Raw genomic sequence first — 265597 nt, 5'->3', positions numbered from 1 at the left:
GCCTCGGAAATGGCAAAGCAAGTGCTTTGCTAAACGGATTAGAGCTCTCCCGGCAGCCTCCCCGGCTGCTCCCGCATCCCTCGGCCCCCGCGTCGCCTTCTCCGGGCAAACCCCATCCCTAAGCCAAGAGGCCGTGGCTACAGCACGGCAGAGATCAGGCACTGCGGCTCCCTGACCCCAAAACCCCGCCTGAAACCCCGAGGGTCCTTTCCCCTCCTGGGGTTTTGTGCTCCCTTTGCAGGAGCGCAGAGAAAATCGGGGAATTCACCCGGCAGCGGCTCGGCCGGAGCTGGAGGTGCTGCCCTGCCCCGGGGTCCGCACTGATCTGTGCCCCCCTGGCCTCTTTCTCTCCCTCCTCTTCCTCCTCCCGGGATGTGCGGCCGCCGGAGGGGCTGCGGCAGGACGGGAGCGGGATTGAACCGTGAAAGGATTGAGGGAAATGAGCCCAGGCTCTGGCAGGGACCGACAGTGACGTGCACAAGGGACGGGACATCAGCAAAGCGTGTCAGCACCGACCGGGGCCACGTCCCGAGCCCGCAGCCTGGGCTGGGCTCTGTGCGGGATCCCCCTCGCTGGGAATGCCCCGTCCCCAGCCGTGCTGCTCCCTGCCCGGGCTCCTCCAGCACAGCGCCTGGCACGGCTCTGCCCGGGGACAGACTTTGTCCCGGGGGTGCCAACCTGGCCGGAGTTTGTGCAACACCTTGAAGGCAAACTCCGGACCTGCTGAGCTGCTGCGGATGATGCTCCTGGAGGAGGAGGAGGAGGAGAGGCCGCATCCAGCCCGCAGCTTGCGGGGGCGGCCAAGGCAGTGTCCGTCTGTCCCCGGCGTGGCACAGCAGGCGGGGCCGGGGGCAGCGAGCCCCAGCAGCGCCGTGCCCCGGGGGGAATGTGCGGGCTCCTCAGGCAGCTGCCTGCAGCCAGCCCCACGCTGCTTCCCAGGAAAAAATGGAGCCTTTATGTCCCTGCCCCAGCCCCTTCCCCGGAAGGGCTGGGAGGATGCCCCGGCCGGTCGCAGGCAGACAAGAAGGGAATTGTTTCGGTGGGATTTGGGTTTCTGGGAGCACCTGCCCCGCGCGGGGCCCTCCACAATGGCTGCCTGTCTGCCGCAGAGCCGCCAATTATCCTCCGCGGCTAATTAGAGATGCAAAGTAGCGCTTGCATTCTCCCAGCTCCCCGGAGGGCTCCTGGGACCGGCGGCACATCCGCAGCGGCGACGCAGCCCGGGCATGGGGCGAGCGTGGGGCACTGGCCCCATCCGGCCCCCAAACCGCAGCTGCCGCTCTGCCCTGCCCTGGGCAGAGGCACTGGAGGGCAGGAATGGGCTCGGGATCCTCGATGCCCTCTGCCCCCAGCCACACCAGCCTTCCCTGGACCGCCCTTGGGCTCTCCCAGAAACAGCTGAGCCCCATAGCTCGGGGCTCTGCCGGGATTTAGGGAATGCATTTCCCCTCCTTGCTGGGGAGGCAGACGGGAGCTGGCTGTGCTCAGACCCCCCCGTTCGTGCGAGGGCCGGCACTCCTGCCTGGCTGATGGGCAGGCGGCTGATCCCTGGTGGCATCTCCTCATTCCTGCCTGCTCTGGCTCGCCGGGATCACGGTGTGGGCTCATGTGCTCTGACTTCTCCTCGTTTGTGCTCACGGAGCTGTAATTCCAGAGAGGCAAGTGGCCCCATAAATCAGGGCTTATTTCCTGCCAATACCGTCTGCTGCTTCCCACAAGGAAACTCATTTACAGGAGGAGAAGTGACTTACCACTGCAAACAGTAAATGGTGGGATGGTGAGAGCCGGGGAAAAGTTTGTCGTGACCGAGTTTTTGGTGAAGGAACTGAGGAGGCAGAGCTCCCACCTGCTCCCTGCGTGGAACAGCCCAAGCTGCAGGGAAGGAGACCTGAGTTGGTGCCACCTGCACAGACCACAGAGTTGGTGGCAATGGCTCTTTGCACTGGGGAGCCCCCCCAAGTCATTGAGGTCCCCCTGCCACCATGCTGGAGAGCGTTTGTCACCTAATATTTAATGCCAAGGACATTTTCCCCTCTGCAGCAGGGATGCTGTCAGGGCAGGTGGCAGCTGGGACATCCCAGTGGTGACCCTGTGCTGAGAGCTGCCAACTCTCTGCTTGAAAGGACCATGAGCAGATATTCAGCACCCTCTGGTTCCTCACCCTGAAACACCAGCAGGCAAAGATCCCCTGTTCCTAAAGGAACCACCATCATCCCATCCTGCTTGGGACTGGCGACATTAAACCCCCGGGCTCTCAGGGGGTGAAACCTTCCTGGGGACATTGTGTTGGCCATGAGCTGCGCTGGCTCGGGTGGCACGGAGCTGCCGGAAGGCAGGCGGGCTGGAGAGCCCCACCGAGCTTCATTAGGCAGTCCTGGCGCTTGTCGGGGGAAAGCTGAGCCGGCGTCGGAGGCCGGCAGAGCCCCCCGGGACCGGGTCGCATTCTCTGGGCAACCCGATCCCGGCGGCAGCGGCCCCGGCAGCCTCATTACTGCGGCTTCTGCAGCGGCTTCGGTTACTCGCCTGGACGCTCTCGTCTCCTGCTGGCTTTTTAATTTCCCTGACATCCCCCGCGAGCGGGGGGATGCAGGCGCAGTGTCGGGGAGCCTGTCATCACCCCCACCCGCATCCTGCCTGCCTCCCGACGCTTCCAGCCCCCTCTGCCCCCGGGAATCCCATCCTGTCACAAGCCTGGTGACCCCGAGCATGAGCCCTGGGGCTTGGGAGGAGGCAGATGGGCAGATGGCAGTGAGGGGGAGCTGCCTTGCTCCCCTCCAAGAAGCCTTGGGGTGTGCGGCACTCTCACGCCCATCCCCAGCCCTGCTGGGGGGAAAAGACTGTTCCTGATTCTCTTGCCAGCCTGTTCCCAGCTGGCACATTTGGCAAGGAGGCGGCACCGGCTGCCTCTCCGAAGGCGTTTTGGGGTGTTTGTTCCTGCAAAAGCTGTGGCTCAGCCCCAAAACCCCCCTGCATCCGCGGGGGTGACAGAGAGGCCGGGGCAGCAGCGGAGGGAGGGCATGGCCTGTCCCGTCCCGTGCAGGAGGGACAACGACCCCCGCGGCAGCAGGACCAGGAACCCCGAGGGGGTCCCCAAAGACCCCCCCGCCTCATGGCCCGGGGGGAGCGAGTCCAGTTAGGCCCTAACGGAGCCCGAGGCCGACCCCGCCACCGCTCTGCCGTAGCACCCACCCCGCAGGCTGTGTCCCGGGCCGCGGTCCCCGCAGAGGGGCGGCCCCGGTGGGTGCCCTGGGCGGGGGTCTGGGGCCGGGGGGTCCTGCGGGGGCTGGCGGCAGTGCGGAACCTCGGGGTGGGCGCGGACGCGGGGATGGGGGGGGTCCATTCCCCCCCTCCGCGCCCCCCCCCCCCCGGATGATTTTCGCAGCAGCGGCTCCATCCCGGTTGCCATGGCAACGGGCGGCTCGGGCAGGCGCGTGCCCGCGGCCGTGCGCGCCGCCGCTGCCCGGCGGGAGCGGAGCGAGCGGAGCGGAGCGAGCGGAGCCCCGGCCCCGGCCTCGGGCCCCCGGCCCCCCCGGCCCCCGGCAGGTGAGCGCGGCCCCGCGGGGACAGCCGGGTCCACTGCGGCGACGAGGTGAGGGACGCCCGGTCCCTTGCGGGGATGGGTGCGGGATGCCGGGGTCCCTTGCCGGGATGGGGTGAGGGATGCCCGGGTCCCTTGCCGGGATGGGGGGACGGTGGGGGGCTTGCTGTGCAAGGACCGGGCAGTAAGGCATGGCTTTGCGCCCCCCGACAGCACACAACGTCCCCTGATCCCTTCTGCAAGCCAGGGAGGTTGGGGGGGGTATATGACCTTCACCCCCTCCGTGTGTCCAGTGGGGTGCTGGGGAGAGGGACGCCCCTTCTGCAATGCTGCCGCACTCCTGGGCTTGTGCCTCAGTTTCCCCATCTGCAAATAATGGGGTGAACTTGTGCTGTCCCTGTCACCGCTGTCCCCCTGCCCAAATAAACACCTTACCCCATCACTGACCCCCCTCCTTTCAGCCGTGTCACCCCAGCTTCTCTCCCCCCATCTCCCCACTTTCCCATCCCCTCTGGCTCCAGGTCTGCTTCCCCACCACAGACAGCTGAAATTCCGCTGTCCCTCCAGCTCCCCTGCTCCCAGCAGCCCCATTTGCCTCCTGTCACCACCAGCGCTGGGTCCATCCCCCCGAGGCTCAGGGGACGGGACCCCCGTGGCAGCGCGTGACGCTCCGTGTCCCCTCCCTGCTGCGGGGGGATGGCACCGGGGACGGCACCGCCGTATCCTCCACCATCCCCGTTTGCCACTTCTGGCTTTAATTGCAAACCTCATCTTTGGATTTCTGCCTAAACCCGGCTCCCGGGACTGCACAAATCCCCGCTCACTGTCCGAGCAGCCTTGTTTACCAGGGCAGGATGAGGCAGAGCTGCGGAGCTGGGCAGCCAGAGCAGCCCCCAGCTGAGGCTGAGCCCCTCTCCCTTGCCCAGGCCTGAGCACATGCAGGGTGTTGGCAGTCCTGCTGCTGCTGCCCCTCCAGGGATCCCCATCCACGCTCCCCATCCGCATTCCCGGCACATCCTCTGTCCCTGAGCTGGGCTGCAGGCTCCCCTGGAGAGACTCTTGCGTTATCTGCAAATGCCAAGCAAGCTTCCCAAAATTTTTTGCACAAGGCACCTAAAATCCCCAGAAGATTAATGGGTGCCCTGAGCAGGGAGGTTTGGGGAGCTCAGGGGGAAGGGGGAGCTCTCTGCAGAGCTCACATGAGCTGTGGAGCTGATCCCTGCCAGGGCTTGGAGCAAATGCATCTCCCTTGGCTACTGCAACCTGGCAGCACCTGGCCCCCGGCAGCCTCCCCGTCTGTGCACAGGACACGAGGCTCCTGGTGCTGCTCCTGGACCACTGAACTTCCTCTCTGGTTTGGGGGAGCCCACAAGCCCTGACCCCACAGTGTCCAGCAGGCCTCAGATGCCCCCATCAATGCAGATGACCCTGATGGAAGCAAGGAGGCTGCCATAGGCACATTCCACCCAGGATCCCTTGGAAAAGTGGCTCCCAGGAGTGTCCCAGCATTACCAACGTGCCCCCTCCAGGGTCCTGCTGCCCCTGCAGCCACCTCATGCCCTGCTGGGTCCTGGGCAGCCCCATGGTGCTGCTCTGGCTGTAATCCCGTGGGGACTCACCCACCATTCTGGGTTTGGCTCTTTGCCCAAGGGCTCCAGCCCTGCTCATGTTGCAGCCAAAGGGGTTTTGCCAGGGAATGCAGGAGGGACCCTACACGAGCCTGCTCCCATGGAGACAGTACCCTGGAAGGGCCCAGGCTCGCCACCTGCCTGGCACTGGCCTTGGTTTGATGGCGAGGGGGCAGGATGGGTGCTGAGGCTGCTCAGCCCTGAGCCCTGGGCGCTGCTGATGCGGAGCTGCCAGCGTGAATCAGCAGCACCCACTTAACCCTTTCCTCACAGGGTCCCTGTGGGCTCTGGAGGGGGCCACGCTTCAGCCACGCCACAGCCAAACCCCTCCAGACTCCCTGGCTCCCTGAGCTCTGACCCCTGCCAGCCCCAGGAGCATTTCCCAGCCCCATGGGACACACGGACCAGCCTGGGGTGGGAATCCCACAGCAGCCACTCAGCTGGGTCACACTGAGCAGAAACCAGGCACAGCTCCTGCAGCTGCAAAGCCTCTTGCGACGCACGTCGGTGTCACGGATTTTCCCTGGGACCTGCTGCTGTGCCTTGGCCACTTCAGCCCCCATAGGTGGCCACTTCAGCCCCCATATGTGGCCTCTTCACCTCCCCGTGCACAGCCACCTCAAGCCCCTTGTGTGGCCACCTCAAGCCCCTTGTGTGGCCGCAGTGGGAGCAGCACATGGGCACTGGTACCTACAGTGGATGCAGCACAGCAGCCCCAGCATCTCCCACAATGGGAAATACTGCTGCCAGGCTCCTCTGGACATCCTTGGCTGAACCCATTCATCTTTGCCACAAGTGGCCACAGTGGTGCATCACGGTGGCATTGGCTCTGCACCCCAAAATGGACCCTCAAGCAGCCCTGTGCTAAGGGAGAGAAAATTACCTTTCCTGTGGCCAAAAGCCCGAGGCCCAGCCCACTTGCTTGGATTCCCACAGACCAGTGCAGCTCCCAGTGTGACTTCCCCCCTGCCCTGGATGCTCTCAGCAAGGGTCACTCACCCACTGCCCTCCCAGCAATGGGGCTCACACCTGGTGTGAACCTCCTGCATGGGGACAGGTATGGGGACAGGTATGGGGACGCCATCTCTCCTGTGCTCTGCTCCTCTGCTTGCAGTGCATCTGCCACCATCCTGCCTTAGCCAGAGGCTCTTGGCAGCAGAGGAACCTGCCCCAGAGGCTCTGCAGCCACTCCTGCCCCTGGTCCCCACCAGGCTCAGCCAAGGTGCCCAGGGGCAGGAGTGTGACATCCCCATCCCCTGCTTCTTGGCTGGAGGAGAGATGCTGGGTCTGGGACAACAAACACACCTGGAGAGAGCAACCTGGGGACAGGGGACAGCAGGACTGGACTGTCCCACCTCGCTGGGGACAGGGCTCTGCCAGCCAGGGCTCTGCCATGGGGGTGCGGGCAGCTGCCCATGCCGTGCCCGCGGTGTCAGCAGCACCAGCCTCTGCATTGCAGCAGCCTCCAGCCTGCGCAGGGCCACAGCCACGGCCCGGCCCCCACAGAGGGCAGAGACCCCCCTGCAGCAGCAGCATCAGGGCAGCAGGAGCTGCCTGGAGGGTGAGGAGAGCTGTGTCAGTGCCCAGCACCGAGCGTGCTGACAGCAGAGACGCAGCGGGGCCGCTTCTGCAGGAGCAGCAGCCCAAGGGCACGTGGAGAGGAGCTGGGACAAACTCCACTGTCACTTGATGCCAAACGCTCTGTGGCTTCTCCCTGGCAGCCCCGTGGAGGCGAGGGGCTGCAGCAGAGCCCCCCAGGCCCGGGGTACCCAGGCAGCAGCGCCTGGCTGGGGCTGGCAGCTCTCCACGCCGCAGCTCAGCCGCCAGCTCTGCAGGCGCCAGGCATCACCGCCGGCCGCCCTGATGCGAGGTGATGGGCTGTGCTGGCAGGGCTGGGGGCTGGCAGGGGCTGGCAGGGGCTGGCAGGGGGCTGGCATGTGTGGCACAGGCGGCCGAGGCGGCCTGGCACGGTGGGGCACACACACGTGCAAGGATGGTCATGCGTGGGGGTGCGTGGCGGGAGCGTGGCGCCGAGGCAGCAGCGTTGGCTGGGAAGTGATGCAGAGCCAAAAATAACCCCCAGGCTGCAGCTTGGACCAGGTAGAGGCTGGGAGAGGGAGCTGCAGCAGCCACGTCCGCAGTGCCCCGTGGCATGAGTGGCTTGTTGGGGCAGCAGGGGCTGGCACTGTGCCCGTGGGTCCTGGGGTACACCCAGCCATGGGTGTGCTCCCTCCCTGCCGGCCCCATCCCAGCCTTGGCACACTGAGGCTGTCACCCTGAGGGTGCCCTTGCCGTGCCATGCAGCAAAACCCAGGGCACAACCCCTGGGCACCGCACTGTGCCTGCAGCTTTCATGGGGGACGATGCACACAGCACCTGCAGCATCCCTGACAGGTGCTCTGTCACCACTGCAGGTGCACCGGGGCAGCCTGCTGGGGTGGGGACGGTGGTAGCAGTGCTGTGGTGCCAGGCAGCAATAGTGTTGGTGCTCTGGGTGCCAGGCAGTGGCAGTGGTGGTGCTGTGAATGCCAGGCACAGTGGTCCTGTGGGTGCCAGGCAGGGACAGTGGCCGTGCCGTGGGTGCTGGGAGGAGTGGTGGCAGCGCTGTGGGTGCCAGGCAGTGGCAGTGGCGGTGCCGTGGGTGCCAGGCAGGCGTGGGCGCTGCGTGCTGCCAGCTGCGGGGGGACACTGCTGTCCCCCACCCATCTGCGTCTCGGCGGCTGAGCGAGGGACAGTCACGCGTTTATTTTTAACCGTCTGGGGAGGGTGGAGGGGATTGGTGCCTCCCTGGTTATATCACTAAATCCCTGCCGGGCCCTGTTACTTCCAGCGCAGTGAGCCCTGTGCTGTGCTCCAGTAACTGTTTCAGGTCCCTGTCCTCCTGGGGCCATGCCCTGCCCCAGCCCGGGGACACCTCAGGGCCAGCTGTGTGCACAGCTGGAGAATGTGGGCACTCACCAGTGCTCCCAGCCCTGCCCTCCCACCCCACCATGGGGCAGAGCACAGGCCTTCCTCAGCCCTTTCCACCTCCCCAAGGAAGGGATGGTGTGTGAGGTTCACAGCCACATCCCTCTCAGCCCTTTTAGGGACAGAGCAGGAGGAAATTTGAGCTTTCCATGGCCATCTTGTCCCCATCCCAGTGGCAGATGCCATGCAGGATAGGCCCAGTGCTTTCCTGTGGAAACACTGTCCAAATCCAGGTCAGGATGGGGATGATGAGGAGGACACCTAGGAAATGGCCACCACAGTCCCTGCTCTGTCCCCGTGCAATGCCACCCCCAGCCACCAGCCCCCTCCCAGCTCTCAGCAAAGCAACAAAGAGTTAAGCCACGCAGCGGGGCCATGTGGCGCTCCGGGGATGCCGTTTTTCTGAAGATCAGGACGGATTAGGGTGGAATAGCAGGACGAGAATTTCTTGGGCGGCGCATCCCCTGACCCTGCCATGCCCCTCGCCCAGCAGCTCCCAGTGCTGAGCCAGGCTCTGCCCAGTGAGCTCCCACTGTGCTGCTCCCCGTGATTCCCTCCCAGCACCGCTGGCTCCAGGGTGTTTGGATGGCACCAAGTGGGTGGTGGGCACTGAAGGAGCCTGTAGGTCCAGAGCTGGAGTGGGCACTGTCCCCTGCACCCAGATGCTTGTCCCACAGAGCTGTTGGCAGGAGGAATGGGGGTCCCCTGCACCCCCTGTGACTCCCCTCTCCTGTCCCCTCAGTGCATGAGGCTGGTGTTTGCCCAGGAAAGCCCCAGCGCCTGCGGGAGCCATGTCGGGTTCCTATGACGAGTCGGCATCGGCCGCCGAGGAGACAACCGACAGCTTCTGGGAGGTGAGTGAGTCCCGGCCATCCTCTCCTCCCACAGACCCCACTGCCACTGTCACTGCACCCCACGGTGTCCCCTGGCCTGGGGGCTGCCCTCTCTCCTCTGCCTGAGAGCATCCCTGCTGTGGTGGCTCTGCCCAAGGTCTCAATCTTGGCTGTCCCTGAGTGACAGAGGGGTTGGAGGGAGTTGGGCTTGAGCAGCCCCAACCCAAAGCTCCATCCCTGCACCCCCAAATTGCCTGGTGCTTCCCCTGTAGCCACCCCGGCGCAGCTGGGGCTGAGCCGGGCGGGGTGGCCACAGCCCCCACAGCTGCCTGTCCCCGTGGCCATGCCAGGTGGGGAACTACAAGCGCACGGTGAAGCGGATCGACGATGGACACCGGCTCTGCAACGACCTCATGAACTGCGTGCACGAGCGGGCCAAGATCGAGAAGTCCTACGCCCAGCAGCTCACCGACTGGTCCAAGCGGTGGAGGCAGCTCATCGAGAAAGGTACCACAGCTTCCCCATGGGAGGCTTTCCCCAGAACACCTGGGTGTGCAATCACAGCTTCACCTGGCAGAAATGGAGGGGGTGAGGGCAGTGGGGTGACCCCCAGGTGTCCCCTCGGCCCCCAGGTCCCCAGTATGGCAGCCTGGAGAAGGCCTGGGCCGCGATCATGACGGAGGCGGACAAGGTGAGCGAGCTGCACCAGGAGGTGAAGAACAGCCTCCTGAACGATGACTTCGAGAAGGTCAAGAACTGGCAGAAGGACGCCTACCACAAGCAGATCATGGGGGGCTTCAAGGAGGCCAAGGAGGCTGAGGATGGCTTCCGGAAAGCCCAGAAGCCCTGGGCCAAGAAGCTCAAGGAGGTGAGAGAAGCACAGAGTGTCCTGGGGAAACCCTGTGTCCCCAAGTCCAACTCTGTGTCCCCAGTCCAGGCTGGGAGAGACACGTGGCACCTCCCCACAGGCAGAGGGGTTGGCAGGGGGCTGTGACTCCTACTCTGATGTCCCTTCCCTGTCCTCCCCACAGCTGGAGACAGCCAAGAAAGCCTATCACCTGGCATGCAAGGAGGAGAAGCTGGCCATGACCCGCGAAGCCAACAGCAAGGCGGATCAGTCCAACACTCCTGAGCAGCAGAAGAAGCTCCAGGACAAAGTGGAAAAGTGCAAGCAAGATGTGCAAAAGGTGTGAAGCACTGCCCTGTGCTGGACACATGGGGCATTGGGCAAGGGAAACCAGTGGAGATGGCCACAACATCCCTTTCTGCACCTTCAGTTCCCATTTTCCCACCCCTGTGCTCCTGGGGGATAAGGACGTGCAGGCAGTGCTCAGGGGAATATGAGCAGGGATTTACCCCATTTTTGGGGGCTGATTCCACTCACTGAGGCTCCTGGCTCAGTTTGGGCTCCCCAGCTCTGGTGACTCCCAAACCAGACCTCTCAGCACCCTGAAACAGCCTCTGAGGTGCTCGAGGTACTACCAGGGTCCCTCCTGTGTTTTTGCAGACTCAGGAGAAGTACGAGAAGGTGCTGGACGAGCTGAACAAGTGCACCCCGCAGTACATCGAGAGCATGGAACAGGTCTTCGAGCAGTGCCAGCAGTTCGAGGAGAAGAGGCTCAACTTCCTCAAGGAGATGCTGCTGGACATCAAGAGGCACCTGAACCTGGCCGAGAGCAGCAGGTAGGGGCAGCAGATTCTGGCCATGATGGTCACCAAGAAGTGCCAGAGTGGCAGGAGGCTGTGAGGGCACCTGGCACCCCCTGGTGGCTTGGAGGACCCACAGCCTGTCCCCAGGTGACACAGCCTGGGCCTGTCCCTGTCCCACGCCGTCCCCAGGGCTCCACCCTGACCCACAGCCCCCTAAACACATCTCTCCCCACAGCTACGCCAACGTGTACCGGGAGCTGGAGCAGACCATCCGCATGTCGGACGCGCAGGAGGACCTGCGGTGGTTCCGCAGCACCAGCGGCCCCGGCATGCCCATGAACTGGCCCCAGTTTGAGGTGAGGCTGGGCGCCCTGCCTGGGTGCTGGCAGCTCTGCAGGGCAGCCGGGCACTCAGGGCTTGGTCACTCTGTGCTTGCAGGAGTGGAACCCAGACCTGACGCACACGATAACGCGGAAGGAGAAGCAGAAGAAGGGCGAGGGGGTGGCCCTGACCAACGCCAGCAGCGCGGGCGACACGGGAGCTCAGGCGGGCGAGCGCGGGAGGTGAGGGCTGGTGTGAAGGGGAGAGGAGAGGCACAGCCTATGAAAGGCACAGCCTGTGAGAGGCACGGCCTGTGCAAGCATTTGGGGGTGCAGGATGTCCTTGGTGACAGCCACCCCTCCCTCTCCTCCCAGCGTGAGCAGCCACGACCGCGGGCAGACCTACAGCGCCGAATGGTCCGATGACGAGGGCAGCAACTCCTTCAACACCAGCGAGGCCAACGGTGGCGCCAACCCCTTCGACGAGGAGTCGGCAGGGAAGGGCGTGAGGGTGCGGGCTCTGTACGACTACGACGGGCAGGAGCAGGATGAGCTCAGCTTCAAAGCAGGTACGGTCCCTTGCCAGTGCCAGGTAGGATGGGGCTCATCTGCTGGAGCTGTGCATGTGAAATCCCTCAAATAATTTCTGGGTTGGCCCAGCCCTTCAAAGAGTTGAGGAGTCAGAAAGGGAAAGGCAGAAGCTGAGCCCAAAGAGAGAAGGGGCAGGAGCAATGGGAAGGGACAGGGCACGTGAGGGCTCATGAGTCACCCTTTGCCTTTCTATCCTACAAACTGGTGTGCTCAGGATAATTCCTGCAAACCCCCAGCAGCTCCATCCTAGGGAGAAAAAGGGGGTGGGAGAATTTCCAGCACCTGCAATGAGCTCTCCCCTTCCACCTTCCTCTCCAGGTGATGAACTAACCAAACTCGGTGAGGAAGACGAGCAGGGGTGGTGCAAAGGGCGCTTGGACAACGGGCAGCTGGGGCTGTACCCCGCCAACTACGTGGAGGCAATCTAAGTCTTGTGGTGTGCTCCTCGTCACCGTCAGCAGATAAATCCACCCTCCGTTGTCTCCATCTCTCCACCAGCCAACCAGCCATTCTGCCGTCTGGTCCTTCACTCCTCACCCTTAGAGATTCAGACATATTTTCCGACCAAGCTTTTATTTTTTTAAGAGTTGTCTCTGAAGAGTATTTTGCATAGTCGCTTTCTTCTAAGATAACGTGAAGCGAAAGATGACGTTGTCCGTTCGTCTACGTTAGTTGAATTTTTTTTTTTTTCTGAGCGAAAAGCCGATACCTCAAGATCTTAAAGCCCAACCAGTGAGAGCTCCTGATTGGTTGGTTTTTAAAGATACTGAAATCATGAGCCGCCTTCTGATTGGCTGGAACTGTTCTGAAACGCACGGCGCCGAAGCTCCTGGGACCAACCAAATTCATCCCAGAAAACCAAGAGGGAATGGAGTCTGACTCCGTTGGTTTTTTTTTTTTTTTTGGTGTTTCCATGTTCTCCCCAGTTCATCCTCCCGCCCCGAGGAAGGGGGTGAATGCCCCCTTCAGCCCCGTGGCCATCCTCGAGATGCCCAGGTGAGGTGGGACCAGCCCCGCCATGGAGCTTGCTGGCATCTCCTCAGCTTCCTCCTCCTCCTCCTCCTCCTCCTGCTGGGCTCTCAGCACACCGGAGCGGGCGGAGGCTCCCGAGCCGATGCCCAGTCTGTGCTGCCTGCAGGGAGCAGCATCGCCCTTCGGGTGGGCAGGTATCCAACGCACACCAGATCCAGGTGAGATGGCCCTAAAATCCAGCGCTGTCCGGAGCAGGACCCACCAGGGCCCGGTGCTGCTGGAAGCACCTTCATGCCCAGCCTGGGATAGCGAGGACTGGGCACTGCTGGGGACTGTCCCCATCCTCCCCTTCGTGAAGAGAGGCAGGAGCAGAGCAGGGACGGGGGATGAGCATCATCCAGCCTTGCAGGAGCTGCAGCTCAGGAGGAGAGCTCAGGACACAGCCCAGGCAGAGCAGCTGCCTGGCCAAGACGGCCGAAATCAAGACACGCCAAGGCAGGGAGTGGCCACAGGCTCTGCCCTTTGCTTGTCCCCACCGAGCTCTACCCCTCCTCCCCTGGGCTCTGTCCCCAACCCCACAGCTCCCGTGGCTGCTGCCACCACCCACCCCCTGCCTCGGGCGCGTTTGCCATCCCCAGCTCTTCCCTACAGATCATCTCTCATTTCTTTCCATACCATCACCCTTAGCAGCATCAATGCCATCGGCTTCCCGCACGCTCCTCCTGCTCCTTTCCTGCCCCCTCCGTTGGTTCGTGAATTTTTTGGCCCCAGGGATCCCGTGTTCTCGTGGATGCAGGGGAAGCACCGTGTGCTGGGCACGGTGGGCGGGAGCCATCCAGCCCCTGCCAGGTACTGGAAAAAAAAAACCCCACAAAGTCAGAAAAGACCCAACCAACCACCTGTCTCAGCAATGCACCCCGGTTTTTGTACATTGATTGTGTAATTTAAGAAGTATATATATAATATATATATCTCTCGTGATTGTATTTCCGTGGATACAACAACAAAAAGCAGCAAGAGAAAATAACCGAGCTCTGTCAGCGTCCTTGGCTCTGGGGTCTCCTTTGCTGTGCGTCTGTCCCACCCCCAGGGGGGTGGCTGAGGTGGTTGTGGACCCCCAGGTAGTGACACCCTCTCCCCAAGGTGTTGGGGTGCAGCAGGATGGGGATGCATTGTTGGGGAGCAGCCACTGCCTTTGGGGACTCCTGTGCCACTGCAGGACAAAGCCTTGGGACACCCTTGGCAGGGCTCGAGGGGATGCAGGTTTGGGGGCTCTTCAAGCACCAGCCCTGACCCAGCGCTCTCCTGAGCCTGTGAAAGCAGGGGGATGTCACCTGCTGCCCTCCCTCACCCTGCCAGGGTGGGGGGACACAGGATTTGGGGCACCACTGGCACCCCCAGCCCGTCCTCACAGTGCCCCCTCACCGGCTGCTGTCAGGGTGCACCCAGCAAATCACAAGACACCAGTTTGCCTTTTTTTTTTTTCCCTACAATTTTTTTTTGCTTTTCCACTCCCTTTTCCAAAGGCCAAGGCAGTTTTCCTCCCTCCCCTGCTCCTGGCTGCCCTCCATTCCTCCTGCCAGGATGGGAGCAGGGCTGTCTGGATCTGCTGCTATGGGAGCAGCACGGAGCAAGAACAGAAAGCAAAGGCAGTGGCTGGCACCGGCGGATTTGTTAAGGAAAAAATCAAGAGACCAAGAACCAGGTGCTTTTTTCCTTTTAAGCTTCCACAGAACATCCCTGGAAGCCCAGGTCACCCTTGGCATTTGAACCTAAACCACAACTCATCACCAGCCAAAACAGAAAAGCAAATAACCAAATAAAAAAAGCCTATAATATAAAAGATCAACATTACCAGGTAACTCTGACTCTGGTGCAATGAGCAGGTGAAGCAATTCCCAGTTCTCTGCCCCAGTCCAGCCTGGACGGATCACACTCTGGATTTATTGTCCAGAGAGAAATGGCAAAGCTGCCATCTCCATTTCCCCAAACTCCAGAATCAGGTAGTCCAAGTAAAATCTGAATCAAGGGAAGAGTTTTGAGCCAGGGCACAGAACCTGGGGGCTTAGGAGGACTCTGGTGACCCCATGCACGAGGATGGGGGACCCAGCTTGGGGATCCCCACTGTGCACAGCCCCACATCCACATTTACAGCTGCTCCCATTGCAGAACTCCTGTTTGCAGCCCCGAGTCCCTGTGGAGGGGAGCAGCTGAGCATGTCCTGGAGTGAACAGCAAAGGGGGGATGCACCTGTCCCAGGGGGTGCCCAAGGTCCCAGTGGCACAGCCCCCATGGTGGTGCCAGGCTGCTCCCACAGGGATTGGGACAGGAGCCCACCATGAGCAGCTGTGGGTGTCCCTGTCCCTGTGGGTGTCCCTGTCCCTGTGGGTGTCATTGTCTCAGCTCATGCCCCAGGCTTTTTCCTCCCCGAACAATGGCTGGGGTGAAGCCACCTACAGCCAGAACCCGGCCGGGAGGAGAGGAGGGGGCACAAGCCCAGGCACGGTGCCTTCCCTTCCTGTGGGGGACAAGGGCTCTGCACGGTCCTTGCCCCGCACCAGGGCCTGCTGGAGGTGAGGGGGTCCCTGTGTCCGGTGCCAGCAGGTCCTGGCAGGGGAAGCCTCGCTCGGTCCTGCTGCTGGCAGAGCCTCTCTGTGGCCGGGGCAGAGGGAGGCAGCCAAGTCCCCCCGTCCCTGCCGGCGCTCAGCCGGTCCCGCCGCCGCTCACACCGGGTGGACGAACTGGTAGACGAGGCGCTGGGAGATGTCGGGCTTGCGGATGATGCCTTTCTTGTAGTACTGCCGGATGGAGCGGCTCAGCTTGTCGTAGTTCATGGCCGGGCGGTTCTTGCGGATGCCCCACAGCCGGGCCACCTGCGCCGAGTCCTCGATCTTGAAGATGCCTGGCAGGGGAGCGGGGCACGGGGGGGGGGTTACAGCATCTCCTGCCCCACCTCAGCCCCCCAGCGCCCTCCCCGGGGCCTCTGGGGCTCGCCTGCCCACCTTTGTCCTTGTTGAGCCAGCGGATGAAGCGGCCGTAGTTGTGCGGCTTCAGCAGCAGCTCCTTGAGGAACTGCCAGAGGTGGATGGGTTGGCCGGCACAGGACGAGTCCACCTCGCTGTCGGCCCAGCCGGTGTCACCTCCTGCCACAGGAAGGGACGGGTGAGAGGAGGGAAGGGACTGCGCACCACCCCAGGGAGCTGCTCGAGTCCTCAGCAGGGAGCCCCGATCCCAGCCAGACTCAGCCCGGCTCTGGGTATGGAAGATTTGCTTTGCCCTCCCTGTCTTGGGGCAGGGAGAGCAGCTCAGTGCTGCCCCTGTGCAGCCCGCAGGGGTGCAGGGTGTGGGACAGGGCCAGGGAGGGGATGGAGCCTTTTCCCCTTCGCTGGGTTCTGCAGAGAGCCCCGGGGCTGCTCTGGGGCAGAGGGAGTGACCCGCACAGATCCCACAGCAGCGGCGGCTCCAGCGCTCCGGGAATTGCAATTAAACAGGGAGGGACCCCTCAGGCACCCCGGACCTGCCCAAAGCAGAACTCACCGCAGTATCTGACATCTCCCGGGGCAGCCTTCTCCTTCATCCAGGCGGCTGGAAGGGAGGAGCGGGGCGTCAGGGGGGCATCTCCCGCAGCACAGCCTCGCCCACCCTCCCCGGCTCCCTCCCCGGCACCCACCGGACTTCCAGATGTCGAGGTGGGCGTGCAGGATGTCGCCACAGGCGGGGGAGCGCTGGCAGAACTGCTCCTCGGACATGGCACACAGATCCTTTCCCGACAGCTCCTGGAAGGATTTCCCGATCTGCGGCAGCCGGTACTGGTGCTCCGTCCACAGGATCCACTTCTGCACATTGCCGGGGCTCCAGTCCATGGGGTCTGGGGGCGGAGGGGGTGAGCGTGGCCAGCCAGGAGCCGTCCCTCCTCCCGTGTGGGGCAGCCACGCTCCCGCAGACCCCCACAAGAAACTGCAGCCCCCCAGGAACCATCGTCTCCATCCCCTCCTCCCGTGTGGGGCAGCCACACTCCTCTAGACCCCCATACACAGCTGCAGCCCCCCAGGAACCATCCTCTCCTCTCGTGGGGAGCAGCTGCTCTCCCCCAAACCTCCACACGTGGCTGTAGCCCCCCAGGAACCATCGTCTCCATCCTCTCCTCCCGTGTGGGGCAGCCACGCTCCCCCAGACCCCCACAGGTGGCTGCAGCCCCCCAAACTCAGCGAGGCTTAGGCTCCCATGCCAGCACACCCATCCCTGTGCCCCGGGGGCACGCACCTGCGGCGATGTTGAGCAGCTTGCAGGCTGTCTCGATGTCCTTCAGCACCTCGCCCACCACCATGCTCTGCACCTGCTCCAGCGAGTGCTCCTCCAGGTGCAGGCTGTCCTGCAGGTCCCCCTCGGCGCCCAGCCCCAGGCCCTGGCTGTCGATGATGGGACATTGCTCCGGCTCCTTCCTCGCCTCCTCCCGCCCGCCCTGGCCGCTGCTCGGGGCCGGTTCCCCGCCGCCCTTGGTGGCCCAGGCCGTGTCCTCCGGGTAGAGCATGTCGAAGTAGTGCAGGCAGAAGGCTGGCAGGGGCTGCTCGGGGGTGCTGGGCGGGCTGGGGCTCTCCGGGCAGCCCCAGCGCCGGGGGTCGGGGTCCCGCGGGGGCGGCAGCAGCGCGGGCTCCGGCCAGGAGAGGCGGCCGGGGGGCAGAGCGGGCAGCCCGGGGCTGGCACTGCCCATCCCTCTGCTCAGCGCCGGCTCCAGACCTGCCCGGGGGACGAGAGAGGGGCAGAGCTCAGCCCGGCACCGCTCCTGCCTTCCCGCCCTGCAGCCAGGCACAAAGGGACGGACTAAGCCTGTTAGAGGGGAAAAACCCTGCAAAGAGCCCCACTGGGCCCTGGCAGCCTGAGGGGCAGTGCGGGGTCAGCCACGGCTGCGGGGGCTGGCCCCGGTTTGGGACAGCAGCAGCAGCAGCCAGCAGGGAGAAGGAGCTCGGGAGATGAGCAGGATCTGCCCCTTGTTTAGGGTCTGGGTGTTTAGGGTCTGGTGTTCAGGGTCTGGTGTTCAGGGTCTGGGTGTTTAGGGTCTGGTATTTAGGGTCTGGGTATTTAGGGTCTGGGTGTTTATAGTTTGTGTATTTAGGGTCTGGGTGTTCAGGGTCTCCCCAGGGGCTGCACCCCAGGCTGGCAGCAGCTCAGTCCCAGGTGGAGCTGAGGCCTTGGTGGGAGGCAGCTGGGGACACTGGAGGAGCTCCCCCAGGACAGCCCTGGGGTGACAATGGATGCTCGAGCTGCAGGGACACGTTTCTGAGCATGGAAATCATCCTCTGTTGCTTCCCCCTGAGGCACAGTAGCCCTCAGACCCAGATCCCCAGAAGGGACCCAGCCCAGCACCCAGCCCTTGGTCGCTGTTGCCAACTCCCAGATGAGAACTTTGCTTGTAGGACAGGATAATTGCAATTACCTTCACTCTCTAGCAAGAAAAACTACCCCAAATGAGCCTGTCCCCATCTGTCTCTGCATGCAGGGAGTCCTGCAGGCCATGGAGGGGAGGATGAACCTGCTGGATTTCCATGGCAACACCAGGGAATGGTTCCATCCGTGGAGAAACCTCCCCAAAAACCATCCTGAGACTTTGGGAAGGGGAGGCCCCTGCCAAGGAGAAGCTGTTGATGGGCATGGCCAGGGCACTGCCCAGCTCCTCCACCTTCAGCACTGCATTTTACAGGGAGAAGAAGAACCATCCCAAATTGGTGGTTTGAAAGCAGATAAAGGAGCTTTAGCAATGGAGCTGGCGCTGGGAAAGGAGCATGAAAAGTTTGAAACCCCTCAGGACACCAGGCAGCCCTGAAGGGGAGCAGGGGGCAGTGGCCAGGGCAAGGGGGTGCCCTGTTGCTCCAAGCCCCAGCTGAGGGGGAAAAAGTTTAAAATAAATGAGAGGAAAAGATCCCACAGGGTTCCTCCAGGCAGAGCACAGCCTCCAGACACGGGGGTGGTCAGTGAAGGAGGGACAAGGGGGACCCAGCCCCGTGTCCCTTCCTCAGGGGGGAGTTAATGCAGCTCCTGAGGATTCAGTGCTCCCAGGAATATGGGTTTGAAGTCCTGCATTGCCTGCACTTGGTGGAAGCTCATCATTTCATCCTTGGAATAGCCCAAAGAGCTCAGAAAAAAACCCATGGAAGAGCCAGGGACACCTGAACAGCCTCAGCCCATGGGGACTGGGGAGGGATTGTGGGTTCAGGAGCTGGAACCCACAACCCTGAGTGGTTTTGGTGGCACTGCAGCAAAGAGGAGGAGGGAGAAGAGGGAACCCAAACTCTCTTCTGGTCTGGGGCTGCCCCCACCATCCAAACAGTTTCCCTGAGAGATGGTGCCTGCTTCCAAACCTCTCCTTGATTTGCTTGGGATTAAAAGAAGAGCTTTAGGAGATCAGCCCTAAATCCAGCCTCACGCTGCTCCCAGCACAAAAGGGAAGTGGTAACAGCTTGTGCAGCTCCTGCTGCTGCACAGTGCTGGCCGTGGGGGTGTCTGGGAGGGGACAGGTGCCTCATTCCCCGAGCTTCTGGGATGTTCTGAGGTCATGGTTCATCCTCACCCATGGGGGAGCAAGGCTGTGGAGCCACCCTCAGGAACACCACAGGATGGGCATCTCCAACCCCATCTTCACCCTCATCCTGCTCCCCTCCTCCCAGCAGGGACCAGAGGGACCCAATTCCTGGGGAAGTGTCCCCAAAAGGCTGAGCTGTGCCCCACCAAGGGTGCTGTACTCCCAGGGCGGGGGCCGCTGTTTGACTTTCTCCCGCTCTGGCACGCGGGCTGGGTGGGACCTGTTTGCACTGAGAAGCCACTTCAGGTGGCCTTTCCCCCCTCTTCCCCTGCCCCTTTTTGCATTTCCCTGGAAAAGGAGAGCTGGAGGGGCAGCCCCAGGTGCACAGGCACTCATGGCACCCAAAACCCTCCCCGTTCCCTGCCCGAGCTGAGCGAGGCTGAGCCGGTCATTGCATCAGCCTTGGCAGCTCCCTGGCTGCTGCTCCGCGGGGAATTCTGCCTGGGATGGGGTGCTGGGGCTGGGATGGGGCTCCTGCAGCTCCCAGGGCACAAAGCCAGCCCGAGCCCGGGGCTGTGGGTGGTTCTGGCTCACAGCTCAGCCCCACACGGACCCCACAGCCAAGGGGGACAACGATGGGGACAAGGACCCCCGTGCCACCCCCAGCTCTCCTGGCAAGTGCAGCCCACCGTGGCTCAGGGTGGAACGCTGGGATGGGCCCTTGAGAGCGAGAGGAAAAAAATAAATAAAAAAAAAAAGAAATTCACCCACCCCCCACCCTCGAACAATGGGTCCGTTAATTAAAATCCAATCAGCGGTGGAACAGGTTGTGCCGGAGCGCTGTGGGACCGGCAGGGTGGCCCCGCCGCGGGAGGGGCGCTGCCCGCAGAGCCCGGGATGGATCCCAAGCCCCCGGGCACTTCCGAAAGCCCTTCCCAGGCAGCGGGGGAGAGGGACCAGGGCCAGCCCCAGGCTGGGGACAGGGATGGGCTGGGCTGTGCTGTCGCAGGAGGAACTGGGGATGTGCGGGACCCTGAGCTGTCCCAGAGCAGCCTGGATGAAGCAGGAAAGAGCCCTGGGGTCCCTGCAAAGCCAGGGCTGCAGCAGGCACCCAGGTGGGTGCTCAGAGGCTGTGGCAATTTGAGATCCTGCCAGCATGTCCCATGCAAGCCTCAGAGTGACAGCTGTGCCACGTCCTGCTGCCAAACCCTGTGCCACGCACCCTTCTTATCTCTGGGTGGAGGAAGGAGGATTGGCCAGAACCTCCCCACAGCCAGGGCAGGGACTGGGGACAGCCCTGGGGGGCTGGGGAGGTGACAGAGCAGGTGACAGCCCGGGGGCTGTGTGGTGACAGGGTTGGGGCCAGGACAAGCCCCAGGCTCACTCTGATGTTCCCCTGGGGGGATGCAGGCCTGGACTCTCAGCTCCCCACCAGCTCCAACACCACCGAGTGCCCTGGCTCCTCCTGCCATTACCTGCATGGCTGCTGGCACGGGGACCAGGTGTCCCCAGAGGTCCCCACGCCCTGGGTCAGGCTGCCCTCTCCATCAGCACAGGGAGGCAAACAGCAGTGACAGGGGACAGGCAGCACCCGCCAGTGACCCGGGCAAAGCCTGGTGCTCGCTGTCCCCCTGGTGAGCAGCAGAGCTTGGTGTTCCCCATTTGGGGCCAGGGAGCCCCTGTTTATAGCAGCACCTTCCCCCCCGTGCTCCCAGCCCCAGAGAACTCCGGTATTGTGGGGATTTGGCACCCTCACAGTGTTTGTGTTTCACTAACCGAGCAGAACCACGAAAACCAAACCCACAGCCAAAGTGACTTTAGGGCTGACAAAAAAACCACCCCAGCAGGAAAGCAGCTGGGACAAGGGCCTCAGCTTCACAGAGACACCCTGGAGCTGGCAGCTCCTCAACAGCCCCCCAGGATAAAGGGTCCCAGCTGCTGGTTTGTCCCACGGTGCCCCAAAGCTCATTGTCCCCTGCCTGGCACAGGGGCTGGTGGCACCCTGGGTGTCCCAGCTGTCACCAGGTGGGCTCAGGAGGAGCTGGCCCCAGGAGTCCTGGCTCCATCCCACCCTCTCTGCTTGAGCAGGAGGAGGTTGCAAAGACACAAAAATGGCAAATCCCGTTTCATTTTGGGTGACACCATGCAGAGAAATGCCAGGAACCTCACACCGAGGGACAACCTGTCCCTGCTCAGCCCTAACATCACCTGGAGGTGCCGTGGGGTGGGATTGTGACAAGGGACAGCCCCGTGTTCACCCCAGGCCGGTGCCAAGAGCAGGACCCGGGGCTGGGTGGGCGCTGGGGGAGCCGGGGGTCGCGGCAGCGCGGGCGCCTTACCTGGAGGGTGTGCGAGCTCAGAATCCACATGGGTGCCAGCGCAGGCTGGGCACAGCCGTCCCTGCGGCCCTGGGCACGGTGTGTGCGGGGGACATGGCCCCAGGTGAGGGTCCCAGCCCCAGGTGAGGGTCCCAGCCCCGGGGAGGGGTCCCAGCTGCGGCCGGCAGCACCGAGCCCCACTCAGCGCCGGCTCCGCGGCAGCACGGCCGGGCTGAGCCGCATCGGCCCCGGTGGGCACCGGCGGGGAGGGGACAGCGAGGAGAACCGGGCACCCCGAGAGGCTCCGGGGGCAGCAGAGGGACGAAGCCAGCGGCCGGCAGTGAGTGTCAGGGCTCAGCCAGAGCCTCCTTTGCCCATTATATCCGATTCCTTCCTTATTTACCTGAACAAACAAGCAGCGCTTACCTCAGCTGAGGTGTTTGAACAGCCCGGGCCGGGTTAACCCTTGGCAGGTGCGTCCAGGGCGGGATCGGACCAGAACGGGCCTTGGCAGGGGAATGGGGCAAACCCGGGCACCGTTAACCCCTTCCCACCCTCACATGGGATGAGACAGCAACAGGGACAGGGACAGACAGACACCTGGCTCCTCCTGGAGTCAGGGCTGCAGCACAGAGACCTGTCAGGTGTGTGAGGTCCATGCATGACACCACTCCTGGAGCAGACTGGGCCATGCTGGGCCCAGGAGCATCCCTGAGGGATACCCCAGGAGAATTCCTGACTGGTACCCAGGAGCATCCCTGACCCAAACCCCAGAACCACCCCCTGCCCAATGCTGCAGCCAGGGACGGAGCCTGCGAGTGAGGGTGCACAGAGATTTTGGGGGTGAAGGGAGACCCTGGCAGCACCCAAATCCCCTCAGCTCAGGGACACAGCTCCGTCCCCTGCCCAGGGGCCTGTGACTGCAGGATGGGGCAGGGGGGCACAGCCAGAACGTGCCACACTCCAGGCCCAGGTTGTCTCCACCGGCACGAGCAGGAAAAAGCAGTTCTGAGCGAGACAGACACCGAGCTGGTATTTATTATCTTTTTTTTTTTAGCCCATGAAGCAGGCAGGGCAGTTCAGGCAGTTCTCCTGTGCACGTAGCTCTGCCAAAACCAAACTCCCCCGTGCCCTAAAAACCCACGTCAGACCAAACCCCGCTGCAAACAGCCACGGGCTGGCCCCACGTCACCACGTCCCGGCGGGCACGTGGCTGTCCCCAGCCCACAGAGGGTGGCAGAGCCCCGGGCAGGCACAGCTGATAAGCCATCCATCGGAAATGTTTGCCCTGAGGAAATGAAAGCCCTGGAGGAAGGAGACCCCGGAGCGAGCGCTGGGAAAGGACTTGGCTGCTATCGGCAGCGCCAGGAGTTTCTGCCTCCCTTTGAAATGCCTCAATGTTATCTTATCTTGGGGAAAGCTCCCCCTGGATCAGGGCTCCCGTGTCCCAGGGGAGTTCCTTCCCCCTGTTTTGGTAAACACGACTGGGCCTGGGACACGTGGAAGTGGCTGTGGGGGGACCCTGGGACAAGCAGCTGTGTTGGGAAGCTGCCAGCCCCTGCCTGGGCTTTGCCAGGGGTTGGGTATGTTTGATTGGGATGTGGCACGGCCAGGAGGGGGGTCCAGGTCCCCCAGTGCCCTCCCAGTGCTCCTGGCAGTCACAGCAGAGCTCCCCAGCCCACTCAGAGCATCCACTGCTTTGGACAAGGCCCCACAGGCACCCAAAGCTGCTCCCGTGCCACACCTCAGGATCCCCCGAGGGCACCCAGAGCAGGAACAGCCCAGCTCAGCCCTGGGGCTGCAGGCCTCCAGCGGCAGATCCCTTTCCCACAGCACAGAAACACGAGTGTCTGGGCTGTGGAAAGTGCAGATGCAGAGTGGAGTCACGTGTAAACTCGACACCAGCCTGGCAGCAGCCATGCTGGGAAAGCACCGTGGCCATCCCGCCCTTCCTGCGCCGCAGCCGGGCTGTGCCTTGGGGATGTCTGGGGAGCAGGGCTTGGTGTGCTCAGGCTGGATCTGCTGTGACACCACTGCCAGGTCACCCGTGTTTGTTTGGCTTCTTTACAGTTTTTCACCAGAACAAACACCAGGCCAGAGCACCAGAAGGAGTCAGAGGCAAAGTGGAAGAGAGCACAACTGGGGACACTGGACAGTGTCAGGTGTCACCAACCAGCGGGGAGTTCCCAGTCCCGGATCCAGAGCATCCCAGACCTGGGTCATCCTGGGCTGTCTGGGACCTGCTGCCAAACTCACACTTCAGTCTGAAAGAGCTTTACCCACTTCTGTTATCGGTAGCAGTGGGATCTCGATAACAGAAAGAGATTAAAGGGAAAAACATTTGCTTTTCCGGGCTCAGAGAGAGCTGGGCAGTGCAGCACAGCACAGCAAAACTGGGTGAAAGGCCCCAAATGAGAGCTCTGCTTCCCTCCCAGAGGGCTCGGGGGCTGGAGCCACCCAGTGTCACCAGTTTCCATGGGCTGGAGCCACCCAGTGTCACCAGTTTCCGTGGGCTCCAGCTGTGCTGGGCTCCAGCTGTCCCCAGCACCCTTTGCAATCGCAGCTCAGCACAGCTCTGCTTGCACATGCAAACCAGGAAAAGGAGAGATTGCAACACCCGAGGAACAACAAAAGAGGGAAATAAAGTCTGGCTTTTCTGCCCTGCGTGCGCAGTTTTCGGTGCTTTTTCCTTGTCCTCCCTGTCAACCCATCAGCTCCAATTCCGGTGTCTTTTGCCACTGCTGGAACTTCAATGCTTGGGAACGCGGCCGACCGGAGGGGAGAGATGGAGAAACTCATGAATCAGCCTGGAGGAATCCCTGCCCACCTGCCTGGAGCTAATCTCTGGCTGCATCACAAGAATAATAGATAAGCAGCCATGTCACATATAATAAAACTATTGAAGGCCCTTGATGTCACTGTACAAACCACAGGGAGCATGGAGCCCGACCTGTCCCCACACGCAGCTGTTTCCTGCTCCCCTGCATGGTGGGGCTTCCTCTGCTCCAGCCCCTGCACAACTTTTGGGACAGTGGAGAGCTGGAGGCCCTCTGAGAGGCCACAGGCTGCACCCCATGTCTGTGCCACAGGGTGACAATGGGACAGGATGAATCCCCGCTCCCAGGCTGCAGGGTGGGCGCTCTGAGGCTTTCCAAGGAAACTGGAAATGGCTGAAATGGTTGAATGCATTCTCCCCACACCTTGGAGGGCTCCTGGGAAGGGAGAAGGTCTCTCCAGCAGAGCCCAAAATTACCCAGAGGGTCAGGGAGCACAAGTGCAGGAAGCCACAGGTGTGCACGGAGGGAAAGGTGCTTTTGATGGCGCAATGTCCCTGGGCGCATTTACCTGGGAGAGCCTCCAGAGCTCCCGAACCGCTGGGATCTCCCCAGAGCCCAGACCACCGGAATCCCCTCTGACTCCTCCTCACCCCAGCCAGACCTACCCACTTCCCATGCAGCCCCAGGGCGAGCGGGGCCGCTCCTCTTTATTCTCTTTATTACCCCCCGGGCTCCCCCATCTCCCAGCTGCTGCCATAATCGCTGTTTACGGGGCCGCGTGTGTGCTCGGGGCAAACAGCGGCGTTATTGCCGTGCCACCCGCCCGGAGCCACCCTGGCAGAGGGGCCGGGGCTCCCGGCTCTGCTCCGCCACTCGCTCCCCTCTCGGAGCCTTCTCCAGCTCCTGGGAGCTGCTCCCACCCTCCATCCCCGCCGTATCAGGTGGCTCCCGGTTGTCCCCGTGCCGCTGCCAGGGGACCGTGGTGTCACCCGCGTTCCAGGGCAGCCCCGAGCCTGCAAAGGGGGAGATGGAGAAGTGGCTCCATCCAGCAGCGCTGGGCTTGGTGTCTGCTCCACACTGATGGCACCAGGGATCCAGGAGCCATCGTTTTGCTGGGCACAGAGACCTTGGTGCTCACCCGGCACCTTTAAAGGCTGCTTTGCACCTGTGGTGGCAGGAGGTGACACGGCGTGTCTCGGGGGTGCCACAGCCCCGCTTGTGCAGCCTGGCCGTGCCTGGGAGGGCAGCTGGGAAGGACGAGCTGGGGGAGGCGGATGAGGACACCGGGGGGAGCCCAGCCCCTGGACCACCAGCTCCCCACCATTCCCACCCCGGGTCCCGCCAGCACCCCCAGGTTCGGTGCCACCCCGGGTGACGCAGGGGAACTCGTGGGACAGACACGCAGGCGGGCAGGGAGCAGCGGATCCCCCGCCGTGTTTGCTGTTCCCTTCCCAAAGCCCTCCTCTTTTCTTCCTCCGGTGGCGTTAAACTCCTGCTTTTGTCTCTTGGGATTAAAAGCCTGGAAATGGTTGCGGGTCGCCCGGCGGTGCCAGGAAGAGAGGGCTCAGGGCGGCGTGGGCACACCCCGCTCCCGCAGGGTGAGGAGAGCTCACGGCTCCCCCCGCAGCGCCACCCGGCATTTGGGGCGCACAGGAGGGGAAGGATCCTGGTCTGGGCTCTGCATGCAGCTGCTGCATCAGCGCACGAACCCTAAATCCCATCCAGCACGAGAGAACCCCCCCAAATAACCCACGCGGGCACGGTGCTGTTGTGTGGTCACTGTCACCTGCTCATGGCACCGGGGCTGGGGGCTCGGCAGCCCCTGCCCGTGCTCGGCAGCGGCGGTTCCCAGGCACACACGGGCAGCCAGGTGAGACGGGCCGGGCCCGGTGCCAGCAGACGCGATGTTGTCTTTTCACACAGCCCCGCTGCGGGGCCGAGTGGCAGCGGAACCCTCGGCGGCTTCGGTTCCCACACTGGGTGCCATTGAGAAATGCAAATTCAGTCTCCTGCTGCCGGTTCTCCCCACATGCAAAACGATCCTCGGGCATAACGGCCCCACGGAGCGACAGCCCGGGGAGCGTGGGAGCCGCTGGGCAGGGAAAGAGCCCGGGTGGGACGGGCTGGGATGGGTCAGGGCAGCGCACGCTGCCCCCGGAGCGAGGAACGGCCCTGGGGGTGATTTCCCCTTGGGTTCTGCGTTGTGCATCCCAGCAGAACTGAAGAAGGTTCTGCCCCAGCGGACAAACACCTAAAAGTAACCCCAAAGAGCTGGGGGGGCTGCGTGGTGCGGGGGGGCCAGCAGGGACCCTCTCCCATCAATCCCGAGCCGGGTTTGCAGGGCCAGGGGAGCAGGGAGGAGCCCTCCCCTGTGCACAGAGGGCAGGGACCCCACACCCCCTGTGGGGCCGTGGGTCTGGGGTGCAGGACGGGGCCGCGGACGCGGAGCTGCCCGCAGAGCCAGCCGTGACTCAGCAGTGACTCACCGAGCCCCGAAGGAAACGTGTCCCTGTCGTGTCGCTCCCGTGAGCATCGCCCAGCTCGGCTCTGGCGCCTCGTCCTGGGTGCTCAGCAAGGTGCCAGGACCCGGGGGCTCATGTAGGGAAAATGGGGTGTGGGAGGTGGGGCAGGACCCCAAAATGAGGTCTCGTGTCTTATCTTCCCCCACTGTGCAGTCACAGAGCTTGGAGGAGTTTTCCCTGGTGAACACAGCTCCTGGGGGCAGCTCCTGGGTATCCCCAGCCTTGTCACCTTCCTGACACCAACACCACAGCTCCAGAGCCAGGCTGGGGAGGAGGGAGCTGTGCTGGGCACCAGGAGCTGGGCAGGGGGGCCCCAGCACCTGTCAGAGCCTTGCTGGACGCAGGCAGCATTCCTTGTGGCATCCCTGGTTTCACAGGGCAGGATATGAAAGCAGAAAGTGATTAATGCTCAGTGAGGGAGCAGACACAGAGCTCTGGCCCTGGTGTGGGACGTGACCCGAAATGGCTCCGTGTTCCCCTCAAAGGCTGTCCTGGCCCCAAGCCCAGCTCTCCCAATCCCAGCTCCCCATCCCAGCGCTGGCTCAGGCACCAGCAGAGCAAGGACATCACTTCTCTCCTCAGCAGTGGATTTTGAGCGCAGCAAAATGTTTGTTCTGTCAACACGTGCCTAATCCCCAACGAAAAGCTGATGAAAACACCATGGGGGGGAAGGATGGGAATGAGCTGCCCTTTGAGACAAAGCCCTGGTGGTGACAGCCCCAGTCACTGGGATCCTCCAGTGCTTCCCCAGTCCTGGGTCCCCTGTACCAGGCAGGGCAGGGGAAATGCTCTCCTTGGGGCAGGGATGGTCCCAGCTGCAGCTCTGCCACAAACCCCAGCAGGATCCTGAGCTCCTCGGAGGAAGTGCAGAAAATATCCTTGAAAATATCCTTGAAAATATCCTTGTTCTGCAGGGATTGCCCGGCCTCAGTGACCAGTCCCGGCTCCTTTGCCCCTCAAAATGCAGCCAGCAGGTGCAGGCAGCACACAGCAGTGTCCCCCAGGCCTGTCTCTGTCCCTGCTGACCCAGCACCTGCTGTGACACCATCAGCAGGCTCACCAACGTCACAAATGGGCTCACCTGAGATTAGCGTTTCCAGATGACCCATAAAACCCCTTTCCTTGTGGGATGAAACAACACTTTGTCCTGTGAGGCTTGTTTCCAGCCTGGCTGGGGCTGGGCTGAGTGAGCAGAGCTGCCCCAGTGCCCACCCTGGGGTTGTTCCAGCAGGGCCCCACTCCCAGCACCCAGAGGCATCAGCCCTGCACCCTTCACCCACAAGAAAAAAAAAAAAAAGAAAAAAAAAAGGGAAAAAACAGGGTACATTTAGCAGTTTCCATTTGTTTGCTCTTTAAATAATTGTTTCCTTATCACTATTGATTTAGATCCCTTTAAAATTCTGACAAACCTGCTTCTCAGGCACCCTCAGCTGCTTCCTCCCAGCCTGCTCCCCATGGGCAAGGAGAGCAGCCAGGCTCATCCTAAGGAGAGTTCCCTGCTTGGGGAGGCCCCTGCAGGGCAGCGAGCCCCCACTCACCCCTCCTTCCCAAGATGGACAAACCAAAGCTGTGATTTGGGGATCTGTCCTCTCCCCACCCCACTGTGGAGCAGACATGGGGCCTTTGGGGCTGCTGCCAGGCTCGGGGGGCTCGGAGGGGACACCCCCAAGGGCACAGTGGCCATGATTGCCCAAGCCCCTCTGTGCAGGATCCAGCTCTGGCCATGAACAGCCCCAGTTTGGGCAGCACAGTGACTGCTGGGGTGGAGGCAGAACAGGTTTAAGTGTCCCTCAGGCACAGCCAGGATGTCCCTGAGGCCTCGCTGGGGACAGGGACCCTCTCTGCTGCCCAATGCAGAGGTGTCACTCCTCAGGTGCCTCTCACTGTCACCTGCCAGGGGGTTCATGGCCCTGCTGGGCTCACAGGGGTTTGAGGGGCTCGTCCCAGGGTCTGGAGCTGCAGTGCCACAGGCTGGTGTCACAGCCCAGCCTGCAGCTGTCAATTAATTGAGGAAACACGGCCACAGCAAACAGCGAGGAGGGAAAATGCTGCAGATTAGATAAGGAGTGTGAGTTCTTGCTGTGCTTCCCCTGGATGCCAATGCTGCACAGACCCTGCTGAGCCCAGCTGCTCCACGCCAGAGGTGCAGAGAGACCCAGGAGAGGCTGAAAGCTCCATCCTGTGGGGTGGCTTTCCTAGAAAACAGCCTGGAGAAAGGGCCTTACCCCAGCCCCACAGTTTGGGGTCCCTCTCTCCCTCCCACAGAGCTGTGCACCACCCTGGGGCCACAGCAGAGCAGCCAGACCCCCTTTTGTCCCCAGCCCTTCAAAATGGGACAGCACCTGGCTCTCCAGGTGTGCAGACCCCTCCTCACTCCCAGCCCAGAGGGGTGGGCCCGTGCTGTCCCTGCCCAGCAGCTCCTGCCTGGCTCTGCAGCACTGCCCCAGTCCCTCAGTGCTGGTGACAGGGCAGGTGACATGTGCCACCCACTGCCAGCCAAGCCAGCAGCTGCTCTGGCAGGTGGGGGCACATGGCTCTTGCCTGCCCAGCCCCTGTCACCAGCAGGACTCAAAGCCTGGAAAAGCCACATCCAGCAGCTCCAAAGGGTTTTGTGGACGAGGAACAACCTCAGCTCCCTCTGCTGGCACCTGCCCCATGCTGGGCCTGTGGCCAGCAAACGCTGTTTGAACACCTCGGGTCCAGGCCACCCCCCAGCCCAGCCCCTGTTCCCAACACTGTCCCCTGGCAGCCCATGGAGCTGTGATCCCACAGTGTCCCCACTCCTGGGCATGGCTGTCCCACCTCACGGCACTCTGCACCGCTCAACTGGCAAAAACCGAACTTTAAGTTTCTGTGTAGGTGTCACCCCTGCAGGGAAGAGATAACCAAAACATGGAATACAATGAGCAGAGAGGCAGCTCCGGAGCCAGCCCGGCTGCAGCTGCTCTGCAGAGCCAAGCCCACAGCCCTGCATGGGGCAAACAGGGCTGGTCCGTGCCCACGCGTGCCATCTGCCTCCCTGCTGGGCTCTGCTGCCAGCTTTTACTACTCGGCTGTTTTATCAATGGGGTAGGAAATGTTTGAGATTAGATTTCCTTCATTAATTCCTGTGTAAGTAGGAATTTTCCAACGAACACACACAGGCAGAGAGAGCGGGTTGTGGAGAGCTTCCAGAAAGATCCCAGGTTCCCCCTGATCCTGCTCCTTCCCCATGGGTCCCTGGTAGGATCCCAGGAGTGGCCTGGCCTCGTGTCCCCCTTGGCCCATTAACATTCCCCTGTGCCTCCCAAGGGATCTGCAGAGATGCAGGAGCAAATTTTTGCACACCACAGGCTGCTGCTGCAGGATGTAGCAGGTAGAGGAGGAAAAATAAACAAAAATCACAAAAATCCTCTCTGCCACTGTTGCAGGTGCTGCTCCTGGGTGGGCAGGTGCCCATTGGAGCCCTCGAGGTCACGCCTGCAGATGTGAGGATGTGGTGGTGCTGGGGAGGTTTTGGAGCAGATCCTGCTCTTCCCTGCTGCCTGAGGGTCATGAGTGCCCAACAAGGCACAGGGCATGGGCCCGAGCAGTCCTGGGTGCTGAGCACATCCTCATCCCTGTAATCCACCACAAAAATCTGGGAACACCCTCCCTCCGACTGCCATTGCTTTGGGAACAAAAAAAACTGCATAAAACCAGAATTCATTTTGCAACTTTTAATGGACGACAACCCGGTTCCCCTAAAAAAAAATAAACAAGGAGCAAAAGCAGCACCCAAGCAGCTCCCAGTGCCTGTGGCTGCCGTTTGCCTTGGCCTCCTGCCCGCCAGCTCCGCTCCCGGCATCGCGGGATGAGCTCCACCACCACGGCAATCCCGCCGGGTATTTGCCTGCTCAGGAGATTCCATTAAAGGTGTGATGGGATTGTCCTGTGCTGGCAACCTCTGACAGGTTGCAACCCTAAAGATAAACAGATTCTTTCGAGCAAATAAGGAGTACATGCAAAGCTGGGCAGTGAGCGGGGCGGGCAATGCTCCCCTGCCCAAACACAGCGGCCTCGGGACAGCCGGAGCACCCCGAGCTCGAGGGGCTCGTTCTGCTCCAGGCACAGAACAAACATCCCCAGGCACAGGGAGCAGGATGTCTGTTCCCAGTCAGGCTTTCAGTCAAGCTTAACCGGCACATGAAAGCTCCAGGCATTTATTCAAATGATAAAAGCAAAGCCAGCACACACAGAGTGAGGTTTCTCGTGGGGATTAGTAACAAACTCCCAGGTAAGCAAAGGAACGGCCTCAGCTGAGCTGCTCCATGGTGCAGTTCATCCAAGTCGTGCTTGGGCTGGCTGTCCTGAGCAGCAAGGCCTCCCCTGGGAGCTCAGATCCACCTTGGACAAGTGTGCAGGTGCTCAGCAAAGTGAAACCTTCCTGTGCCCCCATCCTGATACACAGTGTCAGCGATTTCCTTAGGGATTGTGAGAAAATAAAACCCAAACCAACCTTCCTTCCTTCAAACTCCCCCTCCTGCCTTCCCAAGCCACTCAGGAGATGGAAGGTCTGACCCCTCAGGACTGGGCTGTTTGAAGTGTGAAGGATCACCCTGTCCTGCACCAGGCTCCAAGGGAAGGGCTGGGATGTGGATCAGCCACCCCAGGAGCACCTGGTGCAGGTGTGGCATCGCTGTGTGCTGGTGCCCCTCAGACCCATGGAGATCCCTCAGAGCATCCCACTCCTCCTCAGAGCCGTCCTGGAGAAGTGACCTGACCTTGACACAAGGGAATGTGGAGTCCCCTCCCTCCCCCTGCCTCACAACCACCCCCAGAGCCTCTCCCCACCCTCACCCCTACCCAGGGGCTCGACAGGTGGTTTGATAACCTCAGTATGCACTGAATTGGGGCTGGCTTCACAGCAATTTGGATGAAGTTAGGGTTGGAGCTGGGTTTAAGGGTGTTGTGCCTGAGTGTCTGGAAACACTCTGGGAATGGAGCAAACCAGGTGCATTTAACTACAAGGTGACAGACTCAGAAGTTTTGCAGCTTCAATAAAACTCTCGACAGCTACAGAGCTTTTTTTTTTTTTTTTTTTTCTGTGTTAATTTAATCATACAAATATTCATTTATACATTAAGGAAAAAGCTTCCTTTATTTTCACCCCCAATGTGCTATCATAGGACTTCTCCCAGACTCAGAGAGGCAACACACCATCCCGTGCTACACATGCACTGCCCCGGCGAGCACAGACAGGCTGGGAACCACCCACGCACTCACACACGGAAAAAATGAAACACAACAGAAACCCAGACGTGGGACAGCGTGCATTTCCACCCACACCACTGCTCTCTGACTGCACGACTCTGCCCCAGCTCCCAAACCTTGGCAGGGTTCATATCCAGCACTCCTGAGGTGGGGGCAGAAGATTCCCACCCTCTCACCCCCTCCCATGGCACTGCCACTTTGGGGCCAGTCCCAGGGACATCCTGCTCCAGTTTGCCAAGGCTGGGAGGTGACACTGCTTGAGCTGTGTTAGTGACAGGGTCCAAGTGGCTCTTGCTTACCACAGGGACCCACTTAGAGGCCATCAGAGATGTTCTACATTACCCTTTCCCTTACGGGAGCTGATACAAACTGCAGTGTCACGAGGTCACCTGGGCAGAACTTGGCCAAATTCATCTCAATCTCCCCATTAAAAGTTGGACACCTGAAGCACGAGCAATCTGAGGGCCAGCTGCAACACCAAACTCCAAGAAATCAGGAGATAAAACCACCTTTGGCCTCAGTGAAACAGTTTTTACTCGAGGAAAAACACAGAGATAGAGCAACCCGTTTTAAACATCCTTGCAGTGCCAGAGCAGGGGCCACAACCCTGGCCCCAAAGATCCCTCAGCTGCCTGGGCAGAGCAGGATGTGAGCAGCAAGAGCTGCAGATGTCAGAGCCCTGCCTTTCCTCACAGCCTGCAACGTGCACCCCTTGTCACCAGGACACCACAGACTGCAAAGGCGTGTGCCTTCAGAGTGGGAAAGCACATGGCTACTTGGGGCACATGCAGGTTTTGGTTTTTCAAGACAAGGGAAACAAATTCAGCCTTAGGAAGAGCACAGGAACACGAGTGTGGCAGCCAGGGGACACAGGAGGAGCACACGTGCCTGGGAGCAGAAAGCCAGCGTGGGGGTATCCGAGTGCAAGGGTCTCCCAGGTGCCTCTGTGACACCAGGCAAAGGTCACAGCACCAGCTCTAACTCTCAGACTCAGACCTTGATTTCCCCTCCCTTCCACTATGCAGCTGACACAAGGAGCCAATAAAGATAAGGAATCACCTCGTCACTTGAACCGAGAGTTGTCTCCAGGGGTTCAGTGCCCTCAGAAGGGGAGCAGCAGTGCTGCAGGTGTGATGTTCATTTCCTCAGAGGGGCTTGTGAGCCACCTGTGAGGAAAGGAGGGAGTGAGCAGATTCCACCTGCCCACACCACACTGTGGGGCTGCAATCACCCCCCAGATCAATGCTCAGATCTAATACTCAGAACTAATCCAAGGCAAAATGTTGTTAGAGAACAAGAATTAAAGCTTTCAAGAAACAGCACCTTCAGCAGGTTCACTCCAATCCCAACACTTGCCCAGATCCAGGGAACAGCCAGGTGCCCACCAGACTGCAAGTGCAAGTGTCAGGCAGTTCAAATCCTGTGGGGCCACTTCTATGCAGGCAGTTTCTGACCTTATACTTGTTTCTAACAGATTTCTGAAGGGAGATTTCAGCTGATAGTGATCTGGAACAACTGAACCTCTGAAATACGAACAAAATCCATGGCCCAATCCTTCCTCTGTTGGACACAAGAACTCCCACTGGCCCCACGAGGTCCATCCATGTGCACCCAGGTACCAGTCCTTCGTAGCTGCAATGAAGGATTCCCCCATTCCAAACCAGCCACAAAAACAAAAGCAGCCAAGAGCAGCAAGGGCAAAGCCATGCAGTGTGCAGCTCTGACACAGGGAAAAGCCTTCACTGGGCAGATCTGGAAGAAGGTAAAGGGAGCTTTGCATATTCCTGTGTCTTTGGCAGATGGCTGTTCCAGCCTGGTTCTTTTGGGCAGGATGGTGCTGCAGGGCTCACTCTCCTCTGTTTGTGGGGTCAGCATTTCAGGATAAATTCACCACAGTGCCTAAGACCAAGCTGCATCCCCTCACACTGCACTTTGCAGTCCAGAACGGGAGGAGAACATGCTGGAGGAACAGCAGAGCAGCCCAAATCTTCTGCAATCCATCCCCTAATGTGAGCCCACTCAGAGCCTCAGTGCAGCCCCAAGCCCAGATGACAAAGGCAGAAGAAGAGGAGGTGACAGTGGGACCCAGCTGGCGGTGTCAACTCCTGCTCTGTGCTCCAGAACACACGGATCAGCCTCTAAGCTACACCTCAGCACAGGAGAAACAAATGCAAACTTATGCTCTGAAAGAGAGAGGGGAGACTCCAAATGAAAAGGACAGGATGTCTGTGAAGCTTTGCAACTATCAGCAGGTGAATTACAGCTACAGAGATTCCTCTTGGCACACAGCTCCAGGCACAGCTACTGCACACGAGAGTGAACAAAAAGGGATTTTTAACTGCTAACCACACAGGACAGCTCAGGAACTTGAATAAATCAGTTTCTTATCAACATGGGTGTGTATTTGTGTACTTCATGTACAAGAGGGAAGGGAGATGAGCCCTCCTATCCCAGAAGTCCCAGTGTCTCCCTCTCCAATTCTGATACCAAGACCTGTCCATAACGTGGCTCCCAACGACACGCAGGACAACTTAAAAGCAACACCCAAACCAAAAGGAAAAGAGGAAATAAAAGAATAAAAAGTTGGTAACTAAAACCAGCAGATGCTGTTAAAAACGCAGTGCTGGGTGCAGACCCAACCTGGCATTAAAAAAGCCTGACAGAAGCAGTCCCTGCACAAACCCCAGCAGGTGCTGAGCCAGTCCTGTTCAGCAGCAAACCAGGACACTCTGGGAAAATGCACGCTGTCCCTTAGGAAAAAAAAACAAAAAAAAAAAGAACAAGAAACAAACAGAAATTAAACATTTGCTCAAACTACAACCGCTCTGTAGGCAAAATATTCTTTTTTTAAAGATGGCTTTTAAATTTTCATTTTTAAACTTCTTTTTAAGCTACCTAATTACATGTGAAGATGATTTCTAAAAACCCATAGTGTTGGTGTCTCTTCTTCCTCATAGCATTTACACCACTCTGAAATCCAGCAGTCACACATGCATACTCAGGTTTTGGATTTTCCTCTGGAAACAGCTAAGTCTTAAGTTACTGGGCTTTTGTTTTTTCTTCTTTTCCAGAACACGGAGGCAGAGAAGGGGGGTCCACGCTGTGTCTGTCTGCCACATGAATCCCCCTCCCTTCCCCCAAAAGTCAGCTTTTTCTTAAATTCTCCTCTTGTCGATACCCGTTTTGTGTTTTTGTGTTTTAAGACTGTCCGAAGTGATAAGGACCGTGGAAACCCTGAAAGAAAGTTGGAGACATAATCAATTTTCAACAGGCAAGAAACAAAATGCTCAGTGCTCAGCTCCAAAGAGTGCCCAGCCCAGCCCAGGGCTTCCCACCAACCCCACTGTGGCTCCGAGGACACTGAAAGCACACGCTCCAGGGCTGGCTTCCCCAGAGAGGGCAGATGCCACCACTTACCTCTGTCAGGTGTTTTTTAGGCCAAGGCCACAAAATAACTTGTGTTTTCTACACCAACATTTCCTATAGATGCTATAACACCTGCAGGCTCAGCCCCTGCAGCCTCCCCAGTCTGTCCCACAGACGTGGGGCTGTAACTGGGTAAGAGGCTATGCCAGGAAAAAACCCAAAGAAAAAAAAAAATCTACATTCCCACAAGTGCCATGTGTGCCTCCTCAAGTGACAATGCACATTTTCCTCCAGTGAATCAACCTGAGCATTTACCAAAACCCCCAAAATGCTTCCTAGAGAATCCATTTCCCTCCTTTACATCCTGAAGTGAGTCACTAAATGTCAGATGTAGTCACAGGTCTCAAATTAACAGGAACTCCTTTTGTAACTTCTATTGTCAGATCAGTTATCTGGGGTTTCATCAGGAAGCAGAAGAAAGACCAACAGGCAGCAAGGGATGCCCCAGCTCACAGCAGATGAAGTTTGTCAGTACAACCCCCACACAAACCCAGACAGACACTGAGGTCAAGAGAGAGATGAGGGAGAAAAACTTGTTGTACCTCATGGCAGAGCTGGAAGATCATTATGCAAATGCTTCTAAACACAGTCCAGCTCTTCCCAGCACACTCTGGGTAAGGCAGTGAGAGCCCAAACCATTCCTGTTCTGGCTGAATGGGAAGTTCTGACCTCAGTTTTCACCACTCTGCCTTTAACAGGGCAAATTTCCTAAGAAATACCATTTCCTTCTTGTTCTACAACTTCAAACCCCCTCACTGCAGGAGCCAGGGCTGTGGAGGCACGAGTAGGAACATGGACTGTGTAAAGACTCAGTGTCACTGGCAAAGCCCAGGCTGGAGAGCTCTGCTGCAGATCTGACGGGGAAGGAAGGGCCATGAACAGTCTGTAATCTTGCCACAGCTGGAGAGAAAAAGTTCATTCTTGGGGATATAATCAGGTGGTAAATACAAGCAAATGGCAAAATGAAGCAGCTCTCAGCAGCTTTCAGAATCCAACCAAGAGGAGGATCAGCAGACAATTAACCAGGACATCTCCTGAACTGCGTGGGAAGTATGAAAGACTGGGAACGTGGAAATTGCTGTTTGCAGACAGAAATACATGCAAGTGATGGAAAAACAAACACATTTCTACCCCAGGAATATGCTGCAGTGCCAGTTTGTAAGGCTTTTCAAAAGAGAACAGCCAGCAGATTCCAGCATGACAGTTCACCTGAGGAAGGAGATGCTCCCATCAAAATCCAGAGATTGAGAAATCCAACATTTCCAAAAATACACTCACTGAAACGGGGGGAAGAGGAGAAGCAGGAGAGAAACATTAAGATGGTGCATAAAAAAGGACAGAAGAAAAGCAATGTATAGACAGGATCCCAAGCAGTCTCACCTCACAGGGATTCAGCTATTGTGCTTAGCACTCAGCAGAAGGAAAACAGGATTTGCTGCTGATTTCCTGCACAGACACATTTGCCAGAATTTGCTTCATCTTTGAGTTACCTGCACACAAGGCTTTGTTTGAGGCACTGCCTGGTGAGCTGAGGAGGGGTTTAACCACCCCCTGCCCCTCTGCTGGGACCACCCTTACCCTGTGTCACCTCATGGGGGATGCCAGAGGCAAAACAAACTTGCTTGCTGTAATTTGGGGGTTCCATAGGCATCCCCCTGTTGTGTAAGGAACTGCCAGTCACCCTCAGTCTGACACCAGAGCAGCTCATTTGTGCTTTTGGATGCAGAGACCCTGTGAAGTCACCGTGAGCTGGTTTGCAGGGAAAGCCTCTGGATCTCCACAGAATGGTTTCTGGAGCACCTAATTTGAAGCTATGGAATTATGCAAACTGTGTCAGTTAAACCCAGAGTTTAGCTCAGCACCAGAGATTCCTCAGCATGTGCAGCACTGCACCACCTGCCACCCTGCACTGAACACCTGCCACCCAGGAATGAGCTCCCCTGGCAATGCCATGACCATGGTCAGCTCCTCCTGACACAAGGAATTTCACCATGGAAAAGCCCCAAATCTTTCCTTTTGGAATTGCCACTCTTCACTGCATTGCACCTATCTGAGATTCATTACTGAACATGAGAACTTGGCAAAATTGAACCCCACTTGCATCTTTAAGCTGAGTGAGAGCTGCTTTAGTGCAGACCTGTGCAGGTGACTCCACCTCCCCTGTCCCATGACATTTAGTCACCATGCACAATGTAAGGGTTTGATACCAGAAAACTTCAATTACTGCTGCAATGCAAATACCAAACCTCTGTATGAGATTTTCAAGCCTAATTATCCCCTCCATGCAACATTTTACATCACAAACATGCAAAAATAATTCTGCAGATAATTGCAGTTTTTCCAAGTTGTTTCAATGGAAGGATTATTCCCAGTATTTTTGGTGCCTTCCCATCTATCCTCCAAGTGGGATCACTGTCTTTATGAAAAGCTCAGCTGCAGCTTTGCAAAGTTGCTTTCAGTTCTTCCAGAATGTTCCCCAGAAGTAACTGCTCACTGGCTGGTGGGAGCACTGGCTCTTCACACAGAGCAGTGTGTGAAAGCACAGGACTGTGATTTTCCAAGCATGACAACTACTGGTATAAATTATCATTTGACTCGTGCCTCTAGAAAGGAAGTGAGATGTTTTGTGAATTAAAACCCTTTGTGAATACTGAGCTCTGCAAACCGAGGTACCTGTGCTGGGAACAAAGCGAGGATTAAGTGAATCTTTCACAAACCATCACACACAGGCTTTCAGACAGCTCTTTATTTCACCTCTGTGACTGAGTCACCAGCAATGCAGGTACACTTCCAGGGACAGGAGGTGGATGCACAGCAATACAGGAGTCTCCCAGTGGGCACTGACAGTGGCCCCAGCCCAGGCTGCAGGTCCCCATCCCCTCAGGCCGCTCCTACCCCGCGCTGCTCCAGCCTCGGTTACGTAAACTGAGCACAAACAGAGAACAAAGCATCCAGCACTTGTGTTTTATTCCATGCATGCTGTGCAAACATGGCGTGGCTGGGAGACCACCAGGAAGTTCAGGACCTTCTGGGAGCAGGCACTGGCAGGGCTGGGTCAGGTGCCTGTGGGTGAGGAGGGGCAGGGCTCAGGTACCTGAGTTCCCATGCACAACTCCCTGATGTGCTGCTGGGATAAACAACAGGCAACTCTGCTGGGCTGCAGTGGAGCAAAGTTAGGCTAAAACCAGATTATCTGGCACTTCCCACAGTCTGGAAGGACATGGATTTCACGGATGAGCTGACATGCAGCACCCAAACCACCAATGTCTCTCACTAGAGAGGGAAACCAGCTCATGCCAGGCTGCAGTGCTGTGGGAGCTCCAAGTCCAACCTTCTCCCACTGTGTCTAAATGGATGGAACCACACGGTGACCAGCCCAGAGTGAAGCCCAGACACCAGGATGGAAGGGGCTTCAAAACATTTTTGGGGCATCATCCTCATGCATAAAGACAGTCTGATGCCCGGTTTCCAGTAAAAGTATTTCTGTCTATAGTTTACAGAGGTACTCCAAAAATCTGCAAATTGGAGGACCTGGTTTGGGAGAAGCATGGCTTTAGAAGCAGCAACAACATTTAAGCTCAAAGAGGGGAAGCCAGTTCAAGGCTCCAAGGACACAGGGTTGGTTTCCCCTTATGTACAGAAAGCTGCCAAGTAGCTCAACTCCACACAGAACACAGGGAGATGGGGAGCATAAACACAGCAGAAAAAAAGGAGTTCAGATTTTAAAGCTGTGAACTCCAAATATGTTTCTATTTCACTGGGCTTTGAAGAGCAGCACAAGCAATGACCAGGACAGCCAGGCACCATTTGCTTAGGTGGGGAGGATGCTCAGTGTCCTGTCTGGGCAAATCTTTGCAGAATCACAACCTCCAGGTGCAGTTTTCTGCATGACATAGAGAGAAGTGATTCCTCATTTCATCTGGGCAGCAGGTTCAGATACAGATCTGTGGATTTTATACAGAGATGTTAAGTACAATCTAAGTGTCAGGATATGGCTATTCATTTCTGATCTTCTCAAACATGGAAATGTGTACACTTCTTTCCTCAGTTAAGCAATTAAACTCTAATTCCCAGGCACTGTAAGACTGGATCTTGGGCTTTTAATGGAAAAGCCAGTCACAAGAGAACAGCAGTGACTGTGCAGGGTTGCTATGAGACAGGAGTAAATAGGAGAAAGCTGTATCAGCCTCAGATCTCTGGAGAATCCAGAGAAAGTGACTGCCAGAGAATAAAGTATCTGTGCATGGGGATTTCTGGGCATCCTATCCTGCACTTAGGCACATCTTTACATCTAAGAACATGCAAAAACTCCACTGGGAACAGATTTAACAACAACATGCTTCAAGCAAAGCCCTGGCAGACCCTGGCCTGCAGCCTCCCCACAGTGAGTGTGGATGGTGGGCAGGGGACCCCAGGGAGGTGGGTGCCATAGCAGGAATAAAGGGCACACAGCTTGCTCCAACCATGCCACAGGTTTCATCTTACCCACTACAGGGAATTCTGTGTCTGGTTTTGTTTGTTTTTCCCCAGGACACCCAAACCACCCACTCTGCTGTGTATAAAAGCATTCTGAATGTTTCCAGGTGTGAAGTGCTGCTGTACTTGTCTAACCCAGCAGCAGATGGCACGTTGGTGTTGCCACGATCCTGACTCCAATGGGGAGCTCTGGAGGACAAGTCACACCTGCTCAGTGCACCAGAGGGAGAATTAATTCCGACAAGGTCTGGCAGCTTCAAGAATGTTTTACACCTGCAGATGCCAGAAACTGCTCGTTTTACCTCAAAGATTTCATGGTCTCATGCACTGCATGACTGGGTGTCCCCAGTGTCTGTCAGCAGAGGAAGCCTCCACAGGCAGCTGAGAAATATTTAAAGGTTTATTTTACTTCTAAATACAGGACACAGGCTCTTCTCAACACTTTAACTAAACCTGAACCATCTCCTTCACTCACCAAAGGGCCTGGGGATTCCCTCCCTCTTCCAGGTACATGAAAGGAGACAAAAATATCAGAGATCCTGCCCAAGATAAATAAAATCCAGGAATTCTTGGAGTCTGTGCCACTGCCTAAGCAACCCACAGTGCTCTTCTGTCTGCTCTAGGACCTGAAATAAAGCCTTTCACATCAATATTCAGTCACAGGGCAGCAAGTCCCAATGCAGTAGTTTTCCTTCTCCTCTGCAGCAGCAGAGTACAGGTCAGATCCCCTGGGGATGTGGAGAAGATGGGCCAGGTAGAGCTTTTCCCAACAGGAACTGCAGCTCCATCTGTTCCTCAGGTAATTCAATACTCCTGACATCACCTCTAATAACCCCTTTGCTGCTCCAGCAGCATCTCCAGCTGGGTACACCATGCACACAAAGGGGAAAAAATCAAACAAAACTGCATCTCCTTTTCCCAGAGGCCTGGTCAGGGAATGGGGTGAATGTCCACCTGACCATTTCAAACCAGACCAGGCATCTGGGATGTCCAACTCCCTCAAACTTGTTTACTACAGAACCAGTATCGTACCAATATGAATATTGGGTCTGTGGCAGAAAACTTCCTGCTCTGGGCAGGATGGGCAAGGCTGGAACAGGACTCAGATCTTCAGACCTACCAGAACAGCCTCCAAAGGATAAAATAATTTGTCTTAGTATGTCACAAACAAAAGAACTGCAGTAGAGAAAAAAAAAACCACCCAAAAATCAAGTAGCTTTTCCATATCCCCCACCCCTAAGCAAAAAAGGGACTATAAAGTTGTCCCCTCTGAAGCCAGCAAACAAAATGTCTGCTTTAATCTCAGACAATCCACCTCAAATCCACCCAAGAACAGTCTGTAAATACAAAAAGAAACAAACAAGAAACAACCCCAAAAGAAGGAAAAAGGGGAGGAAAGGTCACCTGCCCTACATTTGGTGTTAGGTTATAAACACCCCCGTTTCCTCAGAGCACGGAGCTCTGGGTTACCAGCTAAACCAGCTCACTCCAACCTTGTGACACCTCTCAGCTGGTGCTTCACTCTCCTGCTGGCTTCTCTCCCACAGCACAGCTGCTCCTTGCCAGGGGCTCTGGTTCCTCATACCCACGTTCTCTGAAGGCATTCCCAGCCCAGCCCCTGGGGGAGCACCATGACCCCAGCACGCAGCCACTACAGCAGCAACTCTCAGCACTGCCACTTCAGGTGGTGTTTCACCAACAGTTCATCACTTCCCAAGCCATCCACTCCACTGCTATGAGCAGGGCCTGGCAAGCAGGAGCCAGCCCAGAGATGGTGTTTGGGACCACTAAGGGGGGGCAGTCAGGCTCACCCCACACATGCCAGCCATAAAAAATGCACAGAGGTAAAGGTCACTAAAACAGGATCCACTGGCACAGGACAGGCAGGTCATCCAGGGAGGAACTAAAGTGCTGTAGGTGAACTAACATTAGGGCTTTATTAAGTCATTCAGCAACCAAGTGTTATTGTCCTACACAGCCTGCTCAAAGTACAGTAAAGCATTTTTAAAGGATTTAAAAAATCAAACTAGTTTGACATACGACAGTACACACCTACACATACTGCTGCATTAACAGGTGGATTCTGAATTGTAAATAATCCTGCAATTCATTTTTCACACACAAGCAAATAAAAACAGTCAAAATATCACTCAGACTCATATAGCATCCACCAAGCAAGCTTTTGAGAGAGATTTAAAGTAAAGATAATTTAAAAGTCACCTACAATTATGAACAAGACAAGGACACAGACAGGAACGGTCCTTTGATTGACTGTTCCTGCAGGCAGCTTCTGCGATCAAATGGTGTGCTCTGGAGTCTCCCCACACCAGCTAAATGAAGTTATCTGGCTAATCTGAAGTTTGAGGGTGTGGTTATTTGTTGTCTGTTCAAAATTATGTCAAACTCAGGACACATCTAGAGAGATATTTTGACTTATTTGCACACGCAACTGGAGCAGGCTCCAGCCACTTGCAGTTACAGCACCCAAACAAGGTTATATAAATTTTAAGAAGGACTTGAAGCAAAAACAAAAAGGTGGATCTGGTAGAGTCTATCAGAGGCAAAAAATATTTTAATATAACATGAGGACTTGGCAGAGTCAGACAGTCAAATTCAGAACCTTCCTTAGCAGGTCTGGCAGAAGCAGAAGGAAAGGGCTTTGCAGTTTGGAAGGAAGAGCAATTACACACCTGCCAGGCTCCTCCCCTACCCGTTCTCCTGCTCGCCCAGGGCACCTACCTTACTGTACGTCACTACCGACAAGTTGTTCGAGTGACTGCTGGGGGAGAGATTTACAGAGTTTTGTGACAGTCCATTCTGATCTTGTTCGATTTGGTCAGGAGCAGGCCCCCATGTGTTTTTGCTGATTGTGCCTAGCTCGGAACCCCCAGGGTCTTTTAGGTTGTTTTCATCTGGTTGCCTGTTCTTCTGTGGAGAGGCGAATGGGTTAAAGTTTCCTTCTACCTTGCGATGCGGCTGCGTGTTGAACTCTGTTTCAAAGGATGACAGCTGCTGTGTGACACCCAGAAGTCCTCCAACTTCCACGCTGAGGATCACCCAGATGACATCTGTGGAAAGATACACGTTTGGGTTGTCACTAGATAGGAGTTTATGAAGAAGGGGCAGAAAGAGCAAATGAGTTCCATCCTTTACACTAGCAAGAAAAAGATTTATTGCTTAAAGCACATTTTTACAAAGCCTCAGCAGTACTGGTTCCAGTGCCCCCAGTTTAACAGGCCTGGGATCAGCAGTTTGAATTTTAGGAGCCAATTGAGGACAGTGGGATTCTACACCTTAGGGGCACACGACTTGCTTAGGGAACTCCACACCCTGCTAGGGCCAGGACCCCTACTACACACCACTAACTCCCCCCGTGCACAACTCCCCCCACTGAAAATTGTACAAACACCCCCACTGAGCCCTGCATTCACACACCACTCATCCTTGTACACACACATACCATTGGATTGTACTGCACAACCACCAATGACCCCCTGAACACCCCTGCACACACAACCACCACTGACCCCCTGCACAGCCCCATTCCCGTCCCCCCAAAGGCGGCTCTGGAGCGGCCCCGCAGCGCCCTCTGCCGCTCTCTCACGGCCTTGCGGCCCAGGTCCCGCCCCGGGTGGCACCGCCGGGCCCCCGCCCCAAAACGGGACGAACGTCCGGGCCCCGGGATCGCCTGGGGGCAGCCCCCAGCAAAGCCACCAGCTCGGCTGCAGGGCAAGAGTCACTCGAACTCAGAGCTCGGCAGCCAAAGGGGTTCAATCTTCAGGTCGTGTTCTGGCCAAAGTGACAACTTCTGGCAATGCAGGGACATCTCCCTTTGTCCAGGGCTGGGAACCCTCTGGAAACCCTGGGAAACCCTCGGCTTTGTGAGCATACAGGACCAGCAACACAAACTGGACAGGCTGTCCCACCTGCATGGGGAAATCCCTCAGGGACACACTGTGTCCCCTCCAGACAACGAGGAGCTGCGTGGCAGTGCCAGCAATGCCAGCCCCCTCCTTCTGGCACTGGTATTTTTGCCTCCATGTGCCAACACCGCTCACTCAAACCCTGAAACTTGGGATACTCCCAGCTGCCAACAGAGACACAAAGATGTTCTCAGTGTAAACTAAAGCTGGCAGAAAAGGGAGGGAAGGCTGCACTGAAGGCAGATGTTTGAGGCCCAGGCTGAAGCACCAGGCAAAATAGCCAAATGTGCTCTTTAAACAGAGAAATAGCTCACAGGGGATGCACTAAATCACTGCTTTAAACCCTGGGCATTAACTTCTCACATGAGGCTTTCACCACTATTTTATGCTCATATGCAGTTCACAGAGTCAAGCAATGGAAAACTGGGAAACAATCTCAACAAGGACCGACCAGGAAAGAGTCTCCATGAGAGCTGTGCACATCCCTTTGTTTTCCAGAGTTTTATGTAATCTGTAATTTGTTCCAGTGCTTAGAAAACACTGACCAAGACAACAAAACAGCTCTCTTAATGTTTTCCTCCTCTCTGTGTTGTGTATTTAAGCCCAGGGCTGGCAGACCTCCACCCTCTGCTCCATTTTGTGTCTGTGGTGTCCCCAGTGGGGCCGTGGGCAGGGAAGGGGCTGCTCACCTCCGTAGTAGAGTCCCGTGGCAGTGCACATCCGCCACTGTCCCTGATACATCCCGGCGGTGCTGGGGCTGCACATCTGCACACTGACATCAGCCATCTCCTGCGGCTCCAGGGACCTCACCATCACCATGTTCACGTGGCCAAACTGGTCTCCACCGACATACTTCAGGCAAACCCCTGGGGGCCACGCCTCCGTCCCTGGGATTAGACAGGACAGGGAATTACTGACAGCGCACCAGGAAAAGCTTTGCCTGTTTGTGTAAGACTGGTTGAAACATGCTTGTTAAAACAGTTGTGCAATTGTTGGATGGTCAAAGGGAACCAAGATACACAGGACACAGCAGCAGTGGATGCTGAGGAAACCTGGTTTTCAGAGCAGGCTTAACTGGTGCATTTAGGGACCAGCAGAACAATTCCTATTTGAGTAATCTCTACGTCTTTGTTACACAAAAAAATTCTCAAAGTCACAGTGTAACAGCTTAAAAAAACCCAAAAAACCCCTTAACCTATACACACCTCCCCTTCCCCAAGGCCAGAGGCAGAGACAAGGGCAGGGCTGTGTTGTGTGCTCCTATTTCTGCCTCCCTTCATAAAGCTCCTGAACCATGCCACATCTAATACCTGTTATTTATACAAAGTGTTGGCAACGTGTCCTTTCAGGGATTCATTTATTTCTAAGCCTGTTAGGAGTCTCAAGAGGAACTCATCGTTTGAGCTGTAACTGAAGTGCCAGCACTATTTCCTAAAGGGATTTATTTCTCTCCTTGCACCAACCCTTTTCTCAGGCTTGTGCAAAGGTGGCAAGAAGGGCTGTGAACACACAATTTATCTGTGGAGATCCATGTTTAGACTGCAGACACCGGGACTGACAGCGTGACCTGGCAATCAGAGAGACAGAAAACAGCTCCTGCGTGCAGGCACCGCTGCCAAAGATAACAAGTGCTGGGGCAGACAGAAAGAAAAAGCCTCTCTTCTGAGGCTCATGAAAAATCAGTTTAGCACAATTTTCTTCTGCTTCTTCCCCAGTCACGTCACATGACTCAGCCAAGGACTGAGAACACCTCCTGCTCAGCTGAGGCTGACGGAAATGGCTACGGAAAGCCTGAACCACCATGAAGCCTGGAACTGCTCCGTCTGGTCTGAGGCGAGCGCACTGGAGGCTGCTCTGACCTCACATCACCTCGAGGAGCATCCTTTGCAACAGCTTGCCTGCTAATTTAATCCCTGTGGATACTCCAGTGAAGACAGAGCAAGGACTGATTTTCTTGTCAAGTCCTTATTTTGGAATTCCCAGCCTGGCAGGGAGAGCAGGATGTGCACGAGTGCAGTGGGATGCTCAGCGTGGGGGATGTACCAGTACAGCTGGAAAGGTGCTGAGAGAGCAGGGCTCTGAAAGAGGAGCTGGGTGTCTGGCTGACCTCAGCCTGGGGCATGGGGCACTTGAGCATGAAGCCTCATCTGCAGAGGTTGGCAGCCCAGCAACATGGTTTAGTTTAAATTATTTATGTGATTTTTATCAGGTTTAATGGCTTTAGGCTTGCAAGGTGCCTAGAACGCTGCAACTGATAAGCCTCATAAAATGAAATTATGATTATGTCATTCTATTTCAGTACACTCATCTCTCAGGAGATGATAAATTGCAGAGAGTGTCCTGCAGAGCCAGCAGCAGCTGGGGGCAGAGTGGGGAGAGGAACCCAGGCCGTTAAACCCTGCTGCTCTTTCAGCAATGGTTCTAATACAAACTGCTCCTTTGGCAGACAAGGCAGCACCGTCCTGCAGGTACCAGAGCAGGGCATTGCTTTTTACTGACACACATGAGAACCTGACTGAACTGAGCTCACAGCTCACACGCCTCAAACTGACAATCTCTGAGCTCTGCCTGTCACACTCATCAGACCTGCAACGCTCCGGTGACACACGCCTCAGGTATTTTGTGTTCTAGAACTGAAGTCATGTAATCAAGGACTCCTGTAGAGCTGTTAAAAACCTTGGCTCTGCTTCAGTTATCTGCCTAACAAGTAGATATTATCTGGAAACATTACAGCCCTTTGATACTATACCTTAATTAAACCAAAGAATGGTTTTCAAATGCTGCAGTGCTCCTCACACTGCACAGTCATAACCAGCATGTGAAGCTGCACTTCACTAACCCTCAGCAGAGTGGTTGTACCAAGGCCTGGCCTCCAGCACCACTGTTAGGGCATGGATGGATGGTCTGACAAGCCAGGTTCAAACCACACAGAGGCCAAAACAGGAAATCCTAAATCAAGATGAGCTCCTGTCCCCCATTTTAGAAAGCCAGGGATTTCAGAAGGTGAAACATTCTAAAAACAATGAAACATCCCCTGAACTAGGATCCTAAATTAAGGCTGAATTTGCATCCAGGAAATGGCACATCAGAGGAACAAGGAAGGGAGGAGTCAGCCCAAGATAGAGGTGTAGTCATAACACACACAAATTGAGATACTAAGAGTGGAGAAACAAGACCTATCACACTTACTAGATTTGTAAGAGATGTATTTGGGACAGTTATAAAAAAAATTGCCAGTCAACTTTTCACAGTACAGGAGTTCAAGCAAGTTCCATGTTTCACCCTTCCATTGTACTTTCAAACAGAAGGAGGCAGAAAAAGTACACTGAAATATTAAATCCTTCCTCTAGAACACATTCTCTAGAAATCAGTGTTCTTAAACACACTAATGAAATACCCTTAGATTTTTAGTGTGGTTTTAGAGTGGATATTCTGTCCAAGTACTGCAGAAATTCACAAGCAGAAATACTGAGAGAGCTGAACCTGATGACTCCCAGCACCAAACCTTGGTGTGAGATTGTTCTCCCCACACAAGTACAAGCAGGTCAATTAAATTCAGACACACTTTTAAATGTTCATGCAACATCCCCTCGCTGCACTGCTTGAGGACAAGGGCTTCCTTCACATCCATGGATCTCATTTTCCTCTCTGACTGCATCCCACCAGATCAGGCACTGGGAATGCACTTTGCCCAGCCTCACTTCCTGGATCCCAGGCACTGCTTTGACTTATTTCAAACTGGAATGTGGTCTCTCCAGCCCTGCATCCTCTCACAACATGAAAAGGCAATTCTGCCCAAAGTGGACCTGCCACATGACCCTTGTGTCACTGCCTCTACAAGTTTCCTAGAGTTTGTTTGTGTGGTGGCACAAGGAACAAGACTGGTGACCTGACCTAGCTGCCCATCCCACCACAAAATGTTTGTGCCAACCCAGGAAGGGAACTTGCATGGGCTGGCAGCACCTCAGGGTGGCTCCAGCCCAGGTGAGTGCACACAAGCTTCCTGCCTCAAGGCAGCATCCCTCCCATTGGATCCCAGCACCTGCAGCTAAAAGGCCTCACCTGTATTCTGTATCCTCCATGTTTTTGTAAACTGGGTATCAGGAGGGATGGACTCTCCTTCACCTATGGTGACATCTTCCACAAATGACATGGAGGGGACATTGATATTTGGACTCTCAAAATCGTAGTAGGCTCCAATGGCAGCTTGTAAATTCCTGAAAAGGAAAAAAAGCACATTACAACCTGAAGTACAGTTGGGTCAGGCCCTTTGCACAGGTCATATGTCATCCTAAACAGGTCAGCAAAAATATCCAGACTGTAATAACTCTGCTGCTCATGTGTTTTTAAAAGCTTTTATCTCTATTACATATGGATTCTTTAAGATAACAGAGCTCAAAATACGGCACTTCTTGCCAGGGACACTGCCTTAGACCTCTTTTCTACTCTGCTTCTACTTTCCCTGGAAACTTTGGAACTTCAGAAGTCTTGGAGGCCTCTACTCCAACAGTTCTTTATGAACTTGCTGAACAGTTCAGGTGACACCAAGAGAAGAGCTATGTCACAAACACTGGGCAATTTCTTCACACCAGCCTTGTTACCTCAGCTAATTTCAAAAGGACCAACCAAACCTCTCCATTTTATTTTGGCACACAAGGTTCAAAAGGAGCACAAGAGGAGCAAAACATGAAGATAACTCTCAGGGCCAAAGGGCACCAGTAGCTACAGATAATAACTCCAGCCTTGCTGGAGTTTTTGAAACACAGCATCAGGTACAAACTGTTTATTTATCAATAAAGTGCCTGTTCAGCTCTCGGTAGTCACAACTTGCAGCAACTTACAAACCACCTGAGTCAAAAGTTCTCACTGAATAAAGATAAATGACAGTGCAAGTCTGTGATATATTAAGGACATTCAGAAAGCCACAATGCTATTGATTCCTGAGCCATGGTGTAGCTACAACTCATGATAATTAATGTGAGAAGAAGAACAGGCAGGCAGGAAGAGGATTCATGAGCCTTAGCTCAGTTCCACGATATACTATTAAGTCATTATGTAAGTGTTTGGCAAGTAACGTAATTCCTCTGTTTATACATGTCTGAGAGGTTATGGCCCTGATTTACATGTTGTGAGTGGGTGCTGTGAAAATGGAGATGAGTAAAATCTCCCCAAACGCAATGGGCATAACAAGTGCTTTTTTTATTCATGACTGCAGAAATCTGTGTTGCTTTTCTAAGCAGGATAGAAAAAAAACCCCAAAACCAAGACTTCAGGAACTGGGAACCACCACCTAAAACCAAAGCCCTGCAGGAGCTGCTCTGTGTGGGCACAGTGACATATTGAGGGGCTGGATAGTGGTGGGGTGTCATGTGTCCGAGTCAGACAGCCAAGGTGAAAGCAAGAGAAACATTTGCAGCGTGACCCTGAGCAAGAGCAAACACAGGGCTTTGTGGGGCTGCTTGCCAGCTGGAAAGAGGCTTGAAACAGTGAGTAAAGAAACTGCCTCCTGTTCAATTCCTACAGTGTTCATGGCAAAAAACATTCAAATCAGACACATTCTGGATAAAATCTGAACTGCATGGTGTCATTTTCTCCTCACAGAAAACTCAGGGGACCCAAAGTGCAGCAGCTGACTGGGGGGAACAGCAAGGGGGTAGAGCTGCAGTGGGGGCACTGGGAGAGGACCCAAAGAGCCCCATCAATTTTGCAATCAATCCATCCATCCCAGCACCAGCAGCCAGCAGATAATCACTGTGTGAGTCACAGGAGTTGCTGACATTCTGCTAAGGAGGCACTGGAGGAATGTCCTGCACAACATGGCCACAGGGATAGATCAGCAATTCAGCAGCCCCAGCGTCACAGCCAGACCTTTGCCATCCGTGCCGAGCGGACTTTGGTCCAACACAGGAGCCACCGGTCCCGTGCTGTGGCCACAACTCTGAATTCCAGAGCAGAAACCATTATTCAGCCTGAGGCGTTTTCTACTCAGGAGTGTCAGGGCTCTAATCCCGCCAGCTCAGTCAAATGCTGCAGGAAGGGGCCATGTCACATTAGCCAGTAAACAGAGACAAATGCTCAGTTTTACGTCACCAACCGCCTGTTGCTTATACACTGCACAAGATTTACATAACTCACACCAGGGCTGTGCCAAGAGACTCCTGCTCGCTCACCCAGCTAACACCATGAGCTGGAGCTTAGTTTGCACCAGGATTTCTTCCTGTAGTACAGCAATCCAAGGCAAAAGGTATTGTAGGAGATACAAAAGACAGCAATGCAGCTCTTTCTCTTCCTAATCCACTACTACATAACTACATTTTCAGATGAACCACAACACCTTGTGAGCGATCGTTCTGGAGTCAGTGGTACTGACATTTTATTGACACTGAGAGGGAAAAATAAAAGCTCTGAGGGCCATATTTCTACTGCAACTCTTTGCAAGGCAGCCTGGCTGTGTTTGTTTGCTGGGCTGCAAACAGGCCTCAGAAGGTAGTGGGCTATTTGTGCACACAGGCCTGGGGCCAGCACTCCCATCCCGGGGTCATATTTCAGTGCGCTTTGCCATTGGGAAACAACAACACTCCTCTGCAGCATCGAGTTAAAAACTAACTAAAGAACAACACATGCTGGAAGCACAAATGGATTTGCCCCATTTGTGATCAAATATTCCCAAACGCACCTCCCCACTCCCACCGGATGATCTGTGTGATGGGGGATGTTCGGGGTGAGCCCTTCCATGTGTTTCAATGCCTCTTGGACTTCCCAGTAGAGAACTAAAAAGAAGCTTCCAGAAATTGAAGAGAAATTCACAGTGGCAAAAGCCAAAGTCAGGATGACAAAGCAAATCTGCCTTGAGTTCACGTTCTTTGACACAGACAACCCCAGGAGATAGGGACAGAGCAGCTGTCCAGAGGCACCCCCAGCTCACACCTCGCACAACCACTGGCTCTGTCCTACTCCTCCCTCAAGAGACAGCGCTCCCGTCCTCCCTGGCCCCAAAACCCCCAAGATCAGTTGCAGAGCAGCACTCTGGGGAAAATGCCACTTGCAGAGGTGAACTCTCTGCAGTCTGGCAATGTGCAGGCAGCTGAACACAAGCAGCACACCCTGCACTCACCCTTCTGCCAGCCACAGGCACAGCATCAGGGCAGCCCACAACCAAGTGTGACCCTAATGACAGAGATGCCTTAGGGCACACACACTCAAGGCCTTGAGATCAGTCTATTTTTAAATACATATTTGGGGTTTTTTAGGTCTTTGCCGAGCTGTAACTGCATAGCCCCAGCTGCAGACACAGCAGGGACAGTCACAAGGGTCAGCCCTCAGAGGCTCCAGTTATCATCTAAAGGCTTCTGCTCACACATCCCTGCCTGCTTGATTTCACTCCTCAGTGTGACCTACACCACACTACTTACCACCCTCTGCTCTCTGCAATAGGAGATAAATGACTATTATAAACCAAACAACTCTGCACATCCAGCCAGTGTAATTGACGTGATTGAGCTCTCCTAATTACAGGGGTGGCCATGCAGCTCTTTCTTCACAGGGCCCTCCAGGTCTCAGGCCTTACCTTCCCAAAATTAAGCAATTTTTCCATTTTTAGAGCAGTCCTGGACCAGAGCAGTTTGTAGCCCTGCCACACTTACAGAGCAGGTCTGACAGGATCCAGCTCCCAGGAAAAGCCTGCAGTCACAAGTCACCCCAGTGATGGGGTGAGCCCAGGACTCAGCACTGTGCTCAATTTTAGCCCTAAGAGCAAGATTCCAGAAAGAGACAGGGGAGAAGGAAGCAAGTACAGGTTGGAGCTCCACATTATCAACCAAATCCACTCTAACTCTGGGTATCCCTCTCCAAGGGCATCCCATATCTCCTGGGCAACAAGTGCTTTTCCCACACAACACCAAAGTGTTCCTTTCCAGATCAATCCTTCTGCTCTGCTGCTTCATTTCAAGCCTCAGGAGCTAAATTACAATAGTCAAGTTAAAACCTTCTCTGCTAATAGCTCTGGTGACATCCCTTAATAACTCTTAAGTGATAGCAAAGAGGTGGCTCATCTTGAGCCCTTCTTTCCTTCCCTGTTTTGTCCAGACAGCCTTTTGTTATGTTAAACCAATATATTTAGCCATTAATTAATTAAAGTAATTCAGTGTTCAAAATTAAAAAGAAACTCTTCGAAATCAGTTCACAAACTCAAGGCCTCCTTACACAACCTTCCTGTCCTGCAAACAACCAATAGCATACAGGTAAATGGAAATTGTCTTTTGATTGCTTGTATCAGACTTTCTTGGGAGACTGAAGACACTGAAGCACAGAGGCTGCTGAGGTCTCAAGCAAAGCAGGGCACAGACCCCAAATCCTTCTGCTCCCCAGAATAAGGAGAATTCTTTCAGCATAGAGAAGTTCAGTATCTTGGAAGAAAAGCAGTACAAGCAGGTGCTTCAAACATACAAGACAAGGGACATTAAAATTTGAACTATAAATGTCACAGGAATCTGCAAGCTTTGTCAAATTACTTGATGAGCAAGCCAAAGACAAAGATGTAATTTTTGTAAAGAACAGATTTTTGGGGGGTAAAAATTCAAATAAAATCACAGCTTAGGCTCAAAATCCAGCCTGCAAATTTCCCTCTCTCTGGCTCTTGCCCATGCCCACAGCACAGCACCCACCATGGCCCACTCCTGGGGAGCACTGCAGGGCTCTGCTTCTGCTGAGCTGTTGGAGAACACAACAGACAGAATGCTCCCTGCAATGGCACCTTCCCTGTGGGATTTCAGATGGAGGCAGCCCTCAGGCCACGCAGAGACAGCCAGCAATATTTCTTATTTAACAAATGGACTTGGTCATTGGAAGGAAGGTGCCAAGGTCTGTCCCCGTAGAGGGTGAGAGGAGCAGGCAGGTGCCCTCAGCACTCACAGGGTGCAGTGTTTTGTCATGAGCCAAGCAACTCAGGTGACATCTCCTGGAAATATGCAATGTAGACACTGGGCAGTGCTAAACAGCACAATAAAATCTCCAGCACAGACACGTGATGTAGGACACCTCAGACTCCTTCTGTAACTCAAGTCTCCACCTTCACAGAGCTCCTCTCGCTCTCCAAATGCAGTTTGTAACCAGGCACCACAGCTCCCCATAAGGTGTCTATTGTTAAAAAACACAAATAAGCTGTGCAGCAGATGGACAGTTTCTCACTCCCAAATAATGGAACTTCTCTACATGATACAGGGGGAAGAGACTAAAAATGTATATGGGAGACATCCAAGTGAGGCAACCCCCTTTTGTCTCTTCATTTCCACAATCTAGTTGGATGTTCCTTACCCCAGCTCTTGGGGACCTGGACTGCTGATAATCCAGCCTGGGACATCTCCAACAGCTTCTCTTGCTCCTGAAGCAGGAGATGCCTCACTCCAAGCCTTGGAGAAGGCTGAAGGGGGTGGGGGAAGAAGCAAGCACATCAGGCTGCAGGGAAGCACTTCTACCTGGAGCTTTCAATTCCAACCTTCAATAGGGATGACACATGGCAATTAAGTGCAAAGTCTCAAGTTGTTTTGAAGGGCTGGAATTTTAATCAGTGAATATCTTTCAGCAGACAGAATTTCAGAAAGCAAAATTACTGTGTCAGTTTTCTTCGTTCTTGACCCCTCTTACACTAAAGTTACACGAAATTCTATGTATGAAGTTGGGAAACTACATCAGATGTTTGATGATGGAAAAGGATCACTGAGAGAAGCTGAAAGCTTTAAGCTGAATTTACACAGCTGAAGGTGGTGGGGGGGAAGATCTGACTAATTTAAAGTTTATGTATTTTTTCACATGAAGAGACAGAAAAACATTGCATTATTTTAGTTGAAAGCAGCAGTTCCACATACAAGTGGGGTGTTCTAGGAAGGAGACAGAAACCTGTGGTGACAGAAGCAACCCTGCATCTGCAGGGGCAGCATGAGGAGAGAAACTGAGAGCCCACAGAGTCCTCAGAACACCAAACCATCAAAGGAACTCACTTTCCCTGAGCAGCTTTAATGTGCACAGAAACACCAACAGCAGCTGCTGAAACCTTCCTGAGATACCTGCACAGGGCTGAGCACATCACCTGAGCACAGGAAAAGCACCTGAGCACAGGAAAAGCACCTGAGCACAGGAAAAGCACCTGAGCACAGGAAAAGCACCTGAGCACAACCCCTTGCCCAACAGCAGCACCACAATAATGGTGCTACAAGCAGGAGTCCCCAGAACCATCCCCAGCAGCTGAGCCCTCCCAAAGCAGTTGGTCCCAGCAGCTTTAAGAGGGGGTAAAATATCCTGAGAATGTCCCAGCAGGAGCTGCCACTGAAAACAGGCAACAGCTCTTCCCAGTGGAAAGTCATTGAGAGCTGCCAGTGCACAGGAGATTGTGGAACTGCCAATTCCTCAGTACAAACCATGTTACCAATCTATAATTGTCTGATGAAAGTGAAAGGGGATTAAGCTACAGAAACTGTCTGAGAACAAGTTGGGGCATGTAAGGCAGAGTCCAGCTGGACCAAAATTATATTGTACCCAATCCCCAATTCTGCTACAGTTACCTGCTTATGCTTTCCTGCCACAGGCACCAAATTTTTCAATGCTTTGTACCTTAGAGCACAATTATAGTATGTTCCACAGTTATAAATACAATTTCTTCAGAGTCTAGATTTCATTCAAAATAATCAGGTCAAACACTTGAGTTGCTCTGGAGAAGAGGTGTGGGTTTGGAGGTTTTTTTTATGCACTAGATAAAAGCTTCTAAGAAAATATTTTTAAATTGTTTAATTCTGTAATGTTGCTATTTTTAGTAGCATTAGGAGACAGCTGTGGACACAGAGAGGCAGCAGCTTGTGATGGTTCACAGCCACTAAGAGACACCCACAGTGTTTCAAGTGAGCCACAACAGACCAAACAGTTTAAAACCTTTTTTCCCTCCCCACCCAAGGGTGCAAATGACCCTGCACCCACCAGAATCCACAGAGCTCCCCAGACTGTCCTGACATCCTGGTGACAGCACATCAGCAACCACCAGATCTGCTTCTGGGGTGCCACTTCTGCCTGTGAGGACAGCGTGTCACCAACTGGGTTACAGTAAGATGGACATCAAGTCCAAAGCCTCAGCTTCCTTCTTCCCTAATAAAGTTTATCAACACCCCATCAGTGTTTTGAGGCAACCCTTCTCACCAGATTTGGCCCAGCTGGTGACCATAAACAAATATTAACCCAGCCAGAGTCACAGCAAGACACAGATTGCTCACAAACGTGTACTGAGTCACAGAAAGAACACGGGACTCTGGTCTCTGTCACCTGATAAGGATGACGGGAACTCCCACCCACTGCTGTCACTGCCCCATGGATGCTGGCTGAGAACAAAAACCCACAGGCATGCCCAGGGCAGGATGATTTAGTGGCAGAATCAGGTCTGTTTCCTGCCTCCTCCTTGACACGAGGATTCCCCACCAAAGGGAAGGGGGGTCAAAACCCAGCTCGAGGTCTGTGCTGAGCAGTAGGGAACTTTTCCTCACGTTTGTCAGAACGTGGATTCAATTTGAAGAGCAGCCCAAACATCTGTTCTCAGAGGACACCTGCGTGCTGCAGGTGTCTGCAAACACCTGAGGTTAAAAATCAGGAGCAATGCTGGTGTGAGCCATGTGGGAAACACATCCTATGTGAGTGAATCCCCTTGAATCCCCAGCGTGTTCTGCTAAATTCTGAGAGTCCTGACTTCTCACACAAATATACCTCAAGTATTTCTCTGAGTAGCACCTACACTTCATGTAAGTCAGGGGAAAATCAATTAAACCCCTATTAGCTAAACCATGTCTTTAGAGTCCCAATTAAGTACATCCACTTCTGGGCAATACAGGTGTTTCACTGGAAATAAAGAATTTGAACAGCCCACCCACAGGGATGGAAATGGGAATCTATAAGACAACTGTAGCACACAACTGCCTCACACCTGACAGGAGAGAGAACAAGGTTTTACTGCAGATTTCTGCAGTATTTTCAGAGATAAACTTATCTTGATGCAAAACATCACCTACGGAGTGCTAGTTAAACCATGACACAGCTACAAATTCTAAACAGATGAAAAAACCATGAGGATCTCTAGAAGAGATCTGACAACCTTACAAATAATGACCTTTTCACCTAAAGCTGGATCCAAAAAGCTTTGTTACAATAATGCTTTTTTCCCCCCCACACACAATGGAAACCATCATTACCTGACACACTTCAATTAAATATCACACCTACTGCTCTGATAAAAATTCAGCTTTCTAAACAAGAGCTAAAAAGGGAATGTAAAGAAATATTACATGTAAATTATTGAAATATACATTCATTCTTCCAAACTGGGAATCTCTGAGCCAGCTACACTAAAATATGGATTTTAAATCCACCACCATTAGCTACTTCAAACTAATTCACTTTCTCATGGAATTAAAGCAGCTCCAAGCCTCTCACCCACAAAGCTGGCACACACTCCAATTAAAAGAAAATCATTCCATTTTCTTGTCCCAATACAATTTCCACACCAGCTTTAGAGGAATCCAATGACTTTTATGGAGCTGCAGGAGCTCCCTGTGAAGGCCAGCCAAGGCCAAAGGGGTTCAGACCCACTCCTGCCCATCTCACAGATCACTGTGGAGCTGCAGGCAACACGTGGGGCTTCACTGCCCCACAAAAACCCTCCCGTGAGTCCCCTCCCTCCCACCTGTGCTGGGGCCCCACATCTGGAGGGGAGGGAGCAGAGCCAAGGTTACCGAGGGAGATTTGATCCTGGATGCAACAGTAGCAAAATGCCCTCCCCACTCCACTGCCCAGGGTTTCCTCCCAAGGAAGAAACGTTTTCAGCACCAAAACAGTTCATTTTTGGTTCTGCTTTTTGAACAAAGAAGTTCACTTTTGATTTTAGGCTGAAAGTGAAAGCTCAGCCTCTCTGAATGGAAAATAAATAACTAAATAGTAAAGCAGGCTGGTGTGTGCTGCTGCTGGGGAATGTACAGCCAGGATCTCGGGAATCAGATTCATGCAGCAAGAAGGCAAGAAGGCAGCACAGAAAACAGACATAACTCTAGGAAAGAGTTTAATAAATACCAGGGAAAGACAAAGGGTTTAACCTGTATTTCCTGCAGATCAAGGAACAGCCTCTGAAACTTTGGATGCAGATGTTCAACCCAAAACATTTTTGCAGCACTTAATAAAGCCAGCTGGCAGTTCCTTAGCACTGCCCAAGCCTGACAGAGGTCTGAAGGGGCACTGAGCATTCCTGGGAACTGGAAAAGTGGACACAGACTTGTAGAGACTACTTACAGGTATTTGTCCCCAGTCAGCCACTAATTTTTCCCCCTAGATTGGCCAAACAAGCTATTTAAAAATAATTCCTTAATTCCAGCAGTACTGCTAATTCACTGTAAGTTCCTCTGACCACAATTCCTAATGATGCTGCTGGAAATGGTCTTTGAAAGCACATTAAGCTCTGAGTGTTCCCTACAGTACGTGAAAGACACAAAGTGGGGAAGGAACTGTGGGTCTGGAGACAACAGTTATTGCCAAAGAGCAGCTTTCACACCTGGGAACAAGTTCTAGTGAAACTATTTATGTGTTTGTTAATTAACTCACACATGGGACATTGCTACAGAGAACCTAGAACACCCAACACGTGCATTTGTGTCACCCCACCATGAGCTCCCTCATCATTTCCTGCAGGTGAACATCAACCCTGATGCAGAAGGAAGGGATCAGCCCTGAAAGAACGTGCCAGGCCTTTGCCACTTGGAAAAGTGACCTGATAGTCTCATCAAGACAAATTATTCGCATGACATGCTGGTGCCAGAAAGTTCTGACCCTAATCCCGGGCCACACAAGGCAAACCTGGTAGGGCACCTGAATCACCTGGGCAGTGTGGATTGCACAGGGCCCCTCAATGACATGGGAAAGGCGCTTCCAGAACAGGAGCACGTGTCCTGATTGTCCCTGCTGAGGGACAGCGGGGTTAGTGCAGGGTCAGCCCAGCAGGGCCAACGACCCCGTGGCCATGCAGGAAGGGGAGGGAGCTGGGCAGTGGGGCAGGCACAGGGGCTCTGAGCCCTCTCAGAGCAGTCCCAGCCCGTGTTTGTTTGCACACATCTCACCACCCCAACAGGCACGTGCCCACCCAGCCACAAGACTTACCAAATTGCATTAAAAAACGTGAAAACAGATCTTTACAGAACCAAAATACTGAAGTTGGGAAATTAAGGCTATTTCAACCACTTCAGTCAGTTCTGAGGCTGGATTTGAAATGCTGTTATTTCAAACAAGAATTCAATATTCCTGAATGAAAAAGCTGCTTCAGCACAAACCAGGAGCACTCTGGCTACACAGAGCATCTTCAGGAGTAACTTTCAGGGAACTCTGTTCCCTGCTCTCCCCAGAACCCCCAGGATTACAGTGCAGTGTCAGTTTTAGTCATATCACCAACACATGGATGAGCTGGGAAAGCATCTTCTGCTGGAAGCCAACTGTTTTTTCCAAGCAAACTCCTGAACTCCTCGAGACCTTCTTTCATATTGCATCAGCTTACAAAACACAAGGAATTACTTGCTATTCCCCTACTCCTTCTGCAGATGCTTATTTGCCACTAAAATTCAATACGGAGCTGTAGGAGGAAGGAAAAACCAAAACCAAAAAGCCGACAAAGTTGTCTCACTATTGTTTATAAACTCAACAATTCCACACAAGTTTTCCCCCAACTGTTGATATCCTGACCTCCCCTTGGATTTCAAAGTTTTCAAAGCCGAGGTCTCTGGGTTTGATGTTCTACCTCTAAGCAGAACTTAGCTAAGTGATCCCTCTGTTCACCGTGTCTGAAACACACGGCACTCATTTGCTCTCCTGCAGCCCCCACCTTGCAGAACTTTCAGGTGAACACACTTCAGGTGAACAAACTTTGGAGATGGGCTGAGAGGGCTCCAAACGAGCCAAACCCCCCGACAGAGAAGAGCAGCTGCTCCACGACATCTTTTTTACAGTTCCCGAGCTCACTGCACCAGAACACTCCTGTGTGCTGTTTTTCACCCTTGTACCGAATATCTCCCCTGTTTTTCTCGAGCTACAGCCTCACTGATAACCCGTGCCTACTTTTTCCTTCGGCAGTGCCACAGAGCCTTTATCAAGACAAACACACACCCGAGAGTAAGAAGATTTAGAGAGACCCTCAGTGCACAGGCAGACGCTGAGTTTTTCCCAAACACCCCGGTAACTCTCACACGTGCACCGCGGCTGCTTCCAGGCTCCTCCAGCGCCTTTCTACCACAATTTCCCTCCCTCTGAAGCTGCCTCAAACTCGGGGCGCCACAGCCCGTCCCCGAACGCAGGCTCACACGCCCCGTGGATCTGTTCGCCACCCCAACAGCTCCGCGGCCCTCGCACCAGCGAACCCGCACCCCGGTCTGGGGCCGAGAGTCAGCCCCGTCCGCCCCGGCCCCGTCCCGCTCCCGCAGCGCCATGGGAGCCGCCTCCGGCCCGGCCAGGGGACAGAGGGCCCAGCACAAACACCGCCCGTTCCCCCCCGCCCCGCCGCGGCCCTGGGGCGACCGGGCCGGGGGGGGGCCGGGCCCGCGGTCCCTCGGCCCCGCGAGCCCCCTCAGGCCGTCCCGCCCGCCCCCCCCACCCCCGGCCCCGGGCCCGCACCAGTTGGTCATGTCGAGGAAGAAGGCGCAGCCGGCGGGGCTGAGCTGGAAGCCGAGCAGGCGCTGGAACTCGCCGATCAGCACGTCCTTGTCGGTGGTGCCGAGGCAGCTGAACTTCTGCATGAGCTCCGCGTCCAGGTCCACGTCCATGCCCTCCATGGCCGGGGGTCCCGGGGGCTCCGCGGCCGGGCCGGGGCCGCCTCAGCGCCGCGCGCGCGGGGGGGGCGCGCGGGGGCGGGCGGGCGGGCGGAGGGGAGGGGGGAGCGGGGGGGGGAAAGTGGGTGCGCGCGCCGCCGCCGCCGCCGGCACTGCGCCTGCGCCACTCCGCCCCACGGCGCGCGGCACGCGACGTCACCCCCCGGCTGGCGTCACCCCACGCGCGGCGCGGGGCGGGGCCGCGTGCCCGCGGGGGGGAGTAAGGGAGCGCGGCAAGGGCGAGGGAGCGGGGCTGAGCATGCAAATGAGCGCGGCGCGTGACTCGGGGGCTCCGCGCGGGCTCTGCTGCGTCACAGAGGGGCGGGGCGACTGCTCGGCTCCGCCCACATTCGCGCGCTGCCTTCCATATATGGCGGCGAGTGCGCGTGTTTGTGTATGCAAATGAGCACCCGTGACGTCATGCGGCGCCATGCAAATGAGAGGCGCAATGCTCGACGGGAGCACCTTTGGTGTTTTTTTCCGCCTAAAAATGATGTTTTTCATGCAGTTTTCGACCGCGCGAGGCTGCTCCGTGCGCGGCCGGCGATCGGAACCACCGGGTGTGTTCCGCGAGGAGAACACAAAGAGCGAGCAGAACACGCTTTGGCAGCGCCGGGGGCCCCAACGAACCCTGCGCGCCGGCGAGCGCTACCGGGGCTGTGGGCGGGTGATGGTGGCGTGACCAGGGGACAGACGGGCGGGCGCGGGATGGCTCCACCTGCCGGGCGGGGAAAACGACATGGCGGAACTCATCACTGTCACTTCCGGCCCTACGGCAGCCGGCGGGAGTCAAGCGGCGGCGCTGTGTGAGCGCGTCACTGCGCGTGTGCGCCACTTCCGGCTGGCGGCGGCGGGAGCACCATGCCCAAGTGAGTCCGGGAGGCCGGGCCGGGGCTCCTCGGGCGTCCCGGGTGGGGGTCCCGGACGGGGGTCGCTGCTTCTCGAGGGTCCTGGTGCTCCCCGTGAGCCCAGGGGCGCGGATGACCGAGCGGGCCGAGCCCTGGCGCCCTGCGGGGTCGTTCCCGGGGCTCCCTTAACGCTCACAGTGTTAATATAATAAGGTCTGTCAGAATCTGAGTCTGTCAGAGCTCAGGGAGTAGCTGGAATAATAATAATATTATTATTCCAGCTGCTCCCTAATAATAATATAATATTAATGATAATATTAGTAATAATGATAAAATAATATGTTCGTATTATCATTAATAATTATCTATAGCATAATAAGGCTTTTAATAATAACAGGACTTTTCCCCGGCAGGTTTTACTGTGATTACTGTGACACGTACCTCACCCATGACTCGGTGAGTACCAAATCCTCTGCTTCAATTCTTTGGCATGTCAAAAGCATTAAAATAAAAGTTACCTCGGCTAAAAGCAGCTCCTGTGGGTACAGCGGTGTTCCTTCATGTTCTCCCCTTCCACGCAAAAAAGAAGGAGAACGTGCCATGCCCCTGGTGTTCTCCAGCGGGGCAGTGGCAGGGTCAGAGACGGCAGCTCGGGGGCCTCGGGGCAGCCTTTGGAGAGTCAACACTTATGTGCTGATAGAAATGTATATAAGAGTTTTGTACATCACCCCTCTGCTTCCTGGGCGCAGAAACAAACCTGCTTTATGCTGCTAAATTAGACGTGTTTAAAATCATGAGGAACACTGGTAATCTTAGGGTTTCTGTGGCCTTTCCCAGCCCTCCGTGAGAAAAACCCACTGCAGTGGCCGGAAGCACAAGGAGAACGTGAAGGATTACTACCAGAAATGGATGGAGGAGCAAGCCCAGAGCCTGATTGACAAAACAAGTAAGGCCAATCTTTCTGTGACCCCGCCTGCCTCCCCATTCCTTCCCCTGCCTTTTCTCCAGCTGCTGCTCCCTGCTTCCACCTTGACCTTTCCTCACTTCCCTGGGGAGTCTTTGCTCAGGGAGTTGTGAGTAAAATCTTGGAGTGTGGATTTTGAGTCCCTCAGGTTTTGGGCTGTCCTGGGGCAGCCTGAGAGCTTTGCCTACCACACAAGAGCAGAGGTTTCCTCCCAGGGCTGATGGCAGTGGCTCCATGTCACTGTTCATGAGGGCTCTCAGTGATATCCTGCAGGGCCACATTACAAACTTGTGCTGCTTGGCAGTGCCACGTTTTTGCTAAGAGCATGGACAAAAATTCCAAAAGATAAAAAAACAGGCATAAAAATGTGTGGATTGTTGCATTTTTCACGTGCTGGGATTGCCTGCCCTCAGTTCCCAATTGATGTTCTTTCCTGGCACGTAAAGGCTTAACTGAAATGTGGCATTGATTCCTCTGTCACTTCAAGAGGTCCTTTTTCCTCTGTGAAAGAAACACAAACAGCAGATTAGCTTTGTGGCAGCACTCCTTGGCTCGTGGGATAGCCCAGGTTGGACAGGACCCCTCAGGATCACTGATCCCACCCCAGCTCCGTGCAGGACTGCCTGAGACCAAACCATGTGAGCAGCAGCATCTTCCAGCTGCTCCCTGAGCTCTGACAGACTCAGAGCTGTGCTCACTCCCCTGGGGAGTGTTCAGTGCCCAACCACCTCTGGGTGAAGAGTTTTCCTAAAACATCCAGTCCGGATTTCCCCGAACTCATCCTCACTCTGTTTTCCTTGTGATGCTTCCAACTTCCCCATCTTTTGCCTTCCTCCCACTCAATACCAGTGGAATTCCTCCCCTTCCTTGCCCCCCTTTTCCTGCTCTTTGCCCCCTCCCCAGCCCTGTCCCCACGTCCATTCCAGCACAGCATGTCCCGGTGGAACGCTGCGGATCCCGCCACGTGGTTGATTTTTGGTTTTTCCTCTCCCACCTCCCCTCCCTCCCGCCCTGCCCAGGGGTGTGACATCCACGCAGGAGCTCTCTAGTCCCAGCTGTAACAATAATTGTCTCCAGGAGTCTCAGGTGCTCCCCAGGTGCCAGGGATGTGTCCGGCGTGGGGACAGCAGCGCACGCAGCATGACGTGACCGCGGGGCATGACACGGACGAGCGACCCAGCCCTCCCTTCCTCGGCCTAGTAACTGGTGTTTTTTTTTCCCTGGGATTCTTTCTTTCCTTTTTTTTTTTTTTCTTTTCCCCCCCAATGTAGCGGCTGCATTCCAGCAAGGGAAAATTCCACCGACGCCGTTCTCGGCACCACCTCCGGCCGGAGCCATGATTCCACCTCCTCCCAGCATCCGTAAGTTTGGGGCCCTTTGGGACTGGGGTCAGGGCCCTCTGGAGCTGTGTTGTTTATGCCCTCAGCTTGGAAAGAAAAGACCTTTTAGCTTGAAGCCAAGCCATCTTGAGCTTGTGCTCCCAGGGTGTGAAGAAATTCTGTATAAGAGCAGCTCAGTCCTTACCGTGTCTGATTTCTGGGATGCTGAGCGCACCAGAAGCAGTCACAACCCCTCATTCCATGGGGGCTCCCGGGCAGGTGGCTCTGTTAAAACTGCACAGTGGGTTGGTTTGGGTTGGTTTTTTTAAATAGAAATCCCTTTGCTGACCTTTTGCCCTTGAGCTGGTGAAGGGCCCAGAGCCCTTCCAGCCCAGAGTGGCAGCTCCCTGTGCTGGGTGTGCACAGCTCGAGCTGGCAGCCAGCATATTCCTCCTCTGCTCACTTCTAGCACCTGGAATCAGGTCTGGAATGGAGGCAGCTATAAAGCCACTGAGACACTAGTTACTGCCACGTGCTGTGAGTGGCTGCAGTGCCCTTTGGTGGCTGAGAGTGCCCATGTGTAACTGTTGTGTCTGTCCAGCTGGCCCCCCCCGGCCCGGCATGATGCCAGCCCCACACATGGGGGGGCCCCCGATGATGCCAATGATGGGCCCACCCCCCCCAGGAATGATGCCAGTTGGACCTGGTAAGTTTGGGATTGGGTAATTCTGCCATGGGGGGATGGCTGGGGAGGTCTGGGGGGTGTTTGCTGTCCCACAATCCTGTCCCACTCAGGGCTGGGCTGGTTGTGCTGTGGTCACACCTGTGTCACTGCTACCCCTGCCTGGGGAGATTACAACAATTTTACAACCACTCATTAAACCCCTTTGCTTCTCATTGAGAGTCACCAACCCCCTGTGCAGCTGGAATTACGGCTCTGAGAAGTCATAGCTGTTCTCCATCTGCTCTGAGCAGTGATTGTTTAAGAGTTTGGTGCCTCCAGGTCTCAGATTTTGCACAAGAGGTGCATTTTTTGCACTAAATGGTTTTTAGGGTTTAAAGCATCTCAGGGGAACGTATTCCATTGAAACAATGGGTCTGGAAAAGGCTTTATCAGAACTGTAAACTAAAATGTCTTTGATCCATTCCACTCCTGAGCTTCCTGGCATTTGAAGAATTCCCAAGGGATATCTTATTGGAACAGTTCCCAGAACAAATCTATGGGAACACACACACACACGTGCACTGAAAGTAGTGAAGTGTCTTTGTAATTGTTGTCTTGCATTTGAAAGTGTTCTTTAAGTGTTTTTAAAGGCTCAAGATAAATGCACAATCTGTGATATTCAGCAGCCTGGCGAAAATAAATGGCAAAGTGGGATGGAAACCATTATTTCAGGGCTGTGCAGTAGAGCCCCTGCTTTTCCCTGGCAGAGGTGCTCAGTGCTTGTTTGTGAGCACCTGGGATGGTTTTGCAGCAGTTTTCTCCAAATTAACACATTTCCAGATCAGTAATTAAGCTGGTGTGTCTCTTGAGTAGCTGGAAATAAGTTGTGAGTGCATATTGTCAGAATGGGTGTATAACCCAGGGGCTCAGTTCCTCCTTTGCTGCTGGCTGAGCTCATCAGGGAACAGAATCCATCTCAGCAGCTGCCAGATCAGAGCTTACAGACTTGGAACATGGGAGTTCCCTGGAGCAGGGTAGAGAACCTGCCCTCTGTACAGTGTGAAATTTCCCTTCTCTGAGGGTGATGAGGCAGATGTTGCTGTGAAGAGAAGCTGTGGCTGCCCCTGGATCCCTGGAAGTGTCCAAGGCCAGGTTGGATAGGACTTGGAGCAGCCTGGGATAGTGGAAGATGTCCCTGCCCCTGGTAGGGGAGTGGAAATAAATCCTTAAGGTCCATCCCAACCCATGTTCTACCATGACTGGGCAGTGGTGCTCCCAAGAGCAATTCTCTAACCTGTCTCTCCCCTGGCAGCTCCTGGGATGAGGCCACCCATGGGAGGACACATGCCAATGATGCCAGGGCCCCCCATGATGAGACCCCCCTCCAGACCCATGATGGTGCCAACCAGGCCAGGAATGACCCGTCCAGACAGATAAAGATGGAGATGAAGCTGCCTTTTCATATTAGGACCTTCCCAATGACTAACACCACAGACCTGTGTCCCCGGGGCTTTGTACTCAGTGTGTGGAGAGATTCTGCTGTAACCTCAGCATACGGCTGGACACACCTTGCACTGACTTGTATGAGGTCTGGCTTTTTGGGTGTCTCTTTAATTGTATTATTCCCCCCCCCCCCCGCCCCGTTCAATGACAACAAGAATAAACATTGATGTTGTTTCCATATGGACTTGGAGCCTTGTTCTGAATTCTCTCCTGGGGAAGAAAATAAGGGTGGGAGGAGCACTGCTGGGCTGTGAGGGAAGTCAGGGCTGATGGGGAACCCCTGGGAATGGGGTCCTGGAGGATCCTGGGGTGGCTCCAGGGTGGTCTGGGGGTGATCCTGGGTTGGTTTTGGAGTGGGGTCTGGAGGGGAGTTCCAGGGTGGTCCCTGGAGATCCCGGAGTGGGCTCCTGGGTTGGTCCTGGAGTGGGCTGAGGGAGGGGGGTCCTGAAGGATCCCGGGGTGGGTTCCTGGAGCTCTTGCCTTGGTCCTGGAGTGGGCTCCGGATGGGGGTCTCAGAGCAGGTCCCTAGACGTCCGGGGGCTCACTGCGACCGCCCTCTCCCCGCACACGCCCGGAGCGCAAGGCTGGGGCGGAGCGGACGGGGACGGGCGGTGCGGGAAGGAGCCGGCCGGGGCGGAGCGGACGGGGACGGGCGGTGCGGGAAGGGGCCGGCCGGGGGCGGGCGGTGCGGGGCGGAGCGGGCGGTGCGCGATGGGGTCCTGCCGCCCGCGGGCCTGACCCGCCGGCCCGGCATGGCGGGCATCATCAAGAAGCAGATCCTGAAGCACCTCTCCCGGTGAGCCTCCCGCTCCTCTTCCTCCTTCTCCTCCCCATCCTGCTCATTCTCCTCATGCTCCTCCCGGGGGGCTGCGGGGGACGAGGGCCGGGCCTGGCGGTTTGGGGCCCGCCGGGCAGCGCCGGTGCGGAGCTGCCGGGCCCGGGGGGCTGAGCGCCCGTTCGGGCCGTGGAGCCGCCGGACCGGAGGGGTAGTCCGAGGGTCAGGGGGTGTCCGAGGGCCGTGGGCACTGTGCTGTCCAGGGGCAGCGGGCCCAGCCTGGCCCTGCCGCCCCTCCCCGGGTCGGAGCCCTCCGAGCCCGGCTTTCCCCGGTGTCGGTGCCGCCCAGGGCCGCCGGCGGCGGCAGTGGAAGTTCGGGAGGCGAGAAGGGAACACAGAGCTCTGGGGGGGTGTTGGCGTTGTATTCCGTCATTTTCAGTGAAGTTCGTCGGAGGGGCGTTGGGGAAAAGCCGGTGTTCCCGGCGTGAGGCTCTGCCGGGAAATGCATCTGCGGCCGCGGCTGCTCGGGGCGGGCCCCGGGCACATAGCGGTGCCTCAGTTTCCCTTCACGGCGATGAAAGCGCTGCCTGTGTTATCTCATGGCTGCGGGCACGATCCCGCATCGCTGCGGGGTCAGGGCAGCGTGAACAGAAAGGCGCCGTGCCTGTGAGGGTGCAGGTGAGGCCACAGCTCTGCACAGCGCTTGTCCTCTCTGCTTTCTGAGCAGGTCCTTTCCATCCCTGCTGCTGGACACGCTCCGGTGCACAGCGAGGGGTCTGTAGTGACCTGTGTGGGGTCAGGGCTGGTGTGATCCATCAATCCCAGCCCTCTGAGGTGGATCCTGGGGGTGTCTGGAGCCCCAGACCATCCCCACACACCCTGAGTGGGCAGTGCAGTGTCTTGGAGTCGCCAATTTCCATGCTCCGGCTCTCTCGGCACTGTCCCGAAGGAGGAGTGATGGAGCTGCTCTGGGTGCTCAGAAATCCTTAAATGGATTTCTGACATCCCAAGTTTCCGAGCTTTCTGTCTCATTCACCTCACACAGGTGTGTTGTGGTCAGTACAGATTCAGCCTCCTGGTACGGAGGCATTGAAGTGTTTTATAGCACGGAGAGGTGGGTGAGAGCAGTTTTTGATGAAAGGTAAAACAGAGCTGGGTGTTATCCTGGGTGCTGTTCTCATGGACAATTCTCTTTCTTTACATAAATACAGTTTTGCTGGTGCTTTTGCTTAATTTTGTATTTCAGTCTCTCCTTACCACTGCTACAGCATATTCTTACCCAAAGTGCCCTTTTTCCCTCTGATTGGACCAGTTCTTAGTGTTCACCTGTGTATCCTTTGGGCGGTTCCAAGGAGAACAAGGAGTCCCAAAATATTCAGCATCTCTGCCTGTTTTCCTGCTAGCTGGACTTTGTTGTTTGGCTGATTGATCTGATGCTGCCCCTCACTTGAACAAGGATTGTGGATCTTTGCAGAAATGAAATTTGAACCCAATTTAATGGTGTATAAAAAAAAGATTAATTCTTTTTGTTTCAGTTTTATTTCGTCCAAATACCTCATCCTCACTTTTGGTTTTCTTTCAGCCACGCTCATTTGCCTAGAAGAATTTTGCTACTGAATCATTAATCTGCCTTTATATTCTGCTCACATTTGCATATGAAATAATTCCTTGTTCTTTTTGTTGTGTCTCTACTCGGAGCCCTTTCTGCACGGGGGTGTGGTTTTTTTTTTGTCCCTCTTCCGTGTGGAAATTTGCAAGAAAGCGGTCAGGAGAGGCAGCTGGATCAGGGCAATGTGAATGAGGGGTTTCACCTGACTGTTCCTGTGATCCCTCATCACCTGAGTGGCCGTGGTGGTCCCAGCAGGGATTGGTACAGCTAGGCTTTGCCCAGTTGTGAAGGTATTTGAGGAGGCTCAGCCTTGTGTTGTGCTTCAGCTCTTAAATTCCTAGAGCAGGAGAACCTAAAAACTTGCGGAGCTTTCGCCATCTGTGCCTTTCACTCCTTTGTCCTATATTTAGCTTGGAAAAGCAAACAGATGAGGTGGTTTCAGTTCTTGCTGCTTCCAGGCAGGCACAGGGCTGCAGTGCTGGGGAGTGTTTGGAGCCCAGCATCAGGGACTCCCCCAGAGCTGCTGCCTCTGAGCATGGCTGTGCTCCCCAGCCTGTAATTATCCATGGAAGCACATCTAATGCTTTAAAATAAAATCAGTGAGCTGCCTCTACCTCTTCCTGGCCTTATTTGAAAGGAGCTTCTTCTCGTTGTCTTTTTTTTGTTCCAAGCAGTGTTGGCGTAGCCGCAGCAGATCCGCGTTCTCAGGGTGTGACAAAGGCCCTGTTTATCCACAAGCTCAAACGGCCTCAACTTCATGTGCCACTTTGGGATTTGAGTTCTCAGCACTGCAGTGGGAATCCTTGCCAAAATGGCTTTTATTTAATTTCCTTGGAGAGGTTTATCCCCTGCTGCCTATAACAGCTGCTTTGTGACGTTTTCTTTTGGGACACGTGTTGAAGCTTGTGAGCTTGTGGAGTAACAGGCACACCAGACATGGCTTCCAGAGGAAATGCAACGTGCAGTCCTGCTGGGAAGAAATAAAAGCTGGTGTCAGCAGAGGAGCAGCTGGACTGGGATTTGGGGGCAGGTCTGAACACAGGGGAGACCATAATTGTGTCTTACTGTGACAGAAGCCCCAGAGAACTGCAGCTGAGGAGTAACTTTGGGAACCTCTGAGAGTGGGGTGAAAAGGGAGCAGAGGAGAAATGAGAGAGGGGTTAACAACAGCAGAGGTTGCTGAGAGGAACCAGAGAGGTTACAGTTACCAGAGAGGAAAACCTGTGTGGAAAACCAGACCTGTTCGCAGAGGAGAGTGCCGAGCGTGTGTCACCGGTGCAGGCAGATGTGTAACAGGTGTGCAGCACAGAAATGAGTGGATGGCAGATTGTGGATTTGGCAAACTGTCCTCAGCACAGGATGGAGCCACCTTTTCAGGTAAGTGAGATATAGGATTTAGGAACAAAATTAAAAATACTGTTTGGGAACAGAGCAGGGGAGCAGCATGTGCAGGGTGCAGCACTGAGGTGCTTATCAGGGCAGGTCAGGTACTCAGCCAGGAGAAACAGCATCGTGTAGCTCCTCATAAATGGTGCTGCACCTCAGTGGAGGGATGGAGGAGAGCCTCTCCACTCCAGGGATTAAACCTTGCATCCCCTTTTCCAGGAGAGGTTGCCTTGACTCCTCCCCTCTCTGATTTGCAGCTGATGGGTAAGTGAAGGCCAGGGAGGCTCACGGTGTGGCTGTAGTTTGTTCTAGACCCGGACACATGGGTGTGACAGCGTGTGCTGAGCTGGGAGCATGTGGGCTCCTGGGTGCTCCTGTTTCCTAGCTTGGATGTGAGCATCTCAGAATCCCTTCCTGGCCCTGAAGATGCCCTTGGCATTATCCCTTCCATGCAGTTGTGCTGCTTCTGTGCCAACACAAGGAGCTGAGATCTGGCTCCCAGACCCAGCACTGCTCTGTGTGTGAGCCCTGCCTGTTCTGCAGCTGGCTTTGGGGCTGTCTGGGGCTCCTTGCTCAGGGCTGTGACTCCTCCCTGTCCATCCCCACCATCAGAGACCTGCACTCAGGCTGAGGCAGGGCACAGAAAGGCCTTTGCAGCTGTGGCCATCCTGCCAGGGGGTGAGAGATTCCTGGGGTCAGGATGGCAGAAATTGGATGTGCTATCTCAAGGGGACCCCTCCCTCTCCTCAGAAAAGGTGGGCAGATGAGATAGAGCAGTTCTTCCACCAAGAAGATGGGATTTGTTCTGTGCCATTCAGGAATCATTGGAATAGGCTCTGTGGCTTGCACCAGGCAAGTCAGGCCATGTCACCAGCTCTGCCTTTGCCCAGCACAGGAGTGCAGGGAACTCTCTGAGTCTAAAGAATGCTTTCCCCCCTCAGCTTAAGTTTCTGGCCCAAGTGCTGCAGTCTGGGTGCTGCTATAGGAGAACAGACCCTGAATTGCTGCTCTGTTTGCTCTCCCTTGCCCTGAAGTGTTTTGCAGCATCGCTGCGTGCTGGAGCACCGCGCTGCAGCTGTGCCCTTGCTGCAGTCACAGGATGGCACACGCAGCTCCTGAGGGCTGTGGGACACCCTCAGAGCCAGGAAAAGCTACCACCAATAAGAGAGATTTGCTTACTAGCAACCCTCCAGGGTTCTCCCAGTTTCCTGACCTTGATTATAAATTACCTGGAAGCAATTTAGTGAGCGTGGTGGGTAAGGAGGAAAGCAAGGAAACTGAATCTGGGAATGGCCTGAGGAATACAGAATCTCAAGTGATTTAGGCAGCAAAACCTCTGACCAGCTTTGTAATTCTGGCTTTAGCTGCTTGAATATCCTCCTTTTGGTGATCAGGGAAATTTCTGTGATGATCTCTAAGATGATCATTTGCCTAAAATAGCTGTTGCAGCAATGGGAAGTACATGAAACCACAGAGCTGCCAGCTGTTAAAGGCTGATAAAAACTGTTACTTCTCCATCTGCACTCATCCTGCTCCTGCAGTTCAGCACGTGCTCTTTGTCCAGGTGATGGTTCCTTGGGTGCCCCAGTGCCCAGGGTGGATCCAGAGCATGAAGCAGTTTGTGGCAGGACTTTATGGGGCAGTTTATGAGGAAGGAGCTCTGCCAGGTCCCAGCAGCTGCTGCAGCACCAAACCCCTGGTGATGAGCTTGTCTCTAAGTTCTTACAGGCTGTGCCCAGCCAAGCATGTAAGGCTGGATGTAAACCCTTTACTCAGTGTTTGAATTTGGAAATATCTTGTTTTCCCAGTACATTTTGATGGCTTCTTTTACTCTTAAAAATGTTAATATAGCGGAATTATTGATGGCAAGGCAGAACCCCAAACTAATATGAGTAAAGTAACACAGATCTGCCTCTTCTTTGTTCAAGACAGGGCGGGGAAAAGGAGTGGGCACAGACAGGACATGGCATTTTCCCTTCACAGAGTCTGAAGTCTTCCCTTACAAAGTCATGGTGGCTGTGCTGCACTTTGCTGGGAGAACCAAGGGATCAGTTTTATGGAGCTGCTGGGTGCAAAGTGTTTCCAGCCACTTCTCCTTGGCTCCAGACACGTGTGTGCCGTTTCTGGAATGCTAAATAGACTCTTGTTGCAGCAGGGGTAAATTACACTTGAGTAGCTCAGGAGGAAAATGTGGCCAGAGCTCCTTCACTGCAGCTCTGGGCTTGCAGAGCCCTGCACTGACCCTGTGGAGCCTCTCCAGAGTCCTTCAGCCTCACTGATGGAAAGGGGCTCCTCTTTCTTATTCTCCTGGATTCCCTGAGCCCTTGCCTCCCCTGCAGCTGCTCAGTTGAGTCAGAATTAGGTAAAAACCTGTTTGTTTCTGCACACTGGAGACTAAAATGATTGCAGGACAAAAAAGCAGAGCTTTGGACTAGTGCTTGTATTTATTGGGTTTCTTTCTAGTTTTCTTTCATCTGTTATTTGCTTGAGGATTAGGAAATTCCCTGGCAAGTGCTGAGGGTTTACATTCCGGATTTGTTGAGAGCATGGGGCAGCTGGCATTTAAACTTTACTGAGTGTCAGGCAGGGAGCTGGAAATAGCAAAGGGAAGGTGGAGTTCAGCCCTGGCAGAGGCCTGGCCTCTTCTCCTCTCAGCTGAGTTCCTGGTTTGTTTTCTAGGGCTCCCAGTAGCCAGCGAGGTGCTGGTGGGGGTGAAGCAAGGTGTCTCAGCCTTCAGAATGCTGTAGAGAATAATAGAGAAGTTCAGAATACTCTGGAGAAATATTTGTTGAGACAAGAAAGTGTCCTTGGTGCCAGGGGAGGCTGCAGCCTTGGGGAGGAGTGAGCTGGAATTCTGCTCTGTGTCATGGTTCTGCCTCATCTCCTTGGAAATGCTGATTTCTCTCCCTGTGAGTTTAACTCTGAATTGAATCCCTAAGCTTTCCCTTTGCCTCGTTGTGTTGCAGGAGGTAACACAGAGCCAAGGCAACTGCTGACTTATCAGGATGTTTTGTGTTTGGCTTCGGGTGGCTGAGAGGCCCAGCCTTTCATTCAGTGCAGCTGAAGCCTGGAAAAACAGAAAGCTGATAATGGAAAGCCACCAGCAGTGGCCTGTGTGTACAGGGACACCAGATGTGCCTAAATCCACCCTGATAAGGAGTGTGGGATGGGCTGGCACCTCCTTAGGTGGAAACTGTTTGCCCTGTAACCCAAGCAGGGTGAATTTCTCAGGCCCATTGTCCACTTGGGAAGGAGTTCCTGCCTCCCAGGATATCTGGGGTACACAGAGCTGTGCACAGGTGATGAGATGATTATAAATGTGCTGCTTTCTGTCTTCTTAACAATTGGGCAGTTTGGTGTTGATGGGATTCCCTTAAACTCTAAATGGCTTTGTGCTAAGAGGGTGTGATACCAACTCCATCTCATGCTGCAGTAATTAGTCCCATCCTCTGCTAATTCAGCGAGTTTCTCTTCCTCCTGTGCAAGTCTGCAGAGCAGCTCTGTGCCCACTCTCAGACAGAGTAGTCCCCGCTAACACCAACAATTCGAGGAGGTAAAATGGCTTTTCTTCCTGAAAAAGCTTTTAGTTCTTCCTGTGCGTCTTTGAGGCAGCTATTTTTTCCCCTTTTTACAGAAGTTTTGATCACTTGCCCAGTTTTATTTCCTCCAGAATTATTTTTAAGTTCATCCTCAGTCATGTGTGCTGCACTTAAAGCTTCTGCTGCTGCCTTCCTTGAGAGCAGCCCTGATTTGGAAAGTCACTCACCTTTCCTTTTAGCAGTCATGAATCTTTGTTCTAGTAAACATGTTATATGGCTTCTGAGATAAGAGGTTCTAATTTGAGGTGAAATGTCACATCACAGAGATTTTTGGATAGTGGAAGATATTCCCAAGGAAGATGGAAATCCCACTAAATTCCCTGTCCAAAACCAGACCAGGCAACACTTGAGAAGACTTTTGGGAAGGAGCAAATCTGTGTTGGTTAGAATACAGTTGGGTTTTTTTTTTTCCTGTGTCCAATTCCTGTCATAATTGATTAAATTACATATTTATATTCCAAATCAAAGCGGAAAATCCTCATCTCTTCCCCTGCTGTGACTCTTGTGGAGGCAAAAGCCCCAGTGGTTCCTGGGCTGGTTTCCCACTGGGCTGATCAGTTCCTCCTTTCTGCCTTACCTGTGTTTGGAGGGACTTTCCAGCTGCTCCCTGCAGCTGTGCCTGGTGTCACAAGCCATGCACTTCATTCTGCCAAGAGATTTTGCTTGCCATTAAGCAAAATCAAGGTCACTGATGTACAGCTAATTGGTTCTCCCACAAAATAGCCATAGTGACAAAGGTATTAATAGAAATAAAGATGCTGGTGTGGAGCTGGGGGTGGTGGCTGTGTACAACAGCCAGTGATGACTGCAGGGAGGAGGCTGAGGCAGAAACTGAGGATTTGAGAAGAAGGTTCCTGATCCATGTGGCAGCAGGGTAATGAGACAGGGATCTGAGGAGGAGTTTTATGATTTCAGATGTCTTCTGACATTATCTGTCCATGCATTTGCTCAGTTGGAGACGGTGTGGCGAGACAGCTACAAATGTGAACATAAATTTATTTATGATGCTAGCCTGGCTTTGGGCCAGCGGTCAGATTTACCCAAATTCCTCTTGCAATCAGTGAGTTTGTGGCCTCTGGATATGCAGGCTGAGGAACTGGGCAGTTGTTTTCAGTAGTGACATCATGTTTTGATATATAGTCAAGCTGATGATTGAGCAAATAGATTTTCAGGCTTGACTTTTGTCAGAGTAATCCCAGCAGGCTCAAAAGGAGTGCTGCCCTGTGAGTTTACTGGCTCAGCTCTGCTTGCCTTCTGATGGAGCTGCAAAAACAAAAAAAAAAAAAAGTGCAAATATCCTCTGGTGTCAGTTTTCCCATTAGGCACCATTTTCATTCAGTTTTCCCTCAGCCAGCAGCCCCTGCTGCCAAGGCTGTGTCTGTGGGTGAATGGAGAGAGCCTGCCAGCAAACATCTGACACGTTCTGCCCTCGCTGCTTTTCCTCCCCTGGCGCTGACCAAAGCAGCAGAGACTGGCACCTGTGAGCTCTGTGTTCTCAGGAGCTCTCACCTGAGGCCTCCTGTGTCACATGTGGGTGGGAAAGTGGCTCCAGTGGGGAGCTTATTCCAGTGGAAGGTCTGGGATTCCTGTACAGGACAGCGGCTGAAAGCAGGGGTTGGCAATGGGCAACATACCCTGTGAAGTTTGGGCCCTGGTTTAAAAGAAATAATGTTTCCATTTTTCCATTTGAGGTTTGTTGGGTTTTTTTTTCCGGACCCTCCAGCTTCTGTTGTCCCATCATGGGTAGGGTCTGTAAGCACTGCTTTGAGGGAGGAATGGCACATTTTGGTGCATGGAATGCCTCATGAAAGGTTCTTTAATGGAGCCTGGTAGCATTGGAGGTGGGTTTGGTACCTGCCCAGCAGGATCTCTGCAGCCTTTCCCTGGAGATGGTGATAAAGAGTTGCTTGGTTTGGCTGGATCAAGTTTCATACCTCACTCTAGACTGTGTCCTGTTTCACGGCTTTGGTTCTTCCACAGTGTGCTGGTATTTTTTATACACCTACACATTGAAGGAAAGCGATGCCCTGGTTCAGACATGTGCTTGTGTTGCCTATAATCAAAACAAAAAAACCCTTGTATTAGAATAGTAAAGGAAAAAGCAGACCTTTATTTGGAAGCTTCCAGGTGTCCTGCCGGTGATGGGAACACCCAGAACTGAATTTCTCCAATTTTATAATGTTAATTAGGATATCTAACAGGTACATACTATAGGAGATTCAGTTGTCCCAGTAACTACCCCTGGGTCAGCTCCTTGGATTTGGTCCAAGGGGTCCTTTGACCCACTTCTTATTATTTCTTTTTGCAGGTCCCCTCCTTGGAATAGGACTAAACAATATTTCAGGAATGTGTTTAGAAGGTCAGCTTATTGTTCTAAAATCTAGGGGAAAAGGGTAGGAAAACTACTGGAGCTGCAGCCATGCATTAGCAATCCTCAAAGCTACAAATGTATGAGAAATATATAAAAAGCTTAATCATCTTTCCCCCCTTTAGAGACTTGTCAATATAGAATTATAGGCAACACTTGTACTTTTCCTCTGCATTACCAGCTGAAAGCAGCTTCCCCTCTGAGCACTCTTATCCTGGGATGAGGCTCCAGCCCAGGGATGATCCTTCAGTGCAGGTGTGAGAAAGCTCAGCCAGTGGGAGCTGATCACTGCCCACAGCAGCTTTTGAGCTTAAGTCCTGGGTATTACCTACCTGTCCATGTTGTGTTTGGTTTATTCTTAGCATCCAATCCCAGGCAGACACGGTGACATCAGCTTTCAGCAGAGCTGCTCCTCTGACACAACACAAGGGTGCTCCTGGATTGCCTCTGCAGGTGTTTGCTCCCATTTTCAGCCGTGTCTGGGTTTGTGGGTGCTCACAGCAGGACTCCAGGCCCAAATCATGTGGATTCTCAGTGCTCCCTGCCAGAGGAGCAGCTGTTGGAGCACACTCTGCAATTTTCAGTTTCTTGGTGCTGATGCTGAGAAGCCAGGTTAACCTCAGCCACCTCCCTGGGCGTGTTCAGACAAGAAGCCTGTGGTTAGAGGGGGTGATGAGTCTGAAGGGAATGTGCAGCCTGGCAGGTGCTGTGACACTGGTGTGAGCTGTCAGCGTGTCCCTGTGGCTCAGGGCAGGGAGGGGACAGCATGTTGCCCATAATTCTATATTGCCAAGTCTCTAAAGGGGTTGAATGATGTTTTTTTTATATTTTTTTCATACATTTGTAGCTTTGCAGATTGCTAATGCATGGCTGCAGCTCCAGTAGTTTTCCTACCCTTTCCCCCTAGATTTTAGAGGAGCTGTCTGCAGGGGAAGAGCAGCAGTGGGCAAACTCACAGCTGTGTGCTGCCCTCCCCTTCCAGCAGTGCTACACCAATACCACAGGGTTGACACCAACATCTCAACTCATCTATCAGACTTTCCCTTCCAACAAAATGTTTGGAAAGGCCCTTTTGCCCCTGGAAGCCCTGGGCTGATGGCTCAGCTGCTGCTCCAGTGCCTCAGCCAGGTTTGTGCTGCACCCTGAGCTCCTGCAGCAGCTGCAGTGTGCCTCTGATTCCTCCTGGAGCTGTGGCTGCTGCAGAAGCCCTTGGTGCCTCCCCCAGAGCAGTGCCCACACTGTGGGTGCAGGGGCAGAGCCTGCTCCTGCTTAGGCTGACAATGGGGCTTTCTTTCCATCCTGCCTCCTGGACCACTGTGCAGAATGAGAATTAGCATTGGCATGGAGGAATGTGTGAAATAAGCCCTGGATTCAGTGGTGGGAAAGTTGTCTGGCAGGAGCTCCTCAAGTGACATTGGAATGCAGCCCCCTGCTCCCATGGAGGCAGCTCCTGCCCTGGAGAGGGGTTTGATGGAGACAGGAGGGGTTTTGCTGCCACAGAGGGGTTCTCAGACATGGAGAAGTGTTGATAACACTTGTACAGCCTCTGTGATCTGCTGCCCTCTGAACTGGCCCCTCTGTCTCCTTAGGGGCCACTCTGCTTTTGATGAAGGCAGAGCTTTCACACCAGGATCCCCTGCTCCTGAGCAGTCCTGCTGCAAGTGTTTCATCCATGTCACTGGAATTGTGGGCACATGAGGGGTGTCAAGGGCTGCACCCAGGGGAGGTGAACATGGGCAGCCCTGGGGAGGAGGAATTTCAAGCAGAGAAAACAGAGGAGGGAGCTGGGGCAGTCTCTTGGAGGGGAGGTGCTGCCCTGCTGACCAGAGAGCAGGCTGGCATGCAGTGGTGGTGTTAAAAAGAGACAGCCACAAAAGTCATTCATTAATGATCTTTTGCTTTCCTGGGTGAAAAGAATCTAGAGAATTAAACTTTCCACCGCTGACATGGCAATTCTGAGGGCAGTAAAACTGCTGAGCTGTTGGAGTTTGCCTTTGGTTTTCTCTGGTTTTGTCCTAGAGCAGTTTTGCTGGTTCCCAGGTTCCAGAGCTTTAGAAGGAAATGTTCAGTTTCTCAAACCTGAATTTAGTTTAATACAAAAAAATTCCTCCAAATGTCAAAGCGTAGAAATATTTTTTTTTTCTGGAACGACCAACTTGCCTTGGGTTTAAAAATGTCAAAAAGGGTTTAACAAAACAGCAAACAAACTCTGGTATTAAAATAAATCTGAAATGCTCCTGCAGCCTCAGCAGCTTTGCTGGGGGCTGTTTGTGAGTTTTCTCTTTCTTCCCTTGTAGGTTTACCAAGAATCTCTCTCCAGACAAAATCAACCTGAGCACACTGAAAGGTCAGGGGCAGCTGACCAACCTGGAGCTGGATGAGGAGGTGCTGCAGAATGTTCTGGAGCTGCCCACCTGGCTCGCCATCACCCGGGTCTACTGCAACAAGGCCTCCATCAGGGTGAGCAGAGGCAACTTTGAATAGATGAAGTTATCCATTTACAGGCAGAATCACTGAGGTTCTGCATGGACTTGCACTTTGCACACTGAACTCTTACAAATTCTTCCTCTTTGTGCTTTTTAGAGAAAAAAAATGTGGTTTTTTAGTTGTTATAAGCTGTCAGGTTGTTTGATTGCACGTGGTACTAAGCACTGTTGCATTACATGAACTCAAAAGTTTTAAGGACATCAAAGAGACTTTCTATAAAAGAAATATTATTCTACTCTGCCAAGTGACAGTAAAAATGAGCTTGTCTTACTCATCTGATGTGCTCTGTTTTTAGAGTCAGATCTGCTCAGTTTAGTAACAAACATTTGTTCTCCCTCCTACAAGAACTGCAGAGTGAACGTTGCTGTATGAAAATAAAATGGAGCTTTTTGGTTTGTGCACAGTCTTTAAAAGAGTTGTGTGCCTTCCAGTAACAGCAGCAGTTAGTTGTAAACTCTTAAAGGCCAGGAATGTTCCCCACAGCAGAATTTGACCTGCAGAATATCTGTTACTCCTGATGATATATGAGATCCAAAAGCTCAGCTGGGTTTGTAGATCTGGTGTCTGGAATGTCTTTTCTCTTGTCTGTGTCTCCGTTTGACCTGGATACAATGAGACATTGCAGACATTTCTCAGAGAAATGGGGCTCAAAGTTTGGGCTGAGAAGGTTTCCTGCAATTTCTGAAATTTTCCAATGCAGGGATCACTCTGATAACCTCAACTTTATCGTTTCAGATCCAGTGGACAAAGCTGAAAACACACCCAATCTGCCTGGTAATGTTGCCTCACTTGTCTTCTTTCCTTCCTTTCTCCCTTCTTCTTTTCTTCCTTTTCTTCCTCACTCTTTTTAATCTCTTCTACTTGAGAAAAATTCTGGAGAGGGAAACCATCAAGTGCTTACATTTTCTTGGGACCTGAATCCTCCAGGCCCTTAGCACATAGGGGACAAGTACCCTCCTGTGAGTCCCTCATTTCACTGCAGGATGGAGCCAGATGAGCTCTCAGGGAAGTCCAGGGCTACCTTGTGCTTGGTTTTTGTTGGTTGTTTTCCCACTCCTGAGGTTTCAGGTTACCCACTGACACGGATGGTGTGAGAGCTTTAACACATGAGACTCTTGGAGCATTGAGACTCCAGAGTTGGTTCTCCCTGCCCTGGAATCTCACCCCAGGGCTGGTGGGCTGGGCTTGAGGCTGGCTGTGGTGTTCATGGCTCCCTCTTTGTGTCTCTGCAGTACCTGGACAAGGTGGAGGTGGAGATGAGGACGTGTGAGGAGCCTCGGCCGCCCAATGGACAGTCCCCCATCGCTCTTGCTGCTGGACAGAGGTCAGACCCTGAGCCCTGCAGCTTCTCCCCGCCCTCCTGCTGGGGTGTGGGGGCTGCTGTTCTCCTTGATTCACCACTGGCCTCCCTGCTCTAGGGTTTAAGTGCCTTTGGTGCTGCTTATAAACCTCTCTGTGTGAGCCTTACCTCTGCCTGCCTCTCATTGTGACATGGAGGGATCTTCTCTTTGCAGTGAATATGGCTTTGCTGAGAAGGTCGTGGAGGGGATGTTTATTGTTGTCAATTCCATCACCATCAAGATTCACTCCAAGGCCTTTCATGCTTCTTTTGAGCTGTGGCAGCTCCAGGGCTACAGTGTCAACCCCAACTGGCAGCAGAGTGACCTGCGCCTCACCCGCATCACGGACCCGCAGAGGGGAGAGGTGAGCCTTGGCTTTGTACTGGAATCACAGAAGGAAAGTGTGATGAATGGTTTTTTCTTGTTTCATTTCATGTCTTCTGAGTGTTTTTGAATCCTTGAAGTTGTGCAAATCTCAGCATTTTCCTGTTTTTCTCCTCCCTCCTGGGCAGGTTCTGACGTTCAAGGAGCTCACCTGGCAGACCCTGCGGATAGAGGCAGATGCCACAGAAAATGGTGATCAGGATCCTATCACCACTCCTCTGAGACTCATCACCAACCAGGGGAGGATCCAGATCTCTCTCAAGAGAAGGGTGAGAGTTTTCTCCATGCTTTGCAGGATGTGGTCTCAGTGCCTGGTGCAGAGATGATGCATATTTCCTCCCATAGTCCTCAACAGCCCTTCTCTCCCTTCAGAAATGTTGAGCCCTAACTGATGTATCTCTCCATGTTTTCTGTCAGAGACAGCTGTGTTCTTAGCAAATGTCAAAGCAGTTTCTTTCCCAGGGGAGGATCTCGTGGATGGAGTGAGTTTTTCAATCTGTTTGAACATCCTAAGGAGAGCTGTCATCTCCTTACTGGGAGCTGAAAGCCTGGCAGGCTGATTTTTAGCTGTCAGTGGAAATGTGATGATTTAAAAAAAAAAAAATGAATTAAGCAGTGAGCAATTTGTCTCTTAAAGAGGAGGTGGCTTTGACTGCTATCCATCTGAGAGGAGGTGCTGTGGATATGCACCAGATACCATCTCTCAGAGGAGTTTCACAGCAGCCTCCCTTCTTTCTGCCTCTGTCTTTTGGGAAGACTCTGTCTGTGGAGTCAATTTTTGAAGTCCCTAACTTCTTTCTATTTCAGACCAAAGATTGCAACGTGGTGGCCTCCAAGCTGATGTTTCTGCTGGATGACCTGCTCTGGGTGCTGACAGACTCTCAGCTGAAAGCAATGATGAAATATGCTGAGTCTCTGAGTGAAGCCATGGAGAAATCTGCTCAGCAGAGGAAAAGCCTGGCACCAGAGTCTGTACAGGTGAGTGAGTTTGGATGTTGGTCTGCCATGGAAAAGGGCAGTTTCTGTTTGTGTGGCATCTGGCCCATATTCACAGCATTTTCCCTGATGGGAACTCAGGTCAGTGTCATGTGGGCTGTGGGCTGCTGTGGGGTAATGAGGTGACCAAATGAGTGGGATTCATTGCCAATAAAATACATCTTCCAAGTCAAGGATGAGGGAAGAGGAATATTTCTGCTGGAGTTGGAAGCTCCAGGGAAGCAGGGATGCACACATAGTGCAGTGAGGTTGCACAGGAGGCATGGGGAATACTTGGCCCTTTTTGCCCAGGAATCTTAAAACATCTTCCAAGAGAAGTGCAAGCAGCTGGCAGAGCCACAGACAAAGGTGAGAGCACAGGAGAGGATCCAGATCCTGGGAGCCCCAATTCACTCCTATAAACCAATGCCTTAGATGCTGGAAGATTTGCCTGAGCTGATTTATTGCATTAAAACCTCAGTGTTTTCCCTCTCTCTGAGCTCTCACTGAGCTTGTCCCTGTCCCACAGATCACCCCCCCTGCTCCCAGTGCCCAGCAGTCCTGGGCTCAGCCCTTTGGAGCCAGCCCCAACGCCAGCAGCATCGGGCAGTACTTTGACAAGCATGACATGAAGGAATCCTCCTACCACCTGCTCATCTCCCGCCTGGACCTGCACATCTGTGATGACAGCCACGCCCGGGAGGCAGGTCAGGAGGGAGGAAAACATCCAGAGGGAAAAGCAGCAGCCAAAGCAGTGATTTTCTGGCTGGAAGAGGGTCGGGGTTCTGCAGTTTGGGATTTGAGTTTCCAGGCCTGGTTCTTACCATATAAACCGTTGATTCAGGTGTCCTTCTCCTGGCCTAGGACAAGATTTTGGTGCAGGTTGCTAAAGGTGATACCCTAATCCTGGCTGTGGTGTCAGTTAATCAGTGGGGGCAGTCAGAGCAATGTGGTTCTGAATTCTCCTGGATCAGGGCTCAGATTGCAGAGCTGACCACGGGTTCCTCTGCTCTGTTCCTCACAGGTGCTCAGAAGCATGGGATGCTTGGCGGTGCCATCCAGCTGACCTTCAGGAGGATGGCTTTTGATTATTATCCTTTCCACAGGGCAGGTAGGGAGCCTGTGGCCTCACAACCTGAGGAGGGGGGGGTAAAAAAGGAGTTTAAAGAAGTGTTCTAATTGCAGGCTGGACTAGAAGAAAGAAACTGCATTTTTAAAGCTGGGATGTTTGCTTTTCTGCAGGAGATGCCTGCAAGCATTGGGTGAGGTACAGTGAAGCAATGGAGACTCGGGGACAGTGGGCAAAGAAGTTGGTCAGTGAATTTCAAAGCAAGATGGAGAAGTTTTATGAAGAATCAGACCCTGTGTTTGCCAGGACTCCACTTTCTCCTTTCAAAAGGAAACCAGGTAAAGGTATTTGATAAAACCAGTGAAGCAGGAGGTGGTACCAACTTTGCTCCATCCAGCAAAACCTTTAGTTGCCCGTCCCCAGCTGAGCAGACTGATTTGTTGGTGCAGGAATGCATAGCACTCTAAAAATCATAAATATAATAGCAAAGGAAAGTGGCTGGGAGAGCACTGCAGCAAGGATGGACAGGCTGCAGTGGATTATTGTTGAGTTTCTCTGTAAGATACAAGGATGAAATTACATACTTAAGACCTGGCTTAGGAGTGTGTTCTCTTGCCACAGAACAGACTCACCTTTCACAGTGTTCTTCCTTCAAAAGTCCTCAGTGTTTCTCCTGCCCAACTGTGTTCATCCCTTTCTAATTCTGGGGCTGTTAGTTCTGCTCAATAAGCACGGCGGTGATGGTGCAGAGAAGGTGACTAACACCCTGTCTGTCCCCACAGAGCCTCCCCAGAGGAGCCCCCCAGAGAACTGATGGTGCAGAGAAGGTGACTAACAGCCTGTCTGTCCCCACAGAGCCTCCCCAGAGTCCCCAGAGGAGCCCCCCAGAGAAGGGCCGGGCTCCCCCCACGAGCCTCCCGCGGCTGCGGCACCCGCCCTGGCACCGGCTGCGCTCCAGCTGCGTGCTGCTCAGGGTGGATGACCTGGATGTGCACCAGGTAGGAGCTCAGCACTGCCTGCACGTGCCAATGGCACTTCTAAAATGGAAATTACATGATTCAATATGTAATTCAAGGTATGATTGAAAGGATCATGCAAATCCTACGACATCCGAATAGCTGCCCGGAGAGCCTAAATGCTGTTATGATGTTGTCTGTGAAACTTTAAGCCCAAGAGTGAACTGCTGATAGTTTTCATGTTCAGAGAAAACTGCTTAACCACAGGTTTCTGCCCCCTGTTCCTACACCAAGCATCAGGCAGGCTCAATGTAAAACATTTCATGCCTTTGAGAAGTCAGTGAGGATGTGGATTTTTGACAAAGAAGGAGTAAGTTTCACCTCACGTTTTCTGCCCTGGATCAGGCCCTGCATCCATGTGCCCTATGTCCATCCAAGAGCTGGTTTTGCTCTTGCAGCACCAGATACATGATGCACTTGCCAAGGTGTTGCTGATCTTGCAGACAGCTGTAACAGATTTCTGTTCTGTTTGCTCATGTCACCTAATTCTGCTTGTCACAGCTCTTACTTGCAGTGACAGGAGACACAAAGAGCTAAATTCCCTCAAAGGAGAGGAGTTGGCAATATTAGCAGGTAGAAGAAAATTATGCTTTTGCTTGAAAGCAGTGTATGTTTGATATGTAAATGAGGCAGATTGAATACAGGCAACTGTGGGGTCACTGGGGCACTTGGGTTTGCCAAGTCTGAGTTCTGCACCACTGCATTTCCTTCTGTTTTCAGGTCTCTACAGCTGGGCAGCAAAGTAAGAAACCCTCCACCTTGCTTTCCTGTAGTAGAAAAATCTTCAAGCTCCCTGACCAGATCTCTGCAATCCATATTGAATTCACAGAATATTACTTCCCAGACAATCAGGACTTTCCAGGTAATACATCAAGGTTAGCACCTTCTTTCACAAGTTTCTTAAAGAGTCATCAATGGTCTGGATGTGTTAACCCTGTTAGATGTTCTCTGTCCATTGTTGTTTGGTTTTCTGATATTTGCCATCCTAATTTTTTTTTTCCCTGTGGGAAGGTGGGATGGAGTTTGTGCACAATGTGGAAGCAGAGCTGTGCTTGCAGGAAGGAATTGCAGCAGCTGCTGTTTGCCCAGTTCCTGGGGTTCAGCCTTACTGAGAGCTCTGGATCAGGCCATGGGGTGCTCTGGGTGCTGTCCCAATGGGTCACCTCATTCCTCTGGGTGCACCACAGCTGCTCCCCTTCTGAGATGTGTCTCCCAGGGCTGGTGAAACCCCTGCATTGGTGCTGTCAGTGCAGGTTCTGCTCTGAGCTGCAGATCACCCGAGGGGCCTTTCCTGCTATCATTAATCTGTTTCCTTCTAGTTCCATGCCCAAACCTGTACATGCAGCTGAACGGCCTGATGCTCACCCTGGACACACCAAGTGTGCTCTGGATAAACCTCTTCTGCCTGGATCTGTGTCGCAGCCTGGAGCAGTTCAAAGCCATCTACAAGCTGGAGGACTCAGGCAAGCGGGATGAGCACGTGGATGTCCGGCTGGATGGCTTCAGGCTGAAGGTATCTTTCTTTTCCTTCCTTTCCCAGCCTTCAGTGTTCTCTCTGTGAAAGAAACAAGAGACCAGGACATAGCTGGAGTCCATAACAAGGAGACAAACCTGCTGCCTTCCTCTGACTTTGCTCTGTCTGCCTCTTGTGTTGGTTTTGTTTGGTTTGTGCTGCTGGAGTTCTCATCCAGAATAAACCTCTGCTATTCCTTTCTCACCTTCCTTCCCCTGCAGCTCAGCATCCCCGTGGATAAGAAAGTCACAGACCACCGGGACCGGCCTCAGGCCCTGTGTGTTTGCATGTCAGAGGTGACAGCCACCAACACCCGCCACGCTCCCTCCTGCAGCTGCCAGGACCTGCAGAGCCTCTTCAGGAAATTCGCGGGCTCCGAGTTCTTCCACTCCAGCTACGCCGCGTTCCCCCGGGAGCAGGGCAGCTTCAGCCTCCTGCACACCCTGTTCCTGCGCCACGCCTACCATGTGGAGGACAGGCCACACAAGCACCAGAAGCTGCCTCACAAAACCTCTGCCTCTGAGGATCTGTGGTCCGTGAATTTCAGTGAGCTCTCCCTGGGATTTGAGGGGGCCGAAAGCTCCAAGGGCAGAGCCCTTAGCTTTGTTGACCCTTTTCCCCTTTCCATATGGGCCTGCCTGCCCAAGAGGTGGGGGCAAGCTCAGATATCTAAACGACAGGAGCTGGCCACCTCTGAGGTGAAAATCAAGCCTTCTGCCAGCTTTAGCAACCACTCCAAGAATGAGAACCTCTCCAGAGAACACAGTGTTTGTCAAAGATCAAAGACTGACCAGGATCTGAGGAATATCTCTAAGGCTCCCGACACAATGGATGTCTTGGGAGAATCTGACTGTGAAGTTGATGATGGAGTAGACAGTAAAGAGCTGGAAGCCTCTGCTGATATCCACGTGCTCATGTCCTCCTCTGTCCATGTCAAAGTTCGGCTCAACCACTACCAGTACTTGGTGCTGCTCAGGATGAAGGAAGTTCTGCAAGCACTGCAGGAGCAGCTTGCCCAAGATACCCAGGAAATGACTGGGTCTCCTTTAGATCCCATGTCTGCTTGTGTGGGAGTTATGTTCCCCAGTGCTGAGGTGGCCCTGCTCATGGCCCCTGCCCCAGGGTCTGTCGTGGAGCCCAGGTCCCTGGACTCGGACACAACCAGCCTGATCGAGTCCGAGCTCTCACCCTCAGACAGCAAGGAGGGGCTGGCAGCTGAAGAGAAGGAGCTGAAATCAGAGAGCAGTTCGGAGAAGGGCTTGGGCAGCACCTCAGAGCTCCCAGAGGACAGTGGGATCCAGGACACCGGTGCCAGTGTCCCGCTGGAGAGGCTCCCGAGGTCCGCGAGCGACGGCGCCCTGAGCGCAGCTCCCCGCGGTAAGGGCCCAGAGGAGAAAGCCTTGATAGAGGAAGCACACGAAGCTGTGGAAGCCCTGGTTGCAGAAAGACCAGCAGAGACCAGCAGCCACCCTCAGAGCCCCCCTGCTCTCCCTTCCAGCCCAGCCTCGGACGTGCAGCCCTCGGGCAGAGGAGGTGTTGCCCTCAATGGCCAGGCCGAGCTCGTCCCGCTGCGGAGCATCGAGGTGGAGCTCTCCAGTGCACTGCACATCACCAAGGACGCCACCAAGGAAGCTCTGCATGCCACCATGGACCTCACCAAGGAGGCCATGTCCCTCACCAAGGACGCCCTGAGCCTGAGCAGGGACAAGATGACCTCCACCATGCAGAGGATGCTGTCCCTGCCCCCGGCCAGGTGAGCAGGCCAGGCTGCTGAGCTGCAGGAGGGGAGACAGAGCTCCTCCCTTTCTGTCCTTTGTATCTGGGTTGGAGATGGGTTAAGTGTTCATCTCTGGGGCTGTTCTGAGGGTACTCAAGTCTGACTTGCAAGTGGTCAGAGACCAGCCCAACACTCAGATCATCTGCAGGCTCAGCTGCCTTTATCACTGGTTTCTGTTGGGTTTTTCTGTAGGGATTCTGTGCCCAAAGCAGAGGAGGGAGCGCTGACCCCGGGCGGGGCGGGCAGCGGCCGGATGCGTTTCTTCTCCATGAAGAGAACCTCATCCCAGCATTCCTTTGACACCACATCCGTGGATGGGAGTGGCCCTGAGGACGGGCTGTCCGTGGACAGTGATGGCAGTGATGGCTTTGTGATGCTCACAGACTCTGGTAAAACCCTTGGCTTTTCTGTGCCCACCCTCATCTCCCAGGGGTGCTGCTTTGTGCCACCTCATCCATGCTGTGTTCCCATGGAATCACTTTTGCTGCTCCTTGTTTTTGAAGGTCTTATAGGAGTTGCCTCACAGTGATTCTTGCTGCTTTTGTAGGTGCCTGTTCTTTGAGATGAGGAGGGTAAATCAGTGTGGGGTGACCCTGCACGTCCCAGCGGTGTCCTGAGAGCTGTAGGGGCTGTGATGTGCTGGTGGTGGGTGGCACAGAGCATTTAGGAAGGGCTGGTTGGATACTGGGTGCTCTGGACATCTTTCACTTCAGCCTTGTGTTGCTTACGCTCATCTGAGAAGCTGGAAGAGAGATGGATCTCCAGAGGATGGTACCTCCAGAGAGGCCAGAGATTCAGGCAGATGCTGATGTCAGGACTTCCAGAAAAAGAAATGGAATTGAGTAGCTGTTACTTCCATTTCAGAACCCAGCCTGGACCCCCTTTCTTCAGGGCAGCTTCCCCAGGCTCACAATGACACGGGCAGCAGAAGCAGCCTGGTGGCAGAGGATGAGGGTGGAGTGTCCCCTGAGGTGAACAGCTCCACATCCCAGAGTGAAGACCCCAGTCTGCAGCTGGTCAGTGCCTGGCACTGGGATTCTGTCCCTGAGGGGCTCTGGAGGTGTTTGCTGTAACCAATGAGCTCCTGGTGGCTGTTTCAGGTGTCTGTCCTCGTGCTGAAGATGAGTGATGTCAACTGTGCAATAGAGGTACAAGGAGATGATTTGTCTGTGGCTTTACAAGTGATGAAGGTGGTTCCAGAGCAGCTGAACAACGTTGGCATGTGGCAGTTCCTGCGTGGCTACGTGGGTAAGATGCTGCTCTGGGACTCAGCTGCACTGTTAGAAGTGGCTTTTATACCAGCCTCCCCCAGGGAATATTCCATTAACTGAGGCCTCAGTGTTTGGGGTGGGTAGGATTGAACACAACTCATGTGTGAGGGTTCAGATCTGGCATTTGAAAGATGTTTCCCAAGTGCCTACAGAGTCAGGCTCTGTGGTGCCTAGTAATCATTGATTGGGAGTTTTTAAATTGCTGAAGATGCATGAAATTAATTAAAATAGTGAATAAAGCTTTCTAGGGAAACTGTGAAGTTCTTCCTGCTCTGAGAAAAATGTTTTTCATCTAGAGTACTTCCCCTAAATCTGAATTAAAAAAAAACAACAAGCCAAACCTTAAAACAATCAACTATCCCCCCAACACCCCAAAAAATGTAGCCCAAACAAAACCAAAAGCAGCTCCAAAACGGAAGGGGAAGTGTGAGCAGCTCCCAGGCTGTTGATCGTGCCTTTCCCAGTCCTGCCAGTGCCACGGTGGAGCCAAGGGATGAGGAAAGGCTGGTCAGCTCTGGAGAGTGAACCAGGGCACTGGCTCAGCTGTGGAGGCAGAGCTGGGGCACTCTGGAGGGCAGCTGGGAGGGTTCTGGGGGGCAGACTTGGGGCAGCTCTGGAGAGTGAGTGGGGCACTGAGCCAGGTCCTGCACAAAAACAGGGGCCAGTTTTAAAGTGTGGTGAGAGAGGGGTGTGCCTGGGACCTTAAATGGTCCAGCTCCAGTGCCAGCTCACTGATGTGGGCTCTGAGTCCTTCAAAATCGGGATTTCTCTCATGTGAGGGGTGATGTCAGACCGAGGTCACTCGGCTGCATTTGGGCTGAGCTGGGCTTTGCACAATGCCCTTTCTGAGCTGATATCTGACCACAGGCCCCGTTGTGCAATGAGATCTCTCTGCCCCAGCTCTAGGAGACCCAGGAGGGGAGAAGGCTGCGAGCCCTGAGCCCAGGCAGCCCCAGCCCGAGGTGTCCCTGCGCCTGCAGTCGGGGCCGCGCGCGGCCGCTCTCTCACCCCTGGCTGAGCACAACGGCTTCCTGCAGCTGCTGCTGCACAGCCAGGCCACCGAGCTCTGCACCTCCTGCCTCGCCAGCCTGGGACCCTTCCTGGAGGATGAAATCATCCCAGAGGTCATCCCCATGGAGATAGAGGTGGTGGATGTCAAAATCACCTTGAAGGTGAGAGATTCCCCCCAGGGCAGGGCTCTCTTGCAGGATTGCACGTGGGAAGGGCTGTGGGAATGCTGGGGGCCTCTGTAGAGCTTCTCTTCTCCTGAGACTGTTTGGTTTTGCTTCTAAAAGCAAAACCAAACCTAGGGATGAATAAGGAACACAAGGGGAGTGTGTACCTGTGCACCCTGTACATAAAGCCAGGCCTTTCCCTAGGGTGGACTCACCCAGTGCTGCTGGTCAGGAGCGCTGCTCCTGAGGAGGCTGCAGGCAAGGGAAATCCTTTCAGGAGCTGTCACAGCTCCTCATCCCTTCTCTGCTTCATGTTCCTCCAGGATGACACCCCCCCAGTGTACCCCACCTCCCCTGGCCCTGTCCCCATCACCTTGGCAATGGATCACATCGTGGTGAGGCGCAGGGATGACGGTGTCTTCTATCTCACAGGTGAGTTACCTCCGGTTTTATTGTCCCTCTGCACCCCCAGGCTGTGCTGGAGGAGACTGGGATGTGCTGGTTGCTGCTGGGAAGGATGGGCTCTGAGGTGGGAGCAGTCCCTGCCTCTGTTCCCTGCTGTGAGAATTCGTGTCTGGTGTTTCCTTAAACACACAGACAGGATCCATTATTACCTTTTATTTCTCCATTGCAAAAGGGGAAAGAGAATTTTATTTCCCTGTGTAACAAGTGGGGGAATAAAAAAGGAAATAAATTAATTAAGGGTTTTTGTTTTTTTTTTTTTTTTTTTTTTGTTCTGAGAGCCCTGTGTGTGAATGTCCACACCTGAGTGGGTTCTGTTGCTTTCCAGCTCCCCAGGGGAAGGACTCAGTGAAACAGGAAAAACCTGTGTCAGTCCCTGAAGAGCAGAAGGCCTCATCAGAGTCTGTCTCACCAGCCCCAGCAGCAGGAGCACGTGGGCTGCAGGTGAGTCACTGCTGCCTGGACAACAGAGCGCTGGAAATTCTCTTTTGCCTTGGTGTGTTTGCAGTCCTGGGCAGGTGTGGTGAGCTGCAGGAAGGGAGTGCCCCAAGGAGCAGCCTGTGCCTCCTCCCATGAGTGTTTTGAGGAGTGAGGGCACCTTGCCCAGCATGAACTCACTTGTTCCCTTTCAGAATCTGGTTGGGGGTTGTTTTCTGATTGGCTCCATCTTCCTCACTGTGTCCAGTTCCTTGTTGGAAAAACAGGACTCGAGAGGTTCCCAAAAAGAGAATTTCTGTCAGTGTGGTTGTGTCTCGCTGTGTAACTGATCCCAAAAGTTCCTGCTTTGGTTTTCCTTGGAGCAGCTCACTGTGTACCTTGAAGACTCCTGCCTTGTTCTCTGCTTGTCTCCTGCAGCTCAAGCAAGTGCCAGAGTTGCAGAGGGAGCTCCAGACCATGAAACTGGCCCTGGCAGAAGCCAACATGGACAAGGCTCGCCTTCTGCAGGAGATCAGGAAGTACAACCCCCTGTTCCAGCTCTGACACTGCCAGGGACAGGGCACCAGCACCAGCAGGGCAGGTTTGGTCATTTCGCTGCCAAACGGGTCCAAGTCCAGGACTGAAACCAGCTGTGACTGCAGAGACTGGGCAGAGGGAGGGACAGAGGGGCCTGGCTGAGAGAAATGGGGGGAATGAGGAGGAGTTTGCTCTGCTCTGGCCTGGGAATGCTGCACTGAGCCAGGCCATGGTCAGCCCACCAACACCAGGTCAGATGTGGGGTAGACACCCCATGTTTCCTCATCTCTGGGTGGCTTTCAGCCTCCAGCTTTTGTGGTGACTTCTGGAGAGGGTCCATGCTGGGGTTTCTGCTTCTTTCACCCTTCCTTGTTGTGTTCTTGGCCAGCTGTGCTCGCCAGGGCCCACAGCAGGAGCAGGGTGGTCACTTCAGCACCTGGGCAGTGACAGGACAGGGGTGGCAGAAAGGTCAGGGCTCTGCTGGGGGAGCAGGGCTGCTGTCACTGCAAACAGGGATGGGATCCCACTGTGCAGTGAGGGCACACAGCTCACTATTCCCACAAGAACGGGGTCAGGACAGCACAGAAATTCCTTCAGATTCCCTTTCCCACCAGTAACTCCTTGTGTAGAGATGGATGCAGTGTATGAGACTTAGTCCAGTTCATTCCCACTTAATCCCACAATGTTTGGCTTTATTGGTGCAGGATTAATTCCTTACAAGGCACTGTTAAAACTTTTACTATCAAATAATGGGGTGAGGGGAGGTTGGCTCAGTCTCAGGTGATGACCTGGGTGTTTTTGGGGTGCACCTTGTCCTCAGAGCTTTGTGTGCCTGAGTTTCCCACTGAGGAGGAGGAGCTGAGGAAGGAGCTGTGGGGTTTTCAGCACTGGGTGGAATCTTTGAGCAGGGCTGAGGGGCTGCCTGGGATGGGATCCCAGAACCACCTGCCAGCCCTGATCCCAAAAGGAAATCACTGGAACACCCCTGTGTGGAGCAGCTCCCTGTGAGCACTGCTGGGAACTGCCCACAAGCAGAATTTGGATTTTGTTTCACCAAACCTTTGTGCTGCTCCCTCTCCCTGTGGGGAGCAAGAGCTCTGAGAATTGCCTGCCTGGGGTGGAATGCCATGGTATTCCTGCTTTTTTTTTCATTAATTGCTTGAAAATGGGAGGTTTCTCTCTTCTGCTTTTTCAAATTTTCATGACATTTTGTGTGAGTATGGGAAGGCTATGCCAAGGGTTTGCCCAGCCTGCAGGGCCCCACAGCTCCTCCCATGTGTGCAGGCTGAGCACAGCTGGGGCCAGGGTGTTTACAGCAAATTCCTTGCTCCAGCTCCTTCAGTCAATGGGTTTTGTTGAAGAATTCAAGCATTTCCTTTGCTCTGAAGACCGAGTAAAAAGAACTGTAACCCAAAACCCACAGACATGGGAGGACAAAACCTCCTGGGTCCCCACAGATTGTAAATATCAAAGTTTACTTTGTGGAGCCTCTTATTTAAGGATTCTTCCTCTGTTCCAGTGAGAGCCCAGGGAGTCCTGCCTGGCACAGGTGCCATGGGACAGCACGTGGCCTCAGCACCTCTCACAGGGCCCCTGGAAAGGGAGGGGGGGAATGTGCAAGTCTGAACTTGAATTTACATTTGAATTTTAGGCAGTATTGCAACTTTGCTGCAGTTTGTTTCCACTGATGCATTTATTGGTTCTATGAACCAGGAGCAGAATTAAACTCATTAACCTCCTTCCAGCCTCGGGTCTCTTTTCCTGCTTTTCCCTCCCCCTCCATCCCAACACTGCTGGTTTTGGGGCAGCTCCTGGATTTGGAAGCAGAGCTGAACCCTGACTTCAGGTGTTCCAACTCCCAGCACAGCCCTGCCCCAGGCTGGGAGCAGCTTGGGTTACACAAAGAGCAGATCCCAGTCAGGTTATGAACACAAGAATAAGTTTAATGTACAAAAAAAGCCACACATCTGGGCAGAGATGGCACATCTGGGCAGAGATGGCACATCTGGGCCAGCAGGAAATGCTCTGCAGCCCCTGGATTTCTCTCCCTGCTGTGCTGAGACCCCAAAGTCCAGGTTGAGGGTGCATCCAGCTCTGCCCAGGGCGGGCAGGGACAGCAGGAACATCCTTGAGGCCCCACAGGCCACCCCAGAGGGGCCTTGTGGAAGAGTCCATGTGGGAAGGTCCTGCAGGAAGCTCCTCTCAGCCTCTCTCAGTGGAAAATGATCTTTTTGTACTTGGAGTTGGGGATCTGCCCCCGTGCCTTGAGCCTCCTGACGGCCTCCCTCATGTGCTTGGGCTGCAGGGGGGGCAGCTCCCCCCACTTCTCACACACATCCAGAGCTGGACAGACAGACAGACAGAGCTCATGGCAGGGGCCAGCTGAGCTCTGCCCATCCCCTGCTGCAGCTTCAGTGCACTTTGAAAGGAACAGGTAACGTTTGTGTTTGGGGTTTGCAGCTCAGAGCCAGGAATGGAGCTGCTCCTCTCCCTGCCAGGAGTCCCAGGGCAGCAGGCAGGACAAAAAGCTTCTGAAGCACCCAGGCAGTGTGGAGATGCTGGATCCAGGGAAGGGATGAGCTCAGAGCTTCTGCTCTGGAGCCCTGGGGGCTGGCTGGGCTGTGATCCCCTCCTGGCTCAGCTCCTGTCCCACAAGGGCAGCCTGGGGCAGGTTTAGAGCTCAGGGCCCTGCAGCACCATGAGGAGATCCTCATCCTGCAGCTGCTCTGGACTGAGGCACACAGCTGCCAGCCCAGCTCCTCTGCCTGAGCAGCAGCACTGGGGGATCAGAGGGGCTATGGCAGCTGCAGCAGGCCCTGCTCTGAGCCAGAGCTGCTGCTGGAAGGGAGAACCATGGAGAACGTGCTCCAAGCAGGGAGCTCACCCCGGGCTCTTCCCCTGTCACTCACCTTCCTCCACCACCTCCCCAACGAACACCTTGGAGATGCCCGACATGGCGATGACGACGTTCTGGGACACCGAGGTGCCGGTGATGGACTGGATCAGCTACGACAGGGACAGGGACAGGCGGGGACAGTCAGAGCCCCGCCCGCAAGGACCTCCCAGTCCCTGATGGGGGATTTGAGCTGGAGCCGCTCAGGATGGGCTGAGCTCCGGAGGGCTCCGGGTCCGCCCCGCTCGGGCTCCCGCCGCTCCCGTACCCGTTTGATGGCGGCCTTGGGGAAGGCAGAGCGCCGATACATCTCATAGCGGTTCAGCTGCTCCTCGGAGAAGGAGGAGACCAGGATCCTGCAGGGCACAGGACCGTTCCCAGCCGCTCCCGCGGAACCGGCCAGGGCCGGCAGGAGCGGGGTGGGAGGGAAATCTGGAGGGGGCTGCGGATCCTCGGACGCGCAGGCACTCACTGCATCTTCTGGATCTCGTCCTCGTCCACCTTCTGCTTCTTCTCCTTCCGTTCCTTCAGCTCCAGCTTCACCTTCCTGGCCGCACCCGCCTGCAGCCCCGGCTCCTCCGCGTCCGCCGCCTCCCCGTCCGCGCTCCTCACCTGCGCCAGAGGGCAGCGCTCGCTCTGCGGCCCCGCGGCCCGGCCCGGCCCCGCTCCCGCTCCCGCCTCACCTCCCCGTCCGCCACCTCCGCCTTCAGCTCGCCGGCACCACCGGCCTCCCCCACCTCGCCTTCTCCCGCTCCCTCCGCGGCGGCCGCTTCCCCCGCAGCCACGGCCCCATCGCCGCTGACGGGCGGGGAGGAGCCCGTGGGGGGCTCCGGTGCGGCGGCGGCGGCACCGAGCACATCCCGGGCCGGGTCCGCCATGGCCGCGCCCGCGGCGCCTTCTGATGACGTAACACTGCGGGCGCCGCGAGGGGGCGGAGCCTATCGCCATGGGAACGGTGATGCGGGCGGCTCGTGATGACGCACATTTACCGGAGACGCGGGGGGCGGTGGCGTCTGAACCCATGGCAACGGAGATGCGACGGCGCCTTCTGATGACAAAATCGCGAGCGCCGCGCCAGGGGGCGGTGCCTGTTGCCACGGCAACAGCGACTCGGCAGCGCAGCCTGATGACGCACTCCATTGGCGCCGCGATGGAGGCGGAGCATGTCGCCATACTAACGGCTCCTCCTGATGATGCACCGCTACGGGCGCCGTGAGGGGATGCGCGGGGCCGGGCTTGTCGCCATGGCAGCGGGGCTGCGGAGGGGGCCTGTGCGGGCCTCACCCCGCGCTCGGACCGACCGGCCGCGCTCCGAGCCGCCCTCCCCACGCCCGGACCCTGCCGGGACACGGCGTTAGAGTGGCCCCGCTGCCCGGGCCCCGCAGGGAAAGCGCCCCCAGACCCCCCCAAAACGAGCGCGGCTGAGGGACCACGGGCAGCGTTCAGGGGCGGGGCCGACGCAAACCCCGCCCTTTGCACCGCCCATCCCTTCACACCCCGCCCATGCACCGCCCACCAGACCCCGCCCTCTCAGGCCCCGCCCCCGGGCCCGGCGCGGCCCCGCCCCGGAAGTCGCGCGGGCGGCCGGGCCGCGCCGGCCATGGGGAAGGAGCAGGAGCTGTTGGAGGCCGCTCGCACCGGGAACCTCCCGGCCGTGGAGAAGCTGCTCTCGGGGAAGCGCCTCAGCTCCGGCTTCGGCGGCTCCGGTGGCGGCGGCGGCAGCGGCGGCGGCTCCGCGGCGGGCGGCGGCAGCGGCGGCGGGAGCGTCGGTGTGGGGCACCCGCTGTCCAGCCTGCTCAGGTGAGCGCGGCCCGGGGCTGAGAGACGGGGCATGAGCCGGGGGTTCCGGCAGGTGGCTGGGGGTCTGCGTGCCGGGAGGGGAGTGGGAGCTGTGGGTCGGGTGTGGGGCTGGGGGCAGTGAAGGGTTTGGATGTGCTCTGGGTGCAGCGGGAGCGCTGCGGGACAGGGGGGCGTAGGAGCTGTGGGTCGGGTGTGGGGCTGGGGGCAGACGAAGGGGGTGCAGCGGGAGGGCTGCGGGACAGAGCGGTGCGGGGGTTCCGAGGTGCAGCGCTGCGGGACAGAGAGGTGCCGGGGTGCGGCGCTGCGGGGGAGGCCGGGGGTCTGTCCCCGCTCTGTGCCCCGAGCTGGGGGCTCCCGGTGGGATGGGACCGTGCAGCGAGCGAGCTGTGAGCGGCTGTGACCTGGGCACCGCTGAGTGTTCGGTGCCACCGGAGCTGCTCGGGCTGTGTGCCCTCGGTGGGCTGGCAGGGCACAGGGCAGTGACTCCGTGGCTGTATGGAGCCGGCAGCGCCAGCGCTGGGTGATGCCCCGGTCCCCCCGGCATCAGGGCGCTGCTGTGCCGGTGTCCGGAGGGCTCCATGGCCGGGCAGGTTCCATGTGGTCCCGGATCCCGGCGGTGCGGGATCTCCGGGGTGGCGTTCCCGGGTGTCCGGGCCCTGCGCTGGCATTGTCGCGGCTGGCGGTGACACCCTGCCGGGTCTGGGGTCGGCTCGTCCTCAGCCCCGTGCTGTGGAATTTGCTGGTTGAAGCTCTTGGACCTTTGTTAGGTTTTTTTTTTTCTCGTCCCCGTGTTTTGGCATCACCTCTCGCTGCCGGAGCTGCAGCTTTGGGCCACGCTGGGAATGCTCCTGGTCCCTGAGCAATGGGTTTGTACTGGGAGGTGTGGAGGAGGTTTGTGTCCAGGGCCAAGTGACGCTGTTGCTACACAACCTGGCTGTTCCGAGGGATGTGACTTGCCCCTTTTTGGCTGAATTTGATGTGTTTTTCCTTTCACATAACCCAGTTAGATACCTGCAGGTTGTGCTGGTGGCAGAAGCCTGCAGGCATGTGAGAGCTCACCCTGCCCTGGGGCACACGTTTGCCTTTCTGAAACGTAAATCTACCTTGGGTCGAGCTTTGTTCTTCTCTTTTGATGCATTAAACAGTCTGAGCCCTTGTTTGAGTGGGATGGATGTGCCCACAGGGGGCTCAGATCAGTGCAGAGGGTTGGTGCAGTTGAGCACCTGTGAGCTGAACCAGATCCAGCACTGCCTGACTGCACCTGGGCACGATGGGGCCTTTTCCCTGCCTTTCCCTGGGACAGTCCCGTGGTGCCAGGGTGATCCAGGCCATCCCTCTTACTATTTCTCACATGTGAACAGGGTTTGGTGCACAGACATGTCTGAAGGAGGGTGACTGTCACAGCTGTCACTCATATTCTGTGCTCACTGCCATGGTTGTTGGCTGTATCTGCTCGTGACACTGCCCAGGTCCCAGCCCCTGAGCCTCTTTCTCCCTGCACAGCTGGGATTTGTGCCTGTGACACTGATTCCTGCTCTGGCTGCACGTTGTGGGGCATGGCAACATGTCCTGGGTGCCACCTGCTGCCATTTAGGAGCTTTGTGGCTGTTTCCCACCTCCTGGCCACTTGTTGGGCTCTGGCTCTGAGGAGCTTGTGACGAGGTTTTGATGAGAAGCAGCTGCAAGGAGAGGCCAGCGAGTGCAGGAGACAGGCTGGGGCAGGCTGCAGGGAGCAGACAGATGAATTTAAGGGTGGAGAAAACCTCACCTTTTCCAATGCTAGAACATGGGAGCTTTTCTGATGTAGATTTTGCCCTCCTTGGCTGTGGGGAGAAGCCTGCCCTCAGTCAGGTGTGTGTGCTCTGTATTTTCCCCTGCTCAGCCTGATCCCTGGTCCTGCTGAGGCTCCTCATGTCTGTAAGGATCTCTCCTGCCATGGAAACTGCTGAGCTGCTCTCCCCCCCCAGAGCTCATTTCCAGAGCAGGATCATAAACACTCTGCTGGCCCAGCACCTTTGTTCTTTTCTCCACCCAATTTCAGGCCCCTGTTTTAGTTTCTGTTTAAGTCCCACTGTTTGGATAACCTGTTCCCAAAGCTCTTCTCTCCTGTCGCAGCTTTTTCTTTCAGTTCTGCATTTCAGGTATCTCAAAGATACAGTTTTGGATGGGGTACAAACCAGGCATTCCCTGGAATTCCCACATTACACCTGGTGTGTGCTGAGCTGGCACCTGCTCTGATCTGGCACTCTTTGGTTTGGGCCATTTCTCTTCCAAAGACAGCAAGTGCTGCTCCATGAAGTGGTAGAAGATGGCCCTGGCAGTAAATTCCTTTGAATGTGGTGCTTTATCAGGTAACCTGAACTGCCATCAGTCTGTTATCAGTTAAATGTGAACTTTGTCACAGTCTGGGCTGTGCTGCTCCTTCCCATGCCGAGCAGGGCCTGCTGGGTGTGGAGGCAGCACAGATTCCAACCACCCGTGGCTGCAGGTGAGCAGGAAACAGAAAGGGATGGAGTGGCATAAGACACAGGAGGAGGAATTTCCAAGACAGTTTAAGTCTCTGGAGGGGTGAATGTGCCAGGGTGTAACAGTCAGGGCACTGGGTGGAGAATAAATCCCAGTGGGAGCTGATGGGAGTGGGGAATGCTGACAGCAAGCCTGGGGAATGAGGAGGAAGCAGGGGGGGGAAATGGGAGCGTGGATTTGCCAGAGCAGATGGTGGGCTCACAAAGAGGTGATGGCTGCCAGGCTTTGGGAGGCTGGGCTCCCTGCTGGCATCCACACAGCCCCTGGGAGCTGCCAGGGCCTGGCCCAGCAGTGAGGGGCAGATCCCAGCCCCTCAGCCAGGCCCGGCTGCTCCAGTTCCAGCCGTGGGCCATGGCACAGGCAGGAGCACCGTGTGAGCAGCCAGCGAGAAAACCACTCTGTGCATGCACAGCTCAAGGCTTGTGAGCAACAGCAAGTGCAGAAATCAGAGATGGTCTGTGAGTCCTCGAGGTTCCTTGGGCTTATGAGCCACTTCTGCATCCAAGCTGCAGAATTTGATTTGTTGTATTTTTTTTTTTTTAGTGGTTTATTATGAAGTTAGAGGTGGGAAACAACAGAGCAGTCTGTGGCTGAGCTATCAGGCTGCATTCAGGAGGCTTTGCCAGGAGCAATGAGGGATGGGTTGTGTTAAAGCCAAAGCTGCAGAAGCAGCTTTTCATTTCCATCCATTGCTGTGAAAAGTCTGGCTCTGTGTTGCCAGAGGGGGAAGCTGAGGCTGCTGCTGAGCCCCAGATGGGACATGCAGTCCCCAGGGAGTGTATCAAGGAGATGCTTCTGCTGGGAATGAGGAGTTTGGGTGCACATCTGCTGTGGGAAGGGTCGAGTGCTGCTCCACAGAAGCCACAACCCTTGTTCCAGCCGGTTTTCAGCTGCTGCTGAGGGGTCTGGTTGGTTTAAAGAGTGACGTGGTGGGATGGCAGAACACTTGAGGTGGCTTCCAACAGTCCAAGGCTGTTTAGGAGTCAGAAAAACGAGTTATTTTTTTAAAAATGTGGGATTTGGTATTTGTTCTGGTGTGGCTGATGGTTCACAGCAGGGATCTGACCGTGCCCTGTGTGCTCCTGGGGAAGGCTCAGACCGTGCCTGTCTGCTGCCATTCCCTGGGGAGGGGACACAGTGCTGCTGCCAGGGAAGGGGGGGATTGCCCTGTCCGAGGCCAGGGTCAGACTGTCTGTCCCTCCATGTGTCCCCAGTCCTGTGGGTCAGCACAGAGTCCTGCAGAGACAGCAGCAGAGGGGCTCCAAGGTGCAGCTCCCAGGCTTGTCCCAGCGAGGTGCTTCCCTCTCTTCCCTCCCTCATCACAAGGGAGCTGCTCCTGCTGCATTCCCTCAGAACCGGGCAATGCTGGGTCTTCCCCTGCTCCTGCTGCTGTGATTAATCATCTCACCCACTCTAAACCTTCTCCTCTCCACACCCTCCCGTGCACGGATCCCTGTTTAATTACACACCTGAGCACAGAGATTGCTGAAGGTGCTTGTGCCACAGGCACAGGTGTGCACGGGGCTCAGCAGGGAATTGTTTCCTAAGTACTTCTTTAAGAATTCAAAGGCTGCAGTTACTGGCTGTGACTCTGTAGTGTTTTGTCTCTGTGTGATCTTGTGATGCAGTTTTGGAAAGTTTTTGTTTGCTTGCTCTGGTCTGTGCAGTTCTGTGTTCAGGGCTGGGTCATTAACCCTGCCCTGCTCCCCTCGCCCAAGCCAGTGGGCAAAGCAGGACTGGGGCTTTCTTGGGCACATGGGAATTGGTGGGTGGGAGGGTTCCTTCCTGTGAACCCCCTTGAGAGCCCTGTCTCCCTCCCTTCCCAGTGGGCTGTGGGCAGCTCCAGGTTTCCAGGGTTTGGTTGGTGGAGAGGGGATTGGAAGTGGAAGGCTCTGCCCAGAGGGTGCTGGGGAAACACTGGAGCTGGCAGGTCTGACAAACCCCTGGATCCAGCAGGAGGGAAGGGCAGGAGGAGCAGTGTCTCCCCTTCCCTTCTGCTCCCTGTGCAGCAGCTCTGCCCCAGCAGTGGGTGTGGGTGAAGAGGAGCTGCTCCTCTCAGTGCCACAGGTCCCCTCCAGCTGGGGAAGGCCCCTTGGTAGGGAGCAGAACTTTCTGGAGATGAATGGTTGGAACAGTGTTTGGTGTATTGGGAGCAGCTGAGCCAAGAAACAGGGTTCATCCAGCTAGGTTTTTGTGAGGTAATGCATCATTTCAGTGAGGCTGAAGGACAACAACTGGGATAGAAAAGCCACGGGTGAAAGGTGTGACACAGTACAGGTAATGAGAGTGGAGGAAATGCATCCATGCCATGCCAGGCCAGAAGGAAAGCCTCTCTCAGCTGCCCTGGCACAAAGCACAGGCAGTTCCTGGAGGCTGAGCCCCTCCTGTGGCAGTGGCCCAGGGCCTGCCAGGCTGGCTCTCAGCAGTGAACATGTGCTGACACCTCCACTCTGTGTGAGCTCATTGCCTTTCCGGGCTGTGCCATCCACCCCTGCTCGGTTTGCTCCTCAGATGCAGCTGTGGAGTGCTGCAGTGCTCTGCCTGTGGAATCCTTTCAAGGTGAAGTGTCCTCAAGATGAGAAGGTGCCTCTGAACACGGGTGATGGCTCTTTGCTCTTGTCACTGCAGCACGAGCTCTGCCCGCTGCTGAGCTGGCACTGTCACTGTCCCAAAGAGCTCACTCCAGAGTACAGCTTAGTCATGGAAATGAGATAAATCCTATTTCACAGAAACTGGTAAAAATAAAACTATTGAGGATTGATTTGTTTCTATAGCAACCGACTGGCGAAGTGAACACAGCTGCTGTCTGCAGGAGGGAGGAAAACAGAGCTGGAAATGTCGGGTGCACCTGGGCTGGCTGAGCCTGGGGCTGGGGAGGGGGCAAAGGCTCCAATAAACACAGGGCAGGAAGGTGTCAGCTGCCTTTGGAATGAAATTTGAGCTGGAGTGTGTGAATGTGCCCTCTTTACACAAAACCTGCAGAGCCTCAGAGCTCTTTATGTCCTGCTTCCATAAAGTTGTGCTCCTGCACCCTCATGGATGGGGAAATGCCCTGCCCTGGGTCAGGCCACATTAATGCCACAGGGTACCTGGGTGTCCATGACATCACAGCACGTTTCTAGACCTGAATCCTAAATTACTTTGTCCTGGTGCAGTAACTCAATGAGAAATATTCAGCTTTGAGAAGTTTGGATGAATCAGATTGGAGTTAAACTTTTTCAATTGCCCTTTAAGTGGATGTGGTGCTGGATGCTCAGCAGGGATTCCTGCAGCTGTTTGTATCCTGGAAGAAAATCCAGTTGGGCCTCCAGCCTGCTGGATAAGGGCTTTAGTTTGGAACTGTTTCTGTCTCAGCAGTGTGTAGATTTGTGTGGTTTTTCCTTTTTCCTAAGTCAAGGATTTTAGCTGGCTCTGGCACGTGCAGGATGTTGAGGTGGCTGTTTCCCCAGGGTTAGTGAGGGTGAGCTCTTTAAATGTTTGGGAGGCTGCAGGATGCAAAGTGCTGGGACTGTGTTTAGGTACATTCTTGGCTTGCTGTCATGTGGCTGTTGAGGATTCCAGGTGAAAATCAGATTGTACATCTGACATAGGATGCTGAGGGAATTACAGGAGGAGTGTGTGTGCATGGCTTCACTGGACACTCTGCAGGAGCCTGAGATATTCAGCTGGAGGAAAGTTGAGCTGGAGTTGGTGTTTAGGTTTGGTAAGCCCAGGTACATTCACACTCCTCCCTTGTTATTTTAATACATGGTTTCTTTTAAAGGGAAATTAGATTTAAAAATAAACCTCAAGGTTTTTCCAGTTCAAAGGAAGTGTCTGCAGTGCTGTGTGCTGAGGACAGTCCTCAGTACAAGAGAACAAAACCCTGTCTGAGAGTGAGTGCCATAAATATGATGTAAATACATTATCTCATTAGATTTTTATCTAATCCCAGTGCCTGCTGTTGTGCAGACTCCTGAGGCGAGCAAGGCTGAAGATATCATAGGTGGTCTTTCAAATCTAATATTAAAGTGCGTTGGAAATTAGGTGAATTGACTTTTGCCTCATCCTAATTAAGACACTGAGAAATCCACCCAAGTTTGGCATTACAAAATGCCAGATTTTAGAACAGAATGTGATTCTGGAGGCTGGGTGCCTGCTGAGGTTTGAAGCACCCCCATGCAGGGACCCAGGTGGGCTCCACAGGCTCTTCCTGACTGCTGTCACTTTCAGGAATCAGCACAATTTTTTTAGGCATCAGGAACAGGATTAGGATAAAGCCTTAAGCTCTGAAGACTTCAAAGCTTTGCATCATCATCTTGGTTCTGTTACAAGGACAGTGAAATCCATCAGATGGCTTAAATAGGAGACTGTGTTCTGTGGACTTGTGTTGGTTTTTTCCTGGTGCTTCTTTCCAGTGATTTTTTAGCCATGGTTTTTCACTGCACAGTGGGGGCTCTGTCAGAGTTGACTCCCTGTAAGAGATGTTTGACCTCAGCTCATCCTGTGATCCCCATGGATGACCTGTGCCTGTCCTGGAGTGTTGTTAGTAACCACCTTTGCACGATTTTCAGTTACTGCATTGCCCCTGTGCTCCTTTCACAGCTCCTTTCAGCCTGGTGCAGGCTGTGAAGCTGTGTCTGAGCTCCTGTGGCTCATCTGCTCTGAGTCAGAACAGCTGAAAATGGAACTTGGAGGATGTGTGGAATTCATGCTGGATTTGGCATTTTGGAAATATTTCCTCTAATCTCAACAGAAATTATTTCACAGAAGGAGTGAAACAGGATGTGACCTTGACATTCCTTTTCACTGGAAATAAAGACTAAAGAGAATTGGTTTAAAAGCTCTGAGGATCCTGGTTGTTATTGGGTGTGAGTTGTTACAGCTGAGATATAATTATTTGCTGGGACAGTCACAGTAACCCTGAAATTGTTTGAAGTCATGGAGAGTTTTATCCTGCATATATTTAGGAGTCTGACTGGCATATGTACATTCCTTCTGTACATTAAAAATGTCAAGCTGGGAAAGGCTCTGCTGCTGAAAGCAGGCTCAGAGCTGGGTCTGTTATTCTTGCAGAGAAGTGTGCAGAAATATTTCAAGAGGTTTGGAACATCTTATGTTGTATATGTTCCCCAAAGAACGGAGTTTTTTTTCTGGTGAGGAAAAGCTGTTTGAGGCTGTCATTGTAGGCAGGGTCAGAGCTGGCATTTGGGTGAAACCAGGGCTGGAAGCTGCAGATCCACCATGAAATATGTGGGAACATCTCTCTTTGCTGCCTGTTCCATTACTGGTTCAGTTTTCCAGCACTGGGGGTGGGTGCAGCTGCCCCTGGCAGCTCTTGGGGAGGGTCCCTGCCCTTGCCAGGGCTCCCAGAGCAGGGCAGGACTGTCAGCTCCATCCCTCTGTGTGACTGCCTGGCTCATGCCCTCAGCTCTCAGCACTCGTGTTTGTCAGCTCCAGCCTTATCTCTGTACAGATAGCACAGACAAGTAATGACAACTCCTGGCAGCTATCTCGGGCTTTGGGAATCATTTCCTGCCTTGGCCATTCACTCCTGATCCTGCTCTCTAACAGGCTGCATTTCAGGGATGTTTCTGGAGTAAAAGGATGTCCTTTCTGATTTCCATCCTTCTTTTCCTGAGCTTTTCCTTAGGTCCAAGTCAGGGCTTTCTGTGCCCGTGTAGCGCTGACACAACGAGCAGGGCTGATCACAGAGCTCAGGTGTGTCCCCCATGTTCCCATCTGAGCCACATGGGGTCACTTCTGTTTGCCCTCCTGCTCTCGCTGTCTTTGCTCTCTCCTTCCCCTGTCACTTGCTCTTTGGGCACCCAATTAAAAAGCTCATCAAGGAGGAATGTCTCTGGAGTCAGTGCTGTGTGGTGCCTTGTTTGTGTCCAGAACTGTTGCCAGTTAATCTCTCCTTGCTGTGTCTTTCTTTAGCCCTCAGGGACTCCTGGTTAAGCTGGAGCTGGGATTGGTACAGGCTTAAATGGAGCCATGTGGGTGAGTGGCTGGGCTGCTGGTGTGGGCTGTTCAAGGGTAAAGTGTGCTCCAAACGCTTCAGTGGAAGCTTTGTTGTGGCTCTGAATCCTCCAGTCCCCCCTCCCTGCAGGGCCTTGCTTCTCATCCTGTCATTCTGCTGGTTGGTATCAGAGCAGCTCATTTCCTTTTCACTCCAGCACTGTGTTTCTCCTGCCTGTCCTGGTGTCCTGCAGCCCAGGGATCCCTCCCAGCATCCTGGGGTCTTCCCATGCTCCCAGAATTGAGCACTGCAGGGCCAGCACCGATTCAGAGTCCTGTCACTGATCTGGGCAATGTCACAGGAGAAGGGGGATGTCGTGCCAAGCTCTGTCTCACTGCTTTCAGTCTCCCTAAGGCAAAAGTGCACTCTGTGTGCAGTTGTTGGTACAAAATAATTGCATTTGCTTTTTTAATTGCTGTAGGGAAGGGGTAATTCGGTCCCTGAATCTCTGTCTCTGCTTGACTTGGCCTATTTACCTGCTTTTCATCATCTGCCCCAGGTCAGACACGTCATGGTTCAGTGTTCAGGCAGCAGGGCTGGGCAGCAGCCAGGGGTGTGAGCAGGATTTGGGGAGGGGTGGGCAGGATTTGGGGGTGTGAGCAGGATTTGGGGAGGGGTGGGCAGGATTTGGGGAGGGGTGGGCAGGATTTGGGAAGGATGGGCAGCAGCCAGGATGAGAGGGGTATGAGCAGGATTGTGGAAGGGGTGAGAAAGATTTGGGAAGGGTGGGCAGCAGCCAGGCTGAGGGGGACGTGAGTGTGGGTGACATGGCACCAAGGGAAGGGCCAGTGGCCAGAAGAAGCCATGGTGGCCCAGAGGAGCATTGGAGCATGGCTGGCTGGGCAGAACACACAGACCTTGAGAAGTTTTTAGTGCTGAGATGGGGAGAACATGGCGTGGTTATTGTGTCTCTATAGAGGGGTCTGAGGCTGCACCAGGAGGATGGTGTCCATGTTTAAATAAAGTATCACCATCCCCATACCCTTATAAGTGCAAGGTGCTAGAAATCCCACATTTCCACTAAGATGTGTATTGGATCAGATCTCTGTGGGTGCTGGGAACAAACATTTACTTCGAGGTGTGTTGATGTTGTCTGACAGTGAGCTGAGGGTGACGCATTTTCTGCCATCCCAAAACCCTTAATTGACACATCCATCCCCTGCAAGGGCCCTGGCAGGTGGGGGAGGGCATGTGCTCTACCACAATTCTTTCTGCACAAGTTCCTTTTGATGACATTTTTACTCCAAGCTCAGAGCTTTGTGCCTGTCAGAAGGGAGCAGCACAGATGGACATGTTGGGCTCCAGACACGATGCTCCATTGCTGTTGGCTGGCTGACATGTCCCATGGGATTCTGCAGCTTGTTAAATCATCTCACAAAGGAGAAGGGGGAGGGAAGGCCCAGTGCAAGGTTGCCAGCTGCAGCCAGCTCAGTGCTGCAGCATCAGCTGCTTGGTGGTTTTGATCAGGAATTTGTGGCTGCCCAGGGTTTCCTTCTATTTCTCTGGAAGTGCTCAATGAAGGGAAGGCCAAGGGAAAGTCTGGCACCTTTCTAAGGAATTCTGCTTCAGTGGAACCCAGCAGCCTGCACTATCTACATGTGTCTTGCTAATTTTCCCTGCATCTTATTTATTTTTTAATATTGACTTTCACGTTTCTCATTTTGTTCTGCATTTTCTCCAGAGCTGTGGGAGCAGAGCTGAGCTGCAAATGGAAAGTGAGGAATGTTTACCTGAGCAGTGCTCTGGTTCCTGATTGCAGTTCCGGGATATTGATTTATGACTTTGATAATGCTGCTCAGTTCACTGAATTTCTGCAGGAATGTTTTGATTCCTCTTGCTCCTATTCCTCAAAACCCCATCTAGTCAGATACAAAAGAAGAGAACGGGGCACAGAATCAGTGAGAGGTTTGTCAGCATTTGGCAAGTGTTGTCAAATCTCTGTCTCCTTTTAGGGGTCGCTTTCCTGCCTTGCATGAACCAGACTCCATGTCAAACCCTCCCATCTCCATGCTGGGTGGTTGCCTTCCCATTTTCCCTGCTCTTCCCCTGCCATCATGTTGCCTTTGGCCAGGGTGTGGACAGGGGGATGCTCCTGCTGCCACACACATCACATCAGACCCCAAAGACCCTGCTTGGTTTTTTCTGACTCAGTGGCTGATCCTTTTTGCACTTCTCCCAGCCAAGCTTGCCTGGCCCTGGCCCTGAGGTCAGAGCCAGTGTTGTGAGGCTGCTCCTGCTCTGTGGCCTGTCATCAATGCTCCTTAATGGCAGTGGGTTGCACAGTGCCTGCAATGCTTTTAAGAATAAAGAGCAGCATATGCACTCAAGCCAGACCTATATTTTTCCTGTCCTGCAGCTCTTTATTTGCCCCTGCTCAGAGGGATTCTCTGATGTAGCTGCACGCCTGACCCAGCCTTTCTGTCCCCACTGCCACCCCCCACCATGCATTAAGTTTAAATAAATGCATTTTCACTGCCAGGAGCCATCCATAAGGCATGAACTCACCTCTTCCTAATGGGGGGTTTTAGCTTGGATGGACACATTTCTATTAGTGATGAACCCTGTCTGGTTCCTTTCTAGTGTGAGCTGCAAGCCCAGGAGTTAAATGTGTGGTTGCCATGGGTCTGTGCTGACCAAAACCAGCCTCCCCTGGAAATGAGGAGTGGGAGATGGTAGGCAGGTTCTGAGGGAAGCAGATGAGCTCACCTTCTGCCTCTCAGTTCCTGAACTGATCCTTCACAGGCTGCTGTCACTTCACAAACCCGTGCAGTTTTCCTGCTCCTGGCCACCCACTGCACCTGAGGAACAAAAGGCTCTGCTCCTTTCCAAGGGAGAAGGGATCATTTGGCCATCAGAGGATTGGTTGCTGCACAGTGTTGCTCCACTGGTGGAAATGCTGGTTTCTCACAGCACCCTGTTGACCTTACACTGGCTGAACTGTCTGCAGGTGTTGGGCAATGAGGCTGGAGCTGTTGGCAATTGTTGTTGAGAGCTGTTGCTTCACTCAGAATGAGCTGGTGAAGTGAGAGCTTGAGCTCTGGCTCTGCAGAGGGCCAGGCATGGCTCTGACCACTGCAGGGTGTCAGTCAAAGTGGACTGAACCTGAGATTTTCATGGAATCCCTGCTCAGTGCCTCTGCTGGAAGTGGGTCTGAGTACAGAGCCCAGGCTCAGCAGCTCTCGTTCTGGCTGTTGTGATGTGCCATGAGAGCTGGGTCACTTCTCTGTGTCCTGCCTTTATGGTGATCCCTGCTTTTCCCTCCTCATTCTGGCACCTTGCACTTGAGCTCATGCCCCTTTGACTTTGAGGAAAATCTACCCACTTTTCTTATAGCAAATTAAAATCTGGCCCAAGAAGTTGAGGAGTGCAGAAGCTCATGGTTTGGCTTCCTCTGCAGCCACTCCAGCAGCTGGAGTCTGCCCAGCTGCTCTCCTTGGGCTTTCTCAAAACCTGCCAGGGTGGGCTGAGAGTCCCTTACCCCAGCAATACATAACTTTAATCTCCTCCAGCCTTGCATCAGCCATTGTTTATAAAAGCTGTTGTATTATCTGGTGGTTGGGGTGCTTAACAAGCAGGGTCCCTGCTCTGTTGGAGTCCTACCATGCCAAACCCTGCCTGCTGGCAGGGTGGCTGCAGCAGTGCCTTCCTCACACTTCAGAAAAACATAAGCAGCTTCCAAACCCTGAGGCCTTGCCCAAAGGCTCTGGGTTGTTTGTGTTTCCTCTGTAAGCAGGAAATACCAAGGAGGGTCGCAGGAATCCAGTGCTTGTGTGGATGGGGATGGCTGGGATGTGTGACTGACCTGCTGTGGAGGCCTCTGGGCAATGGACTCCAGGGAATCCTCCTCCAGCCCTCACTGCCCTCCTGACACTCTGTCTCCAAGGCTTTGAGTGAAGTACACAAACATCTGGGGCCAGTGCTTTGAACTTCCTGGTGCCTTTGGGCCAAGCCACTCCAGTTTGCTCATGTTTCATCTTGCTTTTTGGTTTTGAGTGTGTAAATACAGGGGGTCCAACAGGCTCTGCTCTGCAGAAGCACCCTGAGCTCTCCTGGTGCTTCCTTGACCCATGTTAGTGAGACCAGAAACCAGCCCCAAAGGTTCATCATTGGAGCTGAAAACACCACGTTGTTCTCTAGGCTTGGCCCTGCTTTAGCTCCTTGCCTGGGGAGGTTTTGGGAGAAAAGTTACTACTGCAGTTGGGAAGAAAGAAATGGAAAAGGAAGAGGACAAATGTGGTCCTGTTTAAAGGTACTTTGGGGTTTTACTGTGACCTAAAGCATGTGCTTTATTCAGCAGTTTTCACAAGCAGGAAGTTTTATTTAAGGCCTTGCTGAATCATAGAGAAAGAGAAAACTGAGCACAATAAATAGTTTAAATGGAGCAGATTTTGCTGTTTTCAGACCTTTCCTGATGTCCTCAATGTTCAGTCTTAGTTGTCGTAAGCAGATGTCATCAGGAACATCTTCAGATGCTGCCCTGGTGCAGCAAAGGGCAGGTGAGACCTGGGTAATGCTTTGAGAACAGAGACCACAGGGGAAAAGTAACCCCCCTCTTTGATGTGAAGGGGTTTTGGGGCAATTGAGGGAGAAAAGCAGTTAAAAAGCAGCAGTGGTCAAATTGGCTCCAGACTTTTACTGGGGACCTGTATTTACAGCATTTTCCTGCCTGTGCTGCAGTTGGGGTTTCTGTTTAGAAACAGAAACAGCCCAAAGGCACAGAGAGTTCTGGGCTTTGTGTTCTGCTTTTCTCAGCACTCCCTTTCCATACCTCAGGAGAACTGTATGGCCTTTCTGGCAGAGCTGAAGAGGAAGAGGATGGAAGGGAGTGATGTACTTTGCTGCAGTCCCCACATTTAAATATAAATAGTTCTCCTTTTGGATCCTTCCAGTCTGATCTTATGGGTGATTTGACCTTTCTTTGATAAAGGCTTTCTTTATTTGCAGGAATAAAAAGGCAAAGGGGAGGAGAGGACACAGCAGATGTTTTTTTTTTAAATATCTTTAGATCCTGGCAGTTGGTTTCTGCAGCACCCAGCGCTCACTGCTGGGCCAGCTCCCTGCTGGGCTCCAGCTTTTCTCCCCCTCTGAGCTCCTTGAACAAACTTTGCATTTTACTGTGAAGCATTGACCTGGAGATTTCTAAGGAAATGTTTTATCATGGGGACACCACGCTCCAATGGGGACAGATGCCCCAGGCTCTGGTCCCCAGCCCTGCCCACTGCACCACTGACCCTGGTTTTCCTCATTTCATAACTTCAGCTGAAAGAAACATTTGTGTTAATTGCTGCTGGTTTTTCATGTGTTCACCCTCAAGCACTTTGAGCTCAGCTTCCAAGCACAGCTCGGTTTAATGTGTAAAACCACGGGACGCTGGCACTGCCCAGGTTCCAGCCCGAGCAAAGGCAGCACAGGTGCAGTGTTAGAACTGCTCTAGACTGCACACAAGGCTTTATGGCATTAGTTCTAACCATTAATTGCCATGTTAAATCCAGCAATAAATTATTTGGGCAACCACACTGCAGGAGCCCACTGCCAGGAACAAACCAGAGCTGAGTGCTGCTCAGTCCCTTCATGCTCCAGGACTGCAGGCTGGATGGGGCAGGGCACTCCCACACACCCTGAGTGGGGGTTTTTGGTGTCTCACTGCCCTTCTGCATGTGGTTTAAGCCATCATCCTGTGAACAGTGTTGTCAGTGCTGGAGGTGCCCTGCACGTGTGTATAGATCTGCATGTGTGTATCCTCCTGGAGCACAGGATGGTGTGTGGCATGCAGGATGCCTCAGGATAAGCCTCTCATCCTTTGCAAATTGGATTTTGTGGCTCACTTGCCTGTCCTCTTGGATAAAGTTTCCCCTTAGCTGCCTCTCCTCTAGCAGAGCTCGGGTTCCTCTCTAGACTGCAAAGCCTTTTATAATGCTCTGCAGATCAGGAGTCACTCGGAAGGGACAGGGACAGACTTTCCATTTCCCACTGAAACATGCTCCAGAGTGAGCCTGCTGCTTCCTTCCCTTGTGGAGTTCACTCAGTGTGCAGGAGATTCCCCTTGGTTTGGTGCCTTTCCTGCTGGGTGGCACTGAGGTGCTCCTGGCTAGCAGCCCCCCAGTGATGGCTGCTGTTTTAGAAAGCCTCTGGGCCATGGGAACCATTGTGATTTCATACTGGGGAGGAAATGGATTCCTCAGAGAAGGCCAGCTTCAAACAGAGCCACAGCTGGCTGACTTTAAACCATTTCAGCTGGGGATCAGAGGGTGCTGGGAGGTTTTACCCCCAAAGAAAACAAAGCAGGAAAATGCACCATGTTAGCATAAGTGGGATTTTCAGGGCTTGTAATAAGCCCCTAATTCCTAAAAGGATGGTGTGTAAAACAGGCCAGCACACACAGATGATGGAGAGCTGAGCAGTTCCAGTTTGCTTGTAAGAATGTACTGGTTTGAGTTTCATGCCCGTTTTTGGGGTAGGGTGGTGGCCCTGGTGAGGGGCAGCAATCACCAGACTCCTTCCACAGCAAGCTCAGGAGCAGCACTGGCCTCTTACTTGTGCCATTCTGTGCTGATGTGAGCAGGACAGCCTGCAGGGGCTGGGGAGGAGTAATCCTTGCCAGGGTTAATACTTCAATCTGTGCTACTTGACTTTTGAGCAGGGGAGGGAAGTTAATGCTCTCAGAAGAGACCACCTACTCTTTGGTGCAAACTGCCAACAGCTGACAGATGGAAGTGATTTTGGGGCAGTGAGAAGTCACTGTGGAATCACAGTGGTGACCAAGAGCAGACTCTGCATCCCACAGTCTTTGACTTACACCCACCCACTCTGGGAAATTGTCCTTCTTGCTGTGGAGAAGGACAATTTCCCAGAGCCACCAGAATTCTTCTGTGGGGTGTGAATTAGCAGTGGGTCGATGGTTTGCTGTCTCTTGTGGTTCAGTCTAATAGCCACACTCTGAAGATGCTTTTTGGCAAGGCTGTGCATGGCTGAAGGATGTGAGCAGTGGAGCTCTGACTGGAGAGCTGGGCTGAGGTGAAGCACAGCAGTGATTCCATGTGCTGACCCCTCTGCTCTGTGTGCTGCCCCTGATCACAGCTGTCACCCACCTTGGTGTGAGAGCTGTGCCAGCCCTGCCCTTGCCTTGCCCCTGTTTGGTGTGTGCCTAAGTGTTCCCTGTTTTTATCTTGCAGCATCTGGAGGGGGCCAAACGTGAACTGTGTTGACAGCACTGGGTACACCCCGCTGCACCACGCTGCCCTGAACGGCCACAAGTGAGTCCTGTGCCAAGCCTGGGGTCACAGGGGGTGGGTGCTTTGTGCTTCCCTTGTGTGGTTCATTCACCAGCTGAGGCACTGGTGCAGCACTACTCCATCTTCAGGGGAAGTGGAGAATGTCAGTGCTTCGACTGCTGGCTGATGTTACATCTCCAAACCCTGAGGTTTTCAAGCCCTTTTATGTCTAAGCAGTTTGGATGAGCTGTAACACGGTGTGAAAGGAGCTCCCCTGGTGACAGTCCCTGCAGTCTTCCTGGTGTCCAGGGTGCTCTGGGCCTGCACCACTTTACAGTTGCCTCGTGTGTGTATCACATTTTTAGGTAATTTTAGTGTGGTAGATCTCGTGTTTCTCCTCATTGCTGCCTGAGATATTGAGAAATCAAATAGAGTTAAAATCTCTGTTCACCCTCGTTGTGCTGGTGCAGTTCACTGTGCAGCAGAGGCTTGTGGCTGACTTCAGCCCTTGTTCAGCTCCATTTGTATGGAGTTAATGTGGATCCTCCCTGAGCTCATCTCAGCATTATTTATTTCCTTTTTTTCATTTCCTTTGGCAGCATTTAATAGGAACACTTAAAAATCACATTTCAAGAGGCTCTCTGAAGCACTCCTGTTCAGATTAACTTCTTGTTCAGTCCTTGCTGCAGAAGGGGGGCTGTGAAACAAGGACTGAATGTCTCACTGAAGCTCCTGTCTCTTGCAGAGATGTTGTGGAGGTTCTGCTGAGGAACGATGCTCTCACCAACGTGGCAGATTGTAAGGGCTGTTACCCCCTGCACCTGGCAGCCTGGAAGGGAGATGCTGACATTGTGAAGCTCCTCATCCACCAGGGCCCTTCGCACACCAAAGTGAATGAGCAGGTCTGCCTGATTTTCTCTAATGTATCATTGAATCACTTCCCTGGCATGGAGAGAGATCCTGAAGCTGACTCCTGACCTTTCCCAAACCAGTAGCAATGGTTGTAAAGTCCTACTTGCTGGTGGGATAAGAGGGGCACTGCCTAAAGCAATACATTCAGTTCTGAGTTAGTGGTAGGATGAAAAAGTATTTAAGTTTCATAGAAAGACACATAATTGTGAGAACTGCTCAACACTTAGGAAGTGATCTCCTGCTTCTGGGCTTCTAAAACTAACCCACAGTTTTCCTTTCAGCTGCTGGATAGCTGAGCAGGTTTCTAGTTCTGCAGAGGATCCATTGGCTCCCTCCTTTGGGAACTAATCCAAGCAGCTTTGTTCAGTCTCTTTGGCCGTGCTCTCTTAGCTGCTTTCCTGGCTTGTCTCTGGCACTTGCTCCAGTTCACTAATTTGTAAGTTCTAAGATAATTTTAACATTACTTGCCCCCAGATAAATCCCTAGCTTAATATGAAAGAATTATTTTTGCAATCAGGCAAGAAAAAAAAGCCTCTTGGATTTGTTCCTTTTGTCAAGCTGACAGTTTTGGCCTGGGGTGCAGAGGGAGTGAGGGGTACGAGGCAGCTGTGTCCACTGCAGAGGGCTGGCTCCTGTGGAACTGCCCATGGACATCAGAGGTATCTTAAATCCCAGGGAACTTCTGAAATGCCACTGCTGGAAGGCCCAAATATTCCTGTTGTTGCAGAGTTTTGTTTACAGGAACTGGTTTCATGAATGAGCCAGCTGAGTGCTGTCACCCTCCCTAGCACAGAGTGACAGGCCCAGACCAGTGGCTAAAGCTGCAGTGGGCTGTGCTTGTCCTGTCCCTAAGGCACATCTGCTGACCCTGGGAATCAGCTCCTAAACCACTCAGGTGTTCTTTCAGGAGGAAAGGAATAAATCAAAATAGGTGTGCCTGCCTTGGTGCCAGCAGGCTAAACCTGGACATTGATTCCAGAGGTAATTCCCAGGTGGGTCAGACACCCCTGGCCTGAGTTCAGCTCACAGTCAGGGTGAGCAGCTGTGGAGTCCCTTCTGCCGATTTGCTTCATGGTAGTTTTTCAGAAGCTGGGGAGCAAACTCCTTTCAGAGGCAGGTTTAGGAGTCCCAGTCCTCCTTTTGGGGACCCAAGTGCCACAGTGGAGTTTCCCAGGATGGGAAATCGATGCACCAGGCTGCCCCAGGGATAACTGCTGCTAAAACATCATGGAATGAAAAATCTGGTTGTAGTGCAGCTCTCTAGCATTCCTGCACTGAGCAGGAATAACGAGGAATGTGTGTTCTGATGTCTCTGGTGACAGTTCTCCAGTTTGGGGCTGTGGTTAATCATGTCTCCAGGCACAGCTGCAGGCACTCAGTCTGATTACATGGGCTTGAGTGCAGGTAACCCTTACAATCAATCTGACAAGAACTGAGTGAGAGCCCATAGTGTAAATGTTCTGCTCTGAGTAGGGCAGCTAGAGGGGTGATCTTTGCAAAAATCCAGAGCTTAGTATGATCCTTGCAGGTAATGTTTCATTCATGTCTGTTTAGTAGGAACCCTGTTAAATGAGAGAAGTCAGCTGAGGAGCCTGTGCTTGGAGCCTGGTCCAGGTTACAACAATCCCAGCTGGAATGGCTTCTGCTGGCCATGGCTCTGACTGGAACAAGATGCTGTGTCCTGCCATTCCACCCCTTGGAGTCACCCATTGCTTTGTTGCTGTATCTCACCCATTTCATTATCACATTTTTTTTCTTTTTCCTCTTCCTTTTTGTAGAATGCTCTTGAGATCAAAGAACTCAAAAAGTACGGCCCCTTTGACCCATATATCAATGCCAAGGTGTGTACTTTGCTGTCAGCATTTCACTGCATCATCACTCCAGGCTGCACTCGCGTGCTTCCAGGTGCAATAATACCTGTTCACTTTGCAGCTGCTTGGGGAAAAGGAAAATGGGACCATTGATTTACTGTGGGTTTCTCTCTTCAAAGCAGTCATAGAAACATAATTAAAGGAAAGCTTTTCCTTACTTTCCTGGGGGCTCCTTCCTTGCTTAGCCTTGTAGGACTCGCAGTGATGGTCAGTTTGCTTGATTGGGCTGGATGACTTCCCAAAGGTAATGTTACCTCAATTTAATGTTCTAGGTTTTGTTTCATGTGCTGGTGTTGCTGATAAATGCAAAGAGAAGGAATTTTTTTCCCCCTGCTTAACCATGGTTGCATTTTCTCTGTGGGCTGTTTGGAGTGAATTTTGATGCCTTTTCTCCTACCAAATGCATAATGCTCTGTGTGTTGTTTGAATGGACAGTTAATCCCTGTGGTGGTGGTGGGGAGAAGGGAGGGCAGTGATGTTCCTGCCTCCCTTCCCAAGTCCTCCATGTCCTGCTTATTACATCAGTCTCTCTTTTGATGTTCAGTCTGTGGTGTCGTTTGACCCTTCAGCCCTGGTCTCCTGTTCCTGTTTTCTGGCCTGTTTTGCTCCTCTCTTCTTTTCAGTTGTTTTGAGCTACAAAAGACACAACATCAGCTTATGCAGAGTCTGAGCTGTTGAAGAAGCTTCCTATCCAATATTGGGATGTTGAAGATCAAATTCCTGGTGGTGGTTTCTCAGACATCATTTTCCAGTTTTATTTCTAGTGAATCTACAAGCAAGGGGTGGCAAACAATCTGTTGCTCTGTCCTGAGACACCTCTGCCATGAGCCACCATGCCACAGTTGCTTCCAGCCAGTTATTTTGGATCCAGCCATCCATGGCAGATTTCTGTCTGTCAGAGTTTCCCTCTCCTTGGTCTGCAGGACCTTAGGAACACACAGCCAGAGCTCCTGTGCTTGCTGGGAGTTAGGTGTGGTTTTCAGAGCCCTGTTTCAGGGTCACTGGTGCCCATTCTCTGAGCACAAAGTGTTCTTGTAAAGCTCATCCAAATTGGGGATTTTTGCAAAAATCCAGATAGGAATTTTATGCCTTTATGTATTCTGTGGAAACATCATAGTTGAGCAGTTCACTTGCCTGAAAGGAGCTTCCTAAAACATTGTCAATAACAAGTGAAATCTTAGACACTCCAGTGTTGGAAAGTTGAATGAAGAAGGAATATAAAGAGGGAATATTCAGTACTGGCAGTTTATTCAACCCTTCAGATCTTTACAGGTCAGAAAACTTTCCCTTATTCAAACCAGGTCTCCCTGTGCTCAGTCAGAGCTGTGTGTTGGGAGCAGGGGGTGCAGAACAGACACAGCACTTGAAGGGGCTGTGTGTGGTGAGTACTATCACATCAGCAGGGCTTGCAACCTGTGCTGGAGCCCATGAGAAAGTAGAGCCATCCCTGCTCGTGTCCTGTTTGTGCTCACAGCTCCTCTCTTCCAGCTGAGAGCTGGGGGATGCAAGGATTCCTGCAGGAATGCAGCCCCTCGGCCCTCCTGAGTGCTTTATTTTTCTAAGTAGTTCTGAAATTTGAAGCCATGTGCCTTCTGGCAGCTGGAATGGAATTTTCCTTTTCCATCTCTGATACATCTGTAGGTCTGACCACTCCTGCTCGCTGCTCTGGTTTGTGCCTGGAGAGGTGATGCAGGAAGGGAGCAAACTCCCTTGCCTGGAAGAACTGGAGTATTTTTGGCTGCTCAAAACTCTCCCAAAATGCAGGCAATAAAGACTCAGGCAATAGTGGGAGTTTCCACTGCACAGTGTGGAATTGGGAGAGACTTGCTGTGATGATTCAAGGGAGTTTATTGCCTGCTGATCTCTGCTGCAGGAGGAAAGTCTGGGGATTTTGCCTCAAGCACTGGAGCCCCAATCTGCTTAGGGAAAATTGGACTGAATTGCAGGGAAGATGAGGGAAGTCTCCAACAATTATGTTTTTAAACGATGTCGTGTTCCCATTTCTAAGCCCTCAGGCAGATGCTTGGAACTGCTGCATGCTTCAAATTCCCCTGAGGCACATGTACCCTGTGCTAGGGAGAAAGGAGAGGGGGGCAGTCCTAGCCAGGGAAATGCCCAGCAGCCAGGGCTGGCACGAGCAGCGTGTGCCCCCACAGCTCTGGGGCAGGGACCCACTGCTCAGAGGGGCTGGGCTGATCCAGTCTTTGCACAAAGCCTGGCAGAGAGGATCCCTCATGCCACAGGGCAGGCTGAGAGCCTGGCCCAGCTGTCGTGGGCTCCCTGATCCCTGCACTCCCACCCCATCAAAGGGGGATAATGGGATTTGCCAACCCTGTAAATGCCCGAGAGCAGCAGTGTGAGCTGACCGGCAGGTGCAAGCTCTGATGTTCCCTACTCTGTCCCCTCTCACTCCCTTTGTATATTTTTTGTGCAGATTTCTGTATCCTGCAGTACCCTCTGTCCACGTGTCTGTGCCTCCCCCCAGGATGGAGCCTGTTTGACTTGGACCTTCTGTGCTGGCAGTGATGCTTTGCCCCGTGTGCCCCCTCCCCCTGCACGTGCCTGATTCTGCTCCTTCCCTTCACTGCCCTGCAAGCTGCAGCTGCCAGAGCCTCTCCCAGCTCCTGCTCCCTTTCCTGCTTTGCCTGTGGCTGAGAAGTGATGCAAAAGCCAGACACAAACACCTGGGGGATGGACAGGACTCCTGAGGGTGACTGAACGCCTCAGCAGGATCCGAGTGCTCGTGCAGCCCCACGAGTTTGTGACATGGTGCAAAATACTGAGCAGTGTCCCGAGGCATGTGTGTGCTCTCACAGCAGGCAGGGATCAAATTCCCTTCTGCAGTGGTGCTGCTGCCTCCAGCAGGACAAGAACATTCTGTTTATTTTATTGGAAATGTTGTTAAATGACAAACTCAACCACAATTCTTTCAGCTGAAGTGTATAACTGTTTGTATTAAAATGTTTTGGGGGTTATATTGTCAGATAGTTGTTTCTAAAGTGCTTAAACCAGAATCCCTTTGTGGATGACACACAGAAACTTGAGAGGAACTTAATTTGAAAAAAGTCTCTGTTAAATCTGGGCATGTTCCTATTTTGCACCTACACATGTGGGGTGTTGGACTGCTCATTTTTGGGCTTTGCATCGCTGGTTCTTGGCCTGGCTGCTGCTGCATGCTTTGGTTTGGGTCTGGCTTCCAGCTGGGGGTGCTCCCTTGTCACTGAGACATTGCTTCCCTCAGCTGACCTGAGCCCTGGCTTGTTCCTGCAGTGGTGGAATTGCACAATTCTCTGGTTCACAAACTGCATGGGGCTGGGTGCACCCTGTCTCTAAACAGCCAGAATTGCAGAGGTGGAATGACTGTTATAACCAGGATAAGTAGGATTTGAAACAATTGAAGTTTAAATCTAAAATTATGATGATAATGAAGCTCCAGCAAATAGTAGAATTCAACAACAGGTTGCCTGCCTTTTATTTTTGTGGCACCCTGAAGTGTGGGATGCTGCCAAGACACCAGACTGCCTTTCCCAGGTGCCAGCAGCATTAATGGGAACCTGGATACAGCTGAACATCCCTTAAACTTTAGGATTCTGCCCCTGGTGCTTGGAAAGCAGGCTGGGCCATCTCTAGTCCCTCTTTCCCACAGCTGAAGTGCGTTGTTCTCGACATCCCTGAGGCTGTGGCAATGAGCTTGTCAGGGGACACTAAACACCCAGGGAGATGGTGAAACAAAGCTCAGGCTGGTTCAGACTGGGCTCTCTGCTTCCCCACTGCTTTTTTTTTTTTTTTTTTGTCTCATTTATGGATTTAAACGTTGGAGCAAGGCGCTGCCCCGGCCCTGACGTGCTGCCGCTTGTGCCCTGCAGAACAACGACAACGAGACGGCGCTGCACTGCGCGGCCCAGCACGGCCACACCGAGGTGGTGAAGGTGCTGCTGGAGGAGCTCACCGACCCCACCATGCGCAACAACAAATTCGAGACCCCCCTGGACCTGGCCGCGCTCTACGGGAGGCTGGAAGTGGTCAAGATGCTCCTGAACGCCCACCCCAACCTGCTGAGCTGCAACACCAAGAAACACACTCCACTGCACCTGGCAGCCAGGAACGGGCACAAGGCAGTGGTGCACGTGCTCCTGGATGCTGGCATGGACAGCAACTACCAGGTATCTGGTGTGGGGGTGTTCACAGGGGCCTCAGGATGAGGGAAGAGATGAGAATGTTGACTCCATGTTTATTATTTTATGATATATATTATATTAAAACTATACTAAAAGAATAGAAGAAAGGATTTCATCAGAAGGCTGGCTAAGAATAGAAAAAGAATGATAACAAAGGCTTGTGGCTCAGCTCTGTGTCCGAGCCAGCTCACTGTGATTGGCCATTAATTAGAAACAACCACATGAGCCCAATCCCAGATGCACCTGTTGCATTCCACAGCAGCAGAAAACCATTGGTTACATTTTGTTCCTGAGGCCTCACAGCTTCTCAGGAGAAAAAATCCTAAGGAAAGGATTTTTCATAAAAGATGTCTGTGACAATCTGGTGTGTCTGAGTGGGGGCCAGGCTGCTGGCTGGGGATTGGAGAGCTCCACCAACCCTCCCTGCAGAAGCTGAGGGGAGCTTTGTGTTCTGCTGGGCTGTGTGTGCAGCTCTGGGGTGCTGGGGGAGGCTGCCCAGAGGGGCTCGGGTGCTGTGCATGCCTCACGCCTGAGACACAGACACAGTGAGGGACACAAACACCCTGTGGCCAAAGCTGTTCTGCCCTGCAGTGCTGTGAGCTCTTGATAGGCAAACGTGTCTCTTCCTATCAAGCCACTTGTGAATGTGCTGTTTTCACAGCAATGGCTTGTATGTGGGTCTTGTTTTTCCTTGCCAGGACATGACCTCTTGCCGAGCTGTAGAAGGCCCTTTCTTGGTCTCTCTCTGATGGAACCATCCCCATTTTTCCATCCCACATCCTCAGCATTGTAATAACATTGATAGTCTGTCCTCAGCCATAGGTAGTGCTGCCCACACCTCGTGTACAAGGCCGTGTATTTATTGCTTCTGTAACCCTCTAAGCCATGCCTCCCTCACCATTCCCTGCTGTCTGGCTTCATGCTATGTTTCCATTTAATTTGCAGACTGAGAAAGGCAGTGCTTTGCACGAAGCTGCTTTGTTTGGCAAGACAGATGTGGTACAAATATTGCTGGCTGCAGGTGAGAGAATGTTCCCCCTTTGAAGCACTAATGTGGTGATCCCTTCACCCAGAGCTTGAGGAAATCCCTTTCTAGTGCAGCAGGTTTCTCTATCCAGCTGTCAGAGCTCCTTGGAGCAGGATGTAGGAGAGATTGGCTCTTGGAGTTTGGCTTTAGATTTGTCTCTAGAGTGCCTTTTAGCTCCCCCCAGTGCTGATCACAAATGTGACTTGATGAAATACACAAACCTGCACATAGTTAGACAATATTCTTGCTTTTGCCCTCTGTACCCCTGTGGCCACAGGTATTGATGTGAACATAAAGGATAACAGAGGCCTGACTGCTCTGGACATTGTGAGGGAGCTTCCTTCCCAGAAAAGCCAGCACATAGCAGCTCTCATTGAAGGTGGGTAATGCAGCTCTGCCTCTGGGGAGGAGGGGAAAGCTTTGGGTGGTGATGCTGCCAAGGCAGGTACAGGATGTGCTTTTCTAGACCTGGAGAGTGCTGAAATCAGTTTCAGGCTGGTTTGGAAGATCCGGTGCTGAAACGCTGGGGTGAGCTTCCCCAGACCAAATGTTTGGAGGAGGACTTGGGGGGATTTAGGAGGATTAGTCCTTTGCTGAGAGAGTGTGGCGTGACTTTTACAGTTTAAATGGGCTTAATTGAGCTTTGTTTAGCTCACTTTAGAAGTTAATTAAAATTAAGGATAGCCTAAATCTGCTTGCAGAATTCAAAGTAACAGCTTTAGAAATGGTTCTGGTGTAACTCCCCTTTACGCGTCTGTGTAGGCAAATCGCTGTCCACAGATCTCACATCCTGCTCCTCGCCTCGTTGTGAGGCTTGGGCATGGAATTTGCAAATGAGATTTACAGAAAAGGCCTTGATTACTTGTGTTTTATAAAGGAGCTTGGTCCATTGTGTCTGTCCAAATTCGGGAATGAAATGTGACATCTTGGCTAAATTCATACCTTGTAATTACGCTGTCTGCATTTCCTCTCAGCTGTGGGGAGGATCAGAAGCATTTGGAGCTGGGGTGTATTATTCATGCTGAGCATTTGGGAGCTTTGCAGGTTCAAAGCACTTCTCAGACTTTTAACTAAGCTGTGCCTGTGAGGCTGGAATGTTTGAGCTTTATTCTGAAAGTGAAGACAAAGATGGGCTTTAAAACTGAAGGTGTTGCAGATAAAGGTTGTTAGTTTTCCCCAGGAGGGAGCTGCTGTTGGATGTTACATCAGCTGAATGTTTCTGGCTTTGCCTGTGGTTGGGGGCTGCAGCTGGAATTGGTTTTTCTTGTTATGACTCTGTTCAGTGATGGAGTTTGTGTCTACAACACGAATTTGCTCCGTGACTCTGTGTCCGTGCAGCAGCTTTGCAGCTTTCTGATTAAAGACTCTGAAAGTTCAAAGGACTATCCCTCCCCTTGTGCCTGTGATTAAAGAGGCTGCCTGCTTCTATTTTGAGATCTGAGCTGCAAGTTTTAATAATGTTATTTTTTTTTGGACACTTAATAAGCTGACAGTTGGCCTTCCACCCACGAGGGAGGAAGCGCCATGTGCTGAAGGGGACAGAAAGCCAGATGGACATGAGCTGACCCTGTCCCCCAACCCCCTTGCAGATTACACCATTGGGAAGAAAAGTGCCAAAGCTGTGGAGAAATCTGCTCCAGCCCCGCTCGCTGCAGCCACCGATCCCTCGGGCCGGACGTCTCAGGGTGGGCATCACCAGCATTCCTCTCCCTGCCAGCACCGAGTCAGGACATCCAGGGCCAATCCCATCTCTCTCTTCCCCCCTGCAGGTGATGTGGACAAAGCTGTCACAGAGCTGATCATGGATTTTGATGTGAACCCAGAAGAGGAGAGCCCCTACGAGGCTCTGTACAACGCCACGTCCTGCCACTCCCTGGACAGCCTGGCCAGCGGGAGATCGTCTGACCGGGAATCTGGGAGCAAGGAAGCTGAGCCCAGTGGCCTCAAAGCAGCTGCAGTCAGGCCTGTATGTAGCTGTATGTGCTTGCCCTAGAGGCACAGGGGGCTGACCTGCAGGGTTGGGTTTTGCAACAAGCTGCCCAAGCTTGAGGAAATCTTTAAATCCTTCCCTGACATCGATGAGAGCAGGCAGGTATCTCTCCTTTTCTGCTCACAGGGATTGCCTAAAAGCAACCACTTCTTGGTTTCACCTTGTGTTGCATCCTTCTGTTTTCTGGCAGTGCACTGGTGCCAGTGAAACTTGGTCTGCCAGGAGATTATATTTTGCAGAAGGGCTGACTTCTTGTCCTGAAAAAAGTTCTACAGACTTGTGTGGAGCATCTTCTCATGGCTCACTGCTTTACTACAGCTAAGGCTCTCAGGAAGTTATCTGTAATAACCTCTTGGAAGCTAGTTGGCAGTGGAAGGGTTTTGTTTTTTTTTGTGTATTACTTGCAGAGCTCTGTAGAGGGTACTCCAGGCTTTACAGAGCAGCACAGAGCTCCTGGAACTGTCCCCAGAGGTGTCTTCCTCACCTTCTGTCAGCTGCATCTGCTGCCATGGTAGCAATCAGCAGGAAGGCTGCTATGGGGCAGATGGGACACGGGCCCTGCAGTGCTGGGTCAGCTTCAGGCTCTGTGTTCTGGTTGGTCTTCCAAAGCCTGCTCTGTGGAGGCGTTTTTGGACAAAAGGCAGAGCAGCAGTGAACAATTAAACTGCTGGGGGCACAGTAACCATGGTTCCCCTCTGTGCAAAGAGGTGCAGCCTTTGGCTTGTGCTGAGAGCAAGCAGAATAGAAATGAGACATAAGCTTTGGTGATGGATATTTTGGGCAGATCTCTCAGGTGTGCAGTACCAGGCAGTCCTGTTACTGATCAGATCTTGTCATTGTCCTGTGCTGATGGTGTCTGGTGTGAAATGAGCTCAGTTCTATCACAAGTAAGGAAAGAGGAGAGCTGAACTGCAGTGAAAAGAGAGCAGGAAGAGGGACATGCTCCAGTAGCTGGCTGGAGTTCGAGCAGTGCAGCTCTGCTGCTCCCTTGGCCATTAGATGGAGCTGTGGCTGGGCAGGAGGTGGCCCCGGGAGCAGCCCCAGCTGCCCAGTTGCAATTCCGGGATACCGGAGGAGAGCAGTGCAGCTTAGTTTCTCCATCCCTAGGGTTTCCCACTATCAAAGGTGCCCTGGCATCAGTTTCACTAAGCCACAAGCCCTTTCTTCTGATCAGGTCGTTGCTCCCTGCCCTGTGTAATGCTGTGGAGATGCAGGTTTGGGTTTAAGTGAGACTGGTGGGACAGGTGGGACACTGATCGTGAGGAAGAGGAGGAGAGAAGGCAGCAGCCATTGCCCAGCTCTGGGCTGTTAGGGCTGAACTTCTCCACCAAGATTAATTTGAAGGGGTCCTTGCTGCACCCACAGCAGTGGGGCCATAGGGCTGGGGGGCAGAAGGGATGAGCTGACAGTGTCTGTCTCACCTGCAGAGAGAACGCCCTCCCCCGCCGGCCAAGCCCCCGCCTGATGAAGAGGAGGAGCAGAATGTGGAGAAGAAGACAAGCCACAGTGCTCCCTGTGAGGTACATGGGGCTTGCTCTGGGGTGTTTCATGGAAGAGTGGTTTAACATCAGTTTTAATAGTTTGGGAGGAGCCAAGGGTGCTGTTACCTCCTGTGCTCGTTGGGCTGTGGATGTGAAGCATTCCCTCACTCAGCATTGCTGCTGTCCCTTACCATGGGAACTTCCTTTGTCCGGTTCTTCCAGGGCACCTCAGAGTTGACCTTCAGCCTTACTTTCCTATTCTTGGCTGAGAATTCCCTTAGGGAGAGATTTTTCTGAGCCACGTTGTGATGTGGACCATTGCCCTCTAGTAATGATCCCACCACAGGCATCTTCAGTTGGACTGAAGCACGGAGGGGCTGCGAGTTCCTGCTTCCTCTGAGCTCCCAGCTGTGGAGGAGCTGCACGGGCTTGTGGGTCCCACTGACATGAGCAGGGATCAGGGGCTGGAATTCAGCTGAGGATCTGGCCCAGCATGTGTTAAAGCTGCCTTCTGCAGGGGTCAGTGGTGTGAGCTGCTTTTCTGATGGAGCTCAAGCTCTCTCATTTCATTTTGTTGCTGCTGGGGCTTCCTGTTGCTCACCTTATTCACCTACTGTGAACCTCAGATGTAAGGACTCTCCAGGAGACATGGCTGTGGGAAACCACAAGTGTGCCTTGGCAACTTCTGCTGACACCCAGGAAAACCTTCAAAGCAAATCCAAATCCCTGTGGATTTCTGTGCTCTCCCAAAGGCAGTGGGTTGTGTGTGAAGCTTGTGGAGTGTGTGCCACCTCTGCTGTCAGAGCAGGCTCTGGTTCTGCAGGTGCTTTCTTTGAGTGTGCTGATCTGCTGGAGTTCTGCAAGGCATAAATGAGCTCTGTTTTCTGGAGAGTGTCAAATCCACATGAGACACGGGTGAGCATGGCCTGATGTAGTAGAACTGACTGCAGAGAGGGAGTAAACTCTGAGCTGTGCGTGAGCTGGGAAACTGGGATGTGACATTGTGGACTGATCAAATGCAGGGGGTGGCAACCAGTCCTGTGCCTGGCTCTGGCAGAGGAGAGCTGGGCAGCAGGTCGTGGAGTAATTGGGAAGCAGAATTTGTTTATGACAATAAACACGGGGAGGGAAACGTGCCCTGACCATTCCTGCTGAGCTTTCTTGCCATGTTTAATTACCAAACACCTGCTGTGTTGTCCTGCCTTTAATGGCTTTGGAAGCACAATCCATTAAAGGGAATCTTGCTGGCAAATGGCAGAGTGACTCGCTGGGGAGACCTTGATTTGTGACCAACTTCAGTGACAAAACTTACGGGCAGCATGTGGCTGCCTGGAAATGACCTTTTGGACATACTGATGAGGAGTTTGGGGCTGATCCTTTTACTTTGCTTGTTCCTCCTGGCCTGCTCTGCTTTTCTGACTCTTGCCCATCTTTTATCACCTCTCCCTGGGCCAGGCAGGTGCGCACATGCTCCAGGAATGCTGTAAACATTCTGCTGCAGCATCCCAATCTGCCACCCTCTAGCCCTGCTCTCTCATTGGAGCCAGGACACTTAGTCATTGAGTATTCTGGGGTTGGGCCAAACTCCAGTTTTCCAAAGTAGTCGTTTTATTCCTTGCCAAGCTGGGGCTATCAGTCAAAGCAGATGAGCGTAAACAAGAAACTTCACTTTCATCACGGAAAAGCGTTGGTACAAACAGGCAAAGGAGCTGATTGTTTGGAGGTGCTTGAGTGGTGCCTTTCACTATCTGCAGAAACCTTCTGGGTTTGGAGCTGAGTAAGAGTCTGCACTGTCAAATTAAACTTCAGTTCCAGTTGTTTACTGCTTGTCTCCGGAAGGGAAGTGCGGATCAAGGACGAGGCGCCACGTTGGCTCCGTGAGTTTGGTCTGCAGCTCTGGGGAGGGAGAAGAGAGGAAGAGATGAGTTAGCCTTTAAAAAGTCTTTCAAAGTCCTCTGCTGTGGATTAAGTACACCTTAAAGAGCATCCTCATTATTCACAGCATCTTATTTTTGGGCTTTGCTAGCAATGAACATTTATAAATGCAAACAACACGGCTGAAGAACTAAAAGCTGCACTGGAAGAAAGCTTTACTTGGTGGTGCTGCTCCTCGTCACAAAGCCCACAGAGCAAGCAGGACTCCTCCAGCAATGGTCTCCATTGAGTGAATTTGAACCTAGAGCACTGTTTAGAGCTTGGAAGGATGAGAGGTGGAGAAAATCAAGTGTCACCAGGCCTGTGAAAGTTCACAGAGTAGAAGCTGGGAACTGTGTGCTGCTGGAGAGCTTCTGCCTTTGGTGCATTTAAAGAGGACAGCACAGGAATCATCTTCCACAGGAATGTCAGGAGAGCACAGAGCCTGGCTGAAGGTCCAGGCTGCTGCTGTGCTAACAGGCTGCTGCTGGGCAGGATTTTTACAAGATCACTGTCAAGAACCTCTTACCTGCTGTTCTGGTCTGACGGTTTTGTGCCACCATCTGGTCAGAATTTTTCCCTAATTTGCTCGTTATGAGCTCCTTCACCTGGAAAAGAGCAGGTCTGCTGGCAGCTCCTGCTCAAAGCAAGTAGAATAAATAAATATTTCCCATGCCAGACATGGCCCATTTCCTCCTGTTGGGAAAGTCACTTTAAAAGCCAGGTGGGTTCATGGCTTTTGTCAGAATCCTCTGTGCTGCTGACTCTTGGGTGCCTCTCCAAGACTCCTTTAAGGTTCCAGAGCTCCTGGCTGGGTTGCAGTTTGCCCTTGGAGCAGCTCTGGTGCTTTCATTCTGGGGAGAAGCAGGAGCTGTGCTCTGCTGGTGAGGCTGTGGCAGGTCCAGGGGTCTGAGCAGTAGGAGCCCTCCCTGGGGGCACATTTTGTTCAGACCTGCTGTTCCCTGTCCTGGCAGCAGGTAGGGATTGTTTGCTTTCTGCCTTGGCTTTGTCCCACTGTGGTTGGGGATAGTCACACGTGGGGTCACAGAGTGGTTTGGGCTGGAAGGGACCTTAAAGATCATCCAGTCCCAAGCCCTTGTCATGGGCTGGGGCACCTTCCACTCAACCAGGTTGCTCCAAGCCCCATCCAACCTGGCCTTGAACACTTCCAGGGCATTCACAATTTCGTCTCACTCCATGCCCCTCCCCAGCTCTCTTGGAGCCTCTGAGGGTGCATTCCTGGTCATGTTGAGCTCCTGGGACAGGGTTGCATCAATCTGCCAGGGTCTGGCCAGGAGATGGTGCTGGAAGGCAGCTGACTGTGCTGGCAGGGTGCCCTGTGGCCAGTTTAGTCCCTTCAGCACTGGGATGGCACACGAGGGTGTCCAGTGTCCATCATCCTTGGCATTGATACAGACCAACACGTGCGAGTGCAGCACGACTTGTCTGGATCCTGCACCAAAACCTCATCCCTGCACATGGCTGGTGGCTTTCCAGAACAGCTCAGGGAGAGTCTGCCAGGGTTACAAACCAGCTCTAAGTAGAGGCTTTGGGGGATTTAAATGAGCACAATCATTGCTGCACATCCTGAAGTTAAACTGAGTTCATACAGTGCTGCCTGAGGACTCCTTAGCTCTGAATATACCATACATCCTGAGGTCAGAAATGCAGATCTGAGATGCCTGAGAGGGTGGCAGGTATTTGGGCTTTTGTTCTTTTCAGCCCTGTCCTAATAGGGCCAGCAGCTAAAAAGTGAATGACTGTGCAAATTCCAACAGCACCAGCGAGTCTGAGATGGGATGAACAGGAATAACGCTCTCAGCTCTTTTCTCCCTCCAGGCTGTCTGCAGCCCTTGCTCAGTTGGTCAGTGCTGGAAAGCTGTCAGCAGCCTGAAATACTAAAAATTAAAGGGGTTTGGGTGGGGTTTTTTTGAGGGGGTTAAAAAAGCCCAAAGGGGAGTATTACAGTTTGGCTCACGCTCCACAGTGAATTCTGTGCTCAACCCCTGGCATAGAGGCTGTGGGGTTTATGCTGGGACAAAGCATTGCTTTACAGAGCACCACATTGTGCTGTTCTTCATTAGGCCTCTGCTGCCCGGGGGAAGAGCAGGGGAAGTGGAGCTGAGGAAGAGGAACACCCCTACGAGCTGTTGCTTACAGCAGAAACTAAAAAGCCGGTTGCAGTGGACAGGAAAACAAAAGGTGAGTGACCATCCAAAAAGCAGAGCTGTTTGCTTGCATGTGCTTCAGGAAGATGTGAGGGCAGAGGGCAAGTGGAACAATGAAAGTCTCTGCTGGGTGGGGGCTGGAGGGTGATTGTTGTGTTTCCTGGTAATCTCTGTGTGAAGGAGAGCTCTGAGCGTTCCTGTACAGAGTGTACACAGAGGAAGGGCAGCTCCTCTGTAGGACAGTTCAGAGATTGCAAGGATCTGCTCTGTGACCTCAGAAATGCCCAAATCTCATGCCTGGCCAAGCAAAGGCAGAGGGTGAGAGGCTGGAGGCTGTGCCTCTGCCAGGGAAGATGAGCAACACAAGTGTTCCAGTGAGCCGTGTTCTCCATCCAGCTGGCGCTGCAGGTTTCTGCTGTCCTGCTGTAAAATCAACATCCTGCTCTGTGCTAGAGCTAATTTGAGCTGGAAACTAACAGGAGGAAAACAAAAATGTGTAGAGCAGGGACTAGAACTGGCTGAGAGCACGGGGTACACAGGTTGATATTGAGGCAGTTTCGCCTCACCCTGAAGGACCTCTGAGCTTCACAAAGCATCTGGGAACACCTTGTCTCTTGTGTTTGGCTGTTGTTGGCTTTTTGGCTTTCCTTCAACAATAACAACAAAAGATTTGTTTAGAGGGAAAAGATTTCCGCTTTATTCAGAAGTCCTGAGCAGGAATTTGGGTGGATTTAGTTTGGGTTCTCACGCTGGGACCCCTCTGCCTCTGAGGATGGACGGGGCCAACAAGGACTTGAGGTGATGCCTCATAGAGTGCTTTGTCAGACCTGCAGCTTTTTTCCCCTCCTTGCAGCATGATAGCTCTCATTGCTCAGGTCCTGCTGCTCTCCTGGCTGCTCCAGGGTGGCACAAGAGGTCATTGTGTTCCCACCAGCACTTGCCAAAGCCCCTCACTGCCAGAGGCAAGTTTTGAGAGCTTTTCAGGTTGGTGCTTTCAGTCTGGGCCAGGAACAGTCCTTGGGCAACAGCCACTGAGGGCTTCCAGGCTTTCATCAGTGAGCAGCTATTGCTGGTTATCCCAACTGCTCCACTCCTTCCCCTGGCTGCACTGTCCAGGCTGGAGTGGTAAGAGTGGAGGTATGTCCTAATTATGTGTCAGCTTAAAATAAAACCTCAGAGTAAGGCAGCTGCCTGTTCTTGATGCAGATCTCTTCCCTTGAACTCCTGAAGACAGGAGAGGTTGCAGGAAGATCTTTATGGATCCAGAGCAGAGTCTCATCTTTTGATGTGCAGTTGGAAAGATCAAAGCTGTGACTTCATGGTTTGCACTCCATGGAAAGTGTTGGTAACAAGCCTGGAGCCCTTCCCACTGTTACAGTGGGAGAAATCCAAGGATGCCATTGAGTTTTTCCTCATCTTCCCTGTCTTTCCCATTCTTTAAATGCAGTCAGCACTGTGGCTGATGGTGGGGGGAGAAGATAAATTTAAGGAGTGGCAGAATTAAGCAAGAGTTGAGGGAGAGACCAAAACCTTACTTGGGGTGTTGGAGAATTTTCCCACCTCTGGGTCAGAAGAGCCCTGGAGCATCAAAGGCAGCAGCTGAATCCCAAGGCACAGAAGAGGCTGGAGCATGGCTTTGAACTGCTCCTTGGCTCTCAGACTGAGGGTCTGGCCTTCTGCATGAGTTCTGGAGCAGCCTTTGGTCAGGAGAGGAGGGCTTGGGTTCTTGTGGCTGTTGAAAGGGCGTTTCAGGGCAGCAGAAAGGCTGAATTTCAGGCATGTGGGTTTAATGGTGCCTTTCATCTGTGATAGCTGCCTTTGTTCCTCTGGCTGCCAGTTGTCCTGTGTCCAGCCAGCAGATGAATGTGGCATTATCCACTGGCTTTGGTGGCCTTTGTGTGTGTTAGAGCAGCTCGCTGTCACATGCTGGAGCACTGGGAGAGATTGGCCTCATGTTTTGGGCAGAGTATCAGAAGTGGTTTAAGCCAAATGCTCTCCCATCCACTTTGGTGTGCAGTCACATGCCTGAAGTCAGGGCACTCAGGCCCTCTAACAGGGTGTGAAAATAAAGCAAAGAGGAGGAATGTGTGTGGAGTGACCAGGAGGAGGCTTCTCAGCTCCTGCTGCCTCCAGAGAGACCTAATGGAGGGTGAAGAGATTTGAGTTTTGACCTGTTTGGCTTCTCAGGAGTCACACCCAGATGTTGTCAGCAGTGACAAGCTGCAGGTAGGACTGACTTGGTGCCTTCTGGTAGTTACTACAGACTGATACTTGAGGTTGTTCTGTGCTGTTTCCATAGGAGGTCCAGCTTGAAGCCCCCACTTTGCCCTTCCTCCTGTTAGAGATTTTCTATGTGGTTATCCTGGTTCAGCCAGCACAGTGTGACTGTGCTGCTAACCAGAGAGCTGGAATGAACCAGCAATAAAGTCAGAACAAGCTGCAGAGAGATTGAAAGAAACTTTTTTCTGAGAGCCAGAATATGGCTGCTGAAATAGCAGGGTGGATATTGCTGGGGGGGTTTTGTGGGGACACTTGGTTATGGCAGACAAAGGTTTGGGGACAACTCTAGGTGTGCTGTGAGATGAAGGACAATACAAACCCACAGCCTGTGTGTCCTCACATGGTGTTACCTTGGACAGAGGACAGCCTTCTGTCCTATATCCCAGGACCAAACCTTTGTTTCTGCTCTCATGGTGTTGTGCAGAATCACATTGATGATCTCTCTAAGCAGGGCAGTGTCTCATTGCCCTTTCTGAAGAGGGGAGCACAAAAGTGCACAACAAATTCAGGTGGATAAACTCTGCCTGGAATGATTGAGCTTGGTGAGGTTAGTACAGGAGTGTGCCATCCTCAGCTGGGCTCCACACGAGGTAGCTGGCTGTGGGATGGGCCTGTATTTCAGTCCTGTTGTAGGTAAAGGATATTTTTGCACCCCTCAAAGCCAGCTTCTTCCTCTGGCCTTCTGTTTCACAGGAGGGAGATTTGCCTGCTCCTCACTTGACAAATTCTGGCATGATGTAACGTGGGCAGCCTTTTCCACGTGCAGATCAGAGGCTGCTGTACGCCCTCACTCATTTTAAGGTTGGGGAGCTTGAGCAGGCAGCAGCTGCAGGAACAGCTTCATTCTCCTAATCCAGGGTTGTGAGACAAATCCTGCCGTTGATATAGAGAGGAAGAAATCCAGTGGAGGCAGGGTGGTTACAGCTTAGCATGGAGTGTTTAGGGAAGTGCTTCGTATCTGGAGTGCTCAGGCTGCTGGCAGGGAAGCTCTTACTGGAATTCCCCCTGGGATGCAAACAGTCTGCACCCAGGAAGGGCTCCTGATCCCAGCAAGGGTTGGGAGCAGCCTCTCCTGTGGATGAGACCTGCATGAGGCTGTGGCTGAAAAAGGCAGGATCTGTCAAATGATCTGTGCTGGGGGGTAAAATCAGTGAAGGGAGAGAAATCCATGAAGGAAGCTGGGCAGAAGTCCCTGTGCTAGGGACCTTTTTCTGAGTGTAACTCACATGAAACTGGAGGAGGATGATTCTTTCAGATCCCCTGAAAGGAGAGGCCTGGAGAGCCCTGCATGTTCCTGCTGTGTGCACCTCAGTGTCATAAAGACTGAGATGACTTCCTACATTAGTTCTTCTGTCTGCAGCTTTCAGGGCAGGCTCTGAAATGTCTCCTTCAAGATGTATCTCACAATTTCTGAGCAAGTGCTATTGCCCTCGCTCCATCCCTTCCTTTCCTGGCAGCTGCCCTGTGTTTCAGAGTCCCTCTTAGCTCACAGATGAGTGGGTGGCTGGGATTCCTGTCCAACAGGAGCCCTTTTGTGAGGTGCTGGAGCTGGATTTGGAGCACTTTGTTCTGGCTGGACTCAAGTGTTACAGCACGTGGCACAAACTTTGGCCAGCTGCCTCTCTGCCTGCAGCAGAAATGTCAGTAAAGGTTCAGCTGGGCATGGAAGAAATGGTTTCCAAGGAAGGGAAGAGGTTGGGAAGAAAAACTGCAGAGGTTTTGCTTTCCCCACAGGTTTATGTGACTGTCCCATCACTGTTGTCTTGCTCACCTCTCTGTGGCTTTGCATTAGTACCAGTCTGTCCTGTGAATGCAGCACATCTGAGCTCCTCTGGGGTTTGTCCTCTGAGGTTTCTCTCCAGCACTGGAGCTTCAGAGCTTTATGCAAAGTAACTGGGTTTAGTCTGGCCTTGTAATCTGGGGTGCTGCTGCTGGTGCCTCTCAGCCAGCACTGGGACCTGCCTCCCCCTTGGCAGCTCCAGTCACAGAACTGGTGGTTTATGTGCCTGTGCAAGAGAGTCAACAACTACTTCACTGTCCTGGAATCTCTAACTCATAGGATCCAGGATGAGATAATCCCTCACATCACTTGATCCCAGTGAGGGCTGTGGCTGCTCCTGGCCTTCCTGTGCCTGTGAGAGGGACTCACCATCCTCACCAGGCACGGGGTACCTGAGACCCCCACACAAAGGCAAATGACTAATTCAGCACTTTCCTGCCCAGTTCTGATGAGGACAGACCACAAAGCCCAATGGATATTGGTGTTTGAAAATCCCCATGTCAGGCTTGGTGCTGGAAAGGAAAAAGGAAAAGAGAAAGGAAAGCTGGGAGCTGAGTTGGGCTCTCTGTGCTGCTAACACGTTACTTTTAGTTGGAGTAGAACTCACTGTTTTGCTCACGGAAAGGAGGGTTCCTTTGCCTTGGCTTCCCAGAGCTGCTGTCTGCAAAGCAAGTGATTTCCTCTTCAGATCCAAACATCCTCCCTGCACTTCAGAGCCTCATTATCAGAGCATTTCGCTGTATTGTTCCCTTGCAGCATCAATTTTTAGTTCTCAGACTGAAGAGTTTCTTCAGCACTAAATGGAAGCAGTTAAAATTCACAAGCAATGCTGAGAGGGTGAAGGAATCCTAGGAAACCAAAGTTAGACTTGTTGGCTTGACAAAGTTTTGCTTCTGCAGTTGAAATGCTTGTTCAGCTGTGACAAAGGTGAGTGCATGTTTGTGTGTGTGTGTTTGTGCACCCAGCACTTAGGATCAGTCAATTCTTCATGGTTTATGCAGGACCCTGGTACCTGATATTAAGGTTGCTGGGGCAGAAGTAGCTGGGAACCAGTGTCACATTTCTGGGGCAGCCAGTGCTCCACCAGCTCTGACCACTCTGTGCTCAGTTCATTGCAAAAGAGACTTTTTGCTCAAGCTTTTTTCCTTGCATAAACTGTTTATTTCTCTCCCCTGAGCAGGGAGGAGAGGTTAAACTCGGAAGCCACTAGGGAGGGAAGCAGTGGGTTTTTTTGGGAGCGGATTTTGGAACTCTCAGGTCGATTGCAGTCCAGGCGTTTTCCCACCCTGCAGCCCGTGCCAAGAGCCGGGTGAGCAGCTCTAAATAACGCTCTGGCCTTTGTGGAAAGGGATCAGATGTTCCAGGAGCCTCCGTCTCTGCTGCTCCCACCTCACTTGCTCTCTCTGCAGGATATAGTTAGCACTTCTCTTGGCCTTATATAGCAAGGCCTGATAGTTAGTGTTAACAGGAATAAAAAACACGGAGAGCTGCCAGATTGCGTAAATCGGGCCAGTGTTTGGAATTTCATAAATGCCATGACTTTGGGTACAAGTTGAGCACACGGAACAATACGGAACTGTTCTCTCTTTAGATCTCTCCCTCCCTTGCTGAGGGAGAGAGCTGGAATTTTGCTGCTGCTTCTTCCACGTTTTTAATTTCCCCCTCCTCTCTGCTTTCATCCCCTTGAAGACCACAGGAGGAGCAGCGGCGGCCGCAGCCAGGACTCTGCCGAGAGCCAGGACATCCAGGTGCCAGAGCAGTTCTCAGGGTTGCTCCACGGCTCTTCTCCAATCTGTGAGATAAGCGAGGACCCTTTCAGGCTCGCTTCCTCCTCGGAGAAGGGGGACACTGAAGGCACGAGCCACCCTGCTGCTATGCAGCTGGAGGATGCTGAGCTAGCCCCGTCAGGACCGGCCCGGAGCAGCTCCCCGGACCCCACGCAGACCGTGGTGTACGCCACGGTGCAGCACGTCAGCCGGGCGGATCCCGCAGCCCCGGTCACGCCCCACGTGTGTGCTGAGCCAGAGGGGGACAGAGCTGTGGGCAGAGCCCACCCGGGCAGCAAACCCAAAGCCGAGCTCAAACTCAGCCGCAGCTTGTCCAAGTCGGACTCTGACCTGCTGACCTGCTCCCCGACCGAGGACGATGCCATGGGGAGCCGGAGCGAATCGCTCTCCAACTGCAGCACCGGCAAGAAGAGGCTGGAGAAGTCCCCATCCTTTGCTTCAGAGTGGGATGAGGTAAGGCTGAGCTTGCTAAAGAGCCTCTGTGCCAGGAACGAGTGTGCAGCAGGAGCTCCCCTCTGCCGTGCTGCCCTCAGGGGTCCTGGGTGGGTTCCGCTGCCTCCGCTCACTCTCACAAGGCAATAACAGGCGCGTGCTCACCTGGGAGTCTGCAAGGTGTTAAATGGCAAAAGATAAAGTTCACTGGAGTGGGGGAGTAGCAGAATTGCAAGCAGTTTCAAAGTTTTTTGCTCAAATACAGGGTGTCCTGGTTTGAAAAAGGAAGTGAGATTGTTTGGGATTAATGCGCACTGTGCACCAGTGTCAACCAAAGCTTTGTAATCTTGTTCCTCTTCATCATATGTGATGATAATGACGATATTTTCGATCCCCTTGAAGGAACCTCCAAGACATGCCCAGGGGGCACTGGCATTGTGCCAGCATCAAACCATGACACAGGGCTTGGTTTCTTTTAGGCAAGCCAGATAGGTTTTCACATCCCCAAAATGAGAAAGATTTGGTAACAATGCCCTTCACCAACCTTTCTCCTGATTTCCTCCTTCCAGTTCTTCCCTATTGATTGTCCCAGTGTCTTGGAAGTGTTGTGTTGCTGGGTCCCTGCTGCTGGGGAGTGTGAGCAGTGCCCAGGGCTTCATGGGGATGGAAGGAAGGCAGCAGTTAGGCTGGTTTGTGTATTTGATAGCTCCTGCTCTCCTCCTCACACGCTCATTTCAGCGGCTGGTTAGCAGTCACTTTATTATCATATCGGACGCCCACGGACAGTTAAATATTTCATGCTCAGAAAGTTGGCCCTGGAGAGCCACTGGGGCAAGATTAAGTGTCCCTCTGAAATTCAGCACCGCAGCATTACTGAAACATTCTTTGGGGATGATTCTGTGCTGGGAGAAGTGGGGCTGCAGAAGAGATAAGCTCGGATGAACCACTCTTTGTCCTCTGAAAAGGAACTGAAAGCCCTGGCGTGGTGCTGGGGGTGTGGAGCCGCGTGTGCCGGGCGTGGAAGCCCGGGGGAGGGTTGTGCCCCTGCACTGGCTGATGCTCAGCTGCCTCTCCAGCCCTAACTCAGAGAGAAAATTATCATCTGGGGAAGGGGGAGGTATTTAGAGATGCTAAAAGCAACGTGAGAATCCATCCCTCAGTCCGTTCTCTCCCTCCCCCTCACTCCCTGCTGGGTCTCAGGGTTGCCAAATAGATATTTTCCTCTGCAGCTGCTTGGGCTGGAGAGGCTTCACTGTTAATTGCCCAGGTCAGTTGTGCCACGGCTTAGGGAAAGGCTCTGCAGCAGAAGGTTCTTTGGAAGGGCTGGGTAATTCCCTGTGCTTTTATTTGAGCTGTTTGCAGCAGACACTGAAAGGGCAGAAGCCTTTGGCACGAGTGCATTGGTAGCAGAGGTCAAGTGCTGAGCTGCCTGCACTGCCTCTGCTTCCTCTGCTCAGATGAACCCTCAGAGCTGCTTCCTCCTGCCTGTAAACAAATCCCTCATTTCCCCTGAGGCAGCCGGACAAGCCCCAGGAGAGGAATCTGCTTTTCCTTCCTCTCATGTTTAGGTGAGGAAATCACAGAAAGAATGTGAAAAATTCACATCTGTCTGCAGTGGGGCAGGTCTCACTTTTAAAAAAGTCTGGCTGGTCATAATGGCATCAGTGAGATTTAAACATAAATGTAATTCTGTGGTTGTGTGTCAAATTAGTTCCCTGGATGGGATAATGCAACTGCTTAGAATTGGATGCAACTTGCAGCCTCTGCATTTACCAGGGCAATATAAACCTTGTTGAGCCACCCCTGTTAGCAGTGGTTTGGCTTTCCCTCTGTGCTAAGGGGAAACAATGGCAGATTTATATTATTCTGTTAATTTTAATGGCCTTGATGCAGGTGACTGAGGGAAGTGATCCATGTGCAGCTCTCCCAGCTGAGGACTCTGCCTGCCGGCCTGGCCAGCTGTAGGTGTGTTTGTGCAGGGCACAGGGGCTTGGGGAGGGATCTGTGCTGTCCCTGCACAGATGAGATCTGCAGCAGAGCCTGAGCTGACCCTGCTCTGGGCTGTGGTGGCTGACTGGGGACAGAAAATCTGCTGCTTGTGAGCAGAGGGTCACGTCCTTGCCCTGGCCGAGTGCTGCCAATGCCCTTTGTTGGAAGTGGAAGGTGGTGCTGGCTTTGCCAGAAGGGTGGGATGGGGAAGGAATTATTCACTTGGCAAAGCTCATCCCTGTTCCCAGTTGCAGCTCCCCTGTGCCAAGGAGCTGGCCCAGAGTGTTGCTTTGTGCTCTGTGCTGTCCAGGAGCCCGTTCAGCCCATGTCCCATCTGCTCCTGACCCCCTGCAGCCGCTGCCAGGTGGGACTTCTGTGTGAGCAAGGGCAGAAAAACTCCCACATCCAACATCCAGGTACTGCCCAGGCCGTGAGGAGTGGAAATGCTCAGTCCTGCTCTGGTGGGAAGCAGAGTAGGGGCAAGGGGGCATGTGAGGGGATACAGCTCTCAGTCAGCATAAATGTCTGAATCCTTCCAAACCTGTCTGTGGGCTGAAGTGATGGATTTGGTTTTCATCATTGGCTCATGAGTGTTGAGCAGACAGGGATGAGTGGGGCAGCAGCAGCAGCTCTCAGGGGTTTTGGTACAGAACAACCTGGATTTGCATCTCTGAGGGAGGGGGGCTCTGGCCCCCAGCCCCCTTTTCAGGGCAGATCAATCTGCTTCTGCTCTGGCTTCCTGCTCTCTAGAGCAGCTCCAGACCTGCCCTTCAGCCTGGTTCATGCTCCAGGCTCTGAGCAGGGATTCTGCAGTCAAGGTCTGGGGCTGCTCTCCTGCCTGGTAGGTGCTGGTAAGAAAAATGATCTGTTAAATGATCAGGGCAAAGAACAAGAAAGGCTGCTGGGAATTAGCCTCAGACCTGGCTCCTGACATCCTCCACTTCCAGCTGCCTGCTGTCAAGTCATCTGTTCCAATGCTGAATTTGAATTTTGGAGGTTCTGGTACCCATCTCACAAAATGAGGTTGTAGTTCTGCCTTAAGTGCTCCTAGGAAGAGATTAAACATCCTTCAAAAAAATTTAGGGAACTGAATAAAACATGCACATCACTTTAGATTTTTTAGAAAAAATAAGGTGCACAGTCCACCAGTTTTTTGGCTTTTTTTCTCCCAAGTGAATTAGTTGAAGAACTAATGAATATTCTGTAGCTAATTATGGCACTGGACATTCATCTCTGATGACTAAGTGCAGTGGTGCCCCGTGTCTCTTGTGAGAGGAATGCTTTGCATCTGCAGTAACCATGGATGTGGTGTTTCACCAGCTCCTGACCCGTTTTGGGGCTGGTGATGTCCCCTAAGGATGGGTGCCAGGAGCAGATGGCACATCTGTGGTGCTTCCACCTCAGGCTTGCAGCTGGGAAGGAACTTGGTGGAGACTGTGGGTGCCTTTAAACCTTGTCTGGACTGTTGGGTGCTGCAGTACCCTGTGGAATCAGTGTCTTAATTACAGGCTCACTGTGGAGGATTAACAACATTTGCATTGAAATGTCAAACTTTCTGGAAAGCTTTTGATGCAAAACCTGCCACTGCCTTGAAACACCCAGGAGTTGAAATTCAGAGCTGCCAGCCAGCACCCTTGAAAGAAAATGCAAATATTCCCCTTGTTACTCAGGAAGAGCTGCTGCTTTTGTGCCTGGTGAAATTGCATGGTGTGTAAAAGCTCTGCCTCTGAAAATGTTTCATTTATTCTTTGGTTTAGGTGCTCAAATCTCAGCTTGCCCTGGGTTTGGCTGTGGGACCAGGCAGGGTGGCTTCAATTGTTCCTGGGTGTCCCCTGCCCTCAGCTCACATTCCAGTTCCCCCTTTGCCTGAAGCAGTTGTAATTCACTTTTGTCTAGGGCAGGAGCAGTAGTAGGGTCAGTATTTTTGGTTTTGATTCTGCTAACCAAGCATGGCCAGCAGGCTCTTAATCAGCTTAATTATTGGGCTGATTATTCTATTGTCTCCAGATCCCAATGTTTCCTCCTGGTTTTCCTGTGCTAAGGTCAGGAATTCTTACATCATCCCTCATGTCCAATCTCTTCTCTTTGCCCCCAGTGGTGAGATTTCCTCCAGCCTGATGAACTTTTTGAAGTGAAAGCTTTTGTGTTTCCACCATTTTTAAATGTGCTGCAAAGTCCCAGCCTGTTGGAACCCTGAGCCAATGTGGAACTAAGCCAATCCAAGCCAGTGTAAGACAATTTACTGGTTGGACAGGAAAACCTGTGTGCTGAAAGGCCAATGTAAAGACCAGGCATGCTTTGTTCCAGCAGCCAGGGTTGGACACAACAGGGGTGATATTTGCCAGTGCAGCAGCTCCATCCACCTCTGTGTGTGTTTCTTGGAGCTTCTCAAGTGTGTGAACTCAATATTTGTGAATCAGGAGCTTTTGATTCTTGTGAGAATGATGGGCTGTTTAGGTTATGTAACAGCCTTGTGAGCACTGGCATTTTGGGGACATTTGTGTTTTTCAGGAACAGAAATGTCCGGCCGCAGTGTCCTTACTAAATCCAGTCCTTCATTATGTTCTCTTCCACTTTACATCGCATCTTCCAGCACTTCTGAAGCTTTTATTTTAAAAAAATGTCTTTAAATCTCTCTCTCCAGCCTGGAGCAGCTTCACTGCTCTGTCCCACAGGCCAGAGCCAGCCTTGCTGGAGAGCTTTATGTTGCTTTGGGGTTTGTGTTAGGATGCAGGAATATGGAAAGACAGTGAATTGATTCAAGCCTTTCTGGGGGGTTTGCCTTTTTTATTGTGACTCAGAGCAGCCTTTGTCCAGTTAAATAAGCTATCAAAGATCAGTACCTGGAAAGAGAGTTCAGTTTGCCACTTAAACCAGAGGCCAGTGAAACCAGCAACCTGGTTTTGGAAATCTCAAAGTTTCTATATAAGACTGCAGTTAAAAGAGGTAGCATTTGAAAGCAAAATGATAGGTATTTGCAGGAAACAATACTGTAGAACTCTCCCCTGCTGTGGGCAGTTGTGTTGCTACATTTGGCCATTCTCTTTATCATGTCAGTGTTGGATTTTACTGTTTGTCAAAACAACATTGATATTTGGAGGGCTGTGATACTGCAGATCCATCCCACACTGTTGTGAAATTCAAGTTTATACCATGAGTTCCTTTTGGTACGTGTTTGGATTTGTAACTTTGGGATTTGTACAAAAACAGAGGCTGGAGAGTGGCGTGAAGCAACAGGCCCTGGTCCCCATCCAAATGAATTTCTCAGAGACCATATTAAGCCAGAAAATGTGTTTGCCTTTATCACTGGTGAACACTTGCAGAATGATTTGAAATAAATTCAGCAAGTCTCTATGCTGTGGAAGGCTGCTGGGGGAGGATGGAGCACAGCAGCTCTGGGTACCAGTGCTCAAATGTGCCGTGAACAACTGCCTGGTGCAGTTTAGCTTTGAATTAATAAATGGAGCATTATGTTTTCCAGGCCTCTGGTGTTTGTTATGCTGAGTTCATACAGGCTGGTGTCTTTTGGAGACATGGAATATATTGAGCAGTGAAATATGAGCCATGTGCTCCATGGGATGGCAATGGGAGAACAGAAGCTGAAGCATCATAAACTGAACCAGAAGTGGTTTATGGGCTGTCACCAACCTAGAAATGAGATTCATGGCCCAAATCCAAATTTTGCAGTTCTCTACCTGTATTAAGGAGTCAGCAGGTATCATCCCAGATCCCACTCTTGCTCCATCCCTTTCAGACATGCTGGTGGATGCTGCAATCCTGTGTTCTTCTGCTCCAGGACATATCCCAGCTGAGTCTGAGCAGCCTCCCTTCTTCCTTCAGGGGTTCAGTATCAGTCAGTGATGTGAGGTTTGCTGTGGTGTTGGTACAGAATGGAAATGTCAGTGATTCTGTGCTGCCCCAGCATCATCTGCCAACCTCACATGCCCGTAGTTCTCCCCTGGAGTTTAGAGCTGACCTGCTGGGCTGTGATGGGGCTGCTCACACCATCACTGGGGGTTTCTTGTGCTCAGAGGGGTTTGAAACTGTAGAAGCAGCTTGTTTGGAGGTTCTTTTTTATTATGATTTGAAACCAAATCTGCCCCATCCCCCAGCTGTTAAAGCTTGGAAATAATGAAGTCTTAACTCCTGACGCTCTCCTGGAATTGCAGAAATTTAAAAGACTGATAACCTTTCCACCCAACTTTGTAAGTAGCTTTTGAGACTGAAATCTGCTGCTGGAGCTGCTCTTGTGTGCTGAGCCTGAGCCCCAGGCAGGTTTGTACAGTAGGTTATGAACCCTCAGTAATAAGGATTTATAATGGGAATCCTGCTATATTCTTAATTATACTCCTGCTGCAGGGTGTCATTATAGTGCACTAATGCCCTCCATATGGCAGATAGTGTGTGCTTGGTTCTGTGTGGTTTTATTTAATTACAGACCTTTATTTGAGTAACTTCACTGCCCAGAGTCTGAGGCCTGTGCAGGTGCACTGCAGGTCCTCTTCTGGTGCTCAGGAATCACTGGTGATTTTTAAGCTGCCAGTCTGGGAAGGGGCCACAGAGGAAGCAGAAGTCATTGACCCACACAAGGTAGAGAGGCCCTTGCACAGAGTGCCCAGAGCAGCTGTGGCTGCCCCATCCCTGGAGGTGCCCAAGGCCAGGCTGGACAGGGCTTGGAGCACCCTGGGATAGTGGAAGGTGTCCCTGCCATGGCAGGGGGTGGGACTGGATGAGCTTTAAGGTCCCTTCTAACCCAAAGTGTTTGAGGATTCTGTGATTTTAGTTCTGTCAGGGTGACCTTGCTGTGTCCTTGGCAGTCTCTGGTGCTGCGTGCAGAGACTGAGAACAAACTTGTGCATTTGCATTGGTGGTGAGTGTAAGGTGAGGTTTTATCAAGCCCCTTTCAGAAAGCTCCAGGAGCATCAAGGTGCCTCCAAGACTGGGTGAGTGTCACCCTGACAAAGTGATGGTCACTCTGGTGCTGCCCAAATGAGGCTCCTGCCCTGTGTTGTGTGAAGCTCTTTATCCTGGGACAAAAGCACTGGGGCTGCTTTAATGGCCCCCAGCCTCAATGGATTCACTGGCTTCAAACTCGAGCTGGAGAGATCAGTATGGACACCATGGCATCCATCAGGGCAGGGTGTGGAATGGGGCTGGCTGTGGAGCAGAGCCTCTGCATGGCCATGGCACTGTGTGAGCTTGGGGACAGGGGGGTCACTGCCCTCTGCACAGCTGTGGGAGCAGAGAAGAGGAGACATCCTGCCCATGTAAGAGCCATTGGCTGCTGCTGCCATGAGCACTGTGAGGTGGGGAATCACTGTGCAGGACTCTCCTCCTGTCCTGCAGCAGGACAGACCTCAGCATGCCACGAGGCTGGCTTGGCCTTGCTGGCCTTCTCCAAACAAATGTCCCTTCCTCTGCTAGCAGAACTGTGCTCAGGGCGGTTTGTTTTGAGTCAGGCTCTGTTTTGGAGGCACTGGCCAGTTGCTATGTTCCCTGCCTGCCTGGAAGAGCTCGCCCCAGCCCTGGCTGGACTCTCAGCCACACCCAGCTCCTTTTTTTGGGGCGTTTGTGTCTCTCACCAAATGTAGGCAAATGTGAAAATAAATCCAAGGGCTCCAATCATGGTAACTGCTCCACAGCTCCTTCCAGGCACATTCCTGCTGTGGGGTTAATGAGGGACACTCTCTTCTCCTTGCAGCCTTTCCTTTTCCCAGAGTACTTCAGCTGTGCAGGAGTTTCTCCTTCCCTGCTGGGGTTTGAGGGCTCCCTGTCTGTCCCACATGGAGCCACTGCCCCTCTGCATCAGGGATAACAGATATGGCTGTATTAATTTAGAGGGTGGAAGCATTTTATGGTTTTATTTCTGTGGCTGCAAAATAAATAAACCATAAAATCCCCACCCCAAATCAACCCCACAGCACAACCAGAGATGGGCACTTGGTGCTTCAGTGGAAAAATACAGGTTAAGCCAAAACAAATCAGAACTGTGTGTTCAGGCTACAACTAAGTCTGAGCTGCAGTGCTATATTTAAACATGGTATTTTTGTATTTTAATAATTAACCAGTGGGAAAGGACAGCCTAAAACACTGTAGTGTAGGCTACTTTCAAGGTATCTTCTCTTCAGCCCCGTGTCCATGCTGGAGTGCAGCTGAGGAAAGGCTGCAGAGCATGGGGATGCTCTAAAGCAGTGGTTCCCTCTCTAGGTTTGTCCTTCCCCTCATGCTTCTCTTTGCAGCCTCCTAACAGTTAAATCAGGCTGGTCAGCCATAAACCCGTGTTTGAAGTGGTGTGTGAGTCTGTTTGAGGTGTTTGTTTCTCATGGAGAGCTGAGGGCAGGGCAGGATTTCCCTCTGCAGCAATGGTAATAGCTGGGACTGTGCCTGACTGTGACCAGCATTTGGCAAAGGAGGGAAAGGTAAATCCTCTGCCATGTGATTGTTTAATTTCCATTCAGTTTTATATAGCACAAGGCAATTCCCTGCTTTTGAGGAAAAGGTCGTGGGTGTTTCAGTGCTTCAGAGGCACCTGCAAGTCCTCAAGGCAGGGTTGGGACTGCAGAGCTGGCAGTGCTGGGGGCTGAGCCTGGACAGCATCAAATCTCTCTCAGATTAGGAGAGAGCAGCACGATGGAAACAAAGGAACTTGGCCTCAAAGTTAATTTGCAATTTGAATCCAGCTAGAGATTCCCAGACAAGGTACAAGAGCAGCTCCAGCTCAGAGATGTTCCTTGTCCTAGAACTGATGGACACCAATCTGCAAAGTTTAATGTCCTCAAACTTCTGGAGCTTCTGATTGTTTTCCCAGACTGATTTTCAAATCAAACCCAGTAAATGGGTGTTAATTGTATTTCAAGGTCTGTAGAGGAGCTCATCCTCATGGTTTTCCAGGGGCAGAGGACCTACATCCTTAAAAGCTGTTACAGCTCACAGCACTGCCTGCTCCCTGGTGAGATTTAACCCTGCCAAGTGCAGTGCCTGCTGCTCCCTGCAGGAGGAGAGGCTTCCTGGAGATCTGCCTTGTAAGAGCTTTTTTGGTTTCACCAAAACCCCTGTCTGGTGGAGCTCAGCTCCAAGCTGCCCCTGAGGGTGCATGGCAGGCAGATCCAGCCCCTTGCAGCATCCCCAGGAGCTCCTCACAGCAGTGGGGAGTCTTGCAGCTGCACCAAACACAGCATCACACTGGGAGCCAGGGCAGAGGCAGCCAGGGGTGAAATCCAGGGCAACTTGGACTCCTTCCCCAAGTATGTCCTTAAATGACCAGGAGAAAAAAAGTTGAGTAAGAGTTGAGGTCTATTCCCCCACTCTGTGGCCAGTCACTTTGCATTCAGCAGCAGCCACTCAGAAGTGCCTCACAGGGGTGTTTACTTGGGAGATTTCCTTTTGGGAATCTTACTGGAGGCATTTTTTTTCTGCTCAGTTACAGACTGAAGACTGGGGTAACCAACCAGCCCTGAGCCTCTCAAGTGTGTTCTCTTTGGGCAACAGTGGAGTTCAGAGCTGAGTATTGAAGGGTCTGAACTGACCAGCTGAGCTGCAGTTTCTCAAGTCTTTCCTCTTACAAACTAACCTGGGAATTGTCAGTTCTCCCTCTGCACCACTGCATTGGAAGCCTCAACTTACAAATTCTGCCCAAGAATTGCTTGAAAAGTTTCTCTTCTCATTTAAGGAAATCTCCTGAAAGTTCACTGAGAATTGCAATTAATTTATTCTTTTGTGTGTGTGGCAAATGCAACCATTTCTGTGCAGCTCTTAAGAGGACTCAGACCCATTCCAGCAGAGTTTGAACCTTTTCTTCCTCACTGCCTGAGGTTTGTCTGGAGGTTTGTCTGTCCATCCTTTCCTGATGGAGCTGTCTCCTGCTCCCTCTCCTGGGTCCTTCAGGCATTTGCCCCATGATGCTGTTATCCCACACAATCTGTTTTCAAACCCTTTGGAATCACCTGCTCCATGCATAGCATTGGGAAATGTGGTGGTTTAACAAATAAATCAAGCCAAAACAAAAATGCCCAACAAACCAGAGTGTGGGGAAGCTGAGCTCCCAGTCTGCTTGCTGGGAAGGAGGGGGTGACAGCATTGCTGCAGTTTCACTGCTGGTGTAGGGGGCTGTGTGCTCCTGCAGGGTGAGGGAGGAGTTTGGGGCTCCCTCTCACCCCCAGGCTCTGCTGGGGGATGCTTTTGTTGAAGCTTTTTATTTCCAGGCACTGGCAAGTTGTGGAAGGGAAGGCTCTGCAGAGCCTCAGCCTCTCCATATCCCTTCTGATCCATCCATCCCAGCAAAGACTGCCCAGGCAGGGTGTTCAGGGTACCTCTTCTGGCTCAGAGATACCTTAACATCCTTTCCTGCATTTCTTCAGCTGTCACGTGGGAGGTGAAATCCTGAGCTGCTTTTACCTTTTCCTGAAGCTTTATTAATAATGTAACATATTTCTTTTTTTTTTTTTTTTATTTATTTCCAGATTGAAAAGATCATGAGTTCCATCGGCGAAGGCATTGACTTTTCCCAGGAGCAGCACAGGATCTCAGGTAGTGTACCCAGCATGTGTCTGTCTGTCCTGGCTGTGCTCTGCACACAAACAAGGTGCTGGCTCCTGTGTGTGGATGTCTTTAACCTGCCTTGGCTCTGGGAGGGAGAGGAGTGCTCTGGCACAGGAGGAGCAGACCTGGGTTCCCACATGATGCTCAATGCTGCTGCCAGCAATTTTAATTCTACACTCTTTGGGAAGATTCCTTTAATTTTACAGAATGCAGCTGCAGGATTTTCCTCCCAGCTCTTTCCCTGAGGGCAGCAGCTGTGCTGAGCAGGGCTGGATGGTGCCAGTGTGGGTCAGTGTGTGTGCCATGGTGGCCATGCCCTTTGCATGTGGCTGATCTGCCAGGTGCCTCAGGGACTGGGCATTTCTGGGTGCACCTGCAGGTACCCACTGAAAAAGGCTCTTGGACCACCCTTAAAATGTGAATTCCCTTCTCTGCCTCTGAGTCATGAGCAAAAGCTGAACTCAAGCTTGCTGAAGAGCTGCCACCACAGGGGATTCTGTCCTTTTAAATCCTTCACCTCCAGCCTGCTGCAGCAGGAACAGCCCTGGCTCTGGATGGGCAGCAGCTCCTCCTGATGAGATGCTAATACAGATCTGCACACACAGCTCACACGGGCTGTGACAGAGCTCACCTCATATCCATTTGTCACTCAGGTTTTTGCTTAGGTGAGGAGGAACCCACTGTTCCCAGTGGGAGTTCAGCCTGATTCAGGCTCTGCATTCCAGGATCAGATGGCTTTGCAGAGGAGTTGAAGCTGTGTGGGTTTGCTCCCTGCTCTGACAGCCCTCCCCGCACCGGTTCAGGCTGTGATGGATCAATAGCAGCAGGGAAAGGTCTGACATGGAGGAGGGAGGCAGAGCCAGGGCTCCTGCAGAGCAAAGGCAGGATTCCAGAATATGGAGCATAGGGAGAAGGATGGAGCTGAGAAAGAGGAGTTTGTTTCAGCCAGAAGTTGTGATCAGGATCTTGCCAGGGGGCACAAGTACTATGATTCTTCTGTTCTTGTATCATCCTTGTAACACACAAATATCAGGTGTATTTGGGGCATCTTCATTTTCAGCCTGGGATGTTTTAGGTGTCTGTTCTGTTTTTAAAGGAAACCCCTCCATTCCCTCCCTCCAAATATTTCCCTCTTTTCTTTTTGTCATGACTTGAAAGGGTTTTGTAAACAGAAAACCTGCACTTGGTATCACTGTAGGTTTCCCTTTTGAAGACAGAAATGTATTTACAGGTGCATGAAAGGCTGAATAGAGTAAATAATTTTAAAAATTAAATTCAGGAGCTCTGAGGAAGGAGCTGCTGTGGTTTCATTCCCTCTGCCAATACCCCAACAGCTCCCAGGAATGCTGTGGTAGGCAGCAAGCACTTCCTCACCTCTCTCTTGATAAATTAATTCTGAGCCAGCCACAAATCACTTGGATCTGTCGGAGCAAACCTGTGACATCATTTTTTAAAACCCCCAAGCCATGTTGTCCATCATCGAGTAAATACTGAGGAGTCAGTGATTTCCACTGGAGAGTTCCGGAGCCGCTGCCTCCCTCCCGGCGGGTGGGAGCACTGGGAGGGGGAGAGGATGAGGAGAAGGGAGGGACAGCGAGGGGCTCGCGGCTCAGACAAAGCCGCCGCCGCAGCCGGCGGAGTGCAGGGACCGGCGGGGGAAGGATAAAGGATGGAGGGGAGGATGGAGACCTGGCCAGAGGGAGCTCCTGGCACACAGTCCGGGCTGAGCCGCTCCCCCGGGGCATGGGCTGGCTCAGGGCAGGGAGGCAGAAGCCTTTTGTGATCTCGGCGCTGGAAGGACCGGCCGGCGCTCCCGAATACCGGCACGGGAGCAACCCCCGGGAGCAGAGAGCAGGAATTACCCCAGGGATCTGCAGGTGACACCGTGAGCTCTGCGTGTGCAGCATTGCAGCACAGTGGGGAGGGATGGCTGGAAGGTACCAAACTGCTTCAGCTGACCTGAAGGTTCAAAGGAAGCAAACGGGGGTCTCCTGATCATCCTTTTCTTTGCATCCATGCTGGAAACAGACGTGCCAGGGAGCCTGGAAATCTGCCTGTCTCGCACAGCAAATTCCCTGATGAAAAGGAGATCTCTGAACTTTTTTTTTGGTCATACTTAAGGTCTTGAGCTTTACTAGAGCAGAGTAACAAGTCACTGGACTCATCCCAGGGATGAGAGAAGGGAGAGTTCATCTGCCAGGGCTTCCATAGGTGTTGTGAGGAATCTCCTTTATCAGAGGCTGAGGGGGAGGTGCCAGGGCATGGCTCGGACTTGAGCTGCTGCAGGAAGAGGAGAGACTGTGCTTGCATTTGCTTTTTTCCTTTTGCTGTGGGCTCGGAAGCAGGGAACCGAAATGCCTCCTTCCTGCAGAGCTGCTCCCTGTCTGAGCGAGGGGCTCCGTGCGGCGGCTGCGCTCGGCTGAAGAAAATGAAGGAAGGGCAAATCCAGGTGCGTGCCCAACACCTGGCAGGACCAGCAGTGTTGGGTGAGAACCGTCCTGGCTGTGCTGTCACACGGTGCAGAGGTGGGGCTGGGCTCTCTGGGGCCAGCGTGCTGGAATGCCAAGAGGTCCGGGCAACGTGCTGGAATGCCGAGCAATCGGATCGCTGGTAAATGACAGAGCCAGGGCTGCCAGACATCAGCCTGGGGTCCCCATAACACAGAAACGGCGAGACCAAGCCCCTGCCATGGTTTGCCTCTCTCAGGACTGCTGGAGAGGAAGAGCACAAGCCCTTCCTCTCCGCTGCTGCAGTCTGTGCTTCCTTTGTCTTGCGTGTCTTCCCGCGGCCAGTCGCTCTGCCTGGGCTCCTGCTGCTTTCCCGAGCATCCACCGTGTCCGAGCTGGCTCGGCTGCATGAAGCTGTTTCCTCTCAGGCTGCTCCGTGCTCCCTGCTGAGCCGGGGCTGTGTCCAGAGGTGTGTGGATGAGAGGACTGGCACAGCTCCGCTCCCTTCCCTCACACCTGCGACTGCCTGGGAATGCCTCGGGTGGAAGTTTGCTGCTCTCCTCCCGCCCCCTTCCGCTGAGCCGAGGAGTGGATCCGCATCCCCATGGGGTTGGGCTTCATGTGCTTGCCTGGCGAGGAACTCACGAGCCCTGACAGCAGTGCCTGTGATCTCAGCGCCCCAGCAGCGCCTCTGAATCTTTGCCCGGGCGAGGAGTTTCTTTTCTGAGTGTGAACTGCAGCGAGATTTGCACCCGGAGCCCGCCGAGGCAGCGCGAGCTCGTTGTCCATGCTCTGTGCACACAAGAGGAATTGTCAGCCTGCCGATTTGTTGTACTCTGAGCATAATTTTTTGAGTTTCTTTATGGTAATGACTATGATGTGGCAATGCCATCTGTCCTCCTCAGAGTGCCGCTGCTACCGCCTGAACGGTTTCTCCCTGTTCAAGCGGCTGCCGATTCCTCTCTCGTCAGGTTCGCGGATGCTGGAGCAGAGCGTCGGGGAGTGGCTGGAGTCCATCGGCCTGCAGCAGTACGAGAGCAAGCTGCTCCTGAATGGCTTTGATGATGTTCGCTTCCTGGTGAGTGCCCCCAGGGAGCCCGGCCTCTGGGGGGTGCCTTGGCCAAAGCTTCCCACCGTGCTGATGCCCCGAGCGGGCGCCGGGCAGAGCCGGGTTCTGCTGCTCACCAGGATGGTGTTGGGGGGTGTAGGAGGTTGGGCAGAAGGAATAGATGAAGGTTGTGTTGGGTTTTCACATTTAATTCAGGTGTTGTTGGTTTTCTCGCTAAAATTTTATTTCATCTGCCTGCTAAATCTTTACTGTGCAATTTACTCCAGAAATGGGAACTGAAATTCGCTGGTGTTTTGATGGAAGCCCTGAGCAGTCTGTGCTCTGGGCTGTGAAGGAGGCACAGACCTCTTGTTGGAACTGTACTTGCTCAGAGCATGCAGGCAGTATGTTAATGAGCTGTACCTAATTGCACTGACACTGTTGGCTCTGAAACCTAATGATGACGACATGGTAATGCTCAGGGTTGAGGGGTTTTAATAACCAGTGTCTAGAAACTTCAAGCAGCACGGTGTAGAAATCCAAGAATTCGTGTGGAATGATGGATGAACTGCCAAGAGGGAAAATCTTGGTGCTGCAGGAGGGGTCCTCCCTGTATGGCTTAAAGAAATACTTTTGAATGTGGACTCTAAGTTTGGCAAGTAACAAAAAATGGATGTAAACCTTGGAAAAGTAATTTTGGCTATTGCAGCATCCTGCCTTGGAACAGGAACGGTGACATCTCTGCTTCTGGGGACAGTGCAGAGAGGTGACACCAGGAGGGTGTGAGCTGGGTGAGGGGGTTTGGGAGCACACAGTGGCCACCATTGGTGGGAAGGGTATGAGGGGCAGCTGGAGAGGAACAGGAGGCCAGGAAAGGGCATGGTTGGAAGCAAGGAAGGACACACCTGAGCAGCATCTGTTGGGCTGCTTAAAGGCAGGGTGTAATTATACTTTAAAAAATTACCTGGCCAGGAGGATAAGTGTTGTGGGATCTATCCAGCTGTGCCTCCTGCTCTCCACAGCAAGCAGCCAGGCCCTTTGCTTTCCCTTCCCCTCAACGCTCCCCTCCAGGGCTGGGGTTTGCTGTGGTTTTCACCCCGTGTCCCACCCAGCCTGTCACAAACCCCAGTGGGCTCTTGGCCAGGGATGTGTGAGGGTTCAGCATCCCTGTGTCTGCTGGGGCTGTTTGGAGATGTCACAACAAATTTAAATGAAATAACCTTGTAGATCCTCTTGGGATCCCCTGCTGAGGGAGCTGTGATCATTGTGGGGTCGGTGGCAGCTCTCTCCCAGCAGCTGCAGATTAAACACCTTTCCCTTGCTTGCCCAGCTGTGATGGACCCCACTCAGCTCAAAACTCCAGCAGCAGAGGTTCCTGTGTGTGTGTCCCTCTGTGTGGTGGTGTTGGGTACGTGGCAGGATTTGCTCTCTTCATGGCTGGATGTTTTTCTCCCCTGTCCAGTGCTGGATGGCTGCTCCCAGTGCAGCACTTGGCTGCTGCTGGATTCAGGGGATGGGACACTCATTTGCTCATTCCTCTTAAATTTAAAAGGTCAAATAATTTCTCAAAGATTTTGTGCAAAGCCCAGCTGATTTCCATTTTGCTGCTTATCTCCTTTCCTAGGGAGTTGACCCTGGCACCCGTGCCAACCCTGGCTTTAAATCCATTCATCCCAGCCCTGAGAACTCCAAGCTAATACATTAGCACAGCAGGAAAGTTGAATTATTTAGAATCTTTTCCCTCTGTGTTGTTCCTTGCCTTCAGCTTCTGGTGTTGAGGGAGCAAAACCTTCAGATGGAGCACAAGTGAGGAACAGGTAGTTAATTTGGTTCTAGTGGTGTTTTTGATGTTTTTGGATGAATTATTAAAACTGCTGTGAACACTGAAGCTGGGCAGAGCAGGGGCTCAGGACACCAAGCTCTGAGTGCTGGGCTGCCCAGTCCTCTTCTCTGCACAACCATTGCTTTATTGGCTGCCCATCCAGTCTCTAACAGAGAGTATTCCAAACTGAGAGTGTTAATTTCCTGAAATTGAACAGTTTCTATGAAAGGATTAGTCCCTCTTAGGGCCTCACTGTGTTCAATATTTCAAGGTCCAAAGAACGCTGGGTAATGCCTTGCAAATCACCAGGTGGGTTACGAGGTTAATTAAGTTTTAGTAGCCCAAACTAGGAAATTGGAGTCTTTTGATATGAAAAGTGTTTTCTGTGCAGGATTTTGCTTTGCATTGCTCCCTGCTCAGAGAGCTGCAGGCCGTTCTGGTGTGCCAGGATGGTCCCTTTGCTCTGGGGTCCCCAGGTGCTTTTGGGGGGCAAATCAGGAGCTTTGCAGGGAAGTGTTCAGTGTGTAGAGATTGTGCAGCTACAGAGCAGGGCAGTGTCCTAAAAGAGCCCTTTAATCACTGAGGAAGATACTCAGCCTGTAGTAGATACCAACTCAGAGGAGGGTTAAAAACAGTCTGACAAGGCACCAGGTGCCTGGTGCTGTTCTTCACTGGAGAACCAGGGTTTAAAGTGCCCTGTTTACCCCCAGTGTGGGACAGGGTTTGTGAGAGACTCAGACTGGGGGTGCTGGAGCCCTGGTGGCCTGTACTGCAGCTGGGTCTGCTTTCAGGAATTTCTGATTCCCTGGGTGTTTTCAGCTGGCTCCTGTGTTAATCTATGCCCCATGTCACAAGAGCCTTTACCCCCAGGTAGGGAAATGATTCATGAGCACACTGTGTGTAAAGGGAGTTTTAAAAGTGCTCTGTAAATATATTTGGCTTCTTAATTAGATGTTAATATAGGAAGGCAGAAACATGTGTTGTTTCCAAAAATAATAATTCTGTTATTTTCAGAACTCCAGGAACTGGGGATTAGGGGATTAGCTGTGCTCCAGCCACGTGCTGGCTGCCTCACTGGACAGGCTGCAGCTGGAGTGGGCAGCAGGGAGGGTCCTGCTCCTCTTGGGCTCTGCTGACCAACAGCTGAGAGGGACTTGGGGACCCACAGCTCCTGCAGGTGACAGTGGGAGCCATGAGTGTCTCACAGGCTGTGCTGTGGAAGGAAAAGGTGCTCTGAAGCCTTCTCTCTGCTCCTGGGAACTCCAGCTCTGCATCTGGGACAAAGTTGGTCTTGATCAAGCACTGGCTTCACTCAGGGGTGGGTATTGCTGGCACAAGTCAGGAGGATTTTTGGGACATGGATGTGACGTGACGTTGGAGTGCCTCGTCCCTCTGTGTGCTCCTGGGAAGGGACCAAAGTCTACACAGATCTTGGATTGTGTAATCTTTTGGCTTGGTTGAGGGAGAAAGAGGTGATAAAAGGTGAATTTAGGTAGCTTAGCTTTCCAAAACACTGGAGTTCTCTTCCCACCTCTGCATATTGGGCCACATCTCTGTGTCTGCAGGAATTCTTCTATTCCCTTCAAGTTTCCTAGAGTAGCCACATTCTGTTTGTGGACAAGGCAGGGAAGAGGCTTTCCCTGTTATTCTGCCTCTCTCAAGCACAAACCCCCACTGTCCAAGACAGCAGCTTCTTTCCCTCACCCTCTGCATTGCCACCAAGTGACCTTCATGGCCAGCACCACTGCCACGGGGCACTCAGACTGGGACACTCAGCTGCTGCTTTTCATATGGAGCTGGAATTGGGCAGCAGCCTGGGCAGGCAGCTGGGATTAGGAACAGCTCAAGTGGAGATAGTGCTTCCAATCCTCCTCCTCTGCTCTGCAGCCCGCTGGGATTCCTTCATCAGAGGGGAAAGTTTGTTTGTGCGCTGGGCGAACACAACCGCGGCGAAGCTGCTGGCAGTGGCTGTGCTGTCCTTGACTTAGCAAAAATCCAGCTCTGCAAGTAGGATAAAACCCTCAGCAGCATTGCCTGCCAAATGTGAGCAGCTCCAGTGAACCAGGAGTGCCCAGCCCACCACCCAGGAGGAGCAGCACTGCTGCCTCCCACGTGGAGGAACGCGGCCCCGTGGCGTGTGCCGAGTTCCAGGAGCCTCATTGCCTCATCCCTCAGCAGAGGAGGGGAATGAAAGGTCAGATCACAAAACTGCAGCACTGAGTGAAAAGTGTCATCCAGAAAAGTGCACAATAAATGGACTTAATTGTCCTTGGCGGGCAATGAGCTGGGAGAGCAGGAAAAATGTCACAGGAATATGGACCAAGAGGGATTCTGCTGCTCCTGGAGCTTGGCCCCATCATGTCTGCTGTGCTCACCAGTGCATCTGCCACAGATGCCCCTTTTGGGAAGTCCAAAATGCACAGGAAATTGATTTGGGATGCCCAGTGCATTCCTGGTCCCTGCAGCAAGCAGAGATTAACCCAGGGAAACAGCAGGCTGGACTTTGCCTGTCTGGAGAGGGGAAGGACGTGGCCACTGTAATGAGAAGGAATTGCAATAACTGATGGCGGAATTCCTCCACAGAAGTGGGAAGGAAATGCCATTACCTGTTCCCTCACACGGTGTTTTGTGATCCCACAGATCCCATAAATGTATCTGAGATGCTTGCAAAAGCTTTTCCCTTCCCTGGAGGGTGGGATCTTGCTGCTGCCCCACAGCTTCCCCTGGGCTGACATCTGAGAAGGGCAAACCCCGCGTGCTCTGGCAGTGGTACCAGTGTTCTGGAGTTGAACTTCTTATTCAGTTCAAAGATATTTTGATTCACAAACGAGCAGGTAAAAGAGAACATAAACTATTTTTATGGGGTTTTTTTTTATTGTTCAAGCCTGGATTCCCATGGAGTGTGTGGAAAGCAGCTAATGCTGATTCAATGAGACAGCGTCAGAAAGGGAAATCTGTTCTCAGTGTGTAGTGCCCTGGGCTCCTCTGGGGGATTTTATTTATTTTTTTATAATTGGGGAGAAGTGGTAGAAAAATGATGGTGGTGGAAGAATGGGGTGTCTGCAAATAATTTAGAGTACTGACATTAATGTGATTCAATGCAATTCAGGGCCATGTTAGATTGGCCTGTGGTGTTGTTCACTAACAGAACAGCCTTTCCTTCCCTTCTCCTCTCTGTGTGTGCAGGCAAAACCAGGATAAATGTGGAGTTGAGGCCTTGGCTCAGGTTGGCTCACCTTGGCTGCGGTGTGAGCTGAGCTCGGTGCCTCTCGTGCCTTCCCAGGCCAAGGGCAGCCCCAATCCACATCTGACAAAGCCAGGTCTCCTTTGCTCTTCGTATCCTGGGATTTGGGTGTGGGCTGACATCTGCACAATCCTCATTCTCACCTGGTACCTGTCCTGCTGCAGCACTGGCATCTCCTGTGTCCTCAGTCACTCAGCTCTGCCTGATCCAGTTCTGAATGGCCCAGCTTGGCACGCAGCTGCTGCTCCCCTGGGCAGCAGCCAGGCTTTGGACATGCTCTGGGAATGTGTCTGCCCCTGAGCTTTTTTCTATTTTCATATAGAACTTGTCATTTTATAGTAGCCATTCGGGGAAAGCTGCTCTGACACATTCCAGTAGCTGTTTGCACCCAGGAATGATCTGTGAGGAGCCACCAGAGACCCCTGATGGGGTTTTACTGCATCTGCTCTTGTTGAAACACAGCAAGAACGTGGCCTGAACACACCTGGTGCAGGGATGCAGTCAGGTGAGCTCTGTGTACCCCATGCCTGGGCTGTGTCAGGCTGGAACTGGAGCAAACTCTCCTCAGCTGGGCAGAAGCTCTGGGTGGCTGTTTCTGGATTTGGTCACTGCTGTCAGCCCGCAGGAACATGTGCCAGTGTCCCCAGACTGACTGTGCAGCACTAAATGAGCCCCTAAGAGGGGAGCTGGACCCTGGGGTCAGGGTCTCTGCCAAGCCCCAAGTGGGAATCACTTCATTCAATTAAATGAATTTTGTTTGACATCTCCCCAGTGGGTTCTGGCTGGTCCTTGGGAGGTTCCCAAGGACTGTGCTTTGTCCACCATGGTAGGGGTGTTTGGGTTGTCTCTGCAAGAGAATGGTGAAGGCAGAGGCATGCAGGGATCTGGGGTTGAAGGAAGTTTGAGGATCTTGGGAAATGGCAGAGCTGTTCCAAAGCTCCCTGGATAATAGGAATGGACTCCATGGGAAGCTGAGAGGTTGGAGTGGATTTTGAGGAGCAAAGTGGGTGGACCAGAACTGGCAATTTAGAGGATACTTATGTTTGATTCATTAGTAGCTCCAGGCCCCATAAACATTAAAAAAAAAACCCATTAAAGTTGCAGTTAATTTTTTTTTCTCTCAATAAAAATTGCCTGAACTTGACAACCATGACCGATTCCCTCTGTTGCCATTGTCACGCTGCCAGTCTGCATGGGGAAGAAAATTAAAAATGAAGTGGCTGTGTGCTAATCTCAGATTTATTGTAGGGTTTTGTGTATTAGCCCCTTTCCCTGCTGATGCTCTGTGAAGAGCTGGGGCCAAACAGATCCTGTCCCCTGCTTTCCACTCAAGTACCCCAGACTGCAGATGCCTTTAAGGGAAGGCACCAAACTCCACGGATCACAAACACAGATTTGTATGACCAAATGGGGTCCCCCTGCCCTGAGATCTGGGTGTGCCCAGCTGTGAGCTGGACCTTTCTCCATCTCTGCCAAAAGCAGAGCAATAGCAGTGACAGCAGAATCTTCAACAAGATGCAAATTGTCTCGAATGCACTGAGGGGAAAAAGAAAATGAGCTTTGTGTGCACTTTGTATGCACAGGGAGCTTTCATCTGTCTCTCTGCTTGGGGTGTCTGCAGGAGCCTTTGGAGTCTGGGAGTGCTGTGTTTGGGTTTTGCATCTGTTGCTTTCTGGAGCAGCCCCATCCTGGTGCCATCCTGGTGCCATCCTGGTGCCATCCTGGTGCCACCCTGCCCGTGCAGGGTGTGCTCACAGCAGCGCTGCCCTCGGGTCCCTGTGCTGCCAGCCCAGCCAGAGTCCTGCAGGGAGCACTCGCTGCCCCAGGCCCTTCCTTAGCTGGAGCAGGAGCATGGATGGATGCCAGGCTCTGGGGAGGAAGCAGCATCTGAAAATTGGCTATTTAAGTGCCTGCAGAGTGTCCTGCTGGAGGAGGAATCTGGCAGATTTCAGCAGCACTGCCTTTGGCTCAGTCACTTTGGGGTCACCTCGGTAGCAGGAGGGGACGCTGCCTTCTGCCAGATAACCTCTGACTGTTTTTCCTTCCTTTAATGAGAAACCTGGAGCCTCACAGGCTGTTTAACTACAGTGCAGGCACTGAGGTGTGACCAAAGCCAGCCCTTCTTCCAAGAACTTGTGTCTCTGCAGGCAGGTCAGCTGCACCAGCATCCCACAGGGCTCCCAGTGGGGACAGGGGTCACTGGCAGATCCCTGCCCTCCTTTGGGCTGGTGTGGAGGGCAGGGACAGGGGTCAGGAGTCCCCTCATGGTGGTGGCTATTGGTGCCTCTCGAGGGAGGGGGCTCAGAGGAAGCTGAAGGCCAGGCTGGGGGGTGAAGGGCCCTCTGCCTGCCTGGCAGCCAGTCTGTGCCAGCTGGGAGCCAGGGTGGGGCTCAGCCTACCCAGCTCCAAGTGTCTGACTGGGCTGATGCTTCAGCTCTTTGAGCAGCCAGAGTTCATCTGCCCCAGGTAACACATTTCACCTTCCCTGGCTGACCCAGGTGGGGCTGGTTCCTGACAGAGCACGTGGTGAGATGTTGGGGTGGAGGAGCTGTTGGGTGTCCCTCACTGCCCCAAAATGTGGGTGACAGGGAGAGCTCTGGCCCAGGCCAGCCCTGAGCCTCCCTGGCTCTGCTCAGCCCCACGGAGCTGGGGCACCCAGGAGGAACATGCAAGGTAAAAGCACTTGTCACAAGGAATGAAATCAGAAAAAAGTCTTTTAGATTGTAATTGGCATCTCTGAGGCTGCTGCTGGAGGCTCCTGGAGGACTGGGCTGATGGCAGAGCACATCCTGGAGCCCTGCTCTCCTCACTGAGCCCGTCCTCAGAGGACCTGGGGAGGGGCTGGTGGGAGCTGGGGCTGCCCTGTGCCCTCAGAGGGGCACTGGGAGGTGGCATCTGCTGCCCTGTGGCCAGCACCAAAGGGAACCTTTGGCTCAAACCCCTGCAGAGCAGCTCTGCTCCTTGGCTCTTGCCTGAGGCTGTGTTGAGTGCAGGCAGGTTTAAAGTCTGGCTCCTCTATGTGGCTGGCAAAGGTTAAAAGATCTCCAGTGTCTTTGTATTTAATTCTCTCTTTTAGTGGCAGATTATTGTTCTGCATGGGAGTTGAAATCCAGATGGGTTTGAAGGACATTTCTCCTGCACCAGGGGCTGGAATGATTTGTTCAGAGCTGCTATGCTTTGTCTATCCTTGTTAAGTACCCAGAGAATACAGACTGCCACTGAGGGAATTTCATGTGACACATAAAAATAAGGAGTGCAGGAGAAAGCTGTAGGCTTCACAGTGTTTAACTACCTTCTATCCTTGCTACAGAGCAAGCAATTTTCTTTGAATTTGAGATGCCAAAGGTGGGAGGACACCTACTGCCCTGCCTTGGGGCTGGCACTGGTGCCCTGTGGGAGAGTGAGAGCCACCAGCTCTGTGCTGCTGTGGGATCGTGGCCATGCCAAAGGGATTAGTACCAAAAAGGGCTCAACACTGGGAAGTGAGCATGAGTGAAAGTGTAAATAGGATCAGCAAGTTTGTGTAGTTTTTATACATGAAAATTACTCATTGCCACTGTCACAGCTCATTTGGCTGCTGACTGTTCCTGCTGTCCAGGTGGCACCAAGGGCAGGGCTGGCTGTGAGCTCTGCCCTTGCCAGCATCTTCCTGCCCTGCCCCAACTTCATCCTGGCTCTCTGCAGGGGGATGGAGCCACACAGCACCGAGATGGGCAGGTCAAGGGAGCAGAGCAGGCCCAGGCACTGGGGACTGCAGGTTCCAGGTACCTGAGGTGTGCCATGCTGTGGGCTCTTCAGTCCCTCCCTGTTCCTCCCCCTCACAGGGCAGTAATACTTTGCTTTCCAAAGCTGTGAGAGAAATCCCATCACTTGCTCTGGCCCTCTTTGTCCATTTGAAAAAGCCCTTTCCAAGCCATCTCTCTCTGGGAGATGAATTCCTCACACACATCCTGCCAGGTGAGGTGTCTGTCAGGGGAGTTAATCCCCACTAATCCCTTCCCTCCTCCCCAGAGCCGAGCACACAATCCCCTGCTGTTACAGGAATGCACATTAAATGTGGCTCTTTGGCTTAAAATTCATGAACAAGAAAGGGGAGGGGATGTTTCCATCTTTCTGGTGGGATCTGCTGCCCACCAGCCAGAGGTCACTGCCCTGGCAGCAGCAGCTCCTCCTGTTAATCACTGGGAGTTTGTTCCCAGTCCAAGAGTTGCAGCTCGTGCACCAAATGGGCAGCCTGGAGCTTTCAGCAGCAACCTGCCTGTTCTTACTCACTGATTTTGTGCACTTGAGGGGTGCACAGAACAGTTCATGTGCTGTGGTTCCATCAGGTGAGGCCCTGGTGTCCCTTGGCCTCGCTCACAGGCTCTGGGGTGCAGGGCAGAGGGGTCTGGCCATGGTCTGCTGTGCACAGGGGCTCTGGGGCAGTGGCAGAAGCTCTTCCCAGCACAATGGCCCCGACTGGCACAGTCTGTGAACTGGCCTTTGGGGGAAAACACGGAATGAACCCCTCCCCATTGGCTGCAGAGCCATTTAGCCCTGACTCTTCTGTTGTTTAAACAACTCTCAGACAAATAAATGCCTTTGTGCCGTGGCTGTCAGCTCAGGCTCTGCTCTCCAGGAATGAAGTGTGTGGGATCTGAGCTGCCAGGGGAGGTGGAGGCAGAGGAGCCCCGTCAGGGGGTGTTGAGGGCTCTGCCTCCTGCCACCCACTGCTCATTTGCTGTTTGCTAAATGCCCAGGCTGGGCTGCAGAGAGATCTCTGGGCATCTCTTATCTCTGCTGTTAATTCCTCTGTGGCCGAGGGAAGGGCAGCTCCTGGGTGGAGAGCCATGTGCCACGCTGCTCTGCTGTCACCACACCTGCCATGGAAATGGCAGGAGGAGCAGAGCAGCTGCTGGCATGGCCAGGAGCAAGGACACGCTCGGGAGGAGGCTGCTCTAGGGCAGCTGCATTTAAAGCAGGTAGCACTCAGCAAAGCACACATGCTGAAATCCTACAAAAACAGGGATGGGAAGGGGCAGGAAACCCTTGCTGCCCTTTATGGAGGGTGCCTGGCAATCTCACCTGCCCTCACCTTCCCTGAGGCCGGCCTTAATTGGGTTTCTCTTATAAAACCAAAATGTGGAGCAGGGAAGCGCTGTCGGCACACACCTGCTGGGACTCTCTGGGGAGCAGAGGGAGGCAGGGCCAGGGAGGGGGTCTGGGCTGGAGCTGAAACCCTCAGTCACACAGCAGCATGGCTCTGCCAGGCGTGGGAGACGTGTCCTGCTGAGCTCTGCCCAGGTAGGAGGGCAGATTGTGACAGAGGCTTTTAAAGAGGGATGGAGTCTGTGTGCTTCTGCTCTGCAGGGGGAAGGGAGCAGAAAATGGGTTTTCAGCACGGTGTGGGGAGGTTGAGCAGAACCCAGAGCTCCTGCTCGGGCATGGAGGGGGCTGGGGTTTGCCTGGGCACTGTCACAGGATGTTCAAAGCCTCTGTGTGTCGAATCCCACGGGAGGTGGCTGTAAGCCATGCCCCGGGGCTAAGGGCTGGAAGCAGCTCCCAGAGCAGGGAGGGGAGGGCAGCACCCCGTGCTCTGCCCCTCTGTGTGCCCAAGGTCGGTACATGGGGCAGAGCTCCCAGCCTTGGAAGCCTTCCTTATCCTCCTCCTCCTCCTCCTCCTGCTGCCGGGACGTGCTGGAGCTCAAGTCAGGAGGGTGCCCTAACTGTGTGATGTCCATTCACACAGCTGTGTGGCTCCTGCTGTCCCCTGCTCCCACATCACTCCCTGCTGTCCCCACAGGGCTGTAATGTCATGGAGGACCAGGACCTTCGGGATATCGGGATCGGGGACCCGCAGCACCGCCGGAAGCTGCTCCAGGCTGCTCGCTCCCTCCCCAAGGTCAGCACACCAGGATGGGCACTGCCAGGCACGGCTGTGAGCACAGGGGAAACAGCAGCCAGACCCTGCATCTCCAGGGCTGAGGGAAGGGTCTGGGGAATAGCAGGGAGGAGGAGGAGGAGGAGTATACTGCTCTTCCAGGCTGTGTGGATGGTGGTAGCTCCATGCTGGGACTGCTCCTCCTGCCAGTCTTGATCCCAAGCACGTTTTTTGTTTGTACAGTGCTTTTGGTACTGGCTAGTGGAGATAGTGATGGCCTGTAAACTGATTTTCATTGACCCCATATCCCTTGGGATCCCAGCTCCTGCAGCTTTTAACACCTTGCTTGTGCTTTCACAGTTGAAACCCCTGGGCTGTGATGGGAATAGCCAGCCATCAGTTCCTGCATGGCTCGACTCCCTGGGGCTGCAGGATTACATCCAGTCCTTCCTCTCGAGTGGCTACAGCTCTATCGACACTGTGAAAAACCTCTGGGAGCTGGAGATAGTGAACGTGAGTGTGGCCCCACTCCTGCCAGGGCAGCAAGCTCCTGCCCTGTTCCCTGGGGATGGCACTTGCCCCAAGTCTCTCAGAGTAGTTCTGTGCCCGTGGTGACCCTGATCTCTCCCTGCAGGTGCTGAAAGTGAACCTGCTGGGCCATCGGAAGAGGATCATTGCCTCGCTGGCAGACAGACCCTACGAGGAGCCACCAGCCAAACCACCACGGTTCTCACAGCTGAGAGTGAGTCCCTGCTCGTGGCTCCCTGCCTGCTTCATGTGTCAGTGCTGGGAGAAGTCTTGCCATGGCCAGTGGTGTCCATACAGCTGCTCACCTCATCCTCTCCAGCCACCCAGGCAGCAAATACATGTGCAGGGGCAACCTTGCAGTGAGTGGGGCGAGATAATTCCAGCCCTTGCAGGTCAGCCTCTGGATGCTGACCCCATGGGAAAGGTCAGGCTGCCCCTTGGGATCAGGTGTCTGCCCTGAAGGGGTGCAGGGTGCCACTCCCACCTCTGCCCTGCACAGAAGGGAGCTCTGAGCCCACTTTCTTGCCCTTGTTTCCTGGTCACAGATGTGGGAGCTTTCAGCAGGCAGCAGTGACCCAGCCCAGCTGGAGAGGGGCTGCAGCTGGGACTTGGTGTTTGATTGCACTCTTGGGATCCAGAGCCCTCTCCCTGGCCTGGCTGGGCTGCTGAGAGCTCCTGCTCTCACTGCCAAATAACACTCAACAGGATGTGTGGATGTTGATTTTTGCTGCAGGAGTGGCAGCATTTGGCTGTCAGGCCCTTGTTACGGGGTTTGGCTGGGAGGGAAGCATCACATTCCCTGTTCTTCCTGAAAACTGGCTTTTGAGAGCCGAGTTTGGCAGAAGCTGCAGGGCTCAGAGCGACCCTGAGCTCAGGAATGGGGTAGCATGTCGTGCTGCCTCCTCCCAGAGATTGCTAATCAGCTTCCTGGAGCAGGAATTGGAGTGATTAGAGTTTACCCAACCTGAACATCTGGTCCTTGCCCTGCTGCAGAGCTCTGCCCTCTTGGATTCCCAAGCCTTTCCAACCCAAACAGCCTCAGCTGAAGCGAGCTGGGCTGCTGTGTTTGCTGACACGGGGATTCTTTAGGAGCTGGGTTCAAGTGTGAGAGCAGAGAGAGCTCACACTGGTGCTGCACTGGGAGGGTGCCCAGTACAGACCCACTGCCCTGTGCCAGGCAGCAGGAGCCCGGGAGGGACCAGCAGCCAAGGAAGGATCTGCACCGTGGGCAGCAGCAGGGCTGGGACAGGGAGAGGCTGCTCCGGTGCGGCTCAGCTGATTGAGATGCTGCCCGGGGAGGGAGAATGGGCCATTTGCAGCATTTCCTGGCTCTGCAGCTGGTGAGCTCCAGCGCTGGCTGCGGCGCGGGGGGCGGGCGGACGTCAATGGCAAATCAAGCGAGTGCTTTGAATGGGACTAATGCGGCCGCAGCTGTGCCGAGGCTCTGGCCGTGCCTGCGGGCCCCGGGCGCGCTCTGGCGGCGGCTCCCGGCGCTCCTCGGCTGGGGTGGCTGATCATCATCACCCTCGGGTGCTCAGCTTAGTGCTTTGGGGGAGCCCAGCCCTCTGGAGTCACCTTGCCCCCAGCCCAGCGTGTCCCTGCCCTCCTGGGATAAGCTCTCAGAGGCAGAGGCACACTGGGCACAAGGGGCTGAGTGCATGGCTGAAACCATCCTGGGGCACACTGGGCACAAAGGGCTGAGTGCATGGCTGAAACCATCACCTTCCTGGAGCAAATCAGGTGTCTCATGCAGAAGGTAAAGGGTGGGATTGGCACTGAGGCAGGAGCCCCCAGAGCAGGAGCTGACCCCGTTAGTCCATTCAATGCACCCTGTGTTGGGCAATGTGGAGGGAGTGATGGGGGCACAGCACAGCCCAAGCTGACTGGGACCCTTTGTGGCATTTGCTCCTTCCAGTGCCAGGATTTGATGTCCCAGACGTCCTCTCCCCTGAGCCAGAACGACTCCTGCACGGGCAGATCTGCTGATCTCCTGCTGCCCTCCGGGGACACTGCCAAGAGGCAGCACGATCGTGGCACTGAGCTTGCTCCCTACCCCAGAGCTGAGCGCTACAAAGCACAGGTTAGTGGGTGCTTTTGTGTGTCCTGGGGGCCCTCTGCACAGGCTCCCCCATCTCTGGAGCCAGGGAGAAGGGAGGGTGAGGCAGGAGGGAGCTGGTCAGGCTCAGCTTCCCTCAGACATTCGAGTCAGCAGCTTCTTTACGCCTCAAAAATGGATGGCTCACACTTCCACCAGCACTGGCACCTTAACCCCACGTGCTGCCTCCACCCAGCTCCTGGGGGGATTTGGCCATTGCCAACCTCAATTCCCTCAGCTCAAAGAGCCCCCCTGAGAGCTGATCCAACCCATTTTGGCTTCACATCCATGCTTGTTGCCCTGCAGGAGGACCGGCGGGAGTCCAGGCTCACCCTGCGCCCCCCCAGCCTGGCAGCCCCCTATGCCCCTGTTCAAAACTGGCAGCACCAGCCCGAGAAGCTCATCTTCGAGTCCTGCGGGTACGAGGCCAACGTAAGTGGCTTTTGGTTTGTGGGGTGGTGAGGATGAGGAGCTCTGGGCTCTCAGGGCACTGTCATTGCCTTGGGAGTGGCAGGATTTAACATCTCTCCCTCCTTCACACAGTACTTGGGCTCCATGTTGATCAAAGACCTCCGAGGGACAGAGTCTACCCAGGACGCCTGTGCCAAGATGAGGGTAGGGAGACCCTGGGGCTGGGGGCTTCACTTGCAGCCTGTGGGGGATGATGTGGGCTGGGGAGGGGGGACTTCAGTGGTTCCCCAAACCCTGTCCACCAAACAGGCAGTGCCCCTGTTTCTGGTGAACTGCCCCTTCCCAGCGTTGTTCCCAGTACCCAGTCTGGGAGAGTGGGTGTTCTCACTGGGGAAGTGGTGGCTGGGTTCTCTTCAGGTCCTTGTCTCTTCCCCTCTGCTTCCACCAGGAGCTAACTTTCCTCCTCCTGGTCCCAGATCCCCAAAGCTTCCTGTACAGGCCTGGGGGTTTCTCTGGGGTGGGGGTAAAGAGGGAGCATCCATTCACAGTTGGTCACTTGAATATTCTCATTTTTGAAGAAATCCACGGAGCACATGAAGAAGATCCCAACCATAATCCTGTCTATCACATACAAAGGGGTGAAGTTCATCGATGCCTCCAACAAGGTGAGCTGCAGATGCCTCAAAGTTGGTGTCTAGAGGGACACAGCCTGCAATCCCACCTTCCTGGGGGCTGCAGGTCATTTTTTGTGCCTCCAAAAGCCACAGCTAGTCCTGGGGAGCTTCTGGGGCTGGGGGAGAATACCAAGGTGGTGATGATCACCTGAGTGCCAAAGGCTTGGCAGACTGGCTGCTTGTGGACCACGCTGCCATTTATTCCTGCCATGGGAAGGAGCTGGGACTGGTCTGGCTGGGAGACCCCCCCTTCCCTGTCCCCAGGACACCCTCCACAGCCACTGTTTGCAGGGTGTATTTGCCATCCCCACAAGGGTGACGGGTGCTTGTGGTTGACCCTGGCAGAATGTCATAGCTGAGCACGAGATCCGGAACATCTCCTGTGCTGCCCAGGACCCTGAGGATCTCTGCACTTTTGCCTACATCACCAAGGACCTGCAGACCAGCCATCACTACTGCCATGTCTTCAGCACTGTGGATGTGGTGAGTGCATTGTCATGTCACATCTCCTGGTCCTTCACAGCCCATTTGTTTCATCCCTCAGCTTTATTGGCTACTTACAGACTGCTCCTTTCCAGGGTTCTTTCACCCATTTTTACCATAGTCTTGGTTCCAAATGCCTGTCCTTTGGACCTCTGTGGACAAAGAGAATATTTGTCTGGTTTCATTACTGCCGTCTCCAGTGCTGAATAAAGCAGGGCAGGAGCTTTCCCTCCTGGGGAATGTGCCATGCACAAACCCCTAACATGCTCTCAATTATGTTCAGCATAATGGGCTGATTTAACAACTCAGAGAAGGTAGAAGTGTGATTTGCTTTTATACTTGGGCAGAATCAAAACTGCACAAGACTTTTGGGCTATTTTTCTTTATGCTGCTGAACTGCAGTACTGGTGGGGCTTTACAGGTGGGCAGGAGACCCTGGGGGAGACATCGTGGTCCCAGCTCCCCCACATCTGGAGCTCAGTGGCTTTGCCAGAGACACAGCAGGATGTGACCTGCTGATGGGAAGGTCTGTGATCCCATAGCAGCTTCTGAGCACAAGGGGGACTGCGTACAGGGTGATCTGACAGCTTTGTGTTCTCTGTGTTCTCTCCAAGAACCTGACGTACGAGATCATCCTCACGTTGGGACAGGCATTCGAGGTCGCCTACCAGCTCGCCCTGCAAGCCCAGAGAGCAAAACCTCTGGGTGCTGGAGCAGGAGAAATGATTGAAACAAAATCTTCCAAACCGGTGCCTAAACCACGAGCAGGCATGAGGAAATCCGCGGTACGTGGAGCGACCTGCTGGGCTGAGCTGGGGGTTCTGGTGGGCACCACACCCCTACACCTCCCCTGGGTGGTGGGGGGAGCCCAGACAGGGTCCAGGTGCCTGTCCTGCTGCTGGCACTGCAGGTCTGTGCCTGTGTCACTTCTGCTGTGGGGCTGGGGCTTCTCCTGGTAGCAGAAGGGCAGGCAGAGGTGGAAATAGCCCAGGTGGGATGGGGCTTTAGTGCCCTGCTGGGTCCAGCAGAAGCTTCTGCAAACCCTGCAGAGCTGCAGTGAGATACGTAGGTGAGCTGCAGTATGGGATTCCCCATAGCCAAAACCAGCCAAGAGTGGAGCTGCTGAGGAGCAGGGACTGCTGCACAAAGCCACTGCCTTCCTTTAATGTCTCCTTTTGTCTGTGTTCTGCTTGCTCCCCCCGCTCAGGTGCCGCTCCCTCCCGACACCCGCTGTTGTTACTGTCACACCTGTACAACTCACCGCCCCTCCTACCTGCCGCTGCAGTCTGTTAGTCCTGGAGCGAAGGTCTTTACCCTTCTTCCTGCCATCCTCCATCCCAAACCGACCCGGGCTGCCTCCCCACTTCCTCTATCTCCTGCTGTGCCCCTGTGTCCTGCCTCGTTGTTGTTCATCCCCATGTTCATTCTGGCCCACGCCAGGGGTTTGGATGAACCCCAGGGATCTGCTGCTCCCTCCCGGCCCCTGCTGATGCAGTGTGGCAGCTCTCAGCTAACCCCGCTGCTCCTGCTGGGGTGGTAACTTCCCCGTGGCACCCTGATTTAGCAGGACAAGAGGAAAGAGCTGTGCTTGGTCAGGAGGGTGAATCACGTGGGAGCTCACCTGCCAGGAGCTGTCTCCCTCCGTCCCATTTCTGTAGCGCTCCGTTTTTCATGCTTGTTTGAGATGAGCAAAGCTGTCGCTGATGGTGACAGGGACTCACAGCCTAATGCAGGGAGTCATCTTGGGGTGCTGGGTTGAGACTGACGTGGCCAGACACATTTTAGCTGTGAAGGACTCAAATGCCTCCCCCAGCAAGAGCTGCTTCCTTGCACACGTGCACATTTTTGGGACGGGCAATAGGCAGGCAGGCACTCTGTGCTTTGAGTCCCCGCTCGTTCTGTCCCAGAAGCACGGGTGTCCTAAGATGCCCTTTCTCTCCTTATTTTCTAGCTGGATCCTCCTGAAGTGGACCAAGACTCCCAGTCTCATGCCAGTGTCTCCTGGGTCGTGGACCCCAAGCAGGACTCCAAGCGGACCCTCAGCACTAAGTATGAGACCACTATCTTCTAAAGCAACCGCCCGCGTCCGCCCCGTCTAACCGTGCCTTTGCGATCTGATCTGTCTGCTCTTCTAAACTCCCTCTTCCTCCAGCTGCTCGCCCTGAGCCCGCCTAGGCACCACGTCCAAGGCAGCAGCACTTAGGAGACTGTAGACTAAACCGGCTTTTGTACCTGCTGAACACTGTGAATCTCCTTTCTCGGAAACAAGGGTAACGCTGTAGCTGCCCGCCAGGCGGGAGGAGCAGAGAGGGCAGGCTGGCAGTCGGAGATGTGGATCCAGGAAAGCCGCCCACCGTTTTCACGTCTTCCCCCCTCGCTCTGGCACTGTGAATCCCTGGGGGCAATGTGATACTCCCCAGGCCTTTTTTTTTTTTATTCTATCTCACCTTGTCTTTGGACTGATGGAGACCTCTTGTCTCTACGGTGCACACACTCCCTCCTCCTAGATCCTCCTCTTCCCGACTGAGCCACGGCTGTGTACTGTTCAGTGAACTCACCTCTCCTTCCTGCCAGTCGAACCGACACTAACCACTGTGATGCTCTCTGCAAATAACACACGGGCACTTCCATTTCCTCACGGCCACCCTTGGCCGCAGTGCAGAACTTGCTCTGGGTGGTGGGGGAGCGTTGGTTTGGGCCAGGTGTGATCGTTCCCACTGTGAGCTCTGTCCCCTCTGAACATGAGGGGGGGTTTGGTTGCATGCATTTCAGTCCTTTGTAGGTCGTTCTTTCTCTCATAGTCCTTGTGTTTACACTCACCAGACTTCTCGTGAGAGCTGGGTGTAGTTCTCACGTGGCAGCCTGTGGTTAAGCTTCCAAAGGCACATGTTGTTGTTGTTAGCCCCGGGCTGGGGAGGGGAGGTGTCAGCTGGGCACCACAACCAGCATCAGTGGGGAGAGGTCAGGGAGCAGCCCTGGGTTATTTGCCCCTGGTGTTAGGACCCAGTAGCAGCTTGTCTGAGTTTTGCTGTGGCTTTGGAGCTGCTGCCTCAGATCTTCCATTTCCCCTCAACTGCAAAGAAATCTGATGTTTCAAAGTCCTTATTTTAGCTCTTTCTCAGGAATGAGTTTGATCTCCCAAGTCATTTGTGACTTAATGGCAAACTGACCTCAAACTGAGGGCTCAGCCAGTGGGAACCCAGTGAGAGGACTAAAAGTAAAAATGTTGTCTTAAAGCAAAAAAAACTAAGGAAAGCTATCTAGCACATACATGTAAAATGCCACAGAGTCCCTGACACAGAGTCAGCACTGCCCAGGGCCTGCAGTGCCACCCTGCCAGCCCAGGCCTTGTGGACAGCAGAACATTGCTGTGCCTGAGGTGCTCCAGGAGGTTGGGTTTGGGTTCCATCAGCACTTTTCCAAGTTCTAAGAGTGCCCTGAAGGTTTCTGTGTCCCTTTAAGAGAAACTCACTCCCTGGTGTAGGTGGCAGAGCAGTTTCCATGTGTAGGTGTTCAGCTGCCGCACATTCCCCCAGTGTCAGAGGCTCTGAGCTCTTCACCTCCCCCTGCTCTCAGCTGGGAAGGGCAGGTCCCTCCGCACCCCCTAAATCCGGGTCAGGAGAGCATGTGCCTTTCTTAGGGTGACCAAACCCAGCAGGGATCACAGGCAGCCCTTCCCAAACCAAACCACTGCCGCTCTGTGTCCGTACCCTGACGGTTTTTGTGTCCCATCTCCAGGCCGTTCGCCCGGCCTTTCCCAGCTCGTGTTTTTGTGTGACTCGGAAATTCATTCCATTATCTTCCTTTCTGTTTGCCTCTGCGAAGCTGAGCTCCAGGCAGCCGTCTCCTACCACGGGATGTAGTACTGGGGCAGAGACCTGGGACGCAGTGGCCTCCTGACATGAAGATCATCTCCCTCTGGCACGGGTGGCTGCCTCAGAGTGGGTGCGTGGCTGCTCGGTGAGGGCTGCCAGAGCACAGGGTGGGAAGGGACCCAGGCTCCGCCGAGGAAAGCTGCTCATCTCCTTTCCTAGCAAAGGAAAACTCCAGACTCGGAGGCCAGGAGCGATGTCGCCTTTCCTAGTTTGAGACAAAAAACGTCTTTCGACCCGTTTGTTTTTTAACAAAGAGACACAGAGCAAATCCGGTTCACGGTTTCAATGTAGCGCTGCAGCCTTTCGGTGAGGAGAAAAAAAAAAGAAAACCAACAGATTTTTATTTGCTGAGAATCCTGCAGTCCGGTGAGGAGCACGATAGAAAGTCTTAGCAGGGGCGTGGTGTGCACATTTCTGATGGTACTTACTCTGCTTCAGCTCTGGGTGAGCAGGAGAGAACGCCACATTCCTGGAGATCGCTTTCTCCTGTGTGAGAACCCGGCAGGGTAAGTCTGCATCCTGTTCTCCAAGCCACTCCGCGCTTTTGTAGCAAATGGAAGTAACTTGAGGAAAAGAATCTGCGAAGGATCTTTCACCCCAGATCAGCTGTGGCCAACACCCCTGATGGTACAAAGCTTCCTTACCCCCCGAACTGTCGTGTTGCAATACTTGACATTTCTATGGCAAGGACCCCATTTCTTCCCATTTCCGCACTGAATTCCTGGGGACGACCCCTGCTCCAGCCTCTGTGCACCTGTCTTGTTTTTAAATGCAGTTATGCCCTGAAGGGTTGCGGTTTTTTTAAATATATTCAATTGTGATTTAGCACTTTTTTGATACTAGCTCATTATTTAATTAGCGCAACCATTTCAGAAGATGAACAAATAAGGAGTTAAATTTTGGGCATTACACTGAACCAGTCCATCCCCAAGGACAAACCACATCAGCCTGAGGGTGGCTTGGCCCTGTCTGAGCCCAGTGTCCCCAAAGACACCACCTCAAAGGTGTTGTGTGCTTGCTTTTATTCTGAATTCCAGAGCGTTTCACAGCGGTTTGGGCTGTGACTGACGTGTTTTCAGACTGTTCCCCTCTGGGGAGAATGTCAAAATGGTTGTGATTTGAATTCTTCAGATGCAGAATGCAGCGCAGCGCGTCTGTCGTGATCTCATCAGGCCCTGTCGGGGCTGTGGGACCTGCTGCTGCACGAGAACCCTGTGCCCAGTAATTCCTGTTTAACTCCACTTGCTGCTGTATTGTCAGGATTTCCTTTAGTCTCTCTCACCAGTGAGGCTGGGAGGGAAGTGAACCATAATCCCAAGGGCACAGACCTGTAAAGGATTGGGAAGGGGGAGTGGAGATTTTGGGTTAAGTCAATGAATTTAGGAAACTTAACATTCCTTGTTATGCACATGTTGCAATTCATACTGGTGTAAGTGTAAATATTTGGTGTGTTGGCAACAAGTCTTTGGTGAGATTGCAAATTGAACCTCTGCTTGGGAGGAGGGACACCTTTCCTTTCTGACACGTGAGCTTTTTTGGAGGTTGGCTTGGAGGTAACGTGGTGATGAAGACTCCAATCTTCAGGCACTGGGCTCGGTGACCCTGGTGGTCCATTCCAGCCCCACGTGTAAACCTGTGGTTGTCTTTAGTGATCCATTCTTTAGCCAGGCACTCCCTTTCTCACCTTTCTCACAGAGCAGATGTTTTGGCAGTTCAGTGTGGTAGGGTCTCAGTGCTGGAGACTGACCCTTGGCTGTGCCAGTCGTTGGCTCCTGGCCACCCTCACCCACCCACTGTGCAGTATTTGGGCTCTTCCTCCCTGCAGGGTTTTGTGCTATCTGGAGGAAACTGCCCCAGATTTCTGGTGCTGAACATGACATTGCATCCAACTGCATCTGCTGTATTACCTGCCCGGGAGGAGCTGGGGTTCTTCTGTTCCTCTCTTTAAAGACAGATTGTGTTTCACAGACTTTGGTTTGTGGGCTGAGCCCTCACTCACGGCTGGCAAACAGAGTTGCCAAGTTTTGTCTTTCTTTTTATAGGAGGGGATGATTTTTTTTTTCAAATTGAAGATGCTTTATCCTTTTTTAATTTTGTGTTTACAAAGAAAAAAAAAAAAAAACAGCACTAACCTTAGCTGTTCAACTGACTTTAAACTTGCTTTGGGATTGTTCTTTTTAGAAGAAATTATGCAACTTTTTTGGGGTACACACCTGTCCCCCCTCCCAGGGAGAAGATGCAGCACCTTCCAGGCTGTACCTTCAGTGAAGTCTGTACCTTCAGGAGGCTGCTGAGACACAGAGCAGATGCCAAAAAGCCCCGAACTCGTCCCGTTCTGTGTGCAGCTGAGGTGGAGCCAATGCTTTAATGCTCCTTCCACCCACCTCAGAAGTTTCCAGCAGCAGCAGCAGCAGCAGCAGCAGCATTTCCCTGGCTCTGCTCAGATCCTGGTTTGGAGCTGGCACAGCGCTCACAACGCTGCCGTGTTGGAAAGGTCTCCCTTTTAGATCTCTCATTGGAATTACCTTAAATTTGATTTCCCAAAAGAAAAGTACCTGTGCTGTTCTCGCTAAGTCAACCCAGCTCAGACATTTTTCTTACCCACAGAAGAATAACCTGGGATTCCCTGACAGGGCAGAGACAGTCGAGTTCAGTTTGCAATGTGGACATTTTTGCTAATTGTGATGTATGGCAGTGGGGCTGATTTGTAATACAAATGTTATTTAATCTGTCTGTATTTTGATACTTGAATTTCCTTTTATTTCCTGTATATACAATTGTTAATCTGTTCAAATTTGTCTGAATTTTAAACATCTTGTGGTACCAAACATAACCAATCTGTGCAACAACATAGACTGACCTCACTACAACAAGGCGAGATTGTAAATATTCCTGGGCTTCCAGCAGTCGTTTTGTTGTTTTCATAATTGTACAACTTAGAACAGACCGAATTAATAAACAACCTTAGACACACGTGTGTGCTCCTGTGTGTGGCCCCAGTGTTGTGCCCAAGTCCTGCTGGGGTCTGTGTCAAAGCAGGGCAGTTCTCATCCTGCAGGCACTGCCTGGGGGGTTTGGGAGCTTTGCTTGAAGCTGCTTTTTCTGCAGTCAGTCATAATGACCCAAACATCGAATATTATTATTTTGGGTCTAATTTATGCGTAAAATCACATCCAAATGTTCTGTTAAAGACAGCACGAGGGTCTGCAGCCATTGTGGGTGTATCCTACACGTGATGGAGGGTTAGAAAAGCACATTTTTACCCCTACTAAAGTACATCTACAAGGATTGTGTCCCTGGGGGCTGTCATGTCCTGGGGATAGCCACTGAAATCTTTTTTTGCAGCACAGCAACGAGTGGTTCCTGTGACACCAGTACCCATTTGGGCAGCCATGGTTCAGAACATTTACCCAGCAAAGACCTGGGGCTTGCCAGGAACTAGGACATTTGAGTATGTAAAATTAGAGCAAGAAATCCAGACATTTAAATACAGGTTAAAGTTCAGATTTTCGTGTCAAGTAAAATCTGACTGATGTGAAATGCTAAATACACCAGGGATTGTTAAATTTATACCATATGTTCCATTTCTAATAACAAGGCAAGTGAGGTTTTCAGGCTGGCATGAAATACACTGAGCTGGTTTAATGGTTTGAAGCACCGTGAGGTTTTTATCCCTCACAGCCACAGCCCTGGCTGGGACTGACACCTCAGCAGAGGTTACAGGCCCCAGGCAGAATCTGTGAGTTTTTAACTGAGTTTAAAAGCCTGGTTTGCTCTGCAGCTCAGTGAGCTCCACAGCCCCTTGCCTCCCCCACCAAGTAGTGACAGGTTTTTGAGGAAAAAAGACTGCTACTTTTTCTAGTTGAGAGGTTTATTCAGATCCTGATGTGCCAAGGGTCATCTCCTGCTGGCCTCGGTGGAGTTGTTGGATGAATTTTTACAAGCTGAGGCAAGATCTGAGAAACTGGAGGAGAATGGATTCCACCCCTGCCTGGTACGTGGAGAATGTGATCAGAAATAATTCAGCTTGCAGCTGGGAGAAGTTCCTTCCTGAGAATTCCCAAACTCTTGCCTGTTGTTGATTACACTTCCAAACCCTCACCAAACTTCCAGCAGCTTCTCCTGAATGGAACCAAGGCCCTTTGGGAAATCTTTTTGAGAATATTGTCCATGGAGGAAAATTAAAAGGCTGAGGAGGGAATGAATCCACTGCCCTGTAGGGATGAAAAGTATGAAAACAAAAAATAATTGGTCAATCAACAGAAATCTCCTGTGAGAGAAGCTTCCTCAGGCAGCCAGGAGCAGATCAGGGGCAGCCCTATCACAGGAGGCTGCTGTAGGAACCAGGAACCCTCTGGAGGGATGCAGATAAACCAGAATCCAGCACAGGAACCCAGGTGACACTGTGTGGCACCTGAGAGCACTTCAGGATCAGGTTTGCTTTCGGTTCGTCAAACATCCAATTTCTTTCATGCAGGAAAAAGCCACATCAGTGAATTGTGTGTGCAGGGGACAAAGTCTGGCCAGATCCTCTGCAGAAGGTGCAGAGACGGTCGCTTAAAGAGCTCTGCAGCTGAGACACCAACGCCTGCGAGGAGAGCTCCTCCGCAGAGTCTGCTTTGTTCATGTCACAATCACAGCTTACACAGCCGGAGCCTCTAAATCCCTCCACATTAGTGACTCATGTTCACTATTAGTGACTCCGACACTCATCAGATTTAAGAACTTCTTAGTAAATCATGAAGCAATGAATAAATAAAACATGCTCCAACTTTTTTTGCTTAGTCCAGGAGCCATCTTTTCTTGGTGGTACTTCAGTCAGACCCAAACCCACTTCCGTCCCCATTCTCACACTTTTTTTGCTATGAGACAGAGAAAAGCCAAGCCTGAATATAGCGATACATATTTATATTTATATTTATATTTATATTTATATTTATATTTATATTTATATTTATATTTATATTTATATTTATATGCACACAGACCTGTGTGGGAGAAGCCGACCCCTGGCAGTCCAAAGTCGCTCTAAGGACAATTTCACACACAATGGTCAGTGTGGAAATGTCACCAGTGACTGCCCATAGCTGGCTGCAGGAGAGAACCGGTGCAGGCTTGGCTGCAGAAAAACAGGATAAAAGTAAGGGAAGGAACGCGAACCACAGCCTCGAGAGGAAAAGGGGGTTAAAATCATTTACTGAGCAGCTTTTGAGTGAAAACGTGCAGGTTTGTGTACAGACAAATCACCCGCTGCGGCTGCGAGCGGACCCGCCGCCCTCCCGTCCCCGCGATCCCCGGCGCGGGGCTGACCCCTAGTGCCGGCCCGGAGCGGCGCCTCGCTGAACGAACACCGGGCACGGAGCGAACCAACACCGGGCACGGAGCGAACCAACACCGGCACTGCCCCAGCCCCGGGGTCCCGAGCCCACCACCCCCAAAGCCGCCTTCGGGCCCGGCGGGCCGGGACTCCCCTGCTCCGCCAATGGGCCGCGCCAGGCGCCGTGTCGAGGCGGCGCGGCGGGGCGCTCCCATTACGGGCGGAGGGGGGGAGCGAGGGGGGCAACGGCCCCGGTGTGAGGCGCGTCCCGGCGCCGCGCTGAGGGGCGGCCGCGGCGGCGAGAGCCGGGATCTGACATCGCATCCCGGCCATCCCAGCCCTGCCATCGCATCCCGGCCCTGCCATCCCGGGGCTCGGCTGAGGGGGCGGCCCCGGAGCTGTCGGGGAGCGGCAGCGGGAGCTGCAGGGAGCGCTTCCAACCGTGCAGCCGCCGCAGCATCCTTCCTGCTCCCCCGTTCCCGCAGCATCCTTCCTGCTCCCCCGTTCCCGCAGCATCCTTCCTGCTCCCTCATTCCCGCAGCATCCTTCCTGCTCCTTGGTTCCCGCAGCATCCTTCCTGCTCCCCCGTTCCCGCACCATCCTTCCTGCTCCCTCATTCCCGCAGCATCCTTCCTGCTCCCCCGTTCCCGCAGCATCCTTCCTGCTCCCCCGTTCCCGCAGCATCCTTCCTGCTCCTTGGTTCCCGCAGCATCCTTCCTGCTCCCCCGTTCCCGCAGCATCCTTCCTGCTCTCCCGTTCCCGCAGCATCCTTCCTGCTCCTTGGTTCCCGCACCATCCTTCCTGCTCCCCCGTTCCCGCAGCATCCTTCCTGCTCCCTCATTCCCGAAGCATCCTTCCTGCTCCCTCGTTCCTCTGAGTTTGTCCCTTTTCCTTTCCGGTGGCTTGACTCCGGTCACCTGCTGTAACCTCTCCTGCACTTCTCTGGGATTGGGGTTAAACCTTCCGAAGGGCAAACCCACAAACGCTGGGATGAGGCTCCTTGTATGCCAATAAACAATTTGCCTTTTTTCTCCCTCCCAGCATTTTTTCCCCCCCTCTTAATTTATTTCCTCAGCATCCATGACAGCTGCTGGCCTGAGGCACTGAGGGATTACAGAGCCCTCAGGGCCACAGGGCAGGGACAGGGAATTTCCCTCAGTGCTCCTGGTGCATTTTCGTGCAGTGCCAGACCCAGCTCCTGCCCTTTTCTGATCCTTAGCTTCGCATGAGGAAGCTGAGGATGGGCAAACAGCATTTATAGAGAGTAGAACAGCACAGCTCCTGGGGGGACTGCACTTTGCTCTTGTCTCTGTTTCAGAGCAGGGCCCGTTGCTTCCATCCCATAAATCCTGATCCCAGAGGAGGCAATTGTATTTAAATATATATGCATTTCCCCTGCATTAATTTCCTTTCCCATGTGACTGGTGACATGAAGGATTGTAATAGAAGAATGTATTTTTAATGCATTTCCTGCAGTTTTCTGCAAGGCAATCTAATTCCTGAGTGGGTTTAACTTGCCACAAAGGCAGAGGACCTCAGGAGCACTGGTAATTGGTCTGGGTGGGTTCTTTTAATCTACTGTTTTAATGTGCTCCATCTATCTCTCTGATTAGATTAATCTCATTTATTTTAGCCAAGCCATCTAGCTGAAATCCCAACAGAAGAAATTGGGATTTTGAGTCTTTTAGGGTGAGCACTTGGAGTGTTAGGCAGCAAACTCCATAGGGAGATTTCCAATTTGCCCTTTTATCACGCCAGAAATTTGTAACCCTGGTGACCACATTGGAAAAGGACCATTTGGGCTGCGAATCTGCCTCATAAGTGAGGGGCTGTGGAGAGCCCACACAGGTCTCCTCTGCCCTGCTTGAGGCAAATTCCCCAAGAAATTAAACCCAGCCTGGTGCAGAGGGCTCAGCTTTCCAAGAAGGCTCCCATTTTCCTGGCAGGAGCAGAGAGAGCTCCATGACTGGACCTTCCTCACCTGTGGAACGGCCGCACTTTTGCAGCCCCGCCGTCGTGACCGTGCTGGGCGCGGCGAGGGGGAGAGCCTGCCAGTGCAAACAGAAATACCTTCCCCGTGGAAGGGGAAATGGATTTTTTGTTTAAAAGATGGCAATGTTTTTCCAAGCCTGATGAATATGAAAGTCCCCATTTAAAGGAGTCGAAGCGGCGGAGAAGCTGGTCACTGTTTGCACGCCCACGCGCCGACAGAGGAGGTGAAAGCAAACTTCCTGGTGTATCCCGATCCAAATCACCTGGGAGTGAGGCACAGTGCCCCGAGCTGTGAGCTGAGCAGCCGCAGAAGGCTCTCTGTGAAACCCCAAACCCCATCCCCACAGGAGAGGCAGAGCCCTGGCGCTGTCACAGCCCTCGCTTCCAAAACGGGAGGCAACTGGGAGCCTTGCAGCTGCATCTGTGGCTGTTGGAAATTGGCCTTACAGGGGGAAGGCAATGAGGGTGGAGGGCAGAAAGTGTTAGCAGGTGTTTTGGGAGGGTGTGGAGGGGAGAGCAGGGGAAGACTGGAGTTTTCCTCTGCCCAGTCCACCAGGAAAGCTATTTTTGCAGGAGCTCCTGGGCACCAGACAAGGTTTGGATTGTTCCCGTGCTGGATGCTGGTGCAAATACGTGGGCAGACGCTGGATCCTGAGGAGCTCCCAGTGTCCCAGCAAGCGTGTGAAGGGTATTTTACACCTTGTCCAGGTGAGAGGATGTCTTGGCGCCGGGTTTGCCGCAGTCCCTGATTTTGGTTGGGAGTGCTCTGGAGAAGTGAGTGCCTCTGGCAGGGGCATGCAAGGTGTGTTTGTGCCCAGAACACACCAATGCTCCACCAGCAGCTGTGGTGTCTGTCAATTCCCTACTCCTCAGGTGGTGCGTGACCTTTCCTGTGAGACATCCCATCTGCATGAGCTGCCTTTGCCACCTCAGTCACAGTGGACGTGTCTGAGCTACAGGGAGCAGCCACCTGGAGCAAACCAGCCCTTGTCCTGTCCAGCCTCCTGTGGGCAGTGCCCAGTCTCGGGGTGTTCCAGACCCATCTGTCATCTCTGTGTGCTTAGAGGAGGGGTTGGTGCTGGGTAAACTGAGGCTTGGAGGGGTTTGGCTCATGGCACCTGGGCAGCCTGGCCACAGCCCAAGCATCGTGACTGGGAGTTGTGCATGGAGCTGGGGAGAGGCTTCTCGTGCCACCTCACCCCATTGGACACCCCCACACCCAAAATTGGGTTTGGGCTCCTCATGCAAAGCACTGGGTTGCTGCTGGTGCCCCTGGCTCTGGATAATCTTCGTATTTGCTGACTTGACTAAATTGTGGCTTGGTGGAGAGCTCGGCTCTGGGGAAGCTGAAGGTACAGGGAGGCCCAAACCACACACAGCGCTCGGGGAGGAATTGTGATCCAAAAAAAAAAAAAAAAAAAAAAAAAGTTCAAAGGTGTTTTTGGCTTAATGCGGTTTATCTAGATTGCTTTATGTTCGTTAATCTGCATTAACACAAATTCTCTTGGAATGGCTGGCTGGGGAAGGGTTTGCTCAGCTATTCTGACAAGGAGAGACTTTTCCAAAAGTAAAAAGTTTGAGCTGGGAAAATAAAAGCCAGGTCCTGTCTGGCATGAGTACATGGAAGCCTTGTGAGCACAACAAGGCTGTTTCATCCCTGCTGCCCACATCCAAGTGCCTCTGGCTCCTGCAGGCACTAATGACTGATCAACTTCCCCCACTGCCATGGAGGATTAATCCCCCTGTTCTTCCTGGGGTGATGGGAACCCCTTTTCCAGCTGGCGTGCCAGAGGGGATGGCACAATTAGTGAACTGCAAGGTAAATTGGAGGTCAAGCCCAGATTTGAAGGTGGTGGTGGTGGGTGTGAGCGTGACCCAGGGAGCCATGTGATGTGGGCGACGTCCTGGAGAGGCAGGTGATCTCCCTGTCCTCTCCTTTCCCCAGGGCTGGGATTAGGAGAGATTTTACAGCTGAGTGACCAGCCTCATGGTGAGGTTTGGCTCACAATGGCTCAGCCCCCAGCCCCTTATCAAGGAAATGTCTAGGTCTGGTATGGCCAAGCTGGGCATCAGCAGGGCAGTTTGTGCCTGTGGGGGACCTGTCCCTGGGAGGCACCACCCCTTTGCATCCACAGGCACTTCCCACCTTGAGAACAGGCGGAGAAACAGCCAGAGAAACCTGGAACTTGTGGAGATGGATGGCAAAGCCCAGCGCTTTGGAGAGGGTGATCTAATGCTTGAACCTTCACCTGCCATCTGGGTGCACTTCTTGCTGTTCAGAAGTCTTCTCATGCGCCCTTGGGCAGGTCCTTGCACCAGATGCCACCTCTTTGCACCAGCTGCCAGTGATCAGGATTGCTTGAGTGCCACAGGGCTGGAAACCTCTCAGGGACCAATGGATCAGCTCCACGAAGGGCCCGGCTCCAGCTGCCAGCAGCCAGGAGCAGCAGTAGGCAGGCAAAGCATTCCTGCAGAGCTGGGATGGGAGCTGTAAGCAGGACCTGGGGCCTGCCCCAAACCCAGGGGACTCCCTCCTCCCCCTGCCCGTGCAAACACCAGATTAACAATTTATTTGACATGTTGCGGCTGGTTAGTTCTTCACCCGCTCCCCTGATCAGAGGGAATAAGTGTTGCAGTGTGCAATAATGTTCATTTCAGGTGAGGGTAAATATAGAAAGGAAAACCTGCTGAGAGCAAGCCATTTATTCCTGCCTTTGGAAGCCTCTGCTCATAAACAGTCAGTCATGCCCATTTGGAAAATCCCAGTGTGGTTTTCTTGGCCATCCTAGAAGAACATTTACTTTCCTGTAGGTTAAGAAGTCCGTTTTAAATAAAAAAAATAATGTCATCTCACTTCCAGCTGCCCTCGGGCGTTTAGGGCTTGTTGACACACTAAGGCCGCTCTGTTCTCATGCAAAAGTGGTCTGATGCAGGAATTAGGAAGGAGATCCTGCAGGGCTTCCCCAGCTGGTTGGGCTGTCAGCCCCTTGTTCTTTGGGCTCTCCTTGTTCCCTTTGGGATTTTATCAGATGTTTTAGCCATGTGTAGGGTTAGAACCCCCCAGCTTTTGGGAGTGTGGATTCAGGGAGGTGCTGGGGGTGCCCTGAGAGCCCCATGCATGGGGAGGCTCGGGCAGAGGGATGAGCTCATGCTGGACCAGAAAACCTCTGAGGGTTTTTGGGAGAGCGTGCCAAAGGCAACAAGACAGCGAGGGCTGCAGGAGCATCCCTGAAACAAGCCAGCAGCCATGGCCAGCCCATGGTGACCTGCTGCAGCACAGGGAGGGCAGCCCAAAGCAGTGCTGCAGGAGGAGGCTGAGGAAGGTGGGGAGCCCCTGGCACAGCCCAGCTCTGCCTCTCTCCTCCATCCCAAAAGTGGCACCGGTGAGCCGAGCGGGAGAGCAAAGGGGCCGGTTTGAGTTGGACGCCTGCCCCCGTCGGCTCCGCAGCTGGCACCAGCCAGCTCCCTCCTCTGGAGTGTTCTGCACTCAATAAGGGTCTCTCCGTGTTTTCTGACAGGCTCTGGATTTGGCTCGGCTTTTGCCTTGGTTTCCAAAGGCAAGAGGCAGTTAAGTCTCTTGGAAGAATGAATTAATTAGCAAATGCCTTTGGTCAGGTCAGTGCCCTGAGCAGTGTGCCCGTGCCTCCGCACCAGGTATAGGCTCAGAGAGGCTGCTCTCACCCTCCCATGTTTCCAGAGCTCTACATGCATCATCTAACAAAAAAGAAAGGGGAAAAAGCCTCCCCCGGAACGCAGTATTGACTTTAATGGTGGCATTTGTGTAAGCAACAAAATATTGACGCAGTTGGCTGGGGTCTGGCCGGGGCTTCTGGAAATAAACTGCTGCCTTGTTAAATTGTAGATGGAAATGCAAGTGGGAAAATGACTGACATCTTACACAAGGCGGGCAAATAAAACTGCTGCTTTACTACGGCGTGAAAAAACTCAGGAATTAATAGGTCTCCTTCTGCTCCAGGGTGTTGGATTTATCCCCAAGTAAGATCCATAAACTATTTTAAGGAGAGAAGTGCTACTTTTAAACATGTGTGTCTGGGTCCTGGAGTTCCCGTGGTGTCACAGTTAACCCCTGCCTTGTCAGGGCTGTGGGCAGCAGAGCAGCCCCCCCAGCCCACCACAGCCCTGTTCTTTGAGTCACCATTCTTGCCAATGCACAGACACATCAGCAGCACCTGATAAATGATGAGGTTGCTTTCAAAGGATGTTTTCCTATGATGTGTTCCCACAGCTTTTGTCAGAAACGTGTTCAGGCCTCGACCTGGACTCTGAGCTTGATTTTACTAGTGTGGGACATAAAATGTATTTTAAAAACCCCACCTGCTCCAAAGCTGTGTCTGACTCAAAGCAGATGCACTGAGCATTGCTGAGTCCATCTGGGGTGTGACCCAGCACACCCCCAAAGACTCCTTTTGACTTCAGTAGCTGAAGACCTTTTATCATCTTCTATGGGAAATGTGATTAACAGAGCTGTAGAGAGTGATACATCACTTTCCTTTCTACCCAAAGCCCCTTCCTTCTCCACCCACATCCTGAAGATCTCCCAGCTGACGTACATGTGCTCGTGGAAAAGTAGGATGAGATAAAAGCTGTGTTCCAGCGGCACAGGGTCCGACTCACCGGCAGTGTAATTATACACGCTCCAGTCCGATCTCCCAGTAATTATTCTGGAATAAAAGCCTGCCTATTTCTGTAAGACCTTATGTCACTTGGAAAGCTGTTATAAATTCAGCTGGAAAAAGGGACCCTTATTCTGGGATAAGTGTGGTTAGTGGTTAACTGGGAACGGGGCTATTCCTGGCGTTGCCATCGACCTTCCTGGTGACGCTGGGCTAAGTCACTTCACCTCAGCGTGTGTCACCTTCTCCTGCTGCAAACCGGGAATTACAAACAAGGCCTTTCGCAGGCAGCGTTTTGGGAAGCCCCATGACGCTGGAAAAAAGGTGTCACAGGGTGCCAGGCAGTCATTTAGTGGGACCTGGTGCTTTTTTACCCACCTTGGAGGCATCTGGATCAAACTGTAGGCTGGGGAAATGAGGACGAGTGCTGGGGACCGGCTGAGCCGCGTGAGCCTGGGCTGTTGGCGTGTTACTGGGAATACTGTGTTTTCCTCTCGGTTTTTAAAAATAGTCTATTCTGTTCCAAGTTGTAGACCACAGCCCTCGCTGGGGCATTGAAATGTCTGGGCTGCTGTTTTCTCGAGCCAGCACCTTCCAGTGTTCAGGGTGGGGATGTGGTACCAGCATCCATCCCCCCCAGCTGCTGGATCCAGCAGAGATGAGGGGGTCCTGCTCTGGACTGGCAGCATTCTGGTTCTCATGGACAAGAGGGAAAGGGAAATCTGGTTCACTCTTCTGCCTGCAGCATCCCTGCTGGTTCAATAGCTGCTTCTGCAAGCCCTAAGGGCCTCGGGGACTTTTGCTTCTCAGCAGCTTTTTGTGCAGCCTCAGAAACTGCTTTTGGCTCAGCATCACACAAGCACACGCAGCTGAAGATGCAGCTCGTTCCTAGCACATGGCATTAAATCCATGCTAGAGGTGGGGAGAATCCTTTTGGAGGCTTTTATCACTTGCACAGGCAGTGCAGGCTGGCTCACAGCCAGAACCCCTCTGCTTGCCAAAGCGGGTGCTGCCCACGGAGCAGCAGGACCAAGGTGCTGATGCCAAGAGGTGCAGGCAGAGCTGCCCTGGCGCGTTCCCACGGCCTCCGTCCCTGCGTGGGGCTCACTGCCGCTGGAATTGGGCTGGAGCCAAGGAGGCAGAGGGGAAAGAGCCTTTTACAGTCCATTAGTGCTCCCCAGAGCCGTTCAGCCCCTCTCGTCGTAAAAGTGGTGGAAGCCACAGAACCATTACGGCTGGTCTGCAGAAGATGCTGGTCTGCAGAAGATGCCAGCCCACCTCCCGGCTCCATGTCCCTTCCCAGGGGCTTTGCCAAAGCCGCTGGCCCTCAGGGCAGCTGGGCTGCTGGAATTCCCTCTGGGAACAAGCTGGCAAAGGGCTGGTTCCCTGTCCATCCCGAGCTCCCCCCAGGCAAAATGTACATGGGAGGGTTCCAAGTGCAAATGTGTGTGTGCTAATGGGAACTGAATTGCCTCTTGCCCCGCAGCCTTGCAGCTTGAGGAAAACAAGGCAGGGGCTAGGAATGACCTCATATCGCCTCCCAGGGAATGTTTTGCCAGATGAAGGGGGGAGAGGCAGCATCAAGACAGCACAATGTATGTATCTCTCTCCCTGTGTAAACATCTCTGTAGCTGCAGAAACCTCTTAAAACCCCGAATGAGAGGAGAACAGCTGCTTTGATCTGTGGATGTGGTTGTTGTTTTCTGAGTGCAGATCCGTTCTTTTTTTAATTTTGCTTCAAATTAAAAAAATGCCTGTTGTGATCTTTTGCTTTTATTTCTTGGCGAGGGACCGGAGAGCGGTGCAGTAAATTTTCATGACTCCCCATGTAACCGTTTCAGCATGGCTGACAATTCCTCGCCGGCTCTTCAGCGCCGCAGCACAATGGGCCGAATCTTCTGGCCCTACATGAAGCCAAAGCAAATGGATTTTGCCCAGAAGTGCACGACGGGGAGTGGAGGCAGCGGGGAGGAGAGTCCTGCCACCTCCTTCCCCACCACACACACACACACACACAGACGGGGCTGGGGCTGGCAGGGCTGTCCCAATGCCTGTGAAGGGTTTTGGAGTCAGCTCCCGGGCACGGATCCATGCCAGCCCTGTGGGCCAGAGCGCTGGGCTGTCCTGCAGGTGATGTCAGCGTGACTCGTGGCGCTCCCTCCAGACCGCCTGGGTGATGTCAGGAATCCCCATCTGCCCGGCTTTCCCCCTGGGGCACAGCCCTGTGCTTGGAGGGGCACCAAGGCATGCGCAGCCCTGGCACCACCACTGCCCCTTTGGCCGCTCGACTGGGCAGCGCCAATTGCTGGACCCAGCACTGCTTTGGGAAGATTACACAGCTTTTTTGGGAATTCCTGGACATCAGCAGTTCACTCCAACCCCACTGCTTTGCTGTGGTGCTTCATAACCCCGTTAGAGGAGTGAGACATGAGGGTCAGCCCCTTGGCTCCTGTGGCATGGCCCCCTCCCAGCAAGACACTGGTTTAACTGGGAGTGCTTGGCCAGAGACCTGTCCCCACTGAGGCAGTCTGGGCACGAGTGAGGAGTTTGTTCATTTCCCCCGTGCTGTCACATGGCTGCTCGGTGTTTTGGCGTTTTAATTACACACGGCCCTGTGTATTTAAGGCTGGTTTATGGGTGTTTATACTAATGCGTAAACCTGCAATTTAGAAGCTCAGTTATAAATCAACATTGCTGAAGGTCTTGTCCCTCGTGCCGTGAGATCGGTCTCCAGATTTAGAAGATAGGTTAGAGAGAAAAAAAAGGAGGACTGTTCAGTTTTCCTCTGGTTGTGATGATAAAGGATCACAGGACGGGGTGCGAGGTGTGGAGGCCGGGCACCGAGATCTGCCACCGTAACCCAGAGTTTCCATTTTAACTCTGCTCTTAGGAGTCTCTGCCATAAGAGACTTGTGTTTCTGCAGCAAATTCCAGCCCAGAAAGAAAAGCAGTGGCACAGCTGCTGATGTGATACTCACAGGAGGGTGGTGGCAGCCCCACTGGTGATGGCTTCAGATCAGGATGTGGCTGCAATGACCAGAGCCCCGTCCCACTCAACATCTTGGGAGGAGCTCTTGTAGCCAGGAGCTCCTGGCACAGACTGGAGCTGGCTTCCTCCAGCAGCAGTGCCCAGTGGGATGGCACATGCCCACTGGTGGGGCACCGTCTCTCCCAACACAGCCTAAGGACAACACCTCCACATTCATATTTTTATGTACAATATATTTTTACAGCTTTGAGAATCATCCGTGCACCTCTGCCCCTTACCAGCTGCCGTGGAGCCTGGCTGAGCCAGGGATGGGTTTGGGTTACTGGTGTGCTCCTACAAACCCCCTCCCCAAAGGGAAGGTCCCTGTGCTATGAGGGCAGCCCAGGGAGGGGGTGTCTGTGTAGGGAACGACCCAGGGACTCCTCAGCATCCTCCTGTCCAGCTGCAGTCCCTCCTCTCTGCTGTGGGTGCTTTGGCTTAGCTGGACATTTCCCACTGCCTTCAGCCCCCTTTGTCATATCTTTAGGGGTTATTAGGACAAAAGGGGGTTGGAGAGGGTGTAGGGGCAGGGCTGGGAGGGAGCCCATGGGCACAGTGACCACTGGGGCTGTTGGACCCCCTGTCCCTGGACAGGTGGAATCACTGCACACCTTCCTCCCCATCCCACTCCTGGCTCCAGCCTTCATCTCCCACTGCAGTTTCCTGGCTGGCAATGCCTCTCCTGGCTCGGGGAGCAGGAACACCCTGGAACAGAGATGGTGCCAGCAGCTCCCAGCACCAGGACGGTCACGGGGTGGGGCAGGGGTCCCCCTTCTCCCTGGGGTGCCCCCAGCTCCAGGGGCCCGGGCTGTGAGAAGGTCCCGCAAACAAACAAAAAAACCCTGAATATTTCAGAAAGGTCTTTTTCTTCCCCCTCCACCCTTATTTCCAGTCCTCCTCCCACCTCCCAGGGCAGCCAGCAGAGCTGCTCTCGGGCCCTGTTTTCCCCTGCCCAGCACCCCGAGACTCTCCAACAGCCACCAAGCCCAGCCGGGTCGCGCCATCCGCAAACTCTCGGGTTTTTTAATTATATCTATTTTTTTTTTCCCCCTTGTCCTTTTCTTTCCCACCCCTCGCCTTTTCCCATGCCAGACGCCTCCCCCTGGCCCCCCTCCCCTTGCCACCACCCCAAGCCCTCGGCTGGCCGAGGGGCTGCGAGGTGCGGGGTGGGTCTGGGGGTTGCGAGGGGCTTTGCATTGATGCATTGATCGCCCATGGTCTCCGCCTGACCTCCCTGCTCCCAGGGAAGCAGTCTCCATGGCTACTGGCCCTTCTCCTTCAGCGCAGACTGTAAATTCCTGCAGGCAAAGCCCAGCCTTGGGGGTGCGAGGGGGGGAGCCGTGAAGGAGTAACCAAAGCCAAATAGAAAGAAAGAAAGAAAGGCTGGGAGAGAGAAAAAGGGCGTTGCTTGGATGGGGCTCTCCTTTCCACTCCCCTTTCCCAGGTCCCCAGCACCAGGGCAAGGCGCCTGCTTCCCCCCTCCAGCACTGCTGCTCCTGCTCCTGCTGCTGCTGCTCTTGCAAAACTGGAATTGGCTGGGATTATTTAAGGAAAAAAAAAAAGGAGGAGAAGGGATCAGAGCAGCCGCCAGAGAGAGGGCGATAGAGTCCACTTTCCTCCAACTGCCCTGGGTCTCCCTCCCTCGCTCTCTCCTCTTCAGCAACACCAAGAGCCCCAAACTGAACCCAGAGCAGCTTTTTCCATCAGTTCAGTTCCCTTCCCTCCCTCTGTCTCACACACGGCAAGGAGAGAGCCCCTTCCTCCCTTTGATTTTCCTTCGCATGCTCAGCCCCTTGTTTCCTTTAAAGCACTAGAAATCCCCCTTCTTGCCCCCGCTCCTCCCTGCAGACTGGGATTGCAATGGGAGCTTTGCAGATTGCTGGATTTTCCATCCTTTTCTTTCTCCTCCACTCTGGAAACACGCTGGCAAATAAAGCCAGTCAAGGTAAGAGAAAATCTTCCCTGCTCGAAGGTTTGCTGTTTGATGTGTGGATTGGGCAGCCGGATCTCCTCGTTAGAGCCGGGGTTTAAGTGCAGGCTGGAGAAGGCAGCAGCAGTAACAACAAACAGTGGAGGGGATTTTAAATGTCGCTTGCAGATATTCTCGCCCACTGCCTTGGAACTGGGGTTGGGTTTGTGAACTCTTTAATGAGTTGCGTGTCTTAGACTTTAGTTCTTTGGGTTTGGACTCTTTATCTCAAGCCAGGGGGTGCAGGGGCAGAAAATGAGGGTGGGCAAACAGGTCTGCATCCATCACAGGCAAAATGTGGCTGTTTGGAGAGGCTTGGGGGGCTCTGCTGGTTCTGTGTCTGTGAGATGGGGCAGCAGGGTGGGCAAGGAGGCTGCTCTGGGCTGGGCTGGAGGGCAGGGATGGCAGAGCCGGGAGGCTGCATCTGTGCTCGGGGACTTCGCATCGGGCACGGGGGGAAGCTCAGATGTTGGGCAGCAGGAAAGTTCAGGTAGCTGAGCACAGCTAAGCCTGAAAATTAAGGGAGCTCTTTCCCTATCTCATGGAAAGAGAGGTATGTCCCATCCTTATCAACTTCGGGCTTTTCTGTTCCACAGCTCCCGTGCTGAGGCAGAGCCTCCCTTTCCCAGACGTACACACGGAGCTTTATGTATGGTCTATCTATACCTTCCCTTTTCTATAGCACCTCTATATTTAGCTCAGATTTTTTCTATAGACGCGCGCGGGAGTGCGCGCGCCCACACGAGCACACACAGCCCTATACATGGTCCTGTTGGCTGCTTGCTCAAAGGGGGTTTTCTCCTTCATTCACCACTATCTGGACAATCTGTCGGGTTTTTTGTTGTTTTTTTTTTCTCTTTTTCTTTCCACGGCATGTAAGGTTTCTGTGGCTGTGGCAGCTGCAGCGTTTGTGCGGACGGTGAGATTAAACAGCGTGTGAATGAAATCTGGGAGCGCAGGCTATAATGAAAGATCTCTTGTAGGAGGATTCCAGCCACGCGCATGGTCGCCCCAGCCCTGTCACCGACAAAGTTAGAAGGAATTTCAAGGCTATTGTCTTATCTGGCTCAAAGTGTTTCTAAAACAATAGGCGACTTCTCCGGAGGGCAGCCTGGGCAAGCAGGAGAGATTTTTCCAGGGCAAAGGTTTGGTGAGAAGGCGTCCAGCTTCACATAAAGCTTTATGATTTAGGCACAGAAAGGAATGCTTAGGTTTTTATCCCCCCTCAAATTATCTTGAGTGTATGCATTGCTTTCATTTCTTATCATAATATTTATTTATTAAGGCCTTTTGGTTTCCAGTTCCATTTAAGCCTGAGCCAGAATTGCATTAAAATAGCAAAGTGAAATTCCATCGTGCAGAGACTTGACAGATCCCTTCAGGGAAGGAGAGGGGTGGAGTGGGGGTGGAGAGAGGTGAGCCCGGTGCTGTGCCGGGGTTCATCGCCCGCCGAGCGCCGGGGACAGCGCTGGCTCCTCCCGGTGTCCAGGGGGCTGTGCTGGGGAATTGACCCCCGAGGCTGCAGCTGGGGGGTTCTGTGGGCTGGGCAGGGGGAGGTGTCTGCAGAGAGGCAGAGGTTGGTGTGTGTGGGGCTGCCAGGACTCTGGGCAGGGTGGGCCTGGCGCTGGTGGTCCTTTTTGGATGAGGCTGAGCTCATGGGCATCGTTAGGGTATCACTGATGGCAGGCACAACACGTGCCTTTCCTCAGGACCTGCTGTCTCCTGGGTTTTCTGACTGTCACTGAGCTCTTTGAACCCGCTCTGTGTGTGGATATATTAGCAGGATATTTCTCAAAAGCATCAGGTGTGTGTGGCAGGTGACACCCCAAGGATGGAGCCCACATCACCCCAAAACCTTTGCCCTTTTGAGGGACAGCCACCCTTGCCAGGTGACTGTCACAGGCTGGGGAGGGCTCCTCTCCCATCTGTCTTTTCTTGATGGGATAACATTGTGTCATGGGTTGGGCTTGCTGGCTCATTTCTTGTACTGAATTACCCCACAAAGTTTAGTCTGTGGGGAAGGAAGGATTTAGAGAGCTGGCTGCTGGGCCTGGAGGGTGTCTGCCAGTGGACCTGGCTGGCTCTGGAGTCAGCTTAGGGCTAGGGAAGCTTTCAAGAGGAGAACTGGCAATATAAATCTAAGTAACCATAGGGAGGCTCCTGACACGCATTCACATCTGTGGTCCCAGGTCAAGCTGCCCACGTGTTGCTGTGCCCACCACTCCTCTGGGTTTTGGATTGATAATGGCACTGCCAGTCCCAGCCTCTCGTCTGTCAGTCCATCTCACAGCCTGACAGACAGAAGAGTTTGTCCTGAGCTCCTGCTCTCAGTGGAGCAGCGCCCTTGCCTGCTGTCTGCCAGCATCAGTCCCTCCCTGCCTGCTGGCAGGACAGACGGACATGCTCCCAGGGAGCTCTGTGCCCTCCTCAGGCAGTGCCAGCCCCTCTGGCAGCACCCTCATCGCTGGGAGCACATCCCAGGATTTACCACTTCTCCCTGCAGCCAATTGCACATCCCCTCAGCTGATGCTGCTCTGTGGGGCCAGGAGGGAGAGGCAGCCTCTCCCGGGAGATCCCAGCACCCCATGTGCGCTCCCACGAGCCCAGTTCAGGGTCCTGGGTGGGATGGAAGCCTCAGCCCGGCCCACTGGGCACTGGATGGTTGATGTTTGGCTCCAGCCCTGCTGGCTGGTGCTGTGTGGCTGCCCACGTGAGGGGCTGCTGTGCTGCGATGCACCTGCAAAGCCCACACCGCCAGGGATTATTTTTCTGTATTTTTTTGAAGGAGTCTAAAATTTTCCAATTGCAGCGTGGAGATGCTGTTTGGTTCCCCTCCCATTGCAGCCAAACCTCCTCCCCCTTGGCCTCTGCCTTCCTACCTCTCCAGCATTCACAGTGTGCGACTGTTGTGCCTGTCCCCTCCACCCCGCTGAAATATGAAATGTAAAACTGTAAACATTTCACATACACAGTTCAAAGGAGATCTTTGACTGAGGACGTCTAACATGCCTGTACCGAGATTAAAAAAGGGGAGGGGGTGGGTAGGAAGGAGGCAAGAAGAGTTTTTCTGTAACTGCCAACGGGAGTATAAATATTCAGACACCTTGAGTCTTCCAGGGCCGATGTATTGCTCTCTCCAAACTGCTCAGGAGTTTTGGGGGTTCTTGTCTTCTATTTTTATATAGATTTTTTTCCTTCGCAGACAGCAACACCAGAGTACTCAGTTTAGGAAAATAGTATGCGTGATTGACCTTAGCCTTCACTTTCAAAATTCTGTGTCCCCTGAGAGGCTTTAGGAGAAGCCTGGGATGGCAAATAAAGTTTGCTCTGTCTGGCAGCACTGGAGGATGCCTGGCTGTGTTTTGGAGAGGCTGTGGCCCCGCTGGAGATCTTGAGATTGTTGCTCCCGGAGTAAAAAACAAACACATTTCTTAAGGCAAGGCCGGGTCAGTCCAATAAGCCAAAGGAACAGCAACAGCAATGACAATTCCATGGGGAGATGAGCAGGCTGCTGGTGTGGAGCATCAAACCCTCGGTGGGGTTTGATGGAACTGGGTTGAAGAGACCAGGGTTGGCACAAGGAGCTGGGATGGAGGTGGAGGGAGCATTTCCTACCCAGGGAAAGGCAGTGGATCCATCAGGATGACCTGGGCTGCTGCAGAGGATGGACAGCTCAGGACTCTGCCCTCATGGGAGTGGGAAGCATAAGTGAGGGGGATAAAAAAGCTCTTTTCTGGGTCATTATCAGCTTTGGAGGAAGCAAAACCCATGGTGAGGGTTATAGGGCAGGGTGTGGGCACTGGACAGCAGGGTCCCAGGCTGGGAATGGCCCCAGGTCCTCTCTCTGACTTGTGGTTCCTCCTCCTTCTATACCATCATTGCACAGGGCCACACACTGGGGCTGCACCTCCTGTGTCCCACCTGCTTTTGGGAAAGCTGGGTGGATGTGCCGGGCACGGGGCTGGTTTGGGGGTCTCCACTGCATGGTGAGATGCAAACATCCCCTCTGAGCCATCCTGAGCACAGGGACCTGCCCAGTGCCACTGGCACCCCCGTCCTGGCAGCAGGACAGCACCCAGCGCCTGAGTCAGGATCTCTGAGTGCAGATGACATTTCCTTAGCCAGTTCACAGGAAGCTGCCCTGCAGAGCATCCTCCTCCCCTCTCCTGGCCCAAACCCCCTCCCAGGGGCTGCCACTGCCCATGGCCGTGCCCTGAGCCGGTTCTGCTGTGCTGCAGCACCAGTCACCCCTGCAAGCTCCCTGGACGAACAAATGATTAATAAACTGCACCACAGTGTCTGAGGTGGTTATTAATGCCCTGGTAAAAGGAGCTACTGAAGTTATAAAGCTTTAATTTGGCATTAAGGCCGAGTGGAAACTCCGCATGTCTGCCAACAGCTACACACACATCCCCATACAGACAGGCTGTTAATATATATGCCTATATAAAAACAAAGAATAAAATTAATTTGTAGAAAAAGCTGAAGCACTTGCAGGAGAGGGGAAAAAGGATGGTGGGTTTGTTTGTTTAGGATTTTTCAGGCCAGTTTTTGCTGTCCTGTCTCACCCCCCTCCTCAAATTTATTAGGACTTTTGGCCTAGGGCTAAAACCATCTTTTATTATTATTTTTTTTTAAACAAAATAAGGAAGTGAGGAAAGAGCCTCCATCCAGGCTCTAGAGATATATGAGCTGTTGCTTTATCCCCCTGCTTGCTGTAGGGCACAGAGGGCCCTGCCACCGCCTCCCCCTGGGTCAGAGCCCTTCGGGGGTCCCGGGGAGGTGGCGGTCCCCCCGCTTTTGGCACGCTCGAAATGGCAGTGGCGTTGAAACCGTCTGCCTCCGCTGCCTTTGAAATGGAGAATAAAGCTGCAGCTGGAGCGGAACGGGGCCCAACAGCCAGCGCTGGAAAATCCCACCCACAACGGAATAAAAAACACGGCCCGAGGCGCGGGGCGAGCGCCGCAACCTCCTGCCCTTCCCGCAGCCCCCGGGCCGGCCGTGCCAGGGATGCTGCTGCCCTCTGATGAGCCCTGCTCGGCCCCAGAGAGATGGGGCTGCGGGCCCCAGCCAGGCTCAGCATCTTCATCCCAACCAAATTCCCGGCCGGGTGCAGAATTCCCCGTGCCGGGGGTTTGGGGCATGATGTGCCCATCTGCACCGCCCGGTTTGGGCTCATTCAGGCAGTTTAGGGTGAAAAACAGTGGGTGAAAAACATTCTTCCTTGTGGAAGGAAGAATGGAGGGGGTGTACAGGAGGGGTACAGGTCTGGCAAACCCTCCAAAAAACCCACCTGGATTTGGGACCTCGAATGGAGCAGCTCCTGTGGAGTAGGGGGACAAGCAGGACACACCCCAGTGAGGAGCTACTGAGAGCAAACAGGGACAGGAGCATCAGTAAGGATTTTTTATTTTAATTTTTTTTTATTTTTTTTAATCTTCACTCGTCTTGGAGATGAACCCTCTCATATGGTGGCAGCAGCTCAGAGCACCTGCACCAGTGAGGCCACAGGCAGCTTTTTGGATGGAGAAAATTCTCCCGCAGGAAAAACGGGCTGGCCTGAGAGAAAACCTTCCCTTTCATGGGAAAACGCTGCTTGCGTTGACAAAAATGCTAAAAACTGAGTTTTTCAGGGGGTTTTACTTTAATTCACTACATCATTTCTGACGGATACTGAGGAGCCAAAATTTCAGCAGCATTCTAAAATTGGGATCTTTGCCAATCCTGGGACAGCTCCTGGACTGCCCAGGAGGGTATTTATTCACTCTTCCCACAAACACACTTTTTTGGTTTTTTTCTTTTTTTTTTCTTTTTTTTTTTTAGAATCCTGTAACCTTTCAGAATGACTCTAGCTTTGGAAAAATTACAGTGGAAAACTGATAATGTTTTCTTTTGTACTTTTGCTGCTGTGTAATCTTTCCAAAGTTAGACAAGTTTTGAAGTTACAGAATAAGAAAAAAGATAGGGAAAAAAAAGGATGCTCTACATGTGTGAGTGGGAGAGGGCCAGAGGTGCATTCGGTGCCTCATGCCTGTTGTTCGTGGTCTTGAGCTTGAGAGTGCAGAAGGAAAAATAAATAGGAAATAAAATTCCCCCAGAAGTGAGATTCCTGGCAAAAGGCTGGGAAAGTTTCAATGATGTGATTTATGCCTGGTGGATGCTTCACGTTCTGAGTGTTTTTAGGGGAAGGAGATGGGGGTTGATGGATGGTGTGTACTGTTTGGGTGCTGGTTCCCACCTGGGTGCCAGGGTGGGTGCCAGACCTGACAATTCTCACCCTGGCACCACGACCTGAAGCATCACAAGGGGATTTATAACTTTGGGGGAACACCTGAAGGGCCAGGCAGGGCCACCACCGGGATCTGCAGATTCAGGAGACCTTTGGGTCAGCATCAGCTTTGCTGCTGCTGAGTTCCCATGCCCACATCCCCCTGCTCCAGTGCCACAGCCTCCCAACACCCCTCTGGGAGCCCAGTGAGGGGTTCAGGAGCCTGAGGCGAAGTCACTGAGATGCTGAACGGCCACACTCAGCTCCCCAAAGGGACGAGTGGCCCTCGGGTGCCCTGGCACAGGCAGGGATTGGTGCTGGCACCGTGGCACCAGGGCCATGGGTGCTGTAGGTGCCAGCCAGGAGCAGTGCCCTGGTCCCTGTGCAGTCCCTGCATCGTCCCCACCGTGGTGGGTCAGCCTCCAGCTGCTGATTAATGGCCCAAGGGAGGCCGTGGTGGCCGCGGGCCATGGCTAATGTCAAATAACAAATATGAATGCGGGCTGTAAATATTTATACAATGCTCAGGCACGTGCCGCCTCCCCGATGCGGACACAAAGCTCCGCTCGTCCCGGCCGCTCGGGTGAGTCACATCTCCCGGCACGGCCGCCGGGGTGGCCGGCACCGGGCTCGGGCTGCCCTGCCCGCCCTCCCGCCGCCCCCAGGGATGCCGGGGGTCTCTGGGGAGCTCCCGGAGAACGCCTGTTCTTGGGGCTGCTGATCAGAATTCCTTTAAAGGCAGCTGAGGGCTTTGAAGCCTCATGCTACTCCTGATGGGGGGACTCCCAGGTTCCCTTTCCTCGGTGAGAAGCTTCCTAGAGGTGGAGGCAAATCCTTCCAGGAGCAGAGCTGATGCTCCCCACGTGGAGCTGGAGCCTGGGCTGCTCTGGGAGCCCTGCCCATACCTGCGGGGCTGTGGGTGATGCTCAGCCCCACCTGCCCCTCAGCACCTGATCTGCAGGCACTGGTTGTCATGGAGGGGATGTGCCTGCTCCATTCAGGGCACCACATCTCCCTGATTGCCAGGGCAGTGAGAGCCAGCTGAACAGCCTTTTGCTCACAAACCTCCACTCCACGTGCCTGGGGCTTCTCCATTTCCCACACACCATTAAAACCTCCACTCCCACGGCCTCCTGTCACAGCAAACCCTTGGGCATTGCTGCTTGAGGCCATTGCCAGCACGTGGAGCTCTGGATGTGATGTCCTGGGCAGCACTGCATCCCAGAGAAGGGGGTTGAGGAGCAAAGGGGGATGGGGACAATGCAAATTTCGTCCGTGTCCCCATGGAAGCCCTGATGTTTTTCCCAGTTCTCCCTCCTGGCTCCCAGGTTTATTTAGTGTGGTCCCTGCTAATTCGTGCACATTCCTTGGCGCCTAGGAATAGAAAGTGATGACGATTATTTGGGTGCCTGGTTGGCTCAGGAAACAGCTAATTGGAGACAGAGACTTTTACCTCTGCCCTGGGCTGGCTCCAGCCTGGACTGGGAGTGCTGGAGCAGCATTTCCTATCATCAGACACATGAAAGGGCCAGGGAGTCTCAGGGTGACGTGTCCGAGAGGGGACACAGGTATTTGTGCTGTTTGGGAGTGGACCCAGTGATTCATCACGTCCAGAGCCCATCATCAGGGCTGGCTGGGGAGCCAGAGGCTGCTGGGATCCATCACCTGGGGTGGTGGCTCCCACGGGGACACGGGTGGAGGCCCTAGGCTCTCCCCTTTGCTCCCTCACCTGTCCTCTTGCAGATGTTGACGAGTGCGTGGAGGGCACTGACAACTGCCACATCGATGCCATCTGCCAGAACACCCCCAAGTCCTACAAGTGCATCTGCAAGTCCGGCTACACCGGGGATGGGAAGCACTGCAAAGGTAGGGACACGCCACTGGCAGAGCCAGAGTCCTGCTGAGTGACAGCCCCAGCAGGTCAGAGGCTCATCAACCCATGCAAAAAAGCCACTTGTTCACCCTGGCCCATTGTAAACCTTTTATTCCCCTTTTCTGCCCCAAACTCCTGGCCTGTTGACAGTGCAGGGGGACAGAGAGGACTCTGACTGTCCTTGCTGGTGATGGTGGCAGCCATTGTCCTGATATGGTTGGGGTTGCCCATGAAGGGTCACATGGGGCTTGTTTTAAACAAAGCTGGGCTTATTTTCCTGCAGGATTTCTGACCCTGAGGCTGCAGAGCTGTGTTAGCAGCTAAAACACAAAAATAAGACAGAAACAGAGATATAGATGGTGTAGAAATCAACGTAGATGTAGATATAGGTGTAAATCTGGATATTGATATAGGTATAGGCATATATCTATATATAGATACAACTGAGTGGGGAATGGAAAGAAAATGGGGTCCTTGGGGCAGCAGCAGCAGGAAAGCAGGATTGGGGCAGGGGAAAAATTCCCAGCTGGGAACAGGTTCAGGGTCAGGATGGGCCGAGCACAAATAGCAGAGGGATTAAAGCGCTCCAGGCACTGCAGGGCTTTGCCATGGAGACGGGGCTGCTCTGGCAGCACCCTGGGAAATCCCAGGAGGTTCCCAGCCCTCTGCACCAGGCCAAAGCTGTGACACAGGGCTAGCTGGGGCTCCAGCACCCTGACTGGGGACAACTGGGATGACTTTGTAGACTCTGCAGGGATGCTGCAGGTGATAATAGAGCTGAGCACCTGCTGGAATAGGCAGAGAGAGCAGAACACCCCGGGGCACATTACCAGCTGGGTGGCAAAGATGCTGGAGATGGGGAGCAGCACCCATGGTGGGCAGCAGTTGGGGCAGCCCTGCAGCTCTCCCACCCTTCTCCCCTGCAGACGTTGACGAGTGTGAGCGGGAGGACAACGCTGGCTGCGTGCACGAGTGCGTCAACATCCCCGGCAACTACCGCTGCACCTGCTACGACGGCTTCCGCCTGGCCCACGACGGCCACAACTGCCTGGGTGAGCGATGCTGGTGCCCTGCAGCTCCTCAGCTGCTCCAGCACCTCGGGACTGACCTGCTGGCTCTCCTTGTTGGGCACTTCCCAGCACCCAGCACCCCCAGATGTGCTGCAGAGCCATGGAACCATGGTGGCACTCCCAGGGCACGCAGGTGTGTCCTGTGCTGGGGACAGGATTGCTTCCCATTACATCGGGGTGATGGCAAGGGAGGATGCTCCATGCTGGGAGAGAAACTCACTCTGTGGGTCCATCTGGGAGGGTTGGGGAGAGGCAGAGAGTGCTGTAGAGCCGTGGAACCGTGGTGGCACTCCCAGGGCACACAGGCATGTCCTGTGCTGGGGACAGGATTGCTTCCCGTTACATTGGGGTGATGGCAAGGGAAGATGCTCCATGATGGGAGAAAAACTCACTCTGTGGGTCCATCTGGGAGAGCTGGGTTTGGAGTTGCTGGGGTGAGGCACAGGCTCCCCACATTCTCATCCTGCTGCAGCAAGCAGCCGGGCCAGCAGCTCTGTGCCGCTGCCGAGGGCAGGACCAGCTCACCCGGGCCCTGCCGCTCGCTCCGCTCGTGCTCGAGGTCAGTCCTGCACCTGCCAAAATAGATGAGTTAATAGCAAATATGGTGGGGATGGGAACCAGCGAAGGGACTGGATAAATAATCCCCGGGCCAAGACAAACCCGGCATCTGCCTACGGAGCGGCCGCGCATCCTCCCCGCCACTTCCCACCGCCCCGAACTCCATCCGGCCGCGGCCGAGCCAAAGCTCCCGTCGGAGCCCCGGGGCCCATCGAGCTGCCCGCGCCCGTCGCCCGCTTCCTCCCGCGGCATCCGCGGCGGGAGCTCCGGGGCACGGAGCCGCCCACCTCCCCTCTGCCTGCAGCTCATGCTATTTTCCAATTAGTGTCTGCAGAGGGGTCATTAATGAGCTCATCACTGGGAGGAGGAGGAGGGGGAAGGGATTATGGACACATACGCTTTGCATTAAGCACCATCACCGGGATCTTTGCAGCCTCCTCGGGGAGGGGGGAGATTTACACAGCTGGGAGGAGGCGCGGGCGGCTGGCTCTGCCTTCCTCTCCCGGGGGAGGATGAGCCCGAGAAGAAGAAAGGGAAGCTGGACGTCATGTGTTTACAGAGTTGGGTGGGAGGGGATGGAGATGGCTGGGAGCAGCCGGCCAAGCGGGGATCTGGGGGGAGCATGCTGGCTCCCACCTTGAGCCCTTCCTTAGCTCATCCCAGCATCTCATCTCTGATCCCTACGAGCTCTGCCCAACCTGCCTGCATCCCCTTTTAGTCAAAAGAAAGAGAAGCGGAGCAAAGCAGCGTGTTGTGGCCAGTGCCATGGCAGGAGCTGAGCTGGAGAGGGGTCAGGGTCTGTGCCCACCAGAGTCCACTGGCCCCTCCATTGCCCATCCTGGGTGACCTTTTGAACCAAGACAGGAATTCAAGCCCCCGTCCTGACACAGGCCCTGCTGGCTTCTGCCCATCTCTGTTGCCTTTAATAAAACAGGTATTAGAGAAGCGGAGTCTCATTTCAGCCATCGGGTTTGAACGGCTGCCTCCTCATTTTTGAGCAGAGCTGGAAGGAGAAGTTGCAAGACATTAAGCCCTTGTTCTAAGCAGGGGGATTTGAGATGGGTTATTGGCATCTGCAGGACATAGCTTGGCTGGGATGAGCATTGGAGGAAGCCATGAGCTTCCTGCCATGGCAGAGGATGTCCCTTTGTGCCTGGCTGCAGCCCAGGTGTCAGCCCTCACTGCCCTGTGGCTGAGGGATGTTTTCAACACCTCCTTTCCAAGACAGCAACTTTGTGGGGCGCTCCTGGGCTCTGCTGCCTGGCCACTTCCAGCTAGAGCTGCAGCCCTGCTTTGGTAATTCTGAGCACACCCTCAGGGCTTGCCAGGGGCTGGGGCACAGTGCGAGGCACCCACACTACTCGGGCGTCCGTCTGTCCGTCTGTTTAGCCCAAAAGCAGGGGGTTTGGGCGTGCTGTGCTGTTTGGGGAGGGGGCTGGTGCTGGCAGCCCCCGGCGTGTGCCGCAGCTCAGCCGCTCTCCGGGCGGTTCCGCTGGGCTCAGTTTTCCCCTCAGCCGTGGCTCTGCAATGCTCCAGTTCACAGGAGGTTTTCTTTGGCACGGGGCCCCTTGCTCCCAGCCTGACACCGTCACCCAGCCCCGCGGGCAGAGGGGGCAAGGGGTGGTCACAGCACAGGTTTATCTTTGCCAAGCCTGGCATCCTGGTTGCTCTGGCACCTCAGGGCATTGGTGAGTTCAGCTTGCACCACTGTCCCCAGAAAGCCTCTAGAGAGAGCAATGGGCAGTTACTCTTCATTAAATGCAGGTTTTGCAGGGCTGGAGCAGCAGCAGCCTGGGGTGAGGGCATTGCTGCTGCCACGGGGCCACATCCCAGCCCCTTGCAGCCTTGGCTTGTTAAACCAAAACAGGTGTGAGGGCAGAGCAGGGGATGTGAGTCTCCTTACAAGTAATTATCCCTGCTCTGGGCTAAGGTTTCCCAGCTCCTCCTAATGAAGTGCAGGCATCCCCAGCTGGCAACAGGCTCTGAGGGGCTGGGAGCAGGGGCCGACTGCAGCCAGCATCCTGGATGAGCATTCTGGGTGCTTTGGGTTTTCTGGGACAAGGAAAAGCCCTTTCTCTGTGGTCTGGTGTTCCCTTCTGTAAAATGAGGCCATTGCTCAGTGAAGCTGTAAGACCCCTGCACCCACTCCTGCTGTGTTTTGCCTTCATCCCCCACCCTGTCCAGCTGGGGGGAAGCAGGAGCTGCCCAGCAGGTCTGTGCCACCCAGTGCCCGTGCCCTGGGCGTGCCAAGGAGCTGAGCTCACCCCCTGCCACCTTCCCCCTGCAGACCTGGACGAGTGCTCGGAGGGCAACGGCGGCTGCCAGCAGACCTGTGTCAACATGATGGGCAGCTACGAGTGCTTCTGCAGGGAGGGCTTCTTCCTCAGTGACAACCAGCACACCTGCATCCAGCGCCCTGAAGGTCAGTGCTCAGCCCTTCCATGCCCCGGGCCACCCTCCATCCCTGCCTTTATCAGGCACGTCTGTCCTCTGTCACCTCTGGCCACTCCTGCCTGGGTTTCGGTGCTGCTGCTGGGTTCTTGGTGTGGCAGGTTTGAAAGTGAATCTATGGCAGGCATGTTGGGACAGGTGACAAATGTCCTGCAGCAAAATCCCACAGCTCCCTTGTCCAGGCGCAGCAATTCTGAGCTGGGGACATTAATCCTATGCCCAGAGGAATTTACTGATAAATTGAAGGACCTGGAAATCCTCACACCACCTTGAGATGCATCTTCCCCTGCCAGGTCTTGCACAGCACCCAGCCCTTCCTCTCGATATCAACTCTAAATTGTTGCCGTCTGGAGCAACCTCTTAGCCAAAATAGGAGGAAATGAGAGATTTTTTCGTCTCTGCTGATTTTTATCTCTGCTGCTTGGCAAAGCCAGCTGAGTGTTTTTGCTTTCCTCCTTCCCCCTTCCCAGCTGTGTAGGTCACTCCAGCTCCCCAGGAATCCCACCCTGCCCAGGACAGCTGAGCAGCTGCAGTGGCATCTCCTGTGTCCCCATCCATCCCAGGAGGGATGAGCTGGCTGCTCCTTCCTGCTGGTGCCACACTGGGGACAGGGATGCAGGTGCTGGGTCCTGAGCTCAGTGGGGTTTAAAGCCACTGAGACATGTGGGAGCAGGGTCTCAACCGAGGTGAATCAAAGGTTGAAGGCTCCCAGGTTGTTTTGTCCACCTTCCCAAGCAGCTCTGTGCCAGGAGCTGGCCAGGGTCATCCTGTCCCCACAAGGTTTCCCTCATTGCCATCAACTCCCCATCCCATCCCACCTCAGACGTCCCTCTGCCACTGCTGCCCAGTGCCAGCAGCTTTTGGACATTTCTTTGCCTCATTTTCTCTTTTAGAAGGCATGAACTGCATGAACAAGAACCACGGCTGTGCCCACATCTGCCGGGAGACCCCCAAAGGGGGCATCGCCTGCGAGTGCCGCCCCGGCTTCGAGCTCACCAAGAACCAGCGGGACTGCAAACGTAAGGAGCACCCCAGGGCTGGGGGTACACCCTCCCAGGGATCCCCCAACCCTGTCCCCATGGCACAGACACCTCCTGCCCTGCAGCAAAGCCCTGAGCCCCTGGTAGCAGTTGGTTCATTGAGCCTGAAGCTCAGCATGCTCAGCTCTGCCTCTGTTGCCCTTACGGACAATGCTTCTGGCAGCCCCCTTTACTCTGGGATGTTGTGTCCTTACATGACCAGCCTGAAATGGCAGCTCAAGGGGGTCCCAGAGGCTCAGCATCCCCTATTCTTGTCCCAGTGCTTCATTTTCCAAAGGGGAGGTGAACAAGGAGAGTGCAATTGGCATGTGAGGAGCGCAGGAATCCTCTCCCTGGGGGTTGTGGTGCTCTCAGCCCGTCTGATCTCCTGCCAGCATCCCACTGGCAGTGCCAGGGTTATTAAACAGATATGTGTGTGTTTATGCAATTATTTTTATTTTGTTTCTCATTTGCTGTGTGCAGCAAATGTGTAAAATTGCTGATGAAATGAAGGCGTAATCCTAAACTAAATGAACAGCACACCTTGCCCCCTGGGGAGGGCTGGCAGGGATTCCCAAAAGCTCCTGTGTCATTCCAAAGCTCAGGAAAGTTTCACCCCTCCCCTGCAGCACTGGATTCAGGGTCAGGGTCAACCAGACCACCAGTCCCCTTTGCTTGGACTCCACTGGTGGCATTTAGCAGATATGCAGAGGGAAGACGTGAGAAACCACATAACAGCCTGCAGGTACTAAGATCCCAGAGGGAAAGTGAAGGGCTTTAGGAATTATCTGTGAGGGCAGGAGGGAGGGAAGTCTCTGAGGGTATGGATGAGGTGTTTCCAAGCCAGCTTCATGTGCTACATGTGGATGGTAGGCAGGGAAGAGGAGCTGGGGCCGTGGTGACCCTGGTGCTTTGCTCCCACAGTGACCTGCAACTACGGCAACGGGGGCTGCCAGCACACCTGCGACGACACCGAGCAGGGGCCCAAGTGCGGCTGCCACGTCAAATTCCTGCTGCACTCGGACGGGGTGACGTGCATAGGTAGGTCAGGGCATCACCCACACAGGGGTTGGGCTGTGGGGTGGCTCCTCTTCCTCCCTGGGTGATTTGTCCTTGGCCTGGTGAAGGTTTTTCCCAAGCCTCGGGCGTTTTCCTTTTGCTGAGACTGAGGAAGCTCAGCGCTGTGTGAGGGATGCTGCAGCACCTGGGATGCGCCTGCACAGCCACAGGGAGCAGAAGTGATCTTGGTGGTGCTTGAGGGGACACCTGGGGACAGGTTGCTGTGCTGGGGTCCCCTGCCTGCTTCTGTGCTGCTGAAGAGAGAGCTGTGAGGATTCCTCATACTGGGAATTGTTACTGTCGCTGTCACTGGCAGCTTTTGAGGAGGGATGTGGAGGGGGCAGGTTTGCCCACAGCAATCTGTTCCAACTTGGTATTGTGGGGCCTTGGCTCAGGAACAATTGTCTTGCAAAAAAAAAAAATACAAAACCAAAACCCCAACAACCTGACAACTCAACCACCCCCAGAATTGTCCTTTTCCTGTGTGTGTTTTCAAATTGTAAAACATCAAGCAGAGATAGAAGTTTTACTGGTTTCATATGCTTGTGCTGTTTAACAGCTGCTTTGATTTAAAAAATGTTATATTTGGGGAGTGATTAAGTCCACAATTGCTTGAGACATTTGAGTTCTTACTGCAAAATGAAAAAGAAAAAGGAACTGGAAGCAAGAGAGGTTTTGGCTGCCCGTGTCCCTGCTGTGCCTGAACAGAAAACCCTTCGTGCTTTCCACAGACGGCTCCGTCCTCAGGGCAGAGGATCCCCCCTGAGCCCCTGGCTCTCCCTGCCAGCTCGAGGGGTGTTTGGGGCTGAGCCCCCAGCAAAGCCCTCCTCCCCATCAGCTCCCTGCTGCTTTAATGTCACTGCTGTGCCCCAGGGTGGATCCCAATCCCTCCTGGCTGCTCACAGCCCCCGGTCCCCGCCGTCCTCGTGTTTATTCCCACAGCCACCGCGTCCTGACCCACCTCTGAAGAGCCTCCCAGGGTTGTTGCTGCTCCTGGGTGGGGAGCTCAGGACCCTGGGGGTGTCAGCTGGTGGGTTCCTCCTGGGTGAGGGGCCCTGCGTGCGGCGTCTGCCTTGGGCAGGGACCAAGGATGCCCCTGGACCTGCTGGGTGTGGGGGTGAGAGAGGAGCTCTCCAAAGCATCTCGTGATCTGGGCGATGCCTCAGAGCAGTCTGTTTGTTGTGGGGGTGGTCTCTGCACTCAGACCCTGGGTACCACAGGTGTGAGGGTGGGATTTGGGCGTTTCCAAAATCACCCATCCTCTTGTCCTTGGCCAAAGTGTCCCTCTTTGTCCCCATGCCCTGCATTGTACCTGCTGGGGAGGCATCTCCCACCAGAGCCAGCACATCCCTGTGAGCTCTCCCCTTGTCCACCTTTCCAGGGGAATTCAAACACTGCACTAGAGGATTTTAGGAGCAGCACCAGCCCAAAGCCCGCCACCACACCATGCCTGTCTCATTGGGCTCTGCAATCCCCTCTGCCCAGCTCTTGCACTCCCTGGGGGATTCCTGATCCCCAGCCCCACCGTGGGAACACCAAGGGCTTGTGTTCCAGCCTCTGGGAGCCAGCAGCTGCCCTCTGGGATGCCCAGCCAGCAGGTTTACAGCCGAGGTACCTGCTCGGATATTTATAACCAGCCCTTCTTGTTTTATGGCTCGGGCACAGCAAACAGCCCTCCCCCATCCACGCTGCCCCCTTCACCGCCCCTTCCCCATTTCCTCCAAAATATTTCATCATTTCAAGGGGAATAAAGTTTCCAGTGAGGGGAAACGCAAAGTCGTTCCCCGGGCCATGGGCTTTGAAATTGAACGCGGTGTGTTTGATGGGCTGCCGGGACAGGCCCCTGGTCCAGGTTCCCTTCAGATCACACCACGAGGCAGGAAGCACGATCAGCCCCTCTGAGTGACAGTTTCATTAGGCCACGGCCGGTGTTTTTCATTTTTCTGCTTTTTATTGCTGCTTTTAAAAATGCAGATAATGAGGAACATGCCTCTAAGCACAGGGGCCATCACTAATGGCTCCCAACATGTCTGCAGGCACGAGGGGGAGGGGGAGCCGGCAGGGGAAGCCAATGACCTTATGTATTTATATTTATGCTCCAAAAGCAGCCTTTAAAAAAAAAAAGCATTAAAAAAAAGCACATAAAACAGCCCTCCAGCAGCCAAGGGTGCAGTGCCCGCGGGGAGATGCAAAATCAGCTGTCACAGTGGATGCAGATTTTGGCTTTCCAGGAAGATTTACCAGCCAGGGCATCATTGCAGCTCCCTCCCACCCATATTTGGGGTGCAGCCGGGCTATTGCTGGCCCCCTACTTGTGGTGGAGTGGGAAGGGGTGGACAGAGAAGAAATACAGTTAGATGGAGAAGGAAACTAAACCCAGCTCAGGTTTTATGGCGGATTTCCTGACCCGCACTGGGGCAGTTTGCAGTGCTCCCAGCTTTGTGGGGCTGGTGATGCTGGGGTGCACTGACCCCCGGGGGAGGCTGAGCAGCCCAAACACACCCAGGGTTTGGGCTCGCTGCTGGCTTGGCTGATAAACCCACAGGGTGCAAGCGGCACAGGGGGGTGTGGCTGCCTTCCCAAGGCCCGTGGCTGCGCTCGGGGATCACCACGGGCTGGTTCTGGCTCTGGTCACAGCCAGGAGCCGCTCCCCACACTAACAGGCTGCACTAACGCTCCTCACAACGCGCTTCTCCCGCTCGCATGGGGCTCCAACCAGCCCAGCACGGCTGGAGGGGGTTTGGAGAGGCTGAGGGACATAAAATGCTTGGGAGGTGGGAGAGAAAAAGCCCAAAGGAAAACAGGGACAGTTTCCACCAGGCTGGAAACCCAGCAGAGCTGAACCCATTGATGTGTGACACCAACCAAGTTCCCTGCTGGACACTGTTTCTAAATCACTTTTTTATAATGTTAAACAGGGGAGAGACACTTCCAGCAACACGTTATCCTTGAGACGTTTTCTAATGGTAAATATTTTTGTTCTCTCTATCTCTACGAAGGGGTCTAACCGTGGATGGTCTCTCCTCTGGAGACCATGGCGGGGCTGGGGGCTGAGCTGCTGCAATGACCGCATGTCTCACTAACCCTGCCCCGCTGCTGCTTCCAAACCTCACTCCAGGCCAGCCAGGGCTGGGCTGGGGACAGGGCAGGGACCCCTCCCCTGCTGTGCTTGCATGAGACGGGGCTCTCACGCTGCTTTGGCGGATCCAGCCCACGCCAGGGTGACAATCTCTGCTTTGCTGCGGCTGTGGCAGGGTCACCCCCACACCCAGGAGGAGCTCACAGTGGGGAGGGGGATGCTTGTGCCCATCTCTGTGCTGTGCACTCCCAGTTACCCCTTCCTAGAGCCCACCCACTTGAGGATGGTCCCCTCTGGGACCTCCAGGGTGTCCCAGTGTTTGGCCTTGCCATGCACAGTGGCTCTCAGCCCAGAGCTGCAGCAATGGCCCTTTCCAGGGCTGGGCACCTCCCCAGGGATTTCTTTGCATCCCCGTGGGGTCTCCAAGCCCTTCACAAAGGTAAGGTGATGCCTCTGCTCTGCCACCAAGGGAACTGAGGCAGAAGATGCAGCAATTTGCTTGTAGTGGGGAATCTTGTTCCTGGATGTTCTGGGTGCAGGCAAACTCCTGGCACATCCAGGAGCTGTGGGAGCTCAGCTCACCAGCCCACGGAGCACAGACTGCAGCTTCTGGGGGGCTCTGAAGAGCCTTTCACACAGGGGTGGGAGAAGGGGGGACCCCAGATCTGCGTCATCACCACACTCCAGCCAGCCCAGCTGTAATCCCCCCCGTTACCATGGAATTATCCCCTCTGGCTCGTGGGCTCCCGTCCTGCTGAGATTGTCACTTCTCAGAAGGTGGAGGTGAGGCCAGAGTGTCACCAGCACTGAGGTGCTGAGCAGGGTGAGGAGTGCCATGGCACAGCAGCCAGGCAGTGTCAGCAGAGCTGGGATGGAGGAGGGTGGAAAAGAGTCTGAGTGTGTGTGAGTGAGTGTGTGTAGCTTTGTCCTGTCCCTGCCTGAGCGATGGAGGCCTCACCAAAGCCCTGGGTGGCTGGTGAGTCACGCCAGGCTGGGAGCAGCCCTGGGCTGCCAGCTCCGCCGAACAATTGCTGCTCCCCGGGGCATCCAGAGCCCAGCCCTGTGCCTCCGTCCTCCGCTGCCTCACAGGTACCCCAGCAGCCCCCTCCAAGCTTTCTGCCAACCCAGAACAGGGCTTCCCCCTTCACAGAGGGGTTTGCAGTGCTGCTCTGGCTGTGCTGAGCGAGCTCACACCCAATGCCCACCCTGGGCACCCACCCTGGGATGGTGGGTGGGTGAAATTCCAGGTGAAATTCCCAAAGGTGCAAAGCGGCCAGGAGGGGTTCGCAGTGCTGGAGGAGGCTGTGAGCACAGTGACTGTGCCCAGGGCACCACATTCATTCTCTGGAGAGCTCCATCCTCCCTGCTGCAGCTGCTTCTGCAGCTCCATCCCGCTGGCAGCAGCACCTGAGCCAAACCAATCCTCTTATCTCAGTGGTGACCCTGTTAAATCAATCCTCCCCGGGCTGCTTCTGCATCAGCCGCTGGAACAAAGGCTGGCATTGAACAAATGATTCCCTGGCCTTTCAGAAAGTTTCCCTTCCCTTGGGCACGGTGTCACCCGCCCTGTGTCCCTGTCCCCTGGCACGGCTGGGCAGCGCGAGGACCTGGCTGGAGGAATAATATCTGCAGAAATCCTTCCCCTGCCGTTAGGTTTTGTAATTGTGCTGGCGATTAATTTCATAAAATGGTCCCTTTTGTTCTCTTATTATGGGACATCATAAAAATAGCAGTGGCAAGACGAGCACAGAGCGATCCCAGCTCCCGGGCCCCGCGGCAAATGGTTGGATGGTTCAGTCATTCCTACCCCATGTGGTGCTTGCAAAGAGCAGGAGAACCTGGGATTTGCTCTTTCCAAGGAATTTCTTCAAGGCATTTTCATCTTGGGTTCCTTGAAGCCCAAATGCCTCATTTATCCAAGCAACCAGCCTTCTGAAAGGAATATTTTATTATCCTTTGTGAACAACTTAATGCACTTCAAACCATTGTTCTGGTGGTTAGGGTTGAAATTGAGGATTGATCTCACAGGGAAGCTGTCAAGCTGAAAATGCTTCATTTAAATTAGTGTCCCTTCTAGTCCTACCAGCAACAGCTGACTTTGATAATACTGAAATAATTAGCTCTTTTTTTTTTTTTCAATTGGATTTTTTTTTCCACTGATGCTGCCTGCCTCTGAGTGTGTGTTTTAATTATATGATGTGTCTCCCAAATTAGCCTGAGACACATCTCAGTGGCTGAGCAGTGGGTGACGGTCAGGGACTGACAGCACAGGGTCACCCGTGGCTCTGTGGCTCAGCAGCTTGGTGGCAGCGAGGGGGACAGGACCCCCCTGCCACCCCACTGGGGGACTGGGGCTGTGCTCCCCATCCCTGGGAGCTGCAGCCTGGCAGGACCCGTGTCCGGCTGCTCTTGCACAAGTGCTGCGACTCTGAATTCCTCCCTTTGGGAAATTGGACTCCTCCTCTCTGGAGCTGCCCAAGGTGGCCCCCAGGAGGCCCTGCCTGTCTGTGGGGCACACCAGCCCCATGTGTTCATCATTTCACGCCTCTGTGGCCTCGCTGCTGCTGTGTGAGAGCCAAGGGAGCTTCCCGTGGGCTCTGCAGGGAGCTTTGTACCCACTGCCACTCCCAGGCCGTGGCATGGGGGACATCTGGGTGGTGTGACTCCCCCAGCCTTTTGCACAGGGGTCCCTCACCCCAGCATTTCTGTCCCCTTGCCATGCAGAGACGTGTGCTGTGAACAACGGGGGCTGTGACAGCAAGTGCCACGACGCGGCCACCGGTGTCCACTGCAGCTGCCCCATGGGCTTCATGCTCCAGCCTGACAGGAAGACCTGCAAAGGTAGGTGGGTGTGAGTGGGGCTGGGGGCTCACTGCTCACCCCTGGGTGCCCCAGGCCCCCGCTGTGTCCTCAGTGCCCTCAGAAAAGGCTCAGATTTAGCTCAGCCCGACATTGCCCCCAGTGCTCACTGCCTTGGTGTTTGCATCCATGGCGTGGGCACAGGAATCACCCCCTGCATGGGGACTGGGATGCCTTGCTGCAGGCACCATGCTTGGCCCCATGCCCCTGGGAAGCCCTTGTGGGACTAGAGGGTCCTGTCCCATCTCAGCCCACCCCAGTGCCTGAGCTGCCCCAGGGGAAGGGCTGGGTGTGCAGGGAATGCACGCCTGCTCTGGGGGTGTGAGATGCACAGGTCCCCCTTGGGACACTGCCCAACCAGGTCCCACATGGGGGAGAACACCCCGAGATGTTGCACATCCCACCAATGTCCCCATTCCCCTGTCCCTGCCAGGAGGGCAGCCCAGGCTGCTTTCCCTGCACCCCAAATTTCCCCCCCTCAGGGCTGGCCAGTGCCTGCATTGTGTCTTTTGGCAGCTCTCAGAACTTGACCCCAGCTGAAAGGAAAGCCTGTGCCACTGCTGGCTGCCTGTCTACCTGTTGACTGCTTCCAGAACCCCTTGTCCCTGGTATTTTATCAGAGCATCCACCCCTCTCCAGTTCTGCAGTTTCCAGCGATGTGCAATAACCCAGAGCCACGTCCCCTGTGTCTGGGGTTTTATTAGGGCTGCAGGCAGGTTTACAGCTTGCTCCCTCACAGTCATAAAAAGAAAGCCTCAGCCCCGGCGAGGCAGAGCTGCTGCCCCAGCACTGGGGGGTGGAGGGACAGGGCAGGCTGCTGCCTCCTCCTGGTCTCCTTCCATTTCACACGTTGTTTCCTGACAGTAAATTGTGTGATTAGTGGGAGAACAAACCACCTCAGCCACATTCCCCTGCTGACCATCAGAGCCCAAAGGGTTTCCTCCATTGTCCCTCGTGGTGGGGACAGCACCCAGAGGGGAGCCCTGGGCTCTCCTGGCCGAGCATCCCAGCCAGGGTGTGACCCTTGGGTGTCCCTTGTCCCCACCAGACATCGACGAGTGCCGGCTCAACAACGGCGGCTGCGACCACATCTGCAGGAACACGGTGGGCAGCTTCGAGTGCAGCTGCAAGAAGGGCTACAAGCTGCTCATAAACGAGAGGAACTGCCAAGGTGAGGGGCACTGAGTGCCCGGGCCCCTGCCCTGCCCCTCCCTGCACTCCCATGGCACTGCTGCCCCGGCTGCTCATTCCTCTGCCCTTCCTGTGGGCTGCATGCATCCTTCAGGGGATTCGTGCTGGATTCAGGCTCTGGTTTGGGGCTTAGCCCTTCAGCCTCAGAGCTGGGGACTTGTGGGCTCTTGCAGAGTTAAAGCCAGCAATCAGGCAGCTGCCAGGGCTCCCAGTTCTTGGAGGGCAGGAATGGGGAGAAGATGCCTCCTGCTCACTCCAGAGGGAGCTGCCTGCTCCATGCTGCTTCTTCCACCTTTTTCTCCCCGTCCCAACATCTTTGTCCTCATCTCCCATAAGCCCAGGAGGTCAGTGCTGCCCCCGCAGCCCATGGCCGAGGTCAGCACGGCAGGTGTGCCTGAGCGCTGCCTCCTGAAAACACAGGCCCGGGGAAGGAGGGGGCTGGCAGGCTCCGGGGCTGCCACTGCTTTCATCTCCGTCCAGGTTCTGTGCTCGGGGAGTTTGACGTGAGCGCAGCAATTAACTTAATGAAGCCAATGAAATGATGCTCCAGCCCACCGGGCTGGGTTCACCTCCCAGCCGGGGCCTCCCTGCCCCAGCGAGGTGCCCGCGGGGCCGAGCAGACATTGCTGGCACCGTCCCCGAGGCAGGACCTGCCCGCACAGCATTCCTGATCCCTTCCTGGCATCCTCCCGATCCCTCCCTGCCCCGGACCGGCAGCAGCCGGGGGCTCCTGCAGCCTTCCCGTGCCAGGGACGGGATGCTGGCCCTGTTTGGCCCGTTTGGGGTGCAGAGGGGCTGCAGGAGCTTGTGGCAGGGGGATGCTGGTGCAGTGGGTGAGGAGGAGCTCCGGGGAAGGAGGGAGCCCAGGGCTCTGGAGCATGCTGGTGTTGGATCTCCGGAGCATCCTGAATGCCCAGAATTGTACTGAATGCCCGGAGCAATCTGGTTCTGGACCCTGGAGGGTACCAGGGCAGGGTCCCAGAGCATCCCAGCGCAGCCCTCAGCTTGCTGGAGCAGCTGGAGCAGGAAGGGGACAGTCCCGCAGAGGGAGCGGCCCCTCTGCCGTGCCAGCTCTCACCTCCTCCCCTTGCCCTTCCTCCAGACATCGACGAGTGCTCCTTTGACCGCACCTGCGACCACCTCTGCATCAACACCCCCGGCAGCTTCCAGTGCCTCTGCCACAAGGGCTACACCCTCTATGGACTCACCCACTGCGGAGGTAGGGCCAGCTGGACCCCGCTGGGGTCCCAGGGCTGGGGCAGCCCCGGGTGCGGCTGCCGTGGGACCCCTGGGGACCCTGCCCACCCCCAGGGCCCGCGGGGACGGTCGGTTCCACGCACACGCCAGGCAGGGACGGGGCTCACAGCCAGACTCGCTGGTGTCTGCAACTTCAAACAGAGCGACAGGAACAATTTGCGACTTGTCTGCAGCGGGAGAGAGAGAGAGGGAGAAATCCCCGGCGTTTTTGGCAGGGAGCTGTGACGGGGTGGGAAGGGGAACATCAAAAGGGTTTGATTTAAATTTCACAAGGCAGATAGCTCCCAAGGGCGGGGGCGTGCTGCGCCCGGGAAGCGGGAGGTGGATGAAACACACTCCGCAGGGGCTGCCGAGCGTGTTGCGGCAGCGGTGCCGGCGGCCCGGGAGCAGAGCCCGGGTGCTCCGGTGCTGGGTCAGCGACCCTCGGAATGTTTCTGAGCTACACGGTCAGCGTGAGCCCCCGGCGCTGTCTGGGGTGGCCCTGCAGCAAAGGGATTGATGGCTCCCATCAATGCCCCGAGTGAGGGCGAGCTGGGCAGGGAGGGCTCTGACAGGGGCAGCTCCATCCCTGAGCTGAAGCATCATTTCAGGCCGGGGGGACCCTGCTGAAGAGAGGGACCAGGGCTGAGCCTTTTGGGTTCAGTTTCTAAGTGAAAAATGTCGGCTCTGTCTGCTGTGCCACGAGGGGCTGGGCTCGGCCTGGATGGGTTGCACCCGTCCCTGCCTGGCCCTTGGGGACAGCAGGAGTCGAGCTGTCCCTTATCCCCATGGAGCTGGCACAGCTGTGGGGAGGTGGCACCGCTGGAAATGCCCCGAGGTGCAGATCCCCTGTCCCAGCTGAGCTTGGATTTATCCATCCAGAATCCCAGCCCTGAGAAATGCAGTGATTCAGTGTCAGAGCCGAGGGGTCCCACTGTCCCTCAGCCACTGCCCCTCAGCCATTGTCCCTTCCTCTGTCCCCACAGACATCGATGAGTGCAGCATCAACAGGGGTGGCTGCAAATTCGGCTGCATCAACACTCCTGGCAGCTACCAGTGTACCTGTCCTGCTGGCTGCAAGCTGCACTGGAACAAGAAGGACTGTGTGGGTATGTCAGGCCAGGAGCCAGCAGGGCTGCTGGAGGAGCTGGGGGCTCTGGGACGCCAGGCTGGGGTCCCTGGGCCATGCTCTGGCACTGTCTCCTCCCCGGTGAATCCCCCATGAGCTGGAGGGCACTGGGGCCCCTCGTGGGTCTCTGAGCTGTGCCAGCCACGGGCATCCCTCATTGTCATCAGCAGCTGGTGCTTGTCCCTTGGAGCTGGTGAAGTGCCTGCCAGGTTCGGTGCCACCACGGGCCACCCTCACGTGCAACAAGATGGGCAAGAAGGACAGCTGTGCCCTTTCCTGCACCTCCAAGGCCCGATTTCTGCCAGGTACTGGTACTAATGCCACCACCAGCATGAGCAGGGGGTCCCCATTTCCTGCATGGCCCAAACTGAGGGGAGAGGAGTGGCTCCACAGCCAGAGTGCAGTGGCTGGGGGAGAGAGGGAAGTTGTAGCTTAGGAGGGCTCATTGTTGGGTGCAGATCCACGGGCCAGGTCCCTGGTTCAGGATCTCTATGGCAGGGTGCAGGGCATCATCCCCCCACGGCACAGCCTGCCTGCATCACCCTGGCAGAGCCAACTCCCCTTTCTCCCTCACAGAGTCTGACAGCAGCTACACAGTGAGCTGTGGGACCCCCGTCCTGCGGCAGGGCCAGCACAGACCCACCAACAGCAGCCAGCAGTGCCTCGGTAAGGGGGCTCCTGGGGTGCCCACGGCTGCCACCAGCCTGCCTGGGCCATGCCAGCTTGCTGAGCACCCACCTGTTCTTTCAGAGACTGTGGCTGCCCCCGTCAAGCAGAAAGCCTCCTTCAAGATCAAGGATGCCAAGTGCCACCTGCACCCCCGGAGCAAGGGCAAGCAGGAGGAGGCCGGGAAGGCTGGGACACAAGGTGAGGTGTGATGGTGGGAGGTGGCTGTGCCCCAGCAGGGAGGGGGTGCTGACCTGTCCCCCCCTGCAGGTGGCTCGGCTCCGTGCTCTGACTGCCAGGTCACCTTCGTCAACCTCAAGTGTGACTCGTCCAAGAAGGGGAAGGGACGCCGGGCTCGCAACTCCCCCAACAAAGAGGTGACACGGATCACGCTGGAGTTTGAGGCAGAGATCAAGCCTGAGGAGATCACAGGTGGGCACAGCGCTGGCCCGACCCATCTTGGGTCAGCACAGGTGGTGGGACCAGGGGCACGATACCATCCCCATGCAGCAAGGAGGGATAAACCAGTCCTCATCTTGCACTGGATTGGCACACGCTGGGTAGCACTTGCAGCTGAGCATTTGGGGGATGGTTTTAATGCTCCTGGGCTTCCCTCTGCACCCCTCCCTTCTTACTGCATCCCTCCTGTCCCCCCATTCCCCTCTGCGCCACCCAGCCAGCTGCAACCTGCACTGCCTGCGACAGAGAGTGGAGAAGAAGCTGAAATCGGCCATCAAAGCCCTGAAGAAATCCATCAACCAGGAGCGGTTCCTGCTGCGCTTCTCGGGGATGGAGTACGAGGTGGCCCGGAAGCTGAGCGTGGCCCCGGAGCGGCAGGAGAGCTGCGGGCCGGGCCAGCAGCGCCTGGCCAGCAAGTGTGGTAAGGAGGAGCGTGGCGGGGTGACGAGGGGACCCGGCGGTGACAGCCCCCACAGCATCACCGACGGCCCCCCCGGCTCTCAGTCAGCTGCTCGCAGGGAACCTATTACCACGGGCAGACGGAGCAGTGCGTGCCCTGTCCCCCCGGCACCTACCAGGAGAGGGAGGGGCAGCTCTCCTGTGACCTGTGTCCCCGCGGCGACACCTTCGGACCCATCGGAGCCACCAACATCACCGGCTGCACCGGTAAGGAGGGCACAGGTGAGGCTCGAGGCACACTTGGGGGATGTCCAGGGCTGCATCCTCCACCATTAGCCAGCAGACAGGAGAGCCTTGAGCATCCCCGGGGCTCACAGAGATGTCTGGTTTGGGTGTTTATTATTTAGAGGGGACCCCAGGAAGGGCAGCACTTGCTCTGGGCGTACTGGTGGTGCTACAGCTGAGGGGGAAGAGGATCTGGGTATGGGGCAGGAGAGCGTGTGGGGTGCCAGGACTGAAAAATGCCTTGCCTGCAGGTCAGTGTCCCCCTGGCCAGCACTCTGCTGATGGCTTCAAGCCCTGCCAGCCGTGTCCCCGTGGCTCCTACCAGCCCGAGGTGGGGCGGGCGCTCTGCTTCCCCTGCGGCGGGGGGCTGACCACCCGCCACGAGGGAGCCCTCTCCTTCCAGGACTGCGACACCAAAGGTAGGGCAGAGCTGGGCCCCAGCACGGGGCCACCCAGCAGGGCCGTGCCAGCAGCTGACACAGCCCCCTGTGCTCCCTGACCCCCCAGTGCAGTGCTCCCCTGGGCACTACTACAACACGAGCGTGCACCGCTGCATCCGCTGCGCCGTGGGCACCTACCAGCCCGACTTCCGGCAGAATTACTGCATCTCCTGCCCTGGCAACACCACCACCGACTTTGACGGCTCCACCTCGGTGTCCCAGTGCAAAAGTAGGCGAGCTGGGGGGTCAAAAGAAGGGGGGGGACAGGTGTGGGGTTCTCCTTCAAAAGTGTTTTAAAATCCTGTAGAGTTTGGGGTCATCTCTGGCAGGCATGGGGAGTTGTGCCCGACCGTGTCATCAGCTGATTAGTAGGAAGGATATAATTCTGATTCCTGCTGGCGATGATTAGGATGAGTATAGCGATTAGGAAGAATAGTAGATAGGTGAAAAATTTTGTAGTGTAGGGGTCTGAGGTTGTATATCATGTTGCAAATAGTAGGATAGATCATGATACGAATGAGGATAGTGCGATGGGGAAGAAGGTAAGGGAGTAGAAGTCTATTTTCAGGCTGATGGGGATTTTGATGTTTATAATGAACTTTCATTCCCAGAAGGAGGTGAGGCTTTCTGTTCCAGAGTGGATATAGATTGCTATTGGGATTAGGCTGATTAGGAAGGAAGTTTTGACTGTGTTTGTAATTGTGCTGGGAGCGTTCTTGAGGTTTTTGGATAGAAGAGGAAATAGGATGCGGGTGGAGGGGGTTGCTAGGGTTAAGAGTATGAATGTGTTTAGGACTAGTGAGAGGTCCACACTGCCCCTCTGGCCCAGCAAACCACCCCCAGTGGGACCCTCGCCCCCAATGCCCTGGTGTGGTGTCCCTGCCTTGCAGACCGGCAGTGTGGAGGGGAGCTGGGGGAGTACACGGGCTACATCGAGTCCCCCAACTACCCGGGGAATTACCCTGCCAACATCGAGTGCACCTGGAACATCAACCCCCCGCCCAAGCGCAAGATCCTCATCGTGGTGCCCGAGATCTTCCTCCCCTCCGAGGATGAGTGCGGCGACGTCTTGGTCATGCGGAAAAACTGTAGGTAACCGAGCAGGCCACGGTGCTCAGGGGAGGAGCTGGGCAGGAAAAGGCTGGGTTTTGGCAGAGAGGGACAAAGGTGCATCCCCGGGCAGCAGGAGGGGAGTTTTGGGAATAGGGTGAGTGGGGAGACGAGCATCACCCTGCATCCAGGGGTCTTGCTGGATCTCAGGGGGATGTGCATGGGCTGGGCTGCACACCTGGGACTCAGCCTCCATTTTGGGGGTTAAAAGCCCCATTTGGTGCTTTCCACAGCAAGGAAGGAATAACAATCCCTAGTATGTAACATGAGGGTTAGGGGGGGCTCGGCCTTGCCCAGCATGGACAATTCTCATCCCTGATGCCACCCTTGGCCCAGTAAGGTTGAGGGTAGCTCTGCTGATGGGCAAGCAGCATCCTGTGTCCCCTCGCTGTTCCCTGCAGCCTCCCCATCCTCCATCACCACCTACGAGACCTGCCAGACCTATGAGAGACCCATCGCCTTCACCGCCCGCTCCCGCAAGCTCTGGATCAACTTCAAAACCAGCGAAGCCAACAGTGCCCGGGGCTTCCAGATCCCCTACGTCACCTACGATGGTGAGCACGGGGAGATGCCATCCCAGCACCCTGGTGCTTCTCCCCCCACAGTTTGGGACCCAGTTCACCCCCAGTTCACACCTGTTGTGTGTTTGGGGGGAGTGAACTGAAGGATGGAGGTTTGGGGACAAGTGGCAGCTCATGCCCTGTGTGTTTTGGCAGAGGACTACGAGCAGCTGGTGGAGGACATCGTGCGGGATGGAAGGCTCTACGCCTCTGAGAACCACCAGGAGATCCTCAAGGTGAACCCCCAAGTCCATAACCCCCCAGGGCATCCTTCCTTTCAGGGATGCATCCTGCTCTCCTTGCATTTGGGGCTTCAGGGGAGCACGGCGGGGATGCTGAACCTCCCTCTGGCTCGGCTTCCCTGCAGGACAAGAAGCTCATCAAAGCTTTCTTCGACGTGCTGGCGCACCCCCAGAACTACTTCAAGTACACAGAGAAGCACAAGGAGATGCTGCCCCGCTCCTTCATCAAACTCCTGCGCTCCAAAGTCTCCAGCTTCCTCCGGCCTTACAAATAGCCCGCCGCGCCCCGCCGCCCCGGGCCGCCCCGCAGCCAAGGAAACCCTCTTCTCCCTTCCTTCTCCTTTCTGATTTTCCCTTCCTCCGCCTGGCTCCGGCAGGATCGCCACTGCTCGCCCCGCAGACGTCTCCCCACGATTTCCCCGCCGCTCCCTGCAGAGCTGCGCTCCCAGCCGGGGCTCGCTCCGGTCTCCTCCGGTGAAGCCGCTCCCCTCTTCCGAAGCAGAAGGTTTTAGGAAACTGAAGGTTTTAGTGGTCCTTTCGCTGTCCCGTGTGCTCCTCCCTTTGGTTTCCTTTACGCCAGGTCTGTCCCCGTTCCCTGGTGCCAGCAGCAGCCCAGGATAGTGAGGTGAGGGTCCCTGTCGGGAGCGCTCGCCGAGGAGCGCAGGAGGCGACGCCGCGTCCGCCGCAGCTCCCGGCGCCGCTTTGGGGGAAAAGAGCTGCCAAAGCCGCCTTGATGGAACAGGAAATGCAAAGGAGCGATGGCAAAGCCCACCAGCGCGGCACCGTGGTGGCTCTGGCCCGCTGGAGAGCCGCGCTGGTGCTGGGAGGGAAGCGCAGCCAAGCCACGTTCCCGGAGAACAATGTCTGGCTGCACGGGAGAAAACAGGGAGCAAAGGAGAAGGACTTTCAGCCGGGTTCGATTTTTTTTCTTCCCCCCCCCCCCCCGCCACCCCCACCACACCCCAGACACTTGTGCCAAGAAACCAGACTTTGTTACAAGCTCTGCCAAAGAGTAACTCGGAAAAGCAAGCTTTGAGAAGAGCAGGAGTTAATGTTTGTGCACTAGGATATCCTCCTTTCTACCTTTTTCATATGTATTAAGTGCAATCATTTGAGTCTTCCTTATATTATTTAGAGGGAAGTTGTTTTTTGTTTTGTTTTTTTTTTTTTTTTTTTACTAGAAACGACAATATTTATAACTGCCTGAGAAACGAGAATGTGTGTTTGCAAGAAAACAAAAACCACCCACCCAGAGCAAGCCGGGCCCTGGGCTGCGCTGACCAGCACAATGGCATCTTCTGGCCTTTTCTGCCATGTTTGTCCCCGATAAAAGCCCCTCTCTGGGGGGAGATGGTGCCTCTTCTGCTCGGTGCAATGGGGGTGAGTTTTTGCAGGGAGTTGGAGGCGTCTTGGTTCATCCATGGGGGTGGAGTTGGTCCTGTCAGACGGATCTGCCACAGTTTGGGTGTTCCAGTCCCATTGCAAGGGGACTCAGCTCTGTCACCTGCTCGTTGCAAACTGATTTCCTTCCCTGCAGGGGCTCAGGGATGAGCCAGCGCCTGCTGAGGATGGGTCTGGGGTGCTGGGAGGAGAGGGGAGCTGGCCCATCCACTCAGCCCCCAGACCTCTCCCCCAGGTATAGCAATCCACCCTCACAGACCTGGGGAGCTTTTGTGCTTCTGAGTCCCACCAGGCCTTTTTGGCCCCATCCCTGTGTGTTCTCACCCTGCAGGGATGCTGTGGGAGTCCCTCCCCGGGGAGTGGGGTGCAGATCCCAGGGAAGACCCATCCTGCCACCCCTTGTTTCACTGCATCTGCCTCCCCCAGACAGGCTCAGCTGTGGACAATGGCCAGGTGGACACCACTGGTGGCTTTGTCCCCCCAGCATCTTCATGTGGACAGAAGGACTCCCAGGGACAGGCAACTGCTACCACCCACCTCTCCTCTTCCTCCCCAAGCCTCCCTCCTTTTCCAGCCCTGCCACCAGTTCTCAGCTGTCATCCTCCCCACACCTTCATCCCCATCTTCATCCTCTCAAAGACCTGGAGCTGCCAGGACTAAACATGATTGACCAGCCTATAGCTGTGCCAGTGGCAGATCCCTTCCATCACTGTCCCCACTTGTCCCTCACTGTCCCTTTGCCCACACCTGAGCCCAGCCCTGCTTTTAACAAACCCATTATTTATTGCTCTGCACGTCCCACTGGGTCCATCTTTCCTGCAGCTGCTGGTCCCTGTTTTCCCTCCTTGATCCACACTGCTCCAGCACCCCAGGAGCCTCTCCCGGGCTCTGTGAGGGGCTGAGCACTGGCACAGGGGCTGAGGTTTGTCCCCAGGATGCGTCAGTTGGAAAAGTCTGTCCTGATTCATCCCAGCTGTGGATTTTCCCCTGCTGCCGCCGGCTCCCAGCCTGTTTGGAAGCTCCACATCTGTGGGCTGAGCTGTTTTGTCACTTGGTCGCTGTCTGCAAGCAGCTGCTTTAAAGCACAAAAGCTGCTGGAGGGATCTGGAGGGGTTTTGTGGCTCCGGGACAGTGGTGCAGGCCAGTGACCTTCGAAAGGGTCTTTCACATTTAGAAGGAAAAAAAAAACCAGCAAAAATAAAATCAGCCCAAGACTGACCAACCCAGCCCAGGACTGACCAACGCCTCGTGCCCGCCAGAGTTCATTAACTTTGATTAACTCTGGCTCATCTAATGTCAGGTTACAGGGCTGTCCTGGCTGTCACCCTTGTCACCACACCTGCCACCTCTGCTTCCCTGCTGTGGAAGGATGAGGTGCAGCACATCCTCCTGGAATGGTCAAAGGCTCCTGGTAATGGTGCTTCCCCCTTCTGCTTTCACCAAACAGCTCAAAAATGCCCCCAAAATCCCACAGGGCCCCTGGAGCCACCCACCCCCACCTCAGAATGGGTTTGAAAGGCTGAACCCACATCAGCCACCTCGGGGATCAAGGTTTTGAAGCAGTCAAGAAAAATAAGGGTTGTTGGGGTTTTGGTTGGTTTTTTTTTTTCATGTTGGAGTATTTATATCTGCCTTTTGCAGCGGGCCAGGACTTGCCATCTCCAGCAGAAACGATTAAAGTGATGAGCAAGATGTAGTTCATGGTTATTTGCACTTGATTAAAAGAAAAAAAATTGTTATTTGAACTTTGTAAAAAGAAATGTTTGCATTTTGTATTGTCTTTTTTTAATTATTAAATGGAATTTCTTGGTGTTGTGTTGATCTTTCAAAAACTGGCTCTGATGCTTATTTGAAAGGTTTCTAACAGCAGGATCCAGAGCTATTTTCATTGTTTTGTTCCCTCAGATGCTGACAAGCTTTTCCAGGGCCCAAAGTTTTTTTTCTCCCCCCAGAAGCTTAAATGCTGCACTTCCCTAAGCTCTCCAGTTCCTGCACAATGTATTTATTTATGCACATTACTTAATTTCATTTTTAGCCCAGAACATAGAGTTAGACAGACTGGCTCAGAGGGAAGAGGGGATGGCAAACACCCTCCATTTCAGCCCCGAGCCCCTTACTGGGCTGCAGCTCTGTCCTTCAGCACCCCTGGACTGACAGACAATGCTCAAGTCCTCAGGAGCTGCACCTGGGCAGGTGTGGGCAGGTGTGGGCACTTGTATTTAAACACTTCTGCTGCCCCTCCCAGAGCAGGGCTGGGCTCTGCACAGGATTCAGGTGAGCTCTGCACCAGGTAAGGGTCCCCTCTGTGGGCACAACTGCTGAACCTGCACCTGCTGGGACACCTCTGCTCTGGGGAGAGTGGGGTGCTTCCCCTTCCCTCAATGCAGGGGGGATGAGTGAGGCTCCTTCCCTCAAAAGCTCCAATATCTCACTTGGAATTCACCTCTCTCTCAATTCAACATCTCTCTCAACTTACATCTTTATCTCTCAAATAACATCAAGGCCTCATCTGAGCCCTTCCCCAGGAGGAACTGAGCAGCTCCTTGGCAAACCCTCCCCGAGGAGCTCTGCAGGAACAGAAGCACACACAGCTGAGGGTGTCTGCAGGGTTTATTGCTGCCCCCAGCCCTTAGTAGAGGCGCTGGGGTTTCCCCATGGTGCTCTTGATGTACAGAGCCCGCACGTTCTGCCAGTTCTTCTTCAGCAGGGACACCAGGAAGTTGATGGCCAGGTGGATGTTGTAGACCAGCTCGTCCTCTGTCATCTTCACGTGACCCACGGCCACAGCCAGACAGAGCACCTGGGGACAGACACAGGTACAGCTTTCACAGGCCAAGCAAAGAGCTGACCCACTCATCAGCGTGCTGGGCTGTCCCATGGCCTGGACATGCCCACACCAGCTTCACTTTCTGCCCCCAGCCCTCTCTGCACTGTGGCAGAGGCCAGGCCTCCTCTCTGAGCAGCCTGGAAGTCATTGCTCCCCACAGGCTGGAGGATTTATGAGTGAGCCAGCAGGCCAAGTGTCAGGACATCATTAACTCAGCTATCCTAAATGCTCAAGCATTTGCAAACCCTCACACATCTGCTGTGTCCTCAGGATCTCCACAGAGCTGCTCCCAAGTTCACCTGGACAAGGCCAAGTCCCAAATTCACCCCCAGCAAAGCCCCACTCGTGCTCAGCCCCCCAGGGACATGCCTGGCCAGGTCCCACCCCATGAGCAGCACCCACGTGCTGGGAGCAGCATTAATCACACTGGATTGTGCTCAGCACTGAAGCATCCAACCCTCTCCTCATCACTTGCTCCAAGATCCACCAACCACAGTTAAATTATTCCTCCTTTCTGGCTGGCCCTGGAACACTCTGGGTACATTTCCCCTTGCTGGAGGAAAGCAGCCACAGCTCCAGGAACACTCGAGGGACACCTACAGCCCAACCCAGAGATGGCAGAGACACTGAACAACCCCCAGGCACACAATTGAAGCCAGGCTTTACCTTCTTCATCTGAAACTTGATGGTGGATTTGACCTCATCCACCTTGGCCACCAGATTCTCGTTGTGGGTGAGCAGGGAAGGGAATTTCCCAGCTTTGTTCAGGCCCGGGCCCAGGATTCGAGGGATTTGCTTGATCAAGGACTCGGAAGCCAGGAAGGCATCGTACTTCTTAGCTGCAAGGACACAAGCAGGGAGCTCAGCATGGGCCCTGCTCCCACCCCAAGCTCCCAGGAGGGACTCAGCTGAGATCAGCAACTCCTCCATGCAGATAAATCCAGCATTCCCTGGGTCCCACCAGAATTGGAGCTGGTTTCGTTAAAGATCTTTGAGGAATGACTGTCACAGCAGCCAGGCCCCAGCCCCACTCAACACAGTGACCCAAATCCTGTTTCCTGAAGGAACTGTCCTTTGCTGAGCCCCAGAGGGCACTGAGCTCCAAGCTCTGCTGCAGCCTGTGCACACCAGAATGAACGAGACAGAGGATCCATCCAAGAGAAGCTTAGCCAACAATCACCTAACAGCTCACAGTTCCACGGCCCATTATCAACTGAGGGGCAAGTCCCATGTACCAGAGGGACTCTGGAGTTCTCAGGAAAGGAAGGATTTTCTCTCTCTGACCAAGAGAAAATGAGTGCATTTCCTTCTGCTCACACAAGAGCTGCAGGACTAAAGCACATTCTTGCCTCTGGTATTTCCTGGCTTTTGCTGCCCTCCAGCTCCCCGACCAGGAAAGTGAGGGACATAGCAAAGGGTGAAACTTGACAGAGACGTTTTCTGTGTCTCTCCTTTCCTTGGACAACCAGCCCCATTCCTGCAGTACTGATCTGTCAGACCTGCACTGGAAATAGCCTGGTGGCTTTTCTGAATAATTTTTGGGCAGATTTTGGTACTGGGGCTGACTCTGCTCAGCTTTTCAGCTCTGCAACTAACCAAGACATGGAAATCTGAGCATAGAGAAAAACCTTATGGACCCTCACCCAGCTTCTTCACCAGCTTCTTGTTTTTGTTGAGCTTCTTCAGAGCTTCTATGTCCATGTGAGGGATGTCAACTGCTTTGGCCTCATCGCAGTGCTGCTGGTCCCCCAGCAGGCACACCGAGAATTTGGGCCGTGGCGTCGACTTCAACCTGGGGAAGGACGGAAAGAAGGTCCGAGTCAGTGATGGGCAGCCCCACCCGCGTGTGCACGGAGCCAGCACGGAGACACCTTACCGCAGCACGGGGCATCCTGCACGGCCGCTCACCTGCCGTCCCGGGCAGGCCGGTGGGGACAGCCCAGGGGCTGCCGCACCTCCCCTCATGTTTTAAGACCCAGGGTGAGGGTCCGTCCAGCCGCCCCCACCGGGCCGGGCCGCGCTGGACTCCCCAAGCGGTTCGGCACCGCTGCGGCCCCGAGCGGGACCGGGCAGGGCCGAAGGCTGGGTAGGAGCGAGAGGATGGCGAACCTGACGGTACCGGAGAAGCGCTTGTCCTTCTGCGGGTCATAGTTCTTGAGGCTGATCTGCAGCTCCACCGTCTCCACGAACCTGCGGGAGGCACCGGGTGAGGCCTGGCCGGGCACGGACGGGGGTGACACGTCCGTGTCGGCGGCTCTTACTTGCGCTTCTTGGCACGGCTGCCGTGCAGCACCTCCTTCACCGCCTCGTACAGGGTGTCCCGGGACACTTTGCTGCTGCGGGGGGAAACGGCAACGAGCGCTCAGAGCCGGCCCCGCCCGGGACGCGGCCCCGAGCCCGCCCCGGTCCCTGCGCGTTCCCGCCGCCATCGACCCCGAGGATCGCGCCTCGCCGGCCAACCGGGCGGCCCCACGGCCCCCACCGGGCACGGATGGCGGAAGATGGCGGCGGATGGAGCGGAGCAGACTCGGGGCTGCACCCACCTCATGGCTGCGGCTGCTCGGATCGAAGGGGCGGAAGTGGCTCCGCCGCGCTATAAATAGTGGCGAGATCTCGCGAGACGGGAGCGGCGCCCTAGGGCCACCATGCGCCAGAATCTCCTTCCTTGTTAAATAAAAAACCGCGGGCTCTTTGCCCTCTGTGTCCGACCACCAGGATAGGAGTTCCTACATCGCTTCACATCGCTCCATCCCAGGAGCTCCGGGCTGGCCTCAGCGGCCGCCGAAAAGGAGCTACCGGTTCAGGCTGGGCGCGGGCGGCAGCGCTCCCCGTCCCGGCCGCGGGGCAGGTACCGCCGGCAGCCCGGGCCGGGCCGGGCAGCGGAAACCGGGGCCGTGTGGCTTCAGCGTTAGCACCGTGCGTGCGCCGCTGGCTGCGCTCCCCGGCATTGGCCGCCGGGCGGCGCGCGCGGCCCGGCCCGGCCGGCCCCGGAACCCGTATGGCGGGCGGGGGCGGGCGGGAGCGGCGCCGCCATGCGGGGTGGGCGGGCCCGCGCGCGATGCACGTCGGGCCGGCGGCGGACCCGGGCCCGGCGGGTAGCTCAGGTCGGTGTGGGGGATGGGGGGCGGCGATGGCGGCCGGGCCCGGAGCCGCCTCAGCCCCCGGAGACGCGCGCGGGGCGCCCCCCGTGTCCCCGCCACCCCCGGGCCCGGAGCCCCCGCAGCCCGTGCCGCCTTTCCCCGGTCTGTCGGGGGCACGGCGGGGCCAGGGCCGGGGAGCGCACCGGAGGCTCCGCCGGGTGCGGGGAGCGCGGGCCGAGGCGGCACCGAGCGGGCTCCGAGCGGCGGCGGGCACGGTTTGCCTCGGTGCTGGAAATGAAAGGATCAGAGATTTGGCTACCAGAGGTGGCTCAGGAAGAACGCGCTGTGGCGCCTCTGGAAGATGATAACCGATCAGCAAATGTTCTTATCGGGGTGTGCAGGCTTTAGCATCATTTGCTTAGAGCCTGGGATTCCGTCCCTCGGAAGGCTGGGAATTAGTCAGCAAAGGGAAGAGAGAAGGAGGAATAAAGCTCATCACCCCTGTCTGCTGCAGCACAGGACATGCTCAGCCTGTAGGTTCAGGATTTAAAGTACCTGGAAACCCCCGCAGATCATTTGGAGCATGGGAAGGGCTGGAATCTGACATTTGTACTGTCTCTAAGAGAGTCTGTCAGTTCAGTTCGCTGATAAGCTTTATTTCATATTTGGCTGTGGAATAGATTCTTATCCCTGCCTGCCTTTAGTGTGGGAAGGATGCAGCATTGTCTTAATCCTTTATAACCTCAAAAATCTTTTGAGGCCATTCAAGCCTTTCCTAGCGTGCAAAAGTGGAGAAACTAAAGGAGGAGGAGAAACTAAGGGCAGAAATTGAAATGGAATTGTTCTTTTCACTTAAGGCTCGCAGCAAAGACGCCGACCCCGTGTCCCACAGGCCCCCGTGCTGCCAGGCAGGATCCATGTGTGGGGACTCGGGGCAGGATGGAGAGCCTGGGGCTGCCAGCAGTGACCCTTGGGGATGGCACCACGGCCTACCTGCAGCAGGCTGCCAGAGGTAACAGAGCCTCGGGCTGTCAGAGGCTCCTCCTGGCTCTGAAATGAGAGTCAGCGTCACCAAAAGTGCCCCTCACGGCGTGGGAGCTGCCGCACGGGCAGCTGGTGACTGTTGGACTTGCACTGAAGTGTGTGATGTGAAATAAAATACAAATCAAACGTGCCTCTGGTTTGGAAATGAAGCTGTGGAGATGGGAGAGCTGTTGCTGTGGAAAATAAAGGTGCTGTTCAGACTAGGAGAGCTCCATTCTTCCCAGGCTTGCTGTAGACAGGGAGCTGATGCTGTGGCCTCCACCAAAACTTCCCCTGGGCTGAGCAGGTGGTTTTGCATCACTGGTGTTCACAGCAGTGCTTTTCTCACTCAGAGAGGTGCCAGATTCCACACCTGCCCTTAGCCTGGTGTTGGTGAGGTGCCCCTTTCTGCACCACCCACTGCTCCCAGAAGAGGAGCACGCTGTTTCCCAGCCTGCAGAACAGGATGGAGGAGTTGTGCAGCTCCCTGTCCTGGGGGTTGCTCTCCTGCTTTATTTTCTGTCCAAATTCACTGCAGGTTTGTTACACATGTGGAGCTGGGCTGTCTGGGAAGCACCAGGTTGTGTGGCCCCCTCTCAAACCTTTTGCTCCCGGTGAAACCAACCTGGATTCTCCATGTTCACTGGGATGGAGCAATGCACCAAATCCTCTCTGCACCAAATCTTTGGGTAACTCAGTCACAATTACAGGTTTGCAGTCAGGCTCTGGCAGAGCTGAGCCTCCACAGCCCAACACTGGCAGCACTTTAGGCCCCTTTAGGTGCTGTAATTGTTTCCTAACAGTTGATCCTCTGCCAGAGTAGTAGATAAATCTCCCAGCACTTGCTGTTCAGCACACACAGTTATTTTTTCTTCCAACACAAGGGTAATTGCTTTCTCTGTATGCTCTGTGTGCTTCTTGGCACGAGGAGCTGTGAGGGGCAGCTGCTCAATGAGTGATGCCTGAGGGTCTTTCTCGTGTGTCCTCTCTAGAAAAAGCAATGCCAGCATTTTTGGGGAGCATCTCTGTGGGGGAAAGCTGGATCCATAACAGCCTGGAAGTGACAATTTCTCCCTTTTATGGGCCAGAGGGGCTGGGCTCAGCAGCTGATGGTATGTTTTAACTGTTCCAGGTGAAAAGCTGATTGAAGGGCAAGTCATTGAACTTGAAGATGGGACCACAGCTTATATCCATCAGGTGACAGTTCAGAAAGGTGAGGAACACACATTGCCCTCTTTCTCTTTGGAAGGACACTGTAGATGTGGCTGCAGCTCTCAGTGCTCCAGCATTGGGCTCCTCTGTCAGTTCAGCTCTCAAAAGTCCATGTGAGCATAGGGTTTCTGTTGGGCTTTTCTTTCTTGTGGTTGGTTTTGAGGCTGAGTAAACAGGGACATTGCCTGCAAAGTCATTAGCAATCTGATGAGAAGGTGAATTTGGTGGAGGTGGAGACCAATGTTTAAGTGTCATTTCACCTGTGGGCTCTCCCTGTTGGCATACCACAAGCCCAGTGAGCTGTGAGCTGTGTTGGTGCCAGCCACACAGCACACACAGAGCTTGTTTCATGTGGGAGCAGCTGGGCAGGAGTTTCCTCTGAACTGTGAGATAATGCAGAACTTCTGGAATAGGTGCTGGTGGTGGCAGGGGTCGTGTGGGATTGTTGGGAACAATGCCACCTTGGCCATTGATCCATCAGCCAACATCATCTCTGAAATTAGGGAACATTAGAGAGGTGTTGGGAGCCCGGTTCATGTGGCAGGCACCAGAGGGGCACGGAGGAGTCATCCTTGGCCATGCCAAGATGCCAAAGGGCAGGTAGAAAGAGCTCTGTTACCTTGGGGAGTCCTTCCTTGATGCTCCTCGTATGCCACCTCCCTCTGCTGTTCTCCAAAGGCTGCTTGAAATGGATGATTTATAGCTGGCTGTGCCCCTTTCCCCCCTGCAGGCTCTTCCCTGCCTTCACATGCACAGTGAGAGGGGCTCACCTCACCCCTGCTTCCCCTGGCATGGGATGTTGGTGTTCTCCTTCACACACCCCTGTGCCAGAGCATCCCCTTCCTGTTGGGATATGTATAATATCTGGCATTTTGAAACTGGTGAGACACTGCATCACTCCTTTGAGCAAAGGAAGAGGCAAATCTGTGCATGAAGCCTTGAAAACCTCACCATTCACATCAGAAGGGCTCAGATGGTGTCTTAAAACCTACAGCTGTGGCTGCCTTTCAGGGCAAGCAGGCAGCCCTGTGTCCTCTCCTGCCTGGCAGCCTCAGCTGGGTCCTCCAGGAAGGTGTGTGGATGTTTTCCTTTTCTTTTAGAGGCTGTGGCTTTTGAAGATGGGCAGCCAGTGGTGCTGGAGGATGGCAGCATGGCCTTCATACACAACACAGCCAAAGGTAAAGCACTCCCTGCTCTTTCCTTGGCAGCTGGAGAGAAGCTGCTGCAATGTCTCAGATTTCCAAGGCTGGGGAGATGAAGCACATTTTTTCTGCCTCACACTGAGCTTTTTTTCAGCTGAATTTTTTTTTCAGCTCTTTACCTGAACGTTTCCTCTTGCAGAGAGTTATGAGCCCGGCACATTCCAGGCTCTCCAGCTGGAGGATGGCTCCACTGCCTACATCCACCATCCTGTCATCGTGGCACCTGGCAGCACCATCCTGCAAGTGCAGACAAAAACTGAGCTCCAGGAGGTGGCTGGGAAGGAGGAGGAAGATGATGGCCTTGATGTGGACACCATTAATGCACTGCAGCAGTATGGCAGGAAGGTGAGGGCACAGCAGCATCTCCTGGCCTGAGTTTGTGCCTTCCCTAATTGAGAGAAGTCCCTGGACAGGGTCCAGTGTGAGGGGCACTGCTGAAGGGTGCCTGGCAGTTGGGGACACAGAATGGGGCTGTTTGGTCCTGTGGGGTGCTGGGCCTGCCACCCTTAACCTGCTGCAGGCTGGGGTTTGGGAAGGGAGGAGAGCTGCTGTGACACAGCCTTTGGTGTGCCAGCACTGGCCAAGCCATGGCCACTGTCCCCACAGTGACCTCAAGACCAAAGCAGCTTCGGATCCTGATGTGCTGTCACTGCAGTGTCCCACCCCAATATTCCAGGGAGTGCCTTTTTCTCCCATCTCCATAGGCTGTGGAGCAGGGCCTGGCAGTGCTGAGCTGGGCACAGACCTTCCTGCTGTGGCAGGCCCAGCCCCTGCTCGCTGGGGAAGGGTGGGGTGGCACTGTGGCTGTCACTGCCTTCCTGCTGTACAGGGACACACAAACAGGGCCTGTGCTTCTTCACTCACAGGGCTCTGATGATGAGGAGGAGGGAGTGACAGACACCTGCCATGCGAAGAGTAAAGACTCCAACAACATCTCTTCCCAGGTCTGAATTTTTCAGTGACTGGAACCAGGCTGAACTCCTCTTTGCCAGTAATTATAAAAATGTTGTGGCTTCTCTGCTGAGTTAGCAAATACTGACTGCACATATTTCAAATGAGCTGAGAAAGGGAGTTTCATGTCTGAGAACCCCCTGGGAGGTGGGAGGGGGAAATGCAGGTTCCTAGAGCCCTGTCACCTGGGCTTCACCTTGTGGGTACAAGCTGGTTTGTAGGAACATGTTTTTGGAAGATAACTGCAGGAGTGCATATGTATGGCAAGGAGGGAAGTATTTGTGTGGGCTTGGTGAAGCTGTGGTGGCTTGCTGGATTGATTCCAGTGCTTGTCCCAGCAGGCTCTGCAGGAGGAGGAGGAGGAGGTGCAAAGCCACAGGAAGGGGCAGCAGGTCGGCAGCAGAGCTTTCCGCTGCGGGTACAAAGGCTGTGGCCGCCTCTACACCACTGCCCACCACCTCAAGGTAAAGCAGGTGACATGGCAGTGTGCAGGCCAGACCAGGCCCAGGTTACACTGCCAGAGCAGGATGCTGTGTTGTGTGCAGCTGAGTCACGTGCTGAGCTCCCCAAGAGACCCAGATGTGTCATTTGGCCAAGGTGAAATCCAGCAGGGAACTTGAAATTCTCTCCACCAGCATTCTTCCGCAGTTTTCCTTCTTCCTTCCCTTGGACCTCATTTCAGGGACCTGCTCTTTCTTTTCCAGGTACATGAACGTGCTCACACGGGTGACCGGCCATACACGTGTGACTTCCCAAGCTGTGGGAAAGCATTTGCTACAGGTAACAAATTTCTGTTTTGAGCAGATTGCATTTTCTGTCCAACCCAGTAGAGCACAATATCCAGAGCATCTAAAGCAAGGGAATCACAGCACAGGAGCCTGCTGGGACTTCACTGATTGTGGGCAGATAATGGTGGAAGCGAGGTTGGAAGTGGTGTTGGGGTTGGTTATTTCTTCCCTTTCAAGCTTTGCAGACACAACACAGACACTCAGGTACATGGACTGAGGGCCGGTACTCAGCTTGTCATGGTGTTTCCTTCTCAGTACAAAATTAGTTGTGGTCTCTATCCTGGACAGGGTATGGTCTGAAGAGCCACGTGAGAACACACACAGGTGAGAAACCCTACAAGTGTCCAGAAGATTTGTGCAGCAAAGCCTTCAAAACCTCCGGGGACCTGCAGAAACACATCCGCACACACACAGGTGAGCAGCACGGGGCAAGAGCTGCACAGGGGACAAGCCAGTCAGAGGGACTCCAGGTGGCTGCACGGTGGCAGCTCTCACCCACAGCACCCTGTCCATGCAGGTGAGCGTCCCTTCAAGTGCCCCTTCGTGGGCTGTGGCCGCTCCTTCACCACGTCCAACATCCGCAAAGTTCACATGCGGACGCACACGGGCGAGCGGCCCTACACGTGTGCAGAGCCTGGCTGTGGCAGGGGCTTCACCAGCGCCACCAACTACAAGAACCACATGAGGATCCACACAGGTAGGAGGGAGGCAGCAGCAGGGAGGTTGGTGGGGCTGGAATGGGCATTGTCACAGGAGTGGATCTGGGAGTGGCCAGGGAGTTGGAGGAAATAGTGGGAATTGCTTCATTGGATTGATTGTTGTTCCAGCAGTCTATCTCCAGCTGTTTGCTCTGGTGGAGAATCCCTCCCCAGGGCATGGGGAGGGTGAAGTTCAGCTCTGTGGCCTCTGCCCTAGGAGAGAAGCCATACCTGTGCACCGTGCCTGGCTGTGGGAAGCGCTTCACGGAGTACTCCAGCCTGTACAAGCACCACGTGGTGCACACGCACTGCAAGCCCTACACGTGCAGCAGCTGTGGCAAGACCTACCGACAGACCTCCACGCTGGCCATGCACAAACGCAGCAGCCACGGCGAGCTGGAGGCCACCGAGGAGAGCGAGCAGGCCCTGCACGAGCAGCGGCAGCTGGAGGGTGAGCGGCCACTCCCCCGTCAAGGTGCGGCAAAGGGGAGGGAGGTGACAGCAAGAGCAGACACGCCCCTCCCAGACCCGAGTATGTGCCATGGCTGCCTGCTTCCCCACCAAAGCTGGATCTATTGGGAGGTCCAGGAGGTTGGGAACAGGCCCCTGCCCGTTCTGTGCTACAGGGAGAGGTCAAGGTCCTTCTTCCCAGGCCACCAGGGTCTTGTGCTCTTTTGTGCTACCCTTGAGACCACAGGCAGGTCCAGAGGCCAGGCAGGGGCTTTCACACTCTGACAATGCTGCTCTTCCCCTTCTCTGATCCAGCTGCTGCAGCTGCTGGCAGAGGCTCTCCACTGAAGAGTCAGCATATTGCTTTCCTGTCAGAGGTGGAGGAAGATGAAGAAGAAGATGCTGTGCCTACACAAATCTCACTTATCTCTCAGGATGGGACAGAGCAGGTATGGACACAGCCTCCAGGGTGTCAGGGACAGCAGTTATTATCTGAAGTGAGATTCTGCCTCAACTCAGCCAGGATGTTCTTAGCAGGGCCTTTTTCCAGCATTTTTTTCAGACCTCTGAGCTTTCTGGGCTCTTCCTGCCCTGAGGGCTCCCTCCTACAGCCTCACCCTCTGCTGCAGTGTTGGTTTGGGAGGGTCTCTGGTCCCAGTGCCCCCCTTGCTGAGGGTTTCTGGGTGTTTGTGTGGTCACTGGCAGCCCTTGGCTCCCCAGCTCTGCTGACCCAGGCTGGATTTGGAGATGTTTTGTCATCACTTGTATACAGCAGTACTTTTCTTGTACTTCCCTCCACCAGCTGCTCCTGTGCTGACTGGAAAAAACTTCTTCTGTGGCACAGGGCAAGGGAAACAGCTGCCAGCTGTGACCTGTTTCCTCTTAGCCTGAGATGCTCCTGCTGCTGCCATGCACAAAGCTGTCCCCATCCAGGCTTGAGACAAAAAGCTGAATGGGAAGATGTGGTAGAATGGGGAGGGCTGAAGACCCAAGCTCTGAGTTCTCTGTTGTCAGTTTTATCCCTGTGCTGGTGCTTGGAGCGCTCTGTGCCTGGAGTCTTGCAGAGAGGCCGTTTCCTCCTTGCCCAGGCCGATGCATTGCTAAATTCAGGAGCTGCCTAAGGCTCCCTGAGCTCTGCTGTCATCCCCAGGTCAGTCTGTCTCAGGAGGAGCTGCAGGCCCTGGGCAGTGCCATCGGCGTGGTGGCACAGAGCGGGGCCCTCGCTGTGCCCGAGGGAGGTGACACTGGGACCATGGCTGTGGCCAACGCTGATGGCACCGAGGCACAGGAGGTACGGACAAAGCTGGGGCTGCTCCTGCTGCCTCTGCTAGAAAAGGGCTGCATTTTCTTTTAAAACACGATTAATTGAACTTTTCCAGGTGACCATAGTCGCTTCTGGGGCAGTGGTGTCAGAGGAGTCGGACATTGCCCCGCTCTGTCATCAGCAGGTGGCATTGCTGGCCACCTCCCACGGCACCCACATTGCTGTGCAGGTACCACGTGGCTCTTGCCACTGTCCCCTTCACTCCCTGGCCACCCAGTGCCACCTCTGGCCCTGCTGCATCGCTGCTTGCCTGGGGGGCTTGCTCCTTAATTCCCAGAGGCCCTCTGTGCAGAGGACAACAGGGACATCGTGCTGGGACTGCAGAATGCTCCTCTGCAAACAGCCCTTCTGCATCTCAGCCCTCTGTCCTTCTGCTTCACACCTGTGTCACCCCTCTGTCCTGCTGGGAGCCACCCTGAGCTGCCTTTTGGGGATTCAGCACTCACTCTCTCTCTCCCCCTTCCCTCCCCAGCTGGAAGAGCAGCAGAGCCTGGAGGAAGCCCTCAGCATGGCCACAGCAGTCATCCACTACGAGCCAGTGCCCCCTGACACAGCCCTGCCTGGGAAGGGGAGCTGAGGCCAGCAGAGCAGCCAGGGCAGGGCAGTGCCAGCCCCAGCCTGTGCAGGGGTGGCAGGGCAGGGACAGCGTCTGAGCCAGTGCCAGCGTGTGCCCTGTGCCAGCTGGGACACTGACAGGGCAAAGGGCTGCTGGGGTGACCCTGTCCGAAGGGCTCTTCCCTCTGGGAGGGAGGGCAGGTACACTGGGCTGCTCCTGAGCTCCAAGCAGCAGCCCTCTCTTCAGGGGCTCTTCCTGCCCTCTCCCTCTAGGAATGGTCCAACAGCTCCCCTTTCTTTCCCACCCCTCCAGCTCAGGGCAAGTAGGCAGCACTTGCACAGAAGCAATAAAGGCCCATCAGAGCAAGGCCAGGCTGTGCTGAGCTTGGTATGGAGGGTGAGCAGTTCCTGCCATTGGAGCCAGCACTGGGATGGTTCCAACAGCAGTTCTCCCATCTCTTTGTCACACTTCCTTTTCAAGCAGGGCTTCCATGGCAGATCCCTTGGCTGTGGAGCAGAGTAGCCAGCACTTGCCAGGAGCTGAGCTAGACCTGGATGTAAATGCTGAGTTGAAATAAAAGCAAATTTAAAATTTGTTTTTTAAAAGGACCCCTCTTCTCTTTGGTGGAAGCTGGGAGGAGTGGATGGTGATGTTCAGCAGCTGTAAGAATTGAGGACATTGAGGAGATTTGTGGAATTGACCAAACGTGTCCTGCCAAAGCAGCAGCTGTCCCAGAGGAGGGCTGGGAGCAGGGTGAGCTGTACCCTCTGAGCCCTCAGCGTGTGGCTTGGAGGGGCTAAGACGTGTCCCTGAAACCTCTCATCAGGCCTTGGCTCTTCCCGGGACTCCTGCAAACCCAGATTTAGGGAATTGTGTCTGTGAACACATCCTGCATCCTCCCCTAAGCTGGGGAGAGAGACCTGGGCTGGTGTCCTGCCCCCAGAGTCCCTTCACTGCCCCGAGTGCTGGGCGGACAGAGCTGGAGAAGCCCTCGGAGATCCTCGAGTCCAGCTGTAAACCCCAGCCTGGCACAGGCTCCCGGCAGCCGCGTGGGTCGTGTTTTGGACATCCCAGAGGAATTTGCAGAGAAAGATGGGCACGGAACGGGCACAGCCCGAGAGGAGCCACCGGCTGAGTCTCCGCTCTCCGGGTGACACCGATCCCTGCCGAAGGCTGCGAGGGGCAGCTCTGCCTGAGCCAGGCCGGGCATTTCTCTCCCCAGAACGCAAATTACCACGGAGCTTTCGCTCTGCGGGCCGAGCTCAGTGAGGCTCGCCGAGCCCCGGCCCCGGGGAGCGGCGATGGGGCCCGGGGGTTCCCGGGGAGCCCCGGGCAGGCGGCGCTCCCGCCCCGCGTCCCGCCCGCCCGGGCGGCTCCAGGAACCGGATCCGCGGGCTCGGCAGAGCCGCCGCCGCCGCCGCCAGCCATGGACCTGCGAGCCGAGCTGCTCAAGTCCATCTGGTACGCCTTCACCGCCCTGGACGTGGAGAAGAGCGGCAAGGTGTCCAAATCCCAGCTCAAAGTGAGTCCCCGGAGCTGCCGGCGCACGGAGGGAGGGTGGGAGCGAGCCCGGGGCTGCTCTGCATCCCCGCGGGTTTCCACGGAGAAATTGTTGATTATTAAGATCAATAAGATCGTGCTGTTGCTTCCTGGTGAAGTTCTCAGGCTCTGTGGCATCTCCCTTTAAAAAAAAGGGGTGGGGGGGATTCATGCTCAGATGTGTTTTCTAGGTGAAAATGATAAGAAATCTAAATTTTAGTTATCAGTTTCTTGTGCTTTTTATGGCCAGCTAAGAGCCCAAATTCTGTTTCCATTTTCTTGCTTGCCGGAGCACCTGTGTTCCTCCTTGCTGAGCCTGTGGGTCGGGAGGTAGGGACAGGTTGTTTTATAACAAAAACTCCTCAGTGCTGTGGCTAGAAGTAACGCAGCACTTTTAAAAACTCTCCGCTTTCCCCTCTTTCCACTCTTAGCAGCTTTCAGAGGGCTCATGCCCTCAGTCTTTCATCAAACCCATCACAGCTTTAAAAACCTTTTTGTCTGCCCCCAGGCCAGGGTTGCTGGCACCCACCAGGGAGCCCCTTGGCTCTGAGAATAATTGATTTTTTTAACCTTTGCACGTGGTGGGAATGTGTTTTTTTCATCTCCTTTGGTTCTTAGGCTGGCATTGGGGTTGGAAATGCTGGTTGGTACCAGGGTTTGGGATGAGAGAAGAGACCTGAGCAGGAGCATGCTGAGCACGGGGAGCTATTGCGTCAGGACATGGCAGCTGCTGCCAGGCTGCGAGACCGTTTTGAACCACTGCAAAAAGACCCCCTTTTCCTCCATTCCCTTTATTTTGTAATGCTTCCCCACGACAGACTGCAGGGAAGGTGCTGGTCTTTGGCAGGGGGTGTGTTTTGTCCCAGAATTAGGAGTTTTGTTTGCAGGGATCTGGAGGAGAAGCAGCGGGAGGAAGATTCTTCCTGCTCAGCCTTCGCGGCTCAGAGCCTCCGGCTGCCCCCCAGAACTCGTGGCATGAGCCCTGCGAGCCACACTCCCCTGCTAAAACTGTAGAAATAGCTGAAGGAATTAAGGAAAATCCTAAAGTAGGCCAGAGCTTAATTCTGCTTGCTAATCCCTGAGAGGGGCTGCTGTGCTTCCTTCACAGCAACCCCTGCACCACTGCTCTGGGTCCAGAGTCTGGCCCGGGCATGGGATGGACCCAAAAGCAGTAGCAGTGCTTGTCTTGAGAGATCTCTATCACCAGGTACAATGCTGAAGCCACAGAGCCTCTGATTTTGATGGCAGTTTAACGGACAGTTCATGCAGGGTCTGTGGCTGTGGTGATGCTGGGGATGGCACCTCCAAAGTGACTTTACCCAGGGGGACACTTGAGAGGGGAGAGGATGTTCTCCCACACGCCATCAGTGACAGGATGGGTTGGCAGCAGGTCGCTGAAGAGCACAGCTCAGCTCTGAGTGACTTTCCCACTGTCTCCAGGCCAGGCAGAGTTTGTTTCCACCCACAGAAATACTCGAGTTTGCCCCAGCCTACACAGGCCAGCCGCAGTTCAGTGAGGGAGGAATCCAGGGTCTCACCGCTCTGAGCAATGAAGTGTTAAAGCCACTGAGCCCTCTCCAAACCCCTCCAGGGCTGCTGAGCCCTGAGCTGGGCTGTGCTCCCTCACCCGGGCGTGTTGCTGCACGAAGGGTCTTGAGCAGGGGTGGGAGACACCGGGCTTGCACTGAGAGGACAGAGCTGGGTGGGAGAGCGGAGCTAACTCATAGGAATCCTGCTGATGGGAGCAGGACTTTTGTGGCTAGTACAACAGGGAACAGTTCTTGAGGGAGGTTGAAGAGGCTTGGGTTAAAGAACAGAATAGTAATTAGTGTGTTCATGAGCGTGATGTTGGCGTATTCTGCTAAGAAGAAGAGTGCGAAGGGCCCTGCTGCGTTTTCTGTGTTAAACCCAGCTCTGGGCAGTGCTGTGAACCTGCCAGGGTTTCCAGCATGAAGACACAGCTGTGGGAAGCCGTTGTGCTCCTTGCTGGGGCACCTCAGAGCAGGCAGGCGTGTGCAGATGTGGAGGTGTGTGTGTGTGTGTGCGTGTGTGCACAGGAAGGAAGGAAGGACAGCTTGCGGTCGCTCGGGTGCTGCGCGCCCCGAGAGCTCGGGGAGCTTTGCTCCCAGCACAGGCACAGCCCCAGCTCTGCTCCTGGGAAGGGTTTGTGCTCTCAGTGCCGTTGCATTGTCACTCTTGGGCCAGGGTCGGGGTAGGAACAGACGAGAGGCAGGGTCGTAGAAAAGCAGAGAAGGCTTTATTGAAAAGAACTGTGTGGTTTTTATAGAGTGGTACGATAGATTCTGTTCTATTGGCTAACTAACAGAAACATCTTTCTCACGCACTGTCTTTGAGAGGAACAGAAAAATAAAGTAGAAAAACACCACTTGCAAATTGTTTTTAGTCAACAAGTTATCACATCTTTCTAGCTCTTTAAGACTTCTCACAAGCCACTGTGAGAAACGCTTGCCATTTCTCTCTCTGTCCCATGGCATCCACATTGCATCCCCTCCCTGGCCAGGCTGGAAGGGCTGGGGTGTGGTCCCTCAGGGTGGCCATGCATGGCTGGAAACACCGAGCACTGCCCTGGTGCTCTTGGGCACCTCTGCTCGTGGTAATGGGTGTGCCAGCGGTGGGAGAGGGTGGAGAGCACAAACACGGCTGCTGCCCAGAGGAATCTAGGGCACTAGGAGGAGTCAGGCAGCCCTCTGACCCCCAGCCATCCCCTGCATGCCACAGGGGAAAGGTTAGGGCTAGGGTTAGGGTTAGGTGCCAGCAAACTGCTTTCCTAGCATCCCTTTCCCTGCTGTTCTCCTCCTTCACTGTTTCAGAGCCTGCAAGGGTTTCTCAGCTCTCCCAGCTCCAGTCATGCCACCATTGCCCAGGTCAGGGCTTTCCTCCCCATTTGTTAGTGACAGGGGCTTGGGGTCACAGGGTGCCAGGATGGATGGAGGGGCTCAGGGTGTCCCCCATGGCCAGGGTCACAAGTGAGACCTCACAGGAATTTTTAGGGGTGCTCTGGGAGGAGGGGTGAAGGATGGAGATGAGGGCCACGGTGGAAACACAGAATGGGATACGATTCCCAAACTTTGAATTCATCCTGATGGGCTTGTTACCATGCTGGAGGATGTCCATGGTATTCCTAGACCTTCCCAGCACTGTGTGGACCCTGGGGCTGCAGTGACCCCAAAAGGCACAGTGTAGTAGCAGTGCTCGGGGCTATGGCCCTGCTGTGTGAGCACAGGGTGGAGTCCTGCTGATCCCGTTGGTCCAGAGGGTGGAAAAGAGAATGAAAATCTGGTCGAGCAAGAACTGTCTCCAGCTGCAGCAGCCATCGTGGCCTCGGGCTGCTCCTCTGCTGCTGGGAGGAAATTTCCAGCCCTGCTCAGAGTGGGGATGCTGTTCCATCTCCTCCAGCCCCTCTTTGAGCCCTTGGCAAGCTGCATTGGCAGATCCTGGTGCAGTGGGGAGGTGTCAGTCTGTTTAACCATCTCCTGCTCCTGGGATGTAAAGGCAAGGAGAGCATCACAAGCTAGAGATGCTGCTGGTGCTCACAGGCAGCCTTGCTCCAGGCTTTCCAGCATTTGGGAAATCCATGAGCTTGTAAACATGCTTTATTTGGGGGGATTTGAACAAAGTGGGCTGTTGGCAAGCCTTGCTGTGTATTTCTGGGGATGGTGTGTCTCCAGGTCTCCATTCCAGACAAAACCTTTGCTTAGTTTCTCACCAGTCTTTCCTATTTTCATGTTTCCATCTTTCTGTGTCCCCAGCAGACAGCTGGTGCCAGGCTGGGCCCTGGTTGTGCCAAATGCATAGCTTGGGGTGGCTTATCAGCTTTTCTAGATCAGAGCGAGTCCTGTTTGCTCTGAGAGGTTTGAAACAGCCTTTTCAAGAAAGAAGTTCCTCATGTGCCAAGAAAAGAAACTAGCGAGGAGAAATCCTCGATTGTTGCCTGTTTCTAAATGATTCTCTAAAGTTTACATTTGGAAATTTTGCCTCGATGCAGTGGCTGCTGGGAGGTGATGCCATGCAGGGGGGTGCCTGAGGGGGTGGCACCTTGGGGATTCTCACCACCCCTTGTGCTTGGCCAGGTGCTGTCTCACAACCTGTACACGGTGCTGTGCATCCCCCACGACCCCGTGGCACTGGAGGAGCATTTCCGTGATGATGATGATGGGCCAGTGTCCAGCCAGGGCTACATGCCCTACCTCAACAAGTACATCCTGGACAAGGTGAGCTCCTTGGTCATCCCCCAGACCTGCTGCTCCTCCTGTGAGGCTCCTGGGAGCTCCCCTTAGCTCTTGGAAATCACATTCCTTGGTGGGTGGAAAGAGGGCGCAGAGAGATGGGGACTGCTCAGGTGAAAGCCAAAATGAGTGAAAAATGTTTCATACTCAGCATCTCCCTGGCAAGGATGAAGTCATCCCTTTACATCACGGCTCTGGATGGAGCAGCACCTCTGCCCACATTACCTGAAGGGCTCAGAGAGAGAAATCAGCCCCTTTTATCCTCACCTTTGAGGTGTGACCTCATTTGGCAAAGAGGAGAGGGAAAAGGTTGAGCTGCAAGGAGGAGCAGAGTTGGGGTGGGCAAAAGGGGCTTTCTCCCTTTTTTCCTGTGGTTCAAAGACAGCTTTGTCTGGCACAGCCAGAGGTTGGTCTGTGGGTGCTGTTTCTTCCAGGCATGTGAGGAGAGGAAGAATGACTGACAGCTTTCTTCCACTGTGTGCTCACTGAAAGGGGCCAGAGCTGGGTGCAGTAACTCTTCACTCCCCTGGTGCTCTTGTCCCTGTGCCAGTCCCCATCCCTGTGCCCATCTCTGCCTTGCCCAGAGCTGCTCAGCAGCTGCCCAGCCTGATCCAGCAATGCTGATCTTGGCTGCAGGGATCTGGTCAGCAGCAAACAAGGGCAAAGCCTTCCCCAGCTCCCTGAGCCCAGAGCAGGAGCTGCCCCAGGTCAGCCCAGCCCAATCTCCCCATCAGAGAGTGGCCAAAATCCTTCCAGTTGCCCACAGGGTTCTTTGGAAGGTGATCTTTAAACCCACCCCGTCTGGTTTCACCATGGTAATAGAATCCCAGAGGCAGCCTGAAAAGAGGGAAGTGGGTTTTCCTAGTAAGAGAAGCTTTTAGCTTTTGCCACCCAAAGGTTTTCCTCCAGCTTTGCTGCTACAGGCCACAGTTTGCTCCTGTGCTGACACAGCTGGGATAGAGCACCCAGGGACAGCCAGAGCTGCTCTGATCCCTATCTCAGCTGACCCATCTGCACCAAACCTGCTGCCTGGGCCAGCTCACAGTGCCAGGACACAATTAAATATCAGCAGCAGGGATGAGGCTGGTGGAGGCACCATTCCTGCTGGCTTCCCTTTACTCCTCAGTTCCTCCTTGTGGTTGAATGGGCTAACAAGAAACCCCAAACCATGGAGGCTGGAGATGAGAGCTCCACATCATCCTGCCTGTGCTGCAGCCCAGGCTTCCTGCTGGTGCTGCCATGATTCTCACTGGACAGATTTTAGGAGTGAGGTTTCTTCTCTCCAGCACTTCCTTCCCCAGAACTCCCCTCTCTAGCTCTTCAGCTCCCACTCACCCCCTGACTCGTGCCTGCAGGTGGAGGAAGGTGCTTTTGTCAAAGAAAATTTTGATCAGCTCTGCTGGACCTTGACAGCGAAGAAAAACTACAAACCTGACCGGAATGGGAACAGTGTTGTGTCCCACCAGGATGCTTTCAAGCTCTGGTGCCTCTTCAACTTTCTGTCTGAAGACAAATACCCTCTTGTCATGGTGCCAGATGAGGTAGGACCTGCCTCTGCCCCCAGCCCCATCCTCCTAGGGCTCCATGTGCTGGCAGAGCCCCATTTGTGGGTGACACCATCACGTCCTGGCGTGTCCCACTGCATCCTGCAAGATGTGGTGTTCCAGGGGGTGAGAGAGAGGAGGCTGGGGGTGGGACAAGGGGCCTGTCTGCCCTGGACACCCCTGCTGTGCCCACAGCCACCCCCACTGCCCAGGGAGAAGGGGGGACTTCAGAGGGGAGACCCCTCCAAGGTGCTCTCCTGCCTGAGGGCAGTGGCCGAGCAGACCTGGCTGTCCCTCAGTGCTCAGCCCCTGCCCAGCATGAAGAGCGTTAAGGGTGAGGTGCCAGCCAAAGAAAAGCCTCACAGTAATCTCCAAATTCCACAGCATTTAGGGGGGAAGGTTCTCCCTTTCTCTGGTGTCAGATTAAACCCCCTCGAGAAGGGGGGCAGATCTGGGGAGAGTGCACACGTGCAGAAGCCAAGAGTGGCCTCAGCAGAAGGAACTTGGCTGGGCAAATGGCTGCTGTTGTCTTCTACCCCTCAACCTCCTGAGATCAGCAGAAAAGTCAAAATTAAAAAAAAAAAAAAAAGAAAAGAGGAGAAAAAAAGGCAAGAAGCACCGTGCTGCGCAGACGTAGGAGGGCAACCGCACTTCCTGTGCCCTGGGAGAGGTGTTTCCTGTTCCCCAGAGCATGAAAAACTGAATCATCCTGAGCACCAGCACTCAATTCTTGCCCCTTTCACAATTAAATGACATAAAAAATCCAGCTGCGTGTGGGGACCCTGCTGTGTGTCACCTTCCTGTGTGGCTCCCTGCAGTCACCCACTGGTCTCAGTCCAGACTGTGGGCAGAGGAGAGCTGGCAGCAAAGCTTGAGCTGGGGTGAGTCTTCCCCACACCATGGCAGCCACCTTGATTCTTTTTATTTGCAGTTTTAAAATGATGCTCCTCTCTGTAGGGACCTGTCTCCCTGCTCCTCCTCAGTGATTTTTGGGAAGCTCACTGTGGCTTTGAGACATCATCTCTGAATGGTGTTCAGCAGTGCTGGCCTGTACTCCTTCAGGCTCTTGATTGCTACAGAGTTTTATTACTCTGCAGACAAACCAGAAAAAATATCCCAGCCTTGGGGTTAAAAGGAAAAACCTCTCAGCAGAGGTTAAATTCTAACCCAGCTCCAGTCTTCTCCATTCCAGCCTGCTGCCTGGGATGCCCCAACCATCACAAAGGTTGATCCCTCTGGGATCAAGGTCCTGCATCTGCAGGCTGGAGAGAGATGTGACCTTGGGCTCTCCAAAATGGCTTGATGGGGTGGGGACAGCCCTGTCCCCAGACAGAGACACTGTCACTGAGCGTCCTCCTCCCCACAGGTGGAGTATCTGCTGAAGAAGATCTGCACAGCCATGAACGTGGAGCTGAACTCGTGTGAGCTGGAGGATTACCTGTCCCAGGAGCCGCAGGCCCAGGGCGGCCTCACGGTCTGGCAGTTCCTGGACATGGTGAACTCGGGGAGGTTCCTCAGAGGCATCGAGCAGGAGGCCATCAGCATGGCCGTGGAGGAGGTGTACCAGGAGGTCATCGAGGATGTGCTCAAACAGGCAAGGAGCTCACAGATTCTGGGGCAGAAGTGCTGTCCTGCTCCCGCCCCGTTTTGATCCCCGTGTCTCTCGGGCGCAGGGTTACCTCTGGAAGAAGGGCCAGCTGAGGAGGAACTGGTCAGAGCGTTGGTTCATGCTGAAGCCCAGTGCCCTGTCCTACTACATGAGCGAGGAACGGAAGGAGAAGAAGGGGAGCATCACGTTGGACAAGCACTGCTGTGTGGAGGTACAGCCCAGGGACAGCAGATGGTTCAGACCCCTGGAAGGGAGACCCAAGAACACACAATGTCACATCCATGAGCATGGGAGAGCCACTCCTGTGGCTGAAGACGGGGGGATAAGGTGGGGTAACGCTGTGCTGTGTCCCCTCCCTGCAGGTGTTGCCAGACAGGGATGGGAAGAGGTGCATGTTCTGTGTGAAGACCTCGTCCCGCACCTACGAGATGAGCGCCTCGGACACCCGGCAGCGCCAGGAGTGGACGCTCGGTCTGTGCCCATCCCACGCCCCTTCCCCAGCTTCCCTGTGCCCCCTGCTGTCCCCACTGACCGTGCCCTCCCTCTGCAGCCATCCAGACTGCCATCAGGCTGCAGGCCGAGGGAAAGAAGTCCCTGCACAAGGACCTGAAGCAGAAGCGCCGGGAGCAGCGGGAGCAGCGGGAGCAGCGCAAGGCAGCCAAGGAGGAGGAGACACAACGGCTCAAGCAGCTGCAGGAGGAAAAGGAGAGGAAGCTGCAGGAGCTGGAGCTGCTCAAGGAGGCCCAGAGGCAGGCAGAGATCCTGCTGCAGGAGGAGGAGCAGCGGCGGAGGCAGCAGCACGAGGAGATGCAGAGGACCCTGGAGATCCAGCTGCGGGAGGCCGAGCAGGTGGGTGCATCCCACATGGGCTGTGGTGCTCATGGGGTGGGTGCTTCCTTCTCCTTCCCTTGCCCAGGGTAGTCCAGAGGTTGGATGTACAGTGTTGCTGCCACCCATCACCTCTGGGCTCTGTTATGCCTGAGATCCCTTTGAGCAGGAGATGAAGACAACCTGCCTCAAGGGGCTTTAGCTGGGGGACACTGAGAGGCAAATGCTGGTGCCAGTCTGGACAGGGAGCCCATTTCTGACCTCACAGCCAGCACTGGCTCCAAATGACACAGCCTGTCTCCTGAGCAGGGAAAACAGCTTTGCTTTGGACCTGTCACCATGGGCTGCCCCTGCTCTGGCCCACTCCACTTGGTGGACCCAAGCGGGTTCTGGGGACACTGGTGGTGGCCTGGCCCACTGATGGCTCCTGTCCCCGCGCAGGCTCGTGCCTCCATGCAGGCAGAGATGGTCCTGAAGGAGGCCGAGGCAGAGCGGCAGCGCAAGCGCATCCTGGAGCTGGAGGACATGCAGGAGAGGCTGCAGGAGGCCCTGCAGCAGGAGGTGAAAGCGCGGCAGGACGAGGAGGCTGTGAGATATGCTCAGGCCAGGTAGGACCAGGGCATCCCTCCCCCTCCTTGGGCAGCCCTGCTCCCAGGGCAGCTCAGTGCTCCCGGGGACTGGGGTGTGCTGGTGAGTTCCCAGTATGCAGGCTGGGACAGGGAAAGCTGGGGGAAGAAGTGGCAGGGGGACATCCTCACCTCTTGCTCTTCATTGTCAGGCTACTGGCTGAGGAAGAGGAGAAACTGAAACAGCTGATGAAGCTGAAGGAGGAGCAAGAAGAATATATCATCAGAACTCAGAGGGAGAAGCAAGTCCTCAAGCAGGAGATGGAGAACAAGAACAAGTGTCTGGAAGAGGCGCAGAAGCAGCTGGAAGAAGTGAGAGTGAACAGGCAGCGGGTGGACCAAGATGTCATGGTGAGCAGCACATCCGTGCCACATTGCCTCACATGGTGAACCCAGGGGACTTTCCAGCCCTCCCAGAGTCACCTCCACACTGGGGAGGACCAAGCTGGAACTGCTGTAGGGGGTTTCTGAGCTGTGCCATGTGCAGGCAGGATGTGATGCAGTGGCTGAGACAGGACAAGCGTGTCCTGCCCTGGGACAAAGCAGTGCTGTCCAAAATAATGTCAACAGCAGGAGTGTGTGAAGGGGGAAGGGTTGGAGGGGGAGCAGAAGGTCTAGAGGAGGGTGAAGTGGGTCTCCATCCCAGAGGGAACCTCCAATCCAGGCTTACTCAGAGAAGGGAAGGTCGTGCCCGTGGTCCCATGGGGCAGCAGCTCACCCTTTGCTCCGTGCCCATGGGCAGCAGCTCACCCTTTGCTCCGTGCCCATGGGGCAGCAGCTCACCCTTTGCTCCGTGCCCATGGGGCAGCAGCTCACCCTTTGCTCCGTGCCCTGCAGGCGGCCCAGCGGAAGCTGCGACAGGCCAGCACCAACGTCAAGCACTGGAACGTGCAGATGAACCGACTGATGCACCCCATCGGGCCTGGAGGTAGGAAACAGCTGAGCCAGCTGACCCCATGCCCACACCTCCACCCAGCTTCCCCTTTTTGGGGGCATCTGGTAGGAGAGAAGATACTGCAATGCCTCCTTCAAGGATGGGCTCCACAAACCTTTTTCTCAGCTGAACAGTGAGTTTGGGCCCCAGCTAAACAATTCTCTTTTTCCCTCCACCCCCAGACAAGCGAACAAACGTGAGTGGAGGAGTCTTTGCTGGCTACCAGCCCCTTCTGTCACGGAGAGATTCCTCCCTCAAACTCAAGCAGAGGGTGGAGGATAAAGGCAGTGACCCCACGAGGGAAAACAGCAAGGAAAACGTGAGCAACGGTGGGAACAGCAGCATGTTGCCGTCTCCAGATGCGGACACCTTGGCCACAGAGCCCACCAATTAGCCCACCAGGATGGCAGAGCCCAGCTGGGAATGGTAGGGCTCAGCTTGTTCCTCCAGGTGGACGGTCAGTGTGGCCATCTCTGCATGGGGACCAGCACAGAGCCTACAGGGGACTGCACAAGGCAGAGGTGCTCCCATTTCCATCAGTGAAGGGCTGCAGCCACCACGTGCCAGGACGCTCAGGCAGCCCAGTGCTGGGGAGAGGGCAGTGGGACCTTCTCCTCTGGATTGAAGAAGTCAATCCCTTGTGCTCTGTTTTACACCCTGTACTAAAAAAGAGCCACTGCTGGGTCGGGGCCCTGTGGCCCAGGGCTGCAGTTCCCCCTTGGTTTCTACATCAACCCTTCTGCATCACTCACTGTGCTCCAGGGTGTGGGGCTTTGCCACCAGCCAAGGACGCCTGGACTGACCAAGTAGGGCCTTCTTGTCACCCCACACCACGCCAGGTGTCCCTAACTACAGCCACCACTGTTTTCCCTGGCAGTGGGTGGTAGTACTGGAGCCACTTAGTTAGCAGAAACTAATGACCAATAAAGCTTTTGGAGCCACTGGCCACAGACTTCCTGCCCCACACACTAGCAGCCCTGCAGGTACCAGCCCCCTTTCCTTGGCAGGGTAGGGTTGGGATTTCCCCTGTGTGAAAGAGCCCCTTGAAAGGAATCAGCCACAACCTGTGGAAAGTGGCCCCACCAGCAGATTTTTGGTTGGTGTGTGGAGTGCCAAGAGGGACACAAAACAAAACAAAGAAGCCCCAATAGCACACCGTCATTTGGGTTTGTTTTTCAAGCACCTCTGTATAGATACAGTCCCAGTCAGCTGTGCCTTTGGGGTGTTTATAGCCTGGGGCACAGAGCCAGGGTGGCCTTTGGAACAGGCCCTGGGTGCAAGCTCTGCACCGACTCAATCTCTGCACTCGCAGATGAGCTGAGTTCGTTGGGGAGATTATGATCTGTTTCCTCCCGGGCCTCGAAAGGCACTGCCCCCAGTCTCTCTGTGTTTCTCTCAGTTTTTTTCCACCGTGGCCGAAGGGACAAAGCGCTCAGTGTGCCTGGGGTGCAGGGCAGCCCTCCCCAGGCCCACGCGGCCACGCTGACGCACAGCGGGGGCACGGGCACTGCAGGGACTGCAGGTCAAATGCATCGCCTGTGTCCCCTTCCCTCTGCTGGCACACACAATAGATCATATATCGGGGTGGCCCTGAGTGGGGTCCTGCCTGCTCCACACAATCCTGGCCAGGCCACTTGGACAGAGCATCCCACCACTCTGCGCGGGTTTTCTGGGCACAGTGAGCCCTTCCCAGCTCTGCCTCGAGGCTGGGTTATTGTCTTGCATCGAGGCGCGAGCGGGCCGCGGTGCGAATTGCTGGGGGCGAAGGGGTCACTTGCAATGCTTGGGGTACTTGGGCGCAGGGCCAACTGCCCTCACCCGGCGCCGCCGCCATATTGGGCAGCCCTGAGGACGCTCCGCCCCCTGAATTCCCCGCCCCCAGGTTACGCCACAGGCAGCGCCTACATTTCCCATGAGGCCCCGCTCCCGCCGCGGGGCGCAGTGCGGGCGGCTCCCGGCAGGGGGCGGTACGGCGCGGAGGGGGCGGGGCCGTTGCCGTGGTGACGCGGGCGCGAGGCCCCCCGGCGGCGGCGGCGATTGGCCGCGGGAGCGCGCGGGGTGCGGTGGCGTCAGGGCGTGCGCGGTGACGCGCGGGGCCGGGGGTGACGGGGAAAGGGGCGGGGGGGGGCGGCTGCACAAGCGGGGCCGTGCGCGAGGTGAGTGTGAGGGACGCGGGGGACCGCGGTGTGAGGGGGCTGAGGGACTGAGGGGGGCTGAGGGGGTGTAAGGGTCTGGGGGGTGACAGGGTTGGGCCTGCGGGTATGAGGGACAGGGCTCGGTGCAAAGGGGACGTGGGTGTGGAGAGCTGCGGCGTGAGGGGCATCGGTGACTTTAGGCTGTAGTTCCTGGAAATCAGGCGGGACTGAGGAGGGTACATGGCCCACACGAGAGGAGGGTTAGGGGGACTGTGCCTGCCTGCTTTGCCAGGGTGGGGTGGTGGAGGGTGCCAGGCACTGCAGGAGTCTGGGGCTGGAAGGAGGAGAAGCAAGGATGGACCTTGAGCAGAGCATCTGGTGAGGGGCTGCTCCAGGAGAAGGATCTGAGAGTCCTTTCTCATCCCTCATTTCTGCCCATTCCACTCCCCCCTGCCCTGGGATCCCAGATGAAGGACATGCGTGTGGGAAGGAATCAGATGTGCTGTAGGGTCTGGGCAATGCTCATCACGGTGATGCAGAGGGGTCTGAGCAGTGGCTGCCCCATGAATCAGTCCCAGGGCTGGTTGCAGTGTTGGTCTCTAAAACAGTGCCCTGTGGGTTGAGGCAGCCCATGTCCTGTTTCTTGTTTCTGCTTTACTCTCCTCCTGCCCTCTCCCATGCAAGTCCCTCATTGCCTTCAGCAGAGTATCCTCTTCTGTACAAACATGCTCCAGGCTGAGGTGGGAGTTTTCCCGATGACTTGCCATGTGTCAGCCAGGGACAGCAGAGGAAGCATCCAGGTGGGATGTGCTGGCAGGTTCTCTCCATGCCCTGCTGAGCTGGTGCAAATGTTGCCTTGTGTGCAGTGTGATGGGCACGCCCTGGCATTTAGCAGTGAATGGGACAAGGTGAGCCAGGCATTTAGTTTTAATTCTCAGATCTCTGGCAGCAGCAGCAGCAGAGCACTCTGGTCTGCAATGAGAGAGAGCTCAGGGTGTGATTTGTGTGATTCAGCCCTCCTTGACAGTGTCAAGGCTAATGCTGTGTTACTGAATGGGGCTGAGCTTTATTGCTGATGGAGGAGAAAGCCACCTCCTGATGTGCCAGTGGGGCTGGAATGACTTCAGTGTTGTTTTTTGTCAGAGAGATTAAAGAGAAACTTTGTCAGGATTGTTTAGGAAAAACTGTCTTCCATACTGGAGGAGAAGGGCTGAAAACCCCCCTCTGGTGTGAAAGTGAAGCTCCTGAGGGCAGTTCTGTGGCTGGTGCTGGATCCACACTTGGCACAGCTCTGTGCTGTCCTCAGCCCCCACCTCTAAACAAGAGCAATCACTGCCTTCAAGAGGATGTGGCTTTGACATCACTGATTGGGAAATTCTGATGTGATTGATGCTTCAGTGCCAGGGGCTCCGCACAGATTTTTGGTCTCGCACTTGTGCCCTCCTCTTGATCCTGTAGGGAACACCCTCTACACTCAGGCCACATTCACCCTTTGAGGCAGGGGGTTCATCTTCTTTTTCCATCTCTCCTGGGCAGCTGCAGTTTCCATGTCAGACCTGGAAGGATGTGCTGCACTGGGGGCTCACTCTCAGCACAGCACTCGCAGGTTGCTGCCTGGCCTGGTAGGGGCTGGTGATGCTGGTTTGTTGCTGGTTTGTTGCTGGTTTGTTGCTGGTCCTCAGCTGCCTCACAGGTTGTCCCATGCCAAGGGCAGCAATACAAAATGGGGCTTTTCATTGGAGTGGGAGGAGCAGCTAAGCCTGGGTAATGTCAAGGAGGGTATGCGGGTGCAAATAGCATCATGTTCACAGCATCTTTGTTTAATGTTTTAGTCCAGTTAGTCTGCATAACTGTCTAAAAATAGGACATATTTCCTCTAAGTCCTCTAGTTCAAAGCCTCATAAGCCATTTTTTTTTCAGCATTAGTCTCTTCCTTCTCTTTTGAGTCTGAAATTCATACAAGGCAAAGTTATCAGGAAAACCAAGAAGAGTGAATGAACTCTGTTGAATCCTTAAGTTTCAGCCACCCAAGAGGAAGTTCATTAAAGTTGCAGGAACTTTCTGGCAGCCTCTTGAAGGTGGAGTAAGCAAGCTGGGTAAACAAGCAGCCTTGTGGCCACCATAGACCTTTTTGCTAGCATCAACTTTGTGCATTGTTATAAGAGCTCAGGGTCATCAGCCTCTGGCTGCAGGTGCCTTGAGGCAAAGGTGACATCCATGGTGAGGGGATGGGGACACCCCAGGGTTTGCTCTCCCTCCTGGTCTTGGGGCAGATGCTGCCTGTGGCAGCGGCTCCCTGCAGTCACCCTGGCCCAGGGTTTCAGCGTGCAAAAGAGGCAGTGTGTGTTTAAATTTCAGAGCTGCTGCTGGACCCAGCCCAGCGCTCCCAGCAGCATAAATATCTGGCCTTCAGCACAGCCGTGGCAACTTGCTGTGTGTCCTCCTGCAGATTGCTCCAGGTCCTGGTGTCCGTGCTGACATGGTGACCGAGCGGTGGCTGTCAGCGGCAGGCGGACAGGGACAGCTGCTCTGCAGAGGTAACCCTTCCCCTTTGCATGCAGGCCTCCCACCCAGGCACTCAGCAGCGTTTCTGAAAACTTGGGCTAGGGAAGAGCAGCTTGTTTCCAGCAAGTTTGCCTTTGTCCGTGAGCTTAAACTTTCTTAAATTTAATTTTAACTTTAAAGTCGGTGCCTTATTTTTGTTCGGTTTCTGAATATGATCTTATGGATTACTTTAGGAATACACTGTGAGGACTAATCCTGTTCTCCTCAGCTGGCTCTTGCTGTCAAGGCATAGTGTCATAACATTTCATTATTTCACTGATGTTTATGATGGAAATTGGCTGTTGCAGATGAGGGAGGGCACACGAGATCCGGAGCTGCACGTGGGTCACCAATCACCCAACGGTCCCACACACGACCCGGTGCTGGTGCTGTCGGTGTGGGACAAAGCTGAGCAGGCCGTGGCAGAGGCAGGACAGGGGTTTGGAGGAGGTGGTCAGCAGGCCATGGGCAGGGACTGTCCTGCCTGCAGACCTCTGGAGCGGTTCCTGGAATCAGCGGTGCTGTGGCTGTCTGCATGTGGCTGTGGGTGTGTGTTTGCCTCAACACAGCTCCGAGGTGTTGAGCTGTTGTGGGTTCTGTGTCAGATTGGCGCAATGGTTACGCCATCTCTGTTCTGGTATTCAAGACACAGACTTCCAAGGATCTTCACAGCGTGTGGAGAGGATTTTATAATGAGCCCCGTGAGGCTTTGCTGATCAGAAGAGCATTGTTGCACAGAATTCCTTTCTGGTGTTGATGGGCTCTGTCTTTCTTGTGTGAAGCCTTTTGAAAAATATGTATTTTTGTACAGTACATCTTGTTGCCTTTTGGGGAGTATTTCGTCCGTGGCTATTGAATTATGGACTGGAAATCTGCAAATGTTCTTGGAGACTGAAGGATTGGCACAACAAGAGACTCTTGGGCTCCTCTGAACAACAGAACCTGACATACAAATGATGTTTTAATTGGGTGAGATGATGTTACAGTGCTTATGCCTGAAAGGTTATTTGCTGTCAGAGCCCAGCCTGGCTTGCCCTGACAATGACATTTTGGATGTCAGGGGTTTTGTGGTTTGTACTGACTCTTTTGCTTAGGGCAGGAACAATCTGATAACTACAATTTCATCAGGCTGCATTGCTGCTTCTCATCAGGTGCTGCAGAGTAATCTCTGCTTTTTCCAGAAGTCTCTCTGTTCAGGGATGCACTGCTGCAGTAATTTTGGATACTCTGGGAAAATCTGGACAAGCAGAAATTATTTGGATAGTGAGGACAAGTAAGATTTTTCTGTAGAACTAGTTTTATTTTTTTGTTAATTATTCTGAAGTCTGCTTGCCTTGGCAGAATGCCTGGGAAATTGCTTTCCCAAAGCAGGGTTTAGAGTGGAATGATTGATGCCAGTACGAATCCTTTTGGTCAAGGAGATTGTGAAGTGCATCTTCCCCAAAATATGTTTTGGGATGACATTCACTGGAGCCCTGCCTGACTGCAGGAAGGGTTCAGAGCAGAACTGACTCGAGATGTATCTTAGTTTCATTATGACTTCTTGAAATGCTTTAATATTCACTGTTTCAGTCGTAGTGTCTGGAAAATGTCTGTGTTCTCCAAGGCTTAGCCAAGAGCTTGTGAACATCTGGGATCGTTTTGGTCAGGTCTGTTTGGCTTTGAAAGGGCTCTGAAATGCCTGTGTATGTTGGGGTGCTTTCCTGGGGACCTCACAGACAGGCTCTGCTCAAAGTTTGGGGTTTTGGGGAGTGGTTTGCAGGGGAATCCTGACCATGGAGGAGGAAGTGGCGGGATGAAAGCACAGCACAAGTGTTTGTTCTGGTGCTGGGTCAAGGCAGAACCCACCTCTGGGGCTGGGGCATAGGCACAGCCTGGTCACCCCCAAGGTATCCAAGCTGGTGCCATCAGGCTGCATTTCCTGACTTGCCCTGGTCTGGGAGCTGGAACTTGAAATAGCAAAAACCAGAACATGCATGTTCAACCCTTAACAGATATGTGGGTTGGAGACAGGGAATGGTTTTGGTGATTTGAAAGGGCAGATGAGCAGATAGGGAAGCATTTCTTTGATGGGCTGTTAAGACAGACTTTACTGCGAAACACATGCCTATCTCATTAGGACAGGCTTTGTCAGGCCTTTCCTGGCAGGGGTTGTGTGAGATGGCTTCAAAATAAGCAATGCTTTGTGCACTCATCTTGTTGATGGGAACCTAAGCTCAAATCCCTGTCCTGCCTGACTTGTTACAAGTGTTTTTCAGTGGAACTCTTGATTTCATCATATTGCCATCTGGGATATTTCTGCAAATGTCCAAATCAGCTTTTCACCTTCAAATTGTTTATATGGGTTCTGCTGGAGATGTTGGCTCTTGAAAGCTGTTAACCCCACGAGGGCTGATGGTCAGAGACCCACATCTCTGAAAACACCCATGGGTTCTCCTGTCCATGGGGTAGAACTCGTGTTGTGGAACTTAGGGACATGGGGATCTCTGGAAAAGGGTTGTTGGTGAGCATGAACTTGAGGAGCCTGCTGAGCTGCCAGCAGCTGGCTGTGTCAGGAAGCAGTAGCTGATGCTGGCTGTGAGCTCTGTGGCTCACCCTGTACCCCCAAGACTGTGCCAAAGGCACGAGGATGTTATGAAAGGTGCGAATGCTTTGCTCAAGCATTTTGTTTTCTGGGGGCCGAGGCAGAAATCCAAATGGTCAGAGCACTCTGTGAGTCTTGGCAGGATCACACTGACACCGTGGCTGCTCCTTTCCCTGCTGAAAAGGCTGGGGAATCTCTGTTGTCCAGGCAGCTATTGCTATGTGAATGTGGCCAAAAATAGCAAGGAAACAGCATTCCCACCTCATTCCCTGAGAGGGTGTTGTACTAGTTTGTGTGGAAAAGCGATTCTGGTGTTCTCTGGAGGTTTTCTTGGGGGGATGTGTGCAGTCAGACTGGGACCCCTCTGTTTTCCTGCTCTGTGGCTGAAGGGGAGCTGCAGCAGACACAGCAATCTGCTCCGTTTGTCCCGCTGCGCATGTTCCTGGCCCTGCTGAATCATCCAGCTTGGGCCTGGGCACAATTGCTCTCTGTCAGCTGTGTCCTGGGAGCAGAGCAGCATGCCTGGTGCCCAGGGTATTTTGCTAAAGTCTACAAAACCAAGTAGCACTTCTCTGCGAGTCCAAGTGTAAACATAACAAAACTTACAGGCTGATGGATTTATTTTTTTCCTGGTTAATCCATGGGGTCTAAAATCTATTGCTGCAAAGAGGAGGAGGCTTGCTGTTGGTTTTGTGGGCATCTTTGTGCGTCTGGGAGCACTGGTAACATAGCACTAAAACCTAGGGGCCTGCTGGATGTTTGGCTCCAGACAGAGGCTGCATGCATGTGTGTGATCCTGAGTGACTCATCGGCCCACTGCTGCTTTTCTGCCCCCCTTGCTTTTCTGAGGAGCTGATTGCCCCTTCCAAAGCATGGATGGCACTTGCTGGTGTCCCAGTGACCCTGAGACTTTGAGGAAATCTAAGCTGGGTGCTGGTGTGTGCAGCACTGCCAAACTTGGCCTCGCTGGCCGCCAGCAGTGCTCCCGTTCACAGCCACAGCTTGTTCCACTCGCCCTTTCCTGGAGCTCCATTTCAGTGCTGCTCTGAGTCTGCAGCACCCTGTGCCCACTGTTTGCCTTGGGAAGTGGTGTTGCTGTTTCTGTGAGCTCCTCCCTCACCAGCCCTGTTCTATAATTACTGATGTTCTTGAAACCAGATCCTTCCACGTGTCCTGCTCAGGTTTGGGAGGACAAGGGGTCCCTAAGCAAACTGACTGCCTTGGAGTACAGCCAAGAGGACTTCAGCAGTTTGGGAACACGTCATCTTACAGTGCCTTATTGAGTTCTGAGCCTCCAACCTCCTCACCTCGGGGATGCTGAAGGGAAGGGGAATATATCCCACCCAGCCAGGTTTGCAGTGTGATCCCAAAGCATTGCCACAGTTTCACAGCCACCTCTGCTGTGCCCTGGGTTGTGGGGAGATGATCCTCTCTCTTTGCCAGACTTAATGATCTTCTCAAATAGCAGTACTTCTGTGCCATTTCAAGCACTGAGAAGTCCCAGTGGTGTCACCTTTCCAGTACCTGCTTGTTTCCTGGCTGCTGTCCTTGTTCCAGTGGGTCAGACCCACGTGCCCCTCCTGGCCATAGATACTTTGGCTGTCCTGAGTTGACCACTAAACCCAAATACCAGTCAGCACTTGGCAGAATGAGATGTGCCAGTTTACTTCCTGAAAGTCATCCTGGAATGCCTTGTACAGGAATGTACAACAGGAGAAGATGGTCACGAGCAGTGCAGGGAGCTGATCTGGGGCTGGGCAGGCCAGACCTGCGAGTGTGACTGCTAACAGGTGTCAAAATCTGTAATGCAGGAATAAACAATGACACTTGGCACTGATCTATTGCTCTGCACTTCCAAAACATGCTGTCTCCATGAGCTAATGCAGCCAGAGAATGATCAGGAAGGAAGCATTGTAAAAATCCTGGGTTTGTTTCTTTGTGGTGGGTTTTGGTTTTGGTTGGGGCTTTTTTTTTTTTATGATCAAGGAAATGGAGGTAGGGAACCTGACCAGATTTGCTGAAGGTCATGGAGCAGCACTTCCATTAAGAGCTAAGAGCTGTGCAGCTTTTCCCTGCCTGCCCTGCTGCTGCCCATCAGCCACAGAGCCTGATGAGGGCAGGGAGTCCCTCTGCTGGGAAGCTGTTCAGGGATGATTCCTCTGTCTTCCCATCTCTGCCATCTCAACATTTTGGAGCACATCCCACGCATGCTTGCTGCTGGAGCCAGGGATGGCTGCAACTCCTGGAGAAGAGCAGCCTGGCAGACCCTGCTTTGTGCATGGCTGAGAGTTCAGTGCCCAAAATCTGCTCTTTTTTCTGTGTCTGCAACACCTGTTAGAGTCTGGACAAAGCCAGCAGCAAGTTCCTTTTGGAGCAAAATGTCATGACCTGGTTTTGGGGACAGCATCAATCATGCTACAAAAAGAGAAGAATCCAGCAAGTTTTGTAACCTTTTTAATGGGCTGGGGTTATTTCCCCCCTCAGTGCCCAGGAAGTGGGTGAGTTAAAACATGCAATAGATGTGTGATTCATTTTGGCAAGCCAGGCTGCTCCAGGCAGCTGAGGGAATCTCCTGCACCCTGTGCCACAAGTCCTGGAGTAATTAGCAGCAGCTAATGGTCATGGCAGCTCTGGCAGCACCCCTGTGCTCAGTGAGCCCAGCTCACTCTTGGGGAAGCACAGGGGGTCCACACTGAGCAGCCTTGGAGAGAGAATCACAGGACTGGGCTCTGGGGCATGGTGCAGCATCTAAGCAGATGCTTCAAGGGGAAAAATCTGTCCCAGAATGTCCATCCAGGTGAGTGCTGTGTGGGAGGGCTCTTCCTTGCTAGCTGTAGTAGTTTATTTTTGTGTGTTGCCTGCCTTGAGGCCAAGACTTTGAGTAAGGAAGGAAACACTCAGCTACTAAGTGCTGCTGAGATCTCATTGGCTAATTTGGGGATATGCTGATCTTCCAGGAGCAAACATAAACATGTTTTCAGCGTTCCTCTCGCCTGTTTTGTACTCTCAGTTACCTTTCCTGTATTGCAGCATCTGCTTAGCTCTTATTTGGCTTTTATTAGTAATAGCTGACGTGTAGGAGGAGGAACAGAAACTGGTACTTGATCAGCAGATCTTGGAAGCAGTGACACAACCTGAGGAAGTCTCCAAAAGGTGGTCAACCAGCAGCAATCACATCTCCTTTATGGATTCAGGTCAGTTTTTGACTGTGGATTCAAAATGTGCTGCACATCACAGTGCTGATTTCTCAACTCACCCCTTCTGTTTCTTTTGGCTGTGAATTTGGTGAACTTTCTTGTCCAGAGGAATAAACACAAGCGAGGAGCACTCCCACGTTTTATTGGTTTCCTTCTGCCATTCTTCATGACCTCTTTGATAGTACAGTTGTCTTGAACAACTGCTTTGGGCAGATCAACTCTGTGACTTGACTCTTGGGAGGTTTGGACCTTTCTTTGGTGCTTTGCATGGAAACTCTGAGCTTGGCTCCAAGGTTTATGTGCTAATCAGCAGGATTGGCTGCCAGGGGAACTGCCAGGCCACAGGGGCACAAGCTGTTGGTTGATGATCTAGAGGCTTGGATCTTGGTCAGCTCTGGAGAAGCTCTACCTTCTTGCAGGGAATCCACACTGAAGATTTATCTCCTTTTAACTTCTATTCCTGTTTTTTTCCTCTCCTGGTTGTGCCACGTCTCTCTCCCTGTTCCCACTGATGGTTTAGCTTGGCATAGATGCCATCTTCTAGGAAAGACAAACCTGTTGCCCAAGCTGTTTGCAGCCAGCAGGCATCAGCCCAAGCCCAGAGCCAGCAAACAAACCCTCCCTGCACCAGCTGCAGAGGAAGCTGCTGGCTCAGCCAGGGTTACCAAAGCTCCATGGAACAGGCATTGAGGCAAGGGCACAGCAAGTCATGAGATGCTTGTGCAGACATCTGGGGCTAAGCAGAGAGCTCTGTCTGCAGTGGGTTTAAAGCAAGGGGCTTGTGCTGGGTGCCAGGGACAAGGGGAATCTAATGAGCTGCTTGTTAAGCTGCTGCAGGATGGATTTTCCACTGTAGACAAGCTTCTCCTGCCACGAGCTTCCCCCACTAACTGCTCTTCCAGGCAAAAGTGTTTCCCTGATGTTGGTGTGATCATTTATATATAACCCTGAAAGCAGTGAAGTTCATTACCCTCCATCTCCAGTGAATAAGTTTTCCTGCCTGTCTGCCATGTCCCACCGTGTGGGATGTGTGAGCAGAGGCCAAGGATAACACAGCCCTTCAATGGTCCCTCAGTGCTCATGTGGAGGCACAGGGAGGGAGCAGCCCCTGCTGCTGCTGCTGCCAAGGAGCACAGGGCAGTGTGCTCACTGGTGCCACTAGTGTACCTCACCTGGAAACAAAGCCACCTGTCCTGCACTCTGAGTTCCCAGTGTGGAGGGAAAAAATAAAGCTCCCTCAGCCACAGGAGACCCAGGTTCTGGTACAGCACCAGCTCCAGGGGTGACTTGTGTTCTGGCTTTGTGACGTGTTTGTGTTCAGCCTCCCACCTGCAGGTTTTGTTCTCTCCCTGAGCTGCTTCCTTGCTCTTTCAGGGAGCTCTGACCTTGATGTCTTTCCAGCAATCCAAGGAGCTGGCTGCAGCTCAAGTTTGAAGCTGCCAGGTGTGAGGGTCTGCTGTGGGAGGGCAAACAAATCCAGGGAGTCCTGGTCACTGCTGCCCTTGCCCAGCAAGCCCTGAGTTGTGTTGTGGGCTTGGGCACGGGGCACAGACCATCCCAGAGCTTGGGGCTGCCCTTATACAAGGCCCCTGCAATATCCTGTGTTAGTTTAATTTGGGTCTGCAAATCGAAGCTCTCTTCGTTGAACCTGGATTTCAGTGACTTTCCTGATGGGTATTTCTCCACTTAAAAATAACTCTCTTAAGGAAGTGGATGGAACTTTATATAAGATGTGCTTGAGATGTTAATTATTCAAGAAGAGTCAGTTTAGGGATCAAGATCCAGCATGGCTGGGAGGGAGGTGGGAACTGCTCTGCCATAGCCACGGTACCGGTGCTGCATCGTTTGGATGGCTGGAGGTTTTTGTGGGCTCTTTGGGATGGAGTAAGGCAAACAAGGAGAGGAAGTGTGTGGGGGAGGATGGGGCCGTTCCTCCCACAGGAAACCCGGGATTAAGACACTGGTTGGATTGTGTGGCTGTTGGGATTGCACTGCTGGACCCCGTGGCTGAGCACGGCCCGGCAGCTGCGCAGAGCAACAGCAACACGTTCAGCCCAGCTCTTGGCAGAGGAGCCAAGTGAAAACAAACACAAAGGCTGCAACTGGCAGCACTCTGACGGGAAGGAGTGCGAGTGCAGGGCTGACAGGAAGCCATCAGTCTTGCAGATGGCTTGCATGGGCCAGGGACTTTTAGCCACTGCCTGCTGCTGCACTGAGCCCTGCTCCCCCAGTATCTTCGACCCACGGGCACAGTGTGCCCTGATCAGCTGCTGCTCCCAATCCAGGCTCTGCCATGGCTGGGCAGGGACAGAGGGTGAAGCCAGCCCTACTTTGATCCTTCTGGAGCTGTTGGCTGTGGGGGACATTGTCTGGGGCAGCATGGCTGCTATGGGGCTTGTAAGCTGGGGACCCCTGGTCCCTGGGTTATCTGGGCTGGTTTGTGGTCTGCTGGGCTTTAAAAACAATTCTTTGAGCTTTTGCTTCCTTGAATCCTACAGAATATTTATTCCACAGTGCAGAGGGATCTTTAAATGTGCCCTGCTCTGCATGTCTCACTGGCCAAGGAGCCAGCCCAGAGCAGGAGTGGTGTGCTTGGTGACACTGCCCTGCTGCTGAGCTGCTCCCTGCAGGCACTCAGTGGCCTCTCTCCATGTCCTGCAGGCTAGCAGGAACAGCCTGGTGGGGTCCATCTTGGATAGACGCGGATGATGCCAGAGCTATGACAGGGATTGCAGTCTTGGCACTGAGGGGTGATCAATTATGGAACAACTACAGGAGGAAGTACCTGAGGTCAAGGAAGAGGAAGAGGAAGAGGCAGTGATGGTAGCAAGTGGAGCCTCAGACCCAACTGGAGGACCAGACAGCTCGCTGCCTTCGAGCAGCTACACAGGTGAGTGGAGCCACAGGAGCTCATCCTGTGGAGCATCCAGGTGTCCACAGCCCCCAGGCAGCATGCCCAGCTGCAAGGGTAGAGGATCTGTCCCTGAATGGAGTTCAGCTGAACCGAACATTTCACATTTATTTGTGAAATAATGCTCCAAGTTATGGAGAGGCTTACTTCTTCCTCTGAGATCACTGCATGTCCATTGGCAATGGGTTTTGGAGTGGAAATTAAAAGGACAGGTAACATTGTGCTTCAGAGCAAGGGGCCTCCCAGGGTGCTTGGGAATGCTTCCTTGGACACTTTTTGGGATCCTCAGAGCAAAGTGATTGTAGGAGGTGGGAGAGAAGGTTTGTGGATGCAGAAGAGACTCCTCCAGAGCCCTTGATGTTCCAGCTGGGATATCCTGTGCCAGCAGCTGGCCAACAAGGGATTATAAAATCTGCTGGTTGGGGTTTCATTGCCAGGACATGAATGCCAGAGGGAAGAAAGGAGCATTGATGTGGAGTCTGAGCTGCTGGGGCATTCTTGGCTCTGTTGATGGCATTTGCCTGCAGCCAGTGCCAGATTCCAGATGTGATACAGGGGCAGGCAGGACAGGGCCAGAAATCAGCCCCACAGCTGGATGAGCTGGCCACACCAGGAGCTGGGCCTGTGGCTGTGACATGGAAGGACATGTCCCTGTGTGTGTTTGCAGACCTGTCACAGAGCTCCTCTCCCTCGCTGTCGGACCAGCTGCAGATGGGCTGCGAGGAGGCGGCGCTGGGAGCGCTGAACGTGGAGTGCAGGGTCTGTGGGGACAAAGCCTCGGGCTTCCACTACGGCGTGCATGCCTGTGAGGGCTGCAAGGTGAGTCCCAGGGACAGCTGGGTCCAGCAGCACCAAGCAGGGGTTAGATCCCAGCAACTGGGCTGCCTCCTCACACAAGATTTGCAGCAAAACAGGGATTCGGGATTGATTGTAAAAAACTCAGCCTGTCTAGAAAGGGGCAAGTATCAGCAGGCAGCAAATGCGGCCCTGGGAAGAGGGCTGAGACCTGTATGGCCCAAACCTTGCCTTGTCATGCTTTGTTGTGTAAGGCAAATCCATCTGTCCCCATAGGGACCCTGAGTTTATTTTTAAAAATAGTTTGTGTTCTGCAGATCAGCAGTGAGCTGTGTGTTTATCTCCCTGGGATCACTGGCTGCAGCTTGGATGTTCCTCTGGAATTCTTTCCCCTGCAGCAGATCCAGCAGGGTTGTGTTAGCAGCCCAGATCCTGCCAGACATTCCTGCAGGCTGGGGTTGGCCATGGCTGGTTCCTCCATCCCCCTCTGTGGGCTGCAGGCACAGTCACAGCACCAGGCATGGGGTGCCCCCACACCTCTTCCTCTGCAGCTCCTTTCTGCCACCACATGACCTTTCCTTGGCATAGACCCCCAGAGAGACCCAGGGCTCCCCCTCCTGAGCCTCCCTGCAGCTCCTGGGGATAACAAACCAGCCTGGTGCCAGACTCCATGTCCCCCTGCTCCCTCCCTGCCTGCAGGGTTTCTTCCGCCGGACGATCCGCATGAAGCTGGAGTACGAGAAGTGTGAGAGGAGCTGCAAGATTCAGAAGAAGAACAGAAACAAGTGCCAGTACTGCCGCTTCCAGAAATGCCTCTCTCTGGGCATGTCACACAATGGTGAGTGTCACTGCTGCCCACAGGCCTGGCCAGCTGGGTGACACAGGGCCAGCTGCCCTCCTGTGAAGGGTGCCCATGGCCTGCTGTGCTTCAGCCCATGGCTCTTCTTGCCAGGGGATCATTCAAACCCAGTGCTTCAAGCATTTGATTCCTCTTCCCCTTTTTCTATATGAGAAGGGGCTATTCATTCCCCCCATGCAGTGCAGCTGCTGGCACGCGGCTGTCCCTTATGGACTGGCCCTGAGGGAACTGGACACACAAATTGTTTTTCTGTGCTAGGACTTTTACACTTCAGGTGTAAGAATCTCAGACCCAGACAGGCAAAGGTGTTTATGTGGGAAGCAGGGTTTGAGCAAGAGCTGGAGGATTGGGATGGGAGTCTGGAGTGAGGAAGCAGCAGTGGCTGTTTCATGAAGGTGTTAGTGCTGGAAGAACTGCAGCTGGAGAAGCATTGTGTTGTGCAGCTGCAGGTGTTCTCCAGCAGACCTGTCTGTCTGCAGTGGCAGAACAAGCTGCTGCCTCTCTGGATGCATCTCCTGGGGGCCCCCTGCTATCCTGACCCCAGTTTTGCCCCCCAGCAATCCGCTTTGGGCGCATGCCAGAGGCAGAGAAGAGGAAGCTGGTGGCAGGGCTGACAGCGAGCGAGATCGGCTGCCAGAACCCACAGGTGGCTGACCTGAAAGCTTTCTCCAAGCACATCTACAACGCCTACCTGAAGAATTTCAACATGACCAAAAAGAAGGCAAGAGGTATCCTGACCGGCAAGGCCAGCAGCACCCCAGTAAGTTCCCTCCCAGGACAGGTGGGGTTGGCCATGGCCAGCACGGGGGACTGTTCTCTGGGAGATGCTGCCATAGCTGTTCCCATGCAGCCAGGTGGGCTCTGCATGTCCTGCCCCTTGCTGGGAAAAACCCCACTGCTCTGCACACCTGTGCTGTGGTGGGTGGGTGCAGATTACCTGGGCACTGTCAGCCCCAGAGGCAGGGCACAGCACAGGGACAGACAGACAAACATGACTGTCCTGAGCAGAGCTGGCACCTCGAGTCCCCGCAGCAGACTCCTAACTTGCTTCTTGTTCAAGCAGCCTTTTGTGATCCATGACATGGACACCTTGTGGCAGGCAGAGAAGGGGCTGGTGTGGAAGCAGCTGGTGAACGGCATCCCCCCCTACAAGGAGATCGGGGTGCACGTCTTCTACCGCTGCCAGTGCACCACGGTGGAGACCGTGCGGGAGCTCACCGAGTTCGCCAAGAGCATCCCCAGCTTCGTCGGCCTCTACCTGAACGACCAAGTGACTCTGCTCAAGTACGGGGTGCACGAGGCCATCTTTGCCATGCTGGCCTCCATCATGAACAAGGACGGGCTGCTGGTGGCCAACGGGAACGGCTTTGTGACCCGCGAGTTCCTGCGCAGCCTGCGCAAGCCCTTCAGTGAGATCATGGAGCCCAAATTTGAGTTTGCTGTGAAGTTCAACGCGCTGGAGCTGGATGACAGTGACCTGTCCCTGTTTGTGGCTGCCATCATCCTGTGTGGAGGTGAGCGGGTGCCCTCGGCCGTGCCAGGGTCAGGAAGAGAGTTCTCCCTGCTTAGAGGTGGTTCAGAGGGGGCTAGGGGAGTGAGCTGCAGCTGGGTTTGAGGTCAGCCTGGGATGTCTCAGGGGCATGAGAGAAGAACTGAACACTTCCAAAACCAAAGCTTCTCTGTGGAGGTGATACCTGGCAAGCTTGGACCAACAGCAAGGAATGTAGAAGTGACATCTCCTTCTCATGTGCTGCTGTGGACACATTGTCCAAGGGCACACTTCTCCCCTTTCTAGCTGATGAGGTTGGAGTCATGGTGGGTGGGTTACAGTCCCTGGCTCCCTCTCCCCAGGAGCAGAGTGTACTGTGGAGGGCTGCACCATGACCCTGCAGCTCCCTGCTTCCTCTCCACAGACCGCCCTGGCCTGATGAACGTGAAGCAGGTGGAGGAGATCCAAGACAACATCCTGAGAGCGCTGGAGTTCCACCTGCAGTCCAACCACCCGGATGCCCAGTACCTCTTCCCCAAGCTGCTGCAGAAGATGGCTGACCTGCGACAGCTGGTGACAGAGCACGCCCAGCTGGTGCAGAAGATCAAGAAGACAGAGACAGAGACATCTCTGCACCCACTTCTGCAGGAGATCTACAAGGACATGTACTAAGGACTGTTATTTATGAGAATGAAGCCATGGATTCCCATCAAGACTCTTTGTACAGAAACAAAGAAAACTCTTCCCAGTGTCTTCCATTTCTCCTACTGGAAACTCTTTTCTACGTGACCCTGACGTACGGTACATAGGGCAAGATGCCATCAGGATTTGCAGGTGCCTCCTGCTCGGCCAGGGCTTCCGTTAACACACACTAACAAATCTGCAAAGCTGCTGTTCCCCTTCTGTGGCCCAGCTCTGGCTGCCCAGTTTACATGGCTCAGGCAGCTAGGTCACTGTGGGTGGGGAGCCCTGGTCCTTAGGAGGGCCAAGGGGGTGCAGGAGCCAGCAGGGCTGACAGCAGCACTTAGGGTGTGTCTGTATTCTCTTGTTCATTTGCACTCCAAGGACGTGGTCCTGAGCCATGAAGTCTGGGACAGTGTGATGAAAGGATGTTCCTCTCTTTCCCAAAGAAAAGCTCTGGAGTATTTGAACACATGTAGGGCTGTCCCAGGGGAGACTCTCAGCTGCAGCCCCCCCTGTTCTCTTCAGTGTGTTCCTGTCTCCCAGTGGGACTGTGGGAACTCTGCCTTCCTGGGTGCTGCGTGGGAGCCTTTGCTCCTGGCACCCTTGTTCCATAGGGAACCTGTCCCTGGGCACCTCAGTAGGAGAGAGGCTGGGATGGGGAAGTAGCAGGGAAAGGATTTGACTCCTTAAAATTCACCTTCAGAGCAGAGGCACAGAATCCGTGGCTTCCACAGGCTGCTCTGCACAGACCTGAGTTACAAAAAAGGTGTGTGGAGGGTCAGAGGCCTTGAGCTGGTCAGGGTTTGGTGTCCTGCCTCAGTTTCCCCTCTGTGAAAGGGACCTGGATTGTCACATGCTGCCTGCTCCGAGCAGGAGCACAAGGATCTGTTAGTGCATTGGTTGCAGAGAGCTTTGCAGCTGTAAATGCCAAGGATTTATAACCAGGGAGGGGGTGGTTGGGATGCTCACAATGAGCTGGAGCTTCCCAGTGAGCGTGGCTGTGGCAGGGAAGCTGCCAGTCCACCTCTGCCACTGTTCCCAAGAGTGGGAACAGCTCCAGGCCTGGAGGTCTGCCTGATCCCAGCACCACTCTGGGATTTTACCTCACAACTTCCCACAGCTGTAGTGAAACACCACGGTGCTGCCTGGGCCAGGCCAGGCCCCTGGGGTGGGGGCTGTGTCCCTTGGGCTTTGGGCAGGGGGAGGATGGACCTGGGAAGGGCTCAGTTTCCCTTTCAGGATAATGAAAGTGACCCTTCCCTGTCTGCAGCTCCTTCCCTGTGTCCTGAGCAGCCTTATTAAAATACTGATATTCCCTAGGAGGGGTTGTGGGAGCAAATTATTCGGTTTTATTTTACTTTCCTCCTCTTCAGGGTAGCAGATTTCCCTGGTGCAATAATTCCTTTAAAACCCAAAGGGGAAGAGCACTGGGCTTTCCCTCCCCATCACAGGGCTGGCCGGTCCCAAACCTCCCCCTGCTGCCACACTCCTCAGTTTGCCGTGCCTCAGTTTCCCTGCCCAGCCCTCCCGTCCCTACCTCGCAGGGGTGTTGGGAATCACCGTTTCTGAAGCACTTTGAAGCCCTCTGGGGGAAGGCACTGGAGACATGCATGTGCTGGTTGGAGCCTGGGATTTGTCGTTCCCAAAGTCCCGGTGCTGTCCCCACCCCGGTGGCAATGCAGGACTCGTGCCCATCACCTGGGAAACTTTTTGCTCTTCCTTCCTCGACAGTATAACAACCCTCAAACTGAAATGTATATTTTTGCTAGAAGTACAAACCTCCAAGTGTTTTTAATAATATAAATAGTGTCTACAAACTGACTTGACTTTAAATAAATCTGAACTAAATATTTAAGAACCTTTTAGCATCCAGCCTGTCTTTGTGGGCTCTCTCTCAGCACCTGGGTGCAGCTGTCCGTGGGAGACTTTCCAGCAGAAATTTGTGATGGGATTTGCTGTGATTTCCAGGGATTTGCTGTGATTCCCGAGGCTCTGTAATTCTCAGATCTCGTACCTGCTGTGATTTTCTTGCCTGCAAACCTAAAGCAGCAGAAAGAGCCCGTCCTAAGCAGGAGCCCAGCCTCAGCTGGAGGATTTGCGCCCCAAATGCTGGGGGTGGAGCTGGAAATGAGCTGAAAACACCGCGACGGGGGGAATAATGAGCTCCAGGGCAGTGAAGTGCTGGCAATCTGGCTGTCCTTGGCTGTGCTAAAACACCTGAGAATCTGCTCAGGAGGAGCTGGAGACCCCCCAGGCTCCCCTGTGCTTGGCTTGAGTGCTCTGGGGGAAGCTGTTCCACTGCTCCTGCCTCTCCCATGCAGCTGGGGGCACTGGGAGCCGTGGTGCTGCTGGGCAGGGGTCCCAGGAGACCTGGCTGGAGACCCTCCCTGTGTGGTTACCCCAACAGGCAGCATTACCTTATCCAGCCGTTCCCAGTGTGATGGGGGAGAGAACTGAGAAGTGAAATCCACAGGCTGAGTTAAAGACAGGGCTGAAAAGGAAGGGGGAATAGTAACGGTAAAAGAATTAGAATACACAGAATTTAGTGCTGCAGGCTCCTCGCTGCGAAGTCCTTGACTGAGTGTAAACAGTGCTCGGCGGCGGCTGCTATCAACTAGCCCGGGCTTGTCCTCCGCCCCAAACACGTGTCCCCGGCTATTGGGGGAGAACGATCCCAGCCGGACCCATAAATAGCGCTGGGAGGCGGCCTAGCCCCGTTCACTGCTGGGCAAGAGATGGAGGTGGGCTCGATGATGGCATCTGGGCTGTTAAGGACCGAGGCGAGCTCTCTGAGACCCCCGTGCAGGTAAAGGCTTCAGGAAGGGGTGGTCGGGAGCAGCTTTTGGGGGAGACAGGCTCGAGATGGGGCCCCTCGCTGTGGGGGTAGGGATGGCCTCGATCCCCCTCCCCATTTCCCCATCCCCTCCGGAGCTGGGGGTGGGCGGCAGCACTCCAGCCATGCTCCCGCTCCTGCCAGCCCCCAGCCAAGGGCTCCCACCCTTCTCCGTGCCCCAGCCCTCGGTACCGCTGCTCCCCCAGCCCCCAGGAGAGCCCCCAGTCCCTGTCCTGGGCCTCCTTTGCTCGGCAATTAGCAGGAGATTAGGCTGGATGGGGCTGGGAGGACCCCCTGACTCTGCCCTTGGCGAGGGCTCCCAGACACCAGCCAGGGGGGCTTCCAAAATCTGTCCCCAACATATTTTTGGGGGCAAAGCTGGTACCGGGGGGGGGCTCTAGGGCAGGGCTGGAGCAGCGTTGAGCCCATCCACACTGCTCCCCTGGCTAACAGGAATTTTGCCCGTGGATCCTGCCGGTGGGGCCAGAGCTGCCGCTTCTCACACGACAGAGAGTCAGCCCAGGTCTGCAGGTACTTCCAGCGTGGGTTCTGCCGTTATGGAGAGCAGTGCAGGTAAGGAAGGGCTGTGATGCCATGAGGGTGGGCTGGGAGCCTGGAGGAGCTCTGCTGAACTGATGGGACCCTCTGCATCTGTCCCTGGGCTCCTCCAGCTACCAGCACATGCAGGAGGAGCCAGCGCCAGTAGGAACCCAATTTGGTCTGAGGCCTCACTGCCACTGTGGCCAGGAGCCTGGCACTGAGCCCACAGCCGTGGACCAGGACCAGAGGGGAGCCCAGTGCACCACGGCCTGCAGCATGACATGTGTGGCCTTCAAGTTGCCCAAAGTGGAGGTAGAAGTGGAAGAGAAAGACAAGAAGAACATCCCAGCAGTTGGTTACATCCCCCGTGGGGCCATCAGTGGAGAATTTGTCCCCACAAAAGCTCGGGGTGCCTCAGGTAGGTGCTGGGCTGCCCAGGGGACCAGTGACACTGGGGTGGCCATGGTGAAGTAGCCTGTGCATGTTTCTGCCTATGACCAAGCCTGGGTCAGGCTGGGCTCTGGAGAGCTCTGCAGTGCCAGGACTGTCACTGCTGAAGCTGCACACTCTGAGCAGCCCACCCAGGTCTCTGAGCTTTTCCCCTCTAAGATTCTCCTCCTGCAGGCTTCCAGCCACAAGGGCCAGCACTGGAGCCAGACTCCTCTGACCCCAAAGAGGCAGTTTTGGAGACGGCAGCACAGGCTGACCCTGCAAAGGTGGGTTTGGGGTCTCCTGTGACCAGGTACTCCCTGTCACCCTGTGCTGCTCCCCGAGGCCAGGGCAGAGCCAGGGGGTTCCACGCTGTGCTGGTCTGCTTGCAGGTCCCTGCAGAGCCAGGTGCTGAGGCAGCCCTGGTCACCCCTGCAGTGCTGAGAGCCCGGAGCGAGGCTGTGGTGTGCGGCATCTGCATGGACAGGGTGTACGAGAAGGCGCTGCCCGAGGAGCGGCTCTTCGGGATCCTCCCGAACTGCAGCCACGCCTACTGCCTGGGCTGCATCCGCAGGTGGCGGCGCAGCCGGGCCTTCCAGAGCGCTGTCATAAAGTGAGTGGCCATGGGCACATGGCAGGGTGGTCACCATTCCCCCTTCTGTGCCCTGAAATTCTTCCTTGGGTCCGGCGATGTGGCTTTGGGATTGGAGTGGTTTTGCTTTGAGAACAGGCGCTTCGGGGTGGTGATGGGTATGGGGGTGCTGGGTGAGGCCAGGGTGGGTGCTGAGCCCCTGCTCCCTTCTTGGGACACCCAACTGCACCCATCACCCTCATCCAGGGCCTGCCCAGAGTGCCGGATCCCCTCCAGCTACTACATCCCCCACAAATACTGGATCTCAGATGTGGCTGAGAAGGAGAAGCTCATCAGAGCCTTCAAGGCACGGACAGGGTGAGTGCATGGCACTGCTGCGGGTGGCAGGGCTGTGGGCTCAGTGCTGCTCTGAGAGCTACACTCACAACTATGCTTGGCATCCCACAGGAAAATCAGGTGCAAATTCTTCCTGCGTGGCTACTGCCCTTTCAGATCAGAGTGCATCTACCTGCACGAGCTGCCTGCCAGCTGGCTGCGGCGGCACAGGCAGCGCCAGCTGAGGATGCCCACGGTAGGTGGGGTGGCACATCCCGGGGCTGGGCTGGGCACTGGGAGCGTGCCTCATCCTCCCCCCTCTGCTGCAGGTGTTCATCCCTTCTTCCTCGGAGAGCTCTGACGAGGAGGATGAGGAGCTCTGCACGCTCGAGTGGGCTCTCACCCTGGCCATGCTGGAGACAGAATTTCCCCACTCGATTTATGGCCGTGAGATGCTTCTCATTGACTTCAGCGATTCCGACTGAGTCGTGGGGGGACCACGCTGGGCCTGGGTGCTGCTTTGACTCCTGCCATTGTTTCGGGGTGGCTCCAGCCGCGGGGGTGCTGCAGGGATGGGGTGGGATGGGGAAGAGTCTGTCTGGCATTGATGGGTGCACCGGGGGAGACTCAGGGCACAGCCCCCCTGCTCTTGCCCTGGTGCCCACTCTGCGCCCGTGGCAGACCCACGGGTGGGGTGGGCTGGGTGCTTGCAGGCAGCGGGGGGGTCTGACATCCACGGGGGGGGACCGGGCAGCAAGGGGGGCACTGTTTTAAACTCTTTTTAGCCAAATCCGGGAATAACGAAATAAAACGGGTTGTGTAACGCTACGCTTCCGGGTGCCTGTGACCTGTGGGCTGCGGGATCCACCCTCGGGGGCGAGTGGGGGGAGGCGGTGTTTGGGTTGGAATTTAAGGGATATTTGCATAATGAGCTCGTTTGCGCGCGGTCCGGCTGCGATGCCGGGGCGGGGCCCGCGAGCAGCGGGCGGAGCGCGGCGGGGACGGGGGAACAGCGGCGGGTGAGTGTGCGGGGCCAGCCCTGAGTGAGTGTGCCCGGGACAGCCGCGGGTGGGTGTGCGGGGCCTGCCCCGAGTGTGCCCGGGCCTGCCCCGAGTGTGCCCGGCACTGACCGAGGCGGTGCTCGAGGCCCGGGGGAGCCGCACCGGCAGCGCCCCCGGGAGGGGAGGGATCGGCCTTGGGCTGGGGGTGCGTGCGGGGCTGCCAGCCAAGGGGTGATGGAGGGCACGGAGGGACTCCCGGTGCTCTCCCGCATCCTCGGCTGGGGAGAGGTAAAGGCAGCTGCCCGGGTTGATGCCGGGGCGGGCGCCGAGCATGGACAGGCAAGTCCTGATCGTCCCGTGCCTCCCGAGTGGGACCCGTGTCCGGTCAAGCTAGGGTCAACTATGTGATAAGGATGTGCTTGGTGTGCCATTGGGAGTTAAGATACTTTCTTGTACGTATAGGCTCAGTAGGAGTACGAAAACATAGGCGTGGATTATTGCTACCGCTACTTCTAGAATAGTTATTAAGAAGAGCACTAGTAAGGTTAGGAGTGAGACCGCTGATATTGTGGAGAACAAGGCTGTTGTAGCTGTAGAGATGAGCTGGATGAGGAGGTGGCTTGCTGTGAGTTTGGCTGTTAGGGGCACACCCAGTGCTAATGGGAGAATTAGTAGGGTTGTTTTGATGGGCAGGGATTAACGGGGTGGGGGTGCCTTCTGGTAGGAGGTGTGACCCGTGTGTGGCTGTTCCCTTTGTTTGTCGTCCGTTGTCCGGCTGTCCCCCGTGTCCGGCTGTCCCCGTGTGTGTGCCCCGTGTCCGGTGTCCCCGTGTGTGTGACCGTGTCCGGTGTCCCCGTGTGTGTGACCGTCTCCGGTGTCCCCGTGTCCCGCAGGCGGCTGTGCAGCCCCGGCCGCAGCGATGGAGCCGCGGTGCCCGCCCTGGCTGCCGCGGTGTCCCCGGCCGTGCCGCCTCCTGCTGCGCTCCCTGTGCTCCGGCCCCGCGGGGGCCATGGCCGCGCTGCGGGCGCTGCAGCGGAGCCGGCCCCGGGACGGAGCGGGGCTGGCGTTCCCCTGGCCGGCTCTCACCGCAGCCCTGTGCGCCGAGGAGCCCTCGCTGGAGGGGCCAGAGGACGCCCTGGCTGTGTGAGTTGGATACGTTTCTAAAACTCGGTGTTTTGCGGGAGTTTTGGGCGTCAGGTGCACGATTTTGGGCGTCAGGTGCACAACCTACAACTAATAGCAACCCAAACTGCCACTGCCCCCCATTCCGGCCTAATCAAAGCCTGCTTAGGATCATTCGCCCTATCCATTCTCATCATCCTCATATCCACATGCAGAAACAACCAATGGCCCTCAATCTTCATAAAAATCCACAGAAACAACCAATGGCCCTCGATCCTTGTAAAAATCCACTTTCCTGGTCCATACATGAAGCTGATATCATAGCAGTGACCCACTGGTGTCCCAGCTCGTGTCTGCAAAAGCATCAGGTGCCTCCTCTTGCTCCCTGGTGCTGTGGGACTCTGCTCCACGGGGTGGGTTGGGCTCAGGACAGGGGATTTGCTCTGACCACTCACCTCTCCTTTTCCAGCAAGCCACGGCTGCTGCTGCTGCCCGTTTTGTGCCAGAGGAACCTCTTCTCCCTGCTCCTGGTGGTGCAGGATGCGGTGCCACGGGACTGCCTTCACCAGCTGCTCCAGGCCTTGGAGCAGCATTCCCGTGTGGATCCCTGGGTGCAGGCCCTGGGGGATCTGCTCCAGCAGGGACCAAGGGCACAGGAGAGCTCCCCACATCCCACTGCCCTTTCTGCTGCGTGCCAGCAGCAGCTTAGGGGCCTGTGCCAGAAAATTGCCCAGAAGAAACCAGAGGGACAAAGAAAATTGAGCTGGTGCTTCAGCAAGCAGGCTGGTGCCCCTGACTCTGTGCCTGAAGGTGGGAAATGTAAAGAAGTGTCTGAGGAGAGCCTGGAGTTGGACAATGAGAGAGAGGGGAAGAGGTTGTTGCTGGAGGAGGTGGCATTTGAGCCCCAGGAATGTGGAGATGTGGCAGAGGTGGAAGAGGAGGTGCCTGAGGAGCCTTCAGGGGACACATCTGCTCAGAGCGCAGATAAGGCTGCTCAGGACAGCTCCCAGCAGGATGCAGCTGGAGAGCCCAGGAGGATTTCCCAGACAGAGCTGGCAGCAGAGGTCCAGTCCTTTGTCCAGGTACTGGGTAGGGTTTGCTGTCCCCTCCCAGCCAGGGAGCCTTTACTGCCTGATTCCCATTCCTTCATCTCATTTCCCTCAGGTGCATGGACAGGGGCTGAAAATGCTGCTGCTGCAGGAGTCCAGTGTAAGTGGTGGCTTCTGTCCCTCTCCTGGAGCTGATGCTCTATACAGGCTGGTGCCAGGGCCTCGGGAGGGGTGGAAAAGGAGCTGGATTTCACAGATGGGGATAAAAAGCCCTGTTGGCACCTCCTCAGGGCTTGGGATACCAACACCTGCCTGCACCTTGCAGGTGTGAGGGGCTGCCTGTGGGCTCAGCCCTGACAGACACAGGGGAAGGGAGAAGCCCTGGAGCTGTATTTTGTATTCTGGTTTCTTTGGTGCTTTACTCAGGACAGTGTTTCTCTCCAGCACTCCGAGCTGCACACCCCTTCCAAGCTGAGCATCCTGAACACCTGCACCCCCAGCCAGGTGAGCCCCAGCACCCCTGCTGCAGCTGCTGCAGGGTCCTGCTGCTGTCCCTAATGCCCCATGCCCTGTGCCACCCCAGCTCGAGGGGCTGTGCTCCTTCCTGCAGCTCTCCACGTGCCCAGAGCCCTCCCTGGTGCGTTTCTGCAGCTGGCTGCTGCCTCTGAGCCCTGCCCTCAGCCACACCAGCGCAGCCATCCTGGCACAGCAGCTCTTCCTCAGGCGGGTACGTGTCATGGCAGCGGAGGTTCCTGCTCCCCATTCCCCTCTCCACTGTCCCCAGCTCCTGCCTTTTGTGTCCCCAGGTCCTGGCCCTCACCCAGCCGCCTTCCCGACACCTCATGGCTGCCCTGACTTCGTTTTGCTCCAAGTATTCCCATCCCCTGTGCCGTGTGCTGGTGGCTGCAGTGCTGCAGGGGCCAGGGGAAGGTGTGCAGGGCTGCTGGGAGCTGTGGCTGTTTGTGGGTGGCATTTGTCACATGTTAGGAACCATGGATGCCTGGGGTTGGTTTTTTCTGGGCAGGTGAACACTTGGGGGTTGGGATGGGAGATGGGTTTACAGATGAAGTGGGAGGGCTGGCTAGGCTGGCTTCTGGCTTATTTTTTCCCAAAGGACAGTTCCCATCCCTCCATGATTGGGGGTTCCTGGCAGCTCCTAATGCTCAGGGCAGAGCTCCCCTTGTGCTGCTGTGAGGAGAGGGGGAACCCCTGCCACAGTGTCCCCTTTTCCCAGAGACTGGAGCTGTTTAAACCCTTGCTGCAGCTGGGCAAAGGAAGCAGGATTATCCTCAGCAGCAGGAGGAGGCACTGGGTGGTTTCTGTCTGTCCTGACTGGCACATACACCTGTGAAGAGGTGCCAGGAAGGGCCAGGCACCTCCCCATGGATTTGGCAGCCTCTGGAGGCTCTCCCTTGCTGCTTTGCAGGTGCTGAGCAGACCAAGCTGCTGTGTGAGCTGGTGGAGGAGTGCCTGGAGCCCCACTCTGTGCAGCTGGTGCTGAGGTGAGTGAGGGGTCACAGGGCTGGCAGCTCTGCTTTGGCCTCACTGTCCAGCCTGCCTGGGGGCACCAGCCAGGCCACAGAGCAGCACCTTTCCTCTTCACTGTCCTTGCAGCCAAGTCCTGGAGGTGCCTTTGTCAGAGAAGCTCCTGCCAGTGCTGCAGGCCGTGCTGGGGCGGCAGGTGAGGAGCCCCCCTTGTCCCACGGGTGTCCTTGGTGACTCCAGCAGTGCTGGAGCAAGGACCCATTCTCTTACCTGCCCCTGGGCCTTTTCCAGGAGGTGCTGCCCCCTGAGCTCCTGGATCTGCTGGTCCTGACTCTGTGCCAGCAGGCTCCAGCCTTTGCCACGTCCCTGAACTTTGCCAGGCTGGTGACAGCCGTGCTCACGGTGTACCAGAGCCAGGTGAGCCCAGCCAGGGCTGCTCCTGCAGCTGCTGGGGCCCAGCCAAGAGCTCTCAGGTGAGCTCCTGGCAGGGCAGGGCCCTGAGCTGGTGCTGCCTCCACCCCAGGTCAGCCCAGCTCACAGGAGCAGCCTGGCTGCTGTCCTGGACCGGAGCACTGCAGTGCTGAAGAAATCCCTGCAGGCTGTGCTGGAAGGGGCCAGGTGAGTGGGGACAGGTCCCTGTCATGGCAGCCTCTGCACCCTGGGCTGCCCCAGGGTGTGGAAGCAGAAGGTGCCACCCCTGCCATGCCAGAGCTGTGCAGAGCTGGGTATGGCAGTGACTTTCCTCATCCTGATTTTTGTCTTTCCTCAGGTGATCACCCAAAGGAATCGTGAGGGGGCAGCTTCCTGGTGTGCACGAGCTCTGTGCATGTTCCTCCCCAACAGCCAGGCAGTGGTGCAGGCTGGGCTGCTGCTTTGTGTATCTGATCTGCTGGGATTTACAGGTCTCTGGGTGCAGGAGAGCAGCATTTAACTGAATTCCAGCTGAATTTAGCTGGAAAATTTTAGTGTTCTGCTTTAAAGCCACCTTTCTTTCCTGTTTGCCTGGCCTGTGAGGGGCCCTGCTGTGTGTGACACATTTCTGGTGATGATGACACTGCTTGTGGCCCTAATAGTGCTTGTGTGGCATGACTCTGCTCAAAGTTCTGTCCTGTATTGTTGAAAGTACCCACTGGAAACCTCATCCAGGCACCTTCTGGTCTGAGAACTGGGAAGAAAAGGTTGGGACAGAGAACTCAGGCAGGTAGAGCTGGGGTTTCAATGGAGGTTTTGAAGCATTGCATATTTCAGGAACTATTTAAAAATCCATAAACGTCTACAAAGGGAGAAGGAGAATTAGAATATGCATGTGTGACTGCTCCAGGTTTGCTCAGTAATGTTCAGATCCCAGCCAGAGGAAGGAAAGTCTGAAGCATTAGGTGACACTCTTAAGGCTGAGAGCCAGGTTTCTTTACATAAGAATCTCTTAAGCTATTTTAGGTGGCAGTGGACTGATGAGGCTTCAAAATCCACATTAGCTGGAGGATGGAAACCTCCAGGGAGCCAGATTGTTGATGTGTTTGCATTCCACTGAGTTAGTGGCTGAGTAAAGTGGAGCTATTGTAGGGCTGCCCAAAACATGACATAAATAGAAATTGTGCCATGATCATCAAAGGTCTAAGCCTGCTCTTCTGGCTTTATTCGGCAGCAGGCTCTGATCTTTGCAGTTTCCCTGCAGAGCTTCTACCAAGTGACCTCAGTGTCATTGTCCCCAGTGCTCTGCCTGGCTGTGGCTGTTGGTCACATGGAGGTGACCACTGCCTTGTGGCAAGAGCCTTCTTGGCCCTGGTTTTGCCTTTGCCTAGTGACAAACAACCCAAAAGCTCTGTACTGCAGGGTGAACTCTCTCCTCCTTGCTGTGACACCTGGGCTGGCAGGGATGACACAGTGACCTCGGCCAGCCCATGCTGCCTGTGCCATCATCACCTGGCACTGACGTGTTTGATGAAAACCCTTTTGCTGGGATTTTTCTCCTGAGAAGCCTCAGAACAGCAATGGAACCAATAACGACCTGCTGGCTGTGGAGTGTGGGCTGGAGATGGTTTAGCAACAGCGGCATCTTGGACTGGTCTCCTGTGCATTGTTTCTACTTGATGACCAATCATGGTCCAGCTATGTCAGGGCTGTGAGCAGTCCCAGGTTTTTATTATTCATTCCTTTCCAGCTTTCTGATGTCTCCTTGCTCTTTTAGTATAGTTCTAATATCCCATTTTCTTTTAATATAATAGCGATAATAAAATAATAAATCAGGCTTCTATTAGGAGAAGTCAAGATTCTCATCTCTTCCCTCGTCCTGGGGACCTTCAAACACCACCACAATCACTGGCTTGAGCTGGTCCGGGCAGCACAAAATAAAATTTAAAAAAAGCTTTAAAAATAAAAAAATTAAAAATAAAATTTAAATTAAAAACTGAAATTTAAAAAATAAAATTAATTAAAAATAAATAAAAAACAAAATAAAAACCCTAAAGTGCTGTAAAGTGCGACTGTCGTAAAACTGCCGTAAAGCACCGGGCAGCACAAAATAAAATTTTAAAAAACCTTTAAAAATAAAAAAATTAAAAATAAAATTTAAATTAAAAAAAAACTTTAAAAATTAAAATTAATTAAAAATAAATGAAAAAAAAATAAAAATCACAAAGTGCCATAAAATTAAAAAAAAACCTTTAAAAATAAAAAAGTTAAAAATAAAGTTTAAATTAAAAATAAAACTTTAAAAAATAAAATTAATTAGAAATAATTGAAAAACAAAATAAAAACCCTAAAGTGCGACTGCCATAAAACTGCCGTAAAGCAGCAGGCAGCACAAAATAAAATTTAAAAAAACCTTTAAAAATAAAAAAATTAAAAATAAAATTTAAATTAAAAATAAAACTTTAAAAATTAAAATTAATTAAAAATAAATGAAAAACAAAATAAAAATCACAAAGTGCCATAAAATTAAAAAAAAAAACCTTTAAAAATAAAAAAGTTAAAAATAAAGTTTAAATTAAAAATAAAATATTAAAAAATAAAATTAATTAAA

At 54.3% G+C, this 265597-nt stretch overlaps 14 protein-coding genes across 39 annotated transcripts; 10 read left to right on the top strand and 4 right to left on the bottom strand.

Moving 5' to 3' along the window:
- Nucleotides 1-3389: 3389 nt before the first annotated feature.
- PACSIN1 (protein kinase C and casein kinase substrate in neurons 1) lies at nt 3390-13544 on the top strand. The gene is made up of 10 exons (XM_054648573.2): nt 3390-3543; nt 8876-8987; nt 9317-9473; nt 9599-9834; nt 9998-10153; nt 10474-10649; nt 10852-10972; nt 11055-11179; nt 11312-11505; nt 11846-13544. The coding sequence occupies exons 2-10, from the start codon at nt 8925-8927 to the stop codon at nt 11953-11955; spliced, it is 1338 nt and encodes a 445-aa protein (XP_054504548.1). The 5' UTR covers nt 3390-3543; nt 8876-8924; the 3' UTR covers nt 11956-13544.
- A 656-nt stretch (nt 13545-14200) lies between these two features.
- Nucleotides 14201-17222, bottom strand: SPDEF (SAM pointed domain containing ETS transcription factor). Of its 2 annotated transcripts, XM_054648574.2 has the most exons (5): nt 16763-17222; nt 16170-16367; nt 16037-16084; nt 15502-15642; nt 14201-15401 (listed from the first exon to the last, which is right to left on the bottom strand). In XM_054648574.2, exons 1-5 carry the CDS (start codon nt 17208-17210, stop codon nt 15223-15225), a joined length of 1014 nt encoding a protein of 337 aa, XP_054504549.2. In that variant the 5' UTR covers nt 17211-17222; the 3' UTR covers nt 14201-15222. The 2 variants fall into 2 exon arrangements, with proteins under 2 accessions (XP_054504549.2, XP_077046592.1); XM_077190477.1 differs by having other exon boundaries at nt 14201-15642.
- A 17467-nt stretch (nt 17223-34689) lies between these two features.
- Nucleotides 34690-59629, bottom strand: ILRUN (inflammation and lipid regulator with UBA-like and NBR1-like domains). 4 transcript variants are annotated; one of them, XM_054648578.2, is made up of 5 exons: nt 59363-59627; nt 47753-47907; nt 44380-44577; nt 42507-42835; nt 34690-35099 (listed from the first exon to the last, which is right to left on the bottom strand). In XM_054648578.2, exons 1-5 carry the CDS (start codon nt 59518-59520, stop codon nt 35064-35066), a joined length of 876 nt encoding a protein of 291 aa, XP_054504553.1. In that variant the 5' UTR covers nt 59521-59627; the 3' UTR covers nt 34690-35063. The 4 variants fall into 4 exon arrangements, with proteins under 4 accessions (XP_054504553.1, XP_077046695.1, XP_054504554.2 ...); XM_077190580.1 differs by lacking the exon at nt 59363-59627 and adding an exon at nt 50367-50440; XM_054648579.2 differs by lacking the exon at nt 34690-35099 and adding an exon at nt 38023-39235 and having other exon boundaries at nt 59363-59629.
- A 426-nt stretch (nt 59630-60055) lies between these two features.
- Nucleotides 60056-65038, top strand: SNRPC (small nuclear ribonucleoprotein polypeptide C). Of its 2 annotated transcripts, none has more exons than XM_054648594.2 (6): nt 60056-60425; nt 60818-60860; nt 61242-61350; nt 62637-62729; nt 63289-63393; nt 64664-65038. In XM_054648594.2, the coding sequence occupies exons 1-6, from the start codon at nt 60418-60420 to the stop codon at nt 64786-64788; spliced, it is 483 nt and encodes a 160-aa protein (XP_054504569.1). In that variant the 5' UTR covers nt 60056-60417; the 3' UTR covers nt 64789-65038. The 2 variants fall into 2 exon arrangements, with proteins under 2 accessions (XP_054504569.1, XP_054504571.1); XM_054648596.2 differs by having other exon boundaries at nt 60270-60425; nt 62640-62729.
- A 456-nt stretch (nt 65039-65494) lies between these two features.
- On the top strand, nt 65495-90753 carry BLTP3A (bridge-like lipid transfer protein family member 3A). The gene is made up of 21 exons (XM_054648558.2): nt 65495-65650; nt 76889-77051; nt 77814-77852; nt 78311-78402; nt 78593-78782; nt 78931-79071; nt 79610-79780; nt 80307-80484; nt 80802-80888; nt 81020-81184; nt 81702-81844; nt 82583-82724; nt 83182-83375; nt 83597-85128; nt 85345-85541; nt 86017-86168; nt 86253-86400; nt 87324-87595; nt 87922-88030; nt 88389-88504; nt 88916-90753. The coding sequence occupies exons 1-21, from the start codon at nt 65607-65609 to the stop codon at nt 89039-89041; spliced, it is 4401 nt and encodes a 1466-aa protein (XP_054504533.2). The 5' UTR covers nt 65495-65606; the 3' UTR covers nt 89042-90753.
- Nucleotides 90754-90936: 183 nt separating this feature from the next.
- Nucleotides 90937-92831, bottom strand: TAF11 (TATA-box binding protein associated factor 11). Of its 2 annotated transcripts, none has more exons than XM_054648582.2 (5): nt 92591-92831; nt 92380-92519; nt 92176-92263; nt 91924-92020; nt 90937-91357 (listed from the first exon to the last, which is right to left on the bottom strand). In XM_054648582.2, exons 1-5 carry the CDS (start codon nt 92783-92785, stop codon nt 91227-91229), a joined length of 651 nt encoding a protein of 216 aa, XP_054504557.2. In that variant the 5' UTR covers nt 92786-92831; the 3' UTR covers nt 90937-91226. The 2 variants fall into 2 exon arrangements, with proteins under 2 accessions (XP_054504557.2, XP_054504558.2); XM_054648583.2 differs by having other exon boundaries at nt 92645-92830.
- Nucleotides 92832-93463: 632 nt separating this feature from the next.
- Nucleotides 93464-167252, top strand: ANKS1A (ankyrin repeat and sterile alpha motif domain containing 1A). 6 transcript variants are annotated; one of them, XM_054648562.2, is made up of 25 exons: nt 93464-93707; nt 109407-109487; nt 110191-110347; nt 112136-112198; nt 116095-116391; nt 117352-117427; nt 117711-117812; nt 119023-119118; nt 119203-119399; nt 120851-120943; nt 124903-125020; nt 130736-131286; nt 141714-141780; nt 145211-145317; nt 156136-156234; nt 156574-156726; nt 156848-156955; nt 158657-158821; nt 159143-159268; nt 159380-159451; nt 159826-159912; nt 160267-160404; nt 161019-161189; nt 162356-162453; nt 164230-167252. In XM_054648562.2, the coding sequence occupies exons 1-25, from the start codon at nt 93508-93510 to the stop codon at nt 164231-164233; spliced, it is 3426 nt and encodes a 1141-aa protein (XP_054504537.2). In that variant the 5' UTR covers nt 93464-93507; the 3' UTR covers nt 164234-167252. The 6 variants fall into 6 exon arrangements, with proteins under 6 accessions (XP_054504537.2, XP_054504536.2, XP_054504535.2 ...); XM_054648561.2 differs by having other exon boundaries at nt 162557-167252; XM_054648560.2 differs by having other exon boundaries at nt 93465-93707; nt 162356-167252.
- Nucleotides 167253-180790: 13538 nt separating this feature from the next.
- SCUBE3 (signal peptide, CUB domain and EGF like domain containing 3) lies at nt 180791-212395 on the top strand. 2 transcript variants are annotated; one of them, XM_077190489.1, is made up of 23 exons: nt 180791-181195; nt 189231-189353; nt 190287-190412; nt 193276-193410; nt 194333-194458; nt 195383-195499; nt 198436-198483; nt 201321-201437; nt 202504-202626; nt 203749-203865; nt 204869-204991; nt 205182-205316; nt 205588-205677; nt 205762-205878; nt 205948-206109; nt 206354-206557; nt 206641-206802; nt 207072-207239; nt 207328-207489; nt 208151-208348; nt 208772-208924; nt 209087-209166; nt 209298-212395. In XM_077190489.1, exons 1-23 carry the CDS (start codon nt 181111-181113, stop codon nt 209445-209447), a joined length of 3021 nt encoding a protein of 1006 aa, XP_077046604.1. In that variant the 5' UTR covers nt 180791-181110; the 3' UTR covers nt 209448-212395. The 2 variants fall into 2 exon arrangements, with proteins under 2 accessions (XP_077046604.1, XP_077046603.1); XM_077190488.1 differs by having other exon boundaries at nt 205179-205316.
- A 770-nt stretch (nt 212396-213165) lies between these two features.
- Nucleotides 213166-216024, bottom strand: RPL10A (ribosomal protein L10a). 2 transcript variants are annotated; one of them, XM_054648641.2, is made up of 6 exons: nt 215944-216024; nt 215662-215736; nt 215510-215590; nt 215044-215192; nt 214067-214239; nt 213166-213373 (listed from the first exon to the last, which is right to left on the bottom strand). In XM_054648641.2, exons 1-6 carry the CDS (start codon nt 215946-215948, stop codon nt 213203-213205), a joined length of 654 nt encoding a protein of 217 aa, XP_054504616.1. In that variant the 5' UTR covers nt 215949-216024; the 3' UTR covers nt 213166-213202. The 2 variants fall into 2 exon arrangements, with proteins under 2 accessions (XP_054504616.1, XP_054504618.1); XM_054648643.2 differs by lacking the exons at nt 215510-215590; nt 215662-215736; nt 215944-216024 and adding an exon at nt 215277-215498.
- An 85-nt stretch (nt 216025-216109) lies between these two features.
- Nucleotides 216110-225845, top strand: ZNF76 (zinc finger protein 76). Of its 6 annotated transcripts, XM_077190493.1 has the most exons (15): nt 216513-217013; nt 217338-217492; nt 218636-218716; nt 219816-219893; nt 220057-220262; nt 220784-220861; nt 221210-221332; nt 221573-221648; nt 221945-222070; nt 222174-222353; nt 222572-222805; nt 223120-223253; nt 223955-224095; nt 224184-224297; nt 225291-225845. In XM_077190493.1, the coding sequence occupies exons 1-15, from the start codon at nt 217003-217005 to the stop codon at nt 225348-225350; spliced, it is 1797 nt and encodes a 598-aa protein (XP_077046608.1). In that variant the 5' UTR covers nt 216513-217002; the 3' UTR covers nt 225351-225845. The 6 variants fall into 6 exon arrangements, 5 of the variants coding, with proteins under 5 accessions (XP_077046606.1, XP_077046605.1, XP_077046608.1 ...); XM_077190492.1 differs by lacking the exons at nt 216513-217013; nt 225291-225845 and adding an exon at nt 224601-225289 and having other exon boundaries at nt 217024-217492; XR_013185159.1 differs by lacking the exons at nt 224184-224297; nt 225291-225845 and having other exon boundaries at nt 222484-222805; nt 223955-224090.
- Nucleotides 225846-225930: 85 nt separating this feature from the next.
- On the top strand, nt 225931-236955 carry DEF6 (DEF6 guanine nucleotide exchange factor). Its single transcript, XM_054648898.2, has 11 exons — nt 225931-226206; nt 230315-230455; nt 231826-232011; nt 233381-233608; nt 233688-233834; nt 233986-234094; nt 234174-234472; nt 234893-235059; nt 235230-235428; nt 235915-236005; nt 236194-236955. The coding sequence occupies exons 1-11, from the start codon at nt 226111-226113 to the stop codon at nt 236403-236405; spliced, it is 1875 nt and encodes a 624-aa protein (XP_054504873.1). The 5' UTR covers nt 225931-226110; the 3' UTR covers nt 236406-236955.
- A 1164-nt stretch (nt 236956-238119) lies between these two features.
- Nucleotides 238120-255067, top strand: PPARD (peroxisome proliferator activated receptor delta). Of its 4 annotated transcripts, none has more exons than XM_054648683.2 (8): nt 238131-238167; nt 240596-240683; nt 249133-249361; nt 250050-250201; nt 250877-251015; nt 251594-251796; nt 252100-252550; nt 252950-255067. In XM_054648683.2, the coding sequence occupies exons 3-8, from the start codon at nt 249232-249234 to the stop codon at nt 253195-253197; spliced, it is 1323 nt and encodes a 440-aa protein (XP_054504658.1). In that variant the 5' UTR covers nt 238131-238167; nt 240596-240683; nt 249133-249231; the 3' UTR covers nt 253198-255067. The 4 variants fall into 4 exon arrangements, with proteins under 4 accessions (XP_077046644.1, XP_054504658.1, XP_077046643.1 ...); XM_077190528.1 differs by having other exon boundaries at nt 252097-252550; XM_077190529.1 differs by lacking the exon at nt 240596-240683 and having other exon boundaries at nt 238120-238167; nt 252097-252550.
- Nucleotides 255068-255098: 31 nt separating this feature from the next.
- LOC129130233 (uncharacterized) lies at nt 255099-258470 on the top strand. The gene is made up of 8 exons (XM_077190531.1): nt 255099-256015; nt 256496-256615; nt 256714-257000; nt 257207-257298; nt 257404-257624; nt 257850-257960; nt 258051-258174; nt 258248-258470. The coding sequence occupies exons 1-8, from the start codon at nt 255945-255947 to the stop codon at nt 258401-258403; spliced, it is 1182 nt and encodes a 393-aa protein (XP_077046646.1). The 5' UTR covers nt 255099-255944; the 3' UTR covers nt 258404-258470.
- Nucleotides 258471-258922: 452 nt separating this feature from the next.
- FANCE (FA complementation group E) lies at nt 258923-264829 on the top strand. Of its 5 annotated transcripts, XM_054648844.2 has the most exons (12): nt 258923-258986; nt 259813-260062; nt 260511-261123; nt 261206-261250; nt 261517-261594; nt 261674-261817; nt 261897-262020; nt 262517-262592; nt 262705-262771; nt 262867-262992; nt 263099-263193; nt 263345-264829. In XM_054648844.2, the coding sequence occupies exons 2-12, from the start codon at nt 259839-259841 to the stop codon at nt 263346-263348; spliced, it is 1596 nt and encodes a 531-aa protein (XP_054504819.2). In that variant the 5' UTR covers nt 258923-258986; nt 259813-259838; the 3' UTR covers nt 263349-264829. The 5 variants fall into 5 exon arrangements, with proteins under 5 accessions (XP_054504819.2, XP_077046674.1, XP_077046675.1 ...); XM_077190559.1 differs by lacking the exon at nt 258923-258986 and having other exon boundaries at nt 259751-260062; nt 261701-261817; XM_077190560.1 differs by lacking the exon at nt 258923-258986 and having other exon boundaries at nt 259752-260062; nt 261535-261594; nt 261701-261817.
- Nucleotides 264830-265597: the final 768 nt, after the last annotated feature.

This window comes from Agelaius phoeniceus, chromosome 25 (assembly GCF_051311805.1).
Source record: "Agelaius phoeniceus isolate bAgePho1 chromosome 25, bAgePho1.hap1, whole genome shotgun sequence".
NCBI lineage: Eukaryota > Metazoa > Chordata > Aves > Passeriformes > Icteridae > Agelaius > Agelaius phoeniceus.
Note: the sequence above shows the minus strand (reverse complement) of the source record. Positions and strands in the feature narration are given on the sequence as shown.

What these genes read in the sequence shown, in the direction of transcription:
- SNRPC (XM_054648594.2), top strand. An exon ending in CGTACCTCACCCATGACTCG is followed by an intron (nt 60,861 to 61,241) that starts GTGAGTACCAAA and finishes GGCCTTTCCCAG; the next exon opens with CCCTCCGTGAGAAAAACCCA. An exon ending in GAGCCTGATTGACAAAACAA is followed by an intron (nt 61,351 to 62,636) that starts GTAAGGCCAATC and finishes TCCCCCCCAATG; the next exon opens with TAGCGGCTGCATTCCAGCAA.
- PACSIN1 (XM_054648573.2), top strand. Translation starts at nt 8,925, where the DNA reads ATGTCGGGTTCCTATGACGAGTCGGCATCGGCCGCCGAGGAGACAACC. An exon ending in CAACCGACAGCTTCTGGGAG is followed by an intron (nt 8,988 to 9,316) that starts GTGAGTGAGTCC and finishes TGGCCATGCCAG; the next exon opens with GTGGGGAACTACAAGCGCAC. An exon ending in TGAGCTCAGCTTCAAAGCAG is followed by an intron (nt 11,506 to 11,845) that starts GTACGGTCCCTT and finishes CTTCCTCTCCAG; the next exon opens with GTGATGAACTAACCAAACTC.
- DEF6 (XM_054648898.2), top strand. Translation starts at nt 226,111, where the DNA reads ATGGACCTGCGAGCCGAGCTGCTCAAGTCCATCTGGTACGCCTTCACC. An exon ending in ACAAGTACATCCTGGACAAG is followed by an intron (nt 230,456 to 231,825) that starts GTGAGCTCCTTG and finishes TCGTGCCTGCAG; the next exon opens with GTGGAGGAAGGTGCTTTTGT. An exon ending in GGGTGGACCAAGATGTCATG is followed by an intron (nt 235,429 to 235,914) that starts GTGAGCAGCACA and finishes CGTGCCCTGCAG; the next exon opens with GCGGCCCAGCGGAAGCTGCG.
- PPARD (XM_077190529.1), top strand. Translation starts at nt 249,232, where the DNA reads ATGGAACAACTACAGGAGGAAGTACCTGAGGTCAAGGAAGAGGAAGAG. An exon ending in GCCTTCGAGCAGCTACACAG is followed by an intron (nt 249,362 to 250,049) that starts GTGAGTGGAGCC and finishes GTGTGTTTGCAG; the next exon opens with ACCTGTCACAGAGCTCCTCT. An exon ending in ATGCCTGTGAGGGCTGCAAG is followed by an intron (nt 250,202 to 250,876) that starts GTGAGTCCCAGG and finishes CCCTGCCTGCAG; the next exon opens with GGTTTCTTCCGCCGGACGAT.
- ILRUN (XM_054648578.2), bottom strand. Translation starts at nt 59,520, where the DNA reads ATGGAGGGCATGGACGTGGACCTGGACGCGGAGCTCATGCAGAAGTTC. An exon ending in CACGGGACTCTACTACGGAG is followed by an intron (nt 42,836 to 44,379) that starts GTGAGCAGCCCC and finishes ATCTTTCCACAG; the next exon opens with ATGTCATCTGGGTGATCCTC. An exon ending in CGGTAGTGACGTACAGTAAG is followed by an intron (nt 35,100 to 42,506) that starts GTAGGTGCCCTG and finishes ACTTTCTTTCAG; the next exon opens with GGTTTCCACGGTCCTTATCA.
- SCUBE3 (XM_077190488.1), top strand. Translation starts at nt 181,111, where the DNA reads ATGGGAGCTTTGCAGATTGCTGGATTTTCCATCCTTTTCTTTCTCCTC. An exon ending in CGGGAAGGCTGGGACACAAG is followed by an intron (nt 205,879 to 205,947) that starts GTGAGGTGTGAT and finishes CCCCCCCTGCAG; the next exon opens with GTGGCTCGGCTCCGTGCTCT. An exon ending in CTCGGTGTCCCAGTGCAAAA is followed by an intron (nt 207,490 to 208,150) that starts GTAGGCGAGCTG and finishes CCTGCCTTGCAG; the next exon opens with ACCGGCAGTGTGGAGGGGAG.
- TAF11 (XM_054648582.2), bottom strand. Translation starts at nt 92,785, where the DNA reads ATGGCGGACCCGGCCCGGGATGTGCTCGGTGCCGCCGCCGCCGCACCG. An exon ending in GACGAGATCCAGAAGATGCA is followed by an intron (nt 92,264 to 92,379) that starts GTGAGTGCCTGC and finishes TGTGCCCTGCAG; the next exon opens with GATCCTGGTCTCCTCCTTCT. An exon ending in TGGGGAGGTGGTGGAGGAAG is followed by an intron (nt 91,358 to 91,923) that starts GTGAGTGACAGG and finishes CTGTCTGTCCAG; the next exon opens with CTCTGGATGTGTGTGAGAAG.
- SPDEF (XM_077190477.1), bottom strand. Translation starts at nt 17,210, where the DNA reads ATGGGCAGTGCCAGCCCCGGGCTGCCCGCTCTGCCCCCCGGCCGCCTC. An exon ending in GCTGCTCAACATCGCCGCAG is followed by an intron (nt 16,368 to 16,762) that starts GTGCGTGCCCCC and finishes CTCCGCCCCCAG; the next exon opens with ACCCCATGGACTGGAGCCCC. An exon ending in CCTCGACATCTGGAAGTCCG is followed by an intron (nt 16,085 to 16,169) that starts GTGGGTGCCGGG and finishes CCTCCCTTCCAG; the next exon opens with CCGCCTGGATGAAGGAGAAG.
- ZNF76 (XM_077190491.1), top strand. Translation starts at nt 217,420, where the DNA reads ATGGAGAGCCTGGGGCTGCCAGCAGTGACCCTTGGGGATGGCACCACG. An exon ending in CCTGCAGCAGGCTGCCAGAG is followed by an intron (nt 217,493 to 218,635) that starts GTAACAGAGCCT and finishes TAACTGTTCCAG; the next exon opens with GTGAAAAGCTGATTGAAGGG. An exon ending in CCAACAACATCTCTTCCCAG is followed by an intron (nt 220,862 to 221,209) that starts GTCTGAATTTTT and finishes TTGTCCCAGCAG; the next exon opens with GCTCTGCAGGAGGAGGAGGA.
- RPL10A (XM_054648641.2), bottom strand. An exon ending in GAAGCTGGTGAAGAAGCTGG is followed by an intron (nt 214,240 to 215,043) that starts GTGAGGGTCCAT and finishes GTGTCCTTGCAG; the next exon opens with CTAAGAAGTACGATGCCTTC. An exon ending in TCAAGTTTCAGATGAAGAAG is followed by an intron (nt 213,374 to 214,066) that starts GTAAAGCCTGGC and finishes GTCTGTCCCCAG; the next exon opens with GTGCTCTGTCTGGCTGTGGC.
- BLTP3A (XM_054648558.2), top strand. Translation starts at nt 65,607, where the DNA reads ATGGCGGGCATCATCAAGAAGCAGATCCTGAAGCACCTCTCCCG. An exon ending in TTATCCTTTCCACAGGGCAG is followed by an intron (nt 80,889 to 81,019) that starts GTAGGGAGCCTG and finishes GCTTTTCTGCAG; the next exon opens with GAGATGCCTGCAAGCATTGG. An exon ending in CTGTCCCTGCCCCCGGCCAG is followed by an intron (nt 85,129 to 85,344) that starts GTGAGCAGGCCA and finishes GTTTTTCTGTAG; the next exon opens with GGATTCTGTGCCCAAAGCAG.
- FANCE (XM_054648844.2), top strand. Translation starts at nt 259,839, where the DNA reads ATGGAGCCGCGGTGCCCGCCCTGGCTGCCGCGGTGTCCCCGGCCGTGC. An exon ending in AGCAGCTCTTCCTCAGGCGG is followed by an intron (nt 261,818 to 261,896) that starts GTACGTGTCATG and finishes TTGTGTCCCCAG; the next exon opens with GTCCTGGCCCTCACCCAGCC. An exon ending in AGGCCGTGCTGGGGCGGCAG is followed by an intron (nt 262,772 to 262,866) that starts GTGAGGAGCCCC and finishes GGCCTTTTCCAG; the next exon opens with GAGGTGCTGCCCCCTGAGCT.
- ANKS1A (XM_054648560.2), top strand. Translation starts at nt 93,508, where the DNA reads ATGGGGAAGGAGCAGGAGCTGTTGGAGGCCGCTCGCACCGGGAACCTC. An exon ending in GCTGCCCTGAACGGCCACAA is followed by an intron (nt 109,488 to 110,190) that starts GTGAGTCCTGTG and finishes TGTCTCTTGCAG; the next exon opens with AGATGTTGTGGAGGTTCTGC. An exon ending in TTGATGATGTTCGCTTCCTG is followed by an intron (nt 145,318 to 156,135) that starts GTGAGTGCCCCC and finishes CTGTCCCCACAG; the next exon opens with GGCTGTAATGTCATGGAGGA.
- LOC129130233 (XM_077190531.1), top strand. Translation starts at nt 255,945, where the DNA reads ATGGAGGTGGGCTCGATGATGGCATCTGGGCTGTTAAGGACCGAGGCG. An exon ending in AAAAGCTCGGGGTGCCTCAG is followed by an intron (nt 257,001 to 257,206) that starts GTAGGTGCTGGG and finishes CTCCTCCTGCAG; the next exon opens with GCTTCCAGCCACAAGGGCCA. An exon ending in GCCTTCAAGGCACGGACAGG is followed by an intron (nt 257,961 to 258,050) that starts GTGAGTGCATGG and finishes GGCATCCCACAG; the next exon opens with GAAAATCAGGTGCAAATTCT.